Raw genomic sequence first — 254,561 nt, 5'->3', positions numbered from 1 at the left:
AACAAAGAATGGGAAGCAAAGATGCTCAAATTCCTTAATAACTTTTGAGGAAAGCCATCATGGAACATGTCATATATCTTTTAGAAAAGGGTCTCCAAATAACAGGGTATACCGACATCATTTAAGCTTGTTAAAACAAACATCTCTTTCCCAAAGATCAAGTTCACGGGTTAAGTAAGCAAAAGTGAAAGAGTCATGAAAGCTTGCTATGAGAATCAAAGATTCAAATGACAGAATCCATAACGAAAAGGGATTTCTCAAGTAAAAAAAACATATGTATATTGATCATAATGCATTGCATTTGAATTTTTTTTTGATTTGCTTTTTTCAGTTATTTTTTTTTCTGGTTTTCTCAGTTTAATTGGTTTTTTTGCTCAGTCCTAGTTAAAAATACATTAGAAAAACCTATATATTTATTTTTTTAATAAAAAAATACAACCCGCAACATAGGAAAAATAAAATAACTAGTATATACTTATAGCCTCCCCATCACACAAACACATATATATTTTTTTTAAAAAAACCTTGCTTATTTTTCGGAATGTTAGTGTATTTTCTGTCAAATTAACGAAATCAACGAAGACTTTACGTTGATTGAAACCATGATACACGTGGAACGCTCGCATTGGTTATAATATCGAAAATGAATCCAACACCCGGTAGTTTAGACATTAGAGAGTGCCAAGGAAGATAAACAAGAATAGAGTCCAAATCTATAGCCTCCAATGAGATGAGAGATTTAGATACCAAAGAGATAAGAACTTCTTCTCTCTCGCTCCCAATGAAATCTCGAATATGGATAAGGAAACAAAACGCATTACTCCCTCCTACAAATACCCCCACCAAGCCTACGCACTCCCTCCACCAGTCTAAGCCACCACAGCAATAGCTAAGCCGAACCATCAGCTAAACAATGGCAGCAGCAACAATGGCCCTCTCCTCCTCTGCATTCGCTGGAAAGGCAGTGAAGCTCTCCCCTTCTTCCCCTGAGCTCATGGGCAATGGCCGTGTCTCCATGAGGAAAACCACCAAGCCTGTTTCCTCTGGAAGCCCATGGTACGGTCCAGACCGTGTTAAATACCTGGGTCCTTTCTCCGGTGAGCCCCCATCCTACTTGACCGGTGAGTTCCCTGGTGATTATGGCTGGGACACTGCTGGGCTCTCTGCTGACCCAGAGACCTTTGCCAAGAACCGTGAGCTTGAAGTCATCCACTCCAGGTGGGCCATGCTTGGAGCCCTTGGATGTGTCTTCCCCGAGCTCTTGTCCCGCAACGGTGTCAAATTCGGTGAGGCTGTGTGGTTCAAGGCTGGCGCCCAGATCTTCAGCGAGGGTGGACTTGACTACTTGGGCAACCCAAGCTTGATCCACGCACAAAGCATCTTGGCCATTTGGGCTACACAAGTGGTATTGATGGGTGCTGTTGAGGGTTATAGAATTGCTGGTGGGCCACTCGGAGAGATCACTGACCCGATCTACCCAGGTGGAAGCTTTGACCCGTTGGGTCTGGCTGACGACCCAGAGGCATTCGCTGAGTTGAAGGTAAAGGAACTCAAGAATGGTAGACTGGCTATGTTCTCTATGTTCGGATTCTTTGTCCAAGCCATTGTTACCGGAAAGGGACCATTGGAGAACTTGGCTGACCACCTTGCTGATCCCGTGAACAACAACGCCTGGGCATATGCCACCAACTTCGTCCCCGGAAAGTGAGCTAATAAAGAAGAGTTTTTCTGTGTTTGGATTGTTGGCTTGTAATGTGAAGTTGTGATGTAATGAGGCCATGATGTTAATCATATGTGCTGAAAGTGCATAATCTGTATGGTAGTTTGAAAGAAGACAATCATTTTCCTCCCATTTCTGTGCTTCTTTGTTGGCTACCAACTTTCCGAAGAGCTTGTTAGGTTTTAGGAGGGGCATCAAGAAAATGAAACCACGTTTTTAGGATCAAGCTGGAACCATCCATTTACAGAATTAAAGGCCCAAGGATTAACTAAATCATAATGCAACCGGCAAAGATACAGTGAGTTTTCTGATGTATATATCATACATATATGGTATTGAAGTGCACAGTACAATGAAGGCATTCAAGAACCTAACTTGTATCCTCTATAATAGAGGATTCTTTTGTGAACAAATGAATGCTCTAATATATATATATATATATATATATATATATATATATATATATATATATATATATATATTAAGAAAACAACTTCTGTGCTTGTTCCTCAAATGTAAACTCTCTAAATTCACATCTCTAAGAAACTTCCCTGGATTGCATCTCCGTATTTTCCAAAGGAATCGTTAAGTGGAAGTTTTACTAAGAGTAGGAGAAAACTCAGAGCAGGGAGCATTAAATTGCAAGCTCAAAGCCTCAGGCAGGTGTCAATTGGAAAGCATGAAAGAGATACTACAACTAAATCTGCAGCTCTGGTTATTTACAAGTTCACCGGGAGTCAAGAATGTAAAGCCATTTGGAAATCGGAGAGGGACGGTATCATCATCAACATCAAAAACACTGCAAAATTAAAACCAAGCGTCAGTGAGGCAACGCTCTAATCATAACAACATCAGATAATCGCTGGAATTATGTCACAAGTCGAGAACCCTACCTCTCATTTAGATCACCAGTTTTTCTTGCAATTGGCATGGCATGGAACCATATCTGATAGCTATCATCTGCAAAAAAGAGACAAATTTACGCGAAGAAAAAGTTCAAGTGTCTGCATTTAGATCTGATAGTGGTGATATGATATAATGACGATGAAGATTGTAAGTGGGGGATAATTTGTGCGATGGGAAAGGCTCTGTTATATAGCAGAGGTGACTAAAAAAATAAAAAAAACTGATTTAATTGATAAAATAAAAAAAAATTAATTGAAAAAACCAAACCGGTTAAAAAACCTGATTAAATCGGTTAAAATATTTAGAAAAATATCGGGTTCGGTTTAGTTTCTAGTTTTGATGTGCCTAAACTGGCCAACTCGAATTGGTTTGGTTATTTAATAAGGGTGAGCAAAAAAACTGAAAAACCGATTTAACCGAGAAAATAAAAAAAAATTATCCTAAAAAACCAAACCGGTTAAAAAAACTAATTAAACCAGTTAAAATATTTAGAAAAATGTTTGGTTCGGTTCGGTTTCCGGTTTTGATGTGCTGAACTGGCCAAGCCGAACCGAACCGGTTCGGTTTAGAAATGAAAAAAATAATAATTAAACCAAGCCGCGGGCTACCTCCTCCCTCCTATTAGCCATTATGCATTAACGATTAACCCTAGTAGACCATTTTTCATTTCTTTCACTTTCACACAGCCACCCTCTTCCCTCCCATTAACCCTTTCATTCACAGTGACATAGCAGCCTCCTCTGATCACCTCTACTTTCATTCACACAGCCGCCCCCGCCCCCTCCCATTAACAGTCGTCCCCTCTCTCTAAAAGTTTAGAGACACAAACAATGTCTTACTATCTTTCTTCTTCTCCTCAGTCCTCAATTCATAGTGCCACACCCTAACTACTTTGATCTTCACCAGTCAAAGAGCTTAGGCTATTCTCGGACGACTACTCTTCGCATCTTGAAAAAAACCGTTGTGCGTGAGGTGGCGAAACTGTTACCGCTTCCAGAGCTTCTTCAATCTATTGCTTATATCAAAGCCGATTACATCGCTCGCAAACAAGTAACTGCAGTCAACAGAGCAGGTAATCTTGTCATATGATTACAGATTTAATTAATTGTTTCTTGTTGATTTTATATTGTTTCTATTTTGATGTGTTAATTATTTTAAATAATGTAAAAATGAAGGTGGACGAAAGAACACAATCTGGATTGGAATCGTTGTCCTTGTCTCAGAAGACAATCAATCGCAAACAGTTGTCCTTATTTTTTTATTCGAAGTTAGCTATTTGAAAATTGACCCCATTATTTACTGTGGCTTTGAGATATTACATGATTATGAATTGGTTTACTATGTTTTGAGGTTGTTTGGGTTGAATATTGTTAATGCTTGATACTGATGCTGTGACATCCCTATGGTTTAGTCCATAATTGAAATGACATTCTTTAACACGCTCGGGAGCCTGTTAATAAGAAATGCATGCCTGTTGAGTTCAATAAATTGGTTTTTCATCTGCAGCAAGCACGATAGGCTATTTGATTTGAAACTTTGTAATTTGCATACTGTAATATCCATCTCAACTTTTCCCCCAGATAGGTTCTGCCTGTGTTTATTGGGCCTTAAAGAATTTAGGCTGTTTAGTAGATGGGTTTTGTTTCTTTCTTTGTTGTTTTTGTTTTTGGTTTTTGGTTTTTGGATTTTTGAAGGGTAATACTCCATTTTAGGTTCATCTTGTAATATCAATACTGTAGCAATGACTATGATTTTTTTAAAATTATAAATTATAACGGAAATCATAGATTTTCATTGGATTATTGTAGTTGTAATATTCTATAATTTTTAGCGATATTCAGATCCTATTTACTGTTAAAGTCACATTTTGAGTTATTGTTATTCAATTTCAATCTCCAGACAATGAAAATCATATATTTTCATTGGAAAGTAGTTGTTCTAAGATCAAGAATAGAAAAGGAAGGAGAAATAAAGAAAACAAATGAACAAGTGATGTATTACTGTGTCATTGACACTTGACAACAATAACCATGTTATTTGTCAGGTGAGTGGGAGTTCATCCCACATAAACTGCAATACCAAGTGGTTGCACAATGCCAAAATAGTTTTAGGTTTACATGATCATTAAACACCACACAACAATGTAGCATCCTAATGTTTTAGGTTTATAGGATCCAAGTTGATGATATGCTTTCCTGCTATATGCCTTGATGTTAATAGAGAAGATAATTATTTGTTAATGGCTGTTGCATCATGTTGTTGGTTGTTGTATCATGGCATTGGAATTAATTGTTTTTTTGAGTTCTTCATTGTTGTTGGCTGTTGTTTTGAGTTCAACAAGCAGAAATATTAACATGTTTTCAATTGTTAATTACATATGGAAAACCTTCAAAATCAAAAATGCTTCATCCATTAGCACTACCCCAACATCAACCAATGCCCCAGCTTCAAACACTAACCCAACATCAACTATTGCAGGATCAGTCATGGATAATAAAGGTAAATAACTTCAAGTTCTTACATAAAGGAAAAGAAATGTTGATGATAAAAAAAAGTCACAAATTTGGGATCATTTTACAAAACTTGATTGTGATCCTACAACCCCTAGAGCTGAATGTAATTATTGTGGAAATGATTATGCTTGTTATACTATTATTAATGGGACAAGTAATATGTGGAGTCATTTAAAAGTATGCAAAAAGTTTCCTTTTGTGGTTGGTCAGAAGCAAACAATTTTGGTATTAAAACCTAATAAAGTAGGGGGTGAATCAGGAGATCGAAGTGTGGGAACTCTTAAGGCAATAGGTTATGATTATGATGAATGTAGACAAGCACTAGTCAAAATGGTTACAATTGATGAGTTGCCTTTTAATTTTGTGGAGGGTAAGAGATTTAGATTATTTTCTAGGACCGTGCAACCTAGATTTGACATTTCTTCTTGTTTCACTGTTATGAGAAATTGTTTGAAACTTTATGTTGAAGAGAAGAAAAGATTAAAGAGAGCTCTTAAGGGTCAACGATTATGTTTAACAACAGATACATAGACATCATTCCAAAACATTAACTATATGTCCTTAACAGCTCATTGGATTAATAATGAGTGGAATTTGCATTAAAGAATTCTGAATTTATGTCAAGTTTCCAATCATATGAGTGAGACAATTGGTCAAGTTATTGAGAATTGTTTGTTAGATTGGGGGATTGATAAACTTTTAACTGTTACAATAGACAATGCAAGCTCTAATAGTGTTACTATGTCATATTTAAAGAATGTGATGAAAGATTGACTAACTAATATATTGTCAAATGAGTATTTACATGTTAAATGTTGTGCACACATTGTAAACCTCATTGTGTGTGATGGCTTGAAATAGATTAATGTTTCGGTTGTTAAGATTCGAAATGCAATTAGGCTTGTGAGATCTTCACCTTCTAGGCAACTTGCATTTAAGAAGTTTGCAGAAAAGTTGCATATAGAGTGTAAGAAATCATTGTGTTTAGATGTTGCAACTCGATGGAATTCAACTTATCTTATGCTAGAAGCTGCTAAAAAGTTTGAAAAGGTGTTTGTGAGGTTAGGTGAAAGTGAATCTAGGCATACGAGTTACTTTTAGGAGGTTGATTCAAAAGGGAATAAAAAAAATATAGGGCCACCTAGTTTGGAGGATTGAGAAAATGCTAGAACTTTGATGAAGTTTTTAAAGATCTTTTACATGATTACATTGAGATTTTCTAGCTCATTGTATATCACAAATTCTTTCTTCAATGAATTGATTTACATGCATACAAACTTGTTGCAATTGTGTAAAAGTAGAGATAATATTTTAAGTGGAATGACGATAAACATGATGTTAAAGTTTAAGAAGTGTTGGGGTTGTGAAGCAAATTAGAATTTTTTATTGTATGTGGCTAATGTTTTGGATCCACGTCTTAAGTTGAAATATGTGAAATTTTGTTTTGGTGAGTTGTATGATTATGACAAAGCACAATTGCTAACAAAGAAGGTGAATTATAATTTGGTGAGCTTGTATGAGTTTTATTTAAAAGCCGATGAAGTGCTGGATAATAATAGACATAAACAAGATTTTAATGGTGCTATTGATGACAGAGAGGTAGATGTTAATACTTTAGCTCGATTCAAAAGGCACTTATAGGAGGAAGATAATGTGGAAAATAGAAATAAGGTTGAGAGGTATTTGGTTGATGGTTGTGAGGATCCTAATGATGATAAATTATATATTTTGAGTTGGTGGAAGATTAATGCTTCAAAATATAAGATACTTTTGAAAGTTGCAAAACATATTCTAGCTATTCCTATATCAACAGTGGCTTCTGAATCAGCCTTTAGCATAGGCGGTCGTACACTTGATCAATTTTGAAGTTCTCTATCTCCAGCAACAGTTCAAGCACTTATTTGTTGTCAAAATTGGTTGCATCATGGATCAATTTCAACTGATAATGGAACCTTGATGAATGATTTTGAAACCTACGAAAACCTTGAATCAGATAATTTTTCTTTTAAACTTACACATTTTATTTTATAATTTATTAATTAATGCATTTTTATTTTTTATTCTAACATGTTTAATTTTTTATTTTGTAGAATTCGGTGGAAAGTTGCATCTAACAACAAATGATAATTAGTTCACAAATTGATGCATTTATTGAAAACATATGGTAAAAATACTATTTTTTATTTTTATATCTTCTAATTTAATTTATCATGTTATAATTCTATATTTTGAATTTCAGATATCAAAGTGCAATGTTCTTGATGTGCTTTTTTTTTTATTGAGACGATATGCAAATGAAGATTTATTTTTTTGGCTTAGAGTGTTTTATGATAATGTTATTTGTTTTTTTTTTCTTTAAGCCCTTTGAAGACAATGGTTTGTGATTTGGATTAATTTGGATTTTAGCTTATTGATGTGTAACTGTGTGTTATTTAAACTTTTTTGAAGCATGAGAAAAAAATTAGGAAGGTAAAAAATATATTGAACACAAGATGGACAATAACAACTTAATACAAACGAATATTTAGTGGCAAAAAAATTAAATATACTTTAAAATCTTCTAAGAAAATTAGATATTATTAACATCATTTATAAGCTCATCAGAAATCCACTAAAGCTCATTACGAAGCCCATTAAAAGCCCATTACAAAGCCAGAAAAAAACCATAGGTTTTTTTGGTTTTGGATCGGTTTTGGTTCGGTTTGGACTGATTCTAGTTCGGTTTGGATTCCTTTTTTTTCTGATTTGGTTGTTTTTTAAAGGTAAAAATCAAAGTGAACCGAATCGAAAATGAGCACCCCTATTATCTAGCCCAAATCATAGTACGAGATGGCACTGTCCATCTCAATATTATCAAATCCCCCAACACAGTAAGAAAATAACTTGGGTCGGGTAGTGGTTCCATGTGGAGAACGTTACGAGAAGGATATGATAAAGAAACTAATCATAAATTCTAATACTCCTAATATTATTTATATATTGTGGAATTTTTAGTATTTTAACTAAATTTTAATGGATAATTAAAAACGGTTTACAAGCATGATAAATACGATTTTGTTTCTTTAAAAAATATGCATGGAAAAAACCTATAGGATTTGATCGTTTGTATGGAAAAAAAAAACATATTTTTTTAGTTTATGAAATGAGATAATTTTTTTTGGATTTTTTAAAATTTCAGAGAAAATCGAGTATTTTTAATATCGGATCCGCATCTTACAGTATAAGTCTACAGTTCAATATTAAATGAAGTTCTAAAAAAATATATTTTTATGTTTTTCTTAAATAAAAGAATTTTTAAAAAATGATTTAAAAAAAAATTCCTAAGAAAAATCAATTATTTTAATATTGGATCTGTATTTTACTATGTAGGTTAACAATATGATATTAGGAAAAAAATTTGAAAAAACACGTGAGGGACCCACAAATAATTTCAAAATGGACCTTGAATTTTTTCAGAATTTTTTAAAAAATTTAAGAGTCTGTTTGGCTATACCTCAAAATAAAAACAAATTAAAACTAAAGAAAAAGGCTTAGGGTGTTTTTTTCAAATGCGCTTGTATCCTAAAATTAAAGACATAAAAAATACTTTAAAGACTTGTTTGGTAAAAACACCCTATGTAGCCAAATAAAACCTTATTTCTTAAGGAAAAATGTAGGCTAGGTCTATTTGGCTTAAGACCCAAGTCGACGTGTATAAGTTGGGCTCAGGCCTAGCCCGACCTAATTTGTTGGGCTAACAAATGACCCGACAAGCCTTTTTCTTTTTTTATATGAAGTGGGTTGGATCCAGCCCAACCATACGGGGGATCACTAGCCTAGCTTAGTAACTATGTTTTATATTGCATGGTCAATAGCCTAGTTTAGCGACTATGTTTTTGTTGAAAGCCTGTTGCAGAACATGAATTGTCCACGTTCTGCATACAGATTTTATCATTCAAAAAGGTCACTGGGAGGTAAAGAGAAATGGTACCTAGCTTACACTGGTGGTAGTGCTCGTCAAAGGTGGTAGCTCATGGTGATGAGATGATGGAGGTCCAGTGGTGGAACAAAAAAAGTAGAGAAACAATGGGAGATAATGATGAATATGATAAATGTTTATGGTGTTTTCATGTTATTTCTTAGTCTAAAAGCTTGATTCCCTTCAATTTAGGGGTTTTAGGTGGTTGGTTGATGGATGGGCAAGGTTTTTGTTACTTTGACAGCTGAAAAATGATGCATAAGAGTTGGTTTTTTTTCCTATCTTATCTCCTAATTTTCTCCTCCTTTTTTGCACAAAATTCACCCTTATTTATAGGGGATTAAAAGGGACATCTGGTCTTTATTGGATATGAATCTTGGCCCTTAATTCAAATTGGAAGAATCTCAACTATTGATCAAAAGTCACCATCACAAGTTGCAATGGCTAGTTGGGTCAACCTCTATGGGTCAACTTTGCAGACATATCGGAGTAGGGGAAAGACTAAAACAAGGTTGGCGGGATCCTCCTTCATCAAAAGATCAACAAGAGCAAGCTTTTTCGGTCATTGGGATTACATTGAAGAGGAAAAATGGTGCCAAAAACCCCTCTCCAAGCAGGTTGTCTTTACTTATTTTGGGTAAAAGATAATGAATAGTATCCTTCAAAACAATTCTCTCTCTCTCTCTCTCTCTCTCTCAATTAACAAAACAATATTGTTTTATACAAAACACATCGTTTCATTTAAATGAAATGATGCTATTTCATTTAAATGAAATAACGTTGTTTTGAATTTTTGGGTTTAAATTAGATTTAAAACTCATATTTCAATTTAATCTCTTAACCTTTCAATTTATTCAATTAGGTTTTTAATTGAATTTTTATTCTAAAAATCAATTCAATTTAACATCTGCTAAGTTTCAAAAGCACCCCCTGATTTAAGCACTTTTTTCATCATGGTTTTTGGTCTTAGATATTTTCTATTTTGTCCTTAATTGACCTTCAATCTTTCAATTTCTTCAATTTCACCCTTGTTTCAACAAAATATGGTCCCTGAATCCGTGCACCTTTTACAAAAAGATCCTTGGTCTTGAATTTCTTTAATTTGGTTTTTAATTGACCTTTAAATTTCTAATTTCTTCAATTTCACCCATGTTTTTAACCGAATTGGGTTCTTGAATTCATGTGCATTTTGCAAAAAGATCCATGGGTTCTAAATTTCTTTAATTTGACCCTTAATTGACCCCTCGAACTTGACTTTCTTTTAATTTATCTATGATTTCACCCAATTAAATTTGAAAAATTAAATTTCGTCCTCTAAAATTTCAATCTTCTCAATTAATCCCCAATTAAGCTTCCAAACTTAATTTTTCACCAATTAAGTTCCTAATAAAATTAATTTGACCCATTAAAGATATAATAAAACCCTTGCACCAAATTAAATCTTTTAATTTGATCTAAAATAATTATTAAACTTAGTTAAACCTTTAATTGAATCCATGATTAAATTATAATTTAATTTGATCAATGTTTTTTCCACCTATCCAAAATAATACAACTCGCCTTGCCTAACATAATTTGTATTTTAAAATTTCCAATAATTATTAATAAATCAAACAAGGGTTTGTGCTTTAAGCATCACAAACACTATGGTTGCCATCATCCACCCAATCTCTGTTTTCTTCCATTCATGTCCAGAACAAGAATAAACCAGTGTCTATTGAAAAACATAAACAAAGCAGAAACACGGCACAGACTAACATAACAGGTTACAAAACCTCCCACTAATCCCCAACCAAGCCTGCAACCCATTCGAGGACCTCATCAACCCAGTTTGTGTCCTCCAACAACCATTGAAAAATTGAACAGATAAAAAAAACAGAAAACAAGTAATTATCAGATTTTATTCTTTTTGAAAATAAGTTCATAATATAATTGCACCAGACACGTAATAAGACATTTATAAAATAATGGCTTTAGAATTGAATCTTCAATTCGTTTGTTGCAAAACAACAAATCTACGTCACAGGAACTACAACTTTCATCATTGGGTAAAAAATCACGAATCAAAAAACAAAAATGAATATATGGTGATCTGTGTCATTAGAAAAGGAACCTCCTTCCTGCCATGCATGCCAGCTGCTCAATTTCCAAGCCAAATAACCAAGTCCGGAATGGTAATAGAGGGATTTTTTCATCAACTTCGTTGAATTCTTGAGCTAAATCTCTGAGCAATATCTTCAAGTTTCCTTTTTTCACTCTATTTTTCTCTGTACATCCAATATAAAACTTAGTGTCTTCGGTCTTGACTTTTCAGGCCTGCATTACAAAGTTGTGTCATTTAAGTACCAGAGGCAGACAATGAACATTGAAATAAATTTTAGTGCAGTAACGAAATCATAACAAAATCCCATCAGCAGATAGGCAGTTATTGATCTTCGATCTCACTGTCTCCACCATCATGGGTCTTGTATGGTTAGCTACATAATTCTAGATCATCGGAAGCTACCATATTATTCTCAAGCACAAGTGAGGGGCTTACTGCTGAATGAAGGATATGATGAAGAATGACTGCTACACAATACAAACACAGAGATATAGCAGCCCCTGCTACAAAATTGTAAAACAGCCGCATATTGTCTTTTGTGGGTATGAAAACTGTCTTTAGCGTATTAGTCAATTCAAAAAGTCGATGAGATACCTGCAAAAGCAAGTAAAATAGTAGCACAAGAAAGATCGTCTTAGTTACTATTTCTATTTCTGATAACATTATGTGGTCAAGACCAAGTTTACTTACTAGGACATAGATGGCTGTTGTAAGCATGAAATTCAGTAATGGATATTCAGGAATAACAGAAAGAAGCCACTTAGGCTGTCCATTGGGCATGTCCGATCTGCAAATGCAAGGAAGTTAGAAACACATTTCTCCTAGCTCGATCAAAATAGATACCAGTAAACTTGCTGGATTCTTTCCCTTCTAATTGCTTTTTTTTTTAAAAAAAAGAATTGATCCCTGCTGTGGTGTTAATAAGATTTTTTTTCTGTGCATAATGCATCGCCATAAAGTTTCAAACTTAATGATGCTTCATAAGCAAGCTAAAAATCTTTACCAATTGAATGGCTAATCCATTACCCCAAGTTCCTGAATTCAAAAACATATTCCCAATTTGTCCAGTCACTTATCGTGAAACCAGTCAGATATGCATTTACTAAATCGTACACTATTTTTTAAAATTAGTTAATTTTTTAATTATTCAGTGCTAAATATGGATTTTCTTCACATCACTAGTTTATGCTCTTTTCTCACACAAGTCATTAAAGATTACACTTTGCATGACATCTTCAGAACTATCAAAATGTTGCCAAAAACACTTGCAATCACAAAATTCTTAAAGAAGTCCATAATCCATCACCCAAAAATGTATGTGGAAAGATGAGTGTTTGATAACTAAACTGGCATGCAATGTTTTAATATACAACCTTGTTAGAATTGCTCTAAAAAACAGCTGACAGCCAAATTGGATCAACGTAGAGTCCAATAACGATATCATAGCTGGATTTGTTAGTTGCATTTTCGAAGTGCAGTTGCTGGTTTAGTGGTCTCTTGTGCTTTGTGAGGGCACCCATAAAAACTACTTTAAGAATATCTTTCTATAGTTTAAATTCAGTTAATTGTCTATGATGATAGAATGAAAAAAGGAGATGCAAATAAACAGAAGAAAAAAAGGGACCAAATAGTTAATCCTCAAACCTCAACCAGATGTGGAACTGCGAAATATAGGTCTCCAAAGTTATCTTGCCGAGCCAACTGTGGATTTAAAGTAGCCCAATTAGGGAAAGTACAAAATTAGCATGGTTATTCATATTCAAACAAAAAAGCAAACTATGAGAAGTTACTGCCAATGAAAACATGTATACTGGGAAAGATAACATACGCAAAGAGAGTCAAAGAGAAACTCCTGAGCTGCTGAGTGCAATTCCGCAAGCAAATGTAAACACTGAATCACATAAAATTGATATTATAATAAGATGATGGAAGAGTAAATTAGATCAAATTACAAAATCAATATTCTGCAGACCACTCATTGAGCTCCATAAGCATCCTCCATCTATAATAGCTCTTAACAAGGGAAAATAAAATAAAATAAAAGGCATATAACACAAATATTGATACATACGTTATGGGGATCCATGATGTGTAGGGGTGGTACTTGTTGTATGAAACTTTGTCCAGCTTGTAAATACATTCATACCACAGATAACCAACCTTGAAAGGACAAAGAAAGAGATCAAAGCACCATCAGAGGATGAAAACAGATTATCAGAAATCTAAGGTAACAATGAGGGGACATAATCACGCAACTCACAGATAATGAAACAGCTACTAGGCCTGTTTTGATTGATAGTTTCTTCTTGATTTCAGATTCCTCCAACTTTTCCATCCACTTCTCGACCTGAAATCTCAAGATGTTTTAAAAGATTTAGATGTTGGGATAGCAAGAAGAAAGACTTAACAGGACCACAGTTCAAGTGCTTACATTGGGGTGAAAATAAGCGTATATCATCCCAATGATCCATATATAGCGATCAAGTCCCGATCTGAAGTGCCATTCATGCAGCCTAGGGAGGTCAGGCTTCGCAGGATCAGTATAGCCTGCCATAAAGATGTAGCTATTAAGCATATGCAGAAGAAAGGCAATCACGACATTCCAACTGAGCTTGAATCTTGCCACTTAATCAAGCTAAATTAACCAAGTTCCTGTTTTGGATAATTCTAAAAGAAACTTCTTCTTTTGACAATAAAAAAAAACATAAGAAATCAACTAACCCGTCAGATATACATGCAGAACAACAATCGAGATTAAGACCATTAAAATTATAACAGTTAAACAAACAACAAAAAGAAGATTCAGTTCAAGAAAGAACAAATAAAAACAAAAATAAAAAAAAACTGCAACATTTTTTACTCAGTCCCATCTCATTGAAGTATATAAAGTGGAAATTCACTAAGCAAGCTCACCAAATGTCAAACAAAAATAGCCAAGCAAATGATTATGAACCAAAACAAGAAAAATTATGTAAGATACTAACCTAATAGGAATGTTAATGGACTCCAGAGTATGTCAAAAACTCCAGGTGTTTCCCAAATCAAGATAACCATGAGAAAGCATGAAAGAATCTTCACAGCAATCACTGAGCTATTCTCATTATACTTGTTAAAAATACCAAGGACTCCATAGACCATTACAGTAAATAACGTGTGCATTGGACAAATATAATACAGCATGTAGTCATTGTTAAGGACAATACAGCAAAACGCCACAAAGAGATTGAGCCGCCACATCATCTGCACCAAGGAACATGTATTTAAAATCATTTTTATAGGTGATGTATAAAAGGAGGGGGGGGGGGCATGCTATTATGGAATAATATATGGTTTGGAATCGATGACCTGTGCAAACCGAGCTAGACTGAAATCCTTTCTAATGTAATAATAAGAGAAGTTGCCAAACCCAGTCATCCAAACATATGCGGCAATAAAGACACGTATTGCATTGTATATCTCTGTCGCAGCAAAATAATGGTACATCAAGAATATGACCTGTTTTAGGAAAAGAAAATAAAAAAGAGAGTTAGTGCAGCCTCAGACACTTTGCAGGGCCAATTTATTATACACAACAAATGCAGCAAATAATTTTATATGTGGAGCAAGCAGTGTGGACAATCTCTAATATCCAACTAACACATCCAATTAACACATTATGAATATCAAACTGATTACATTTCAATGACTGAAAGCAAATTCATGTAGCATTCTATGCAATGATTTTGTGATTTCTTGGAATTCTACCAGGATGGAGATGCACTAACTAGAAGAATAAAAGATCAAATATTTGAGACGAGTTCCTGCCTAGTCAGTCTGAAATCCTAATAAAATCAATAAAAAAGTGAGAATAATAACACTACCTGTGGCCATATGAAAATACATAGAACAAAAACACAAATATGCCCAAATTGCAAACAAATTTGGTGATTAACAAAATGAATTCCAAAGTAAGAAGTATGAAAGAGGAAAGAAGCAGGTGTACATTTTGTTCTCTGTTGTAAACCAAGCATAACTTTATAGAAATTCTAGAACTTTTATGAATTTTGCAGTCATTAAATTCCTATACAAGTTAAAAGCTTCAACAAGAAAACCTTACCTGCATCCACCCTTTCCACTCCTCAGTCTGATGCCGGTTAAGGTAAAGTGTGGATTTTCCGGTAAAAGTTGACTTGTCAGTATGTTTCCTCAATGAAGTCATTGCTGATACTATGATGAGAAGAAGGTAGAGGAAGACAAAAAGGTCACGGTTGTAGTTCTGTCCAGAGAACATCAAACCCAAAATAAAATAAGAAAGGATTGGCATAACTATACTTAAGCAGAGCATTTCATTGCAAAGCTGTCAGCGATGAAATCATGATAGTAAATAAACACATGACCAATGAACCTGCAAAAAAAGTACCTTAGTAGATTCTCCCAGTATATTTGTGCGATCACAGATATAGAAGTACACCAAAACTGCACCAAACTCAGACCTACAAGAATTTGCATGGTAAAACAAGAGAAAAGAGAAAGCAAAGAGACAACACAGACATCTATTCATTATCTAGAAAAATTTACAGCTTACATTGCTCTCAATGTTGTTCGGTTTTCTAGCAAGAAAGAGTCATCCATAGTCATAAACCTGGAAGACAATAAAGTATGGAAATTAAGAGAGAAACTTTTAGAAAATTCGTATATAACTCCATGAATATACTGAATAATGTGAAATGCAACCTAATTAAGTTCATTTTGATGGCAGAACTATGAAATTTGGCAGATGCTGATCTAGGAAGGCCTCCCTCCAGCAAAACAGCCCGATCATCTTCCTTGATTGTCTCCTTTTCCAAGTCAAGCAGATTATTGTCTGAATGACTGTATATCAGATAATTCAGTTGATTAGCATAAGAAAATATTTGAAAATAACATTGTCCATTGCGTGCCACAAGTAGAAGCTAAGTAGTTCAATCAACATCCAATCACACATTGCTAGTTTAGATTCTCTTGACTGGAACCAAAAAAAAAAAACGTAACAAGGAGGACTTCAGTATCAGCAAACTTCAATTAAATGACAGTTACCAATCTACTCTAGCAAATCATCAGTTATACGATCATAAGGGAGCAATCTTAACCAACTAATTAGTTATCCAAGCAGCCAGGCAATCCACACTGAACAATCAATCATCTTGCACAGGTTAAAAACTTCAATATAAACACCAAGAAAGCATTTGGATGATGTCCTTAAAATCGACAAACACTTTTCTTCATTAAAGTGTCAGTTCATAGATCAAAAATATAAATACATGGCAAAAAAAAACAAATCCATATTTCATCATCTGAACCACGGAATACAATAAAAAAAATCTATGGAATAATTGATTAAACTCACAGTTTGGAAAGGGATGAAGTTTTCTTATACTCTAGGAACTCCGAATATATCCATGCCACAAAAATGGGAATAATTCCTAGCAAAAACGCAACCTGATACAACAAAGAGACAGATAAGGAAATCCTGGTACCACCATGGAACAGATGCACAGCTACATTGCGAATCAACTTGTTAGCTGAAAATGAAGATTGATGATAAGAAAAATAAAATGAGAATGCGGAAGAAAAGGTAACCTGTCCAGCGCTGATGATGGGGCCATCCGATACCACCATTTTTGGATCCTCAATCAATTGATTCAATTCAAATCAAGAAACAAAGTAAGATCCCGAGGGAGGCCAGCATAATAGGCTTAGCAACAGAGAGAGAGAGATCGACCTGTATTTTGTAAGCAAAGAGTTTGCTCAAAGAAAAAGAAAAAATATTGAGAGACAGAGGAGAAGTCCCTCTCACCTCAGATCACCTCACTACCCTGACACCTTTTCACATTCCCATTCCTTCCCAGCGACGGTTGGTGTCCTCGTTTGCTTTCTCTGTCTCTGTTGCTCTTTTCCTTTCAATACTCAACAAAAATATTTTTGGGCTTAGTGCAGTGTCTGCGGAGGAATAATTAAATAATTCGCTGTAATCATTGTTTCTTTCATTGATCTTGTACTTTCTTATTATTTTTGTTTTTTAAAGTAATTAGGAATTTGCAAGAGTAAACAATAATATTTTAGTTCGTTTATATGCTTCTTCTAGTAGGGAAAAAAATTAAATACCAAAACAAAATGTCTGTGCATGGAGGAATTTTTTTGAATCGAGTATTTTGATATTATGGTTGTGATTATTTTTTAAAATATATTTTGTGCTGAAATGCATTAAAATAATATTTTTTTAAATTATTTTTAAGATCAACACATCAAAACGATCTAAAACATATAAAAAACTTAATTTTTAGCAAAAATAAAAATTAAATTTTTTGAGAACACGGTTTACACCGCGTTCTCAAATAATATTAAACTAAAAAATGTATTTATTTAAAAAAAAATTCATCAAGATAATTTTTATTATCATGTTTTCTTTTAGCATTTGTCATCCTTTTTTAAAAAAATTTATTCTTCCCTTAAAAAAAATTCATATAAGAAAAAATATTGCCAGTAAAATTTAAACCTGCAATCTCCACATGCCACACGTGATAGAGCCAGTACACATAATTATTATAAAACAATGAAAAAAAATATATTAAGATTCTTTATTGGTAATATAAATTGTACAATACAATAATAAACCCTAGTTCTTTTTAGTGTCGTAGTGTAATGTTTAGTGATATGTTAATTTAGATTTTTATATATAGCTTCACAAACCATAATTTAATCCTTTTACCATGTATTAATTTCTTAAAACTTGTTTTTTCTTTTATAAAATAAACTGATCAAGCTACTCTATGGACTAAGTTATAAATGTAAATAAAAAAAAAAACTCAAAGAGTGTGATGTTAGGCTTTTTAAACTAGAGGGACTAAACTAACTATTTTTGTAATAACATGTAATTTTTACATGACTAGAATTTCCAAACCATATATTTTTTAGTGATTTGACTTTTACACAACAATTTAAAATTCTCGTTCTTCATACCCTTAGTCATTTAGCAACTAACTTGTCTTATTATAGTTGATTTCAATTGTATTATCATTATTTTTAACTTGTCATTTTATATCAAATCATCATTTCCTTGTCCTTAACATATTTTCTCCCTACTATTAAAATATTCAAGGTTTACTTTATCTTTCATCTTAGTGGTCCATTACATCACACAATTAAAATATTATTAAATTTCTTTTCCATTTGATACTCATGTTTGAATTAGATTCTCCTCACATAACTTTATAATTTTATCCATAATATTTCTTGCTCTTTTTGTGTTTAACAACACAGTTGGCAGTGACATTCCAGCAAGTGATCACCATATTTGTCAATGAAACATCATTCTATCACAATTTATTTTCATATCACATTAAATATCAATTCAATTTATATCATATTACGAACATGTTATTAGATACATATTTTATAATTTCATACATGAACACTAAAAACAATTCCAAATCATGTCACATATACTATGATAACACATTATTAAACACACCATATACATATGTTTTAACAATTTTAAACAATCATTGCTTATGTTACTAGTGAATTTTGTCCATTTGTTTTTTTATGTTATTATAACAATATCTAAACCGTGTGGGGGAATCACCGTTCCCCCACACACAAAATACTGTGGATTACAAATGATTCTTCTCCCTGTTTTGTTTTTTGCTAACTTTTTCCTTTCTTCTTCTTTTTTTGTTTTTTTTTTCAAAATTATTTTTGTTGATTTTACCTTTTAAATATTGACCTGGTTAAAATTTTTTCTTTGTAATTTTTTTCTTTAAAATATTGTGGATTGCTGTGATGTTTTTCCACATAGTTTTTCTATTTTATTTCTTTATTTTTCAAAATTATATTTGTCGATATTTTTTTTTAATATTGAGCTGATTGAGAATTTGGTTTTGTAATTTTTTTTAAAACATTGTTGATTGCTACAGTGTTTTATAAGCTCGCCGTAGCGCGCGAACATGTCATCTCGTATATTCTCATAATAGCCCCCCCTCTCTAGGAACCAAACAAACATGTCCCAAAAATAGCCCCAAGTTATGCCATATAAGTCATTTAAATCAATCTTTATATTCATTTTATTACATTTATCACAATAATCACAAAATTTTCTATACAAAAATCCATACAATACAATCATACTTTATATTTTACTTGACTTCCCGAAACAGTTATGCACTTAATCCCTCTATATCTCTAAGTCATCCTTTATGTTATAATATCATCTTTCTTATCACAAAGATTTTCCTCTTTATCACTATTTGAATTTGATAGATTATCTACCCTTCCGTACATTCTTTTTAAGAGAGATTCCATTAATTAAAAAAAAAACTTAAATTTGATCTCAAAGTGTTCCTCTTAAAGAAAAGAGTATCATTGAGGTATTTGTTTTAGCTTCTATATTGTTGAAAAAAATAGATCAAAGTCGAGATAGGTTTTTTTCCAAGTATAATTGTGTTTTTTAGCTAACTTAGGGGTTTTATTGGTTGATTATTGGTTTATTGAGGTTCTAAAAGTGTTTTTTAAGTCATTTTAATTAAACTATGCTAAAATTTAGTTATTTAGATCTAAAATACCCTAACTCCATTTTTATCCACCTTCTCCGGTGGTCGAAAGCTAGGCACACAAATAACGCGTCATCTATTATATATATTTTTTTAAAAAAAATTGCATCATCCACCCATTTTAAGAAACAAAAAAAAAAGGTTGAAACGTCTACATTAATTTTTAATGAGTCAGACATGTTGGGCCACACAGGCCCGCACACCTTGCATGTTTCTAGCTTTTTTTCATAATGTTTTCAATTTAGATTTAAATCATATAAAACTATTTTATTTAAAACTTATTAGATATATTATTTTAATTAATTCTTAGATTAATTAAGAATATTTTTTAGATATTTATTTTTATTAAATATCATCAAGACCTTATTATTCTTATATATTTCGGACATAAATTACCACATACCAAGTATCCATTTAAATTAAAAGATCTACTTATTTTATAATTTTTAAAGCTTCTACATTACACCATAAGCATTTAATATCACAAATTTACTCAAACTTCAAATTCATAATTTTCCCCCAAACACACATACCACTTGAAATTCACATATCCAACCAAAATCTTTTCTAAATTCATACTCATACCAAACGATTATCCTATATCATGATTATCACATATATACATCAAGTTAATATATGATTTCACAAGATTTTACCTATTTATTCCATCCTATAATTCCCAACATATTAACTCAATTATGAAGATCATTTATTCAACTAAAAATTTACCTAAAGTATGTTCACTTAGACTTGCAAAGTGCATTAACACATATTATCATAAAATTTCAACAAAAATTTCATTTGTCCCTAACATCTTTCATAGGCATCCACAACACAACATACCTATTGATTTATTTCAACTTTATTTTTTGAATTTATCCTTATTATCACACATTTCATGCTAATATCATCATATCAACAAATAAAATTTACTCAGTTAAAATTGTTTTTCACCAAAATCTGAATTTTACCTCCTACATGATTTAATTAAATCACCAAGGTTCTCAAGTTAATTCGTTGAATATTTTTATTCATTATTATCATAAATCTTTCCTTATCCTAACATATTTGATCAAACTTCCTTCCTTAAAAGAATGCATGGTTTTAACTTCAATTTCTCTTGAATCAATTGATTTTTTAATCATTTAACATCAACCAACATAAATCCACATGATATATTTAATTATTTAATAAGAAAAATTAGATCCCTCTTATCATCATCTTGGCCAAACATTGCATTATGGAACTATATGTTTCAAATTTAATAATAATAGTTCATTGTCAGTTAGAATTGCTGACCATATTACAATGGCATAACTAATCGATTGAACGATTATTGCTGCTTTTATTAGGGTCCCTAACAATTGAATAAATAGTTGACCGGTTTGATTGATCGATTTGGATAATAGCAAAACTCGTTATTCCTTTTATTAATCAATCGACAAGATCATTTGGTAATTCTAATCAGTCGACTGGTTTGTATAATTCGTGAGACGTCAATTTAGTTTTTAGTTTCTGTTTATTTTTTTAATTCATGCAATACCCAATGATTTTTCATGCTTATTAACCTCATTTCATCATAAAAATACATTTTATCATTCATTTATTAAAACACAATTTACATAACATTTTCATATGTAAAATACACTAATTTTTTTTTTAAAATCAAAATTATTGCTAATCAAGATTCCTTATTTCTTAAGCATACTAAATTGAGGAGACAAGAACAAGAAAAATAAGTTTCTACTCACTTTTTTTGCCTCTTCCTCTTCTTTTTTAAAGTTGGCTTCCCTTAACCAAACAACCCTTGATAATCTTCAAATTCCTTGCTTGGTCCTTTCCTAACCCCTATTTAATCCTTTTATTTATCTTTTTTGATGTTCTTTTAGCAAGAATTTCTCATAAATTTGCTTCAATTATTTTCTCTTTTTATCTCTCAAATGGCCAGCCAACTTAAAAGCTAAGTTTCTATTTATATTTTCTTTGTACTCATAATTATAATCATGCCTCTTTAGTTTAAATATATTTTTTTTATTAGATATCCCTTCTCAGTTTTTTTTTCCTTAAGAATTACGATTTAAATTCATAAATCTTCATCTTCTTTTGATTCGTGAGGTTAAACCTCTTAACATTTTTCTATATCATAATATTGTAACTGGGTTTTACAGGATAGGCGGGGTGTTGAGGAAGGTGGTTTCAGTTTATTGGGTGGTGGTGCTTGGTAGTTTATGGCTAAGAAGTGATCGGATGATTATGGGAAGATGTCAATTTTAGCCGGGAAATATGAGAGTGTACGGTGGTTTTTGGAGAATGTTTGATTTGGTTTGCTAACTGGAATTGTGGGGGATATTTTGGGTTATGGACTGTGAAAAGACGAGAGTGTAGGATCGGTTAATGGGGGTGTTGAAGGGTGATTGGGTTGGATGTTGGTTTATTTGTTTTTATGGAATTCCCCAGGCTGTTGTTAACCCCTGTGGTTCCTCTCAGTGTTGTCCTTCCTGGAATCAGAGGCTGTGTTCTTGGTTTTCTTCCGCTGTGTTTAAGAGGTTCTACGTTGATTGTGCTGATGTTGGTACTGGTTTGAAGAGGCTGGTCCTCGGTGAAATCAGGGGGCTGATGGTGACGGTTGTTTTTGGTTGTTTCTATTTTTGGTTTATTTCTCTGGTTCCCCCGTGAATGAGAGGCTTTGTGTTGTTTTTCTCTGGTTTTTTCCTCGAAAGGCTTTATGTTGATGCAGGCGGCTGCTAGGTATAGTGGAAGAGAGCTCCCCCTCTTCTTTATGTTGTGCCGGTGTTTTTAAGGAGAGATCATTCTATTGATACGATTAAAAGTGATTGTAATTATTTTTTAAAATATTTTTTATGTTAAAATATATTTAAATAATTTTTTTTAATTTTTAAAAATTATTTTTAAGAACATCGTATCAAAGCGATTTAAATCATATAAAAAAAATTAACTTTTAGCAAAAGAAAAAAATGAATTTTTTGAAAACATGGATTGACCCACTTTTCCAAACACTCTCAAAGAGATATGAATTCAGACCAATGTTATAAAATCACTTAGCTTAGATCCATATGATTAGATTAGGTATTGTTTGAGCAGGCTTGGCAAAACCCTTGTATAGCTTCTTCGATTTCTTGATAAAGATAAATATGACTAACAATGAGAAATCAAGGGGATTAATTAGTTTGAAGAAATCAATTTGTGACCTTGATTGTTGAATTTGGGTCTTAAAATATAAGATTGAGAGAGATTAGAGCCAACCATGATTTAATCCACGTGAAAATAAAAAAATAGAATAGTAGATAGATTTAATTATGGGACTAAATTGAATCAATTGAAAACAAATGGACTGAAATGAAATAAATTTGAGATTAAATTGAATCAAATCAGTTCAATTAGACTCAATTGAATCAATTAGACTAAATTAAAATAGATGGATTGATTTGGACTGAAAAATTAGGACAAACATTTCCTCATTTCTATCACACTCCTTGGTTTTTGAATTTTTGAATTTTAATTTTAATTGAATTGGCCCTATATCACCTTTTTTTTTTCAATTCTACCTGTATTTGAATCAATTTAGACCTATAGATTTAACTATTTGTTGCAAATTCACCCTTGGTCCCTAATATGGTGCCATTTTAATCAATCTAACTTCCAATTTTGATTTTCCTCTTCAAATAAGTCCTTAATTGACCTTTTAATTTGGTCACATGTTTCAAATTCATCATTAACTCTTTAATTTTCTAATCTTAGCCAAATTAAGGTCAAATTAAATCCTTTTTCTTCAATTTCTCTTCAATCAAATCCTCACTTATGACCCAAAAAATCCCAAAATTCATTTTTTATTGTGATACTCAATTATCAGTTCAATTTCAACCCTAGTTATATATATATTTTTTCAAGATTTTTAGACACAAAAAATTAAATAAAAATGAAGAAAATAACAAAATGACTAAAATTAACTAAAATTATTGAAAACATATTTTTTTTTGGATTTTTCTATTTTTTTCAACAATATACAAAAAATTAAGGGTCAATATTTGGGTTATGATAGGGATCAATTATTCCAGAATGCAATTTAAATCGGAACCATTATAAAAAAAAAAGAAGAAGAAATGGTGTCAAGTCTAAATTCCTCATCAACAATAATAATGATTTTAATTAGTTTTGGGTTGGGATTTCCATTAACAGGAACAAGAAATCTTTTTTTTTAAGGGACATGCTTCAAGCTTATTCCTTATAGTTCCTTTTTATTTAAGGTTAGCAAGTTAGTTTTGTGAAAAATGAACAAGGGTTTTTTGTATTACTAAAGACGGGATTAAATCATAGACTGTCTTTTTTTCTTGTTTAAGATTCTAAATCCTTTTTTTTAGAAAGTTAACTTCATGTCGGAGACCTTTAAAGGTTACCTCTTTTAGATAGTCAAACTTTTTAAAATATCTTTAAGATCATAAGAGGGTTTAGGTAGGTTTAGGTTGAACTCCTGGGTTTGGGTTTAAACTGGAATGCCTAATCTGTTCATTAAACTTACTATGATATTAAAGTTTTGTATAAGGATTATCTAGTTTTTTAATGAGTTCTTAAAAAAACTCTTGATCTCTAGTTAAGACATTGATTTCTTTATTAGAAGAAATATAAACTTCATCAAGTTAAAGACTTTTTTTCATCTTAAGATTCCACAAACCCACTACTAGAACTAGACTCCACCTTAAAAAGAAAAAGCTCTAGTTTTTCTTTAATATTATCATCTAAGTCTATCTCATTAATCCTTATTTTAACATGACAATTAATACATGGTTTAAAAAGCTTTTTACTGCTAAATATTTTTGGATTAGCTATAGTTTTGGTAGCATGGATAAGTTTGGACTTACCAGCTAACTTCTTAGATTTACATCTATACTTAGTTTTAGTTTTGCAGTTTAAATATTTTTCTTTTCTTAAATTACTCTCTTTCGTAATATAATCATCAAATTGAGCACAAAAGGATCCTAATTCATTTTTAAACTAGAGTTGCTCTCACTTAACCTATTTATGGACCTTAATGTCATTACAAATCTCAAGGCTTTCTTTATGGATAAAGTTAATGAGCTATCTATAAGTCATTTGTTGGAAAGGAATTTGCTATTAAGGCCATGTTTGTTTCCTGAAAAATAGTTTTCGAGAAACACTTTCCAAACTTTCTTGTGTTTGTTTGCCATTAAGAAAGGTGGTCAACGGAAAATACTTTCTAGTCAAAGAAAAATTTGACTTGGTTTCCAGAAAAGTGTTTTTCTTTTTGACTGTGTTTGTTTTTCGGGAAACCACTTTCCAAACTTTCATGTGTTTGTTTGCCATTAGAAAAGTTGGTCAACGGAAAACGCTTTCTAATCAAAGGAAAATTTGGCTTGGTTTTCAGGAAAGAGTTTTCCTAGAAAATTTGGGTAGAAAATACTTTTCGGAAGTTGTGAAAAATTTAGAAATGTCATTATTTGCTGATTATATCAAATTTGATTCTCAAACTTTTGATTGCTATATATATATATTTTTTTGAATATTTATTTTTTTAATTTCATCTCTTAAAATTTAATTTTTATATTAACTTTGGTCCTTATTTTTATAATTGCTATTTGCTTTTTCCTTATCATTTTTTTATTGAAATTTTTTATCTATCAAATTTGGTCCTCATTCTTTTGATTGTTACTTATTTTATTTGAAATAATTTATGAAATGTTAATTATTATTATTTTAATTTCTTCATCTTTCAATTTTTTTATTTTTTATTTGATCTCTATTATTTTAATTATTATTTATTTTATTTGAGATAATTTATGAAATTATATTTTTTTTCAATTTCATTCGCATTCAACTTTTTAATTTGTAAGATTTGTTCCTCATTATTTTAATAAACTAGAAAAAAAAATAAAACATTAATAAGTTATTTTTCAGCTCATTTTCCATAACATAACCAAACACTGGAAAATGTTTTCCAACTTATTTTCCATTACACTACCAAACATCGAAAAATACTTTTTTGGAATTCACTTTCCCTAGAATTCACTTTCCAAAAGAAAACTACTTTTCAGCAAACAAATGGGGCCTAAAAAGGTTTTGGGGTTTATTTTGGACTTTATTTCCTAACAATTTTGAAAGACCAACTAATTTTTTTTTCTTTTTAAAAGGGTTGAAACCATGCTCTCGTTAGCAAATCAAAGTCATAAAGGTATCTTTATACCACCTAAAATCATTCATCTTTATACATTTAAGGTTTGATAAAAGTTTTGGATTTTTATCTTTGAGCCATGAAGGATCACCTATAAAGGCTTTAGATATACCAAAAATTAAAGATGCAATAGCATCTTGAATGAGTTTATCCTTGTAGTTTGAAATTCAATTTCCTTCAAAGTCTACCCTTACAAATTAAAAATTAGTACTGTTATAACGCATTTTGGGTTATTCCTCAAAATTTTACCTTTCTTTCATCCCCATAAAAAAATAAAAAATAAAAAATAATAGAAAGAATACTGATTTTTGGCAAAAGCAGGCTGAGGAGGATTACAAATATGCAAAAAAATCAAGTTGAAATTTTGGACATAAGTGCCTAATCATACCTCTTTGTACCAAAATTGGAAAGATAATGCGGATTTAAGGTAAAATTAAATAATTTTTAGACGAATCTGCATAAAAATTAAGCTCAAGGACATAATTAAATTTTTAATAAGCTAATTTGATTTAATCATGAGCTAAATTAAGAATTTAATTATGTTTAAGAATTAATTTGGGTCCAATTAAAGAATTTAATTAGATGTAAGGACTTAATTATACTTTAAATGAGTCAAATTAATTTTATTAAAGATTTAGTTGGTAAAAAATTAAGTTTGGGAGCCTAATTCGGGCTTAATTAAGAAGATTGGAATTTTAGAAGATTGGAATTTTTTATCAAGTCAATTGATTCAAATCAAGGGTAAAATTGCTAGAAAATTAGAAGTTTAGGGTAAATTAAAGGTTAAATTGAAAAAATTCACTGTCAATGACCATTTTGAAAAAAGCACCGGACTCTTAAGACTTAATTGATTGAAATTAGGGGTGAAATTGAAGAGGTTAGAAAGTTTAATGGTAAATTGAGGGTCAATTTATATAAATCCAAGACTAAGGATTAAAATGAAAAAGGTGTTGAAATTCAAGGCTAACATTGAAGTTCTACAGGGGAAAAATTATATAATATTAAAAGTTTAGGGTCAATTAGGGGTGTAATTGAAAGAAATTAAAAGCCAGAAGACTAAATTGAACTTTGACCAAACCCTTAAATTAAAACCCTAAAAAGTCCAAAACAATGCCATTTTAAACAGTAAAAAAAAAGAGACATACTAGACGATGCGTCGTGTGATACTGTTCATCTTCTTCACCTTTGGCCCGAAAAAGTTGCCCGGGTAGCTACTTTTTCAAAGCATTTAATGCTTTGTATCTTCATCAAATTTGACAAAACATACACCACCATGATGACTTGATATTTGACCATACCCTATAATGGTTCTTTTTGGCTTATTGATACCACATCAGTCATGGTGTTGGCCCAAAGAAGCCAACTCAGGCAGCTTTAACTGTCAATATTTGATAGTTCATAATGGTCACTTTAAACTAATGGTTGTGATCCTTTCAGTTCGAATCATTGGTCAAGATTTGGCACCAGTAAAGACAAATTATCCCTCTTCCACCCCCTATAAATAGTGGTAGATTCCATGCATGGAGGGGAAAGAAATCAATGATCAAAGTTGGCTAATATTTAGCCTTTTCTCCCTTCTTTTTTCTGCCATTAACGTTTTCCTCTTTCTTCGCCGCTTCCTTAGCCACCGCAACCTCCTCTATGCTGTGATTGACGATGACCTAATAACCTTGCAAACCCATTTCTCATTGGCGACAGAGATAGCCAATGCAAGCTTCTCCCTCTCCGTCGCGAGTTTCTTCTTCTTCTTGCACCACAACATCGGTTGTTTTTCTCCAACTCTACCATGAGCCACCAGCACCTCCACCCTACCCACGTTAGACTAGTGACGACAGTCACATCCCTTCCACATCAGGTAGCGTTCCTTTTCCTTCCCTCAATTCCCCCCTACGACATGCAACATCTCTAGTTGCATACAGAACGTGAACATTGATTCATGTTCTGCAAAATAATTAACTTGTAAGCTGGGTTAGACCTATTTCAGCCCAGCCTAGATGGTTGGGTAGGGTCTAGTCTAGCCTAAAAAAAAAGATGTTGGGCCGACAATTGGCCCAACCCAACTGAGTCGGGTTTGACCCATTTCAGCTCAAGGCAATATATTTAATAATAATATTTAAATATTAAAAAAATTAAAAAAGACAAAAAATTCAAATTTTTCAAAGGACATTTTAAAAATATTTATGGGTTCCTCGCATTTTTTTTCCAACTATTTTGCATAATATCATGCTATAGACTTACACTATAAGATACATATCCGATATTAAAAATACTCAGTTTCCTCCAAAACTTCAAAAAATAAAAAAATCAAAATTTAAAAATTAAATTTTCATTAAATTTTTTTTATTTTTTTGTCCATACGGCCAAATCCTAAAGGTTTTTCATGTATATTTTCAAAAACAATAAAATCGTATTTTTATCATGTTTTAAAAATGCAAAAATAAATATCGTAACCAATTTATGATTATCCGTTAGGGTTTGACCAAAATATAAAACAACCATAACAATTATTCTGTTAGAAATGTTAGGGATAAGTTATATTTAGAAAATAAATGCGATGCTAAAATTTGAGCCTTAGAATAGTTAGGTTTTAACCGAATAAGGTAGAGACTTCCTCACAAAGGGAGATCTGCCTTGAACCTTAGAAAAGATCAATGAACAGAAACGTGACTTAGAATAATAATCAAACAACAATGCAGCTTATCTTAAGTAGGGTGCACTGGGGGTGAAGTGTCTTTCCCTTATACAACCAGTCCCTTACCCAGACTCTTGCAGACCAAAGATTTTCTAGTAACTGCAATACTAAATAGCAACTCTTAAACCTTATAATCATAACTTTATAATTATACTTAAACCCCCTTTTCAACACACACTATCAGGAGGGAGATCCGCCGTTCTCGACTCCACGCGTCACGCCGCGACAAGACTCATGGTCAAATTAGACGAGCAGATTGTCCCACCATCCTTTTAATTAATTTGTAAAGCTAAATACAAGTAATTGAACTATATCTCTATCATAAATACTTGTCTTGGTTTTGTAGGTATTAGATACTATGATAATTTCCTAGAGTAAACCAATGACTTGATACTCAACTAATCTATGTTCTATTCATAGATATAGTTGGAGTTGTATTTATTTTGGATAATGATGGGTTTTTTTTTGAAAAATATGTTTAGGGTTATAGGCCTTGTTTAATGCATTTTAGAAAAAATAACTACTCCTATTTGATTTTGTTTATTTCAATCTCATCTTCATCATAAGATAAACATGGAATATCTATTTTTACTAGAATAAGTATAGAATTAGAAGCAACCTAAAATCTCAATTAAAAAAGATGATTCTCAATTTTTTTTGGAGAGTTCTAATGAAATCTTATAAGATTTGAAAATAGATCTTGAAACAACTGGAGTTTCATAAACGATAGTCTTTGAATGATTCAACAAATTTTCTATATTGGTTAATTGGTCCCTAAAAGGCTAAAGTAATTTATTAGTATAATTATTTTGCTCAAAGATCTTTTTAAGATCACTAGACATGACATTCTTATGTTCTCTATTTATTTGAAAAGTATTTTTAATTAAAAAAGTTCATTTAGAAGGAATCTTAATTTCAATAGAAGGAGGATGTATATCTTCTATCTTAGAATTTGTACTAGTTTCCTATTTTCAGGTTTTTGTGAAGATATTTTTTTTAAAAAACTAGTCTATATTATTTTCTAAAGCACAAAACTAAAACCATTCAAAAAAACATTATATGAAATATATGAGTTTTCATAAATTTGTAATATTATTCTTGATTTTCAATTTTAGTTTCAGAAATTTTTGGAAGAACCACTTTTTTTTTTCAATATTTTTCCATGAATAAAAATATTTTCTTAAAGTTTTTTTTATTAAGAATAAAATCTTTTAAGAGCATATATGTTGAATTCCCTATTTATAGTTTTTTTTTTCTTTCTTCTCGGAAGGGAATCTAAGAGGTTATAGAAGGCATGTTTGGTGAAAGGTATAAGGGTTGAATTATTTATTCCTTTGAGATTAATATTTTGGGTTAAAGAAATTATGTTCCATTCTATAAGATTGATTTCTAGAAAAGACACTAAACACTCTCTCTAGACTTATTATCTTCATCAAAATCATGACTTGATTTAGTCTTGGAGCTAGTTGAATGTCTAGCAAAAATTATGTTAGCATGACCATCATTGTGTCGAGTAATAATACTAGTCAATTCCTGACATTCAATGGTTTTGGCCATGATAACATTTGCTAGTTCCCTGTTTGGTGTTTGGTGTTTTCTGGAAGAGAAACCTCAATTCTACTTTATGCAACTATTGGTGACAATATTTGACCTAAAGATATCACTACGATAGATAATAGTTTCTCCTTTTAAACCATATTTTTAAAGCTTATATATATATATATATATATATAATTCGAATAGATGTCAACTCTATTAGGATTCTTTTGCTCCCAAAACTATTCTTTTGCTCCATTAACAAGGTGAGATAACAACGTTTAACCTGATAAACCGACCATGTTTAATTATATAAAATTAATTATGTAATTAATCGTAATTTCAAAAAAAATAAAATCCCCTTCACCTAAGAGTCGATCTATGCCGACATTATTGATACATAGGGAAGCATTCTAAATGGTCAGCAACCTCCTTATGACTAATTAAAATCTTGGAAATGGACCAAGAATAACCCTAGTTTTTGGTCCGTACCAATTTCTTCATCTGATTTTATGGCAATTGTTTCTGGTCAAGATATGTAGCCCATGTTAGGCAGTGACCTGTCTTCATGAACCTATTGGGAGAAGCTTTTGCCCTAGACTCTTCTTTTTCCAACTTCAAAATTCAACGGTCGCTGCAGTCAACTTTTCTCGCTTTTCTTCACCCCACATGGAGCGTCCATTCAACCACAAATTCTAAGCTGACCACTGACAGTCATACTGATGCTTCTTTTCTCTATCCGTTTTCAGACATTATTTAGGCCACCGAGCAGAAATTGTTTGGCATTCAAAACACATGGTTAATCCATCAGGTGCCCACCTACAATGGCGTCGCCCCTTAGTCAAAACTAAAAGCATTGCCATTGAATCCAAAACTGGTTGCAATAAATATTGGAAAAACATTGAAAGCGAAGGAGTTTCGAGTCTTAATGATTCTGATTTATTTTAAATATTATTATGTAATAAAAGATCCGGGAACCCCACATAGATTTGCTCTTTTTTCTTGTTTTTCCGGGAACCCCACATGGACTTACTCACCTGGCATCGATCCCATGCCTACAGCTACCAAAGACGTTCTAGGATACAGTTCATTCATTATAACATAGTTTGTGTAGCATACAAAACTGATTGATCAATCCTCTAGTTTTAAAACTCATAATTCAATTCCAATAATTTAGTCCCTCCATCAATTACATGTTGTTTTGTCAATTTGTTTTTAAAAAAGTCTTGAGAAGAGAATGAAGAAAGAGAAGTAGGGTTGACAATGGGGAATTTTGACTAGAAAAGAAGTATTTTGTGAACAGTAGATCACATGTTGATTCATTGTTCCTTTGCTGGTGTTTATGGTGCAAAATTCTGTCCTAGTGGGCCTTTACTTGGTGTGTTCCGGACACAGTAGACAACTTCTTGTTCCATTCACCAATGTAAGGAAATTTTCAACGTAGACATGAGAAATTCTCTCTTTTAGTGCTGCCTGGGTGTCTGTGGTTGGCCAGAAATAATAAAGTTTTCAACTATACATCACCAGATTTGAAGCCATGCTTCGTTCTTACTCTGATGCGTTTATCAGCCTGGATTAAGAGTAATGACAGATTATTTACATATACAGGTTGAATTCGTTGCTGTACAAACAAGTAGAGGAGACATCCCGTCCAATGATGAATAGACTTGGTGCATGGCTTTTATATCTTCTAGTGTATTTGTGTAGTCTTCTCTTCTGCTTTTTTTTTTTTTATGTTCATTTTGCCTTTCCCTCTTTGTAATTTTCTTTCATTCCTGAATTACTTGTAATTTTTCTTATTGGCCATATTAATTCTAAATGGCAAGTACTGTAATAAAATTCCTTCGATTATTGTTAAAGAAAAAGGAGTATTTTGTGTAGGAAAAAAAATTAAATCAAGGAATATATTTAATATTGGTCAAGAAGCATTATTTTTACACTGCAAGAACGTATTAATCAGGTTTAATAAACTATAGAGACTGCGTTATAATTTATTCCCTAGATAAAGATACCCATCAATAGATTAACAGGATTTTATGCATTAAATTATTCAATTTATATGTAATATAAGAATAAGACTAGGAAATTGTTTCATTCTCAAAAGATCAACTACACCTCCATATATAATACAAAAAAGGAGAAGAAAAAAGTAATGGAATGGAATGCATTTGGAGTATAATAAGCGTGCAATCCTCCTAACGCTAGGTTCTTGAGAAACATACATGAAAGCATTTCCCAATATTATATCTTCTCAATCAAATCAATCTCTGATCTAAAGAAAGCACATATATTCACTTCAAATCAGTACTATTTGAAGTAGGTATATAAGGAAGAAAAGAAGTATTAATTACCTAAAAAGTCAGGAAGGTAAGATTATTAAAGCACACGTACAGTGAGACAGACTTCTCAAGGCTCTTGTCTAAAGAACATGGAAGGGACAATGTCTTGCAAAAGTCCATAGTCGGGAACTTGATTAACGTTTTGTGGATATTCCCCCAATTTTTTGTTGCTTGTGGCAGCAGGCATTTGAACAAGATTATATCCTTGAAGATGAGCTGGGAAGCGCCTAGGCCCAGTTGCCAGGGGTGCAGGTGTTAGAATTGAGTGTGAAAACATAGCCGAAGCACTTCCTCTAATTGTTGTTGGAATTGGATGATTATGTTGGCCCTCGTACGTTGTAATCACAATTGATGGATCCTGGAATGACCTTTCTACAAGTTTCTTCACAGTGCATTTCTGAGTAGTGCACCGGTAATAGCTCCTGATACAATTATAATAAAACGGAAACAATTAATATTTGTTCTGAATTTGATCCGGAACTCCCTTAAATTTGTGACGATGCAGCGTTCTTAGAGATTCAGGCAATCATGTATAGCTAGCTAGCTGTGATGCTCTTGGAATTCAGTTAACACATGAACACAGCAGAATCAAACATATACACAAATGTAAACTTGTTGTCTATAATTACCAATCCTTTTTCATCTTATGAAATTGAAGATATAAAAGAAAATATGAAGGGACGAAACAAGCAGTGTCATCTTTGTTCTTCTTTGACCTTAATTTTTGCAATCATCAATAAGAGCAAAAGCATTTTGTCAGTGCCAAATATTTAGTATGTTTCGGTTAACTTGCTGTGCTTTGGGTGTTAGAATCAGAGGGATACCTTGGATATGGACTGTTCCTGACAGCCTTCTGTCCATATTTTCTCCATCTATATCCATCTTCGAGATGGTCAACCTCGCTCTTGGTCATGAAGGCAAATCGTGGCTCTTTTTTCCTTTGCTCAGCTTTCTTCTTTGCCTTGCTGATGACATATATAGTTTTCACAATAAGAGTTACACCATCTCTATTTAAAGAATATTGTCAAGATTAATTAAGAAAGTGCAATATAATAATTACATGACGAGAAACCTACTCTTTCTTATCAGAGCATTCTCCTCCATCCTCTGGCCTTGAAGGTTGCGTCTCTTTCTTGGTCTTTCCCGAGTCTTCATCACCACCAGCCTCACTCGAAGAAAAAGAGAGTGAAGAATTAGGGGTGGCTGGAATTTGATCGGTGCTATTACCGCAACCTAAAACTCCAGCTTCCATTGGCTTCGAATTGCCTTCTATGGAAGAAAATCCTTCAGATGAAGAAGGCGACAAGCCAAAGGCTTTTGCAAGTGAATTGAAGTCCAGGGATCCATGCAAGCACTCACTAAAGCTCATGTATGGAGAAGGATCAAACCCCTGTCCGGGACTGTTATAAGTTGATGAATCAAGAATGGAAAGAGGCTTGACACCAAGGTGATCCTCTTGGAAAGGAGTGTGGCAGTAGAGGTCTCTATGTTCATTAGACATGAATAAAGAAATAGAGGAAGATGAAGTGATCAAGAAGAAGGGGTTTGGTGTTTAGGTTTCGGATGTGCGTTGAGATCACTTTTGGCTTGTCTCCTTTATATGTTCATTTACTTATTCGAGTTCCTATTATATAGAAGAATGATTCCTTGCCGATTCCTCTCTATAAAGAATAGTTTACACGCTGCCAGCTCCATTGAGAAGGGCAAGAGGAGCCTTCTCATATGGAAACATTTTCCATCCTGCATATCCGTAGAGTCCCTATTCCTAGTCTACCTTCACGGCTCCTTCAATACTTATTATACTCTAATCGTTTTCATGGGAAAAAAAAACAAAAAAAATAAAATGACCGATCGAGGTCTTCAAAGGTTTTTCAACAATAATATTAAATTTCTAATCATTTAAATTGGATGCCATTGGTGCATTATGACCAAGCTATGTATTTAATTAGTAATTAATGTTTATCTGATTTATTAAGAAAGTTCTAATCAAACAATGAATAAGGTTAATTATTTATCGAGCAGGGGCGGAGCCAGGAGTTTTTCCTATCTTGGGCTATGATATAATTACACATAAATTATTTTTTAAGATCAATCATTCACTCGGATATATAAATTTATCAAGTTAACAATAAAGTTTTAATTCAAATACATAACATAAAATATATAAAAAATAAAATTTAAAGTACATAAAATTCAAAATAAAAATAAAAATAAATTATACTATCAAAGCTGCACCCTTCAATGTTTTATGAAATAGAATTCATCTATGATCGAATCCGAATCAATATCTTTAACAAGCTCCCGTTCAATGTAAATCATTATAAAATTTGTTAAGAACTCCTCTTTCATTTTATTACGAAGCACAGTTTTAACATGTTTCATAGTTGAAAATGCTCGCTCTATAGTGGTAGTGAAAACAGGCAAAGTCAAAACAAGACGAATCAACCTGTCAATCAAATGATAGTGCTGCGACTTATTTGTTTCAGCTAATCCTCGACATAATTCAAAAATGGTAGACATATTCTGAAAGCTCTCATGATGAATCACATCAATTTGATAATGCTCTAGCTAAGATCTCAAATAATACATCTCTTGTTCATTGAAATCTTCAGGATAAAATTTCTAAGCAAGCTTGTAAATAGCATCAACTTTAAATGATTTAAAGTTGTCTTTAGGTTCTAAAGCAGAGCTAAGTACAAGGAGTTCTATTGTCCCATCACTGAATCTAGAATTTAATTCTTCCAATTGAAAATCTATTGTTGAGTTAAATATATCATAATGATAATGCTGGTAAACTGTCACTAAACCTTGTTGTTGACATGAACGACCTGTAGCCTTTTTATACGAAGCATTCATATGTGGTATGTCAATCTCATATTTTCTGCAAACAAATTGTACATTTGCAAGAAGAAGATCAAATCCAGCATCTCTTAAAGTTTGAAGCAATGCTTTAGTAGTTGATACAAGATCCATTGCATTTAAGATGTCAAGAGATTTTTGCTGCAAAGCTCGACAAAGTAAATCAGTAATCCCTATTATTTTATGCATCAAATATAAGATGAATATAAATTCAAAAGATTTCATCACAATCAAATAACTACCAGCTTCTCCACGTATAGAATTAGATGATCCTTCTTCAACCATACTTTCAAGCACAGTAATAGTTGCACCATACATATCTATTAAGCTGCAAATAGAATCAAAATGAGAGCTCCAGCGAGTAGTTCCACTTCGATGTAAATTACAAATTTGATTAGCCCCTCTACCAGTCTCACGTTCTCCAGTAGCTACCATATATGCAATTTCTATAGCCTGAGCATAATGTAACTCGGTATGATGTTTGGAAGAAGCATAAATAAGGTTAATAATGGTTGTCAATTTTGAGAAAAATAACCAAATAGAAATCTCATTTCCAGCTGCTGCAACTAATGCCAGTTGTAGTCAGTGAGCAAAGCAATGTACATAATATGCATAAGGACAATCTCTTAGAAATAGAGCTTGTAATCCATTCCATACGCCACGCATATTGCTAGCACCATCATACCCTTGACCTCACATATTGAAAATATACAAGTTATATCGAACGAGTACATCACAAATTTTTTTTTTTAAGTGTTGAAGAAGTAGTATCTGAAACATGCACAATACTAAAAAAATGCTCTCGTACAAAACCCTGAATGTCAACAAATCTCAAAACAATAGCCATTTGTTCTTTATTTGATGCATCTTTGGCGTCGTCAACCAAATTACAAAACTTTGCATCTCTAACTTCTTCACAAATCTTTTTCCACACTTTGTTCGCGAGAATATGCAAAATCTCTTTTTGAATAGTCAACGAGGTATACTTTGCATTTTTCGAAGCTTTTTCTAAGACAATATCATCAATGTCAACATTCAGTCTCCCCATAAGTCTTATCATCTCTAAAAAATTGCCTCGATTATTAAAAGCTGAAGATTCATCATGACCTCTAAATGCACATGCTTGTAAGTTAAGCCATCGAACACTTTCAATTGTTGTCATAAGTCTCAACCAATTTTTCTGAACTTCTTCAACAGTTTGTGCATTCAACACTTTATCAATATGTCTACTTACTTTCATTAAATCTTCAACAGATTTCACAGCATTATTATGTGGTGAAGTGGGACTTCCCACATGCATAAAAAATGCACATCTAACCCCATCATTAACCCTCTTCCTACTTCTAAAAGCCTTTAGTGGTGAATGTGAGATGACGAGGCACTTTGTTTTCAAAGATAAAGCATAGAAAACAAAATACTGCATCCTTTGATGAAGAGTACTCTAGCCAAGGAAATTGATTAAACCAATTGTATTGAAATCGACGATACTGTCTCCCTGATTCAGTCCTTGGATACTTTGCTAACTTAGGTTGATATGGACCCATTTTGATAAAGCTCTTCTAATTTCTTCTTGTTGATTAATAGGATGTTTCCACACTAGAATTTGTAACTCAAGATCTCGTTCAAGAGTATTAACATCAATTTCAACTCTTTGAGATTTGAAAGGGGGTTGTTCACTACAATTTGAGACATCAACATTAGAAGAAGAATGTCCTTTACTGGTTGATGTTTGTTTGTTTGGTTTAAAGAATGAAAACATAGTTTTTCCTCTCTTGTTTCCTTGATTTTCCATTATAATTTATAACCTATTCAAGTAAAAGGGATTAGGGAAGTCAGGTGCAAGATGAAAAGATAATAATGCCATAATAGAATATTCATAAAATGCAGAATATACAAGGATAAACTAGTGATGCAAACTACTGAGAGATTTGGAGAACTTAACTTTGAAATAACCAGTAAATTATTAGTACTAAACTACTAGTGTGTTAGCATGCATCCATTTCTAGGGTACAGTCTACTGTTTACTCCACTAACAATCTACTGTAATGAATATGAAACATTGAATTCAAAATGAAAAGTCAGGGTTTGTAAATTCTTACCTAGAGATTTTACGCTCTTACGGCTCTCTGTATAGATTCTTCTTCAAAATCCAAGCTAAAATTATATATTGTTAAGAAGAAAAATAGCTAAAACCCCAAGTTATTTGGAAGACATGTGAACCAATTAATTATTTATATTTAGATAGAGTTGCTATACAATATAACTAATTAATTAGTATTGCAAGGAAAGGTTGGTGGCTAATTAATTAGTGTTGCTAGGGAAAGTAAAGTGGGCGGCTAAAGACTGCTAATTAATTTAAGTTGCAAGGAAAAGTTGGACACTAGGTTTGCTGTGTAAAAGATAGGGAAAGTGGGACAAAGGTTTGCTGTGTAAAAATTAAAAGGGAAAGTGGGGTTTTTTTTTACCCAGGCTACAACCCTCCTTAGCCTTGTAAAAGGGTGGTGTAATCTTCTCAACGGGGACCCTTCGTATATCATCTTCTCCGAGGGACAATCTTTTTATATGTATGTGTATTTATACAAGGAGGAACTCAAGCTTTTATTCTTTATTCTTTATTAGTTATTGCTGGATATATAAAACTCCAATTATTTTAACTTGGTTGGTGGTTTGATTAAAAAAAAATGGAAATTGGAGTTTTAATTTTTCTTCTTGTTTTTTTTATTACAAAGTTTGTAATAATCCATTTTGACTCTACATTTTCAAACATATTTTAAAGAAAATTAAAGAATTGAGAAAAAATATAAAATATAAACAAAAATAGTAAAGGGCGGTTCCAGCAAATAAATAAATAGAGAGCAAAATAAATAATAAGAGTTTAGGCCTCTTTAAAAAACAACTTTGAGATAAAAAGACATAGAAATAAAATAAAAAATAATAAGAAGATAAGGAGATAAGTGATAAGAATAAGCAAAAAAAAAACAAATAAGTAGAGAAGAGCCTATGAATAAACCATGTATCAAATACAAAGGGATTATTTTTTAAAAAAATATTTCCATAAAAGTTGAAAAAAAGGCATAATTCCCAAAACAAATTAAACAAAATGTGCCTTTATCCATTCTCATTCTCATTTTTTGACTTTTGACTATTTTTCTCTTGTTAATGATTTTTTAAAAATAAAATTTTAAAAAATATATTTTCGATGCACATGCATTCATTTTGTAACTTTAAATGTTTTTTTAAATAAAAAAGATAATAAAAAAAAAAAAAATAGGACATAGACCACAACGTAAAATAAGAAAATAAGGGACTGAAGTGAAACCAACTTGCTTAGGGACCAAGCAATTGAAAGAAAGAGAAAAAAAAAATACTTGGCCTATAAATAATAAAAAATCTTGGCCAAAGGGGAGGATTAAAAATTAACTTAGGAGAGCCATTAAAAAAAAAACGACTAGAAATACAAAAAAAAGGCCCATTTTCTCCACACACAAAAGGAAACCTAGCCCAAAAATCTCTACATTACCATCCCTCTCACAAAAAGATTCCACAACTCTATTTCTTTACATACCAAACTGCCACCTACCTTAAGAAAAGCTAAGACAACAACTGCTTCTCTTCTCACCAATCTTTTTCCTCTCTTTCAAAAACTAGAAAAAATCATTGCATCATCTCTCCCTTTCTCACCGTCAAGAAATAACTCACATCAGTAATCAATGACACGAACCACCAAGCACCTGTCACAACACCAGGCAACATCGTGCCATCACCCATCATCGATCATAGAAATGATAGAGCCAACAACCTCCTATGAAGAAAATGACCCACACCACTATGATAAAGCCTTTAATGTCTTCAAATGATTATATTGGTTATTCATTAAAGAAAAAGTTGAAGTTGCTTTATGGCCTCTATTAAGAGAATATTGATATTTTAGATGAAAATGTGATTTGTGGCAATATTATATGTCATTCTTTTACCAAGATAGTGAAACAAAAATAAGAAAATGATAAGGTTAATGGTTGGCAATGAACCTTGACCCTTTCTACAAATTGAAACGTGAGATAGCAAAAAGATGAAGGAGTATCATGAGATTGACAATGAAAGGAATGTCATGATTATATGCCAATGATTGATAAGAATGGAACTTCTTGAATCATTGATTGAATGATGTGAAAATTCCTGTTGAAAAGAGTGGCATGATTATATGCCAATGTTTGACCTTGAATGATAACATTAAAAGTTTTTTATTGATGAAAAGTCCTATAAAGAGGTGAGGGATGGTTATATGCCACTACTTGATTTTGATTAATGGAAATGATAACATTGAAAGTTTTTTATTGATGAAAAGTCCAATAAAGAGGTGAGGGATGGTTATATACCATTACTTGATTTTGATTAATGGAAATGATAACATTGAAAGTTTTTTGTTGATGAAAAGTCCTATAAAAAGTTGAGGCATGGTTATATGCCACTACATGATTTTGATTAATGGAAATTCCTTCGAAAATGTGAGGCATGGTTATATGCCATTGTTTGATTATGATTAATGGAAATGGAGTTTCATATCCAGTTTTAGAAAACATGACTTTTTAATGAAATGTACGGCATGTTTATATGTCATTACAAATATAGCAAATGAAAGAGAGTGAAGTGAATAATAGATGGTGATCATAGGTCCTTGAAACCTCCAAACACCTTTTGAACCTATAAATTTCTCTTTCTTTCATAGCCTGTATTACGTGCTTTTAAAAGCTCTTTTTAATCAAGTAAGAGATTTGAACCAATAAATGACACTCTCAAAACATGAAGAGCTTTCCATAAGGGTCGTGGCTTCACGAACTAAGCTACTAGTTATTATATATGCCAGTACAATGGATGCTCAAAAGAGAAAATCTTTCTTGATAAAGTCTCGAGTCTTGACTCAAGCCTCTTGCTGTTAAAATCAATAAAAAGTCACATCGTCATGTATCATCAAATGACATACCCAAAAGAAAAGATTAAAATTGACACAAATAACCATATAAGAGCTAAACAAATTATTTTAATCTTACAACAGGTCAATTTTTATTTTCAAAATACAAGATAATCAAAGAACTGCATGTATTGAATGACGTGTGTTGGATCTTTGACCAAAGAAGCTTAATTTTCAAAATACTTTCAAAACTAATATCTCTCTAATTTCATTGCAATCATTAGACTTGAATGGACATGATCCTTGAAATTTCCGAGTTGATTCCAGAATAAGAAAGATTTTTTTAAAAAAAGAATATCGACCAAGTTTGCAAAGTCTTTGGCATAAATGACATTGACACTTCTTATAAGTCATCCTTTTAAAGTTGAGCATCTGGAGGGCAATGCAGTGGACCTTGAAAAGGAAAACAAACAACATTCAAATTAGCTAAGGGCAAAAAACACATAATCAAATGATAATTCATTGAAACCCATCAAAGCTATGATTAGCATTTGTCAATGACAAATACCTGTTGATGATAAGAAGAAGAATAGGCACAATTATTTCAACTAAGGGTAATGTTGCCTAAGAAGTCTGTGGATTACTCAATGAACTCCAACAACAGTTGAGAGTAACACCGCACTTGAAGGGTATCTTCATATCTGAAAGCTTGGTTTATCCTTTGAAATATAGTTATGGGTCTTGAAAGATGTTATCACGTGGGTGCATTTAGATAAGTATTGAAAGGATACATGCTACCTAGATTGACCGAGGATAATCTGCTTTGAAGCCCATTGATTCATGATGCATTTCACCACATTAATGTGGGTGATAAAAGGAAAATCATTTATGATAACAATGTATTCTTTCCATGATTGAGTCTAGATGATTACAGAGCTTTCAAATGAGGGAGGATCTCTAAAGATAGATTTGGTCTAAATGGATAAACCTAGTTGTATCAGTTAAAGAGATGTTGAAGATCACTAGCAAAGGATAATTGTAATGATTTTCTTTAAGAATATAGGAAAAGTTGTCATATTAGGGAAATATGGCCAAATTGAAGGACAACTCCATGGCTATATAAGTACCTGTAATGGTTGCTAGAAATGTGCAGAAGTTTTTTGATAAGATTAGACGGGCTGAAAGCTATTTACTGTGAAGAACATTAGGCATACAATGATGAGCCTTTACTTCAAGCAATGAGATACATGGCTAGATGACTTGACAATTCCAAGAAGGTTGAGGATAACATATGCTTAAAGAATATGGTTCAATTAGAGGCAACGTCATAACTAATTTGCAATCTAAGATGAGGTCGATATCAGAAAACCTTTCAATAATTATTGGCAGAATGCACACAACTAATTAGGGGGCAGTTTTTAAAATAATCCAAGAAGTTGAATGATATGTTAAACTCTTCATGATGAAATAAGCAACATCATATTTGGGGGGCTTGGTCAGGTTTGATAAACAATAGGAGTAGTAATCATGGTGGATAGTCCAGAAAGAGCACTTACATTCAAGTGGAGGATTGGCATATTGTAAACTTGAATGAGCTAGTGAATTAGAGGATTAATAAGGCTTTAAATAGCAAGCCAACTCACTTTATGACCATGGAGCATCAAAGAGGAGGGGCCTATATTTCAAACCAGGTAAGGATACATGCATATCATCTAACCCTTAAGCATTGCATAAATGTTTTTGAAATTTTTACAGGAAAATCCATAATAAAATTAATTGAAAAATAATCAATGATAGCAAGGGATCTCAGTTTTAACCCTGCAATCAAGAAGAGGATGAGAGAAATCTTGCCATGAGGAACTTCTTAGTTCTTTGGCATCGAAGAATGTCAAAATGCTTAAACCACGTGATCAAAAGTATCAGATGTCAACCTTATTATCAAAGTTTTTTAGATTCAATCAAGATGCCTTTGGATAGTTCTAAGGAATCACCAAATTGAGTTTTCAAGTTAACTAAGCTGAAAATATAAGTCACTGAGATAACAAAACTCTACCAGAAAAGAGTTGTACATGAGAATAGTTTGAGAATACGGTTCTCCTAGAAGATAAAGATTTTAGTTCTAGTTAAAGGGGATCGTAAAATTAGGATCTCAGGTTAGCCAAGTTAAGGATGAAGATTGTGGTTCTAGTTAAAGGGGATCGTCAGATTGAGATCTCAAGTTAATTGGGTTGAAGATAAAGAGTTTGGGTTCTAGTTAAAAGGAATCACCAGATTGGGATTTCAAGTTAACCGAGTTGTGAAATCAAAGTTCTAGTTGAAGGGAATTGCTAAGATGCATGAGTTCAGGTCAACTGAAATGAAAAAAAAAAAGAACCCAAGATGATAGAATTCATTCCTGATTAGGAAAACATTCTCCATAACTTAAATACTCACAAAAAGAGAATGCTACAAAGGCAGCTCGACATTTAAGATTTGAAAGTAACTTGCACGAACTTGCTTAAGTAAACTTGGAGTATGAGTAAACAAAAGAGACCACCTTATAAATTACAACACTCGGCAATAAAAAAAGAGATTGTGGAGAAAGAAGGATGCATATGGTTTAACCTCAACTTTGAAGTAATGTTGTTGCAGATTCATTGATCAAGAGGAAAGGCGGTGAGATCTTAATGGGTGAACAAAAGCTGAGAAATGGCAAAAACATCGCATCCATAAGGTATGGATAGCTAAGACCATAATATAACGCACTTGTTTTAAGAGTTTACCCTTGAAGGATATTTTGTTTTGAAATTTTGTTTTAGAAAAGTTTTGGAAGGATCCAATGTAGATCCTAGTATTTGGAATTTAAAAAAGGTAGGTCGCCTGTGAAAGTATGCCAATTTTTAAATTTCAAAATGGTCAGGTAACCCATGAAAATAGACCAATTTTAGGGAAGCATGAACGTTTGCTAAAGTTCTTTTTTGAATTTGAAAAGGGTAGGTTGCCCGTGAAAATAAGCCAACTTTTGAATTTCAAAATGGGCAAGTTGCCTGTGAAAATTGACTAATTTCAGGGAAGCATGGACACTAGTTAAGGTTCTTTTTAGAATTTGAAAAGGGCAAATCGCCCGTGAAAATAAACTAATTTCAAGGAAACAAAGACACCTGCTAGAGTTTTTTTTTTATTTGAAAAGGACATGTCGCTCATGAAAATAGGTAAACTTTTGAATTTCAAAATGGATAGGTTGCCTATGAAAACAAACCAACTTCAGGGAAGCATGAACGCTTGCTGGAGTTCTTTTTTTAATTTGAAAAGGATAGGTCTCCTATGAAAATAGGCCAACATTTGAATTTCAAAATGGACAGGTCCACTTGTGAAAATAGACCAATTTCAGGGAAGCATGGATGTTTGCTAAAGTTATTTTTGGAATTTGAAAAAGTGCAGGTCGCCCATGAAAATAGGCAAACTTTTGAATTTCAAAATGGGCAGGTTTCCTATAAAAATAGACCAATGTCAGGGAAGCAAAGACACTTGCTGGAGTTTTTTTTTTTTAATTTGAAAAGGACATGTTGCCCGTGAAAATATATCATTTTTTGAATTTCAAAATGGATAGGTCACCCGTGAAAATAGACTAATTTCAGGGAAGCATAAACGCTGTTGAAGTTCTTTTTGAAATTTAAAAAGGGTAGGTCTCCCATGAAAATAGGCCAACTTTTGAATTTTAAAATGGGCAGGTCTTTCTATGAAGATAGATCAATTTCAGGGAAGTATGAATGTTTGCTGAAGTTCTTTTTGAAATTTGAAAAGGGGCAGGTCACCCATGAAAATAGGTCAATCTTTAAATGTCAAAAGAGGCAGGTCGCTCGTGAAAACAAACCAATTTTTTTTATCAAAAAGGATAGTTCACTCGTGAAATTAGAATAATTTTTTAATTTTAAAAGGGACAGGTCACCCGTGATAATAAGACCATTTTCTTAAAAACAATGTCCTTGGAATTCTAAGATGGGCGGAACAACCAGCAAGACAACTAGATTATGATCTCAAGTTGACTAGGGTGAAGGCAAGATTTTGGTTTTAGTTATAGGGGATTGTCATATTGGAATCTCAGGTTGATCGAGTTGAAGGCAAGATTTTGGTTCTAGTTAAAAGAGATCGTTAGATTGAGGTCTCAGGTTGACCTTTCTGAAGACAGATTTTGGTTTTGATTAAAAGGGATCGCTAGATTGGGGTCTTAGGTTGACTGAGTTGAAAACAGATATTTTGGTTCTAGTTAAAGGGGGTCACTAAATTGGGGTCTCAGGTTGACCGAACTGAAGATAAAGATTTTGGTTCTGGTTAAAAAGGATTGTCAAATTGGGATATCAGCTTAGCCAAGTTGAAGACATAGAGATTGAGTTCTACTTAAACGGAATCGTTATATTGGATTTTAGGTTAACCGAGTTATTAAACCAAAATTCTAGTTAAAGGGAATCACTGAGATGTAGGATTTTATGTCAACTGAACTAAAAACAAAAGTCACCAAAATGAGAGGATTCATTTCCCAATAGAGACATTTGAATCATAATTCTGGTTAAAGGGGATCATTGTGAAGACAGAGTCTCAGGCCAACTGAGATAAAGTTTTAAGAAGATTATGTTTGAAGAACAATTTGTTTGTCTTTACAAATTTACTACCCAAAGCCCTCGATAAGTCTTTACTCTGTAAGTATTGTAAAGAAAAGGCATTTATAGCAAACCAATTTATGAACCTTTTTTTTTTAAACAACATTCCTAAAAGTCATTTGAGCATTATATCAAAATCTAAAATATTCCGGCATTTAAAAAAAATATTGCATGGATTTTTCAATAAGTTTGTAAAATTTCAAAGGATTTTAACCAATATTTCAATAACCCTAAAAAAATTAATTACTAAAAATTAATTGTCAATATTCTGGTATAAATATTGGACCTCTAAATAGACTGATATTTAAATATCAAGAGTTGACTAGAAATTTCTTAGAATTATTTTGAATATTTATTAATTTTAATTAGGAATACTTTTCACCATGATATACAAGTTTTGGAAAACATTGTCTCCTTCCAAGATGGGTGAACCCTATCAGGGCACCTACATGGATTCTTCCTATAAGAAATTATCTGGGCATACGAACCCATAATAATTCAAAATGTCAGATTTATTCGTGAGAGTAAATCTTTGTTCTAGGCCATAGACAGACCATTAGTTAGGAACACATTAAAACCTTTAAACTATATATTTATACCACACAATGCAGGTTACCTCAGGTAAGGTGCGTTAAGGGTGCCAATACCTTCTTTGAATACAATCAGTCACTTACCTTTGAAATTTATGATTAGACCAGTACACCCGGATCTTCTAGTGACCTTAAACCAAACAACTAGGTGGTGACTCCTCGATCGTGATGTCTCATTACATCGCGTGCCCACGTGCAACACAATAAATCATTATTCTACCAGTAAAGTCACATTCGATGTGACAACATTTTATTTTATATAAAAAATAATATATATATATATATATATATATATACACATATTATTTGATCTTTATTTGTAAACATGTATTATATCAATGGATATAAATGTTTTTGTAGATTTTTTTTATATGTGTTAGGATATATTAACCCATCATTGCATGTGAATATAGGCTCAGTCAATGTGATACCGCAAAGGCCCAATGTGAGCAGTGGCCTCCAAGCCTATTTTAGGTATAATTAAATAAATAGTCCAAAGCTAAATTTATATTTGCCATCCCTTTGGGTCCAATGCCTATATTTTAAAAGTGAGGATCAGACATCATTGTTAGGCTTAGTTCCCAAATCATTATCTTAGGTTTTAGTGGTCTTTTGCCTTTCATAAAAATTCATATATTACTTTAGGAAAACTTTAGCAATGGCATAATAGGTATATTTGTTATCAAACACAAATAACAATACAGATTACCTTAGATAGGATACATACGATGATAGTTATATTTTTTATTACATAATCAACCTCTTACCCAAAACTCTAAAGACCATTTAGGGTTTATAGTTATCATAAAACTAGGTGGCAACTTTTATTTTCAATTTTATCCTAAATCAAGCTCATTAAGATGCCCTTTGTGATGGAATGACAACTTTGTTGGGGATCCATAGTAAGGTCTAGGCTTTATTTACTTGTTTGGAAAATGATATATTTGTTGTGCCTTATAGGATTGATTATATTGTGTGATTTGTTATATTTGATGGTTTTGAGCTCTTTGTTAGTTTTTATTTTTATTTTTATATATTTTGTTATTATGCATGTGTGGATTGGATATGGACTTATGCCCTTACATAAACTATACAACACCGTTTTTTACACACACATTGTCTTAGGTTAGCATGAAGAATTAATGGTGTCTTAATATGGCTTCGCCTTGGACTTAGACATATAAAACCTTGGATTCTTGTCAAAAGCTTACTAGGTTATGACTAGTTATTGATGTGGATTTTCCTAGTCTATATACTATTTGCGCCTTGTAGGCCTCTAGGTGGACTTTTAAGGTTTGTTTACTAACCTTCCTACACGTAATGGATAAAACCTTTGAAACCATAGGTTAGTCAACCTATCTACATGTAATGACTATAACCTTCTCCTAGGATGTACATAAACCCCTAGAAATTTAAAATTTCATGAAAGTTTATAACAAAAGAAAATGCGTAAAATAAATAATATGAATTTGGAAATAAAGTGTTCTAAAGGATAGTGAAAGAATATAGATAATTTTGGATTAAATTCAATATAAAGTTACATTAGGAGCCAATAGATTTACGTAAGAAACATAACTAGTGGCAGAACCATAAATAAAGGAAAAGGATTAGCTCTCTTTTTATTAGGGAGGACATCAACCAAGAAAAAAGAAGAAAATATTATTTTCTTCTTGTTTTGTTCTTCCACCTAAAATTGCTTAAGGAAATTAGTTTTTTGGATAACATAATTGGGTGATTGGGTTTTAAACACTTAAATATTATATTCGGGGGGAGAATTAAGTGGGAGAAAAGTGAACTTAGTGTAAGAAAGAAGGATTTTAAGAGGAAGAAGGATAAGGGTTGGGTGGAAACTAACCAGAGAAGTATTCAAAGTTTAAATAAGCAGCAACTAAAGAGTTTTAAACCTATGTATCTAAGTTTGAGTGAAGTTTAAATGATTTTGATCAAAATCCCAAATCTTTAAGCTAGGGTTCATTATTGAAATTTAGGGAACTAAAAACTTGATTGAAATTGAATTAATTGGTAGGAATATGTTGTGATAGGTATGAGATCTTGGAGAATTAAAGAAGGAATCATAGTGGCAAAGGTTCCTATGGCCAACCAAATGGTGTAGTATTAGGGAATTTGTGTAGCTGGCCCAAACTCTTATTAATTAAATGTAATTAATGTGTATTATTATAGTGATGATGGGTAATTTATGTGGTTAAGGTGTTAGTAAGTTGTGATGATGCTTAGGGTTTGAAAGAAGATTCTTGAGTAAATTGCTGTTTAAAACCATGGAAATAACTTTCATTGATGATGAATATGCATGAAAACATATATTAAAAATGAAGAAAATGCTTAGGGGTGAGAGATCTCATTAGGCCGAAATATTTATTTAGAAAAAAGATGGAAGTTGTTATTATTAGATTAAATTGTTGAAAGACATGAATAGATGAGTATGGGTTAGAAATTGAAAAGGGGAAAATGTTTCCTTTATGGCTAAAACCCCTATTTGAAGGAAGAAATTGGTCAACTTGAAATGTATTAATTAGAAAGAAAAATGGGAAAATATGTGTATTTACCCTAAGGATGTGTTTTGGGCTAAATGTGATTGAAATAAATTTCAAATAACATAAAAGTGACCAATATATGCTAATTTCTAATCTAGATTTGAAATGTTAAATTTAATAGGTTTAGGTAAATGTTGGAGGAGTCAAGAAATGTGTAAGAATGTAAAAAGGAATTAAAAATGTAGTTATAATGGGATTAATTGTGGCTTGATATATGTAGATGGAATGTGTCCTGTCTTGGTAGGGATGAATGCATGATAATCCATGGTTTCTAGACTTGAATGTGTTTTATACATGGTAAACTAATGCGAAGTCATGTTTAATGGTTTATGAAAAATGGTTTGAATATGGAACTGGGATGTAGGTTCCTAAATTAAATGAATGGATTAGTAATGGATTTGTAATCCTGTTGTTACAAGATAAGCTTTTGGAATGAGACCTCGGGTATGAGGAGCGGGACCTTCACAAGCAGTAGGTAGGTACTCGTCACCTCATTAATTACTGTTAATTCAAGTACTCCAATGTAACTTTTATTAGTTTAATTTTTTTATGGCTTTGCAAGAAGATAAAACAGGTAAAGAAAAGAAAGGAAAGGATCAGATTGAAAAGCTTATTAAGAATAATTGATTAGTCATCCAAGTGAGTGAAGGTTAATGGTGTCAGTTTTATTGATATCGACATTGATTAATAGTCCATGTGATTGGAGACTAATGATATTGGTTCCACCAATATCGATATTGATTAGTCATCCATGTGAGTGGAGACTAATGATATTAGTTGATGCTATGAGAGTGGTGATTGATTATTTCAGGTCTACTGATATCGGGATTGTTTGATTGGTCGGCCATGAGAGTGGTGACTGATGATATCAGGTCTACTGATATCGAGATTGTATGGTTAACCGCAAGACCATGGAAGGGCTATTAATGATGAAAAGCTCACAATAGTTTGTAAAGACAACAGATCAAAGGTTGATGACAAGGAAATAATTGCAAATGGATATTTTGTATCCAATGGAGAAAACAGGTTTTCGGTGGAAAATGATTGAATGAGATTAAAATAAGGTGTCAGGTTGGAATTTGGATGTTCATGGATAATTGATGTGATTCAATTCTTGCAATAGTGAAGAAAGAAATTGAGATTGGATTAAGTTGATAGGCTTTATGATTGCAGTAACAAACAATGGTTGATTTAATAGTCTATTTGTGTTGGGAGAAATAGTTATTTATTGGCCATATATGGAGTGAATGGTTGCTAGTTTAATATTCCATTGATGATGGCAATAGTGACTATTTGATAACAAATTGTTCAAGAACCAAAGTAGAAGAATACTCTCAAATACATATATTTCATTCATCAAAGTTTAAAACACTTACACTCTTTTTCAAAAGAGTATTTATAATACCAAAGACCTAAAACTTAATGGTCTGGACATTAGACCACTAACACAATAATTTAAGTTTTATAATAATTAAAATAATAAAGCTCAAAACTCAATGCAAGCATACAGCCAAAAGTGTCCTCGAAAAAAGAGAATATCAGCCTTGTGTTTGGCTCTATAAATACTTCATAGCTCAACAAAATCTAGTGTTTGTTGCCTCCCTTTTTTATTTCAAATTTTATTTAAGTCCCATTACCATCTATTTTCTTGATTACATTAATTAAAGTATGTTCATCCTTTATTAAAGTATAAACACTTGTCTTGGCCCAAATATCTTAAATCAATCGATGCCTTTTTTATCTTTTTAACCATTGACCTTGTATTTGGTCCTATTAGTAACTCTAGAGGATCATGTGGTAATGCTTTTTATTCTCACCATCCTTTGTGTTAGCGAGCTGGTCTGTATCATGTATAATACTCGATGTTGTTATTCCTGAAGGCTTTAAGGTACAATAATTCAACAATTTTACCGGATCTCAATGTTCTAAAACCCATCAAAGGCTCTATTATACTAAAATGCTGAAGGCAATTCACGATGAAAATTAATGATGCATTATTTCCATAAGATATTGGATGGACCTATTTTTAATATAACCAAAATCAAGAAGTAGAGTAATTTGGCCAAAGCTTTTGTGAAATAGTACTAATTAAATCTAGAATTAGTCCTTAATAAAATAACTTTGTAAAGTATGGAGAAAAGAGCCAATGAAATTGTCAAATAATATGCTCAAGCACAGTAAGGAATCGTCACTCAAGTCAATACTCTTTTATCTAAAAAGGAAATGACCTTCATCTTTATAAATATTTTTATGGTTCTTTATTTCAAATATATGATTTACAATACTTTAAAGCAATTATTAGATATGATGGTGGTAGCTGAAAGAGTCAAACAAGTTCTATGAGAATGAAAGATCAAATATGTGAGAGCACCACCTATAGTTGTTAAAGATAATACATTTGGATAGAATTTACAAGTAAATAGAATTCAAGAAAATCACCCAATAACTCTCACATCATTCAAATTTCTCTTATCATCAAACACATCAAAGTTCTACAATTAATGCACCTCTTTCAACAATGCAAAATGCTATATTCTTCCATAAAAACTAAATATTTGAAACACCTTCACCATCTTTATTTATGTTAGAACATCATGATTTTTGAAACACACAAGGTCCAATTCGTACAACAAAAGAGCCATGAACAATTGCATTCCTTTCCATTTTTTTCTTATTGATATTTATCAACACTTTGTGTATGTTAGTCAAATAGTACCTTTACCACTTGAGCCTATCCAACACCTTTTTCTAAATGGTAAACAAAAATTCTAAGTGTGAGTATCATGTAGGAGTCATAGGTGATTTCATTGATCATTGTCAATGGTTCAAGAAATAGGTTAACAAGTTGATTCAACATGGATGATCATCATTTGAAGCAAAAAAATGGTGATTATAACATAATTACAAGAGGTTTCAGGCTAGTTAAAAAATATAACCAAGGTATAATGTTATCTTGATGATGAGTGGATTAGAAAATTGATTTCACAAAAAAACAAATGGGTGAAATGAAGTTCAAGTTGGCTTTTGATGAAATAAATCGAGATATCATGTTTATTAGGGAATATATACTCATACTTCACAAGTGAAGTCATATTGATCTTTGTACTTTTTTTTGTTTTTTATAGCTTTATTGCATCTTTTAAGTTGTGTTATTTTTATATCCAATTATTATTTTGAAATCAAGGGATGTTTTCATAAAAGTAACATTTGGCATTTTATAATGGAAAATTCATTCAAATTGGTTAAATTTTCAAGCACCATGTAGATGCTAGAGGGCAATCCCTCTTTGTGAATTCTAAAATCTCCTTTTTTTAATTTGGATAAATCTAAAAAGATGAATCTTGTTCATTTATCCTTTTTGAAATCTCAAAATTTATTGTCCTCCCAATGAGCCTTAAAAGAAAGAAGTCTTGCTTCAAAATCTCATTTTAAACCCTATAATACCCTTTTCACTCTCAACAAACCTTAAAAGGGAAATATTGCTTGAAATAACTTAGTAGAAATCGAATGATTTGATAAGTTAAATAGTGATAAATAGTATGCATTTGGGTCATAATCCTACTGTTTCTTTTCTAAGTTTAACTTTTTAGTTTCATGATTACTAATGATTTTAATGATTTTGAATAGGCTAAGATTTATCAATCTGAACATATTTTGATTTGAAATGTAGAAATGTCATTTTGATATACCATTCTTTTATTGTCTTATTTAACCTTAATTATCTTTTTTGGATAATAACTCGGACTAGAATCACCCCTTATACTATGGTTTAAAATTATTAGTCAAATGATGTAATTCTCTAAAAAGAAAGATGAAAAATATGAAAGGGATAAAAGGTGTTACAAAAGAGACAAATAAATAAATAGACAACTAAAGCACCCTAATGATGGTGCACAATCCAAGATTGGAAGATGAAATGTAAATGATAAAGTACTAGATAAAACTTGGACAATTGAAATTGTAGTGAGATTAAGCAAGGTTTAGGTGATAAGCATAAATGATGTGAATCTGAAGGGTAAAGACCCTTAAAACCACCACACGTAAGAAAGAATAAACCAAAGGAAACTAAAATCAGATTTGGTTGATAAAAGTTTGACATAACAATTACCTGAACTGAGGCACCAAAACTATTAAGATGAAACCCTTACTCAACGATTATAAAGAATTGCGAATGAGAATTATAAAGAAGACATCATAAGGATAATTATTCTTCGATAAGTCAAGATAGTTCAATAAAGAACCAAAAACATGATAATCTTCTCACACACAACACAAAATATGCAACGATAATAATTAATAAAAATCTCTATAATATAAATTGTAAAACTTATAAAAAAAAAGTATTTATAATGTCAAAAATAAACTAAATCCTATTGGGCTAATGGACTGATATTAAGCTTAATTTAAATAAAGCCCAAAGTACTTAAAAACATGCCCAAAACATAAAAAGTAATGATAAACCCAAGTCTGAAATATATAACTATAAAACTGCATATAATAGTCTAAAGGAACACAAAATTGAATGTTTTCCTTGCTTTAAAGGCATTTTAGTTGACCTAGTATCCTTGAAAAACAAGGATAGTTGCTACTGACTTTAACTTAAATAAGCAAGGAGTATTTATATAAAAACATTTGTCTCTAGGTTTCTTTAAAGGATATAGGAACCTTCCATATAAGTTGACAAATCATCCTTGTAGTGCTAAGGAAAGTTGTCGCCTCTTAGTTTCCTTATATATTAGGATTTTTCTTACTAACTTTATTATATCCTTGCCAAAATAATTCCAATTGCTACCACATATATTGTTCTTGTAGAAAAGAAACCCTTGTTAAATAAGAAGTCCACAAATCATAAGAAAACAAATATAAAAAAATCATACAATAACTTTTTTCATTATCATAATATCTTCCTAAACTCCATTGACCTAAACTTTTAACCCTATAAAAGACATGGTATCTATTAATTGATGGTAAAATTTTAACTCGATCTAACAGTCAGATTAAAAGTTATATTTATTAGTGTAAAATTACATATTAGAAAATATTAAGCGAAAAATCGAATATGATTTTCCAACTCTTGCATGGATCGTATCACTAAAAGAACTTCATATATAAACAAGTGATCTTATGTCTTTAAATCCTTAAACACTTTCAAAGCCTTATATCCCAATTTTTCATAGAAATAAACCTTAGCCTCTATTAAGTACTTTTGAAACCCTTTATGATAAAAAAAAAATAGTTTCTTTGTGTAGATAAATGTAAGTCTTTAAGAGGAGAAGAAAGATGTTTCTTGACCAAAATCATGATCAGTTGATATATTGAATATCACTCTTCATAACATTAAATCATGTCTTTAGAAATAAATAGACAAGATGCTCCTTTTTTAAAGGCTAAAACTTTGCTTTGGAACCTAACTCTTCTTTTCAAAATAACCTTTCATTTGTCTCAAGTCTATTGAGCCATTCATTTTCCAAGAAAAATGGAAGCCTCTTAGCTCTTGAATAACATGTTTTTGATTTTTAACCAAAGAAATCTAAATCTTCATTTGATAAAAATTCTTTTAAATTTACATCTTAATGATTTCATTTTAATAATTAGACTTATATAAACACAATCATTAAAATTTGTAGCTTAGTCTAAAAAATAAATCACAAAAAATCTTATTGATGAAATTTGCAAAGTTCTTAACAAAAATGGTGATAATACATATGTACCTCATGACGACTACAAGAAAATATGAATGCAGCTAGATCAGCTAGGGGTAATTTTTTAAAAAACAAATTATGATAATTATAATAGTTATATGATGATTTGAAGAACTCCATCATAATCGATGAGTAGTAGAGCGTAACTTATTCATGATGATGAAAAATAAGCAATGATGGAATACCTTTAGACTGCATAAGCAGAACTAATTTAGGTTAAGTTAAGATGATGGATGAATCATGCATATCTAGTGATTAAAAGTAGAGAGAATAAAAAGAAAAGACCAAGGTAAGCATTAAAGGCATTGAAACAATTCAAGTAAATCAATGATCAATTATTGATGCTTTCAAAACCAGAAGACCTTTAAAATACATATGATGTCTAAAAAAACAATTGAGCTTTTAAAATATGCAATTTAAGCTTCCTCTTGGCTTCAAGAAATATTATTCAAGAATAAATTCAAAATCATTCATTGTTATACAATGGATTCCCCCATGTTTTTTAAAATACTTTGACTTCATCACTCTTTGAAAATCATTTTGAGTTCATCACTCTGTAAAATTAATATTTTTTTAAAAAATAACTTCAAGCTAGTCACTCTTTAAAACAACTATGTTTCTTAAAATTACTTGAAGTTCATCACTCTATAAAATTACTATGTTTTTTAAAAATTATTTTGAGTTGTCACTTTATAAAATAACTAGATTATAAAAAAAAACCTTCGAGTGATTAACATTTTTAGAAAAAAAAAAACCTCTAAGCTTAACACTCTTTAAAATGATTGTGTTTTCTAAAATCTTCGAGTTAATCACTCTACAAAACAACTAGATTTTCAAGAAAGAAAAGCCTTCAAGCTTGTCGCTCGTTAAGGAAAAGCAACAGGATCCCTTTTGTACTGATCCTTTAGTTTACATCAGATGGATCCCAAGATAATCGGTTCATTAGTATTTAGATAAATCCCAAGATGATCATTTCATATATATTAGTTTTGATCCCAAGATAATCCCTTTTATTTTTATAAGAATATATTAAAGATAAAAAAAAAATATACAAGATGGGAGAAAATGGATAGTTGTAATAACCCATTTTGACCCTTTCATTTTAAAAAAAATATTCCGATGTTATTTTTCTATACAAACTTATTATACAAAGTTAAAGGAAATTGAATTTTGCAATAATTTTATACCCTAAATATTGTAAGAAAATGGATAGTTGTAATAACCTATTTTGACCCCCCCTGTTTTTCAAACATATTTTAAAAAAACAATTTTTTGAGAAAAATAAAAAGTAAAAATAGAAGAAGATTGTGGAGCGGGAAATAAAAAAAAATAGGGACTAAAATAAATATAAGAGTTTAAACTCATCTCCAAAACAACTATAAGATTAAAGATAAGGAGATAGGGATAAAAAAGATATGAATAAATGAAAAGATAAGTAGAAAGTGGACTATAAATATACTAGAAAGCATAAGAAAAAGAAGAGAAAAAAATTGGAGAGGAGAGCCTAAATAGAAGACAAACTCAGAAAAATCACTAGAAAAATAAACATATAGAGACAGAAAAAAAAATCTAAAGAGGTGAGAAACCTAGGAAAAGGGAAACCAAAGGAAAGAAAAACACAAAACAAATTCATGAAAAACAATATACACATAAAAAATAATAATGAGAGAAAACATAGAGAAATAGAAAGGAGAAAAGAAAAGGGAAAAAAACTAAAGGAAAACAAAAAAAGTAATAGGAAAGAAAAGACCGAAAAAAAAAATAAGAGCAAACAACAAAAAAGTTATACATCTTTCTCCCACCTTACTGGATTTTGATCACTCCCACTCCACTCCAATAATAACAACTCTAACCCTGTTATTTTCACCAATCATAGCCTAGATTTCCCTTTCCAGTTGAGAACCCACCTGAAATTGCCACACATAACCACTTTTACTCAACTTACAACAACCGCCTTTTGACAGCTACTAAACACACCATCCCTCCTCCTCTCTCTCTCACATTAACAATAGCCTAACAAACCTGCCATGATCTATCACAGTAATAGACCAAAACTAGCACCCTAATTTGCCCTTAATCAACTCAAAATCCACCCAAATATTAGCCCAAAGTCAAAGACCTTCTTCTCGCCAAAAAATAAAATAAATCGCACTTAAAGATCAAACAAAAATCACAATCTTTGTTATCCTAAAAATTCAATCATCTATGTTTTTTTTTTTTAGCAGATTAGTGGTAGCACATGAAGCACACACACCACCATTCTCTCGTAGCATCCACGTGTCAATGCTATCAAAATCTTTTCCAATAGTTCCCACCCGACTTCATAGTAATTTTTGGATCTCGAATCAATTATTTTTACGTATGATGTGTTTTGTTTTGTTTTGCGTATATATGGATTTATTTGGAATGCAATTGTTTTGATTTTATTGTGAACATGTTTAATTTTTTTTATTTGTGGTCATGATTAATTTTTGCTTAGGTACAAGTTTATTTTTATATATATTATTAATGGTTGTGTTTGATTTTGCGTATGATTGTCATGTGTAGATGATTTTTGTATGGCTGTTTGATTTTCTTATATAGATGTGTTTTAAGTATGGATGTTTTTATCATTTGTTGGTTAATGATTTTTTTCTAAAAATTAGCGAGTATTTTCATATATATAAAGGTTCGTGTTGTTGGATTTTATCAAAAGATCAATCTATTGGCATTGTAATCTTTAAATGGGTCATATTATTAAGATATTGAAACTTTGTTGTTTTCATATAGTAAAAATTAAAAAAAATATATAATTTTTTTAATTTGTTTTGCGTGATTTATGATCAACCTTGAAATAGTATGATCCTTAAATGAGTCTTATTCTTTAAAGGTTGAAGAATTTGATCATTTTTCAAAAGCAGACACCAAAACTAGTTAGTTAATTAAAATACAAGGGTAATCACATGTCCAACATAAAAGACTTGTTTCTTAATTAGAATCACAAATAATTGATTTATTGTATATGTAAGCACCAAGATTAGGATTAGTTTTGTTTAAATTCACTATGGAGTGGTAAGGAATTCACTATAGAGCTAGACTAACTTTAGTATGGACTCAAGTAGTGTTTCTCACCAAATATTTTGTTCCATCTCATGAAAAATTCTTCGTTCCACGATTTCCTTACCTCTCTTCTCCACAAATCACACCAACCAACCTCAAACCATCTCCTATCGCTAGAGATGTATACTTTGCTTTTGCTCTCCTAGATTATTGTTTCGATTCTATCAATAATTCTTTTCACCTTGGAAAACATATATTTTTTGTTGATTTGTTACGTGGCCTAGCGATTGCCAAGTAATTAACAACATTCGAGAATGATGCTTTATCAATTACAACATGCGATGTCTTTTTTTATTATTAACGTGGATGTTCGAGCCAGCTTGCGCGCACTTCGACTAATTTCATAAGCCTTGAAGTTAACGACCATATAAGCCTCCAGTGGCCATCATATTAGCGACCAAAGGGCTCGAACTTGAAACCACAGAGGGAACAAACCTCTTAATCTCAAGCTCTTACCACTAGGCCACCTATTAGATGGTTTTCTTTTACTTGGATTAGAGTTTACGTAATGAACATCCATACTGATTCACATTGGATGCTTATTGTTGTGGTGCCCTTTCTTCTCTTTCTGCTAGCTCTTTTTTATTTGCCTTTTCTTTCTAACTTTTTATGGTACCTTTTGCTTTGCTAGTTATGATCCCTCGCATTTGATGTTTTTCTTTCGGTTTGCTCTTCTGAGTGTTACGTGCAAGTCAAATAAATAGTAGTGTGGCAATTTTTAGGCGTCACTTGGTTTATAAACAATGTGTAGAATCTTATGCTCTTGGAGCTAATGAAACAGAGCTATTCTTTAACAAAATTAATGGTTCTGCTTTTAATTATAGTAACTATATTTTTTATAATTTAATGTAGTATGTAGATTTATGTTTTTTTCCCTCTTAAATTAAGGTAATTGATGTTTTATTCATGCTTCAAGTCCAACCAAAATTCTCATTAGAGAGCATACTTCAACACATTCTTAGTACTTAATTATATAAATTTTTGCTTACAAAGTAACTTGAATGGGTGGTTATGAGAATCAACAAACATCACTAAATGGTCCATTAAAGGTGTGAATTGAGCAAATTACATGGTCAATATTTTCTTAGTTGATTTTAGATTTTTTTTTCTATTTTATTTAGAGATCTTTTGTTATTTTTCTAGCCTTGTTTAGGATATTTTACCTCGTATAAATAGGGTTATTTAGCTAGTATTTAGGGTTTTTTCTTGGTATTTTGATTTCAAAAATAATATTGTGCGTACAAGGTTGCTCATACTCTTGATTCTTTATTGAACTCCTTGGAACTTATCAAAGATTACTTCTTTACAATGTTCATCCTTATACTTTCAATTCTTGATTTGTTATAATCAAGTTGTGGTTTGTATCCAATAACTATGGTTATTTGATTCAGGTAACCACTAGGTCGGGTTCTTTTCAACTTGATTTTAGCTTTCTTGGGTTATGTTCAATCTTGATTATAGGTTTTATAATTCTTATCTTTCAGGTTCATATCAGTTGATATCAAAACTTAGTTCTAAAATCAGGTTTTATCTGTCTATCTTTAAATTTTCCATGTCTTTATTTTTTATTAATTTGGAGAATCTATTTTTTTGTTCTTGTTTATCAATTCTTGAATTGTGGTAATTATTTAAAAAAAAGGTAAAGTTTCTTTTAAATTATAGCTACTACCAAAATAGATCCAAAAAAAAATTGCAAATTTGGTTTCTATCGTAAGTTGAGATTATAAAAAGGTTGATTTTGGTTCCTAAAAAATTTGTAATTCATATCAATTTTGTTTGATAAGTAGGTATTCATTTGTTTGATATTGATTTTGGGTTATTTGAGTTTACATTGGTTTTGGGTTTTATTGAGTCATTCTTAAACTTTGTTTTTGTTTTTGTTTTCTTAATTGTCTTATTTCTTGAAATATATTGGTTGGACATTACAAACTATTTATATTGGTGGGTATTTTTTTATTGTTTTTGTTTAATTCCTTAAACAATTAAAAAGGTGAGCAAGAAAGGTAAAAGGCAAAAATATTAGACTGTTATCATGAAAAATCAAATTTTGAGTGAAACACTAGTGGAGTGATATATTTTTGAGGTAAATACATAAGGAAGTGTGTGAGGAGTTTTTTATTTACTAACAAAATTTTCAGATTTGACAATGTTAAATTTTCAGATTTGACCATCTTTTTTTATATAATAAAATGGGTAGACGATGTGTTTTCTGTCTAGTTTTTCTTACAAAAAATAAAGTAAATTATATGTCATCAGCTAGTTTTATTTCAGCCATTTCAGGTGGCTAAAAAGTTGTGACCCTTCTTTTTGGACTCAAAAAAACTTATTTTTAACTATTTTTTTCACTTGAAAACTCTAAAGAAAATTCGTTTACCCACCCAACAAACCTCAATAAACTCATATCTAACCTCAAAATAATTTTTAATCAATTCAAACACTAAAAATCATCAAAAAAAAATCTCATAAGTCTCGATTGACTTTTTCTAGCAAGAAAAGAAAAAATATCTATATAGAATTTTTCTTATCAAATATAACCATATGACTAGATCTCTCAACATTTTTACAATTACGATTAACTGTACCTTTTAACACAAAGATCGGTTCGCTAAAATATCCACATATGATAACTTTATTTTTCTTCTCTTGATTTGTAACGACTTGTTTTTCCTTTAAAATATGTGAATAAAACAAAGTTTTACATTGAAATACAATATCTTTGTTGTTGATCTACAAGAATTCCTGTGTAGAATTAGTTTTTTTTCTTTAAAGTGTATTTTCTTTCTTATACGGACTTGAATCAAACGTTAACATTACCAATCAATACTATCACTCCACTTGAGATTTCCCAGATGGTTGAATAATACCAATTGTTTCGTAGTTTTTGAAACCGCAATTATTGTCTCAAATTTCTTTCAAGTTTCTCAGGCTATCTTGGACTTCAAATGTGAAAGGTTTTCAAATGGTTAGATTCTTTCCTTTGTCAAAAGTCAAAACTACTTTTGACTCATTCTAACTCGTTAATTAAGGTGAGATTAACAAAGATTTTATTTAAATCAATGACCATATGTCACCGTTTGCAATAGGACAAGCCGACCTGACCATGCCCTAACATATCATTTTTCCCCTTGCTTTTTTTTGCTTTTTTTTTATTATTATTATTATTATTGTAGATGTTCAGACCAGTTTGTGTGTATCTTAATTAAACTCACTGATTCTAAAATTAACGATCATGTAAGTTTCCAGTGACACTAAGATTTATAAGACTCGAACTAATAATTTCTAGAAAGCAAATTCAAAACCTGACTAATTGAGCTAGATCTCTCGAAATTACACTTTCTTTTGTTTTCTTCATTCGAGTGAACGTCATTTTCCAGGAAAAGAAATTAAAAAATTCTCTTAAGTAGTCTAAATCAGCTCAATCCCAGTCAAGCTCAACACTTGAATTGAAAAGGTCGTCTTGTGATTCTTAGAAAAGTCGAGAATTATTAAGAAAGTAATCAAGGGCGGGCGACCTGGTATGCTCCCGAGGCTGTCAATCACCTCCCTGTGGGCTCATTGCTGATTCATGATTCTAGTTTTTTACCTCTCGGAAAGGGAACTTGAAAGAGATTTCAGGAGTGGAGTTTTGACAGTCAAGAAATATGTATGATGTAAAGCATCTACAGACTGTACATTCCGAAATCAAAGCTGGGTATAGATTACTTACCCTTTTAAAAAATATTTTATCTTTTAATTTTGTTCTTCTCAATTTTGTTCTTCTATTGAATTTTTTTTCTTTCTCAATTCTATCCTTTAATTTTATGTTGATTTTGAATTAATTTTTATAATTTGTTTTAGTTTACTGCTCTATGAAGTTATCAGAGTCTCAAACAAGCATCCGCATATTTGATTGATAATTAATTTTATGAGTATCTATTTTTATTATTATATTATTATATAAGAAATAGTTAAAATAAATAAATAAATAAAATTGTTAAACCTAGTGAAGTTCATAATCCAAGTTGTGGGTTTAGAGGATTAAATTGTGAATCAATCAAATATATTTTTGTCTTAGTATTAAAATAAAAAAGACATCATCTTGAATTTTTTTTCAAATCCGAACCATGATTTTTACTATCTAAGTTGTTTTTGAACTTACTAAACCAACTAGATCATATTAAAATAATTTTTATGTGGATCAATTTTAACTCTAGACCAGATAAGAAGTGAAGTTGAGAAATTTAAGGATAATATGTTGAATTGAATTTAATAATAATATTATGAATTTTTTTTTTCATGAACATAGCACGAGATAGTAAATTGTATAGTAATCAATTGAGCTTTTTTAATGTAAACTTTCTAACAAGTTATGAACACAAATACACCTCGCCTTCGCTCACTTTTTTCTTTGGAATTCGAATTTCTATTCTATGGTAAAGTAGATCACAGAAGATCCACATTAAATTAAATTTCACGTAGCGATTTCATAGCAGTTGCAGTGTGCAGCCTCTTATATTTTACTATGGTTTTAAACAGTAAAATATTTTTTTCATCATTTTTTTTTTTTTCAATTTCAGGATGGCTTGATATCCACGTTGACAAATGATATAGGGAGCTTGCCACTGCCCCCTACGCCCCCTTAACATATAAGAAAGCACACAAACACACACGGGCAGATACTTGCTGCAGAATGCAGATTCAATCAGGATAAAAGTCTTGCTACTGTAATTGTTATTGAGACAACACAAGAGAGACTATCCCAGATGATGGGAGAGAGGAGGAGCCCCACCTTTACTCATTCAACAACACATATTCACATTTGATGAAGACCCCAAATCATTACTGAGCCTCTTCGTCTCTTGGCATCTCAAAAAGAATTAATCCAACAGGTCTACACTAGAAAAATTACCTTATAATCCAATCAGCACAGTTGTCCACCTCCCCTGTCACTCAATAAACAACCAGCATTGTGGCTGCTAGGAGCTAAGCTGTTGAAACATCCAACCACCTTGGAAATCAAACTGGTTTCTAGACTTGGTTGAAAGAGGGCGGAAATTTGTCCATTGAAGCCCATGTGAACTCCAGAGATGGCAAGCTGATTGGGTAGCCATGACGAAAAGTAGGGGACCAGCTGATCAGACACTATAACTCATTGAGTTATATTTCAGTATGCAGCTTGAACACGATTAACCCTTCAAGGGCTTCAATAGTTTAATCTACAATCCACTGAGATTTCTTGCGTTCGGTAGCCCATGAGAAGACTTTATCAAGGGTGGCTTTCCATGAGATCAGCAAGTGTAATCTTCCCACAGTTGCCAGTGTCTAGCCTCTCAAACTGCTGACATATCTGCATAATATCTTTCTCTGATATCTTTCCCATCTCCTTGAGCTTGTATATTACATACTCTGACTTGCTGCAAATTTAAATCCAATGCAAGTAGTCAATAAAGAGAATATCCAGTCTTGGTCAACCAGAGTTTGGTATAAACACCAGACCAGATTGCGAAGAAGAGGATCCAAATTTCTATTTCTAATAGCAAGGAAAAGGAAATCTGATTAATTCACACAGAGCAAGCTGAAAACAGGAATGACACGTAGAAGAGAGCAGGATCACCACAACAAGAATAATTATGAGCCACCAAAAAAAAATACATAGCAAAGAATAGTAGGTTTAGAATGGAAGTATAGTATAAAATAAACAAAGGTCTCCACACTGCAATAACAAAGGCATGGGCATTTAACCCCAAATAAAAGTCGAAGTAAGTGATCTACAATGAATTAGATTTAAGATTTTCTACTTCCCATACCATGCCATTTTACTATCCACTTTCTGTTATTAGAGAGAACTACAGAGGAGCTACAATTCAGGCTACCTTAGGAAGAAACCCTATGATAAGAAGGGATAGAGAGCCTAGAAATTCACCCAGCTTAATCCTTGAAATTCATAATGGATGCTTCTTGAATTAGCATGAAATTAAGCCTCCGAAAAATCCACAAGAACAAGGAAAATTCCATAGCCATATTTGAAAAAGAAAAATTCACTAGTGCAAACTTATTCACCATGTTATCAATTATTGAGAGTGACTACATGGAATATGGTATTTATATGCTGTTCTCCAAAATTCACTGAACCTTGAGCCAAGTACATCAACCATTGCAAAAATATTCACGATGTTATCAATTATTGAGGGTAGCTACTTAAGACCTTCTGGGTGGTACGACATTTCTGGCGTATGCATCTATCTAAAAAGTATTGAAAATTAGTGCTCCATATCCATTAGCTTAGTTTTTTTGCAAAATAAGCATAGTTCACATTCTATACGTTGCAAACCGTATACCAAGATTCTCAAAACATCATCGTAATCTTTCATGTTTGTAAACTCCTTTTATTTTTTTAGATTTTGAAGCCAGGTAATATCCTGGGGCCACCTCTGTGGTCCAGTAACTAGGAGATACTAGGGCAGATTGATTAACAAAATTAAACACCTTTAGAAAACAAAATAAAACTTCTACCAGCAGCATAATAACATCGAATATTGACAGTTCATGTGGAACAACAGTAATCATTTGCTTGAATGAAACTATGTAATATAAAAATCAATTCTAAAGCAAAGTATAAGGAGAAAAATACAACAGAAAGTTCATAGTTCTCAAAGCAAAGACAGTGAAAGATGGGGCAACAAGGCCACATGTAGAAATCCTATGTTGTCTAATCGAGGCAGAGGGTTCTATTGGGAGAATGGACAAGGAATCAAATGCCCTCATGAAGATGAAGAAGCTAACAAGAAAACTGGGCAAGAGTTCAGACACCAATACTGACACGAGTTTACAGCTCTGATTTAGCACAAAAGCTGAACAGTAACCTTTATTCCATATTAACAAAGCTATATTTGGCAAGTTCCTTGACTCCATTAATCAAATATTTCCATCGAAATCCTTTTAACCAGGCAAAGAATATTGAGGACTGTTATAGAGCAAGTAAGCATGAAAAAAGTGAAGCCTATGTATAGCAGGAAGGTAACTTGGCTACACCTTTTAGATTTTTTAACCAGGCAAAAAAGTTTGTACATGATTTTCTGGTTCTTTCTGCAAATTAATGTTCAATTGTATGCCACAAATTCACAATTCGATGTAATTCAAGGTTGATACATACTATCCAAACATAGTAGAAAGGAATGCACGACACAAATAGGGAAAGAGAGTGAATATGATAGCCCAGATCATTATAAAAATTTGAAGAGAACTATTTTCTTAACCCATGACCTTCAAAGCAGACAAATCGAAACATACTGGTGTGACACTAGTGTGGAAACAGTCAATAAGTAACAAAGCATTACCTCACAAACCCATTATTCTCAATGTCTGCAGCAAGAAACTCCGAGACAGTCATGTGTTGACCAAGCACCCACTTTGCCATCATCCTATGCCGCTTATCAACTCTTGCCTCGGCCAAATACAAAAATGCTCGAGCAACAGCAAGTGTCGACACAAGCAACCAAATGGAAGCGAAAATACGACCAGCCAATGAGGTGAATGCCCTATCACCATATCCAACTGTTGTAACAGACATAACGGATAGATAAAGTGAATCCAACCATCCTAGCCTCTCGACAAAGTGCATGAAACCAACACCAACTCCGATACAAAGAACCACAACACCTAATGCCAATCCTACCTTAATTCTTATCCTCATCCTCCCTTTCTTCACATCGATTATACATGATCCAGCAGACTCCTTTTCAACCCCTCTCTTAACATTCCTCAACAAATGACTCTCTTGCAGATCAAGCACATAACTAACCATCCCAGAAAGAAAAATATCGATAAAACCAAAACCAACCAACACAAATAAAATGGAAAACAACTTGGTAGCAGTGCTATTGGGAGTAATGTCCCCGTAGCCAATAGTACACATAGTCACAATACAAAAATACAAAGCATCCGCAACTGGGTGCGTTTCAATTCCTTCAAACTTGTCACGATTAAGAGTATATATAAGCACACCGAGAGACAGATACAATACCAAGAGCAAAAAAGCTTGACCTATAATTGATTGGGAACCAAATCTTGGCTTGGCAATCACAGGTTGGTTAAAATCATTGATGACAGCCATAGCAGGTGCAGTTTTTGACCTGTGAAGATTGGTTTTCGTCCATGGGTAATTAGGATCAACTAAACAAGATTGCTGATGAAGATGTTGCTGTAACTGAGGAGAATCAAGGAATGAGTTGTAATCTTGATTAGAAGAGGAGGGTCTTGGTGACTTGAGAGAAAACGTTAAGGCTTCAACAAGAGGAGACGGGTCTCTTGGAGAAGAAGAAGATGGGCCAAAAATAAGGCGGTCTTTGAGTTCAGAAGGAGTTAGAGGGAGAGGTAAAGAGATTTCATCGTCTTCAGGGAGAGGGCAAAGTAGCGGGGGTGGTTGTGGTGTTCTCTTTCTTGGGCTTAGATATGGAAGTAAAGGCTCTTTCTCCATACCGCCAATTCTGTCCGCCGGGAAGCAGTTACCGGAACTAGCAAAGATTTGGAGAGGGAGAGATACATGTACATGTAGACATTGAAACTTGAAAGAGAGTATTTTGATGGTGTTATACTGAACTTGATCTCATTCAATTCAGTCCTTTTATTTGTCCTAAATTGTAATTTACTACCTGGATTTGCGAGCTTCACTTGTGAATCCTTCCACGCAACATGATGATGCCGCATCTCAACAGCTGAACTGGCCCTGCCATTGCCAAACCATGCATTGAGCTTCGGATTTTCTCTTTTCTTTTTTCCGTGTTTGACTATTAAAGATTTAAAATATTGGTAATCCGCATCTAAACGTATACATTACGAAAACTTAGATTCGAATCTAGATAATGACAAGAACAATAACAAAAGCAAACTTCCTTGCTCCCTTGAAAAAAGAATTCTTGAGTTATTCCCCTGGTATGAAACTACTCCATGGCGACCTTAAGGATTGATCCAAGACTTTTTGATGAATAACTTAGTCTGTCATCCACATCCAATCAATGCCCATAAACAACGATATAGATAGGAGGCAACAGGTGTAGTATCAATTATTAAACTCAGTCCCATTTCTTTGGATTATTAGTTTTGGTTCAGAGCTGTGCTAGAAAGTAGAATCCAACCGTTTTATTATCCAGACGACATGTCATCCGTCTTTTAAAAGTTAAAAAAGAGGGGGTGGACGACGTGTTTTTTATGCCCTACTATTAACAAAACAAAACATCTGGCTTGCTGGCCATGCCTACTGTATAAGCCTGGTGCACGAGCCAGACATTTTATAATGGGTCAAGCGGTGAGTGGACTTACATATTTAACCCTTTTTTTAATGTGTTTTTAACCCTTCAAAATTAAAAAAAAAACAAGTATACATCATATCATTTCATCACTTGCTTATTTTTTAAAGGTTTTTTTTTATTTGAATTGAAAAACAAACTCTTTTTGTTATCAAACTTTTAAAAATTTAGGGTTATTTTTAATTCAGTCTCACACACAATCCTAATTTTAAAAAAAAAAAAAAAAGAATTGTTTGATGTAAAAAAAAGTTGCATGCACTTGGTTTGCGTATAATTAAATAAAAAATAATTTAAAAAAAACATTGTTAAATCCAATAGTATGCATGACCTGAATCATGAGTTTAGTAGGTTAACTTCGATTAGCTCTTGTCTATTTTGTTATTTTTTTAATAGAATATTTTTAATTTTAATTTCATCCTTCAATATTTTTTTTCATTTACTATAAAAAACACATTGAAGGAGCGTGCATATTCTTTTTTATTTATGAAAAAAAATATTTGATCTATGATAAAGTATGGGTCAAATGATTAGTAAAACACTAAATGGCATGTGCAAATCATTGTAACCTACGCCATTACATACCCAGACTCATTGCATTGTGGACTTCCATACCTTAGAAGTTGATAAGTTCCTTATGTATAAGTTTTCTCTATCTACTTCTTTGTAAGTGTTAAACATTATATTCTTATATCATACATATCTTATAACATTAGTGTCAACCCATCACTACTTAGGATTGTTGATAAGATTGACTTCAGAAATAACACAAGAAAAGTTCATTTCTAAAACTTCATTAGTGAGGTGATCAACCTCAGTAATATTAGTTTGATCAATCTTTTTCGTAAGGTTTCCTTACTTACCCTTATTTCTGCAATCTTTGGCCAAATACTTAGTCTTATTGCAGATAGAGCACTTGTCATTTACCTTTCACAACAAGCTTCTTTTGATTTTTGTTGTGGATCTTTACCTCTTATTTCACAACATTTGCTTTTAGAACACTAAAAGAGTTAGTTCTCTTTTTAGATAACTTATTATCATGTTTTATCCTCAACCTCAAAATGAGATCTTTAATTCTCATCTTCTTGTGTTTTTATACTTAAGATAGTTCTTTAAATTTTTCCAAGATGATAATAATTTTTTAATTATTGCATCCACTTAGAAGGACTCACTAAGAGACATACTTTTAGTATGTATATCCTGCAAGATAAGTTAAAAATCTTGAATTTGGCTCGTTACAGTCATTGAATCAACCATTTTGAAATCTATAAATTTACTAACAATGAAATTCTTCATATCGACATCTTCAACTTTGTACTGTTTTATTTAAAGCTTCTCGTAATGCTTTTATACTCTTAATTGAACTATACAGATAATATAGTATATTTTCCAACACATTCAAGGTGTAGTTCTTACACACGAAATCAATATAATTTCATGCATCAGCAGTCAATACAATAGTACGGTCAGATTTATTTTCTGATGATTTTGGCACTTTCTCGGTCAAGAAGTTTACCAAGTTCAAGGTGGTTAGATAGAATTACATTTTTTGTTGCCAACTTTTAAAGTTCAATCAATTAAAATTTTCAAGTTTCTTATCATACACCACAGAACATGATGGTGGGAATTCTCACTACCGAATTAGTACTTACTGAAGCAATATTGGTTGGCTTAACCAAATTTTGAGTAGGAGTAGAAGACATGTTATAATCTATAAAAAAATAATAGCCAATAAGATTTATAAATAAATATTTAGGCTCCACAATACGCAAGTAATAAAATAAAAACTGGTAATAAAGCAAATTTTTAAATAAAAATATTTAAACTATGCAAAATTAAATAAACAGTCATTCCATTTATGAATTGTAATGTACAAAAATAGTATCGTAAAATAATATTTTCACTTAGTAAGTTCTTAAAAAAGATTGGAGGGGTCACAAATGGTCCCGTTTAAAACTCAATCTCTTTAGACATAACTTCCTAAACCGTAACCATTCACCGCATTAACTTTTTGTACATGTGAACAAAACCGACCAAATAAATTTGGTATCAATCTTAGAGAGTATAAGCAAGATAGTATAGACTATCATTAAAAAAAAATCAATGATTCACTTATTGGAAAATATAAATAAAAAAAGATATATGACATGGACCAAACCATTAAAATTGCATGAAAAACAATTTTAAAAAGACAAATTATAACTTCAAAAAAAAAGATATATAGAAACCTTCTCAAATTAAATAAAAAGAAAAACTCATAGCAAACCAAAAGGTTATAAATTAAATTGTATAGAATTAAGATTAAATCTATATGTGAGAATATAACAACTAAAAAAAACGTTAAATAATAACTTAGATTTTAAAAATGCTAAAAACCTCTTTCACAATTAATTTATACTATTATTCTCATTATTAATTTTTTTTCTCACAAGATAAACTAAACAAAATCTTAAAAAAATCAAACTAAAGCTTTAAGATTGGAAATCAAAGTTTGTAAATATATATTAGACTAATGAGTAAAGATATTTAGTTTATCATCACAAAAGCATTGCAAACAAAAGATGCCCAACGAAAGCCTTGAGTTTATACATGTTTAAAACTATAAGTATGTAAAAGCATAACTAAGGCAAACATGCTTTCAACAAAAAAAAATAATAAGATTCTACCTTACATATTAAGTATATAATTAAACTTGCAATTAATATTAATTCAAAGTTTTAGTATGCATATTAGTAAAAAAAAAATATCTATATTTAAATTAAAATAAAGAAAGGTATTTACTCGTTGAAGTACTTTAAAGTAACAAACATTTTGTTGTTGTGAAGGATTAGTGCTTTGTTCTTAAGGTTTTATTGCTCTTCACTTGTGCAACTAGAATATTTACAATATATCTCTCAAAATTCTAACACCACTACTTTGGTTTAGATGCACTTCTAAATAAAAAAATTTAAATCAACAATTATGGAACTCAAATATTTCTCAATAAAATGAACCTCAACTCTAGATTTGAGAGGAAAACCAAAGCATGAAAAAAAAAGGCACTAAAAATGAAGTGAGGAATAATGTCTAAAAATAATAAAAAAATCAGGTTGAAAACTCTTCATTCACCCCCTTTCTTTCTAGTGAATTTTAAAAGTTAAAAGGTTAAAAAATTGATTCTCATCATTATCAACTTTTGATTAACCACTATATATCAAGAATTAAATCTAGAAAAGCCAAGATTCTCTTAGTAGAAAAATCAATTATTCTTTAAGATTAATTTCTCATTCACCCATAATTTGTTCAAATTATGTTAAGTATAACAAATTTTCAAAATTTATCAATTCACATATTTCGTAATTTATTATATAAAGCGTAAATACTATTTTTTTATTGCTCAGTTAAAAACAAATTATGATACATCAGACCATATTCATAATAAATTACTTTGTTCTTTTCACATTAAAAATTAACTTCAAAATCTTACATTTAGTGTTGCACAAGCAGATCACTCCTAGTTAATTAACATTAACAACTTTTTCACACTTAATCCATTCATGTTTTTTTAAAAATTTATTTAATTTAGTGAAAATATCTTCTATGTTTTTCATTCGAAGTGTTAATTTTAAAGCTTATGTTGTAGGAAACAGGTCATCTGAAGCCAATTTTACCTAAAATTGTAGCTGCAAAGTAGCGTTGACTGTAAAGCTAGTCTTCTCTATTTTACAATAAGCTCTTGATTTTTGCCTCCAATCAAGGTTGTCAAAAACATTTTTTTTAACAAGACATGAAATATACAATATAAACTCGGATCGAAAACTCGAATCGTAAAATTACAAGAAAAATATTTTAACTAATTATATATTAACAATTTCAGTTAAGTAGTAAATAATAATATAACACAATTAAAATAAAAGTGAAAGAAACAATACAAATGCCTAAACACCTTAAAATATATAATTCAAATAAAAATTCATACATGGTTTAAATAACTTAAAAATACGAAAAGAAAAAAAAATGAACAACTATGTTTTATTGATAGAGTTTCAGAACATTTTCTAGAGGACATGTCTTGAAATATACTACAGGCAACTAGTGAGATGATACAACATTCTAAGGTATATCACCAACTTCAAAAAAAAAAATTAACAGAGACCAATACAGTGAACCCGTGACAACGAGAACAAAAACGTACAAAATGACATCAATTTTATCTCATGCCATCTCACCTTCCGCCTTTTTTATACTAGTAACAAGTCCTAGAAATAATATCTAAATATCCTACCAAGCAAGATATGTATTTCAAGTTCTCTCTGAGTCTTTGTCGTCTCTCTTTGCAGTTAACAATAGTTAGTCTAAAACACAGTATTTCTCTTTATATAAGTATTTCTATCTCTTATTTTACTCATTTGATTCATCACCATCTACCTCTGTCTTCCTATGGTTTCGATCCTCCGATCATGCCTTCCCGGTCTAAAATACAGTACAAAGCTTTCCCATACCCAAGATCCTCTAATGCTGGTGTTAGTATGCCAAGGTTGAAAATTTGAGATTTAGGCAACAGGAAAGGGGGAGACTGGGGAGTGGGGACTATGTAGTGAAGTGTCAGGGGACTTGACAGGGAGGCAATAAATTTTTTAACTTTTGTGGGTTAAAACTTGAAATCGATCAAACTCGTAAAATCGGTCTGATTTAACCGATTTTGACCGAGTTTGATCGATTTTGAATTTTAACCTGATTTGATATATTATATACATGTTAACTCGTAAAATTATAAGATTTTAAAAATCAACTCATGATTTTGACAACAATATCTCCAACAACCTACTATGAAGGATACAGGTCATCTGCAGCCTTCCATGTTTCAGGCCATCTAAATACACAACATGCTATGGGACCATCTGTTATCTCTTTAGTATAATTACTTCATGACATTTTTTCAGCCATTTAATGCAGAAGATAGGCTTTACTGAAAAGTGACCGCATAATAATTGATTTAGAAATGGTTATGATTATTATTTTTAAGTATTTTTTTATTTAAAAATATATCAAAATAATATTTTTTTTATTTTAAAAAATTATTTTTAATATTAAATTATCAAAATAATTTAAAAATATAACCGGCAACAAACCAAAGTGAAGGATCTTACGTACAAATCTAAAGGCAACTCAGCAAATTCACCAAAAAGAACCTACTACCATGCAGTAGCCCATATAGTTTTGAAAATGCCAGTTTCATATCCAGCTTCACACTGCTGGCTGTGACCATGGCAGTCCTACTTCCATTCTCATTGCTCAGACTTAGAAGGAGTCTTTGATATAAGATTGACAAGGATGAGAGGATTATGACAATACCCTTCAAAAGTTTTGCGATTCCTTTACTCAGAAACTACAAAACAGGCCCTTAAAAAGTATCGAGTAATAATGCTAAAGTAGAATTTCAGAAACCAACCTCTTTGCGTCTTCCCTGGGCCTTCTGCTGTTCAAAATTTTGCTGATTACCATGCTTCGTTGAGCCATGAGCTCTTGCATTCTTCTTTGTCTAATTGCTTCTAACTCAGGATCAGCCTATACGTAACAACAACAAGAAGAAGACTTGAGCAGAAAGAAAGAAGGTCCTTTGATTTCTGGCAACGAAAAAAGACTCCAACTTTGAAGTGTATTTGGCATGGAAACCCGCATGAGATCAGTTCATATATTACCTCCTTGTATGAAAATTAAGCGTTCATAATCTAAATTGGGTATCTAAGAATTAAGCTAACAGAAAAATAAAACCGAAAAAATTAGAGGGAAATTAAAGGAGACAAAGAAATAGAAAAACAAAAGCATTTGGAGCATACCATTGATTGATTGGAGTGATGACACAGAAAGTTGGATTATTTATTTATTGCTGAAGATTGTGAATCTGCCTGCCTCGGCTTGTAATGCTTTTCTTTGCTCCTCCTGCAAAGAGAATTTGTATCATTATGGGTGAGTGCTTTCACCAAGGCCTTGTTAGTGAATATGCTCAGCTGGTCACATTAATTTTATTGGTATAAAAAAATATTTATTATTAACAAAAAAATATTTTCAAAAATATTTATAATTTATTAATAAATCTAATATTTAATAAATAAATATAAAATGAAAATAAAGCTCATGAAAAAAAATTATATAAGAAATTATAAAATTGTTATAATTATAAGATTTTTATTGCATCAAAACGTTATTCTTAAATGTTTTTGGTTAATGTTTTATTAAGACTGAATATTACTTAGAGTTGTTAAGATCGGTGCGTATTATGTTTTTTTTTAATGAAATAAAGTAGTTGTTTTTATAAATTGAGGTATGAAGGATATCTATAATTAATATACAGGTGCTTGTCAGAAGATATATACACTGAACCGATCTGCAAAAGAATTTTATATGAAGATATCACTTATGTTTATGGAAAAACTTACGTGATAATCGTGCAAGTGATATTTAGACTTGAGAACACTATATTATCTTATATAAGAAGAGTTATGATTTGATCCTGACAACACGTTATCTTAATCAATAGTAACAAACAGACAAATATTGAGTATAATATAAACTATATGAAGGTATTTAAGTAATTAAAAGAGAATTTATCACCCTAGATGAATTAAAAAAAAAATATTTAATCTATTCCCAAATAGTATTGATTGTGAAATCCTTAACCAAAATGAAGAAAAAGAATTGAAAAGAGTTTCAAATCTTATTCAGATAATCAAATGATTATAGTGTTGAGAATAAAAAAAAAATTAACAAAGCAAACATATTTCATACTATAATTTCTAAATCAGAACATTCTTGATAAAAATATACTAATTACACTGAGAAACTGATCATTGAAAAGTTAAGTCAAGCAATTTATAATTTTTTTAATATTTGACTGATCATGACAAATTGTTAGACACTGTACTTGATCTTCAAATATAAATCAATCAATTGTTTAATCGATAATAAATTAAAATTTTTAATTTATTTAATCTTATTTTATTTTTTAATTATGATTTATGTTTGTGTTAACTTATTAAAAAACTTATAGAGTCACACATATAAGAATCATCAATCAAAAATCAAAATGAAATAATTATTTAAATATGACTTGATTATAAATAAATTTTAAAAATTGATTAATTCAAAATTTCATGGTACTACTTCTTACAATTCCACCTTTAGTCAACCAAGAAAGAAAGGTTAGATTTAGATTCAAAATTTATAGAAAAAATGTTTAAAGTTGTGTTCTTTAAATTTCATGTTAAGTTGGATTTCAAATAACATCATTATGATTTCAAGAGTGTTTAGGAATGCGATGCAAATTGTATCTTTAAAAATTTTAAAATTTGTTTTTGTTTAAAATAAAAAAAATTAATATATTTTGAAATTGTTTTGATATGCTAATGTCAAAAATAATTTTTTAAAAAAAAATTTATTTTTATGCATTTTTAAATTAAAAAAAAAACACTTTAAACCACCACCGTTACCACAATTTCAAAAATCGCTTCAACAAGAAGCTTAAACAAACGGAGTGTTCATCGTCATCTCCAAAATTTAGCAAAATCCATCCCAAAGCAAACAAAAGAAGAATCAAAACATATTTGACTCTCAAAACCCACTTCAAGAAGACCATCCCTCTTGAAGACTCTCTCTACTAATCGTTGGTTGCTCCAAGCTTCCCTTGCTTCTTTTCAATGTTTCATCTACTTGTATCTTACATTTCTTCACTTTTTCTTGCTTTTATTAATCCATTTTCTTAGTGATTTTATGGATAAATATTCAAGGGGTTTAGAATTACTAATATTTTGTTATGTTTTTTTTTTCTTGCTGGGGATTTAGCGGCCGGTGGATCGAAGTACTATGGTGTTCTTGAGGGAAAGGGTGCTGTAGCAGAAAAGGTTCTATTTGTGGCAGACCAAACTAATCTGCTTTTGTCTCTCTCGTTGAAACTTATGTTTTCTCCTGCATTTTTCTTTGTTGGTGTCTTGCTATTGCTGGGGTTTTAGTCAACTACGTGTTAAGTTTTATTAGACAAGTTTGAGGGTTATTCCTGTAATAGTATTTTTAATTTTTAATTACTGTTATTTTTATGATTTGAATTCATTTGAAATTCAAATCATTAACCTTTAAAAGGGAATTGATTTAATTTTTGAAATTTAATTTAATTTCTAGGGTTAAAAAAACATCACATCTAGCTTCAATTGTCGTAAATTAATAAATTTTGTTTTATTTTATTAAATCGAGCATTAATTATAGGATGATTTTTTCTTGACATTACGAGAATTCTATATCAAACCAATCAAAATAAATCATTAAGTTAAATCTTAAATAAACTTAAAGTGCAAAGATCAAATAAATAAAAGAGTCTAGTAACTAAAAAGTTTAAAGAAAAATATTGTGGAATATTATTATAATCTATATAAGATTGTATCTTATTCCACAATATAATCAAGAATAATTTTAGTTTTTTTTATAAAAAAAAGTTAAATATAATTCTTGAACTCGTGTTTTTCAAGTTGGTATGAAAATTATTATAATGAAAGGTATATGGGTGATTAACAATGATGTAGGGTAATTTTATAAAAATATTTTTTAATTAAAAATATATTAAAATAATTTTTTTATTTTTTATTTTAATATTAACACATGAGAATCATAAAAAAATAAAAAAATATATTAAATTAATATTTTTAAAATAAAAAATATTTTGAAAATATTTTGAAAAAAGGGGTTGAAATTCACATGTATTGACGATGCATAGACATGTCATCCGTCAAACGCGTAAGTTCCCGCACGGAAAAAAAAGCAAAAGCATCCCTCCAATATTTCTTCTGTCCCCAACAAATTTTCAGGACACAAGAAGATGCACTTATGCAGATTCTCATGAGGGCCCACAAATTGGATCATCACAAGCCAAACACATCCTTGCTGATCTCCCACCCATCACAGGCAAGCAATAGATCATCTCTACTTGTTGCCACTTGGCTTGCTGGTCAGTCGCTCAGTCAACCACCTTAACTGCAGCAGCAAAGTGCTTCCAAGAACACACCAAGGCATAGGAGCAGCTAGCAGGAGCACTAGGTAAGATCATGGGTTTCACCATGGGCTTGAACTTGGTACTTGTCCTAGCCATGGTGGCCACCAACATCCTTTCCCTCTACCATCTTTCCTCCCGCGTTCAATCTCCCAAGCCCCCATCTGATCAACAACCAGTACCTGACCACCTTCTCCACCAACTCAACACCATACGCGCCACCATCAGCCACCTCACGCGCCACCAGCCACCTTCCACCACCCCATCTCCCACCACTACCAAACCCTCCGTCCCTCAAGATCTCCTCCTTTATTCACACCTCTCACCTATAGCTTCTTCTTGCCATAATCACCCTGATCTTCTACACAAGTACATGAGCTACTCTCCTTATTCTCTTTGCCCTCATGACTCTGATCTTCTTGCTGAGTCCTTAATCCTCCATGGCTGCCACCCTCTCCCTCGCCGTCGATGCTTCTCCAAAACCCCACCAAAACCACCCTCTTCTCTACCTCGTAACCCTTTCCCTTCTTCTTTTCTCGACTCCAATGTAATATGGAACAAGTATCCTACTTGCAGGTCATTTTCTTGCCTAGCTAAGCAAAACCCAAGTCTTGGTTTTGATCTAAATAATGAGATCTCCAAGTTCATGACCTATAAGACTGAGTTGGATCTCCCAATCCCGCAGTTGCTACAAGTAGCAAAATCAGCCGATTCTGTTATTAGACTCGGCATTGATATCGGTGGTGCTACTGGTACTTTTGCAGCTAGAATGAAGCAGTACAATGTGACTGTTGTCACTACAACAATGAATTTCAATGTGCCTAATAATGAAGTGGTGGCAATGAGGGGCTTAGTGCCACTTCATGTGCCATTGCAGCACAGGTTGCCAGTTTTTGATGGAGTGGTGGATCTGGTCAGATGTGGACACGCAGTGAATAGGTGGATGCCTTTGACAATGATGGAGTTTTTGTTCTATGATGTTGATAGAGTGTTGAGGGGTGGTGGCTACTTGTGGTTTGATCACTTCTTTAGTAAACGAGTAGATCTTGATAAGGTTTTTGGACCTTTGATTGGGAAATTGGGTTACAAGAAAGTAAAGTGGGCAGTTGGGAATAAAACTGATTCTAGTGGCTTGAAGAATGGGGAGGTTTACTTGACTGCACTCTTGCAAAAGCCTGTGTAAAAATGTGGAGCAGATAGATCACTTGAGGTAACTTGCTTATTGGTAGCTTTACTCTAGCTCATGTGTGAAAATCTAGATAGTTATGAATATCTAAATTAGGATGCAGCCTGATTGCATTGTACTTGAATAATGTAGCTATGGTTTGACCCGAAAATTGGAAGCTAATATGACTATCATTTTTGTAATATTTGTTTGAAATGAACTGGCCCATGGTGGAAGAATTGTTTTTGGATCTAATATCCAAAACTGATTTGATCAATGTAGCCCTGAAATTCTTTCCTTCATCTGTAGGATGTGTCTTGCTCTTGACATTATCCCTGGGAAGAATAAAGCTTTTGCCTCTTCCAATTTTGTCTCCAATTTATGAAGATTTGGTCCAGAGCATTACATCTTTCAAAAATTGCTTCGTGACTTGGTGAAACATTCATGGAAAAAGCTCGTATTTAGGTGTTGATGAAGATCCTTGACTCATTAGTCATGACAACCTACTAACTGCCAAGTGTTTCATATAAAAACAATTTCTATATACCCAATGTATTGCTCCCTTCTCATGCATCCTGTGGATCTCATACAAATGTGTGAAGTAGATAGTAGTGCACTGGGTATGCTCAATGATTTCCCTGTTGCGTGTATCTAAAATTTTACTGTAAAATTATCCTGTCTTCTCTTAGCCTACTGTGACAAATCAAAATTTGAACTTCTGCAGACAATTGCTCTTTAGATTTTTATTTGCCATCTGCTATGTCTTTAGGAACTCTCTTTAATGCCTTGAGTTCTTTGTGAATGTAGCTGCATATCCATCATATCGAATCAAAGGCATGGTCTGTATTCTAATGTGTTAACGCAGTAACACTAAGCCTCTGTTCAATCCCTTTTATTGATATCAGTACTGCATTCAAATGTGAGAGATTACAAATAGTTATTTTCTTCATTATTTCTGCTCAAATCATGTTGCTCTATGTGAAACATCCTTGATTTCGTTTTAAAAATGAGATGATATGATCAACTCTTAACTCTCAGGAATGATAGTCATAGTAGCCGAGTTTGCTGTAACTACTTTTCTCTGGTTCTTACCATGCAATACCTTTTTCAGAATAAAGTAATTCGCTCTCCCAAAAACGCCTTGCTTGTGTGATCAAAGATCATATCATTGTTTCCACAACCATAATTGATTTGGTTTCTCTGGTCTTGAAGGGGCTTGCACTTGAGAATGAATTCATTAGAGCTATTTTGCATGGCAAATGTACAACCAGGAACAAAAAGCATATCATGAGAGTGTGCCTAAATAAAGGAAGTAATCCACTGCGCACTTCTGCTAATTCTGGTGCCATGTTTCACGTTCTTCAAGAGTAGCGTCAATGCTGATCCAGATATTGAATCTAGTTTAAAGGCTACACGCAGCGCATGAATTGCACCATTCAATCATTTCTTAACTAACACATCACCACTAGTTTGCTCAATCGATTTGCCATTCATACTTTGTTCGTCAACGTTCTTGGCGACATATTACTGTTTCATTAACCATATACTGATTCAAATGGATTGGGAGTTATTTAATGTTTAGTGGTTGGAACTGTTGACCGTACTGTCTGGATTATGAGAAAATGGTTTGCCTGTTCAGACTTCAGACAGTAAGCTGGGTCTTTCTCTGTTATCTATTCAGGTGTCATTGTCAGATCTTGTCAGCTGATTGATCAGGGGACACAACAGACAACCCTTTTCAAGATTAGATCTACTTACTTCACATGGAAGATGGGAGCCCTTTGCCTTAGCAATGAAGCAAGCATGGTCATTGGCATTAACGTGGATAAAGAGCAAAAGCTACCTAAGTGCTATAGAAATAATAGAATGCAAAATGGGCTGGCGGTACAGATTCTGTTGGAATATGAGCGAGTGAAGGTGGTGGCGTTTTGTTTGTCTTTGGCTTCGTTGAATGTCATCCAGCTGAAATGTTCAGTAAATCAACAAATCAAACAAATGTTTTATGCTGGCCATTGACGCCGTTTAGCATGGGTACAAGTGAGCATTTTCAAGCTTTTAAGGTTATAGAACTTAGCTATAAAAAAAAATTCTTTAGAATTTTATTAAAAGTCTGTGTAGTTTGAACTTGAGTTGTTTTTATTTATATTAGGTTTATACCTAAAATTTTTTATAGAGAAGGATTTTTAATTAAAATTTATCCAACTAATAAAATTTATCTAGTATTAAGATTTCTAAATAATAAAATGTTAATTAAATAAAAAAAGTCTTGAGCTAAATAGAAAAAAAAACATTATTTTCAAGTTTCATTTGAAAATTATTTTTAATTTTTTATCATTATGAGACTTTAACACAATATAAAATAGAGTCTTTAAAATCTTCTGTTAAAATCTAATAGTTGCATTAAAAGTTATGCTTGATTTAACAAATTGACTTTTCTTAAACTCTTCAAAACTTGAAAATCTTAATTATTAATGAAATAACTATATTATCTTTTGTTTAGTGTGTTTTGGACTGAATTGGACAATGTTTTATTTTGGTAGACATTAGATGGGACCCGATTGACTCTGTGCTTGGATCGGTTTAGGTTGACTTGCGACCAGAGATAAAACACGCGTAAAAAATCTATCAATTTTTTTTTTGTCAAAATGAGGTTACTTTAATTATTTTTTTAACTTGGGTCAACTAGAATTGACCCTTCTAACCAATGACCTAAGGCTTATCCTAGTTCGACTTCCTAATCAGGTTTTAAAACTATAATAATAAATTTTATTCGTACACCCTCCCGACCTGTGATCTAGGCCTTACCCGAGTCGACCTCCAAGTTGAGTTTTAAAACTATGATAATAATCATTTTTATTCATATGTTGACCCAGATTAACCCGAGTTAACTCTCCCAACCCGTGACTTGTCCTAAGTTGACCCCAGAGTCAAGTTTTTAAATTATTATAATAATCATTTTTATCATTATATTGCTTCGAGTCGACCTAGGTTGACCATCCCTACCCGTGACTTAGACCTTGTCCTAAATTAACCTCCTAGTTGGGTTTAAAACTATGATAATAATTATTTTTATTCTTATATTAATCCAGGTCAATGGTCATCCTGACCTGTGACCCGAGCCTGGTCTCAGGTCGACCCCCGAGTCGAGTTTTAAAATTATATAATAATCATTTGTATCCTGATATTCACATGCGTCAATGGTTAACTCGACCTGTAACCCGAGTTTGGTCTCAGATCGACCTCCAAGTTGTGTTTTAAAAACTATAATAATAATAATAACTTTATCTTTACATTAACTCAAGTCAATAGTCAGCCAAACCCCAAGTCAATCACCAAATCAAGTTTTAAATTATGATAATAACCACTTTTATTCATATGTTGACCAGGGTCAATGGTCAACTCGACTCAGAACCTAGCCCTTGCCTTGGTCGATCCTTAAGCTGGATTTTAAAATTATAATAATAACTACTTTTATTATTGTGTTGATCCGGGTTAATGGTCAATCCAACCCATAACCTAAGCCTTGTCACAGGCCAATCTTGCAATCGAGTTTTAAAACTATAATAATAACTATTTTTATCATTTTGTTAACACGGGTTAATAATCAACCCGACTCGATCCGTGACTCGGGCCTAGCCTCAAGTCGACCTCCTAGTCAGGTTCTAAAACTATAATAATAATTATTTTTATCATCTTATTGACTTAGGTCAATAATCAACTTGGCCCGTAACCCAAACTTTACCCCAGCTCAATCCTCTAATCAAGTTTTAAAACTATAATAATATTTTTATTCTTTTGTTGATAGTGAACTCAATATGTGACATTGGCCTTGTAACAGGTCGACCCTACTATAATAATAATTATTATTATTTCTACGTTGACTCAGATCAACCAGAGTTAACTTTTATGTAGAGAATTGAATAAGTTTGTCCTTATCTCTTTTAGTGGGACAAAAAATCATATACTAGAAAAGTATTGAACAAGACAAAAATTGACTTTTCTACCAAATATACACCAAATTTCATTAAAAAAAATTGTCATGTAAAATCCATCTTTGTCTAGCATACAAAACACTATCTAATAAAATTCATCTAACATTATAATTTCTAGATAGTAAAATATTAAATAAATTAAAATCTTAATCTAAATAAAAAAAATCCAAATAAAAAAATGTAAATAAAATCAGTCTCGCACAGTAATTTCACAGTATACACTAATTATGGACTTTTGACTGCCATGAATAAATACCAACAATGAAAAGAAAACCGTCACAAACTGTAGTTTCAGTGATTACTCAAATAATTTTCACGGTATACATGAAAAGTACATAATGAGCTTATATATACATGTTTTTAACCATTTAGCATTCATTGATTTTTCATGCAGCGCATCCTTCTTTCTATTTCCCAGGACTTTCAATCGTCTTCTCCAACGAATTGCAGAATACAACAGAGAACTGGACAGCATTATCATGTCTATTGAACCAAATTTATCATGCATCAATGTTGTCTTTTCCAAGCAACAAAACTCAATGACTCCACCTCCATGGATTTTTGTTGGATTTGCTCCACTTCTTCGTGGATCTTTATGTGAGTCTAAAAAGAAAAAACCCAACAAACGAATAAAAAAAAGCATATAGAGACCATACCAGCTGGGGGGGCAAAGGGGATTGATGTGTTATGTCTTCAAAATGTAACTGAAAACCTTATTGACACAATCAACTCAAACAAAGCTAGATAAGACCTAGCCGAGTCAAAAAGTTGACTTTGAAAAAAATAAGAAAACTTAAGCTAGGATTTGCATTTTGGACCTAGTTTATTAACCACATTGGGTGTTTTGTGGTGAGGTGTTGGGTGGGAGAAGTTGCCAAAGTTAAAAGAGAAGATCCCATTGGAAAACGGTGGATGCTTAAAGACATGCCTGCAAACCAAAAGCACGATGAATCCTACTGGCAAACCCTAAATGAAGTTACAAACCTCTTTTACAACTCTCAATGCTCATCTTTAAAATCAGTGTATGCTACAACTACCAAGATATATGTTTGCAAAGCCTCCAAGTCACCCATTTATGCAGAACTCAAGTCAAAACTTAGAATATCTAACAAACTGGAGAGAGAAAAAAAAGTCTTTCCTCATACCTTTGGATAAGACTATTAACCAAAAACCTGAAGTCTAATTGTATTTACAAGTCAAGCAGCAGCCTTCTTCCTCAGTAGGTGGTGCAGGTTAAGCCCATTTATCTTAGCAGCAAGTATGAAGTCATTTTCCGTTAGTCCACCTGTGAAAGCATGGATCATGATAAGACCGATATTATTAATTACAAATAAAAAAAAATTAAGAATGGACTATGTGGGATCAATATCAGCATAATTTCTAACTCCCACAGGTGATTCTTTATTTCACTCCGCTAGATTCTATCATCAGAAGTTCACAGTCAAGTGAGGTTTTCCTGCTTTGAAGAAATTCAGATTCGTTTTTGGATGCATGCCAATCAGAAATATGACACAAAAGGCAAACTACTTTAATAAATGAGTAGCTACTCTGCATAACCTTTTTCAGCTTTGTTCAGGCACCTACTTTCAAGATCAAATGAAAATCAGAAAATATGGCTAAACTCCTACTAACTTGCAGAATGGCCCTTTCCCATTTGTCCAAGCACTTCACTTCATAAGCATAATATCCTCTCTCCCAATTCATATAACATCATTAGTTGACAGAAATTAGAGAAGAAAGAAATCTGGCAAAGCAACATACTCATAGTTATACTCGTATTTAAGCTTCAACCATCTTACTTAATTTCATGGCTTAAATTGTTACTGAACCAGCGAAGCAAAAGGACAGTGGAGAAAGAGGTATAAATAGAACATTTCTTTACAACAAAGGGACAAAGGAAGGTGTTCTCAGAACATAGCTTCAGCGATGAGAGAGTAGAGGGCATTGGAATTGTCACTTGCACGTAAATATATAGAAAAATAACTTTGAAAAGAGAGGCCATGTGATTTGACACAAAGTTCTCACCCACTGCATGAGTCCATATCTCGATTGTTATATTGTTCCATCCAACCAGATGAAGATCCGGATGGTGACCTGTATTTGCATATACTGTTACTCGACTAAGTGAAAAGCTCAAAATTTCTAGTAAATAATTGAACATTGTCATTTCATAATCAGACAACAGTGAGATCCACCAGCAACAAGAGCATACCTTCTGCTTCAGCAACATTCCCAACAAGCTTGAATAGTTCCAGCCCTTTAGTGAAACTCTTTACTTTCCATGAACGATTCAGCTTTAGTGTACCATTTTCATTCACCAAATTCCACCCAGCAGCCTAAAAAATACCACCTTGAAAAAAGAGTATGCATGAAAAAATGAACAAAAACAAAAATTAAAATGAAAACCTTCAATAGAAGGTCATTTGCACTTTCTTCAGTCATGGCTTGTAGATCCTTCAGGTTGCATGGCACACACTTCTTTGCAGCCAAATCTATCATAGGAAGCAAAACTGTTTCAATGAACAAGAATAACCCATATCCAACATGCAAGTGGTTGTGTCCTAATACTATGCCATAAGCAGCAACTGCTAAGGGTGGCCAAAATAAAATTCTCAAAAGCAATCTAATATTTAACCACATGCTTCAAAGATTGCACAAAGTAGGATGATCTTCACTAAAGCATCCTACATGAGGATTTTATGAATAGCATGTATTGTGCTGCCAAATCAAACGCTAAACATGCATTTCTTATTCAAGAACTGTATGAGACCGATATTATACAAGAAAATTTACTGAACTCCCTTATTCTCTCCACCCACCAAAGACAACAGGGAAAAGAGCAAATGAAATCTGAAAGCACCATCCAGACAAGGTAAAGGTGGACGAAAGTGTAATGGAATAAAAGTATTAATAGTTACTAATATATACATTTTTGTTGAGAGAGAGAAAGAATGATATAGATGTATACACAACCGAGATACATTCCTTCTCTTTTTGTTTAAATTCTGGTTCTAAAAAATTTCTGAGGTTATATAGAAGGCCACTAATTCATTCAATCTGTATGAACTTTAACCATTTAAATGCCTTTGTCAAAGCTGATCTCTCAAATCAATGGTTTGAGTAGAATGAAATGACTTTGTCGAGAGGCATTGTAAGACCTGATAGTTCAACCCCCTGTATATAATATAATCAATGAAATAAATAGATAATGAAGAAAGGATACAAAAAATTGAAAATTGCTTGCAAGAGATTTGAGAAGTTTCGCTTCCTCTTAGATTGCAAGCTTAAGCCACTGAAATGCCACCCTTGGCTATGGGCTTGGTTGAAATAGAATGGATTTTCTTCATTTCTCTTTTGTGTTTTGTGAGATAAACAAGTCGAAGAAGATCCAAGTCACGGAATAAAGTTTTATTTTTTAAGCAAAAACAATGGTTTGCATTTGACTCAAGCACTAAATTGGACACAGGCCATCACACACCTCTGCTGGTACAAAAAAGTTACAAGTTTGAAAACCGGGTTTCTATTTGATGACACCCCCACATGACCCCTTACACATCGTGTTCACTTCAGTACTGGAGCTGTAAGATGAAAAAAAATCATCTTACATAATAAATTTATTTGAAAAAAAGTACAGGGGAGAAACAATGTTTGCTATGATATAAAAGTGAAAGAAAAATTGTCAAAAGGATCCTCCATCACGATTATACTTGGCTCTCTTGTTTAAGAAATTATACTTTTATATCCTCAGTTTACTTGATCTACCACCTATGACATTGATTATCCCAACAAAATTGCCTTTTAACTAGTGTCGGTACAGGGGCATTCACACATTCACCACCCGGTCCACAGATACCAAAAACACTTAACAGATAACAATATCGAATAAGCTAATTACCACCATCTATCCTATATATATATATATATATATATATATATATCGCTTTGTTTCAAATCTAGAACCTTTGAAGTTCCCATGAACAAGGAACAGGACAGAAATTAACAGCAAATAAACAATTGGGTCGTTCTTAAAAGGGCGGCGAAAATCAAATTGAATAAGATCAGAATGACGAAAGACAAAGAACCAAAAATGGGTTAAGAGGGACTTGGTACCTTCCATGATGACCTCCAGATAGGATATCAGACAGAGTTGCTTACTAATGGCGCCTGAAACTGTATCTCCAAAAGTTATTACTGAATGATAGAAAGAGACGCTCTCCTAGGAGAGAGTGTTTTTAAGACGCCTGGGGCTTGGAGAGCGAGAAGAGCGGAGAAGGAAAGCACCGCGTCGCCATGACTTATTCGTAATTTATATTATAATTATAACTATTCTATTTAACGATTAATTAATGTGCTGTGTTGATGTGTTTTTTTGATTGTTATGACGTGCATCACGGGATGTTGCTCGTGATTTGTATTGTTGTTTTTTAATTGTAATATTTGAATCGGCTTATTCGAGAATTTAATAGATTACACATATAAAATTATTGATTAAAAATTAAAATAGAATAATTAATCTAGTATAACTTAATTATAAATAAATTTTAAAAATTAAAAACTAAAATGTAATTTATACATTAACTTAATTGAATAAATTTCTAAAACTTTTTTGAAATAATATGTATGATATTAAATTGATATTTTGCTATTTATAGGGTTTTCAGGTCTCTTTATAAATAGAATATCATGCCTTTTATTTTTAGTACAAAAACTATGTAAGTTATAGAACATCTGAAAACACAAAAAAAAAGAGATTGCATTCAAAGACATAGCAATCTCTCTCTACTGTTAGAGACCAACCACTTAGTTGTCTTAAGGTTTGTAATAATTCAGTCTTAAACAATTATTCAAAACTAAAAAAAACATCTGATCTTTAGATAATCATCATATAAACCCTAAATAATTTTAGATTTGTCTAACGAGACTTAGGACTCCTGAAAAAAATTAAATTTATCATTTCCACTACCTATATATGTTTCAAGAAATCCAATAATAGTATTAGAGTTATCATTAGACAATTAGGGATGTTGATTTTATATTTTAATTGTTATTGATGTTATTTTTTAATTGATTTTATATGCAAAATCATTTCCCCCCTAAAAAAATATCTCTCTTGTATTTCTTAAAAAAAAAATATTTGGCTACTGTTTTTAGCCAGATCTAAATAGATTATATGAATTTAGCTAGAATCTGTAATTCTAGCTGGAATTTACAAAAAAACAAAATTAAGTGGTTGTTGTTATAAATTATTTTTGGGTTATTCCTTAAAATTTTACCCTTTTTAAAAAAATAATAGCAAGAAGATTAATATTTTGACAAAAATAGGCTGAGGAAGATTCCAAATATACAGAAAAATCAAGCTGAAATTTTGAAAAAATTAGGAGCTTAATTGTACCTCTTTATACCAAAACTAGAGAAACAATAACGATTTAAGGTGAAATTAAATGATTTTTTGATGAATCTGTATAAATATTAAGCTCAGAGACATAATTAAATTTTCAATAGGTCAATTTGTTTTAATCATGAGCCCAATTAAGAATTTAATTATGTTTAAAAATTAATTTGAGTCCAATTAAAGGATTTTATTAGGTGCAAGGGCTTAATTATACTTTAAATGGGTCAAATTAATTTTATTAAGGTTTAATTGGTGAAAAAATAAGTTTGAGGGCTCAATTTGAACTTAATTTAGAAGATTGACATTTTAGAGGATCAAACTTAATTTTTACAAAATCAATTTGTTCACATCATATGTAAAATTACAAGAAAATCAAAGTTTTAGGGTCAATTAGAGGTTAAATTGAAGAAACTCGTATATAAGGATCATTTTGCAAAAGACGTCAAATTATAGGGACTCAATTGATTGAAATTAGGGGTGAAATTGAAAAAAATTAAAAGTTTAATGGTCAATTTGTATAAATTTAAGACTAATGACTAATGTGAAAAAAACACTAGAATTCGGGGTTGATATTGAAGTTTGGCAGGGACAAAATTGTATAAAATTAGAAGTTTATGATCAATTAGAATTGCAATTGAAAGAAATTAAAAGTCGGAGGACCAAATTAAACTTTGATCAAAGTGTTAAATTAAAACCTTAAAGGCCAAAACGACATCGTTTCATTAAATGAAACGATGTATTTTGATCAAAATAACATCGTTTTTTACCCAAATAGTAAAAAGAAGGAACTAGAAGACATGTTGTCTGGTTATTGCTCATCTTCTTCATTATTTTTTTAACCGAAAAACTGCTCGAACGGCCACCTTTTCAGAGCATTTAATGCTTAATCTTTCAATCAAACCAAACAAACTATACACCACCATGAAACCAAACAAACTATACACCACCATGATAACCGGATATTTGACCAAACCCCAATATAGTTTTTTCTAGTTGATTGACAACACAATAGAATCGATGTCATTCTAAAATGGTCAACTCAAACAGTTTTTAGCTACCAACTTTTTAAGCCATGATAACAACTTTAAATTAATAATTAAAATTTTTTCGGTTCGAATTATAAGTCAAGATTTGTTTCCAATAAAAATAAAATGTCTCTCTTTCACTCTTTATCTTTTATAAATAAGAGTGCATTTCAAGCTTTGAAAGAGAGGATATGTGAGGCCAAAGTTCGAAAAAAAATAAGTCTTTCCTCAGCCTTTTTTTTCTCCCCTCCACCGCCTTGCTTGGGACTGTTTTGGTGCTTAAAATAGTGCCTTTATGAGATTATTATTATTCTTCTGTTGACAGCGGAACGGTGCCTTACTTTCCATCTAGACGATATATTTGCTGAATTTATTTTAAAAAATCTTCCGGGGCCTCGATGGTTTAACACCTATAAAAGGATGAGAGCCGTGAGCAGTAGTCTTTGTGTCCAAATGATCTAGCAACAAGCAGACGGGAATCAGACTGTCTTGATAGTCCCGCAGTATACTGCAATTTCATGACCAAGAATAGATGATGGTTCTTGATTTGAGCCAAAAAGAAAATAGAAACGCGGCAAGCGGCTGCTGCTGCCAACACTCTTGTTAAAAGACTACAAATACATGGTCAGGTGATCGGAATAGATTTAACTGTGTCCAGCAGAAAAAAAAGGTAACTTTCACTATAACAAGGAGGGGAGAACGAGAGACCCAAAGAAAGAAAATAAAATAGTCCACTAACCCAGATTAGCACACGTGTTCCTAAGTTAACCAGATCAAGATGATAAGTAAGAATACAACCTCGTAGCACAGGGCAGTAGCCAGTCAAGGCCTCTTTCTCGACCACCAACAAATCATTACAATTAATTATTCGACGGCAGGAATGCCTTCGATTGGCCACTTTCAAAACTCACTACATGACCCTGAAAAAGCGGGAAGTTATGAGATTTAGTAGCTGTTTTGCCATAACTGTTGAGCCTGCTTTGAAGGTTGGCCTTGAGAACCACCTAGGGACCCGTCCCTTGAGTTCTGCTGCTGCTGATGTTCCAAAGACATCCCCGTTTGTGAATGATAATAATTTGGGTACCCCAGAGCCCCAAAATGCTGGGATGGTTGCTGACCTTGCCGAAATCCACCAGGCTGCTGATTCTGCCCCTGGAAGCTGTAATATGTGCTGGCAGGGACGGCAGACATTGTTCGCGATCCAGGCCCATGCAGCCACATGGCTGAATTCTCATTCTGACAACAAAAGGAAGACACAAAATAAAGCTACTTGTACTTAAAGATAGAGTAGTATCCAAATGAGATAAAGGAATTTTTCACTACAGCCATCTCATTTCTACATTCCCTCGCATCCATGTTGAACCTGCGATAATGGGCCCCACATGAATGTGAGGGTAGCACCAAGTGAAGTGAATAATCTACCATGAAACAATTTCTTTATGTTGGTCATAACCACACACAAAACTCAAGCTTCCGGTAGCTACAAAAGGAAAACTACAAAAAGATTTTGGACATATAAATAAGAATTTTTGTCATGACACCTGTCCCTGTATGGATGATGTGTATTCAATGCAGACTAGGTAATTCACATTCATGAGAGTTTTTCAATGCTAGGTGAAGAGCAAAGGCATTACCTGCTGAAGTGACATCAAGTGGCTGGCATCCTTGTATTGAGAACCTAAAATATCATCATAGCCTATTGTTGTGCCTGCAGGGGCAGTGGGTGCATTCAGAGGAAAGTTGCCAGCAGGAATGCTGGTGGAACTCCCGAATCCATACCCAGAAGCAACAGCAGCAGACTGAGGCAAGCTGCTTACAGAAACACTGTTCTTGTATTGAGGAAGCACTGCTGCCAGCGACTGATGGTATGAGTTATTACCAGCAAAAGTCTGCTGGAAGGCTGATGGCATATATGTGTAGCTCTGAGCCATGAAGGGGTAGCTGATCATGTTGGCAAAATGTCCCAAAGGAAGGGTAGGCTGTTGATAAGGATGCACAGCAAGGTGTTGTGGAAGAGCAGGTCCTGTGGCAATGTTGGCACCAGGAAGAGTCTGAGGAGTTGGCTGAGGTGTAGAAACACCACCTGCTCTCAAAGCCTGGCATGTTTACAAGCAAATAATCAGAATGAAACAACCAAACCATAACACTCCAACTAAGTTTGAAACTAGATTCATTATATAATATTTTTTGTGTCATCTCACTCTTTTTATTCACATTCTAAGACAACCTTACAAGACAGACAATAATCAGGAGGGAAACAATCAAATCATATCACTCCAGCCAAGTTTGAAACTAGATTCAAATGTAAATTTCTTGTGATTTCACTCTTTTTATTCACTTTCTAAACCAACCAGATCACATCTTCATCTTATAAGAAACCAACTCAAATCACCAAAATATGAAGTCAATTCTATCATTATATGCCCCAATATCATCATATTATATTCAACAATTACGGAAATGTGAGAAATTACAAAGAAAACGACAACTGGTTTTGATGTGTTGAAGTTAAAAAGTATTTTGTTTGAAGAATGGTTATGAGCTTTCTCCTCCTAATAATGTTGTATCCAATATTTTGCAATAATGGATTCATTTAATTTAAACAGCTGTTGTCCTCAGTCAAAAGAAATAGACCCTATCAAAAGACAAAAGATGCAAACTTAACAGATCACAACAATGAGGTCAGCTATGAGTTAGCATGTGTAAGCTCATCAGCTGAATGCTAAACCCATGACATTGTTCAATATGTGATACAGATAGCAATTACTATACAGCTTAGGAGCAACATGTATAAAACAATCTGTCACAAGATGCTCATCGCCATCAACAAATTCATTATCCTGGACGAGAAATGGTTGAAAACTGGAGAACAAATGAGATCTCTAGTTAGCAAGCTTTTTGCACATGATTTGAGAAACAAAGATGCATTGCACTTTCACTTCTATGTGATGCTACATCTTAACCTACATCTGTACAGAACGAGCATGCTGAAAGCTCGATATCTACTTGGTTATAGACAATGGAACTTGAAAGTGTATGTCTAGATCCCAAAACAGATGTTATGGAGATAGGTAAGGAGTATACCCACATTTTTCAGTTAATTCAACAATTTCATTTTACAAAAATATATATTCCCCCCCCTACAGATAAGCAAGAACTATAGAGTTTTTCCATATATTAACAGTTAAATGACTTCTTAAATGCATCAGCAAATACATCTTGAGAAAAACATGGTAAACTTCAAGTTCAAGAATGCTATGGCAGCAGGGTACCTCTGACATGGAAATGCTTGGACCACTAATAGAAGTAGCTGCATTGCTGTATTTTGTGGGCAGTGATTGCGTCACAGGGAAGGGTGAGTATGGAAGATCAGTCTCCCTCCCAGCCTGAACAGTTGAGGCCAACAAAGCGCTTGGCATAGAATTTGTATATGCCTGCTGTAAACAAAAATGTAATAAGAAAAAAAAAAGAATAACCAGATCAATAATGTGGTACTCTCTCCTAAGTTTAGTTCTGGTAAGTTGGTAACACAAACTAATTGAGTAGATAGACACACATACATATGTACACAGAAACAGTATATATCCATTATTCCACACATAACCTCAGCTACACAAATGATAAGATAATAATAAAAAGAAAGATGAAGCAATGGGTACTTCACAGTATTATCTTCACTCTATAGTTCCATTTATCTAGCATGGCTGTCACATGAATAATTTAAACTCTCTCTCTCTTCAGCACACCAATCTCTCGTGCATAAAATGAATAGAAAAGTAAAAAAAATCCTAGTTAGAGCTTTGAACAAGAGTCATTGATAAAATCCTTATCTTTGATATAAAACCGAATCTCTCTCTTTAAAAAAATAAAAACTTCCAGACAAACCACCCTTAACCACAATAAATTCAATATATCATGCAAAAATAGTGTACATTAAAGAGAAAAGTTCAGTTTATTGTAATGCATTACCATTACACTTGAGAAAGGAGCAATATTCTGCATCTGAGTGCTTGTCTGTGGGTTATTAAATGCAACATTCAGCTGTTGAGTGTTTTCATAGCTATAACCAGGTGTAGATGAAGGAAATGCATATTGATTTCCTTGAGTTGCTTCAGATGTCTCCTCCTTCAAAGTCTCTGACTGTGGAACTGAAGAAGAATCGTAATTTGTAGCACTCACGCCAGCTCTATGTACCAAACTTTCATCTACTGCATTTCTGAGATGCTCATCCCCATAATATTCAGGATTTCTACAAGAAATGTTCTTTCCACTTAATATTCAAAAATGAAAAACACATAAGGATATAAAAATATGACCTTAAAAAGGCATACCTAGCTTCTGAATGTCCAGTTGATAAAGCATCTACCACTTCAGATGTCTCCTCCAAGCTTTTATTTATGGGCATTGATGCAAATTGCCCAGAAAAAGCAGAATTCATGCCAGATCCAAAACTCCCAAAGCTTAGGTGTGAGCATTCTTGAGCATGAACTTGCAGGTGATTTGGAATTATTACAGAAGGATTATTCTCTTCAGGCTGCACACCCTGATCATCATTCTGCAAACTTAGGTGCTGTAAGTTAGCTGCTACTGATGAAGTACCATCTTCAGCTGAAATCACATGAGATACAATCAATTCTGACAAATTGTCGATGGCTCCTTAAAGAAAGCAAAGGAGACAAGTTTAGAAGAGCACTGCTGTGTGTAATATAAGGAAAAATCACAAAATAATAAACTCCCCAGTGGATCATTACACTGTAGGAATGATGTTGACGGTCCCCCCACTGAAAAGGAGCTGATGAGAAAATCTAGAAACAGTGGGGGTGAAAAAAACCAGCATTTTCTGTTATGATGCCACATGTTTTATGCAAAATTGTTGTATTTTGTATTTCTTTTTTGGGTGGATATATGCTGGGGTGGGACTGTTACATTCAAGCACTTGAAAAGCATTGGCCAACTACACATATTATAATAGAAACACGAAGCTCAATACTCTGTACAAATCTTACTGAATTTACTTAATTTGCATCCAAAGGTGATCAGTTCAAAGCTGAAAGAATCTAAATAGGAAAGACAAAATCATCACAAGAAATCGAACTTATCCTCCAATGCCTCAAGTCAATGTTGAACATACAATTCATCAAAATACCATACAAGGAGAAGTTAAAATTTTGAAAGAAATAATTGAATGCAATTGGGAAGTGATAGATGAATCTAGAACATTAAACTCACCTTCATTATTCTCAAAAGCATGACTGTCAGACTGGTAGGAATTAATGTTTTCATACACGTCATTATCAAAAAGAGATGAACCTCCAGAACCATCCTCCTGCGTATTTCTAGTAGATACAGAAGCAGGTCCAACATGGTTTCCATCGAAAGATTCAACATGAGCATCTTCTGCTGTTTGATCATCTAACTGGGACTTGACATGCTGACTACCTCTATCCAGAGGCAAGTTGGATAGATCTCCATACAACTCCGAATCTGCAGGAACGTCCCGAACAGAGGATGTAATAGCAGCTGTTGGCTGCTCAATCGATGGCCATTCATCGTTAGAATGGTTATGCTGGCTTGTAGCCATTTCTGGTTCTGCAGTTATTTCCACCACCTTGGAAGCATAATTTTCTGATGAATGAAAATCATTGTGTGATGCTGCCAAAGGAGGAGCTGCAGCATGGTGATGATTAACACTTTGGTGAGGCAGTATGATTGATGCCTTATTTTGCGGCCTACCCATTTTCACAATGTCAGCCATTGATACCTGACCTGGAACCCCCATCCAGGCAGATTGATATACAGGAGAAGGCTGTGGTGATGAAGAAACTCCATCACCTGCACCTATGGTGGACATTTTATTTTCTGCGGCCACAGAATCACTGCACAAAATGTAAATCAAACATGATAAACAATAAACTCCACGCTGCATACACATTGACACTGGTAATCATATTGCCCCAACAAGAAATGAAGCATCCCAAAATAGACGAGAACAAAATAACAGTCCCAACAGAAGAATTTCATGATTTTTTCACATATTAATACATATAAATTAATAAAGATGAGCACATAACAAATCTTTTGTTTTGCAGAATTAACTAACATTAGCAATGTAGTTTGGATCCACTGAGATGAAAGTTATATGTAAAACAAACACTACTATAATTCATAATGCAGTCATCATGTGCCCCAAGTAGGTAATTTAACCCAGATTTGTTCCAATCTAAGAAAATCATGCAAATTGGAAAACTATCCAATTATTTATGCCAGGCCAGTAAATCCATGATGGCCCTTTTATTCAGGAAAAGTATCCAATTCTTAGAGCACTGAGCTATGGAAATCTTGTTTTACAATACTAGATATGAAGTAAAAGACATCAGCACATGCATGATAAAAGAAATATAGCAGAGACGTTATCACAAACATAATAGTTTTATCATACCATTCCTCAAAAACATGAATAAATATAGACTTATAGTATAGAGAATTCTCAGCCAAAAAAATTCCACTACTAAGGTTTGAATAGGAAAATTACCTGTGCGATGGAGGTTGCCAATTAATATTATTTCCTGCAATACCAGATGCAGAAGGAAAAGGATCAACATAAGCATTTGTTCCATTTTCCTTCTTGTATGCAGGTTTGCTGTGGAAAGTGCTGGATTCTGGAGAAAAGTTGTTTGTTATGGTCCACATCAATTGCACACTAAACAAATGATTAACTGTAGTAAATTGAATTGCAGCATTCTCATACCATTAGAGTTGAAATATGCAGACCTCCCAGGGCCACCGCGCCCATAACGGTCTGCACCGCCTCTACCACCACGATTCGAAATGTTACTAGCACCACGAGACCTGAAATCAGTTGAATCCTTATTCTGGATCAACAACAGAAAAGAAAAGTGAGGACGGATGACAGAAAGAAAAGCTACAGATGGGCCACTGAAATGAAATACTAGGAATTTTCCAACAAGATGCTTCCCTTAAATTAAGGGTTTTAAGGCAAAACAAAATAGTTTGCTTCAATAGCCTTTCAAAGAAACAGATAATAAGCAAAGGGTTTTTTTTGGGGGGGTCTTGACACTAAATCCAACAATCAGAAAAACCAAAGAGATAAGTATCTACATTGTATACCTCTTTTTTCTTTTCTCGCTTGCTCTTCACCTCATGGAAAGGATCTGCACAATGAACAAATTTCAAGTCAAATTCATATGCATGCAAAACTCAATAGAAGACTTGAGACCTCTCGATTTTCCAATTGCATAAAAGACAAAAAAAAAACATTTAAGTATCAAAACTTTAAAGCAATACATTAATATGAGAGATAATGTAAAGTAATGACAAGAACCGAAACATTGAGATTAATATAACTAAAATCCCATACACAAGCAGTAAAACAGCTCGAACAAACCAGAAACATGAAGCCATAAAAAACAGGTAATAAGACAGCACAACCATCAGTTAAATCAGGGATTTGACATGGACAACAATGGCTGAGCAGCAGCAGTGGCCTAATTAGCTGTTAATCAATGTTACTTTGATTTTCTGATATAAAAAAGGGGGCTTGTATAAACACACCAAAAATAAAATTACGCAGGCACTTTTGTGCAAGTGCAAGCAATTTAGAATGTTCGTGATGTTCACTTAATGTCTAACAATCAACATATCCAAATCCACAACCTAAAATCTTCAATGATTACAGAGAGAAAGATAGCTCCATTGTCATGTTTTGTCAAAAAGGTAGGAACTTTAACTATATTTCTCCAGAACTTCCACTGTATAGCTTCTATTGCTCATATCTATGAACCAGAATCAAGCAATTCCATCAAAACTGCAAGACCACAAAACACACTACAAACTGCAGTAGAGAAATACTTCAACAAGATGAAACTGAAATCTTACCACACACCGGAAAGTTAAAATAAATTGAACTTTTCAGGTTAAAACCTTCAAACCATCACGTCCATGAAACATGATCAAACAATTTCATTGAAACTATAAGACTAACACAAAATCCTCAGTTCAATTACCCAAAAAAAAAAGAAATATTCTCGGCCCATGATAAAAACCCTAACCTGAAAAGGTTGGAACGCTTGAAACAGAAAGAAAAGTAAACAACTTGAAATCGAAAACTTAAATTGGTCACAATCAAATTCAAGAGCCCAAGCAATAAAATATCTGTCAGTCCAATAATAAAAATCTATTCCCCAAACTCCACTGAGACCCAAAAAAAAAAGAATAGACCTTGAGAGAGGAGGCGATTAACAGCCTCATTAGGGTCCATGTTACACTCTTTAAGCATAGCGTAGATCTCAGGTTCAGGACAGCTAACAATCTCCTTCAAGCTTTGTACCATCTTCCTTGACGCTGCTGGTATCCCTGATATTCCAGTGTTACCCTTTCCATTATTGTTATTTACTCCTCCTCGTCCTCTACCACTCATCCTCTCTCTCTCTCTCTCTCTCTCAACACGCACGCACGGAAACAGTATCTGCTTCTCTCTTTCTCTCTCTCAGATCTGAGAAGGGAAGACAGCGTTGTTTGCTTTGCTCGTCTGAGTTTTCTCTTCGTTTTTTATACGCGGCGACAGAGGGTTTAAAGGACCGAGTGGAAGAGGAAAATATGCTCAAGCTCTTGCTTTTAAGCACTCAAAACCCTCTCTCTCTCTCTCTCTCGTGTGTGATTTTTTTTTTCTTTTAAATATTTCCTGTTTTGTTTTTCAGAAGACTAAATATTTATTGAGTGGGGCAATGAGCACTGGGGGAGAATGTTATCATTTTCCTTTTTTCTCTAATCATCGCATGATTGAGAGACTAAAGCCATAAATTATGGAATTTCGAAAATAAAGATATAATGTAGATTATAGTTTGTAACAGCACCTGAATCTAAAATATTAGGCATTGTGTTTTTAAAAAAAAATTAAAGTTTTAAAATAATATATTTTTAGTATATTTTAATTATTTTGATGTACTAATATAAAAAATATAAAAATATATTCTTTGATGTATTTTTAAATAAAAAATACTTTAAAAATTAATATTTACCGCACTCTAAACAGACTTCATGAGTTATAATTGTTAAGTTTAAATTATTGTTCGAGACATTGTTGTCAAAATCATGAGTTGAGTTGAAAAATCATATAATTTTACAAGTCAACATATATCTAATATGTAAAATCAGACTAAAAACTCTAAAACTAATAAAATCTAACTTGACTCATGCAAAATCAGTAAAATTATATAGATTTTATGAGTTTACTAAATTTTTTATGTAATTTTTTTAATATTTTTTTTGAGAAACTTTTCCTATTAAAAATAAACTCTTTAATATTTTCCACATATTATTAAAAAGATAATTATCAAAATTAGGCATGGGAAATGTTTAAAAGAGGTGGGAAAAATCTTTAGAAAAAAAAATCCACAAGATTACATGGAACCAACCAAGTCCTCTTTGCCTAACATACCAACAGCAACAAGATTAGAATAAAAAAAAAAAAAAGAGGACTAAGAAATTCCAAAGGCCACAAGCAAGTAAGATGAATGGTTTTAAAGTTATAAGTATTATAAAAAATAAATAAATCTTCATTGAAGAAATTAGAATTGAACCATCAATATGTAGAGGGCTAAACAAGTAAAGAATTTAAGAATTTTAAGAAATAGCTCAATTGATCAGACTTTAAATGTATTCTCCAATAATCATGAATTTAAATCTCTTTAAAATCATTAGAAACTTATATAATCGTTAACTTTAGAGTTTGTGAGATTAGTTGAGGTATATATAAGTTAAACCAGACATCTATGATAATAAAAAAAAATAAAAAATTTAAAAGAAAAGTATTATAATATTTTATTTTGTTATTTCTTAGAATAACAATACTACTACTACTATAATAATAATAATAATAATAATAATAATAATAATAATAATATCTTAATGCTATATAAACTCGGGTTATAAATGAAAGATGTATAATTAATGCAATTAAGGATGTGATCTACCATTTATTAAACACAGAAGATACTCACATAGTGTAAGAAAACAAATATATATGGCGTGTCCAAATATAAGGATATCCACGTACTCCCTACTGCTGGAAGATGACCTACCACCTGACACTCCCTTCGTTTTTGCATTAATTATTTCAACAATTCTTGACGGGCTGTTAAATCAATTATTGGGGTTGAAACCCTTTTTAGGTTATTTAAGATTGTGGTTAGGTCATCGATGTGTTGCGAGGCCGGTTAAATTTTTTTAATATAAAAATAATTATATTTTTTTAAAATAAAAAAATTCAATAATCAAGCTAAATCTTAATTAATTTATAATAAAATAAAAAAATAAAATAGCAGCAGCAAAAAAACAAATACATTTAAAAAAAAAGATTTCCTTAGACAAAGTTAGATTAAAACACGAGACCCGTGACCTAATATGTGAGATTCAGTTAAAATGATCCAATCTTTCAAACTTGTGATCTAAAATGTTAACAAAATTCTTATTAATAAAATGTTAAAGTATGATATCGAAAAAAATCCAATAAAAAAGGATTAAAAGCAAAACAAATAGCAATCAAAAAAATAAAGATAAAATCTGACATAAAAATAAAATTAACTGAAATATTAAAGGATGCAATTAAAAAAATTATTCGATTAAAAAAATAATATAAAATATTAAGCAATACAATTGAAAAGATAACTCAATTAAGATAATAATTAAAAAAAACATAAATCAAAATAATAGGGACTAAATCTAAAAGCTGAAAAAAAAGGATTAAATCAAAAGAAAATCTCGATTGTCTAAAATAAAACAAATAACAATAAAAAAATAGATTAAATCCGAAATAAAAATAAATTGAAAGGTTACTTTGATAATGTATAACGGTTGGCTTTAAAACTGAGGAAGAGAAAGAAAAAAATGAAGAAAACAAAAGGTCACCAGTATAAAACCTAATATATTTTTGGCACGCCCATCGCATAGGAATAGAGGCAATGTTGTGGTGATTAAAGCATCTTTGTGGAGGTCAAAGTTTGGTTGTCAAATAACATCGTACATGTCGTCCAAAAACCATAGAAGAACTTATACGCGTAACTACCTTTTTTAGATTAAACAATATTTTATTTATGAAACTACCCCTAGCCATACTCGATAACTATATAAAAAAAACCAAAATGAAAAGATAAAAACACCTTTTGACCCAAAGCAAAAACAAATGTCACCCAAGAGCTTTCTGGTAATTTTACTATGCAAATAAAATGAAAAACTCATAACTAAACTTGCCACTAGTGCATATTCTTTTTCCTCCAAAGGTATATTAGTCATTTGACTACTCAACAAACAATAAAATATATTATTATACTTCTGCTTCAAAAGTCATTTTGTGTTGTGTTAACATGGGCAAGATCATCATTTTATTGTTCTAATCCACATTGTTAATGAATCTATAGCTATAGGAAAACAATCACCCATTTTAGTTTCTTTTAATTTGAATTTTAAAAGGAATTTAATTTATAAGAAATAGAAAAAAAAACAAATTAGATAAGAGATTCTCTAATTTGCTAAAGTAATTTCTTTTAGAATTAATAATATTTCAAAATACTCACATCTTTCTTTCCTTCTAAAAATCCTCTGCAAGGAGGATGACAACATTTGCTTTTGCTTTTAATAACGATGATGATGGACAAGGTTGTTGATGTTGTAATTCTTCAAGTATCGTATTCTAAATTATTCCTTTTAATTTTTAATTAGTCTTAAACTTAGTCTAAAAAATTATCTTTCAGCATTGTGAGTTATTTATTAACTTGTTTAGTTGTGGTAAAGGTATCTAGATTATGTGAACTGATGAGTCAATATTTTTTTGTTATAGATTTTTATAAATATAAAAAAATCTTAAAAACAAAATAGGTTTGATAAAAATACAAGATCCAAAAGACTTGGATTTGGCAGTCAGCTAAGTTCAAGGTAATGTAAGTCTGACAAACATATAAGACTTTAGACCCAAAGAACTTGGGCTCAGCGATCGACCAAAGTCAAAGTGGCGTGGGCTATAGAAAACATGTCAAGTTCTAAGGCTATATGTTTGATCCTAGACGATCCCCTAAATTAAAAGTATTAAAGGCATGATAATTTATCATACCTCTCCATCTAGAATAATTATGTGAGTCATTTATATCTGATGTAATGATTTTCCTATACTCACAAGTGTACACAAGATCTCTTGAAGGACCTACCATACTTACTATCTTATTAATGATATTTAAGGGATATTTGTCTCCCATTAATGTCATCAAAAGTAGAGAACTTTTTAGTCCTTCCCTTCTCTAAAAACAACAAGGTTCAGGGGATATAAATATCTTTTGAACCAACCAAGTAAGGGTTGAGAACTTTTTACGTGTTAAGATAAACTTACATAGATTTCAGAGTATTAACCATTTTAAAACTTAAGAACAAACATTTTTGTTCATTGAATTTAAAATTCTTTTAAGTCATTTATTGTCTTTCCCATAAATAAACTGACTTTATAATCAGAGGGTCTTTAAATCCCCCTTGATTAGGACTTTTTTGCAGGTACTCAAGTTTAAAACATAAGCCTGAAATTCCTTGGTCTACAAGAAAAAATCCAAGTATCTGAACATATTGATTAACCACTATCTCAAATTCTAAATAGTCTATTATTTACATATCTTGGATTTTGGGATATCATCAATGACACCATCTATAAGGAAATTTATAGAAAGTCATAAATAACTCTATTGTTTTACTGTTTTCTATAATTAACATCATTAATGGTAGATAATCAGGACACCACTTAAATAAGACGAGTTACTGATCTGCTTGCCATAATAGATACTACGACCCTCACACTGCCAATCATTCAATAACTTATGGAACAAATACAACTCCTCATCCATGTAGTACTAGGGAATCAACAAACGAGAGAAAATCCATCTTAACAAATCTCAATCCCTCCTCGATAAGCTACCGCATCTCTCCACTCACCTCCATGGCAGCAAGCCCCACCTAGTGTTCGTAGATGGTTATATTATCTAAAAGAATGTTGACAAAATAATCCAACAGAGGGTTTTCAACCTCAGGAGTCATTGAGTCATTCCAAGAAGCATACTGGCCCCTTTGATGCTTTAGCGCAAACAAGTTTTTCTAGGCTTCTATCTTGACAACATAAAAAAGAGGTTGTCCGTGTACTACGCCTTCCTACACTAGAGACTTCAAGTTTCCCTGAACCTGATAAGCATATGAGTGAAAAATAGCTAAAATAAGAATTCATCTAGGAGAATGTGTATACTCCTCATTAGATCAAAGATTCTCCTTTATCCAAACATGTGTTAAAAACCCGCATGCCCAAAGACATGTACAAATATGCACAATAATTTGTAGTCGGTCATTCAAGACAATCATGCCATATGCAATATCCTTTTATGACCTTCAGAGATTTTCTTTTGTGTTTTTTTCTTAATCTGAAAAAAAATTGAATAACTAGTTTTAAGAACGATACATGTGTAGATTCTACCACTCGATGTAAACAACCATGCTAAAACACAAACTTGTGCAAGAAATTGATTTCAGTAGTAATTTTATTGTTTGATTTAGTAGAAATCAGAGTTTCTTCATTATTTGTTGGAGAAAGAGAGTAAAAAAGGTGAAATGATCTATCATTTGATATATCTAATTATTATAATATAGATATAAGGTATTATTGTTACTTTATTGTATTTAAAATTTGTTTTTAAACTAATTTGTAAATTGTAATTTTTTTAAAATTCACAAATAAGTGAAATATCGATATAAATATATTGGTAATATTTAATTTTATGTCAAACTATATTTTTAAAAAACTTTTAATTTTTTAATTTTAAATTATTATTTTAATTTTTTTAGATCATTTTAATATTTTAATGTAATGTAAAAAATAATTTTTAAAAAATAAAAAATATTTTAATATATTTTTCAAAAAAAATATTTAAAAAAGTAATTGATATATATATATATAAAATGATATCGTCTTCGACATCCAACCTCTTAACAGTAGTACATCAACCTCCAAAACATCCAAAGCCAAGAACATAAGCAGGCAAAAGATGAGTGTCTGTCTCTTCAATTCCCCGCCTACACTCTCTTTACCAACGCCAGCAAAGAGAACCCTAACTAGTATCCTCGACACCAGCAACTATTGGACCAGGAAAACCTTACTAGGTGGTGCCATAACTGGAGCACTCTCAATCAATTTATTACTTTCCTCTCCATCTTTACTTGCTTTAGAATCTCCATCGCCATCACTCCTACAATCACAATCAACAGAATATCTTTGCCGTGAAGAAGAAACCCAACAAGACTTTAAAGTAGAGAGCGAAGCTCCTCAAGTGGTGACTAATGAAGGAATTGTTGAAGAAGCTTGGGAGATTGTCAATGATAGCTTTCTTGATAGTGGGCGACGTCGATGGACTCCTCAATCTTGGCAGGTATACGTACATACATGGCACACAAAAGCTGCCTTCTTTTTAACTTAATCCTCTTTTACGTTGATTGATATTGTAGCAAAAGAGGGAAGATATTTTAAACGGATCGATTCAATCGAGAGCAAAAGCCCATGATATAATTAGAAGGATGTTGGCTAGTTTAGGTGATCCTTACACGCGGTTTCTTTCACCTGCTGAGGTACTTAATTTTGCTGCTGCTTTTTCTTTTTTTTTTAAAAAAATAGTTTGCTGTATCTTATGATTAGAAATGTTTTTTTTTCTCTACCCATGCAATATTCAGTTTTCGAAGATGGGGAGGTATGACATCTCTGGTATTGGAATAAACCTTAGGGAAATTCCTGATGAAAATGGAGAGGTCAAATTGAAAGTTCTTGGATTATTGCTTGATGGGCCTGCGTATTCTGCTGGTGTAAGACAGGTAGTTATGAGTTTAAAACTGTTAACCCAACGTGTCAATACCTTTCTTGTTTGGTAGCTTTGTCTTCCAAGTGATTATTGGTGCTTGTTGTTTCTATTGCTATATTTATATTTGATGTAATTCTCTATGTTGATTAGTTATGAGAATTCGCTTCGTTTCATAGCACATTATTTATGTAGGAGTTTCTTATCGAGATTTGAATATATTTGGTTCATATTATTTGTCTAGTAGTGCATAATTACTAGATATCATTAGTGCGATATGGTTTTTAATTGAAGTGTAGAATGAGCTTTACTATCATTTTCAAAATAGGAAATTCTGTTTCAAGTTGCATATATGTATGGATAACAAAGAAGTTATCTCACTAACTCCTCCTTTGGAGAGAAGACTATTCTTCCCCTTCTCATTCTGCCATTTTAACTAGTGTATGGGGTGAGTTTCCTTATGTTCTATCTTCTTTTGGCAGGGTGATGAATTATTATCTGTTAATGGAGAGGATGTCAAAGGGAAATCAGCATTTGAAGTATTATCTTTGTTACAGGGCCCAAATGAAACATTTGTGACAATCAAGGTTTATAAAATTGGTTTCAGATGTACAGTATTGCTGTATTAGCTTTTGGGTTTTTATCTTTCGATTGATTGTTACATACTGCTGTATTATAGGTGAAGCATGGAAATTGTGGACCTGTTCACTCTATAGAGGTCCAGAGACAACTTGTTGCTCGAACTCCAGTCTTTTATCGTCTAGAACAAATTGAAAACAGCACCGCTTCTGCTGGGTACATACGCTTGAGAGAATTCAATGCATTGGCTAGAAAAGATTTGGTAATTGGTAAATGTTTGTCTAGTTTAACTTAGTCATTGCAATTTTATTGTAGCAAGTAGCAACCAAAACATACTTTTATGACATACCTTTAATATATGCAATATTTTATTCTACTCCTTAAAAATTGGCGTCAAATTAAAGCATTTGATTGTGTTTTTCCTTATTTCTCATGCTGCCTTTTTCATTTTTTTTTTTAAATAGAAGAATGAAATGATTGAAAGAAACTACATGCAAACTCAAACCAGAACCAGTGATACTATGGAAGCCCAATTAGATTACCATAACGCCCTGCCCCCAATTCTGATATTCAACTATGCTTTTGCAAAGCTCACAAATGTATTTTAAACTCTTAGCAGGGTTTATCGCTCTAGGCTCATGTTATGTAGTTTTAGCTGGCCTGATGGTTAATGATGATTGTGCAGCAATGAAGCGACTTCAAGACAGGGGTGCCTCATATTTCATTCTGGATCTGAGAGATAATCTTGGTGGATTAGTACAGGTTCTTATCCATTTGCCTCCATTGTTAAAATCCAGTCCCATATTTAGCTTGGATGATCTACTTATTCCCACTATGTGTATATGCAAGTGTTGATTTATTTTACTTTACCAAGTGAAAGAGCTTAAGCATATGTTGAAAGAAGATTTGGAAATGGAAATAAAGTGAATAAACCATTCTCACACACGTGTACATATTTTTGTTGGTCATTGCTATAATGCCTTTCTAGAGAAACTTAAAAAGAGAAGGAAAATTTTCGAAATAGCTGCTATATGCCTCACAAATGTTTTTGATGAACTAGAAGTTGCTTGGAGATAAGACTGAGAGAACATGGATATCGGTGGCTTCTTGTGGGCATAAATGTGTGGAGGATAAATCTGGAGAATTTATAAGAGTGGAATGAACGAATGTTCCTCAAAGGAAAAGATTAAAATAGAGGGCATACCCTTTCCATCCTCTCTTGACAATCAAGCACAAGACACTGCTAGGATTGAAAATTCAACTGTGGTGATGAGGGAAGAATCAGCATTTACTCTGATTATACTAATCCCTCATCCAGTAAGATTGATGGGAACTGATCTGATTCATCCTGGCTTGCTTGGGTGATTGTTTTCTAGTTACAAACTTCCTTCCAACACTATTGGCCACTAACCTGCAAAGAAATTGCAGGCTGCTGATTTTACCTTTTTCACCCTTTTGCCTTTTCCATCTCTCCCGCTCTTGGATGCCTAAAGGCTCATCTGAGATTTAAAAAAATTAAAAATTAAAATCTGGAAAGAGATTTGTCTATAACAATGATGAATTCTTGGCCATAATTTTGTCCCACTTTCAGGTAATCTTGCCATATTGTGTTCATCTGATATTTAGACATCATACTGTAATACTCTTCTGCTAACTCTTGACACTAGTAAGGAAACAATCTTGTTGAGAAATAAAACTGAGGGATTATCATCCCTCATTGCATTAACAATCCTCCAAAAATTTAAGCAGTTGTGAAACTAATCAAGAATCAATTTGTCTTTGACATAGTCCCTGTCTGCTTGTTTTGATTTCTTACTCACATTCCTAGCACCCACCTAGTAAATATTTGATCCTTTACTTTTGCCTTCTTTTTCCAACATAAAAGAAGCCTCAGATCTGTTCATGATGTGCATCAAAATGTGTCAGAAGGTGTTTTCAATAACTTAAAATAAAGAATGTCCGTCCAATTGTACAGCTTTTCATGGCAATATTCATGCATTCATATCACCAACTTCACTGGCTATGGTTCCCAAGAGAATGGTCAGCAATATAAGCTTACTGAAACTGATAGAAGGGAAAAAAACAATAAAGAAATTGTTTTCTGTCACTTCTGCAAGTTCATTGGAGGGATTAATATGAATAAGTTCTTGAATTTGTGCTTATATGCAGACAAGTATATGCAAATGACTTTTTTTGTTTTATGAAATAAAACCTCAGTTTTATATGTTTATCAGAATAAAATAGCATGGATCTACTTCTGTGAGATGATTGTGGATTAATAGTGAAATAAATAACCCCCCCCCTCCCTCTGTATTCTAAGTTTTGTTTGTTATGATGAATGCGTGCAAATATGCCAATTGATTATTATTATTATTTTTACTTATTTCAGGCTGGAATTGAAATTTCGAAGCTCTTTCTGAATGAAGGGGAGAAGGTACATGCTGAAGATTTGAACTTCAAAGAACCTTTTCCTGTTTGTTTTAGTTTTATGCAGTTGATATCTGAAATTTTTTGCATGACTTTTTTCTCATCAACTTCAAAAAAGTTAGCAATCTCTCATTAGGTTATGTGGGTAATGGGATTGGGAACAGTATGGTGTGGATACTACAAGGCCAAAATGCACCTTTGCCTATAAAATGTTGAAAACTACTGAACATTGAAAGGTTGCTATTGGACATGGTATGTACCATTAAATCTGAAGTTTGAAGCTTCATGATTGAGATAAAATGTAATGAGGTCTGAAGTGTCAATTTATTTTGACTGATTTTGACATTTGTCTTGGATAGTGAAAAAGAGGAAAGTGGAGGGGAGGGTGTTGGGACTTAGAGCTGTTGATGGTTGACGAGGCAGTATTTACATGGAGCTCTCTTTTTAACAGCTTCTGTATGTGAATTTGAAATTTGTTAGATTCAAGTATTTGCTGTTTGACCGTTATTACGATATAATCCTTGTGATGTTTGATTATTTGGAAGTCCCATCTGAAAGGAAAGGGTATTGGTGCATAACATTTTTGAAGTTGACAATTATGGTTAATACTTATTGAGGATGAAATTTGAGGATTGATCAAGGACTGATTGTGGGACATCCCTAAATATTTGGATAGTGAGATGTTTGATTAGGAATAAAGGTTGGGATGAGGTCATAAGAGTTCCTGATAAGGATTATGAAGGCATTTGGGTTTCGGGAATAAAAGTTTAGGTTAAACTATCAAGTACAGGGGGCTGTCTTGTGATCTGGTTTTGGAGCTGGAACATGCATATGATATTATCAACAACAAGAAGAAAGAAAAATAGAATTAGAGGAGAGTAAAGGAATCTGTGACTATATAAGAAGAAAGAAACTAGGGTTGCATGGATCAAAACATGCTTTCATTCTAGAAATTCTCAATATGCTTATATAACGATTTCATCATAAGAAATACTATATTCTTATACAAATTCCAAAACTCTAAAACATTAAAGGCTGGCCTAATTAAATAACTACTCATAGCCATTGATTAAAACTCTGATTGAAGAGCCAAAGAGACTAAACTACTAAACTTGTTCACTACAAACAGTACAGTTCTGAAAGCAGGGAAATAGGGTAATGGATGGAATTGAACTTTGAATTTTGATCTAAAAGTCCTGAAAGCACGAATTAATCTGGTGTTTTATCTTGATGTATTAACAGGTTATTTATACAGTCGGAAGGGATCCACAATACCAAAACACTATTGTAGCAGACAGCGCACCGTTGGTCAAAGCTCCTGTTATTGTAAGCTTCTTTTCTGATATATTATTAGCACTATGGTGAATGTATAGGTTTTCGTTAATATCCAAGTCTCAGGCTTTTTCACTATCAAAGTTGATGGCTCTGAACATGCAACATGGGCATTTATTATTTGGGTGATACTTTTCAACATTAATAGCAAGTACCAGGACCAGAGACTTGGGGCTTGAGCTTCTCAAATTCTGTTAGATTTGATTGCCCTTTCAAATATATTTCTTCCAGACATTCTGTCATCCACTGCTCAGAGCATTGTTTCTTTAGGATCTTATATGCGTTTTTTCCCTCTACAAATCTTGACACATTTCCATGCAGGTTTTGGTGAACAACAAAACTGCTAGTGCGAGTGAAATTGTGAGTTCCTTGTTTCTTCAAATATGTGTGTTTATTTGGCTTTTAGCTTGGGGTGCTAATCAAGCTTCATGTTTCAGGTTGCCTCTGCACTTCATGATAACTGTAGAGCTGTGCTTGTGGGAGAAAGGACTTTTGGCAAGGTTAGCTAGCTTATTTTGCCAATGATGTATTTTGTTTATGTTGTTTCCATGTTTATTTCAATCAGGCTATGTGTGTGTTGTTATCTTGTAGATGAAGACCCCTCTTTCTATGTCAGGTGTAGGAAGTTGATTTTGTTTTTTGGTCCTGCTTGAGTTAATCAAACATCCAATCATTTCCGCATCAATAAGAATAGCTGATTTTGATTGTTTAGTGATCCAATTTGTTGAGTTTGATAATTACGGGTTCCAACAATTCAAGTAAGAATAGGGTGATTAGTGCTGGAACCTGTTAATATTCTGTTGCTATGGCAAATATATTTTCAGGGTTTGATTCAATCAGTTTTTGAACTTCATGACGGGTCCGGAGTGGTTGTCACTGTTGGGAAGTATGTCACACCAAATCACATGGACATAAATGGTAATGGAATAGAGCCAGACTATCAAAACTTTCCAGGTACAGGTCATCATTGTTTGGGTAGTAAAATGGTGATTTCTCTCAATAATCTGAACAAAACTCCATATGCAGGCTGGAGTGATGTTAAAAAACACCTGTCAGAATGCAACATCAATCGGCAAGGGTAAAATTGAGGTCCGCATCAATATTCTTTCCAGAAAATTGTGCATATTGATTCCATAATCAGCTGCCCAATGATTCTTGTACTTTGCTAGCTGACTAAGCACCTACCTTCGTGAGTCAAAAAAACGTAAGTTGACTAAAGGCATTGCTTCTGCATTCTTCCCTTGCATCATACAGAGGGATTTTTATTAAGAGCTACATCAGTGCTGTCTTTCAAAATGACAGGAACTACCACCATGAAACGATATTTATTTAATTTTTTTTTTAAAAAAAACCTGGGATTGGGGTGGAATTGGGTAGGTAAGAGTTTGGTTGTAGCCTGAGTTTTTCCTTCTAAGATGTATAGACAATTTGTTGTAACCCTTGTGGAACCAAGGATGTCTCTTCCTTCTCTTGGAGTACAGTGATGCGGAATTGTTTTCCTTTTAACTTATAACATGGAAGAATTTCAAATTCCTCTATTGAGATCATGTAATTCGCAGTTTCTTTCTTCAGGGAAGAAAAAATTCTTCAACTATCAAATAATCATTGAAATTGGCGATAAATGTCTTGGTGAATTGTAAAGAGGTAGGTAGGGATGATAACAGTGCACGAAAAAGGATGTTGTAGCGAGGGGGGAGGATATTAGAATTATTATATATATATATAAAGGGATTAGTAATTTATAACGTATAAATCATAATTTCCATTTCAGAATGAAATATATCAAAAAACTTCCATCCAAATGCATGCAGCAGAAATGCTAATAGTGGGCCACGTTGGCCATTAAAAACAACATAAATTTGATCATCAAATGAAGGCGCTGGGCTTCATTGTGAAAGGATGGTTCCAGACCAATGCCTAACAAAAGCAGATTGTTCGTTTTAGATTCACACGGGAAGGAAATTAGGCTCAAAAGTACTTCCCCTGAGGTGATGCAGCATCATCAAAGCACAATCTCAAGCGTCTGCCTGCTAGCTAATATAATAATAGGAAGATCCCATGGGCAATCTCTTGGAGTAGTGTAAAGTATGCAAAAAATAGACGGTATCCTTAACTTTGCACTGTTCTTATTCGAGGTAATATGTGGCCGGGAGAACTCATTTTTATCAACGTAAAAAAAAAACAAAAAATCTCAAGCTACCTGCCTTTAACTTTTGATCCAGTCCCATGAAACAGTAGAAAGAGGAGCACGAAAGTGAAAAGAAAAATGCGATTAGGTTTGGACATAGATTAGCATCCCCAAACAAACGTCAGATTTAAATTCCCAACAGATTGCTCTTTTGCCTTTTCCCTCCTCCATACACTTTTTGCAGTATCTCCCTCCTCTTGCTTGCAAAATTTAACTACCCAATGCCTCCTCTCTCAAGTTTTCTGATATTCTTCCGTCTCTCTACGACCCAAGGAAACTTTGATTCTTCAGGTTTTTATTTATATAACTTATATCAGGATGATATATAAACTCTTCTTTGCCACAACTCCATTGGTCCTCAGGGTGGCTTGTATCTCATTCTTCTTAAAGAAAAGAAACGAAAATTTCAGAACCACATTATAGAAGCAGCAGCAGCTCGACAATATGGGTTCTGGAGGAGCTCTTCAATATTTCGCAATCTTCTTCTTGTACCTGTCTCTCTATTCAGGTGACGGGCATTTCGGAAATCTCGTTTCGGTGGCTCATTTTCTTCATATGAATGTTATGTGCTTTTGTTTATATAATCTTAGCATATGTGTATATCCCTTAATATGTGTGACCAAAGTGGATCCTAGAACAGAATTGTCTGAAAAACAAAAGAAAAACCATCCTTCTGCGAAGTGGCAAGGCTTCTGGTTGAACAGTCTATATTGAATTTCGTTACTTGTGATCATGCTGTAAACTACATCTTAATTCAAGCAGAACCTGGTAGATTTATTCTCTTTGTATCTGTAACAAGTAGATGAAATTGTTATGCTTTTCTATGATTGCATGAAACCCAATTCTGAGCAAGAAACACTGCAATCATGCATCATAAACATTTGATTTTGAAATTTACACCTTTTCCATTTTCTCTGGTTTTCTGCTTTTAGCAAATCAGGGAGTTGTTTGCGAAAATTTATGGGTTCAGTATGCTATCCTGTCACCAATCCACTCTGACAATGTAGAACTTCAATTGCATCCATTAACATGAAACATACAGAACTTGACATAAAAGAAAAGAAAGAGATCTGATCCTTCCTTCCGTCTTGTTCAGGTCATCCAAGTGTTGCAGGAACGCCTACTTTGGAATCAATCCAGAATCGTAAAATAGTAGGCGACCAAGAAAAGAGGATACTCATCTCATACGCAGTGTCTACCACCCATCTAGACACAGTTACAGGAGGGGTTCCCGTCATCAATCCAACAACTCCTGGAACAACTCCTATAGTAAATCCAGTAGACTCTCCTCCGGCATCAATTGGAATCAGCCCAATACCTACGACGCCCCCAGCTGGTATAAATCCAGTAGACTCTCCTCCGGCACCAATTGGAATCAGCCCAATACCTACGACGCCCCCAGCTGGTATAATAACCCCAGTCACTCCGAACCCCCCGGCTTCCACAAATCCAACCTCTTCAGGAGGGCAATGGTGCATTGCAAGCACCGTTGCTTCACAAACAGCCTTGCAGGTAGCGATTGACTACGCTTGTGGCTTTGGTGGGGCAGACTGTTCTGCAATTCAACCTGGTTCAGGTTGTTATAATCCAAACACCCTCCGCGATCATGCTTCTTATGCCTTCAATAGCTACTACCAGAAGAATCCAGGTTCCACAAGCTGCGTTTTTGGCGGAACAGCACAACTTACCAACACCGATCCAAGTAAGATATGTGATCTTGACAAAGAACATCATCCTTTGGATTGAGATCCAATACTGTATTTTCGAAAATGGCATACTGCAGAAGTTTTGAAATCTGTTCTGTTTTCAATTATAACAAACATTTCATAACCTAAATTCACAGCTTGGCTCTTGAAAAATGGTTTTTTTCCCTTTTAGGAACCCTTGTTTCCCCTTCAAAAACTCCTTTTCATAGCTATGACTTGTGGCTTAAGCTCTAGCTCATCTTTCAGCCACGAATCCTCTATTTTTTTTTTAATTTCCTTACTTTTGGTTGATTGGCCACTCAGAATCCTGAAATAATAGGGCTTGAATCTATATAATATGCTTCCTAGTAGATTACTAAACTTCTCTGTCTGCGCCTATTGCAGGTAATGGAAACTGTCACTATGCATCGTCATCCACGACAACACCAAGGTAAGCTTTCATATCCATTTTAAAGCCATTCCTATCAGCAAAATTAGGGAATAGATACTCATTCATGTTCTTGGAAACACAGCACAAGCTCACCAGTTAACCCGACCCCAACTATGACGACTCCCGCAACGACCAGCTTCCCTGATGGACCACCAGCAGTTTATGGCGTGGCAGAACCAACCGGCGAGCCCAGCTCAGCCACCTCTATTTCATGCAGTTTACTGCTCCTCTATTCCACAACTGCTATTGTGGGGTTTCTTGTTGCTACAAAACATCTCTGAGCGCATGGAAATTCAGTTTATCACTCCCCTCGATGAGATGACACCTTCCTCGATTGTCATCCAACTTCATGAACACAAGTAGTAAGAATCAACAACCTGATATTTTCTCGAGGATTTGTCCTCGGCATAAAATGTCAATCTATTTGCTCTACTATGCTTTTTAGTAGGTACGAAGCCCAGGAGAAAAGGAAGAAGAAAGTAGAATATCATAGGTTCTTGTACTTGTAGACAAGTTAGCTAGTTACATTCTCTGCAACTTTTTGCATAATAAAGTATTAGAATATCATAGTTGCATCTGCAGCTTGTGTACTCGTCGTATTCAGGAAGCATACAGTTTAATTTATGAACCAGCAGAGTTGATTTTACTACAACAATATTCATGGTAATTAATAGAAGAATTTATTACATTCTGTAACAGAGGGATTTGTTGTTTTTCCCTCGAAAAAATGATCATGAGCTCATACAACATTTTACACCAGAAATAATCTTAGCTCGGACCGCCAGGCCTTCGACTTTTTTCTTTCTTTTTTTTTCCCTCAAGGGTGGACGGCCCTTTTCTTTTCAAAAAATAATAATTAAGTAGACAGATTTTGATCATAGAAGAGGTAACTAAAAAATCATGTTGGGTTTTTTTTTTTCAACATGTGTTTATTTAAAAACATCCACTGAACACTCTTAAAACCTCAATAAAATATTTTATCAACTCAAAATATTTCTAAATCGATTAAAAAACATTATTAATTTTCTTAATACATCAGGCATACTTGAAACCTAATTTTAAAAGTGAGTTTTATATGAAAAGATATTATATTAGTGTTTTTTTAAATTACATGCTGATATAAAAGAAAAAGTTAAAAAAAATAATTTAAATAAAAAAAAACCTCTCTAAACCCTAATCTATTTCTTTTAGTAAAACAAAAGCTCAAAAACATTTTAGTGACACTTATCTAGTTGGGAAACACATGCTAACATGAAAATTTGAGTTTTTTTTATTAACAAAATCTCATTAACTAATTGTTTTCTCTCTTCTTTTTTATTTTCTAGCTACTCCCCTCAATTCAAGGACTTAAAAATATAAAAAAAATAAAATTTTAAACTAAACATAAAAGTTTTAAAGAGTAGAAAAATTTTATTTCACAAGATTTTTTAAAAGGTGCTAAATAAACAGTAACATCTAGTAGTATAATGAATTAATGAAGATCATTCTCTCTCTCTTATATGATATATTTATTATCATTTATACTATTTATTTATTTTTTTCTTATCAAATCTCCATTACTCATGAGACCTCATTATTTCGATCCTATATTTATTTATTTATTTATTTATGGGGGTTTATATAAATAGTATAAAAAATCTTGTATATTTTCCAGTTTAATCCTTATATTTTTAATTTTTTTCCAAGCAACTATATCTGGTGGCTTAGAGGGCCACTGGATTGATTAGTCACTCAAGGTCGGGCTTATAACACTAGCTTCAATATTATTATCTCTTTATTGTTAGATAGTTTTTTTTTTTATTTGGTTGTTAAGGTTTTTCAATTTATAGGTTTTAAGTGTTTTTGTCGATATTACAAATAATAATAATAATAATAATAATAATAATAATAATAGAGAACCCACTTTTATTATGGATTTGTCTTAAAACACGGTGGATAGTAGTACCGTTCATTTTATTGTGCTTTTTTTCAAACCTTATAACTTTATTTCTTTGTAATTTATCCTTGTACTTGCTGCTTGCATTGATTTATTTGTTATAATTCACTTCTATTTGCTTTGTATTGCATATATGAGGTTTTTGGAGTGTTTTTTTTTCTGAATTAAATATCAATTATATGGAAAAAAAATTTTAATTTATTGTTTGAAAAAAAATTGAAAGAACAAGGATTAAAATAAAAAAAAAACAGACATTTCATTTTTTATTGTTCAAGATGTGCAAAAAATAACAATTGGAAACCTAAAGTTCAATTTTTTACATGTTTTGTCTTATTTTTTGAGAATTTTATGTTTAGATCTTAAACTTAATTTTATTTGCATTTTAATCCCTGTTTGTTTGTTGAGAGATGAGAAAAAAAATCGTTAAAAAAAAAGTGAAGAGAAAAAATATTCAGTCACCAGATTTCAATAACTAAAATGGTCAATCTTATGTTAATGAATTCTTTTTAAGCAGTAGAGTTTCTTGAAGATGATTTGAAATATTCATCTTACTATAAAAAAAATAAACTCCAGTTTAGAAAGGTTTTCTTGAATTTTTTTTAAATCAATTTATAGTGTTATTAGGCTAAAAATAGGTTAGCTTGGATTGTTAGGATTGTTTTAGATGTTCTCAAGTGAAAAAAAAGTTGAAAAAAGTTTTTTTTTTTATCCAAAAACCTAAAACTCAACTTTTGGTGGTTGAAATTTAAACCATATGACGACACTTCATTTACTTAGATGGATGACATGTCATCCCTTTTTATTTTAAAAAAATGGCCATGGGCATGAGCTTAATGTTATTGGCCTTTTTTATATCTAATTTAATCATAAATTTATATATATATATATATATATATATATATTATAATAATATTAACAATTATTTTGTGAAATATTATATATGAATCCAATATGCAAAAATTTAAAAACAAATATACTCCTGAATATTAATTAAGAATTTTATTTTATTTTTTATCATAAATTGTTTACATAATTTTTTCAAATTAATTATGTTTTTATTTTTTATTGCCTATAAATTATTGAGTTATGAATTTTTTTATTTTTTATTGAACCTCACTTTTCATATCATGATTTAAAAAGAAATGATCCTTATAAAAAACTTGTTTTTTTTTAAAAAAAACCAAAAATTACACATTTGTCACCGCTACAGTACCTGCTATAGTAAAACAAAAGAAAAAAAATCAATTGTGCCATTTCTATAGTAAAATACCATTAAAAAATTCTTGAAAATTACATATTTGCCACTGCTATAGTAAAAACAAATTGAAGAAAATTTCAATTGTGTCATTTCTACATTAAAAAAGACAAATTCATTTTAGTATATGTATAATGATTGCATGTCTCATAGTTGTATTGAGTTTTTTTCTTCTTATGGGTATGATATCGACAGTTTATTTATTTTAGTTAATTATTATTAAATATTTTTTAAATCAAATTATTATATTACGATCTAGTCAAGCATCAGGGTTTTTTTTATTTGTTTTTTTTTTAAATACTATTATTATCTAAGTATCTTTGTTGTATGTTAAAAAAAATCATCTGCCTGTGGTCACCGATCCGGTCATAATCTAAAACACAAAGAAAGAGTGTAATTATTCTTTATTGTTGTTGTTGTTTTCGCTGTTATTACCACTAACAGCTAACCTCAAATTCTAATCAAGGAACCAAAGTTTGCTTTGGAACAATCTTAACAGGCACTACAGATGGTGGTGCTGGTGGTGATGGAGCAGTGGAATCGACAGCTTTATCACAGTAGCCTTCAAGAATTTGGCTCTCTTCAGTATTAAATCCTAGTGTATCAATCATGCTAGGCCAGCAATGTTCGCCAATGGTGCTCAGAGCATGGCAGCAGATACGACCAAGTTGAGTCTCGCCGCTGAGGAAGAAAAGAACAATCTCCCCAGTACATGCCTGCAGCTGCAACAAAGAGTTCCAGCAATCTGGTGACTCTTCGTCTAATTTTAAGCGGGTCGAAAGGTTTGAGATTGAAGCCAACGGTCTTGCCTTGGCCTTGCAGCAGTCCAAGCTGCTGCATGCCAAGAAAGCAACGAAAAGAAAGAGCTTAAGATTAGAAGCCATTTTGAAAGAGATATTATAGAGAGAGAGAGAGAGAGGTATTTGATCAGGAAATGGAGATTGCAGAGTGATTTATAGAGAGCATGCATGATGGTGAATTAATTTGAACGTGTGAGGTAGATGGAAGCAACTAGCAAGGAAGGGAATAGAAAGACCAGAAGGCAATAATCAATTAATCATCCATGAAGTTTACAATAAATGACATTAAAATTCCAGTAGTTGCTATGAACTGATACGGTTCTTCCCTTAATAATGTTGTAGTTTGATCTAAGCCCCGTTTGTTTGTTGGAAAATATTTTTATTTTGAAAAGTAAATTTTAGGAAAATAAATTCCGGAAAAGTGAATTATTTTTCAATATTTGGTAATGTAATGAAAAATAAGTTGGAAAACACTTTCTAGTGTTTGGTTATGTCATGGAAAATAAACTGGAAAATAACTTATTAATATTTTATTTTTTTCAAGTTTATTAAAATAATGGGGAACAAATTTTACAAATTAAAAAGTTGAATGAGAATGAAATTAAAAAATATATATAATTTTATAAATTATCTTAAATAAAATAAATAATAATCAAAATAATAGAAATCAAATCTAAAAAATAAAAAAAATTAAAAGATAAAGAAATTAAAATAATAATAATAATAATAATAATAATTAACTTTTATAAATTATTTCAAATAAAATAAGTAATAATCAAAAGAATAAGGACCAGATTTGATAGATAAAAAATTTCAATTAAAAAATAATAAGGAAAAATTAAATAACAATTATAAAAATGAGGATCGAAATTAATATAAAAATTAAATTCTAAGGGATGAAATTGAAAAATAAATATTCAAAACAAAATATATATAGTAATCAAAAGTTTGAGGACCAAATTTGATATAATCAGCAAATAATATGACATTTCTAAATTTTTCACAACTTTCAGAAAGTGTTTTCCGTCCAAAAAAAAAAAACACTTTCCTGAAAACCAAGTTAAATTTTTCTTTGACTGGAAAGTACTTTCCGTTGATCAACTTTTCTAATGACAAACAAACACAGGAAAGTTTGGAAAGTGGTTTCTTGAAAATCATTTTCTAGGAAACAAACATACCTAAGTCTCTAAAATGATGGTATTGTGATAGTAGCTATTTTTTAAAGTATATTTTATTATAAATATGTTAAAATAATATTTTTATTATTTTTTAAAATTTATTTTTATATTAGTATATCAACATAATTTAAAAATATTAAAAATATATATTTTAAAATTAAAATATATATCTATAAAAAATAGTTAAATGGACAACTTTCATCATAGATTAAAATTTCAATCACCCCCTCTCCATCCATCCATTTCCATCAATATGTATTTTTATTCTTAAAGTTTCTCTATATTACTCGAAAATTATGATACGAATATGATAGAAAGTTATAAACAAACAAATATGACAGAAAGTTATTGACATTGTTTACCAATCCTTTCACAAGAAAAAACTTTTCTTCTCGACACCATTAATTACAGTCTAAAAACTAAAAGAAATGATACTTTTATTATTTATATTTATTTTTTTAATTTTCTAATTTCACCCTTAAAAGTTTATTGAAACTAAACTTCGTAATTTATTATGGTTTATTTTCTATGGGGTTATCTCAATCTCATAATTTATTTTGCGGGTTTAACCGGTATACTCGATTTTTTTCTTTTTTAATTGACCTTTTCTTTCTCTAATTTTATCATTTAACATTGAGTTTATTAGGAATTATGTTTCTTTCAATTTGCTTTATATGAAATTATTATACTATCGTAACTCAAATCATGATTGTGGTGGGTTATCCCAGTCTCATGACTTGGGTTGCCGGTTTAACAAGCTAACTCGGGTTCATAGGTTTGACGGGTTGACTCGGGTGGTGTTTTGTGTTTTTTTTTCAATTTCATCATTCAATATTAGTTTGATTGAGAATTAGGCTTCATAATTTTTTTTCGATTTACTTTCTATAGGGTTATCCTAATCTGATGACCTGGTTTATGAGTTTTGCAGGTTAACTCTGGTCTTTTTTTTTTCTTCTAATTAATTTTTTTTTTAATTTTATCCTTTAACACTGAGTTGATTGAGGATTGAGATTCATAATTTATTTCGAATTACTTTGTATGAGTTCTCATGGTCTCATGACTCAGGCCGTGGATTTGACAGATTAACCTGTGTTAATCTAGGTTGATCCAATATGTTGTTGTCTCAATATTTCTTTAGAAAAACATCGTTTTCAATTTTTAGTCAAACTATATTTTTATTGGTTGTCTAGATTGTCTTTGGAATCACCAAATTAATCAGACCATATTAGACATAGTTATCAAAACTGACCCGGGGGTTGATTCGACCAAAGGGCCAGGTTACGGGTTACACGAGTCGACTCGGGGGTTGACCCGACCAAAGGGTCGGGTAGCGGGTAAACCAGGAAAAATTAAAAAAGAAAATTGAAATTTTAATATTCATATGAAAAAATAAAAATAAAACAATTCATATGAATATAGACTATATATGTTGTAAATAATGAAGTTTAAAAGAATATATCAAAAAGTTTTTTATCCCACATTGAAGAGATACGATGTTATTATTTTAAGTTGAAGTATTTAAATCAAAAAAGTTTTTTATCCCACATTGAAATATCATTTTTTTTTTCTTGTGAACATAAAATATATATACTAAAGCGTTTCAAATCTCATATTGAAAAATAATTTTTTTTATTGGGAACATAGAGTATATATACTAAAGGGCTTCAAATTTCACATTGAAAAAATAGTTTTTTTTTTTATGAACATAGAGTATATATACTAAAGGGTTTCAAATCTACATTGAAAAAATAAAATATTCTTCTAGTATTTATATAGTAAACTTTGAAATGGTTAATAATCAACTAAAAAAAATATGAAAAAAGAGGGGTCTAGGAGAAAAACCACATTTGAAAAAAAAAAAACGAGTCTCGTTTGGGTTCGCCGGGGTCAGGGGTCGACCTGGTTTTGCCCGGTTTTTACACTAGCTGGTCTTTTGCCTTACCTGGATTGGTCCAGCCACCGGATCGACCCGAGTCGGTTCGACTTTACTAACTATGATATTAGGTCAATCTCTACACAGTTTAAATTTTTTTCAACTAAAAAAACATTAGCAATACCAGTATACTTTTTTATATTAAAAAAATTGATTTGCGACGTTGTTGCAGCGAACAATCTAGCATATATATATATATAATGTGTGTGGCTTTTTTATTGTAGCTTTTTTTATTGTTCAGCTTCTCATGATTCATTGTGGAATATAATAGTAATATTTTTTTAAAAAATTTCAATTTAATCATTGAATTGTTTTTTGCATAATTGAGCCCAAATTGTAGTCTAATTCCATGTTCTTTTAGGTGTGAAGGTTGAATTGAAAGAAAAAAGGGCTTAAATAAAAACATGTATAACATAGATGGTGACTCTGTAATTTGTTTTAAAAGTTCATTTTTAGCCCCTCATCTTTTTAAGTTATTAGGTAATTGTTCCTTATAGTTTTTAAACATTACATTAAGATAACATACTTCATTTTTTTTTTTAGTTCTTTTTCAATGGAGGGAAGAGAGGGGGTTACTGGATTGTAGCTTAAAAAGAGAGTTTTCGTTGGCAACGATTTCAACCACCAAAAAAATTGATTTTTATGTCAAATAGTTTTATTTGATGAAGGGAGTTAAGATTAAGTATTTTTTTACCTTTAGAAAAACTAAAAAACCAAATCTAAGCTCCGAAAGATTTTTTGTTTTAAGTTGATTATGGGTTTTGGAACTGTTTTTTATGTTTTTTGAGGTCATTGATTGGCTAAATAAGGTTCCAAGAGTGTTTCCTAAGTTTTTTTCGATCAAAATGAGTTGAAAAAACAAGAGTCTTGTTTTTCTAAAGACCGTAATGGTCGGATTATAAGCAATTATAGACGGCACGTTGTCTTTTTTTGATGAAAAATGGGGCAGACAGCGTGTCATCCACACCATTAACTTCAAAAAAAAATAAAAATTAAAGGCATGCACATGAACCCTTTTTTTATGAGCTAGGTGCTAGGTCTGGCTTACCAGGCCTACAACGCCTGACCTCATTTTTTTCTATTTTTATTATTTTTTAAAAAAACAATTACTACTTTTTTATATGTATTTTTAAAAATATATTTTGCATTTATGTTTTGATTAATACTTCTTCTCTGTGATTTGTTTGACTTATTTAGCCTTTTTGAAATAACAATTATTTTATAATTATATTGAGTGTGTGTAATTTTTTTATGAGGTTAGTGTGATTCATCTATAATTTTTTATATTTTATATAAATTAAACTTATTTTAAAAAATATTTATTTTTTTATAATATTTTTAATATGTGCAGCCCTACATGAAATGTTTTTCCTTTTATTTTATTTAATTAATTTTATGTGGCTGTTGATTTTTGTTACACATTAATTTTCATAAATATATTCATTAAACACAATCAGGTGAATGATTTATATTGTGATATTAAATATCTTGATCTATATTTGTAACTCAATTTTTTCAATTATGTTTTCATTTGTCCTTGATAGATGTTTTAATTTATTTAGAAAATAGTTTATAGTTTATGTAATTAGATGCATTCATAAGTTTTTCTATTTACATTTATAATTTTTTATGTAAAAAAACATGTTAAAAAATTCTAAATGTTCAATTTATTTTTATAACATATTGGGTTTTTTCAATTTGATCCTTATTTTTTTATTTCTTTTATTTCTTGACCCTTTTATGAAAGTTTTATTATTTTTAATTCCACCATTCAATCCAAATTGATTGTATATTTTATTTGTCCTTATTCATTTGATTTTTCTTCTTCTTGTTAATGTTTTTATTCTTTCAAGGAATAACAAATTTTTAATTTTACTCTAAAATTAAAAATTTGTTATTCCCTTTTGATTTATTTTTTCTTACAATTTTAACCGTCATTCTTTTAATTGCTAATTTTTTTAGATTTTTTGTTTATTTTTTGTCGAGTCATCCTTTAATGTTTCATTTTCTAGATATTGAGTTTCATGATTTTTGTTCAATGTATAATACTTTCAGTATGATGACCTGGATAATGAGTTTAAATGGTTAATATCCTTTTTTTTTTTTATTTTTAATATCATCCTTCCATGTTACTATTGTTTATTTTTTTTTCAATATGATTTAAATAAAATCAAACTATAATCTGAATAGTTGACTTTCTTAAAAAAAAATATGTTTGCAACTCTTAAATATTTTACGAAAAAAATAATGTACCTGTATTGAATATATATATATATATATATATACACACGAGGTATGATTATTCGAGGAAAGGGGAAATTTGACGTCACCTGGAGTACGAGTTTTGGTAAAGATTATGGTACGGCTACCAACTCGCCACGTGTGTTTGAGTTAGCGGGATTAAGGGAATGGCATGGTTCTACACCTTTTCCTTTTCTTTTCAGGTAAAGAGTCCCCACCCAAGGAATTTTACATAAGGAAAGTTGATAATGTCAGCAGTAGAGTGTTCACGTTCCAATTTTAATTTAAAAATTCAACTGCACTGAAAATAATATTTATTGTTAATATAATTTGAATTAAACTAAAACTGATTCAAATCAAATTAGTTTTATGCAGTTGAAGTTGGTTTTTAGCATTAAAAACTAGAAAAACCAGAAATCAATTAAATAAGCTTGTTTTTACTGTTGTGGGTGTATCAAAGCCCTCTAACTCCATTTCTCACGTAGCTTGTATATATCAACAAGTGAGATGAAGAAGTGAACTGAGAGCTTGGATTATTATCTCCAATATTAGATGATATTCTCTCTCTCAGGATGAACCAAAGTTGCGAAAAATACTTGGAATTGCAAATGCACATGGAGCCATTACGAACACTATTGTTAGTGGTTGATGATAAGAGTGAAGTGAAGGCTGTGAAAGACACCACAAAGTGATTGCAGGAGAAGGTGGGGGAAGAAGAATTTAATGTTAGGCTAATACTTAATATGAGAAAAAATGAGAGAGAAGAGCATAGAGGAGAAAGGGGTGTTTGGAAAAGGATAGAACGATTTAGGATTAGAAATGTTTCTTTATATATCTTTTTTTCAAGTCATTTTTAAACTCAATTGAACCAACCAATCTGGTTTAGTTTGATTTAATTGACTGTAAAACTGATTTGGCAGAAGGAAAACAAGTGGGTAAAAAGTACATTCCACTCGAACAGATTAAAAGGTGATCTCGGATTCAAATTCAAACAGTGAGACTCAGAAAGGAAGTGAAACTGAACAGAAGTGAGTACATTTTCTGCCCTTGCACAAATATCAGAGAAATAACTACTGGTACAGCAGCATTACACCAATTGGATGCTCTTTACTTGTTTACATAAGGATCAGTCATTGGTTTAAGAACAGAAAAATCTGACCAGGCATTGTAAGGATACAAACCAGGGGAAAAAAAATCTTATACAAGATTATACAACACATTCTGATCTTAACATTGCTTAGTAAATTCATAGTGAGAACTGTCAGCACTGTCCATTCTGTAACAAATTTCGGTATCTACAAAGTGACGGGAAAAAATAGCAAAATAACCCGACGTACCTATACTTTCCATTAGCAGATAATCTAGTATGTTCCTCAAATGACCTGCAGATAAGGTATGCAAAATTACAAAAGAGAAAAGATCTTATGATTCAGCAGATGTTACTATGACAGGCACTGAGGTACTTTTTGGTTTGCAGACATGTCGTCACCATTTTCTTCCCACAACCAAGGATGAAGGAGCATTTCAAACCCATTTTCTTTTAGCAATCTGCTAAATGCCCTTCAAAAGGACCTCACCCTAATCAGATTTGGATGTTTCTACATAATCCACCCTTGCATATCATATTTCAGACTCAAATGCATAGCACTAACTCCAGATCCATTTACTCTCATGGTCTCGGGATCTCAAAATGCAAACTCGGGGGATTCTTACTAATAAGGCATGCAATTCAATTGAGTACCCACGGATAATATCAGTTCCTCTGAATTTAATGAATCCAGAACTAGACACTAACAGAAATCACATAGTTGTGCTCAATCACACTTTTTCTAGCTATTTTCATCTCTCGAGGAAATTGTACAGAAGGGATCTTGTGAGAAAGCAAGATACATATTATCAAAGAAAGAAATATCATTATCAAGGACGCACTGTTATGTATTGCAAATAAGCAATATGTAAACATTGAGGAGAAACATTTAATAAGTCACTTTTATGGTTGATGGTGCAAGTACTTGCAGACAGCCTGCCCACAATCATCCTGTCTTAGCATCTACCCCCTCTCGAACCACACACTAACTTCGGATAGAGCACATCAAAGGTTAGAGGAAAGAGAGTGAGTCCAATCATCAAGACCTAATTGAATGCGTAAACGATCCAAGGACATGAAAGCACAAACAAATGTAACAGAACAATAACTGGTAAGAAAAATTGGAAAATTAAATCTGCACATAGAGAATCCATAACATGGATGAAATTGAATGATATAAATTGTAAAACACCTTGATCGGTTTAATAAACATGCTAGGTTCAATTGCCTCTATAATTCCTTAACTCAAAAAGGAAAAAAGAATAGGAAAGCCTTCTCAGCAAAACTGCCTCCATAAAACTGGAGATCCATAAACTGAGATAGTGAAGGTCATCGGTCCCTGCCCTCCATTCTCTCTCCATAATGTTCTCTAAAAATATTTTCTTAAATGAGAACTTTTGAGTTCAGCAATATTTAGACTACCATGCAAGCAGCCAATGATTCACTGATGTAGTCCACAAATTCTAAGGATACCCCTATATAAGTGATGACATCAACCGAGAGAAAAACAATTATTATTGTAAGAGCCAAAACAAATTCAAGCGACATAATTTTAATATAAATACCAGTCACCACAGCAAGAAGAATTTAGTGAGGAAATTAAAGAGCATCATATGCATAGTAAAAGTGTAGATTGAAGAATAGTTTCTAAATTGTGAAAGACTTGATTCTATCCTCATGTTTATTGAGTCACTATAGAGTTCTCAATCATGATTTTTTTAAAAAAATCTCTTTCAGTCTCTCATTCAACATTTTTAAGTGCTTCCATGTATGCACTACTTAGACTTCCCACCTACATGGAAATCACAAATTGTTTTTTCAATCAGATTTAGCACAATTGAGAAAAATAAAACAACAATGTTGCAAGACTATAGAAGTTCAATTTTTTTTCTTTCCATGGCATTCAATAATAATTGATGGCCATACATGGCATTCAAAAAAAAAAAAAAAAAAAACCATTCCCTGCTTATCAACCATTATTCATCCTTGAACAGATGTTTTAAGATATGTGAGTTAAACAACAGTCAAACTATGATCTCAAAGAATAAATAACTATGCTTGATGAATGAACTATGAAGCCTCAAAACAATGTTTCAGGAATATAGAGGCATGTAGAAAGGAATAACCCTAGAAGTTTAAGGTCCAAAGTTCTTATTTCATACTGCTAGCCTAGATAGAATTTCAATATTTTCATACCGAGGATGAGCTGGCACCAAGTATAGTAGCACATGTAGATGAGAACCAATTAAGATAGCAAACAAGAGTTTTGCAAAATTATATTTCACAAGATAAAATTCACGTGCACACCCTTATGAATTTGACTGCAACTTCAACTGTACAGTAAAATGAAACAGAGAAATTCACTACAACTACCTTTTGGGAAAATTAGAGCACCCCATGAAGTTGTCAGCCGAGAGGAGAAAAGAAAGGGTCCAAACACTGAGAGCTGACCCGGGGACGAGACAAATGCTAGTTTATTCTATAGTATAGTTAAATATATCAAATACTCAGAAAAGAGAGTGTGCATTCTAAATCAGAGGCCAAATTTCACATAAAAGATAAACTGAATGAGGAAGGAGCTATATTCAAGCTAGTAAGGAAAAAGAAGCTCTTTTATTCCTTGTTACCAAATCTCTTTGCAATGATGGGCCGGACATCATCAGCATCGACCAGGGTCTCTAAGAAGGGTAGTAATGAAATTAGCGCGCAATCTGATGAATCACTAAACCAGCTCTTAATAGGAATCCCATTATTTACTTGCAACCTGAAAACCTGAAATCACCAAAAGAACAACAGTTAAACAATCAAGAGTAAATTCAATAAGAAGATTTTTCTTCGGTCCTGCCATTTTGACACCCAGAATCCTTCTCTCTAGGAGGAGGCAACTACACAACATTTCCCATCTCACCAGCATTAATAAAAAAAAGGACAGACCTCGTGTTACATCGCTTTTCACTTTTGAGGTTATGACTTCTACTGCCCTCTCCATGCTAGAGCCCAGACCTAAGATAAGAACTTTGGTGTGTTCTACTTCTACAGTTAACCTACAAGTATTGCTGAGAAAATAATTTTTATGTGAGCATAAAAGGCAAAGCAAGACACCAAAAATTTGAAACATAAAAACCCCAGGTCTTATGGTTGAAGATCAGACTCAGTACAAGTACATCTAACAATAATTTGGTATCCCAACTAAAATTATCACACAACACAAACCCATTTACCTAGACGGCAATCATAAGCGAGTATGATAACTTCTCGCAGCTCGTACAGCAAGAAAATTGGACAAATGAGAAAAGATGGGGGAGGAAGGGAAGGGGAATAGCAAAGTGCAAGACAATCGATGCAAAATAGCTAGGTAAATACCTGTGGAGAATTATCAATTATGGCAACTTTGGCAAGATCAACACCTAAAACTGTCAAATCTTTTGTGTAACTTCCATCTGAAAAAATGCACGATTCACGATAAATCCGCCGAGATATAAGCTTTCTATCAGGATCCAGCATGTCCAAAAGCTGTGCTGCATAGATGCTCTGGCTAGCTGTGAAGATAACAACTTCAAACATCTCTGCAACTCTCTCCAAGAAAGTGTGGACGTGAGGCCTCTGTTTTACATACACTGTGTGCTCTTTCATATTGAAAAACACAGTAAAGGTGAAGTCCGCATCATCGCAATGTTCCAATGTTGAGTGGACAAGTGTTTCTGATAACAGAAAAGTCATCTGTGACTCAACCTTCATATTATACTTGGGACACAATTCTTCAATTAAATTAATTATAGAGAAAATGACGATTATGACCAAAAAGTTTATGAGAGAATTTATGAGAATTTCAAACCAACCAACCTATCAATATCTTGTTTTCAATGGTGGTCATTCAAAATAGCGTTTAGACTTTGGATAAAGCACAAGCACAAGTAAAAGAGTCGGCTCGAACTCAACAAAACCAATTGGTAAAATTTACATATATTAGAAACACATAAAGCACTGTATTTGGACCCAATGACCTATCCACTAACTTATCTCAGTTGTTATGATTCAAATAGTGTTGTCAGAAGGCAGCAGTATCAGTAGAAGAGCTGAAGAATCAAACTCAAAAATATGAAAGGACAAGGAATATTGCATGGACTGGCAACATGTAAAAAAATGACATAGATAATAACATAATTTTTTTACCATCCAAATCAAGCACCAGGGTTATGGACTTTCTTCTGCAAGGCTCCTTTGGGCTGATAGAGGGCCGGAAATTTGAAACCACGTCAGATAATTCCGGCAAATTTCTGATAAAGAACTGAGGATCAAAGTCTTCTGCTTGGTCTGATTCAGTGATTAGATCAGATTCCTGGTCACAAGATCTTATCTGATTAATGGCTAGATACAAACCACTGTTATCTGAATCTATCATGGCTTCTTCACTTGATTTCATATCATTGGAGTCGCTCACTTTGGCAGTATCCTTGAGAAAAGGTAGTATCATGCACTCCTCAGCCACATCAAACAACATACTTGGCTCAGCGCACTTGTAATCAAGAAAAGGATTTGCATCGGTGAAATCATTGACAGCAGCACTCTCACCAAATGGTAAGCTAGCAATAATCATGTCAGAAATAAAGAAATCCGATATGTTGCCAGTTTGATAATCACGTGAACTTCTATCATAATCACTGTCATCAGGACCCAAACCTGGCACATAATGATCGTTGTTATTCCCTACAATAGAATTCAGAGAAAGATTATCACACTGGATATCATCATAGAAAAATCACCAACAATGAGTAGCTCCAATGCAAAACTCTTTGAAGATCTCCATTAAAATTCTAGCTTTACCATGACATCAAGTAATAATCAGTGTTGATTTTATGTTAGATCCTAGCAAAGCTAGATACCATGGAAAAAAATGAAACTGTTACAGATGTCCAATGTAATCCTTGCTTCTACTATCCAGCAAATACTTTGAAGGTCCTGTACATGTCCTCGATGTGCTTGTTTTCAACTCACCAACACTCTTTGACACAAATTTTACAATACCCGTATAACAATAGATTGTCTCATTACGATAGCATAAACAAGGGACAAACAAAAAATCATTCATTTGTATATGATTGGCTGTCATGCAGGCAACTAAACAGGAAAAATGCAGTGCGGGTATTGTAGGAACATGACTTTCTTCCATTTCTTTAGCAGTGAAGGCATATTGATGACTAGTTTTTTATGCATTTAGATGCAGAAGTATGAGCTCTACCTGCACCATCATCAATATTTGGCACACTGAGGACTTCAATGGGCTCCAGAACAGGAGAAAAAATTGTCTCCAAGTTTGATGCAAAGTTATAAATGGATTCCTGCATTAAATGAACTATCATGAGAAACCATCCAAAAGAAACTAACTAAAACGCAGTGATTATACTACGTAAAGCATTTCAAGAAGTAGATTAAGGGCAACATGAGTACATTGAAATCCATCCAAAATAGTTCAATTTTAAGCATCTATAACTTCCTAGGCAGTATTAGGTAGTCAAGAGTCTCCTTAGTCACTAAAGCACTATGAATTTCCTAGGGCTTCCCCACTCTATGGACCTAGGACAAAAACTCTCTGCACTAAAGCAGTTTCAAGCATCACTTGATGGCTTAGCAATAAGGATTGTTCTTCGGTGTTGGTATCCTATGGTAACAAGAGATGACAAGTGCAGCCAAGAATTGCTTCATTGTCATGAATTTATTATGTAATGGACTGTAGGAAAAGATGTCCATATCAGTTCTTTTATTCTATACTTCAGTATTGCTAAAGTCTCCATGCCCCAAAAAGGGAACATCAAATAAGACACCAGAGATAGGATTCAACCTTGACAGGATTATAAAAAGCAGAAATCCACACGAAAGTTCTATAAAGTAAATCAACAAAGCAAGGTTCTGTTGACACCATGACAAATGTGTTGCGAGCACATCCAGTAATTAGAGTCCAAATATTGAAGAAAGACAAGCAAAACACTAGTATCTACATACAAACTTACAATATCCCCAGTTGTGCCAGAATCTACAGAGATTGGTAGCTGCTTCAGAAACTGAGAATTACCATCACGGGGCAAGTCTTGCAGATCAACAGCTTCATTATTTTTAATGTCCCCCTCCTGTGTGTATATTTCCATACTCGAAGCAACTAGCAGGAATTGTTAGAAGTCCGGTTAATAAAGAAAAATCTCTACAAAACCAAACTGCTCATAATGCAACAAATCTGGCAATTGAACTGCTTGTAATGCAACAACATGCAGTCATGATATGAGTAAGAGCAGGAAATATTGCAAGTGTCATTTTTTCAGGTGCATAAAGGAACATTAAACAGATGAACACTACATGACAAATATATCGACTACAATGACAAACATTCAGAATACTTCACAGTTCTTCAAAAATTAAAAATGCTTCACTGAGAAACAAAACACTGAGAAATCTTTCACGACCATCTGCAAGTGTAGTTAACATAAGTGTAACTCAAGAGGGATTAGTTGCTTACCACAGCCATCCTGACATTTCTGAACACACTTGTCGAACTCTGCAGGTTGTTGAGAAACTGAGACATGGGAGTATGATTTTTTGGATATTACATTTGACTTTTGACACACACTAAGACAATTTGTTTCTCTTATAGAACTCATGTTTAGGTTGGTCTTCATTTTGAATGATGGCATTTGATCTATTTTTTTATATGTGCCACAATCTCGACTTGAAAAAATCAGCGAGGAATAAAACCCCTTTAAACAATCAAAGCCCCCGCCGAGACTCTTGCAAAAGAAATAAGGAGGATATTAGTATAGACAGGGATGTGGAGAAGCTACGAGAAAAAGACAGATTATCATAAAAAAGAAATAATGCAAGATAACTTTGTTGTGTCATGGGTGTGTGGGAGCAAGTGTGATAAGACAATAAAGGAGACAGAACTAAACACCAAACTTTTTTTTTTATTGCCAATTAAACACCAAGCCCAGCAAAACTTTCCCAAAGCTAACTCAAACTGCTGCCACTAACTAGCCGTAAAAGGAATAGCTCCAAGCACAATAAAAGCAACTTGTAGATCGGTACAGTACTAAAAAGAGGCAGGTCCAGGACCAGCAATACTAATCGGAATCCCTGTCAAGTGTAGTGATTTAAGGTCGCGACTTCCATATTTTTCAATAACAACTATTGATGCAAGATTCTGGAAAAACCCAGGTCAACACTTCAAAAGTTGATAGGCAAATCAGAGACTTAAAAGTGATCTGGTTAACATTGCTATTGCACAGAAAGAAAATAAAACTAGAAAAAACAGGGTTGACTGTCTTTCATGAACTTCCAGAAAAGGTAAAAAGAAAGCACACTGCACCAAAACTCAATAGAAAAGCTAAACTTTGAAGCTGAAGTACATCAAGGATGAATTCTTCTGGTGATTAATACTTTTATATCACAGTTAAGGCCAGAAAGAGAAAGGTTTACCTTCTTCAGTTGTAAAAGAATGAGTTTAAGGCCAGGAAGAGAAAGAGAAAGGGAGTCTATCCATATCACAAAACTCTCTCAAAGTCTATCCAATCAAAACCCGTAAAAACACATCATAATTACACAAACAAAACCAAGAAAACCCTGAAAACAACCAGCTCAAATGACAGTCATACACTTCAACTATCAAAAAACCAAAAGAAGAAGAAAAGAAACAGAGAGGAAGAGAGATCAGCAGCAAGAGAAGCAGTTCATGAAGATAAAAAATCACCTGAGAACGTTGAAACTGAGAAAATAAATCACTTATGGAAACATACAAAGCCAAGAAAAAAAAAAACCTGGGAGTCCAGATGCTAATAACGGAGAGAGACTTTCTCTCTCTAAAGCTCAAGAGTTTCATTCTCTCTCTCTCTCTCTCTCTCTCTCTGCAGAAGATAAAGCAAAGACTTTCTTCTCTCCTTTATATTTCTCTCCGAGTAAATTATTGTTTAGTCCCTGGGTTTTAATTGAATTTCGAATTTTAGCCCTTTGACTCTTGCCTATTGTCGTTTAAGACTTTCATTAGTTTTTCTCGAGATTCCTGCTGTATATTTAATTTTTTTTATAGGAAATAAAAATGAGAGTGGTTTATATAGTATGAGAAAACCAACGTATGGTTTAATTTATAAGATAGCTGTAAACAAGAATAAAGGATTAAATTAAGGATTTCGAAATATTAGTGATTAAGTTATAATATCTTAACACATACAGGGACTGATAAATAATTTACTATTCAAGTTTGGAATCTCTGGTTGCTAAATGATTGAATTTCAAATCTCTAAAAATACTATTAAATATATTAGGGTCAACTCTTTTAATTTATAATTTAAAAAAAAGATTTAATATTAAAATTATTTTTTAAAAAATATTAATTTAGCCTTTTCAAAAAAATATTTTTGAAGAAATAATATGAGGGTAATATATAAAACAAAATAAATTGAGTTTTATTTCTTTTAAACATGTAAATTAAACTTATTTATCAATTGAATTCAATAAATATTATGAATTAATTCAATTAAAGTATAGACATAATTGATTAATTTAAAATTAATTATAATAATCTTAACAACAATCTCTTCTAATTGATATAATTTCAACAACTCTTTTAATCACTATTATTTTAGCTATCCTCTCACGAATACTAAAAATTTCAACAATTCATTTAATTATCAACAATCCAAAAAATACTAATAAATTCAACAATCTTTCTGATTGTTTAACAATCTAGCTATCACCTCATAAATGCTAGTAAGTCCGAGAATCATTCTAATTGTCAACAATCCAGCTATCCCTCCTGGATGTTAATAAATCTAACAATCTGTCCAATTGTCAACAATTCGATTATCTCTTCACGGATACCAATAAAATCCAACAATTCATCTAATAAATATGACAATCCTTTTGATTGTCAACAATCCGACAATCTCTTCATGGATATTAACAAATTTGATAATTCTTCCAATTGTCAATAATATGACAATCTCCTCATAAATGTCAATAAATTCGATAATCCTTTTCGAATTACCAATGCTTTGCAGTATTATTTTTTTTCTATGATTTTTTCTCCATCAATCTGAATCCTACTCGTGTGAGTTCTCCTGAATCAACAAAATTCTATCACATTAATTCATACATAGTTCTTAGACCTGGCTCAGTCCAAGGCACGGGTTCCGGATTTTAACCGGATCGTTTGGGTTAATTCTTTTTTTAAAAAAATCAAAATGACATTGTTTTAGTAAAAAAAAAAAACAAAATTCAACGGATTGCAACCGGGTTTTTAACCGGGTCTTACTGGGTCATCCTGCTGGGTCACACCGGGTTTTTCCTTTTCTTATTTTTTCTTCAACCCGGCTCGGTTCCAGCCTCGGGTCGGCCGGGTTTCAAAACTATGAATTCATATCCTTACTATCTAAAGTGTTTAAATTCTAATCACACATAATATTTTTATTTTCATCCAACATACAAAAATTCTATTTAAATCCATCTCATCATAATTGATATTTTTAAATACTTTAATGCATCCAATTACATATTTATTCATAAAATTCCATAATTTCTCATATATTTTCTCATGGTTGGCCGACACTTCTCACTTAACAATAAATTCTCCTCTCATTTTCACATTATTTAACTACTTTTACATTTCTCTACTATAATTACATCTTTTGTTACAATTTACATACAATTTCCTTCATTACATAATTTTCCTATTTTCATCTTCCATGGTCTTACTACTTCACACAAGCTCCGTGAATGGAGCAACATTTAAGGTTTCCTTACAACTTTTATTTTTATATCCCGATGAGATTGCAATGATATTAAACAATATTAGCAAAAAATATATATTAGAGATTCAAGTTAACCAGATAAAATCAAGATAATTTTTATACAGTATAAAAATAATTACTAAAAAAAATAGTAATATCTATAAATTTTCTTATATTATTTTTTTTAATCCAACTTTTAATATACAGCAAACCAATAATGTTTTCACAGTAGAAAACTCCCTTTTTTTTTTAGATTTTGCTATAATTATAACTAGTTAGTCATAGGCTTACCTTTTATTTTCTTAAAATGTTGAATCATGCTGATGGCAGGATCCAAGTCTATTTGGGTCCTGCATAGACAGGATCCAAATTTATTTTGAGTCCTGCACAACTAACGTTTCAAGATTTTTTTAGGTTTTGCAGCATGCAAGGTCTAAGGATAGTTAGGTCTTGGCGTGCCCAAGCGCCACGTGAACGCAAAGGTGTGCCAAGCCCCCAAGCAAGTAGTCCATGTGCCATGTGTGCGTAATGACGTACCCAACACAGAGGCAAGACCCAAGCGTCATGTGGGTGGCCAGCACTGAGGGGCGACCCAAGCACCACGTGGGTGCAGGGGCGACCCTAGCCCCACATGGCGTGCAGGGGGTGTGCCTAGCCCTCAGGCAGCAGCCCAAGCACCACGCATCCCCACGTAGATTTTCTTTTATAGTAATAAAAAAATTTTAAAATTTATTAATGATGATAATAATAATAGTAATTTTTAGTTTTACCTTTCAAATCAAATCTATGTTTGTTTTTTAATATTAATAATATTTTTTTTCTAATTTAGTAATTATTTGATTAATAATATTAATTATTATAAAAATAATAATATTTATAACACAAAAGATAATAATTTTAATATTAATACTTTTGATTATAGTAAAAATAATAATATTCATAACACAAATAATATTATTTTTAATTCCAAGAATATTTAGAACGCAAATAATAATATTTTTATATTAAAAATTTGAATTCTTATAAAAATAATAATATCTTTGATATGAATATGTTAAATTATATATATATATATATATATATATAATATTTAGAACCCAAATAATAATAATTTGATATGAATACTTTGAATAATAAGAAAAATAAAAATATTTTATAGATGAATACTTTGTATTATAAGAAAAATAATAATATTTACAACACAAATTATAATATTTTTTATATTAATACCTGGAATTGTTGAATATTTTTATTAATACTACGCCGCGGGCTAACTTTTTATTTTTATAAAAAATACCATAAAATTTATAATATAAATGACAATATGTTTTCAATATTAATAGTAATACTTTCTTTGAAATTTATTAATTATTTTATTAATAATATTAATTATAATAAAAATAATAATACTTCTAAAATAAATAATAATATTTAGAATCTTAGGATCTGGAACCTTGGATTTTGATAAAAGACCCAACAAAATTGGGTCCTTTCGCACAGCTCATTGATCTTAGGTCTTGACGACGGATCCATTCTTATTGGTTCAAGCGCAATGACCCAAGCACCAGGTGTCCTCAAGTAGAAAGCGGATATGGTTCCCGCCTAGCACAACCCAAGCGTCACGTATGTGTAGGGGTGTGCCCAGCACTGAGACATGATCCAAGTGCCACGTGTGCGTTCAAGCAGGAGCCCAAATGCCACATGGGTGCAAGGGGTGTGCCTAATCCCCGGGCAGCAGCTCCAACGCCATATGTCCCCACGTAGTTTTTTATATATAATAATAATAGTTTTTTAAAATTTATTAATGATAATAATAATAGTAATAGTAATAGTAATAGTAATTTTTAGTTTTACTTTTCAAATCAAATCTATAGTTATTTTTCAATATAAAAATAATTTTTTTCCTAATTTAGTAATTATTTTATTAATAATATTAATTATTATAAAAATAATAATATTTATAACACCAAAGATAATATTTTTAATATTAATTCTTTTGATTATAGTATAAATAATAATATTCATAACACAAATAATACTATTTTTAATTCCAAGAATATTGAAAACACAAATAATTATATTTTTTATATTAAAAATTTGAATTCTTATAAAAATAATAATATTATTACATCGATAATAATATCTTTGATATGAATATATTGAATTATATAAAAAAAATATTTTGATATGAATACTTTGAATAATAAAAAAAAATATGTTTTATATGAATACCTTGTGTTATAAGAAAATTAATAATATTTACAATGCAAATTAAAATATATTTTATATTAATACCTAGAATTGTTAAATATTTTTAATCATTCTACGCTGCGGACTCACCTTTTATTTTTAGAAAAAATACCATAAAATTTATAATATAAATAATAATATGTTTTCAATATTAATAATAATATTTTCTTTCAAATTTATTAATTATTTTAATACTAATAATAATAATAATAATAATATTTAGAATCCTAAAACTTAGGAATTTTGGGTCTTGATGGAGGACCCAATAATAATTAGGTCTTGACGTTAGACCCATTGATCTTGGGCCCTGACTACGGACTCATTCTCCTTGGATTCAACTGCACTACTCAAGTGTCAGGTGTCCCCAAGTGTGGTGCAGACACGAGTCACACCCAGCGTAACCTAAGCATAATGTGTGCTCTGGGTTGTGCCCAGCCCCCAAGCAGGCAGTCCAAGCACCACATGAGCGCAATGGTTTAGCTAGCACTGAGATAGAATCCAAGCACCATATGTTATGGCCAGCAATGAGGCAGGACCCAAGCATTACGTGGTTGTAGGGGGTGTGCCCAACCCCCACGCATCAACCCAAGCACAATGTGTCCATAACCCCAGTGGGCATGGCTTGTCCAGTACCCAAGCGTCAGGTGTCCTCAGCCCTCCTTGGACGCTCCTCCAGCATGACGCTTAGGTCATGTAGGTTGCAGCCTCTCCATATGCCATTCACTAATATTACAGTTTATAGTAAAAGTAAAAGTACATATAATTTACAGTACCGTGTTATATTGTTCATTATGAATTATATTGTTATATTGCATAACAATATAATTCATAATGAATTTACTTTCACGCTATAGTAAAATATTGATCGGTTTTTGCACTTGAGGGCTTAGTTGTTGTGGTCAACCGTGTGACTTGTTCCGCCCCCGTCCCGGGTTCGACCCTCTATGTGCACGTCTGTCACCCCCGCGGTGCCTAACCTGCCCCTGGGCTTGCAGGATGTCTAGTGGACCGTGGGGAATAGTCGTGGTGCGCGCAAGCTAGTCTGGACACCCACGTAAATAAAAAAAAAAAAAATATTGACCGGTTTTAGTTATAGTTAATACACGGTAAAAATAAAAAAACTGTCCGCTTCCAAATAACTGGACAAGTTCGATCGCCCAGATGGCCAAGGTGGTACCCACAGGGGCATGGCTGGTAATTAAGAGAACCATAATTCTCCACCGCTATCTGTCCTACGACGAAGGCCCAGATCTCTTGAATTCGACCCGTGGAAAGACAGAAAACCCTAAATATGCTCTCTCTCTCGCTTTATATAAACCTTGAGCCAAACCAACCTCTTGAAATCTCAGCGGTGTAGGCGTAGCGAACCACCGTGAGCTCCCTGTCTCTCCATCTTCTGTTCTCTTCTCTTCTTTGATTTTCAAATCTCATCATCTTATGTGTATGGAGCTAACAAATATGGTTGGTGTGTGTTTTGTTTGAATGCAGGGAGGAAGGGGAAAATGGCGGTGCCGTTGCTTACGAAGAAGGTTGTTAAGAAGAGAGTTAAGAAGTTCAAGAGGCCACAAAGTGACCGCAAGATCTCTGTCAAGGTATGATTTACTTTTGTTAAATTTGTTAGCTTACAACGTTGGGATTCTGTAAGGAAAATGATGATACTTGTTGTCGCCCCAGTCTTACTTGCATTTTGAGGTGCAGGATGGTGATTGACATTCCTTGTCTGATTCCTTCAACTTATAATCATTGTATCATGTCTTATAATTTTTATTTTAAAAAAAAAATTGGTTTTTTTAGCCTTGTAATGAAGAGTCCATTTGACACCCAGTCTCACTTGCTTCCTTCTTTGGTTGCAGTATGGCGAGCTAGCGATCGACTATCCGGTCCCTTTTAGGCTAAACAACTACCCTTTTTTTTTAATCTTCAATCAGTATAATTTTATAGTCTGATTTCCTTGTTTCGTTTACAGGATAGGAGTTGTAGTCTTTTTCTTTTGTTCCTGGGTTTGAAGGATATGATGAAGCTTTTTTGACACCCAGTCTTAGTCCTAATGGAAGCTGCTGATTAATTTATTTTGATCTGATCCTTCATGGCAAATAGTGACTTCTTACTGTTTTTTTTTTGTTAATGTTTTAGTTCTACATGTAGTTTTTTAAGTTAAGGAGATATGCAATGAGGTGTGATGATATTTATCCACCATTTCTGCTATAGGATGATGAATTTTATACATGCACTACCATCTGATCTCATTTGCATATCCATGTGGCTGTTCATTATATAGTATTCTATTTTCTATATTTATACTGCAATCTATGATGCAAATCATTTGTTAGTGCTGATTGTCCTGTGATGATCATAAAAAAATCACCATCTTTCGGCTGAGGTTGCAGTTTTTGGTTAGTCTTTTCTATGTGGGGTTTCTTATGCTTGGTTTATCATCTCTAAATTTCTTAGGATGTAGAGATCTATTATATGTTGCCATTTGCCCATGGTATCTGATGTCCAGAATTTGTTTTTGTGGCTGGTCATTTCCTTCTGATACCTATGTTTCATTCTTCATAATTTTTGAAAGACAAGCTGGCGCAGACCAAAGGGTATTGATTCTCGTGTTCGAAGAAAGTTCAAGGGATGTACTTTGATGCCCAATATCGGTTATGGTTCTGACAAGAAGACTCGTCATTATCTTCCAAACTGCTTCAAGAAATTTGTTGTCCACAATGTCAAAGAGCTAGAGGTGTTGATGATGCACAACAGGCACAGATGAGCTCTTGTTGTCAGAGTTCTTTATACCAAGCAGATCACTCTCTTTCCCAATTGACGATTCTTTTTAACGTGATCCAGGACATACTGCGCTGAGATAGCACACAATGTGTCGACAAGGAAGAGAAAAGAGATTGTGGAGCGAGCTGCGCAGCTTGATGTTGTTGTAACTAACAAACTCGCTAGGTTGCGTAGCCAGGAGGACGAATGAAGAGGAGAGCCTGTGTTGAGGAGGGAGGAATTATTTTCCAGATCGAGTATGCGAATTTTGCAGTTGTACAGTCTCTGTAACCTGGTAAATTAGGATATCCGCTGATAGCAAGACTAATTTTGTTGCCCATCTATGCTGTGGCTGGCGCTTTCCTCCCCTTGTATTATTTTGTAGGGTTGCCGAGATGAAAGTCAGATGGTGTTTTCCCTCCGTAAATAGTGTTGAGTATCATTGAAAATGGAGCTTTGGTTCTCAAAAAGAAACATTGGTTTACGAACAAGTTATATTAAAAATTAACTGGCTAGATTTAATTTATTTCAGGCAAATGAAACTCAACTCTACTGTACTATGAATTTGTTCAAATTCAAATGACTATCGTTGATAAAATTGTGTTAGATAAACACTCTAAAAGAAGCTTAATCATAAGTTAATTTTTACCCCAAAACTCCTAAAGATGCAAAATAATTATTTTTTAAATTTTGATCTCTTCTCAACCACTTCCTCTCTTCTCCCTAATAATAAGTTATATTTTACCCCAAAACTCCTAAAGATACAAAATAATTTTTTCTTAGTGCACATGAGCCATTGTGAACAATTTGTTTTAGCTTATAACTAGATTAGTGGCTAGGCAAGAAAAAATGCTTAGGTGATGATAATATTTTTTTTAAAAAATAAAAGAAATCTAAAAATTAGGTTATTAATTTTATTGGATTTAATAATCTCAATTAATTTAACAATGATTAAAAAATAGATAACAACAATAGATAAATTGAAAAAAATTTAGCCCGAATCAACTTTGGTTAACCCGCGAAACTCTTGACTTAACACATGAGATTAAAATAATCATATAAAAGGATGGAATGAAAAAATTAAATTGTAAAAAAGGATCTTAAAAAAAAAACTTAAGTAAGCTCAGGCCAATCTTTAAAACCCGTGATTCTAGTCCTGAGACCATAATCATCTCATATAACACAAACCTGAAACAATCATGAAGTCAAATCTCAGATTAACAAATCCTGATCAATAAAATATTGAAAGATGAAATAAAAAAAACATTAAAAAAATAATTAAAAACAAAATAAATAGTAATTAAAGGAATAAGGACTAAATCTGCAGAGAATAAAATGAAATAAGATATTGAGGGATACAATTAAAAAGATAATTCAATTAAGAGAATGATATAAAATATTGAGGGATGCAATTAAAAAGATAATTTAATTAAAAGAATGATTATATATATAAAAATTCACAATTAAAAGAATGAGGACTAAATCTGAAAGGTAAGAAAAATCCAACGAGGATTAAATTGAAAGAAAATTTCAATTTTATAGATTATTTAAAATAAAATAAATAGTAATAAAAGAATAGAGACTACATCTAAGAGAAAACAAATTGAAGGACTGCTTTGAAAATATATAGAGGAAGACTCTAAAGCCAAGGAAGAGAGAGGAAAGAAGAAAGGAAAAAAATGGCCACTGGTGCAAAACCAAATATATTTTGGTTACATGCGCCGCCTAAGAATAGAGGCAACACCGTGAGGATTAAAAAGCCATTATGGAAGCTAGAGTTTGGTCACTGAACAATATTATATGCACCGTTATAAGAGCGCGAGAGCACCCACGCGTGTCCATGTGACTTTCACGTGTAACCCACTTTTTAAAATTAAATAGTATTTTATATATGCCAAAATACTAAATTGCCCCTAATTAGACTTGATATAACAAAAAAACCAAACTGAAAAGATATATAAAAAACCTTAACCCAAGTTGAAGGCAATTTGAATTTAAAGGCATTGTGGTCATTTTATTTGTATCTAAAATGAAAAACATGAAAATGCCCCAGCTCACTAGTGCATCATTTTTTTTTTATCTCAAAGGGTACATTAGTCTTTTTAACATGCAAACAACAACAAAAAAACCACTATACCTCGCTTCCAAGGCCAATTGTGTTTTGTTGAGAAGGCCAAAATTATAATTTCACAATGACGATGAGTCTAGAGCAACAATAAATTTTCTACGGTGAAAGCTCTACCCCTTATAGTTTCTTTTAATGTAATTCGTGAATTTACATGGTACATATATAAATATATTTATATTGTAGTTAAAATTATATCTTATTTGTTTTGTTTTTTCAATAGTGTTTCATTCCAAATTACAATGGTTTATAAATAATTATGCAGAGCTATTCTTATATATATTACTTGACTACATACTCTTTTATAAGTCTTCATTCCTGATGATAATCAATAAACAACACTATATAATCAATCACATATGTTACGTGGATATATTACAAGGACAAGACCCAAGAGGATTAAATAGGCATTCAATGCGCTGATTCATGATATTTGAACCAAACAAGCTTTGAGAATTCTTTTTAAGGTGGCATCAAGCATGATGTTGAAGTTTAAAAGAGGATCAATCCTTGATCAATATGATCCAAGCAAGAGATAAGACTGCTTAACATGTACCGGAGCTTAACTGCAAAACTTTATGTTGATAATCATGACTTTCAATCTGACCATTGACTGGACTTGATTTCTTATAGAAGATTTTAAAGGTGATCCTATTTCTTATAAATGTTAAATTTCATAGCAATCAAACATTGAGAAGACTTTTCAAGAAGGCCTAGAAGTTACTACTTGAAAATATACAAATTGAGCCTTATTAAATACAAGCACGAGCTTTGTACTATATTCTTATTCAGTTTTGGATTTAAGTTAGTTAATTATATGAGTTTAATTTAAGCTCATTAGCTAATTAAGATTTATTTTGAAGCCATATTTTATAAGTAAATGAAATCACATTGAATAGATAGATGTTTTCCATCATTAAGAATTGAATAACGCGAGTGCGCTTTTTATTTGGGCTCTTCATTTAACGTCCAAAACTTATCAAAAATATCATCTTTAAGGTGTTCTAACCATATACTTTATGCTCTTAGGTGAGTATTTCAATTCTTAATTGTGGGTTATAAGGTTTAGCCTTCTGGGTTTGTATCGATTTGGTATCAAAGCTTGGATATAAAATCAGGTTCATTATATTTAATTTTTTTTTGTTATTGTTCGAATTTCATTTTCTTTTTGTTTTAAGATTTCAAAATGGATATTTGTTCTTTGCATCGAATCGTACCATTTAGGTTTAAAATACACCTTGTGCACATTCATAAAAATAATTAGTGCAAATTTCTCTAGCTTGTGTTTTTAATTTTCAGGTTTTCTTTTGCAGTGGTTAAAAAAAGAAAAAGTCTTCTAGTTAATTGTGTTTTGCAATGAAAAAAAATATCATAAATACAGGTCAAGAAGTTCAATCTTCAATCTGTTTTGTTAAGTTGTTCTACAAGAAAGTCTTTCTTTGTTGATCTTTGGTGTTTAATTTTCCATTCAAAATAGTTCTTGTTGCTAAATTTTTATCTTATATATCCCATTAAACTAATATCAGACCTTATTCCTTCATAATTTTTTTGTGCTTTTACTTCATAAATTTCTTTGTTGTTTCTTGTTTGTCTTTTTTATTTTTCTTTGAATTCTCTCCTTTGAACACTACATCAAAATTTATTTTTGATTGATTTCATTTAGTTAAAAAAAAACTAAAAGGGGGAATTTAAGAGTGGGAAAAAAACAAAAGGGTGTGAGATTAACATCGAGAGAAGCTAAGAAACTTGCACCGCGTTCCTAAAAAATTCAATTTTTTTTGCTAAAATTTAATATGGTTTGTATGTTTTAGATCGTTTTGATGTGCTGATGTCAAAAATGATTTTTAAAAAATAAAAAAACATCATTGGCATGCATTTCAGTACGAAAAGTTATTTGAAAAACAACCGCTACCACACTGTCAAACATACTCTAAGTCAATAATAAAACATGAGTGAAGTGACATATCTTTGACCACAAACATATAAGGGAGTGTATAAGGTTTATTACTAATATCTTTTATGACTCTCAAATACATCTTTTAAAAGAGAAAAAAGTGATCAAGCACCAATGGTTAATATGGGCATATTTAAGCACAATGATGATAGGCATGATAGAGGGATTAAAAGGGATACTAGTGGTCGTGATGGTGTAGATATGAGCCTTAGGAGTATTGAAAAAAAGATTCCCTAATTCCAGGGAATAAATGATCTAGAAACCTACATAGAGCGGGAGAAGAAAGTAAAGATAATTTTTTTTTGTCATAATTACTTTGAGGAGAAAAATGTAAAGTTAGTTGTGATAATGTTTACTAGCTATGCAATCATATAGTACTTGTGATAAATAAGATGAGAAATCATGAAAGGCCTATTGAGACTTGGGATGAAATTTAATTTTAGAGTTAACTATGATGTATCCACTAATATTAGAGTTAACTATGATCATCAACCACCTCATAATCATGATATAAAATATTTTGAGGATAGAGCACATAACTTCTCAATGTCCAAACAAAAAAAAGCTATGATTATATGTGATAATGAGGAAGGGAAAACTAAAAAATGATACTAAGGATTATCAAATTATGCAACTTAAGGATGCTAATGATAATGCAATAAAGTATCTAGTTGGGGTAAGTCGCTTGTGATTAGGATTGTATTGAGTGCTTAAATCAATGAGAATGAGTTGAGGCAACAAAGGGAAAATATTTTTCATACTAAATAACATATCAATAACAAGATATATAGTATAAACTCGCCAATGCATAAACTCGCCAATGCTGTGCCTAGGATTTAATTTTTGGGTGTAACAAAACGACTACAAGGAGAAGGTAACGTCCATTTGCACTCAAACCAGGTATTAGCCATGCTCTCATCAACCAACTTGAAACTAAGCAGCATGGAGGAAGAAAACTTAAACGCTTTCATTAGGTGTAGTAGAACAACTACTGGCCCATTTAGCGGCAACAGAAACTGGTGAAGGTGGCAGACGGATGTTCTTCAATAGACCAGCCTCATCGCAATAGGGTGGTGAAGGTGGTGGCAGTGTGTTCTTCGACCTCTTGTTATCGGCATGCACTTCTTCAAGATTCTCCAAGGAGTCCCTGTGCGGTTTTAGTATTCCTTGTGCCTAAAAAATATGTGGTCTTGGAGAATATGTGTTTATTGCAAGGCTATCACTAATTCATAAGGTAAAGTATAGATATATTATGGCATGTCACATATTATGGAGGATGTCTGTCAATAATATTATGGTAAAGTATAAACATCTAATTCATAGGCTAGATGGCATATTAAAAGATTTGCACGGTCATGTGTCTTTTTAGAAATTAATTTAAAAAGTAAATATTAACAAATTAAAATGAATGAAAAACTATCTACAAGACTAAATATAAATTGTATGAGTGGTTGGTTATGTTATTTTATCTCACCAATGCACCAAACATATTTATTAGATTAATAAATCATGTATTATGTGTATTTATAAGCAAATTTATCACTATTTTGATGATATTTTGATGTACAATGAAAACTTAGAGGAGCACATTAACCATTTTTGTTGCGTGCTTGATGTTTTGAGGAATAAAAATTTATTTACTAACTTTGAAAAATGTACTTTTTGCATAAATAAAATTATTTTTCTTAGCTATGTTATTAGTGGAAAAAGTATAAAGATGGATAGAGAATTATAAAGAAACTTCATGAGAGTGTTCAACAATAAATCGAAAATAAGAATGAACAATATACATCTAAATCCAACAAGGATCGTAGGCGAGTTATATTTAAACATGGTGATTGAGTTTGGATGCATATGAGAAATAAAATATTTCCAATCCATAGGGGATCTAAGTTGCATCATAGAGAGAATGATCCATTTCAAGTCATTGAATGGATTAATAACAATGCATACAAGTAGAAACTTCTAGGTGTGTGTAATGTTAGTGCCATATTTAGCATTTCTGATCTTTCTCCTTTTGATGTAGCTGACAATTCGATATTGAATTCTTTTGAAGAGAGGATGAATAATGAAAATTAACAAGTAACATTACAGGATCCGTTGTATATGTTGATTGTATCTATTATAAGGGCAAGAGTTAAAACGATCATAAATGCATTCAATAAATTAATTTATGATATTTGACCCAAGAAAGCTTCAAGAATTTATTCTAAGATGACATCAAGCATGAAGTTGAAGCTCGAAGGATGATTAAACATTGATATATATAATCAATGCATGAAATGAGATTGTTTAACATGTACTAGAACTTGACTATATAGCTTTATATTAATGATTATAACTTTCAAATCAACTGTTGGATAATACCAAACTTTTGCTAGAAGATTTTAAAAACCATGTTCCTATAAAATTAAAATTCCAGCATGAACTTTGTACTATATTTTATTCAATTTTAAATTTAAATTAGTTACTTACATAATTTTAATTTAAGCCCAATAGCTAATTATAATTATTTTATTTTTATTCAATTTTGGATTTAAATTAGTTATGTATATTCAATTTAATTTAAGTCTATTAGCCAACTAAGATTTATTTTAGAAGCCATATTCTATAAGCAAATGAAATAACATTGAAAATATAGATTTTTATTGTCATTAAAAATTGAATAGCATGAGTGTACTTTTTCTTTGAGTTCTTGTTGAACTTCCAGAACTTATCAAAGATATATTTTTATGAAATTCTAATCATATACCTTCAATTTTTAATTAAAAAAATCATTGGATCGAGATTTTCTAATATAATTTTAGCTTTCTTGATTGACTTTTTCAATTCTTGATTGCGAGTTCTAAAATTTAGCCTTACAGGCTCTGATCAATTCATTGATCTATTCATCCCACATATGCATAGAAAACATATTGATTCTTGATACAGGGAATAAGGAACAAGTAAAATGTTAACCCTATGACCCTGTAAATTTGTTCCTAGAAATTGATCATGTCAAATTATCGTAACTTGGTAACTTAGTTTTCGATGAACACGCATGTATGAAGTTAGAATATTGCTAAGCATGCAGTGAAGCGGCATCAATTCTGTATGAAACAAATAGGTAAATGTACTGGCCTTATTTTTGTTGCGTCCTGGTTCTTTAAAAACCACCATGAAGTGATCGAGGCTAGTCTTTCTGAAATTTAGTTATGTACATATAAAAGCGTTCCAAAATCTGAACATAAAATAGTGAGCAAATTAGTAATTCGGAAAGAAATACTTTATCTTGGCCTGGAAGCTTCATGCTGGTAACCGAGTGAAAAATGAAAAACGTCAACATTTCCTTCTATTGAAAACCTGGTGGAGGGCATCATTTAGAAAAATTGCTTCTTCTGGGCTCTGACCGCTCTTCCAAACCTTCCATTTTAATACACAGGAATCACTATCACTCCATTCCTTGAGCAGTAACATTGACCAAGGCCCTGTTTTCATACCATTTGGACTAATGCAATTCCATATGGAGCAGTTTAAGTTCTGAATTTTTTGCTTACTAGCTGCAGCACTTGCATCTTCCTCCTCATCATCACTTAACACAATTAAATCAGCTGCTGGAGCACTTTGCTTCTTGTTTTCATGTGCAACATTTACCTGTGCATTTTGTTTTGTCTTAGATATATCATTAGCAGGCTGATACGGCTCTTGTGGAAGGGCATTGGGTCGGCCTTGAGAAATAGAAGCAATAACTTTTGCTGTAAAGGCTTCAGCATGTACTGCTCTAGTATTGGTATTCACTATTTGACAACCTTCATTCCTCTCCGTCCGAAGAGTGCCACCATCTTGAGTATCATCAGGAAGAGAGTGCAATTGATGATTTACTTCCAATGCAGCTCCTTTATGATGCAGCTTATCTGCCCATATAAAGATAAATATGCATGAAAGATATTATTAGCTAAATTATCTGGAATTTAAAGATAGAATCATAGATACATAACTGCAATCACAGTGAGGTAAGCGATCACTGACTCACCAGTATGATTAGCTGCAGCACTTGGATCTTGCTCTCCATTATCACTCGACACATTCAACTTAAATCTTGGTTCGCTTGGCTCATTAGATCCATCTCTTGGAGTGCCTTGCTCCTTGTTTTGACATTCAATGTCTACCTGTTCATTTTGCTCATCTCTGGAAATACTGTTAACAGGTTGACATTGCTTTAGTGGAAGAAAAGCACCGGGCATGCCTTCAGAAAAAGGACCAGGAGTTTGTCCCGAGACTATTTTGGGTTGGGATACTCTGGAGCGGTTTTTGTTCAACTCTTCAAAATACTGCTTACTCCCTGTCTGAATAAAGCCACCATCTTTACCATCACAAGTTGTAGTGCGTGATTGATGTTGAAGTTTTTCAAAAGATCCAAACTGCTTGTTTTCCGCTGGAATTTGGAACAAACACAACATGACTTTTTGAAATCCCCAAAAACATCATGGTAAACAGTCATGTCACTGAGACAGTTATAACTTGGTAATTTATTTCAAAATTTAAATTGAAAGCAATACGAAATTCATTAAAAGACTGCACCAAATTCTAACTCTTCACATGGTTAAGGTCACTTCACAAACGTAGATAAACAACCATGGATGAAAAATGAATACAAGCACCCCAAATACGTGATGGTTAAGGAAAAGAGAATAATGAAAAGGATAACTTATTTCTGAAAAAACACAATGTCTGCAACGAAAATATGGCATTTAACAACGCTCATGATGTGAGGGAGAGTTGTAACATTTACAGGTAGAGATATGCAAAATGCCTATACAAGGGAAATACCTTACATTGAGCAAGTGTATCGAGGGCCAACAGGAAAATAGAAAAGCAAAGAAAACATATATCATGAGAGTTGTTTAGCTGCTTTTGGCACTAAGCAACAAAGCAATTTCAAGTGAAGCCCATGAATTCTAAATTTGATGCACTCAATCATTCCGAGCTGGACTAAAGCCCTGTTTGCAGCTTGGGAATGTAGTATGACTGTCTAGTCTTAAACTTGTCATCGTCTAAAGATGTCTTAAAGTATATCTTCTATCTTTTGAATCATGTTAGTCTGTCTTCAATCTTTCTTCTTCATCACTTTGATTTTAGTGTTTTAGGTAGATACAATATTGTTTGTGCTTTGACTTTTGCGGCTCCAAAAAAGGGACTTGCATCCATTTGCAAGCTATGGTGTATGGTGCTTTATTGGCTTGCTTTCATTTACTTCACAACTCAATTAGTCTCAAAAAGTTCAAATACAGCTTTCTCAAGTACTTATCTAGCAGGCACAAAAAAGCAAACTAATGAATGTAAGTTCCCTTTTCTGGCTTGTTGCAGAGCTTTGTTTTAAACATTTGAACTTCCTAAGTGAATTTGTGTTAGAGAAAAGACTTAAATGACAAAAAAACTTGTTGAATGATCAGAGGAAAAGCATGTTTTCCCCTTTCTATAAGAAGAAGTTCCCCTTCAAAGATACAAAACCATGAGAGTAACTTGCAAGACATGCCATGGAACTTTGGAAGAGTGTGAGTGAATATAAAAGCACTGATGCAGTTGCACACAACCAATATGTTTCTATGCCAGGTAGATGAATCACTGGAAAAAACAAAACCCAAAAAATAAAAGAACAATGAATCTAGCACATGCAAGAGTTTAGCCAGTAGTCAATAAGAGAAGTATGAAAGTGAAAAGGACAGAAAAAAGTACAAAAGCACAAGAAAAAAGAATGCACACCCTTGGACGCAACAATACAAATTATGATAAGTTATTTTGGAAGAAAAATGTCATTTGCAATAGAAAAAAATGTTTCACGTGTAAAACAGGAAGAAGACTGCTCAACCTTTGTTCTTTGGCTGTTTTTCAGAAACCAATTACTAAATCTTTGTTCCTTGGGACATAAACAATTCATATGATACTTATATACCAAATGGATAAAGTTGTGTTCACTTTCCTAAATTGTTGATGCTGTAAAGCCCCTGCCCCAGTAGAGAAGTTGTACTTCTCTAATATTTTTCATGATCCCACTCCATGAAAAAAAAAAGGAAAAACAAAAAAGTTTAGATTTTTTATTCTTTCAAATGAGAATGGTACATTAATGAAATAACACCGCCCAAATGTTCAAATCCTTGAAAACAAAAAAATTGTAGTGATAACAAACTATCCATGAATCTTGATTCAATAGAGAACACAATTCACAGAGTGAATATATTTCAAATAATTAATCATGTGATCTCATCCCTCTTATAGAGATAACAGAAATTCTCCATGTGAAACTGGGATAAGGTCTTGCGTAACATTTTTGGTCTCTAATTGTCCAGATATGAATTTTTAACAGGCTTACTCAGACATCTTTCCCAGAGAGAGTCTCTGATTTCTTAATGTCACAAAATAGAAGTCAGAACCAATCTACCAAAGATAGAAAATCAAAATCAAACCTCTTTCTTCCATTTCTATGCTTTGATCATCTTTATGAGTATGTTAGAGAATAATATAAATCATATCCTAGGACCTCACCTAACAGCTTAAGCTTTTAGGTGAGATGGTTTTTTGACATGGTATTAGAGCCTTGATGACCAAGCGGTCACGAGTTCGAATCTCACCATCCTCATTTATTTGATAAAAAATAAGTACAAGGTAAAATAGGCCTGTACAAGTTTCAAGCCCAAAGAGCTTTCACTTGAGGGGGTGTGTTAGAGAATAATATAAATCATATCTTAGGACCTCACTTAACAGTTTAAACTTTTAGATGAGATGGTTCTTTGACAGAGCAGAACCAGATTTGATTAGTTTAGAAGCAGAGTTTTCACCGACAATGTCTTTATTTCTTGTAAAATGAAGCCTAGACCAAAAGTTGTAGAAAATTACTTCAGCTAAATGTGCAACCTGCACAAAGTCTTAAATCTTCTCAAGAGCATAATGTATTTCAATAGAACAGTAGAAAATCCTGAATCAGACTAGCAGTTATAATTCAGGAACCTTAAATTTTTGTCATAATCTATCAGGTTATCTTTGATATAAATTTATTCACTTCCAAATCATATGAGACACAAAAAGAACCTGAACTTCCATGGATCAAAAAAATAAAAGAAGAGGCAATAGTTTGTAGAATTTATTTATGGAAATAAGGAAATATGAGCTGACTACCAAACCTGCACCATTTGCTCCATCATCCAGGCAGCAAGAAGAACCTTTAATGCCTTCTGAACTTCTTTTGGGAGGTGGTGATGTCCCTTTAAGGGCTGATTTTGGCAAGTCAGTTTGCTCATCCTTCCTAGACATGTCCTTGCATGCAGATTGAACTTCTATTTCATCTGCAATTACTTTTGGAACCTCTTGTAACAATCGTGTTTGTTCAACGGGTGTCTGAAGCAGAAGCTTTCTGTCCATGTACTCAGAAAACGTATGCAATATGATGGTTAAGGGTCACATTTCCTTTAAATTGAGATAAGTACAGTAAATTATTTGTTCTGGAGATCAACCACTTAATATTTGACCTGCAGGCATACGTGACCCTTGACCAACACCCAAAAAGAAAAGAAAAGGAAAGGAAATATTATTTAATGTGTTTTGATTGTGCAATTGCCAATTGATAGAATATACGAGTTAAGAAAAATGTTATGAGCAGTTCATGTCATTGCTTGAATTCAACATATTTAACCCCAATTGTGCAGGAAATCACAATCATCAAAGGATATTCTTTTCTCCATCCCTTCTCGTTTGCCTGATTAATGAGATTTGATAGTGCAACCAGTTCTTTGGCAATCCACTAGGATATTTCATTGCGACAAAGAAATCAGCAAAATCAGAAAAAGGGAAGCACCAAACACAGACACAAAACCCTCCAAAAAAAAAAATACAGAATGAGAGAAAATCATCTGGAAAACATTTTTTAGTATATGTACACGACAAAAGAATTTTCTAGTTTCCACAAGAACCAAATAAGAAAGAAAGAAAGCTGCTTGATCCATTCCAAATGGACATTGAATTTAAAAAGTCATAAAAAAAAAACATTAGCACTCATCTTTATTAATTTCAAATTCTGAGAATACACCAATAAATTAGATTCTTATAACTCAATGCAATCACCTCATTGGCTATGTTCAGCAAATTTTTGTTCCTTCTCAGCTGCTCCATATTTTTTTTTCTTTTATTAATTTGTTTAATGTTTTGAACATTTGTTTCATTCATCCATTATCTTTAAGACATCGCAATACCTATATATTTAGACATTTGTCAGAAGTTACGTACATTTTTTGTTATAATCTCATGGAGACTTCTGGCCTTCTCCTCAAACTCTGCCTGTCAATCAAAGGATTTGTGTCAGATTTTGGTATAAGAGTAGACCCTCATTACAGCATGCAATATCCAGATTATACCATCCAGATACAAACATATTTTACCTGCCCAAAATCAGAAAAAGAAACATAATGCATACATCTTAAAATCTGCATACCACGCATCTTTTTGGAGAAATGCTGTTGGAACTCAATGCTCATACTTGACAATTGATTAACACGTTCATATCACCCCAAAAGCCAAAGGGTCAACAGGTCAGGTTTTACTACAATAACTTGAAACATGTTTGGATAGCATCCTTTTTTGACTAGGTATGGCGTCAACTATTCCTCAAGCCCCACCAATTAGTTAGCCATAGATATATTTTAGTTAATGATTGTATAGTAGATATGCATTTACAGGCTAATAAACTTTATGCCAATTGTATGCATTTTGACAAGTTTTGATTAAGAGAAGAAAATCATGTACAAGGGAGATTAGTAGCTGGTCCTCATCAAAAGTGAGAAATTAGAGGAAAACAGAAGTAAAAGTATCTAATGAAAATTTCTTCATGGCAACAAAGTTGCTTATGAGAAGAAGATGCATAAATTCTAAGTATCAATGCTATCACAACTCCATTAATCCATTCCATTGGCAGAATTCAGTTAACTATGGCAGTTGGCACAGTTGTAGAAGCTAATCTACTGTGGCAAAGTTTTCAATAATACTCTACTCCTCTTGCTAAAAAAAATGATGTTCTGAAAAATTGAATTACTGAACAATTGAAAAACTTACAACAGTAGGCCTTCTAAGCAGGCCATCTTTCACTCTATGATGCAAATCCTGACACTCTTCCTGCAAAATAAAAAAGTGCAAACCAGTACATTACCTTTGAAAAAGGGAATGGAAAACCAGAAAGTGCTGTGACTTTCAATGTTTTAAGAGGGTTTAAATTCTGATTTTTGAACATATCATTTTGAAACAGAGAGATTTAAATGATAAAGTGAAACCAATTGTTAGAATAATTTATGATTAACTGGGAAAAGATCCCTGCAAGCAGGCAACTCCAAGAATATAATTCTGGATTTCAATCAACTCTAAAAATCCAAATATTTCTCTTAGAAACTAGCCTATATTTTGAATATTTGTCAATGTGGTTGAATTTAACCGATAAAAAACACATTTAGTTTGATAACATAAAGGTCATGAATAGACTGGTCTTCTCAATTTACATAAGTTGTCAACTATAGTGTTTTTATTTTATTGCTAGATTCAATATGGTTAAAAAGACAATCAAATTGCATACCTCAGAGAAATCATTTTCTGATACTTTGGAAATCGGTACATCTGACACTCTATTAGAAAGTTGCAGGAGAATATCTGAATTCACTTCTCCATTTATTGAAGTTTTCTTTATGCCTGTAGTTGTACACTATAATCATTAAGGGGAAAAAATGAGAAGTTGATTTTTAATTAGAGGAAAATTGTAAGCAAATCATTCTCTTCCACAGTTAAACAATGATTCTATCTTGTTATCTAGTTTGATATCTGAACAAACAGAGATAAAACAATATATTAAATGGATTGTAAGATACAAAAAAAAATGAGAAACACAGAATTACTAGAGTTTGCACTGAAATCAACTGCATTTTTTGTGCTACTCATCTCAGATAAATGGATTGTAGGATCCAAACAGCTAAAATGAGAAACACAGAATTACTTGAGTTTGACACTGATTTCAACTGGATTTTTGGTGCTACCCATCTCAAATCATCAGGTTTCTTCACAGTGTTGTAGGAAAAAATTAGTGAACCTGAGTTAAATTATTAGTAAAGTAAATTCTTCTTCAAAGTTTCACTTACTTCAAAGCAATTGCATTCACATAGTTCTTAGAGATGCAGAAAATTAACTTCTACAGATTTTGATGATCAGATGAAAGCAACACAGCCTTCAGTAGGGTGCTGCAGGCATGGAAGCAATGTGTAGAAGCATCTGCTGCCTAAGTTGTTGCCAAAGAAGCCACATGATTTAAACTTTTGACTATACATGAACAAGTCAAAAGATCCCAATACAGAGCTATGCAAAAGATCCTCAGTTAAAAAGGAAGGTTAATGCATTTAAAACCCATGGTTTATTGAGCAGTAATGGAATTGAAACGAGGGCCAGCTTTTATTCTATACTTATTTATAGAGTAAGTTTATTTTTATTAATCTAGGTTCAACTTAGTACTCACTAGCCCTTTTAAAACATAGTGCAATTATCTTGGTTATCCTTTAAGCTCAAGTTCTAAAACTTCATAATTTATTCTTTTGAATATAGTGAAAAGGAAAAGAAATTCAAACTAACAAATAATACAGGAAAGACACCCGTTTGACCATTTTATTAGCTTAAATCCAGTGCTTGCTTAAGGGATCATGGTATTTATATTTATAAAAATGAGTAAAACTATTTATAACCCGGAGAATTAAGTAATTTAATCAATCTACATAACGGAGATAGATAAAAGTATATTACTTGAGTCAAAAAATGCAAGTGGGATCATTACCTATCACTTGCACGAGCTGATGAGAGTTTTTCTGCATCCAATCATTAGGATCAGTTTTCGCTCTCACAAAACTACCCATTACAATAGCATCAAAGATCTCTGGCTGCTTTGACAGCTCCTCAAGTGCACTCCTCCGCAGATAGACAAGTTTGATATTCCTAGGTATGACAGAAGCAAAACAGCTGCGTTGCATATCTGAAACTACTTCCTTATTCTGAGACTTTCCTTCCCAACTTGAGTTTTTCTGCCTTTTACAAGGTGATAATGCATTCTGACCCTCTGCTTCTAAGCTGTTTACAAACTCATTCCATGACTCTTCCAAATTCTCGGCAAAATGTTTTGTCAATAGCTTATATATGCTATTCTTATTGACAAACTTCCTTCCCAGAAGGGAGCGTAGTTTTTCATCACAAAGAATATTTTTTCTCTTCAGTGGGTCAAGAAGGTTGTTATCTCTGCAATACCCAAAAATAATAATGGTCACATCATGTTGTGATAATTCTTTGTTTGTTTCCTGACCAATGGATGTAAGGAATTCAAAAAGGCATTTTGATCCCCAGCCAAGGAACATCTTAGTCTTTGATCTTTCCTTTCTTTTTGCTATATATGGCTTTCCCTTGCTTCTCTTTCTACTGTGACTTGGTTTATGCTCTTTCACATCATTCAATCTATAAGTCATGGTAAGTTGATCCTCAAAATCACTAAGTCCTTCTCCTTCTTCAACATAATTATCACTTAAATTAGAGTCATAATTCCTATTCCCATTCAAGAGATAATTTGCATACTTGACATGTTCTGAAGTTATACCTTCTTTCTCTTTAATAAATTCCCAATAACACTTGAACAGAAACTCGTAGGAGTCTTGAAGGCTGAGGTTTACCTTCGGCTGTGGACCATAAAGCATACAGACAATGAGAAAAAAAGGAATAAGGAAGCTAAGCTTAGATTTGGACAGGTCAAACGAAAGAACTGAAATAAAGAAGCTTTCTATAACAGATATTCATCCTTTACTTAGAAAACCTTCTAATGCTAATAGGAAACTACTGAATATATGAGCATACCAATTAACTCCACTGATCTATAGTCACATTCCATCTTCTCTTTTATTTGAAAATAAAGGACAATATGGATATTCTCCATGCAAGAGTTTGAATTGCTTAAATAACTGCAGAATAGAATATTTCAAGTCCTAGTAGCATATCTAGCTTCAAACAGGGCATTTTTTTATGATAAGCAACATGGTGAATAATAGTGCCCAAGTAAGCAACTAACAAAATTCAGACATTTATTCATTTTAGAAACAATGCATACCTCATTCAAGTCTATTACTCCTTCTAAAATTCCAGCAAGAGTTAAACAGTGATAGCAGAATCCTCTTTTCGCTTTAATTATTGCTAAGTTAGCATCAGAGAGGCAGCACCCGCATACAGCATTTGGACAACATAAGCAATTGAACGTTGCAGTCTTCTTGCAAATGAAGCAAGAATGCCAATCTGATATTTAAATTCATTATCTTAGAAGCTGAACAGATATTCCAGAAATGATACAAACATACAGAGGACAAAAAAAAGATCAAGATGCAGAGTGCTGAAAGTCTATTTTGTTAACAAAAGAAATGTACCAATACTGTCCTAATACAATGATGGAAGATTAATATCTACTCCGGATGGTTTACGATAATCAGAAAGAAGTTCTATCACAGATAAAACACATCTGTGAAGTTACCAAAAAGAAGTCCTCTGTCACATGCAAAGTGCTTAAGGCAACACTAAGTACCGATGCCAAGCTGTTTTAATAAACCATAAGAGAGAATAAACATGGTATGAAAATAAAAATATGAAAATCGACAAACTATGTGACCTGCTCAAATCTTCAAACAGAAGAAGAAAGACAAGGCAAGAACATGAATTGACTCGAAGGAAGCAATTCTTAGGCTTACATCTCCTTGGTACAATACACTGGATGAATAGATGTAAAATAAGCAACTTACCGCAGCTCCAGGGAACTTCACTCTCCAAGAAATTATCATTTTTTTCCACGCAGATAGGGTGATAAGCTTTAAGGCAATCTCTGAAAGCAAGAAACTAGTTGATGAATAGACAACCCCACCAGCACCACAAAAATGTAAGAATCTTAACAATCATCGTTCTTAATCAAGAACTACGGGAAAAAAAAAAAGATGGGATGTACAAGCTTATGCAAGACACACGTCCATGTGCAGCAAGCATCTTGCAAGTACACCTAAGACAAGTCTCAACCTTAAAAAGGAACTGGAATTGCTGATTACATAATCCAGTTAAGCTATTGGGAGAAACTAGAAGCGAACGAGGCAACATACATAAACTCAGCATTATGACTTTCAGGTAATAATAATGCTCTGTGAGGTCCCCTCTGAATGCCCACTTGCAAGTAAGAACAATTTTTGTGAAGCACAAGTGATTGAACACGGAAATAAACGGATTTTCCTTATGTCTCGTATAGCTTTACGTTATCGTTGTACTCATGCATTCTTATTCATATAGATGATGCACTAGACACTGGCACAAATTGACACAAATATGATTTTCGAATAGAGGAATTTAATGATGATTCGACCCACCTGGATTACGTAATCTGCAAGCATGTTCATATAAGGAAAGAGATTGAGATAATCGATAGTAATCCATGCCAGGCAACCATGGGAGTATTAAGTAACCATTGCTATGGAAAAATTGCCATCAACAACTAAGAATACACTACAAGTAGCATATATGATAACTATTCGTGTTTTTTTTCTCAGAAGCTAAAAAAAAAAAATGTACCCTTCATGCTAATCGGCCCCATGACACACATTGATGAATAGTGAAGAATCAAAGTGTGAATATTGCAAAGAATTTGAAGATGGACCGGCACATGTTTTTATGCGATGCATGTGCCTTGATAAAACGTAATTGTCAAATCGTGACAAGTAAACAACGTTGTGGCATCTGGAGGATTACTCGTCCACACAAATAAACATCCCAATCAGTGGAAAAGAATTTGGTATATTAAAAGAAGGAAAATATTTTTTCTTTGAAAAAAATAAACTATAAACTAATAAATAAACAACCTCATGTATCCCATCAACAATGTGCCAAGACAGAACTGCTCATCATGATGAACTCCAAGCAAGATAAAGGCTTAATCTTGATTCTTGAACTTGCAGTTTGCACTTTAAACAGTAAAAAAAAAATTCAAAATTGGGGTCCTACCATCATAAAGAAGAAAACACATGGGGTACCCCCAAATCTCAGATTCTGAGAGACCACCATCTTTGCAAACAGACAAAATCTCATTCTTTTTGTTCTCAAATGCATACAAAAACTTGCAACAACATAGAAAGAAATTTACTTGTAATCACAAACCCGTAGAGTTCCTCCATCTTTGCAAACAAAACAGCAGCCCTCTGCCGATTCATCCTTATTTATAACCTTCTTTTTTCTCCCCATTACTTTACCAAACCTCTGATCTTTTTGCTCTCTACAAACCCAAAATCCCAATGCAACAACACCACATCACTAACCAGTCAAAATGATAACTTTTTTAGATGGGTCATAACCCATTTGGTTTCTGATCAGGAAAACACAGTGACTTATACAGGCGCAAAGCATATATCGTTACAGAAAAATTAAAGGAAATATGAGTAAAGTATATCGGTGAACTTAACAATAACCCTTTTGATTTTTTTTTTTTTTTTTTGTAATCGTGGTAAAGTTTATGCTTTAAATTATTTTTTATTTAAAAATAAATTAAAATAATATTTTTTAAAATTTATTTTTAATATTAGTTCATTAAAATAATTAATTTTAAATAAAAAATATTAAATTTAAAAAGAAAAAACCGCAAATGACCAATACTTTTGGCTTTTAAACTCTTAGCAAACCATGTCATGAATATATTTGGTAACAAGGTTGTATTTGTATTTTGTTTAAATATAGATATAACTTATTTAGTAAAGAAAAATATATAATTTACTGCATATAGACCTTACATGTTTTTGCGTCTAAGATGCAAGAAAAAAAAAACGCAAAATATTATTTCTTGCTCACTATGCATGCTAATTGCACTGTTCACTGAACAGTACAATTAATATAAACAATGTATTTTGATACACTGTTCATATGAACAGTAGAAAAGAATTATACTATTCATTCAAAAAACAATGAACAATGCAATTTACTTGCACTGTTCATATGAACATTTTTTTTCTTTTCTTTAGTGTGTTAATTTTTTTAATAGTTTTTTTTAAAAAAAAACTAGTTTAAAGTGAATTAAATTCACTCGCACTGTGATGTGAACAATATTTTTTTCTGAAAAACTAGTATAGAGTGAATTAAATTCACTTGCACTGTAGTATCAATTTTATACTTAATAATATTTTATCTAATTTTATTATACGCTCAAAAAATTATGAAAACTGTAGTTCTTATCGGATGAATTTTGTACGTAATGGAATTATAAATAGTTTAATGGAATAATAAAAAATATTTTATATAAAATATTATTTATTTCATGATGTAATATGAGTAATTAATTCTATAATATTTAAATTTAAAACCATCAATATTAATATACATTAAACTACTTTTTTTCAACCTCAATTTCAACCACAGTTTTAATCAAACACCTATTTTTTCAAACCAACCTTAACTAAAAGTACTTTTTATAAAATAATTTTTTTCAAACCACAACCATAATAGCTACCGCAATACCAAACACACTAGATGCCATTGGTGCGGTCACGACTTTAAAGCCGGCTACATTCTTTCTCCGAGAAGGCAATTATAGAGCATAGCCAAACCTCGTGAGGGAAGGGGGTCGGGGACGACGTTTCAAAGCTGTCAAGCAAAGAACCTTTGCTGCAGGAAGACGGTGTGCCTTGTTTGGTATTAGGATTGGTGATGTTTCAAAAGTGCCAAATTTTTTTTTTTCAGAAGCTGTACTGAAAGGAAAGCTTTTTATTATACATATCAGATAAAGAGAAAACCAAGGTTGTCAATTCCGTTTCGTTTTGCTCGAAATGGCAGAAACATTCCATACCAATTCAAAAAAGAAAACAAAACGGAACAATTTTCATCTCATTTTAAATCTCGGGCCGTTTCGAATTTTTCAGCTTAATTTCAACCGGAACGTTCCGGTTGAATTCCACATGTTTCGTTCCGCTCTTGAAAAGCCATTGAATCAAATTGAACCTTGTTTAATTTAATTAATTAAACCACCCAAGTATAAAAAGATCTTTTTCATTACTATTTTCAATAACAATGATATTAATAATAATATTGAAAATTATTATTACTATTTTCATTAACAATGATATTAATTTTTTAAAATTAGATTTATCACCAATATATATAGTTTATATTCATGTTGTTTTTTTAATGTTTATATTTTGTAGGAATTTGAGCAAAACAAGAGATACTTTAGATTCCATTAGCCGTAATAACATTGACCTAACTTTATATTTAAAATATTTATGTTAAAACATTTTACTTTCATAATATTTTGATATTTTGTTTAAATTGAATTACTTTAAGTTAAAGATCTATTTAATCTTGACTATTTAGAAATATTTTAAATTTTGAAATTATATTTGTTCGGCATTGTGTTTGTATTGCATAATTTATAATTAATTTATCTTGAATTTGAATTATATTTGTTGAATATATATATATATATATATATATATATATATATATATATATATATTAAAACGATAATATTTAGGATCGACACTAATCAACTCGGACTAATCCGTCAAACTCATTAGCCTAAATTAATACCTTATTCTGGGTGTGTTTAAAAACTTATTTTTTGAAATATTATTTTTTATTTAACTATATGACAATAAAAATTGACATATACAAGAAAGCCACCAAAAGGATTTTAAGAAAAAAATTATTATGAAGATTTGCAAAAAATAATGTTCATTAATATTAAAAAAAAAGAATGTTATAACCTTTTTTGAAAACAAACAAAAAAAATCAAAAAATATATATAAAAAAACAATAGTAATCAAATAAAATATAAAAAGAAAAAAACACCACTAAAGGATTGCACAAAAAAACATTTGCCAATATAACTTTTAAAAAAGCTATTCTCCTAGTTAAAAAAAAATTTAAAATTAAAATCTCATAATAATCTCTAACAAATATATTAATTGTTTTTTATAAAAAAAAAATACATATCAATCCAAATAAAAAGATGTCTAGATGGGCCCACACACCTTGTCATGAAAAAGAAAGCTTGGCTTGCACACCAAGCCTTTTTATTTTTTGGTTATGTTTAAGGGTTAATGACATGTTGTTCACCCATCATATTTATCAAAAAACCTAACATAGACGATATATTGCCTGCTAATGTAGAAATTGGCAACTAAAGAGGTTGTTGAAAAGTTGGAACAACTTTTTTTTTACTTAAAAACTCATTTTCAATCAATTTTTTATTCGAAAACATCTAAAAAAAATACTATTATAACCTCAATAAACCAATAATTTTAACCCAAAGCAATCTTAAATTGATAAAAAAAAAACACTTAATCTAACTGGAAAATCATTTTCTTTCTCAACCCTGATTAACTTTTTCAAGCAAGATGAATGGCAATAAAAACCTCAATGGAGCTTCTCTCGTCAAATAGAACACAACAATAGCATATTTTTTATCGGTAGAGTATGGACAACTATTCACTTTCTCTCTCTTCTCTATTTTGTAGCGACTCTCTCATTTCTCAAACTCATGGACTCAAATATGAGTAAAATGAAGTTTTGGAGCAAAACATAAAAGCTTGAAAAAAGGGGTCAAACTTGAAAAATCAAGGTACCAATTTTTTAAAAAAATTGCCTCATGTATAATTATAAAGAAGAAAAATTAGCTGCAAATTTTCAATTGTCAATTTTGATTCTTAAACTTTTAATTTTTTAATCAATAAAATTGAATTCTATCTTCCCAAATTGAACACCAATTTAATGTCGAGATATTTTTTAACAGCACGAGAATCTTATAAGAAGATATTAAAAACAAATCGTGAGCCCAAAATATCATTTAACCTAATTTATAAGGACAATTTTTTAAAAAAAAATTCGATAACCAAAATAAATATTACTAAAAGGACTAGAAGAAAATAAAAAATATTTACATTGTTCAAGTGAACAATGCAATGTGAGGAAAGTTACAATGAAATCAACAAACCTCTTTAAACACCTAAAAAAAACTTTTAGAAGCCCAATAAACTAATATTTTAGCCCAAAACACTTCTAAATTAGTCAAAAACACAAAATCTAACAAAAGAAAAACTCTCTTTCTTAACACCGATCTACATTTTCAAGTAAGATAAAGGGTAAAAAACACTTCTATGGAACTTATCTAACAAATGTTTTTCCTCTTATTTTCAAGTAAGATAAAGGGTAAAATAGAGGAGTTTTCTCCTCTATTTTTCTAAATGTTTTTCCTCTACTTTTTTATTCTTTAGCCTCTTCTTTTATAGGTAGGTTTAGGTCTCCTAAATAGGTTGTTTAGGGTTCCAACAAATTAAAACCTAACTGGTTTTGCTATGGAGTTACTGGTTTTAGATGTAGGTGGTTTCGTAGGGTGTTTAAGGACTAATGTGGGTATTTTCTACTCTTGGATCTAGAGAGAAAAGTTTAAACCCTTGATGTAATCCTTCTAGAGGCTTCTATATAGAAACAAATGAAAAGGCTAAATGTTCTTTTGCAATTGAGTGTTCCTGCACTTTCAAGACCTTATTGGAGCATCTTCGATGTTAATGTTGTTTGAAACCACTTGGACTTGGTAAAGGGGGTGCATGCTTTCGGTTGGACCTAACCTTGCTTGATTTGGAGATTTGTAGCTTCACATTTAAATGTTTGAAAGTGTCTACCCAAACCGTATAATGTTTGAAAACTATGGTATTGGTTGACCAGGGACAAGATGTTATGAAGATCTATAGATAAAATGGGACATAAATGTTTATTATTCAAGACATGAGATTGTAGATGAGGTGTTTCTTGGTCGAATGGTGGTGATTTTAGCCTTTGAGGTGGTAAAAAATATCTCATTTGGTCATCTAAAATGCCTCCTCAATAAGCCAAAAAATTGAAGAAGAAAAAGAAGCATAATACCTTAAACGACACCATTTTGACTAATTCCCATATATCAAGGTTTTCTTTTGATTTGGGATATGCTAAAGTTCAATTCAATCTCTTATCTACTGATTTCGTTCTATTTTATCCTTAATTTCCCTCTTTCTTTATAATTTTATGCAATTGCGTCCCTGTTAACTTCATTTGTTATCCCCAATTTCGAGCGCCTTTTACAAGTTGGTAATTGGTTCTAATTTTTTCGATTACGCCTCTAAATGACCACTAAACTTTCAATTTTTTTGATTTGACCTCTGATTTCTTATGATTCCAGTCTCTGAAATCGCGTGCGTTTTGCAAATTGATCATTGACTCATAGAAAGTTATGCTGAAAGGTTGAGATTTCCTTACTAAAAGGTAGACCGTGATACATTAAATTGCTCAAGTATAGGTTGTTATGGTTGTAGATAAAATTGTTGAGTAAAGTAGTTGGTTTGAGGTTGCGTATACACTTTTGGAGTAGGTAATATCTTATTAGCAATCATACCTAATTATACTTATTATTGACCAACAAATAAGGAAAAACTGGTTATGACAACCTAATTACACTATTAAATCCCTAAAAGGAATAAATTTAGGGTCATATTGGAGGCGTATAAGCACTAACATAATCACTAGATGTTGGTAGAGGTAATGATATTGAAAAAGCTGAGAGCGTGAGGGACTGGTTAAAGATAGTAGGGTTTTGTCCAAGAATATATTTTTTTTATTGTGGTGGGGAATTAGACGATAAAGAGTCATATTATTTCATGTCTATTATAGGTTGTTCCATTAGCACTTGTATTGGTGAATTAGTATTATGTTCTTTGTTGCTAGAGGAATGGCCTCTATTATGTGGATTGACTTATCATCACTTATTATGACCATGTTTTTCCTAGATGGTGTTTCTGGCATGATTAAGAATTTTTTTATTAATCTAACAACTTAGTCCCACTAGGAATTCCTATTTGCTGATATGATAGATAATTAGATGATCGATGATGATCATCATCATGCTAATTAATTATTGGTTTCTTGATCAATATGCTATATGTTCTTCATTATTTTTCTTTCCAATAAAGAGAAACTACAACTAGAAACTTAATATTAAGCAAAAGAAGATAGCACACTCATTAATCAAATGGAATGTGAAGTTCTAAACTTGACCCTAACAAGTTTAGAATAAAAAAGGGATATTGCCAAAACTACAAACTAGAGAAGAACATAAAAGAAAAGGAAAGCAATAAAAAATATTGTAAATAAAAGCTACAAGGAAATAAATTGTAATAAGTAAAAAAAGCAACAGATAGTAGAAAGTTATAAATAATTGCGGAATAAATTATGTTTATGAGGTTGATCATCATTTTAAACTACTTGATAACCTATTTATATTGTTACAGAGATAAAATTTCATGTAAAAATAAAACATATTCCTATACAAACTATTTATTAAAGATATAGATTGTACAATATTAATCCTAGTATAATTTGTATTTTTTTTAATCTTATGAATCTTTCTGGTAGTCATATGTGTTCATATCAATCTGTAATATCTACCAGTTATCCTACTAAATACTCGTTTTCTGTATAGGACTTGATCCATGGGTCGTTAATATGAATTTTAATCTCTTAGTCAATGGTCAATTTAACATCTTTTTACTATTCTGTTTGAAAAGTAACATTAAACAATTATTGTTATTAATCAATTCAATAGATAAATAGTTTATTTTTTATAATAACTAGTAAAAAGATCTATAAGACAAAGTACATCACTAATATGCTATTAAAGAGTGTGAAGTTTAAAAAGCTTAGTAGTAACAAGGAAGGTAGAGCATGTATAACAAATTTTAGTCATGATAGTGGAAATATATTAAGAAGAAATAATTTGAATTGTTGTTAAGATGATGTTCAAAATAAAAAATGGATTATGAACATAAAGAATGCTATTAATGTTATAATAATGATCACACCTAATTTTTTTTTATAGAAAGTTGAAGAGAGATCTAAAAAAATCAAAGATGAATGAATATTAAAAGGATCACATAGATGTGATTTTTTTAAAAGTTAGTGAAGATTTTATGATGGTGATTTTCTCATGATTTGGAAATAAGAATTCATGGATGTTAGGTTATCTTTAATAAGAAAACAAAAACATATATCAAAATAATAGACAAAGATGATGATGATAATAATAAAACAAATTAAATTTATAGTAATGAATTAAGAAAAAAAACCCTATAATCACTTGCACCTATTAAGCGTGTGTTTGGGATTGTGGTGCATATGCTTTTCAAAATATTTTTCGTTTAAAAATATATTAAAATATTTTTTTATTTTTGACATTAACACATTAAAATCATGATAAAATACTAAAAAAAAATATCAATTTAATACTTTATTAAGCAAAAAATATTTTTAAAAAAACTCCCAAAAACAGAAATAGAAACACTCCTAGATAAATCCTAAAATGTTTCTTTAATTATATTAATATAATAGCTTATTGGACGTCCTTTTTTTTATATGGAAAAGAAAGAAAATTAAATCAACAAATTAAAACTCAAAATGAGTTTTTTTATTAAAAAAAGATAAATAGTTTTAGGAAAACATTGTAGATGTTGACTCAAAAACATTGTTCACAAGAATAATGTAATGGTGGTTTTTTTCCTTCAAACTAGAAAATTTTAAACTAGCTATTAGGGGAATTAAGGTCTTTTTACATGGTGCATTAGTCATTACCAAATTAACCAGAGGCAAATAAGTCTTTTCACATTACAAAAGCACATCAAAATGACTGAAATATCTTTAAAAGCAAAAAATTCAATAATGACATCAAAGGGTAACTTGGTACTTGCAAAATGATTTTTTTTGTTATTTTCATGTAAAATCAAGGCCAAATATAAAAAAAACTAAAAGCATAGTGAAACGATCAAAATATTATTGTAAGTCAAAAAATTAAATCTAGCATCAATGAGCTTTTTTGTTATATCTTTTCACAAAGGTTTTCTCGTTATTATCATTTTAGCTCAGGGATGATTTGGTATTTAGCTAAATATATATAAAAAATATAAGCATGTGTACAACACTTGGAGGTGCATGGAAGGTGTCCATGCACTTCGAGCGATTTGGTATTTCATTGTGTAGTTAGAAGTGCCACTATGTTTGTTTTTTTGGTGAAGTGATGCGTGTTGGCGGTGATGGTTCGTTTGTTACTAGTTGACCTTTCCTCTTTTTTTTTTTTCTTTTTTTTCTCTCTCCTCCCTTAAAAATTACAGTTTGTCTCTCTTTATTGCTGGTATTTCAATTTCAGTCTTTATTCTTTTATTTTGTAATTTTTCTTCTTAGTCCTTTTTTAGAAGTTTTTTTTTTCGTTTCATTCTTCAATTCTAATTTACCAAATATTATATTTTCCAATTTCATCTTTATTATTTTGATTTTTTTTTTGTAAAAGTTTTATTGGTTTTTAATTTCATCATTTAATCCAAATTAATGGTATTATATTTTCTAATTTTTTTTCTTGGTCCTTTTGTAAAAATTATTATTCTTTTCAATTGCACCCTTCAATAAAATTTTTTAATGTTAGTTTTGATTCTTATTCTTTTGAATTTTTTTGGATCCTTTTGCTAAATTGATTTTTCTTTTCAATATCACCATTCAATCAAATATAAAATTTATTTTATAATTCAATTTTGATCTTCATTCTTTTAATTACTATTTTTTTTAATTCTTTTGTATAATTGAAATTCTTTATGTTAATTTCATCTTTTAATATTTGATTGATTGAGAATTGGACTTTATAGTTTTTTCAGGTAGGGTGCTTCGGGTCTAATGATCTGAGTTATGAGTTTAAAAATTCAACACAGTTTTTTTAAAATAAAAAGGCCTTATAATTTTCATTATTTTTTATCAAGTTATTTTAATATCATGATACAAGTTACAGGTTTTGTGGAATATCTCAGGTTGGCTCGAGCATGATTATTAGGGTTACAGATTTGTTATATTAACCTGGATTGAACAAGACTAATTTTTTATGTTTTTTTACCTTATTTGTTTTTATATTTAATGAGTTGTGAATTGAGATATATTTTTTAAAATTTTTTTTTTCAAGTTATCCTAATTAATTATTTTTAAAATTTATTCCAGTCATTATTATTTTTTTATCTAATTAAAATAAAATTAATTTATTATTTATGACTTGAATCACTTTTTTTTTTTGTATGTTATAAAACATTGCTAGTTGAACGTAATTTTTTTTTTTTAAAAAAAAGTTCAGCATTTAGACAAAAACACAAGTGCACCGAGACTACGGATTATGGAAACATCATCGTTTTATGATATTAATTTCCCCTTTCCTTTTCCTATGGGACATAATCGACAATTAAGTTGTAAATTTGGGGGTAAAATATGGCAAAGCTTTGCCCATCCCAATTTGTTTAGAAGTCTTGAACAGCTGGAGAACGACATCGTTCATCTCCAAAGTATAGAGAATCCATCACATCGATTAACAACAGAGAGAGAGAGAGAGAGTTCTCCAAACTTTGAAAGCTCTTTGGAGTTTGTGTATCTGCAAAACTCAGTGGGTTTGTCACTTTTTTGGGGATGGTGTTGGTATTGGCTCTGGGGGATCTACACATACCCCACAGAGCACCTGATCTCCCTGCAAAGTTCAAGTCCATGCTCGTTCCCGGCAAGATCCAGCATGTCATTTGCACTGGCAATCTTTCTATCAAAGTATGTTCTTTCTACCATACTGTAATAATAATGGGCTTCTTTTGTTATTTCAGTTCATTTCTAATTGGATTATTGTTGTTATTTGGTCAAATCAAATCCCTTCTCTTGTTTCATTGAATTTGACAAGATTAATGATCATGGCCTTTTCACTTAATTGTAATAAAGCGGAGCTTTTTTCTTGATTTCTAGATGCTAATGTATTAATACTATTGTTATCTCTTAGATGCTCTTGACTGGTCAACCTGGAGATTGTACAGTTGCCCATGTTGGCTTTTCAGCGTTGTGTCTGGTTTTCGATGGATAGGCTTGTTGGGCTAAGCCTTAGGTTTAAACCAATTTTGTATTCAAAAGTGTTCTCCTTTTGGAAATAATAATAATAATAATTATATATATATATATAAAAAAAAAACAACACCAGCGTGTGTGCTGATACTGTGTTAGCAGTTTGAATGTCATGTGAGATAGTGCAAGTCCGTCAGAAGCATTTAAGCATTAGTTTTGTTTAGCTTGCTGAAATAAATTTCACTAACTTATATTTTTCTAATGAGATTTCTAGGAAGTTCATGACTATTTGAAGACTCTTTGCCCTGACTTACATATTACTCGAGGCGAATATGATGAAGATACTCGATATCCTGAGACCAAAACTTTAACTATTGGTCAATTCAAGTTAGGAGTATGCCATGGTCATCAGGTTTGATTTCCTTTTTCTCTTTATTATTTTTCTATCCTTTTTTTTCCTTAACCAAATGCATCTGTCTATTTTACTAGCAAACGATCCCTTTTACATTCTTCCCAGCATAACCAGGATGGTAGCCTAGATCGTCAATCCATTCTAAATTTCTGGCCTTGCATACAGCACTCGAATTAATGACCTCTTTTGTAGCTGTTGCGGTTCATTACAAGCATGTAATGTCTTCCGTGGTGCAATTTTACTTTACATGTCAGCTTATACATCTAGTCATCGAGCCTTATCTTTGTACTCTTTTGCCCTTGATTTTTCGAACTTTCTTCATTAAAATTAATCTGGCTTTTTAAATAGTATCGCCGCTCTCATCATATTCATTAAATTTTTCATTGATTCATTCTTCTATTTCTAGTGGGTTCAAGACTCAACAAATGTTTTTGCAACTCCCTCACCTGTCATTGTTAAGCATTGATTATCTTTTTGGTGTCAGGTGAAACTTCCTTGAGTAGACGTTAAGTGTGATGCCTGTCCATTTCCACTAGCTACTGATTCCTCTGTTTGTTTTATTTTTCATTTTATGAAGTGAGAAAGAATAAAGATATAGTAACAAAGATGAGAGGAGGTCCTCCACACTCTTTCTTGTGTTGCTGTAAATCCCATTGACTCGTCGATTTCAGTCATCTTCAGTACAAACTTATTTATTCTTGAGTGGAACATCAACTAGCCCCATGGTTAATGATTTGTATTCTTGAGAAACCATGTGTGCTGGCAAAGGCCAATGCCTTGTGGATTTAAGATAATGATCTGCTTTTCATGAGTTTCGTATGCTGATTTTGTAAAGTTTCATCTTGTAGTTACTAGTTTTGTTTTGGTTTGATGCTATAAAGGTTGTTCCATGGGGGGATTTAGACTCGCTAGCAATGCTCCAGAGGCAGCTGGATGTAGACATACTTGTGACTGGTCATACCCATCAATTCACAGCTTACAAGCATGAGGGGGGTGTTGTTATAAACCCAGGCTCCGCCACTGGTGCCTACAGCAACATTACCTATGATGCGAACCCAAGCTTTGTCCTCATGGACATCGATGGCCTACGTGTTGTGGTTTATGTTTACGAGCTCATTGATGGTGAGGTTAAAGTCGACAAGATTGATTTTAAGAAGACGACTGCCCCAACTCATTCTGCTCATTGAATATGCAGCCAGCAGCAGAGCTTCTTCTTTCTTTTTCTTTTTTTCCTGGCATTGTATTTGGATTCCTAGAAATGAAATGTGAGTGATATGTGATCCACTATTTGTGCATATTTTAGTGGAGGCGGCCTTTGGTTCTTTTATGAGTTATTGACAATGAAGAACCAAGTAGTGAACTAAAACATGTAGAGAATGGTCTCTGAAATTTAGTGGTCTAAAGCATATGACTAATGATTGATTGATAAGAGCTTGGTATTTCAATTTGCAGGAGTGATTATGGTAGCCTCTCGGTCTTCAATTACTTCAACCAAACACCACAAGTTTAACTCTAAGCACGCTCCCTTGTCATCTAGTTGATTTCCATGGCCTCCTCTCCTCTCTTGTGCAATTAACAAATTCCATTAATTCGGTCCCCTTGGTTGTCAGGGGAACTTGAGGTTGCCGTTCATGGCTTTGCTCTTGGTAATTCTGGCTTCTTATCAAGGTATGAACCTAATGTAAGTGGCTATCTTTTGTCTTTATTATTAATAAGAACTCTAAAACACGTTGGTTTTTCACTTAGCAACAGTTTTTTTTTTAACATGTTTTTTTTAACTAAAATTGATTTTTTTTTTTTTTTAATTTTTTGTTTCAAAATTATCTTTATTAATTTTTTTAAATATTAAGTTGGTTCAAAATTTAACTATGTAGTTTTTTTCTTTAAAACATTGAGGATTGCTATAATATTCTCATACATTGTTTTCTTTTCTTTTTTTTTTTAAAAATGGTCTTTGTAGATTTTATTTTTTTATATTAAGTTGGTTGAGAATTTAGCTTTGTAGTTTTTTTTTTACCTAAAATTGATTTCTTCTTCTTTTTTTTGTTTTTTTTTTTAATTTTTTTTGTTTCAAAATTATCTTTGCTAATTGTTTTTAAATATTGAGCTGGTTGAAATTTTAACTATGTAGTTTTTTTCTTTAAAATATTGTGGATTTCTATAATATTCTCATACATTGTTTTCTTTTTTTTTTTATGATTTCTTTATTTTTTTTTTTCAAAATGGTCTTTGTAGATTTTATTTTTTTTATATTAAGTTGGTTGAGAATTTAGCTTTGTAGTTTTTTTTTTAAAAAAATATGGATTGCTACAGTGTTTCCCCTACATAATTTTTGTTTTGCTGTAGTGTTTTTTCATATATTTTTTTAAAAAATTATCTTTATCGAATTTATTTTATCAATATTAAGCTGGCTGATAATCTTGCTTTAGCTTTCCCCACATGTTTTTTTTATTTGTTTTTCTTTTTTCCCAAAATTGTCATTTTTTACATATATTTTTTTTTGTTTTGTTTTTTTCAGAATTATTTTTGTTAATTTTATGTTTTTACTATTAAGCTGATTGAAAATTTAGTTTTTTTGTCTTTTTTAGCTTCCCCCACGTGTTTTTTTTTTCCGCTTTTGTTTCTTTTTTTTTACATGTTTTTTTTTTCATTTCTTTTACCCAAAATTAACTTTTTGTTTTTTTTAAATAGCCTTTGTCGGTTTTTTTTATGTATTGAGCTGGTTGAGAACTTAGCTTTGTAGCTTTTTTTTTTTAAAAAAAAAACATTATGGATTACTACAGTGTTTCCCTTACATGGTTTTTGTATGGCTGCAGTGTTTCCCCCACATGTTTTTTTTTTAAATTATCTTTGTTAAATTTATTTTTTCAATATTAAGTTGGTTGAGAATTTAGCTTTAACTTTAGCTTTCCCTATGTTTTTTTTTTAATTTTCCCCATGTTTTTTTATTATAATTATAATTATAATTATAATAATTATAATTATAATTATTATATTATATAACTGTTTTTTTTTTTTCTTTTCTTTTTTAATTTTTGACGAGTTATTTTTATCATTTAGTTTAGTTTGTTAAAGTTAATTTGCTTTCTATTTAATTATCAGACTTTCATACTTTCATGACACGTATCCTGGGCTTGACGGGTTAACTTGGTTTGATGGATTAACCCGGTTAATTCTGGGTAAACCTGTCATTTTTTTTTCTATTTAGTTATCAAACTTTCATGATAACCTGGTTTAAAGGGTTAACCTAATTAATTTAATTTTTTTTTCTTTTTCTTCATTAGTTTTTTCCTTCCTGTTGATTTTTTTTCTTTGTTTTTTTCATTAATCTATTTAATTATCATACTTTTGTGACACGATCTTATAGTCAGACCCACATCCAATATTCTTGGGTCCGGTATTGTAGCCAGGCTCACTTAAACTTGGGTCATGCGAGTTTAATTGTATTATTAATATTATAAATATTACTCTTAGGTCGGTCGTTACAACCAAACTAAGATTTTTTGGTATAACTTTGCAGAAAACTCCAAGATTTTTAAAATTTTAATTTTTTTAAATATTTTTTATGTAAAAAAAATAACCCACGGCATTGCGCGGGTCATGTGTATAGTATTATCCATGTAATGTGCTTGGCTCTTCAGAAGGTTACAGTCATTAACGTCAGTAAATAATGACGTGTCTCAGCAGAGTATGCAATATTTTTCTGCTTGACATTTTTGTTCCTACTTTTTAAAAAAAATATTATTTTGGTCCCTGTATTTTATTTTTCTAACAAATAAGTTCTTAATTGAAGTTATTCTTGGTTCTCATGTTTTACAATAAATACAATTTAGTCCATAGATGATCTTTTTAAACCAAGTCTCTACCAATCAAATCTTCAACTTGGTCAAAATCGTGATAGGATATAATAATTCTCCAGTGTGTGTGTGTGTGATTCTTACCTTGTCCGTCAATCTATTTAAATTATTCAAAACATATTATTAAAAAACAATATATTTATGATGATATTGCAATAAAATTAAAATCAAAGTAAAAACACTCCAATGACCTGATAATAATAATAAAAATTTATATTTTAATAAAAATTTTGGTTTTCTATAATATCATATAAGTAATATTAAAGTGTTTTTACTTAATTGGTTATTTAATGTTTTTCTTAAAATGTGGAAATTACTTATACTCATTTTTTCATTTATATAATTTTCTTTATTTTCACACGCATACCCAAATATTCTGTCATATTTAGAAATTCAATTTTGTTTCGAATGAATTCATTTGTAGTCTAAAAGCATTATACTACTAATCCTGGTATTTAAAAGGAAATTAAGCATACAGTTAAGAAATTAACTTTTTGATCAAATAATATTGGCAATTGTGCAATGTAATGAATATTTTTTTGATAACTTTTGTCATAACCCATTTTTCTATCTTTTTTTTTCCCTTCAAAAATCCAAATAAAAAGCAAAAAAATAACAAAAAAAAACTCAAAATATATATTTTTGACTCATTGGCACTATTTTCATGATTTTCAATGTTTATTAAAAAAAAATCAAAATTCAAAAATATGCTTTCGATGTGTTTAGCTATTAACGCATCCATTCTAAAACCCTTAATAGTTTTTCTCATCAAATTGAAAAGAAGATAGTAAAAATTTTGGTCTAGAAATACTAAAGGAATCTTGTAAGAAAGGGAGGGCATCATTTGATTAAAAAAACCGATAGCCTCCATCTTGTTCTCTTCTTCTAAATATACACATAAAAACCCTAACTATTTTTCTTAGAGACTAAAGCTTCAGCCGCCACTCTCACTCTAAAAAAAATATTACCTTTCATCTTTTATAGGCTAACCCTTTACCTCCTGGTGGTTGCCTAACCTTCCCTCACACTTTAGCCCTCACTCACACAAGGAAAACCAAAACCTAGTGTCTTTCTGACCATCCTTTACACCATTTTAACCACAATTGACATATCAACTTTCATCAACATATAGTGTCTCTCTTACAATTCTAATAAAAAAAACAGATCTCTTAACTTCTTCCTCACACTCGAGACATCCACCCATTGTGTAACATATTTCTCTCACCATCACAACCTTAGATAGACCACCACCATACCAACAACAAGAATAAGTGGACCTCCCTCTCTTAAAATGATAGCCCCTTATTGCATAGCTCTAGCCACCTAACAACGCCAACAACAGCTCCTCTAACTTGACACCGATAACAAGAAGCAAGGCACTGCCATTGAACCACCATACTAATAACAAACAAAAACATTTAAACCTATTGGAGGAAAATGAATCAACAAAGAAAGAAAGCCAACAAAGAGAAAGACCAAAACTTCTTTGGGCTTGATCTCCTTTCTCGGGTGGAGGTGCACCTAACCACCTTTACTGGTGTGTAAAAAAGAAAAAGGCATACCCGATCTACCAGGTGACCCTTTCCAACAAGTGGCGGCACATGGATCCATGTGTTGGTAGTGGTGGCAGCGCATGGATCACACATGTCACTGCTATTCCAAAAAGTCTCGTGGTTCAAAAAGCTCCTTCACCCATTTTTAACTACTCGGTTCGACTCCTCACATCCCAAAAGGTCTATTTAAAACCTTAGTTTATTTTTTTAAAAAAAAAATTAACATGTTTTTGAATTTGTGTGAATTGTTGATCATTGATGTTTTTTTTTCGATAAATGATTGCATTGTTTATTTTCATAAAAAAATTCAACATGTTAGTAATTTTAGGAATTATGATGAGATGAATAAATTTAAATACTTGTTGAATGCATTGTGAATATTGTGATGCAATGGTTATAAATTGAGTTTGTTTGTGATTCGAAGATAGATCTTTGGAATTGGTTTTAAGCCAAAGCCTCTTTTTTTTTTTGTCATCCTTATGGATCCGACACCCATTTTAAAATTCAACCTAAAATTGTTCACGATAAATGGGCTCACAAGAGATGTTACCTTGAATATTAAAAAATAATAAAATAATTCTCATATCTCTAATAAATAATAAATTGCAATATAAAAATATTTATTGATATCAAAATAAAAAATATTACTTATGAGTAATTTTGGCAATATTATCTTTAATATTCTTTGACGCTATAGTCAAAAGGAATATTAATACTCACTAGTTTTAAAATTGAGATTAACATTTTTAGTCTAATAGCCACTAATAATAATCATGAATATTATACCTTTTTCATGTGGTATTTATTAATGCCAGAGTTTGAAGTATTTTTATTTGAATATTCATTGACACTAAAGTTAAGAATATTATAGGTAGACCATCAATAACATAACACAACAAACTTTTAGTAATTTAGAACAAAACAAAAAATGTATCTTATCTTAGGTAGGATACTTTGGGGGTGATAATATCTTTCCTTTAATATAATTAGTCTCGTGCCAAAGAATTTATGTTGACTAGCTAGGGTTTCTAGTAACTATAATACTAGATAGTAACTTCTTAAACAATACATTTCTCCTCTAAGAATAAGATGCCATAAAATATGTTCTTTTTCTCGTCTTCTTAAGGTTGTCGTGATTTCGGGTAGCTATAGAATACAACTCTACTATGGATTTTTCCTGAGAAATTTTATAAAAACATTGTATAATTCTTTGTGGTTAAATGTCATACATTATTTTTTATCTGAATTACAATATAAACCCTTTTTTTAAGAATCACGAGAACTATACCAAAACTTTTTGGAATAGTGGCAGCGCATGTGATCCACGCGCCATCACTACTAGCGTGTGGATTCACACACCGCCACTTGTTGAAAATAATAACCTTATAGATTGAGTAGGCCTCTTCTCTTCACATTAGTACTAGTTGTGAGGTGCACCTCCACCTAAGGAAAGAGATTAGGCCCAAAGAAGTTTCAATCTCTCTTTTTGTAGCTTTCTTTCTTCATCCATTATCTCTTCTCCAACAGGTCTAGATGTTGTCATTTGTTGCTAGTATTGTGGTTTAGTGGTGGCATCTTGCTTGCTGTTGTTGGTGACAAATTAGAGGAGCTATTGTCAGTTTTGTTTGGTTGTTGGAGTTGCATAAAGAGGGGCTGCTATTTTGATAGAGGAAGATCTATTTGGTCTTGATATTGGTATAATGGTCCATCTCGGCTCATGATGGTGATAAAAATGGGTTGCATGATGGGTGGTTGTGATGGGTGTCTCAGGTGTGAGAAGGAAGCTGAGAGGTCTGTTTCTTTTAGGATTATGAGAGAGAAACCATGTATGGTTGGAAAGTGAACTGACAATGGTGATCAAAATGGTGTAAGGAAAGGCCAAAGGGACATTGGGTTTTGGTTTGCCTTGAGTATGTGAGGTCTAAAGTGTAATGGAAAATCATATAAAGGTTGGTCAACCACTTGAAGATGAAGGGTTGGCCTGTAGGAGATGCGAAAGGTTAGGGATTTTTTAAAGTGAGAGTGGCGGCTAAAGCTTCAGCTTCTAAGAAATGAGTTAAGGGTTTTTCTATGTATTTTTAGAATAAGAGAATAAGATGGAAGCTGGTTTTTTTTTTTATATAATCAAATGGTGGCCACCCTCTCTTGCAAGATTCCTTTAGAATTTATAGACAATTTTTTATCATCTTCTTTTTAATTTCTTGGTCTCCGAGAAACTTGATTTTACTTTGGTCCCTTTTTTTTCTCTACGCATTTGGTTTCTCTATCCATTTTACTCTCATTTTTTATTTTTTTTTTTTTTTTAGAAAAACAAAAAAATAACATCAACATCAATTCGATGAGAAAAACTTATCAATGATTTTGGAATGCACTATTTAATAACTAAATGCGGTGAAAACATATTTTTGGATTTTAGAATTTTCAAAAAGACATTGAAAATTATAAAAATGACAAATGCATCAAAAATATATTTTTTTGGATTTTTTAAAATTATTTTCACCTTTTGTTTTTGGATTTTTGGAAAATATATTGAAAAAAAAAAGTCGAAATTAGGTTTTGACAACTTTCATAAATAATAAAAAGTATAGGATATACCTCTTAATTTTGCATTCGAATTAAAAAACATCAAATAAACTAGGCCAATGTGATAAATTAATAATTTGTTAAATTTATAAGAAAATATATTAAAAAACACATCGGTCCAACTTGATATATAAACTAATAATCTCTTTATACATCACAATTTTATTAATACATAACTCAATTAAGAGGTTTTTGTAAAATATACCTCTAATTTACATGTTTTCTTTTAAAATTGATGTCTCCTTGGATCTCTTCTCTTATACATCACAATTTTGCATTCGAATTCAAAAACATCAAATAAACTAGGCCAATGTGATAAATTAATAATTTGTTAAATTTATAAGAAAATATATTAAAAAACACATTGGTCCAACTTGATATATAAACTAATAATCTCTTTATACATCACAATTTTATTAATACATAGCTCAATTAAGAGGTTTTTGTAAAATATGCCTCTAATTTACATGTTTTCTTTTAAAATCGATGTCTCCTTGGATCTCTTCCCTTACTTTTCTTAGTACATTAAGTAGTTTTAGTGTAGTGTCCTCGTATTGCAAGACAAAATTATTCAATGTAATTATTGTTTTGAGTGCATCATTGTGCGAGACAGGCTCCAATATAGAACTATCATTTTCAACTTCATCTTCTTTGTCATTTTCCTTGACATTCTCAATAATTTTCTTATCACTTGTGAAAAAGATAATGAATCAATCTCTGAGAATAAAAAAGAGGTTGAACCTAAACATTGCAAAGAAAAGATTGATTCCGCATTAGTACTTTTATTTTCTCATTCCATAACTAATTAAAGGAAAGTGAATCACAATTGTGAATTCTTTGAAATTTTCAAATAGGTAAAGATCAATATATCTTTGTTGGATGTTATTAAGCAGGTGCCCTTTTATGCTAAATTTTTTAAAGAACTTGTTCACCGTGAAAAGACAGTTGAATGTTAAAAAGAAAGCCTTTTAGCTGAACAAGTAAGTGTAATTCTTTAAAACAACAATTCTTTGAAATATAAAGATCCTGTTTGTCCTATAATTTTATGCTTAATTAGAGAACATCTTGATCTTGAAACTAATGTGAATTTACTTTAATATTCAGTTTTTCAAAATCTCAATCCAGGTGAGTTAAACCAACTTCTGTAACTCTTGTACATGTTGACAGATCTATAAAAGTGTCTAGTGAAGTAGTTGAAGATGTGTTAGTACAAGTTGATAAACTCATTTATCTTATGGATTTTATTATTTTGGATATACAACCTGTTAAAGCACGCAATTCGATTCTTGTTATTTTAAAAAGTCTATTTTTTTTTGCTTCTAATGCATTGATTAATTATAGAAATGGAGTGATGAAGTTATTCTTTGGATACATGACATTGAAAATGAATGTTTTTAACATTTTCAAGTAACTTAGAGATGATCATAATTTACAACAAGTAAATTTTATTGAAAAATTTGTTTTCGATCAATTTGAAACTACTTCTAGTGAAAATGAGTTTAATGAATCTAAAGACTCACAAATGATTTATTTTCAGGAAGAATCAAAGACAAGTAGTTGGAGACCAAAAATTAAGGCATCCACAATCAATTGAATCTATACCTTCAAGTGTTTAACCATTAAAACTTGATTTGAAACCGTTACCATCTGATCTCAAGTAATTATTTTTTAGAGAAAATGAAATTTTTCTAGTAATAATTTCGAGGCTTTTATTAAACTTAAAGAAGTAATCACTAACCTTAATGTTACTAGCTTTACCTAACTTCACAAGATCTTTCACAATTGAATGTAATGCTTTTGGAATGGGAGTTAGGGCTATGCTGATGCAGAAGGGAAGGCATATTGCATACTACAGTAAAGGTTAGAAGGGAAGAGAACTGACTTTGTCAACTTGTGAAAAGGAGTTCCTAACCATTGTATTAGCAGTTCATAAATGATATTCTTACTTATAAAGGCAAGCTTTTAAGATCAGGAATGACTAACATAGTTTAAAAGTATATCGTGGAACAAAAGGTGGAAAGCCTTGCACAACAAAAATGGATTTCTAAGCTTCTTGGTTATGATTTGACAGTGGAATATCGATCTGGTAATGAAAATGTGATAGTCGATGCTTTGTCTTAGAGATCAGAAAGGAAAGATCAAAAGGACATATAGGCTATTATTATGTTTATTGTCAATTAGGCTAGGAAGCTTAAGGAGAGCTATAATACTAACTTATAGATCCAACAACTACTACAATTAATGAACAAAGGCAAAATGGAAAGTCTAAAGTACCAGCTGAAGGATGAAATTTTCTTATACAAAAGAAGAATATACATCAATAAGAAATGTCCCTTTAAGAAGGCTATTTTTCATTACATAAATAGCAGCCTTATAGCTAGTCATTCTAGGTATGAAAAAACCTTAAGACGAGCAAGGAAGAATTTTTTTGGGTGGGGATGAAAGTTGATGTAAGGAGTTACATCACGTAGAGTGATACTTGCTAAAGAAACAAGGTTGAGAACACTAGGCATTCTAGGTTATTACAGCCACTGCCTGTTCTTGAAAGGCCCTGGTCTTCTATGTCTATAGACTTCATAAAGGGTCTACCTATCTCAAACATGTATTCTGTTATCCTAGTGGTGGTTGACAAATTGTTCAAATATGCATATTTCATAATCATGGTTCATACTACACAACAATTCAAGTAACACAAGTATTTGCAACATGTTTTCAAGTTACATGGACTACCAGAAAGTATTATCATAAATAGGATAATATTTGCACAACATATTTGCACAACATGTTTTCAAGTTACTCTTACAAGCAGATGGTGACAAGAATTGTTCACAGTTCAAAAGGTTAAGCTGCATTTATCTACTACCTACCACCTACAGACAGGCGGCCAAACTGAAGTCACTAGTAAAACTTTAGCAGGGTACTTACGTTGTTTTGAAGGGGACACTCCTAAAAGTTGGTCTCGGTGGCTACTTATGTTCGAATGGTGGTATAACACCAATTTCCATACTTCCCTAAAAACTATTCATTTCGAAGTCTTATATGGTTATTCCCCGTCATCCCTAATCAATTATGTACCATGAATTACACCATAATGAGGCAATGGAAAAAACATATCAAGGATCACATAAAGATATTACAAATGATTAAAAGCAATTTAATTAAGGCACAAGAACAGCAAAAAAAACAGATAAATTCAAAACGCAAGAGCACAAAACGTGAAGAAGGTGACTAGGCTTACCTTAAACTCCCTCCATACAGCCAATCCAGTATACATTAGAGAAAAAAACTGAAGTTAGCTTATAAGTACTACAACTCACTCAAAGTAATTAAAAGAATCTTTCGAGTAGCTTACCATCTCGAGCTTTTATAAGATGCAAGGGTTCATTCCACGTTCAATGTCTCTTTATTGAAGAAGAAAATTGAAAAGAATACAACTCCCAAACCTAAACTCTCATTGTTTAGGCTAGAAGGAACTCCCACAACCAGAACTAGTGGAGATCTTGAAGAATAAAGAGAAAATTGTTAAAAGAAAAGCCAAGAGGGAGTTGTTAGTTCAATAGGAAAGACAAAGTCTAGAGGATGTTATGCGGGTAGAAGAACAATGTCTAAAGAACATTTACCCTCGCCTTAAAGGCAGGCAAGGTCTTTTGAGAGGGATGAAGTTGCAACATGTTCGGGGGATTGAAGGTATTGATTAATTTCATAGCATCATTTCTTCTTAGAAAAACAAAGAATTAGGATTATTTTTGCCTTTAAAAGAAATTTGATCGGGCAAGACAAATAGGTGAAAAGAAAATAGAAAGTGAACAGTCAAGATGCCACCTCAGGTTGATACTAGAAACATGGATGGTTCATGCTTAATGTTATAAACAATAATGTAGATGAAGAAAAGTGGACGACCAATGTTCAGGGATCCCTGCATGGTAAACACACAACAACGTTTGAACTAGATGTTTGTGTAAGGGAAAACAACAACAACGTTTGAACCAGCAAGGAATTAGTAGTCTTCAGCAAATCAAGGACCCCAAATCTGATTCAATAATCAAGAATAGTCTTTTAAATTCAAATAAAATGTTAACAAGTTCCATTATGAATAGGGTAAAGAGATAAAAATTCCTTTTTTTTCTTAGTTATTGCAATCAAGTCCTTGGTTCCATAATTTCAGTTCAATCCATTTCAATAAAAATAACCTCCATTCTTTTCAGAAAGTACAATCTCCCAAATTCCACAATTTTAATAGGAGGTTTGTTATATCATATACCATGTAAAGTTTGAAGATTGAAGAGCAAGGTGTACAAGTAATCGGATTTGGACACATCACCGACTGGCACAGAATATCACTTTTCCTCCGAGCAACAACTACAATGGTAGGAAAGTGCCTCCTGCAAAGAATTAGATAAAAATGCAAACCAAGTAAGAATATTGTGATTCTGGAGGGTTGCCTTGAACATAAAGCATCCACGAACCCCCACTAAGTTCTCGAACCGCAGGCTTAACAAGCAAAGAACCATGATGGCCATTTATAAATAACACATCTTCTGGCACAAAACACTCGTACTTTTTCAGTCTTTTATGCATTGAATCTTTTTGGAGCCCTCGGGAAAATAAAATAACTCCAAATCCCTTTCGTCCTTTCACAAAGTTCAGTTTACAGCACAAGAATGGCCTCTGAGCGGATGAAACCTGTTGCCTCCCTGCTTTTAGTCTTAAATCTGATCATGTATATCATCGTTTTAGGCATTGGCAGTTGGGCTATGAATAGAGCCATTGATCATGGTTTCATCATCGGTAAATCAACCTCTCCCCTCCTTCACTCTCTCTGTTTTTTTCTTCCTTCACTGATAATCATGCACTTCTTGCTATTTATTGTCTTCTGCTAGCGTGGTCTATGCCCTAATTATGTCACGTACAACTTAATTTCAGGACCTGGGTATGACCTCCCAGCACATTTCTCACCCATTTACTTCCCCATGGGAAATGCTGCCACTGGGTTCTTCGTGACATTCTCTTTGATTGCCGGAGTTGTTGGTGTTGCCTCGGCAATTGTTGGTCTTAATCACATTCGCTCTTGGCACAGCGATAGCATGCCATCCGCCGCCTCCGCCGCTGCCATTGCTTGGGCTCTCACTCTTCTAGCCATGGGGTAAGCAACCATCATCCATCAGCTTTTGCCCTTCCTCTGATCAGCTACTATTTTAGCAATTAACTATCAAAATAGTTCCATGATTGAGGTAAAAGAAAGTGTTTTTCTCAAGACAGATTAAAAGGCTCTATTTACATTCAAAAAGGGAAAAAAAAAAAGATATATATGTTTCTTCTTGCCATGTTGATTACTGACGGGCAACAAAATTTGCGCAGCTTTGCCAGCAAAGAAATTGAGCTCTCTATCAGGAACGCCCGTCTGGTAAGAATGATAAACAGCTTTATCAGATTTCTTTGACACCTCCACTACTGCTGTGTTAAATTAATTAGCCAAGATTTTATTTTTACGTATAATCATGCCCAAGAATTTGAACACAAGTAATCATCTCTCTGCAGAGAACCATGGAAGCATTTATGATCATACTTTCTGCTACGCAACTTCTATACATAGCAGCCATCCATGGCGCCTCATCAAGTAGAAGAACTTGAAAGAATTAATAGTCCCTTTAATTTATGCATGCTTGGTGTGTATTCAATGTATTTTTTTTTTTTAATTTCCCGGCTCTTCGGGGGTGTAAGCAGATTGATTACAATTATTATGTTTTTCTGTGTGATTTGATTGGATTTTTATAAACAAATAACAAAGGAAACGGGGTCCAAAATCATATTTCCATTTTACGGTCTCTTGTTGCTAATTATTAATCAATCAATTACTATTTGCTTCTTTTAGTGCGCGTGGTTTTGATCATCGTTTTCAGCAACTCTTTTTTTTTTTTGTCAATGGGATATATATATATTATTTTAAAGCATTTTAAAATACAAACTTTTATCATTCTCGTACATACTCGAACTCAAAGAATCTCTCTCTACCTCCCATGAACAGGCATTCTTTAGACTTCTAATGCCCACCGTAACATGCGAAAAGAAAAGCAAACATATGGCATCCATAGCATATATTCCAGAGGGCAGGTTGATGACATGACTTGAGAAAAGGTAGAATTACTGGAAAAAAAAGATGTACATGAGTCACACAATTCAGCTAGTAATAAAAATACGAGGACAAGAGTCAAGAAAGGAGAGGGGGGAAGGAGAAAAACACTGTTCTCATACTTGGAATGGTGAGTTTCATATCATCAATCTGGTAAAAAATGAACATCATACAACACCCGGTATACTGACACAATCAAAAATCAACAAGAAAATGAGGCTTAGGTTTGGTAAACTAAGCTACCCTCCAATATTGAAACTCACTGTTTGCAAAGTTTATATAATTGTTTTACCTATACAGGTTTTCTGCACTTATTGTTTGGGAAAACTTTCCAAGAGATTCTAACTCCTGTTATCTCAAACTACTACAAACCAAATCCTTCTCAGACTCCAGGTTCACGACAGCTTCCTCAAGCTCGCACTCGCTTCTGCAACAGATGTATGGGGGTTACTATAAATTTATACCGCAAAACATAAAGAAAAGACAACAGCCATATGGAAATGTGCAAAAATCATAGTTCTAGAGTGTAGTTGAACCAAGGCCTTGTGCGAAGCACAAAAACCAAAAGCCTTCAAACATAGTTCAACCAAAATCAAAATATGAATTGAACAAGAATCCAGTAAAAAGAATCTGTTAAACATTACCGATCTGAAAAAAAGTTTAGAAGGGCAAGCACCTCGTAATTGGTATTTTCAGTTGAGAATCTTTTCAAAATTGCTTCTTTTTTTCATAACTCAAAGAAAGAAAAAGAAGAGGGAAAGGGATAACTCAAAATAAGCTGGAATTTGCATTTTCAACAACTCAAAAGAATTTTTATATAAAAAAAAAATAAGTTGCCCAAAAAAAATCTCCGGATTTTCTACAGCAGAGAATTTATACTATTCCTAAGTGATCTGGCACAGATAGGCACTAGCTCCAATTTACCAGCCCCATTAAAACCGACTCATGAAAGAGTTATCTTTATAGAGATTCAGATTTCTTGAGAGTTCTACCATAATGTTGAAAGAGAGGAGTAAAAGTAATGCCTATATGACCAAAAAAGTAATAGGAATCCCTATATTAGCAAATTTATGAGCTTGCATGTGCTTTACAAAACTGCCAAGACCCACAGCCAAACAAATTGAAATCGAGGCTCTATGATTTGCAATGCATTATTTGAATTTTTAATAAATAACATATCTACAAAACACATGAAAAATGGGGGCACAACAGGGCATCAAAACAGATCACAACAAAATGGTACCTGAAAGTCACTGGGCATATCTATTTGCAGTATATGTACAAGATCTCGATATCCAATCCAAGTCATTCTGATTTAAATTTAGGCAATACTAACCTGAAATTATCTGTTGGTGCCTGTAAAAACATCAAATAAACCACAGCAACCCATCCAAGATGTTCTTTCTGCTACTCGTGGAGCAGAAGCAAGAGGAAGCTGCAGACAAATTCAGCAACACAGCATATTCAATTGTTAGTGCAACATATTCAAGAAAAAGAATGATAGATCAAATCACAATCAAGAAGAAACAAACCTGGTTTTCAGTACTTTCAAGAGCACCAGTGCCTTTGTTTTTGTCTGCACCATTACCAGTTTCAGTGGAATGACTGTCTGATGATGCCAATGTTTTCCCTAAATTTCCATATACAGAAGAACTAACCACATTTGAAGATGCCCCAACATTCTCATCTGAGATGGGAATAACTTCATCTTCATTTTTCTTTGGCACCACAATAGCTGGTGAAACTTCAACAACCTCATTGGATATAGGCAACAATCTGTCCTCATTTTCCTCAAAACCAGATTCAACCACTTCCAGAACCTCTGAATTTTCAACTTGAGCACTCTCCATAACACATTTCACTGTCTCAGAAATGGGCACCACAGGATTCACCAAATAAATAGCTGAAGCAGTTTCCAAGACTGAATTATTATTAACTTCCTTGACTGGTTTCCCATTTTCAGGGATCTGCTTCACCTCTTTAGAAAAAGAACCAAATTCCTTTTCCTCATCATTGGCTTCCTTTGATTTCTTCTCAAAAACAACTTCCTTTTCCTCATCATTGGCTTCCTTTGATTTCTTCTCGAAAACTTGAGACTCGTTGCTGGAACTACTACTGCTAGAGCTCCTATCATCTTCATCATGAGATTCCTTTGGACAATCAACATACTCAATAATATCTTTACTTTCCACATTTTGCTCAGAGTTCACTTCTCTCTCAATTTTAATAGCACTGTTGTCCTCTGGTTCAACTTTATGGCTTCCTTCTGCATCCCCAGGGACTCCCTCCATGGGCTTGTTCTGGTGGGCAAATGAATTGGCAGGTGATGGGCCTCCTTTCTCAGATTCTCCATTACCCTCATTAAATGGATGCTGGTGGTTATGTTGGTCCAGTGATACAGGGGAACCAATCTCACCACCATCACTCTCTCTCTCATCAGGGCTTTTTGGATCACCATTTCCTAAAACCATTGATAAAACGACAAGTTCCAGTCAGAAAATGGTTAAAGAACAGGATTTTAATCAAATTTAAGACAACAAAACTAACAAAGATATGCTCATTGAATCAATATCATTCTGTGATGAAAAGTAGGAGAGCACTCAATAATGGATTGGATGCATCTAATCAAGCAAAAGAAATCGCATCACTTTCAAGCAACTGATAAGAGATCAACTAACTTTGTTACTCACATCAAACCAAATTGATTAAAACAATCTTAAAACGTGCGCCAAACAGAATGGCACGATAATTAAGTGAGAGGCATTTCAACTATATCCCAATAATGTTCAAGAGAAACAAGGAACATCAACAAATGTAAATTGAGTTGATATGCTAAACTTAACCAAATTTGAAGGGAGTTAAACATGCAAGGGCCTGTAAGTTGGTTAAACCATCACAATCAAAATCTCTAAGCAAATTCTTAAGCCTAAAACCTCGGGAAAAAAATAAACCACCACCACACAATTCCCATCAGATCAAGAAAAACATGAAACATAAACAAATGCATCTAATCCAAATACCCTAAAAATAAAATAACCATCAAGAATCAAATCAAGCGAAGCTAAAAGAAGGACATGAAAAGGATACCCATTAACCAGATTGGCAAAAACACCAAAATCAGTAGGTGAAAAAAACCTAAAAAAACTCGATCAACAAAGGATGTCAACAGACACCCATTAACCCAAAAACCACAAAAATACCAAAACTACAAAATCAAAGTGCCATTAGAAAGTACCCATCGCTACAAAATTGCACAAAGAAATACACCAATCTAATCAAACGCAATCAAAACAAGACTTGTCAACAAGAACCCATTACTCAAATTCAAATAGCTTATCAAACAAAGATTTAAAAAAAGGCCAGTAAGTGAGTGTATGATTGAGTGACAGAGTGGCAAGTGATGGGTGGTTGTACTCAAAAAGTGAAAACCCTTTAAAAATCTTTTTTCTCTTTTCTCGTTTCTTTTTTCTTTAAAAAAAAATAAGAAACAACCTTGAGGATTGTTGCTGCTGATTGAAGAGCTGTCGCTGACCTCCTTTTCCCTCTTTTTCCTGGCAGCTTTCCTCTTCTTAGCACCTGATGGCATGATTGATTTTAGCTTTAGCCCTTAATTACTCAAAAATCTATTTCTTGTGGGGCTGTCAAACCCGGAAAAAAGAAAAAAGAAAAGGGAAGATGCATAGATCGTGGGCTGTCTCTCTCTGTAGCCTCTCTCGCTCTAGGCTTTGTATGTACAGTACAAACTGTAAAGCACCAAAAATAGCACTTGGTACAGGTAAGGTCTGACAGGTATGGGTAGAGAGGTAGAGGCTCGTGAAGAAGATCTATTTATTTGTGATTTTTAAGATTTTTTAAAAATAGAAAATCTTCATTTAAAGCGTCATAAGTGGAAGTTTGTGCGTGTGTCTTTTTTAAGATTCTGTGTTCTTCAATCTCCCTCTGTCTATGCGTTTCTTCGATTCTTTTTGCTTTGCCTTGTTTTCCGTAATGAGACTTCACTGATTTGGCAATTTTTCTCGCTTTTCTTTTAAAAAGAAGAAGAAAATTCTTGCACATTAACATGAACCCTTCTTTGCCTAGATTTGGAGCCACATAATTCAAAATTTTGTGGGAATTATATCATTAGTGACAATACATGAACAAAAAATAAAAAATAAAGAAAGAGTCTTTTTTGGCTTGATTGGGTCAAGACCTAATCAAAGGTCACAAGTTCAGATACTTTGCATAAGAATTATTATTTTCAGTTCGGTTCGGTTTTTATAAAAAAAATAACTAAATAGAAATTTAAAAAAAAACCCGAAATTAGTTCAAACCGATCAGTTTCGATTCAGCTTTTTATGAAAAAACATATTCAAACTGGTTTGGCTCGATTTTTTTCTGCTTGGATTCGGTTCGGTTTTTTATTTCAGGTTTATAAAACTAAACGAGCTGGTTTTTTTAAAATTTTAATCGGTTTTTTTTTCAGTTTTCACAATTTAATTAATTTTTCAGTTCTTTTACTTATCCCTACCTAACCATACCTCTAACACCACGGTTGAATCAAGACCAAATCAAGCCTCGTAAAGTTTGGTCTTTGCCTAATCCACCACTTTTTATGGTCTTTGCCTAATCCACCACTTTTTATCTCCCTTGTCTCTCTTTTTATTTTATCATTCATCTTTTTTTTTATACGTGTCATAACATTTCAACTAGAATTATCATCTACTGTAGGTGACATGGGCAAGTTATCTTTAAAATCATTTCCAAAGCAAAATACTATTTTGAAGTGTCGAAATGTTAATATAATATTTTGAATATTATAAATATAGTTTTTTTTTACTATTTATGCTCTAATAAAAAAAATTATTTGAAAAACCAATTCTCTCAGAGAAAAAAAAATTGCTTTAGTTTTTCTTCAATGAATTTGAAGTCATTTTTTTTTCTCATATAATTGCATTTAATTAGTTTATTTTTTCTTAGCCTCACTTTGTTGATTTTAGCTTTTTTTTAAAGGATACATAGGAATAACATTTTTAGGGGAGAAATTAAAGGACAATTTTTTGGCTTTAGCTTCTCTTTTACCTCCTGAGAAACCCTGACAAGATAGCTTTAGATTTTTTCTAGAATAAGCTATATATATTCTCAAATGTGGGGCAAAAAGGGAGGATTTTTTTCCTCATCTCAATACAGAAAAAAATGTATATATCCAACTCTCTCTATCCCTTATTCTTACATGATATCTACCAAAAAAATCCTAAACTGACTTCAATATCAAAGGTTTTTTTTTCAAGTAACACCCTCATCTAACTTGTTGTTGTCCGTGAAGAAAGTCTAGATCCACTAAGGTTTTTTCGAGCTTCATCAATGATATCATCTATGGGAATAAAACAAAAGCCTTGTATGTTTTATTTTTACTGCTCATTTTTCATCCTCAATATAAAAGCTTTCATGGAAGATAATACTCAAACGTTTGAGGATGAGTTATCAACCTCTCACCATCATTGTTAGCTTTAGTAGATCTTTAATAGCCAGCACAGTAGATGAGAGCTCTTTCTAAGATTGTGTTAGCTGCATAAAAATAGCTCTAGGTTGTTCATGCTTACCCTCAGAGTATACAAGCCTCTGTATAGTCACTTGCACCTCCTCTAGCTCTACCAATCGCATCTCATGTGCAACGATAACTCTAGTTCCCAAAAGAAACCACCTAAAATGAGGTAGAAGACAAAAGATATCATATTGTTACTCTTGTGAGAAGTTTTGAATGTTGTTTTGGAAGCCATTGTTTGGCCCCAGTAAACCCCCTCACGTGTAAACAATATTTTTTTCAATAATATTTTATATTTATTAAAATACTAAATTATCCTTTAATCAATTTGATTATAATTAAAAAATCAAAATGAAACAGTTCAAAAAATTCTGCTTTCAAAGGTAAATGAGTCATTTTTCTATGCTTCAAAAATTGAAAATACAAAAAAGCTCCTAGATGCTAGTTTAAGGGGTTTTTTTTTTTGTTTTTAGAGGTAATTAAGTTGTTTTATTGTGCTAAGAAAATATAAAAAGATTGTCTTGCTCCCATTTAATTTGAAAACAACTAATAGACTATAAATAAAAATCTAGATTACTCTCAATAGCAGGTTCAATGATTTTTTTTTTTTGGAAGAGCAAAATATTCATTCCATTGTTCCAATTTATAATGATTATATATATAATGAAAAACTCAACACTTATAGTTTTTTTTAAAAAAAAATTTTAATAAATTGTAGCAAGAGTAGAAAAGTAAAAAATTGTGTGACAAAATAAAACATAGTTGTAAGGCTGGGGACACTTTGAAGTTGACAAATTTTTGGTAATGGAGGGAACTCATTTTGAAATAGTTACTAGTAAGAGCAACTACAAGGAGTATGCTAAATATAAAGCCAAAAATAATAATAAAATACTATTTTATATCCTTAATAGGCTTGTTTTGCATGTTACAAGGAAAATGTTAAATAAAATGCCAAAATATAACTTCTCTTTCAAAAATACTATTCCTACATATCTTTCAAAAAAGCTAAAATCAACAAAGTAGATCCAATAAAAAAATAAACCAATTACATGTAATCATGTGGAAAAGAAAATGACATCAAACTCCTTGAAGAAAAAAAAACATTTATTTCTCTCACTCTAATAGAATTGGCTTTGCAAATAACTTTTTTTTTTTATTGAAGTCTATATAGTAAAAAACAAATCATATTTATATTATTTAAAATGTTATTTTATCAATTTGGCTCTTCAAAATAACATCTTCCTCTAGAGATACTCTAATATTTTTTCTTGTTTAATTTACACCGATCTTGAAATTATTTTTTTATGGTGCTCACAAGATAACTAAGAATATCTTATTAGTTAATTCCTACATTTATTTTTAAATAAAAAATAGTTACATGTAGAAAAGAGAATAAAATTTATGACATATCGAAAGTAAAAAGAATATATTTACCTATAATTTATCTCTTCTACTTGTAACTATATTTTTTAAAATAAGTCAGAAAATAATCAGTAGGATAACATTAAGTTTCATAAAATTTATAAGGAATGAAAAACAATCCTATTATTAATTAATTACTAAACATATATTTTAATTTTAAATTACTAACAAATAAGGGAGCAAATTAACATGTTAGCTTATCATTAATTTAGACATATTCGATTAGTTTCTATCTCTTGATATGGAAGCTTGAGGACCGGGGACACGTTGTCTTCTGCTTCATTGTGTTTGGTGGGCAGCCTTAGGAGTTGCAGCCCACCGTCTTATACAGTATTGCATAAGAAAAAAATATATGTACATTAATTACAATATTTTTTTATTTTCACCTTTAAAACTTTTTATTTTCAACTATAGCCTTATTTGACCACATTAATAATTTATTTGGTCAATTTTGTGAGAGAAAGATAAAATTCAACAAAAAGGGACTAACATGTAGAACACAAAAAAAAAAAACCTAAGTGTAATCTCAAATTCAAGTGACAAAGTTATGTTTAGTCCATCTACTTTTCTTTTTCTACTTCTATAGTCTCTTTAGTTTTTGTTATTTTAATTGCAAATATTTATTTTTGTTAGTATATAATTAAATAAAAATAGTTTTAAAAAAACTAAAATTATCGAATCTACTAGAGTTTGTGACTCGGGTTGGGAGTTTGACTGGTTAATCGGATTAACCCGTGTCATCTTAGTAGTAAAGAAAAAAAGATGATATCTTGAAATGTTTTTAGTCAAATCAAGTTTGACCAGTTATTCGGCATGTTTTAGATTTGTTAAGTCAACTAGGTCGTATCGGGTCAATCTCCATACAATTTGATTTAAAACTCAAATCATGCAAGGAGTTAGGTTAGGGAATCTCTAGATTAACCAGCTTGACTGAATTTAATAATATTGCCAAAGAATTTCTTGTGACCACACCTAAGCATTTTTTTTTAATACACTTATATCTAAATTATAAGCATTGTTTTTTATATAATTCATACTTGCCTATAGGATCAGATGTTGTCTATAAAATTTTCAAAAAAGAAAGAAAGAATGAGTGTGTTAATTAGACAAAAGAATTTTATATATATATATCCTTATTTTAAATTGTCCAAATCTTTTTAACTATGTGTTTTAATTGCTTTTAATTCTTAATAAATAAATGACATGAGAAAAATGTTAGGATTTTATTTTGTTAAAATTAAAGATGTTTATACATAAAAAAAAAGACTTATATTAATAAACTAGTTTGTTTTAACGAAATTTATTGGCATATATAATTTTTAATTTATTTTATTAAATATACTTTTTTATTCTTTTTATATTCAAAATATTTTTAACCCAAATTGTAGTAAAGCAGGGGCCAATTATCCAAGTGCTTTCTACTAGAGGTGAGTAAAAAAACTGATTAAACCGAGAAAATCATAAAAAATAACCGAAAAAATTGAAACGTAAAAAAAATCGATTAAAACTTTGAAAAAATCGATCAGTTTGGTTCAGTTTCGGTTTTATAAGCCTGAAACTGAAAAAACCGAATCGAACTCAAACTGAAAAAACAAAAAAAACCAAGTCAAACCAGAAAAAAACCGAGTCTTAGTTTTAAATCAAGTCAAACAAAAAAAACCAAGTCAAACCATAAAAAAACTGAAAAAACAAAAAAAACTGCATGGCAATTTTGGATGTTTCAAACTGAAAAAACCGAATCGAACTCAAACTGAAAAAACAAAAAAAACCAAGTCAAACCAGAAAAAAACCGAGTCTTAGTTTTAAATCAAGTCAAACAAAAAAAACCAAGTCAAACCATAAAAAAACTGAAAAAACAAAAAAACCGAGTCTTAGTTTTAAATCAAGTCAAACAAAAAAAACTGAAAAAATAAAAAAAACCAAGTCAAACTATAAAATAATAAGAAGAGAGGGACGGGGAGTTTGATCCAAAGTGCATGGCAATTTTGGATGTTTCAAGCTAAATGTTTTTTTTTTTTTTAAATTATAGATTATGTAATTTGTAGGACTATGAGTACTAATATATTATTCTTAGTAAACTACAAGAACTAAATTTATAGTTGACTAAAAAACTACACGAAACAATGACAAATACCAAAAAAAGAAAAAGAAAAAGAGAAAGAAAAACAGGGAGAGAGGGGTGGGGGGAGCAGAGTACCGAAGCAGCTTCCAGCTAGAGACAGACTGACAGGGAGTGATAGAGATTCTTAGTTTACTCAGATCTGAAGTTTTTGTAATTTAATCGAAATCCAAAGAAAAACCCTTTCTTATCAGTATCCAAAGAGTAAACCAAAATGGACGCATTAAGGAAACAAGCCAGCAAGTTGAGAGAACAAGTTGCCAAGCAACAACAGGTAAACATTTTTTCTATCTATCAATCAGTCTTTCCCTTTTGTTTTCAACCTCTGATTCTCTTAACATGATACTTCCTGATTGCTCGTTTGTTTACAAAATGTGGCAAGGAAATCAATGGAACATTTGTTGGATTTGTTTTGGTTTTTGCTCTTCCGGGTCTTCACTAAACAGTTTAAACTAATCAGATTTGGCTTAAATTGTTTATTGGGGTATGCTTGTTAATGGGATTTGAGAGTGGTGCATCTGTTTTTCATGGAGTAAACTGTTGGGTTCAATTATTTGCAAACAACTTTGGCATTCTTGGTGGTGTTGATGAAGAGGGTTCATATCCTTCTAAATTTTGTGATTAGGGAAAATGATTGAAGTTGGAAATGCCAAATTTACAGAAAAGGCGAATGGCGAATCCTTTTCTTGTTTCTGAAGAATTTTTCCCTTTGATATGTCGGTTCATTTTGTGTTTACAAAAAATTCCATATTGCAGACTAGAGAGTTGGAGTTTTCAAATGAACCAACCTCATAAAGAGGAAGCAAATGTAGTTAGCAAACTTTGTACTTCGGACTCCAAACATTTCTTGATTTTGCCACTTCATTTCTGTGCACTAGAGCTGTTAAAATTTTTAAACCACATAAATGATTTGTTTATTGAAAGACGGACTGATGTTACTGGATCACATCTGTTTATTTGTTTTATTTAGGGTGGATTAGTTTTGCAATAGACAATTCATTCTTAGCAGAGACATGCTGCATAGTGCAAATAGTTATGGTTTAAGATGCTGGAAGACCTGGTCCTCTTGTGAAGTTGTCATCTAGAATGATGTGGAGCATCTCACTCGTTCATTTTAAGAATATTTTTCTTCCTTAACTGCTAGCTTCTTTTATGACCTCCAAGCTGGCTTCTTTTTTCCATTTGGTGTTAATAGTCGAAGAATAGTATAAGAAAGGAAACTATAACTACATCTTGGAGAATAAGCCATTGCCCATCAACAAAAGAAAGAAGAAATAAACCTTGAGATAGAAGAGAGCTCCAATATCCATGAATATCAGTTAGGTAAAGACCAAGAAGCCCTCTAAGTATTGCACCATAAAGCTGCAAGTAACACTGTCTTATTACGCAGAAGTTGTCTCGAGGACGAGGTGAAATGCCCTTGGAGACTCTAGCACGTCCAATATATTTAATATGTGGAAGATAGCGCATATCCATAATATCTTGCTGTCCACTCCCAGAAACCCACAGAGGATAGACAATGTGATTCACCCATCAGAGGGAAGCATTCCGAGTGAAACTTCATTACCTTACCCATTCTTTATATCTTGCCTCCCTCATAGTTCTTATGCATGAGGTGTGAACACAAAGTATTTTTTTCTCTCTGGTGAAATCAATGTGAGAGTATATATTTGCTCAGTACACTCCAATTTATCAAACTAAGTCAAACTTGTCCTAGGCAACTCGCTCAAAACTGAAGTCGCTTGCAGGACTCAGAGAAAGACTAGCTGCACCTTCTCTCCATCCTCAGAAGGAAAGTAGAATCCCAGGAACAAGGGTACATCTGAAATAGGTTATGATGAGAGAGGGGGTGAGTGATGGATAGCTTTCATTGAAGATACTGGTTCTACAAGCTCCAATGCAAATCCTTAACCCCTCCCTTCCTAACCCTCCGACCTTGAGGGCTATCCAATCAGCCCTAATCTGAAGCTCGTTGGGATCTGCATTCAGCATATAAATTTATAAATCATGATAAACACTTTCTTGCAGATTCGCATTTATAAACTTTATATATCTTATAATGTTCTGTGTTAGAATGTGTTCATTGTATTAAGAAACCTCAACCTGAACAACTTTGATCCCCTTCATGTAATCTTTAGAAAATATACTTGGTCAACACCTTCTAATGTTTTTTCTTTTTATATTTTGATTTTAGGCTGTCATAAAGCAGTTCAGCGGTACTGGTTATGAAAGCTCAGATGTTATGGTTATTGATGAAGTTGAGATGCACAGACATCAGCAACTAGAGAAGATGTACTCATTGACTCGTGCAGGGAAGGTGGGACGTTTGACCTTCTTGAGATGAAAATTAATATTAATTCTATTCTTGTTATCTTTCATGAAACAGCAACTGATACTGCTCGTGGTTGACTAGTTCACATACTTCAATAACGTGCTATACTCTTTGAGAGAAGTAATTATATTGCTAATAAAATTAACATGTTTAGGGAAGTGCTTATCCTTTGATGAAATGAGGCTGTGGATGATGAAAGGATGATCCTAGATTTCAGTAGGTGACAATGCTAAATAAGTTTATGCATATGATAGCAAGGAATTCAAAACTTAAACATTCTTTCTAAACATTTCCATCTGACTAAACCAGGAATCTGATAGGACCACACGTCTTTGTCATTCATGACATGACCTGTCTTTTTGGTACAATCAGATTCCTGGTTAAGTATAAGAATCTGCCAGCCATTTCTTTTTCTATGCGCATTGCCAATATCAACAACTTCAATTCTTGTTAATAGCTTTTGAATGTCTTATACTAGAGTGCTTATAAAAAAAAGGGTCTTATACCAAAGTTCATTCTCTTTATTATCTGTCACTATGTTCAATTTCTTCACTTGCATTTATTTATGAAAATAAATTTCCATGCTTGAGCTTTCAAAGTTACTTGCTTCCATGTTACATGGTGAAATCTGACTTTTCTAGCAGTCAAGCTGCTTTAGTATGTACGTAGTCTCATATATGTGGTAACTGAGCTTTACGGCAAGGGGAAATTAGTATGCTATATGAAATAGAGCCTGGGTGGAAGTTCTTGTAAATGCGAAACTAATTTGCGTGGCTGTTTGAGCTCTTTTTTTAAGTTGGTCATGCCTTCTTGAATTGACACGTGTGCAATGCTTGTTTAGTAATTTCATTTTATTACTAGTTTTTGTGAAATTTAATGCCCAGTGACACAATTCATTTATGATAAATTTAGTACATCTTATGTCACTTTATTTTATAATCAGCGAGGTTTGGAAGGGACAGCCCTGCTATTAAGGTGAAGCAGGGCACCGAGTTGATGGTTGTATTTTCAAGAAAACTGTATTGGAAAAACAGGGCTCTGGTTTATATACACATAGTTACATATTGATATACATGTTAATTTATTGTTGTCCTTAGTTCACTTGCTTTGGGAGTTCTCATGACTATGAAAGCATCAAATATGCTTTAATCACTATTTTCTTATTCTTGCAAATGTCTTCTATTTAAATTGTTCTTACTAATGTGTGTGATACCTTTTGTTTCAGGATTTTCAGAAGGATATCGTTAAAGCAGCAGAATCCTTTACGGCCATAGGGTACAAACATATTGAAGCAGGTGAAAGTCAATCGATACTATGTCCAACCACTCTCTATTAATATTGAGGAATATAAAAGGGGATTGAATGAACTTGATGTTGGGTTCCTTGATGTTTATTTATTTTAAATAATATTGTGATATATAGGGCCTTTGTGCTTATGTTTATCTAATACAAACTTTATGGTAGTTAGGAACCAAGTTGTCAGAGGATTGCTGCAGATATGGAACTGAGAACATCAATGAGAACATACTGGCTAAGGCTGCAGCTATATATGGTGATGCTCATAAACATGTGGAACAGGAGCAGGAAGACTTGAATCGCCTGTTATTTTCACAGGTTAATTTTTTTTCCCTGTACATATGGAATCAATTTTGATATTTTATGATGTCAATGCAGGAACATTTAATTATTGTTTCATAGTGGCTATGCTTCAGACATTTTGGAACTCCCAAATATGTTTTAACAAGTCATAGTTCTATGGGTTATTGTTTTTGTTTGTGTTGTTGAGGTAAATGATAGCCATGTGTCTTTACATTGCTGAAAGCTCTGCATCATGGATATCTTGCAGAGGATTATACTTTTGGACATCTTTTGCTAGTCAGATTAGTTTTCTTTCAGAGTTGAAAGTTCAAGCTTTTCCATGTTGCATTGAGAAAGGAAAAATTGAAGAACTGTAGATATAAATAACCAGAACTGATGATAACCACAAAAATAAGATTTGAGTTGTTGATTATCAAAGGCCAATCATTGCCACAATTATTCATGAATTGACTAAGAGATGAACATTATTCTTTGATTTCGTTTCATCTTTCCAGATCTTAGATCCCTTGAGAGCAATGATTACTGATTCTCCTTTGGAAGATGCACGCCATCTTGCTCAACGATATAGTCGGATGAGACAAGAAGCGGAAACACAGGTAATTGGAACTGCACTCAGCTGCATTATTGTTACGTAGTATTATATAATCATCATGCTTCAACCATCACTTTATGTTGCATGCTCTTGGTATTTGCTATAAGCTAGCTCATCATTCATAATTTTGTATTTGACCATTTAAAGCACACAGGCTGCAGAGGTTTCCAGAAGACAAGCACGGGTACGGGAATCACCAATTCCTGAAAATATTGCAAAGCTGCATGCAGGAGAAGCAAAGATGCAAGAAATAAAGGCAAATATGGCAGTTCTTGGTAAAGAAGCGGCGGCTGCATTGGCTGCTGTTGAAGCACAACAGCACAGATTGACTTTCCAACGGCTTGTTGCCATGGTGTGTGTAATTTTTCAGGACAGTATTTTCTAGTTTGAAGCTTAAAAGCTTTTGATTTTTATATTTATGATTTGCTTACATTATTGAAGGTTGAAGGAGAAAAAAATTATCATCTGAGAATTGCTGCTATTCTTAGTGAGGTTGAAGCTGAGGTCAGTTCTATGTTAATTTTTTTCATGAATAAACTTTTGATGATATGAGCAATGCAACTTACATTCTGAACTTGTGTCAGATGGTCTCAGAGAAACAGCAAAAAGAGTCTGCCCCTCCAGTGATTCTGCTTCCTGTTATTCCATCAGAGAATGGTTCAGAGAAAACCACATACTTTCTGGCCGAAGTAAGCATTCTATATTAGTCACTGAAACTTTACAGGGCGGGTTTGCAAGTCTCTTCAGAAAGAAATATGTTCTTTTGCTTTATTCTGATATTAGCATGCTATGCTTTACATAAGTTTCAAGCTGATGCTGATGCCTCAATCAAGTAGCATTGAAGGAGCTTGTAATTGACTCATTAGATTTCTTGTAAACAGCTCACCAGCTTAAAGATCATCATGCAGAATTTACAAAGAGACAAGATGGTGTGATTGAATCGAATAGCAAATAATGGCATATTGATCTCCACATTTATCCATAAGTGGTTATTAGGGAGAAAGATTATCAGCTTTGTATGAAATGAAAGTGAAAAAGGAAATGAAATTAAACTGGAGTTAATTGTTGAAAACATGGAATTCTATGTATGGTTCCAGCTGAAAATTCACATCACTAACTTGATTCTTTATGCAAAGTAGATATAACAATTAATTTAGTTACTGTTGCATGCATTGTTCATCAATTATACTGTGTTTTAGATAGATCATAAGTTGTGAAATTTTGGTTACGTCTTGCAGGCAACACATCTTTTCATTGCCGAAACAGAGAAGGAGCTGAGCTTGGCAGTGGGTGACTGCATTGTTGTGAGAAAGGTTATCTGGCTTTTCCTTCTTACTGTTGCAATTGCATTTAGAAGCATCCTTTTAACAGACAGATCACCCATGTGAATTTAGGAGTTCCCAACTTGTATTGTGCTTGGAGCATAGAAAAAGAACTGACAGGTTGCACTGTTCAATTTTTTAGGGACACAAGCCTTGCCTTACTTGCATCTAGTCTCTGAAAGACTCATAACATTCTCACTGAAGGGAGACACTCATCCAAACACTAACCTGTTTTATCTAGCAGCTCCCAGAAATGATTAAATTCTTCATAAGAGTAACGGGAGACCATGAGATCCATTCAGATTCTTTATGATTATGTTTCATGGAATGAATGTGTTGGATCCATATCATATGCAACTTGAGTGTATTGTTTCCCTTATTTGACCTCTTTATAGATTATTCTATTTTACCTTAGTGTACAATCAATCATGTCAAGGAACGCTTCTCCCTTTGTGGTTAGGCCTGTGTGTTTCGGTTCCAGTTAAAGTAGAATAAGATAAATTGTAAATCTCATTTCTCTACCTTTATTTGCTCCTACATTATTTCTAAGATATGAATTTCCAGGTGAGTCCAACTGGGTGGTCAGAAGGAGAATGTAAAGGTAAAGCTGGGTGGTTTCCATCAGCATATGTGGAAAAGCGCCAGAGGATTCCCACCAGTTTGGCTGCTCAAGCTTACTAAGTCTCAACTGTGCTTTGTGGTTTGTTCTTTGTTCCTCCAAATTCTGGAATTGCTGCTCATCGTCAACAAGGAGATGTCAAGGGGGAAGAAGAAACGGAACCCTCCAATTCTTGTGCTATATCAAGGCAAAGTACTTTCGATTGTATATTCTCTTTTTAAACACAAAATAAATAGCATAGAGATGTATATAAGCATTATTAAGCCTTTCATCTGAGATGCCACGTAATGTTTAATCCTCATGTATTCATGTCATCAAGATTGTTAAAAATATTTCTTCCATACGATATAAAAAATATAATATAAACTTGGATTATAAACTTTGCATAATTATATTCTTCTTTTGTGCTATCAAAACAATTAACTTTCTTGGATTTTCCTTGCGCTTTTCATTCCCTAGAAATTCCAGGAATGTTGTCATTGGAATGAAAAAAACGCCAAATCCTATACCGTCGGAGGGAGAAGATAGAAATGCGAAAGAAAAAGAACTAAGTCAAACTCCAATAAAAAGTCCCAAGTTTCTGCTAACGTTTTCATTTTTTTATGTTCTTGTTTTTTACTACAACAATTGAAATTTTGTTGATCCCGGGTCGAGGAACAAGGTTCCTGAATGTTGTTTATCTATTCTCTTTTTATTTTTATTTTTTATAGTTGGATACACATTTTATTTTGTGAAGCTTATCATGTATCAAGGTTGAGGAAAATGTACTTGTTATCTTATATTATGGTAAAAGAGCAAATAATAAGATTCTTAAACTTAATGAAGGTTGAGAAAAATGTATTTCTTCCCTTATTTCATTTTTGGTTTTCTTGTCTAGGTGTGTTTTCATCATCTATTCAAATTATAATCTACAGATGGATGACTATTAATAAGAGATAAGATTCTCAAGTTTTTAGGCTTTATATGGAATCTATTTTCATGGGTCATAGAAGCTGAGTGATGAGAATCATTAAGTAACATCATATGATCAATTATATATGTCAATCGAACCTATTAAAATGTTAAGAGTTAAGAAGATTAAAAAGAAATTCAATATATTTGAGCCTTACTTTTTACAAGACTTGCAGATTCAACTTGTTTTCCTACTTAAACTTGGATTATAGGTGCTAGGAAAGGGATTGATATGGTTCCTAATCCTGATTAGTATAACTTTTGATTCGATCGTTGAATTAGATTCAACTTGTTTTCCTACTTAAACTTGGATTGTAGGTGCTAGGGAAGGGATTGATATGGTTCCCAATTCTGATTAGTATAATTTTTGATTCGATTGTTGGATTGAGTTGTAATTTTATCATAAGATTTTAAAGGCCTTGTTTTCTACAGGATTAATATTTTGTAGCGATTAGGTATTGAAAGGCCTTGTGATAAGGTCTAGAAGTTACTATTTAGGATTTCTGATATTTTTCTAGTTGACTTAGGATTCTTTTTTCAATTTTATTTATAACTATTTTGTTATTTTTCCAACATTGTTTAGGACATTTTACATACTATATATATTTTATTTAGCTTCTATTGGGGTATTTTGATTTTAGAAATAATATTGTGTGTGCAAGGTTATTCATACTCTTGGTTTTTTATTGAACTCTTAAAAACTTATCAAAAATTACTTCTTTGTGGTATTCATCCTTATAATTCCAGTTCTTGATTCTTTATAATCAATTAGTTGGGGGTTTTCACCCAATAATTATGGTTTTTTTATTCAGATAATCACCGGATCAAGTTCTTTTCAACTTGATTTTAGCTTTCTTAAGTTGTATTTAATTTGGATTGTAGGTTCCAGGGTTCATATCCTCTAGGTTTGTATAAAGTGGTATTAAAACTTGGCTCCAAAATTAGGTTTTAAAAGAAAAATATAAGATCAATTGAAGGCAACATGGACCTACAACTTAGTAATAAAGCAAATGTTGCTGCATTAACTGTAGAAACTAGTTATTTTATTTGACCTGATGGGCCATTACTAAAACTTTATAATTGTTATTTTGTTCCAGTATTTTATGACATTGTTTCTATTTTATTTAGTATTAAATGAATTTGAACTTATTATTAAGAACAAATGTTATTCTTTTATAATTATGATGTTCTTATGGATCTGGTAAGTATATGATTGGTTTGTATATACCTGAAGATAATATGCACTGGTTCAATATAAATTGCAATAAAATTGAAATACAAATTAAAATAAATAATAAGAAACTTTGATTGGATTGAAGTGGTTAATATTTGACCAAATATTTCAAGGATTATCTAAAAGAGAATGAAATTCTCTACACCTCTTAGAACACTACATCCAAATAAAATATATTCTCAAGGCTAAAACATTAGATGTTTAGCCCGAACCTTAGAAAACATAAAATTTATATAAATTTAGTAGGACATATCATGCATTAATGAGATAAGAACATTTTATGGCAGCTATGAATGACATGTTCATCATAATTGATGAGCCTACCAATTACTTGTAAGTAATATATGATATTTATTCCAAGAAATGACTTGAAGCTATGAACTTTATGTACTAACCAAGTTTGGAACTTGGTTGATCCACTTGTAGGGATAAAACCCAATGGATCTAAGTGGGTATTTAAGAGAAAAACTAATATGAAAGGTAATGTACAAATGTACAATGCAAGCTTTAAAGAGTAGAAATATCCAATTTTAAGAGTAAAATCAACAGATTTGATTTCATAAAAAATCTGGATAAACCTTGTGTTTACAAAAGGTTAGTGGAAGTAATGTTGTTTTTCTAATATTATATATAGATAACATATTATTGTTAAGAAATGACATATCCTTACTTTAATCAATAAAGTTTTGGTTGTCCAAGAATTTCTTCATAAAAAAATTTGAGAGAAGCAACCTATATATTGGATATAGAGATAGAGATAGATTTAGAAGGTTGCTTATATTGTTTCAATCCATGCATATAGACCAAATGCTAAAATAGCTTGGCATGGAAGAATCTAAGATTGGATTCTTATCTATTTTTGCATGGAACACCTCCCTCTAAATACATGTGCTCTAAGACATAAATTGAGAGAGATATGATGGAAATCGTATCCTATACTTGGATATAGGATCCATCAATGAAGAAGATAAACTAAAGTTTGAAATTGTTTGAATTAAGATTTTTTAATAAAATGTTGGAAAAATGGTGAATGTTAGTCAATATATGTTTTATTTTAAATGGTAGTGCTATAAGTTAGAAGAGTTCCAAACAAGAAAGCACAACTAATTCTACAACTGAATAAGAGTATACTTCCACGTTTAAGAAAACAAAGAGATTGTTTGGATTAAGAAGTTCATTAATGAACTAGGTTGATTCTTAGCATTGTTGATCCAGTTACCCTCTATTATGATAACAAAGGATTTATTGCACAAGTAAAGGAATCAAGGTCTCATCAATAATCCAAACAAGTATTTAATAAATTCCATTTGATTTGATAAATCAATGAAATGAAAGATGTAAAGATATAGTGAGTACCCACTGAAGAGAATCTAGAAAATCCTTTTACTAAGTTACTATCCATGCAGAAGCATTAATCGTATATGGAGCAATATGATATTAAATACATAAGTGATTGACTTTAGTGTAAGTGAGAGATTGTTAGTTTAATATGCCTTGTAACTACTTAGTTTGTTACATATGATATATTTATTATTAATAAAGAATTAATTTATCTTTAATATTTGATTTATGAATCTAGAGTAAAGATAAAGTTTATTTGACAAAAATGTTTTGCAAATGAAATGATAAAGTTGTTATAATTATGAGATTCCTATCTATTAAAGCATTGTTCCTAAACTATTCTTGATTAATGCTCTTTTAAATACTAGATATTTATTAGAGTTATATAGACTTGTACATATTACATGTTTTTTTTTTTATCAAATGAAGATGTTGTTCTTATAAGATGATGTGTAAACTTCTCAACATTTAGAAACAAATTTCATTATATTTAATCCAAAAACAGTGTCAATTTTTTTTTACCGATTGATGAAACGATTAACCGATTTAACTGACTATTCAATCGATCAACTAAATCGATCTAAAGATTTCCATTTTACTAACTCATTAAGATTCTGTTGAAATTTTGACAGAGTTTCCTTTATGTTTGGGATATCCCAAGTCTTGACATCAAATTTATAACACAAACAATAACACTTCATAACCATAAACATCATAACTTATCCCCTCAATTCTGATCCAATCATCTTGGATCTCATCTTATTATATCCATCATTCTATAATTCATTCTCATCAATTCATATTACTAAGACATTTATTCGTTTCATATCCATCATAATAATAATTTAAAATATCAAAACAATACAATAATTCTATATCATCTAACACTTGAATAAATATATATATAAATATAACTTAAACCAATTATATCACTAAAAATATTACATCACTTTAATTAGGAGATGATAATTGTTAGTTTAATTACATAACAAAATCAAATATTTGAAATTACAATCCACAGCTTAATATTACAACATAATAGTTCATATGTACTTAAATCTACACAAAAATACTAACTAATAATTATTCTTGGCGAGCATGTGAATTACCTCAAACAAAATCAATAATATTTACTAAGTAACAAGTTAATATCTTATTTAACACTTAAAAGACATTTTAAAATTTTCATCTAGACAATATATTTAATTCATTTCATATAATCATCCAAAGTTCTCTTTGCATAAATTTATTCAACCTTAAACAAATATTGTAATATTCATAACTCAATTCATCATTCTAGTTTGCGACAACCCAACCTTTAAAGAATTATTCAAAGTCGAAAAAGATCAGATCTTTATATAATAAATTCTTAAACAACTTTATATTTGTCTAACAGGATCCTAGGAATTCCCGAATAATTTTGTTTTATTGCTTCCACTCCGTGTATGATATTCGAGAACCCAATAGTTTTCTCCTCCCATAAGTTATGAGGTACTCTAAACTTATCAACATGACATTTATCATTCCTATTAGAGTTTAGTTTTTACATTCAACAATGCTATTTTGTTCAAGCAAATAAGAAGTGGTAGTATGATGGATAATATCATTTTAAGAATAAAAAATTATGGAAAGATGCATCGTACTTTCCATCTTCATCACTTCTTATAACCTTTATCTTTTAATTAAATTGATCTTCAACTCATTCTTGTACTGTTTAAAAACTTTAAGAGCTTTATCTTTGCTTCTTAGCAAATAGGTATAACAATACCTTATACATTCATTTATAAAAGTCAATGATAATGAGTAAAAAACCTAAGAAATGGATATCATGGATCGGATGGCGGAATGAGATTTTTTAAACCTGATCAACTTGACCCAACTCCTATACCTTATATTTCCTTTGACTTTATATTTAATTATTTATGGATTGAGTATTTATTTTTATTTTATTTAAAAATATTTTGGCTCCAAAGTTTTCATTAGTGGGCTTTCTATTAAATTTCTTTAAGGTAATAGAAAGTGACTTATCTCTCTACTGGAGGTGACGAGGGAGGTAACTAAAATTTAATGGTGATGCAAGATATAAAAATTAGACATAACATCGGGGGTGTCATTACATTTACAGTCCATGTTAGAGATCCGTCTCTAAACACAGATATATGAAAATTAGTAATATAAGCCCAACATTTGAATATTTGTAATATCCATAAAAAAATCCAGTCAAATTTGATATATCTAATATGCTCAGGTAAAAAAAATTTAAATGAATAAATTTAAAATTTATAAAATATCAGAAATTAAATTGAATACAATTATAGATTTAAAACCGACTTAACTATATCACCATATAACTCTAACTAAAATACTTTAAAACATAAGAACTAATTAGAAAAAAATGATTTTTTCTTTTTAAAAACCCACTAAGACATCATTAGGGGTATTAAAAAAAACGACCAACTGATTAAACTAAGAAAAAATTAACCGAAAAACCAAATTGTTAGAAAAAACCGAATAAACTAATTAAAAAATAAAAAAACCATCCGGTCTGGTTCGGTTCCGGTTTAAAAAAGCTTAAACTGATTGAACCGAACTGGTTTAATTGAATCTAAATAACTTAAAAAAAAAGATATAAAAAGAAACATCCCTAAACCTAAAAACCTTAACCCTAAATCATTTTATCCCTTTCCCCCTTTCCCTTTCCATGCAGCCCCACCCCTCCCTCCCTCCTGCTCTCTCTTCTCTGTGCTCTTTTCTCTCATTTTCTCTTATATGTTAACATTAAATCTTACTTTTAAGTTTTGAGTCTTTAACACCATATTTCTCCACCTTCTTCTACAATTACTCTATGCTCTCTCATATGATAGTGTCTTTCACAATCTTTACTTCACTCTTACCATCAACCACCAACAATGGTGGTTGTAATGTTAGAGATAATAATACAAGATCTTAGTTTATTTCATTGTCAACTTACAACGACGGCAATAGCAAAAACAAGTTTATTTAATTGGTTTCTGATTTTTCTGGTTTTTAATGCTAAAAAAACCAACCTGAATCAAATAAAATTAGTTTGGTTTGAACTAGTTCTCGATTCGATCCGAGTTATATTAATAAAAAATACTACTTTTTAATTTGATTGAATTTTTAAATTAAAAACAGACGGTAAACACCTCTCCACATAATCATCAACGACAGACAGTGTAATTCACCCTAAAGTCAAAGGAATATGAGAAGAAGAAGAAAAGAGAAGGGCGGGGCCGGGAGTGTATTCACCCTAAAGTCAAAGGAAGATGAGAAGAAGAAGAAAAGAGAAGGGCGGGGCCGGGAGTGTCTCATTTTCAAACAGACAACAAACGGAACGACAGAGATCGGATTCCAAATTCAAATTAAAAATAAAAAATAAAAAATAAAAAAAAAACCTTCGCTTTTTTATTGTTATATCTTGGATTTCGTGCAGAAACAAAACCCACATAAATTCCATCCCCCCCCCAAAAAAAATAAAAACAAAAGTAAAAAAAATTCACGTGTATTTACCAAGCAAAGCGACGAACACTCCTTTTCCTTGTTCTTGTTAGGGTTTTGTTCAGAGAGAAATCAATAAATGTGTCCTTCTATTCAGCTCCAAGGCCGTACCTTTCATGGTGTTTCTCTCCTGCTTCAGTTCCCTGAGAGCTGCTCTCTACCTACTAAGTAATGCCTTTCCCCTCTTTTCTTTTCATTTGCAGATTAAAAGAACCACATTGTTCATATATATATATATATATATATATATATATTTACTTAGGGTTTTCTTTCCTTCTTTCTTTCTTTATGAAGTTTTAAATTAAAAGGTGAGATTTTGTGATTTGTTGTTTGCCCATTTTGTGTTTTTTTTTTTTTGTCTTGGACCCATTTTGAGTTTTGACTTCCTTTTGGGCTCAATGTAAAATCTTGATTTTTTTTTTTAAGTTTGTTTATTGTAATTTCTTTTCTCATTTTAATTTAAGGTTCTTTAATGAGTTTGAGGTCTCTTAGCTTTGAATGACCATTTGTTTTTTGCTCTAATGGGTTTTGTGATTGTGTCTAGATCTCCGTTGTGTTATCTAAATTATGCTTTTGCTGTGCTAACTACGATCATTTAATGGAACAAAATCCAGCCCCTTTTAGTTCTAAAAATCTTTCTACATGGCGCACATGCAAAGGGAAGGGGATGTTTGGTTTGTGTGTTTTGAGAAGTCTGCTCTATCGATTGTGTAGTCATGTTTTTCTCAACTTTATGGCTCTAATATATCGTGGCTCTGCGGAAAAGATGGGTGTGTATGGCTAAAACGTGTTTTTTTTCCTTCACTGTTGGTGCTGAAATTCTGAATAGCAATTTTAGTATATTTCCTTTGCTTCTGGTTTTAACTTCTACTAATTTGATGTTCAAAGATTCATATTGAATAAACATGAGTGGAAAACTTTTTCTACACAATATTTGATAATTTTCATCATTTAGGCTATAGAGTGGGCACTCAGTGTGGAATCATTTAAATATAAATTGACAATGAAGGTGAATTGTGTAAATTTATTTATTCAAAATAACATGTGGTGTTAAGGAGGTAGATAAGATTCATTTCCCGGTGTGTTTCCCACTGACTTTTTGAATGTTAAGGTTTTTTTTTTTGGCATGCAAAATGATATTAAGGAAAGTTAAATGTGGGTATTGATTTCTGGAATTCTTTAAGGCTTTAGTCTTACAGGGAACTTAGTAATGTTTTTGCAAAGATTTATGTGCATTAGAGATTAGTTTTTTTTGGGTACATTTGCATGGTTTGTTTATTACACACCTGGTGAGTTACTCTCGTATCATGTTTCACAAACTGTGAACTTACATGGGTTCACCTGTTTTGGATGAGCTTAGGTGAGTTAGAGTTGTGGTAGTTTTGGTTTCCCATGGCAGTCAAACAACATTTTTTTTCTAGTTGTGAACATTATGTGCTGTGCAGGTTGGTTGTATGGTACACCTTTCTTGTTTCTCCACTCCATCTAAATGTTAATTTTATATATTCTGGATGTTCATCTATCCGTAAACTAGTTAAGCCAATTTTTCCTTTCTTTTCTTCTCTTTGATCTTGGCATTTGTGTGATGTAGCTTTTTTGAATTTTATTTTACTTAATCTTGACAATGGTTTTATTTTACTTAATTTTGGTATTCCTTTATCAAGAATACTGTTTTATCAGTTCTCTAATTTGTAGAAGGGAAGCCCCTACTTCCTTTTCTGTTTATCTTTTGATGCACATTTGAATGCGATGCATAAGCATAGGTCATTTGCTCACACTACCTAGCTTCTTGTAGAATTGTGTGATAGCTCCCATGGGCCCAATCTGATTTCGTCAATCTATGGCATGAGCATTTTATTGTGTTTTCTACTCAGTTTCATATTGTGTTTTGCAATCGCAAATACTGTTAATTAAATGCTTGTAAGTTTCTTGTTCTCAGAACTCATTTTATGAGTTGTTCAATTAATGGGTAACAATCCTAGATAACATGGCATGTGAGTCAAAAGCATGGCAGTAACACCACTTTTAACTCTTTCTTCAGCAACCATCTTCCTTTTCAGTATCCCGTCTAGTGCCTTCCTTGTAAACTTTCATCTTAAGATACTCTGGCATGTTAGTAGAGTGTACTGCAAAAATGCTTCCTTGTGAACTGGTATCTTAAGATTCTTATATTGCTATCGGTAGTTGTAGATGGGGGCAAATGAGATTTGTCAACTTCTAATTTTCCTAACATTTGGTTGTTATGATAACTGTTTTCAGTTATGTTAGTGGAACTTCCCTGCTGATTTTGTTTTGGCTGTAAAAGATTCTTGTATTTTATGTTGTCATCGTGCTCCATGTTCATTCCTTTTGTTTTATTCTGTCAGGTTCAAAGACAAGAGTGTTCATGATCTCTTCGAGCATTGGACATGGAAGATTACTTATTTTAAGGTAATGCAGAATTTATGAATTAATATATTTGAGATTTGGAGTAGGGAATGAAGCCATCGGTCCGTGTAGCTTAGGGTAGATGTACTATATTTGACAGTTTCTGTAAATTGTTAATGGATTCTGAGATTATTTAGCTGATTTTTTTTTATCTCATTTCACTTTTGTGCCATTATCCATTTATACTCACTCTCTGCCTCTCTAAAACAGAGGCATTGGGAGTTTCATTAGATTATTTTCTCTAATAGCTTGGCGCCTTGTTCTGAAAGTGAAATTTTGTTGTTGGGCTGATATTAGTTGGCATGTGACGGGGCAGAACCAATTTTAGGGTGTGTTTGGGCCGTGTTCCCTTAAATTTTGAATTGTTTAAAATGATTTTTTTAATGTTTTTGGATTGTTTTAATGTGCTGATGTAAAAAATAATGTATTTTTAAGTGAAAAGCATTTTGAACCGCCACCGCTACCACAGTCCTAAACATAAACATACCCAATTTGAAGGATGAGTATGCAGTTAATTTTTGATGATCCTACTTTAATTGGAGCAGAACCAGATACTGACTTTTTTTGTTGGGTCAATAGTAGAGTTCATGTGTTAGCTGGTGGGATGGAGAGTATTCTATGGAGAGAAATAGCAGGCTTTCAATTCCTGATTTTACAGAAATTAGAGGTTTACAGAAATTGTAGAATAGGTCCTTTTTGATTGTTTGTTTCCTCAAATAAATGAATTATGGATGGAGTACTTAATTAGTCGAAATCTTTAACAAAAAAGAAAAAGAAAAAGAAAAAGGGGCAATCTATATATGATATGAACCTAAATTATAGTGACAAAATTATAATAAATATATATGCAATTGAAGATTTTTAATATAGAAAAATGGAATTTAACAAATGGATTATGAAAAAGCATTCTTTATGTATGAGAAATTGTGAACATTTCACAAAACTTCCTATGAAACAAAACAATTTATTTTTTTATTTAAACTTGAGTCATGCTTGATATATATATTTTTATATATATATCACGAACATAAAAAATTTAAAATATATGGACAATAAATAAAATTCTAAGAATAGTGAATAATCATTATATTTTATCAATAACTTATACCTTAGATTTCAATAATAATAGATGAAGTTCTTTGATTATTTTTTTTCCAACATGGAAAGGAATTACTGTGACATGGTTTATCTTGTCACATGTATTGTATCTTGTTGGGTCAAGAAAGAGTGAAAAATAAAGGAATTGAGATTACATCAGAGAGAGAGAACACAAAAACTAGAAAATACAAATGGTAAGAATTGGTGTCTATATCTTTTTAGCTAAAATTCGTTAATTACTGTGACATGATTTATCTCCATGTTGTTGTGTTTCTAAATATTAAATATCATATACGCAATGAAAATAATAAAATAAAATTATTTAGAACTTTTAGATAAATCTAAAGTTGTTTAGGAATTTATTACCTAAAGATCTGATTTTATTTGGCTTTGAATAATTTTTTAAATGCTGAGTTGGTGTTAATCACAAGCCATTTAATTGTCCGGTTTCCAATGGTAATCTATACGAACCACCAGTGATAAACCTTCTAAATTCCTATTTAGGAGAGAAAGATTGCTATACCTAGAGTGTTTAACTTACTATTTATAAATTGATAAAATATCAATTTGCCATTGAATAATATTCAAATATTAATTTAAAATCATTTTAGAAATTAACTCAATCAAGTCCTTGATTTTTCTAAGTCTAAAAATATAATTCATTTATTAATTATATTATAGTGCTAAATTTCTAAAATATATTTTAGTAAAGTCATACTTAATTAAATCATTTCAATTTAATTTCTGACTAATGATTTTTAATATGTATGATTCTTTAAATTCCTAATATGTTGGTTCAAATATAAATTATAATTATAATTATATATAATTAAATAAATTAAACAATTTAAATTGATTAATTTATATTTGAAGATCAGGTGCATTATTTAGCAACGTGTCATGATTCCTCAAATATTAGAAAAGTCATTAGTGATTTGATTTAATCTTTAGTAACTGATTTCTTAGTGAAATTAATATCCGTTTATCAATAATATTCTAATTTAATATTAAAGTATGAAGTATGTTTCCCATGTTAAATTATATTTGTTCTCAACATGATAGTCATTATCATTTGAATAAGATTTGAAACTCTTTTCAAATCTTATTTCACCTTGGCCAATGATTTCTAGTCAATATTATTTGAGAGTAGAAAAAATATTTTTTCTAATTCATCTAAGGCGATTAATCCTCTATTGATCACTCAAGTACTTTCAAATAATTCATGCTATATCTAATATTTGCCCATTCGTTATCTCAAATAAGATAACATGTAACATGATCAAAGAATAATTATATATATATAATTGTGCAAGTGATCCTTAGTTTTGAAATCACTAAATTATCTTTTATATATTATTTGAGAGTAGAAAAAATATTTTTTCTAATTCATCTAAGGCGATTAATCCTCTATTGATCACTCAAGTACTTTCAAATAATTCATGCTATATCTAATATTTGCCCATTCGTTATCTCAAATAAGATAACATGTAACATGATCAAAGAATAATTATATATATATATATGTAAGTGATATCTCCATATGAAATTCTCATGCGAGTCAGTTCAGTGTATATGTTTTATAACAAGTATCTATATATTAGTTACAGGTATTTCTTATACCTCAGCTTACGAGAACAACTATTTGTTTTCATAAAAAAAATAATATAATATATATCAGTCTCAACGACTTTAATAAATGACCAATATTTAAGAGAGCATCAACTATAAATATTTTAGAAACAATGCTTTGAAGCAACAAGAATCTCATGATTATAACAACTTTATAATTTTATTTGCAAAGTTTTTTTTTGTCTTATGGACTTTATCTTAACTCTAAATCATAGTTTTGAAATCTGGCCCGGCCCAATGGGTCGACTTGGGACCTGGCCGGGTCGAAGAAAAAATAGGGGAAGGAAAAACCCGGTGTGACCCGGTCAAAAACCTGGTTGCAACTCGTTGATTTTTGTTTTTTTTTTTTTTACTAAAATGACGTCGTTTTGATTTTAAAAAAAGAATTGACCCAGGTGAATCGGTGAAGACTTGGAACTCGGGCCTTAGACCGGGTCTGAAAACTATGCTTTATATTCATAAATAAAATATTATACCTCAGTTTATGAGAACAACTATTTATATATATATATATATATAAACTAATATATATCAGTTTCTACTGCTCTAATAAATATTAAATATTTAAAAAAACATTGACTATGAATATTTTAATAACAATGCTTTGAATCCTATAATTATAACAACTTTATAATTTTGTTTGTAAAATATTTTTGTTTTATAAACTTTATTTTTACTATAGATTTATTAATATAATATTATATTACTATTAAAAATAAATTAAATTTTTATTAATAATAAATATATATTCACATAACCACATTTAACCAACAGATTCACTAGAATGCATGTTAAACACATATGGTATCTACTACTATATCTAGATTTAGGTGGCATATACCATCAATTTATTTGACATTCTGGTTTGATATTTCTTGAAATGTTAAGCGGTTTAAGATGGAAAGGAGATAATATACAGATTAAAAGGAAAAGGTGGCATCCTATACATATGAGTAACGCTGATAACATGCACAAAATTGATTTTTGGCAAGGGTGGGAAGGCCCCCCGAGCCTCCGCTGTTGTTCTGTGTCCCTGCCATTTTTTTATAGCGATTTGTACCTTGTTTAAAAAAGAATTCTCAAGTCAATGAAATGAAAAGAAGAACAGAAAAGAAATAGATCTTATCTAGGCTACAGAACTGTCATGACTTCAAGCTATGATTTTCCAGCGACTTCATGTAAAAAGATCGATCATCTCATCTCATGTAGTCAACAACTCCATTTCTTTTAAATATAATCGGGCGAGACCCTTGTCTCCAAATAAAGATTTTCTTCATATCTACATCCAATCCCGGCACTCGTGTGTGTTTTTCTTTCAGGATAAAAATAAAAATAAAGTAAAGGATTGCTTCTTGAGCAACATTCTTGACTTGGTTTGATACTCTTTGCCCAAAGATTTTAAGGACAACAATGGCTAAGAAATTCCACAATCACATTCATCCTTTGGGATATATTGACCTCCATGTCAATGGCTCTTTCAAAGTAGGGGTATAGGAGAAAATATGCATTAAAATTCTCACTCAATCAACAATTTAACATAATCATGTTCATAGGAACCTAGATCGTGTGCATTCACGATGGCTAAACCTGCGTCTTCGATCGGCACAATAGTTGTATAACATGTAATACTTTTGCACCCATCGGAGCAATTTTCTACCTTGCACATCAAGATCTTGAGTCAGCCAGCCCTTGAACCCACTAGAGTCAGTAGTGAGTGCACTGAAGTTTCTGTAATATGCAGTGAAAGGAGCCACGGACCAGTCTGTTTTCACTTTCCCACCTTGTGTTGCCCAATCCTCTGCATCCCAGAGACTTGCTTGAATCTTCATGGGCTGGTTTTTGGGATAAGGAACTCCAATGGCTTCTAAATTACTGAACACCCTTATGGGAGTGTTATCTACTAAAATACTGCAAGAAGAAACATTCAGATGCAATTTGTTTTAAACGAAGACAGTGCTCAGTTATTTTTCATTTTGTCTATGCGAAGGTCGATGTTTTTTGTTCGATCATACATATAAAGAAATCAAGTGAAGTCCGAGCTGAAAATGCCTTACATGATGCGTTGGGGATTCCATATAACTGAGTACGTGTGAAACTTAAACGTTGGATCGAACCACAGGCGGAATTCTTGCTCCCTATTCCCTTGTCCTTGGGTATACACATTAGTGTGCAAAGTATAAGGGTTCCCACTTTGGTTTCCCAAGAACTCGAAGTCAATCTCGTCATGCTTGTTTCCTTGCGATGTTAGCTGCAAGAAAAATACATGACGTAAATTCTCAGATTTTAATGTTCTACAGACAATGCTGTTTGATGCGAGGGTAAACAATCATGGTTATTAATTTGGAAACTAAGGATCTGAAACCTGCTACTAAAGGGTTTTTTTTCTTCCCTTTCTTTCTCTCTGACGGCTAAAGAGTCCTCATATTAATCATAACCTAGGTAACTTACGTTAATGCAATACAAAAAGTGATGATGCCCCGAGGGGCTGATTAAGGTGATGAGGAAAATATTCATTAGGGTTGAGTCATGCATGTTATTGGATCGAGGTGAGATGATGATTTATGCTGTGGCCAGCTTGTCTGTTCGTTCAATTTATGCACCAAAAACAATACCAAATGTGATGATAAATATGAAACTCACATAGAAGGTGGTGACAGTCCCTGCAGAGTTTCCAGGGACAAGCTTCATTTGCACGTCGAACCTTCCAAAGAGATATGCTCTCTTGGATTGGAATCCGGAGCCTGAAGTCTTGTCAAGAGAAAGGGAAAGTGTGTTCCCTCGGCGTAGTATCTTGCCCCGACCATCTCCCCATGTAATGTCTACATCTCGGTAGAAATTACCTGCCGAAGCAGCAAGGAGGAAACTGACAAACAGAGAAACCAACAATGTTATTGAAACTCTATTCACCATCTTCAAAGGGAAAGAAGGGAGTGAATCAATATGATAGGCCCTCCCTCTTCTTCTGCTTAACGACTCTTTAACCCTTAAATTCGTGAACAGAAAAAAGAAGGGCGATATATATGTACGTACAGGTCACGCCTTACATGAAACCATCAATAATCAACGCATATACTATATATAGGCGTATATGCCACCTCAAAATTATCAGAAAAATTCAGAATTAGAGTCCACGGAACTAGATAAAGATGGAAATATGAAAATTTGGAACAAGAGTTCATTTGTACTTTCTTGAACTTGATAAGATAATTGCGTTGCTAGGAATCCTGGCCGTTAACGGCTTGGAAAATTCCCAAGAATTGCAATTCCTCTCCACAAAAAAGGATATTTGCATGGTCAACTTGAATTTTGTATGCAGATCCAATTGGTAACACAAGATAAAGCAAATTCAACGGCAGAAAGAAAGGGAAAGAAGAAATGAATGGCACAAAAACCAGTATGGGAGAGAGAAAACATAAGAAAAAGAAAAAAAGATATAATAGGATGCTAGAGGCATGCTAGAATTCTGATGACAACACGCCCGACATCAACGTAAAAATATCAATAAGATGAATTTATAGATATCAAGAAAGGCCACAGAACAAGATCATAGTGAAACACACGTGTCGTACAAAAACGACAAGTAGCTCAATAATGAGCACATGCATTACACACATCAGCCAAAATCTCCCTATCCATTTGGTCCAGCCCAAATTGATATCATTCTTGCCCAAACTACTAGTTTTCTTGGCTGATTGAGCTAACCTAAATGGCAAGGATTCCTTACCGTCTGAGTTAGTTCAAACAACTAAGATTCCTTTTCCGTTTCTTCTTTTCTCTATCTCCCCCTCTCACTTTTCTCTCTCACCCTCACTTACCCTGTTAGACATATGCCTTAAAAATTTTCAGTTTCAGTGAGCCAGAATATACTATCCACTCGGGTATGACACAACACCTTTTTCTACCAATGACCATCCATCAACCTTACTATTGTGCCAAGTCTCCTAAATTTGTAGCCTCTCTAGCTAATAATTGTATCTATGAAATAGTCTTGGACCAACTTCTCCACTAATGGCACAAGGCATCATAGTCAATGGTGGGCACCAACTTCTCCACCAATAACACATTATCTTTTCTCTACTATTCACGAGGTAAACTAATATAATCAGGTCTATAAATATCTTAGGTCATCACTAGGTAAAAGAACAAGACTTCATACACAAGCACATAAGCCATATAAAACACATATTATACTACCTATTTCACAAATTACTTTGCCCTGATATGCACATTCTTTTCACACATGCACACTCCTATCCTTCTATATTTACTAACTTAAACATTAGAGGGTATCCTATTCTGATAAAAAACTTATTTTGTAAGAACAAAAGTCAATCACTAACCGATGATGCAACTATACAAAGCCCAAATCTAGATTGAAGTTTGCACAACTTCATCAATATATGAAAAACTTCAACAAAAGCCAGCCATTCCCCTTTTACTTCTTACCAAAATTCTTTCCATGGATGACAAAACTCTAGGACATGAAAAAGTAATTAATCATCCCATAATTGGTACACCAACTCCCTCAAGTTTCTAACAACTCTCCTATAAGATGTGGATGCCCAATAACAAGGATGAAAAGTGTTGGCCTTTAATGCCTTTGTTGCCTTCATATAGATATGAGAGAGAGCATCCTAGACCTTGGTATGAAAATTTAATCTATAACCAAGAAGTTCATGTGCCTATTCATATACATGGCAAAGAAATTTAAGTTATGAATGTGACTTTTCAGATATGTCAGTGAGGTTAACTTACAAAAAAACAAAGGGGTCACAATGAAAGAAAATGGTGAGTTAATCAAGAAGAAAAAAAGTAAAGAAGAGAAAATAAACTATTACAGGGAAAATAAAGAAATATAAGATCTTTTGTGCAAGAGAGTGTTGTAAAGAATTTTTTTATACTATCAAACCTATATAAAATAGTGTTGTTGATTTTTTGTTGCAGGAGTACGTAGATGTGTTACCCATAAATGATGTTCTTATAGATGATTTTAGAACGAATCCTTTTGAAGAGAGGGGGAAGGATAAGAACAAACAAGCGACACCACATGATATATTACATGTGTCAATTAGGCTAATTACAAGGTTAAAGACCAAGAAGATTAAATAGGCTTTAAGTATAATTCTTCCAAGTGACCTGTCCATTTGAAAAATTCAAAGATTCTTTAAAATAATCTAATTATTCTAACGTCTCTTTCTTTTGAAAAATTCAAATATTTTTCAAAATAATTATTTTATAGAGGGACGAACTCAAAAATATTTTTTTCTTAAAAATGGTCACTTCATAGAATAATGAACTTAAAGGCTTTTTTTTTTTTAAATGTTTAATTTATAGAGTGACTGACTCAAAGTGATTTTCATTTCAAAGAGAGATCAATTACACGTGATCTTAAAATTTGAACTTTTTATAAAGCGATCATCTTGAAATATATTTTTTTAAATTCACTCATTTCAAAAAAAGATCAACTCAAAGTGATTTTGAGATTCTATCACTTTAGAGAGAGTTGAGGTTAAATAAAATCTCAAAAATACCTCTTGAAACCCAAGAGGCATATTTTGAATACTCAATCTATATTTTTTTTTTAAATATTTATCATTTATATCTTTGAAGATGCTTGGTTGTGGAAACATCGATATATGGCCATTAAATTGCTTCAATTGTTCCAATGCCCTCAAAACTCATTACGGGGTTGTTCTCCTATATTTTTTATTCTTGATTAGTGGATGACTACGACTCATCCATTACCTTAGCTCATATTGGTTCCACTTATCAATACTCCCCAAATGTAATGTGATGGTGTTTTTTTCCATTACTCATAGCATGCGATGGAGTTCCCTAAATCATCATCTAGTTATTATCATTACAAAGGTTTCATCAAATTGAATTTTCCTTAGTTGATCTAGAAGTGTTCATTCTTCTAGCAATCATTGAGAAGACACTCATAATTGTCATATACCATTTATAGTTTTGATAGGGAATCATTAATTTGTCTATTATTATTGCAAGGGGCTTCTTCAAACTAGATTGCCCCTAGTTGACCTACAAGTGATTATTTTTCTAGAGACCGTAAAAAGAAATGCATCATTTTTTGTTTGTCAAGAACTTTGCAAAATTAGTCAACAAAATTTTTTCAAGAAATTATTTTTCATGTTTTAAAACTACTTTACAATTTTTTACAAATTTTACTGATTATGTCTTTGTATGTCTCGTGGTTACATGAAATTACCAAGATGTAAATTTTAAATTATTTCTTTGGTCAAGATCCTAGAATACATCTTTCAACACTAAGATACAATTTATAGGTTTATTAATTATTGATGATTAATAAAGTATAGACCGAGAAAGAAATATTAACTCAAAATTAAGGTCATCATGACTCAAATCAATTTCTTAACAAAAATATACAATGAATGAATAGAAAATTATAGCTATGTGCACAGTGATTTTTTAATAATAAAAAAGATTTGTTTTTTAGTTTTCTTAATATAATATAATCTAATGATACTAAGTTTGTTGATTGGCCATAGACCCCAAACTTCTAATTTTCTCAACGAAACTACTTTCATGTTTTATTTAATTTCAGACCTAGAAGTGTTAACTTTAATTAATCATGCATACAACATATTTAATTCTTAATTAGAACTTCAACAGCGGTTTTGTAGTTGAGAGATTTACTTTGGTTATTAGGTGGTTTCTCAAAATAAAACAAAATCTTGGGGCAAAACATGTAGACATCTACAACGAGGACGAAGAGTCTTTTTTATTATATTTATACAACAAAAATAAAAGGAAAATATGAAACCAAACCATTTAACATTTTACTTGATGGTATCTTATAATTGCATTCAAGCAGCAAAACTCTCTCTAAAAATGCTTAGAAAGCCTGCACTCCCGCGGGCGACCCATAGGAAATCTCTTATAATCCGTGCAATAATTGTAAATCATGTAATATTTCTGCACCCATCTAAGGCTTCTACGACTAGTCGAATCCAGACCTTGAGTCTGCCAAGCATTGTTTGTGATGGAGCTAGTAGTCTTCAATGAACAAGAAGACGATCCTGAAGACCATAAGCACGCGTTGGCTTTGAAATTCCTGTAGTATGCTGTGAAAGGTGCCTTAGACCAATCTGCTTTCACTAGTCCACCTCTTGTCGCCCACTGATCAGCATTCCATAGGCTGGAGTAAAGTTTCATAGGCTGGTTCTTCGGGAAAGGAACTCCAATGGATTCTTGATTTTCGTACACTCTTATAGGCGTGTCATCCACTAAGAAACTAGAGATAACATGTTAGATAATTATAAGAAAACTTCTGTGAGTGCTAAGCTGTGCAGCTCTTCAAGAAAATAAGAACAGCAAAATTATATAGCAAAATCTTACATGATACGTTGGTGGTTCCATACAACAGAATACAAGTGAAAATCTTTTGTTGGATCAAACCAAAGGTGGAATTGTTGTTCCCTATCCCCTTTCCCTTGAGTGTACACATTAGTGTGAACAGTATAGGGTTCTCCGCTAAGGTTCCCTAAGAACTCAAAATCAATTTCATCATGGTATGGCCCTTCTGAGGATAACTGCAACAGAATGTATAGATAGCTGAGACACAAGTACACTATACAAATTTGGAGTCCTTTTACTCTCATGATTTATGATTCTGAGTTGCAAAAATATGTGATTAGAATCTTGAATCTAAGGTGGAATAGTTAACAAGCGGACTTACATAGTAAGCAGTGACAGAACCAGCAGAGTTACCACCAACAAGCTTGATCTGCATATCTATCCTTCCGAAGAGATACTCGCTCTTGGATTGAAAGCCAGAGCCGGAGACCTTATCAAGTGTAAGAGACAGAACGCTTCCTCCACTGAGTATCTTAGCACGATCACCACCCCATGTTAGGTAAACTTCTTGATTGAAATTACCAGCTGAAGCAGCCATGAAAGAAGCCATAAAAAGAGAAGGAAAGAACACTATTACCGAAAATACATAAATTTCCATCTTGAAAGAAGCAAAACGTGTTGTAATTAATTAGATTGGTGGACTGGTTAAGTTGCATTAGAGAACTTTATATAATGGCATGGTATAGAGAAGAATTATATATGAAGCTTGAAGTGGACTCGATCCCAAACTACAGAAGGATTAGAGCTGGAAATAGAACACGTTAAGCTAAGAAGTTTTATGTTTTAAGTTATTTGAGGGATTCTTAAAATTATTTACTAATTTTTGAAACCGCATCTGCTGAGTTTATGCTAAGCAACTAATGCATTTTTTTCAGGCATATTAATATAAGAATCACCTTTATCTCCTCATAGAATAAAAGAAGGTTAACTTAAGTGTGTTACAAAAGGGCTTTCTGTGTGCTGTAGAAGAAGAAGAACAAGAAGAACGGGCATGTCAATAAAAGCCAAGATGAGCTGGATCTCGTATATCTCCAATCTGTTCTTTATCAACATATAATATAGCATGATTGGGCTGTGTATCGTAGAAAAACAACTTTGCTTTGGACTCTTAAAAGAATAAAAAAGAAGGCTTAAATAACTAGGCAAGGGAACATGGAACTCAAGAATACACGTGAGTTTGGTTTCTTTCTTTGTATGGAAAGTGAAGATGTAAAAAAATAAAAATAAACACTCTTTAAGAGTTTTTTTTTTTTTTTTTTTCAAAACTAGAGGATGGGTTGGATGGTATAAGATGTTGGGATTTAGGTGACTGAAACATCTGCAAAACAGTCTCCAATATTTAAGTTACTACTGATAATAAAGGAAAAGAGCATTAGAGACTATGTTGTATATGTTTGCACAGAGCAAAGTTAAAAGAAGAAGATGATTGTATATCAGAATACAGTAGAGAAAAACATCCTGCTTCACATTAGGGTTAAAGGCTGTTTATATATATAGCTTTGAACCCAATTAAGTAGGTATTTCCATGGAAAGATAAGATGATTAATGTGGTTGTCATCTATTAGTTTGGAGATGTTGGGTTTCTCAAATATCATATACATAGCGGAAACTATAAAGTAAAATTATTAAAGAGTCCTTAAGATCTAGTTAGACAGATCTTTTTAAATGTTAGGTTGTCGTAAACCATAAGTAGTTCAATTATCCGACTGCCAACGATAATCCATACAAATCACCTGCGAGAAATCTTCTACATTCTTATTTAGGAGAGAGGGGTTGCTATGCCTAAAGTGCTAGCTTTAATTCTGTGTTTTTGCAGTTTTTCTATTTAACAGACAACAACACCTAAAATAAAAGACATGACACACTATTTATAGAGAAAAAACTCTATAAATTAGCAAAATATCAATTTACCCCTGAATAATATTCATATATTAATATAGAAAAATTTTAGAAATTAACTCAATCAAGTCCTTGATGTTTCTAGGTCTAGAAATATAATCTATGTATTAATTATATTCTAGTACTTAGTTTCTAAAATATATTTTAATCAAGTCTTACTTAACTAAATCATCCTAGTTTAATTTCTGACTAATGGTTCTTAATGTGTTTTCCCATTAGGTTCCTAATATGTTGACCTAAATATAAATTATAATTATAATTATAATGAATTAAATACATCAAATAATTTAATTATTATCAATTAAACAATTGATTAATTTATATTTGAAGATAAAATGCATCGTCTAGCAACGTGTCATGATCCTCTAAATATTAGAAAAGTCATTAGTGGTTTGACTAACTTTTTAATGACCGGTTTCTCAGTGTAATTAATATATTTACATCACTAATGGTTTGATTTAACATCAAAGCATGAAGTATGTCTGTCATGTTAAATCATGTTTGTTCTCTACATAATAGTCATTGATCATTTGAATCACATTTAAAACTCTTTTCAAACCTCATTTCACCTTACCCAGGGATTTCTCAATTAATACTATTTGAGAACAGATAAAATATTTTTTCTAATTCACCTAGGGTGATGAATCATTTCTTGATTACTCAAGTATCTTAATATAGTTCATGTTATACCTAATGTCTACCATTTCGTTACGTCGACTAAGATAACATGTAACAAGATCAAAGCATAACATTCTCTATATAAGATAACTTAGTAATTTCAAGTCCAAGAATCACTTACACAATCGTCACGTGAACTTTTCCATAGACATAAATGATCTCTCCATATGAAATTCTCATACAGTTCTGTTCAGTATACATGTCTTATGACAAGCACTTACATATTAGTTCTATGAATCTTTGATGCCTCAATTTATAAGAATAACTATTTTCTTTTATAAAAGAAAGAATATAATATGGAATTCTCATACGTGAGTTTTTTTTATAGACATAAGTGATCTCTCTATATGAAATTCTCATACGGTCCTGTTCAGTGTACGTGTCTTATGACAAGCACTTACATATTAGTTCTAGGCATCTCTTATGCCTCAACTTATGAGAATAACTATTTTCTTTTATAAAAGAAAGAATATAATATGTATCAATTTTTATGGCTCTAATAAATATCTAGTATTTAATAGAGCATTTACCAAGAACATTTCAGGAACAATGATTTGATGTAATAGGAATCTCATAATTATAACTTTATGATTTCTTTTGCAAAATATTTTTTTTTCCATAGACTTTATCATTACTTTAAATTCATTAATTTAATATTACATGAATATTAAAAATAAATTAGGCTTTTATTAATAATAAATATGTATTTATATGATTATAATAATACCACGTGTAACCAACCGATTGGTTACGGGGCATATTAAACTAACAATATCTCATTTACACTAAAGTCAATTTCTCATGTATCTAATATCATATTGTTCCATGTAGTATTAATGCTTCTGCATGGATAGTGACTTAGTAAGAGGATTTTATAGATGCTTTTAGGTGGGTACTTGTTCTAGCTTTACATCTTTTATTTCATTAATTTATATAACCAAATGGAATTTCTTAAGTACTTGTTTGGATCATTAATGAAACCTTGGTTCGGTTGTTGATGTAATGACTCCATTATTATCACAATATCGGGCAACTAGATCAACAATTCTAGGAATCAACCTAGTTTATTGATGAACTTTTTTATCCAAACAACCTCTTTGTTTCCTCAAATGTGGAGGTGTATTCTTATTCAGTTATAGAATCAATTGTACTCTCTTGTTTGGAACTTTTCCAATTCAGAACACTACCATTTAAAGTAAAACATATATTGATTAGTATTTATTATTTTTCAAACATTTCATTGAAAAGATCTTAATTCAAATAATTTTGAACTTCTAATTTATCTTTTCCAATGATGGATCCTATCGTCAAGTATAGGATACCATTTCCATCATATCTCTCTCATTATGTGTCTTAAAACACATGTCTTTGGAGGGAGGTATTCCATGTAAAATAGATGAGAATCCAATCTTAGATTATTTTTTTCATGCTAAGTTATTTTAGCATATCGTCCATATGCATGGATTGCGATAATCGAAGCAACCTTTTAGATCTATCTTTATAGATCATTATATCCAATATATAGGTTGCTTCTCTCAATTCTTTTTGGAGAAATTCTTGGACAACCAAAACTTTACTAATAAAAGTAAAGATATGTCATTTCTTAAAAATAATATGTTATCTACATATAATATTAGAAAAATGACGTCACTTCCACTAACCTTTTGTAATCACAAGGTTTATCCATATTTGTTATGAAATCAAATCTGTTGATTATATCATCAAAATTGGATATTCCTACTCCTTAAAGCTAGCATTGTACATTTATACATTGCCTTTCATGTTAGTCTTTCTCTTAAAGACTCACTTAGATCTGTCGCAGCATGCACGACGTCGAATAGCGGACAGCGGGTCTGCCTCCTAGATGATGGTGAAAAGGGGTTTTGGGTTTAATCATAAAAATTATGATTATAAAATTCAGGAGTTGTCACTTAATATTATGGTTACTAGGAAACCTAATGGTTTATGAGAGTCTAGGTAAGAGACTGATTGTGCAAGTGGAAGACGTATCACCCCTAATGCATCTTACCTAAGGTAAGCTACATTGTTATTTAATTATTATTCTAAGTCGTGTTCCTTTCAGTTGGTCTTGTCTAATGTTCAAGACACATCTCTCTTTGTGAGGAATTCTCTACTCTATTGGGTTAAATCCTAACCATTATAAGGGTCAGACGTATTTATTTCTTGGATATATCTAAGTCCTAGCATTCTGAATGACAAACTAATTATAATGGGAATTTTTGTAATTTGGTCAAACTTTAATCGATAATCATAAATCGGTGACGATATCCATTTTATATTTTTTTAAAACATGATAAAAATGATTTTATCTCTCTTTAGAACATATGCATGAAAAAATTTTAGGATTTAGATGTATACATGAAGACAGAAACATATTTTTTATTTTTTGAAAGAAGAAATTCATTTAAATATTTTTTTGAATTTTTTTATTTTTTTTTAAGTTTCAAAGAAAACCGGGTATTATTAATATTGAATTTATATCTTACAGTGTAAATATATAGGCCGATATTATGAAAAATTATTGGAAAAACATGTGGGGGACCCATAAATATTTTTAAAATGCCATTTGAAAATTTTGAAGTTTTTTTTATATTTTAAAATTATTATATTATTATATTGTTAAATATATTGGGCTAGACCTGGCCCAACCATCTAGGCTGGGCTAAAATGGGTTTAGCCTGAGTTAGTCAGGTTGGGTCAACTAACGGCCCAACAACCTCCTCTCCTTTTTGTATTGGGCTGGACCCGATCCAACAATTTAGGTTGGGCTGCAATAGGTCTAGCCCAGCTAGTTTAGGCCATGTGATAGTCCAATAACCTTTATTTTTCCTTTTCTTTTAATATATAGGGTTGGACCTGACCAAACTATTTGGGTTGCGCTGCAACAAGCCCAGCTTGGCTGGGTTGGGCCGTCTGACAACCCAACAATTTTTTTTTCTTTTCTATATGGTGGGCTGAACTTAACTCAGCTATTTAGGTTAGGCTGGAACGAGTCCAACCCCATGACCATGCTTAATTATTTCTTCCACTGCATGTAGAATGCAATGGCCGATTGGGGAAAGAAGAAGAAAAAAAGAGAAGATGTCTTGCATGGCTGGAGGAGAAGGGTTGCTAGTGGTGTTCTTGTTAGTGCTAGGAAGTCTAACGTGTGGCTAGTGGAGGCAACGACAATGGAGGCTTATCAAAAGAAGAGGGGAAAAGGACTAACATAAATAAAAACCATGGGGAGTTGGTTTTTCTTCGACTTTGGCCTTCAATTTCTTCCTCTTCAATGCATAGAATCCACCCCTATTTATAGGGGGTAGAAGAGGGAAATTTTGTCTTTATTGGGGACAAATATTGGCCATTGATTTAGCCTATAAAGATCTCAATTGTTGGCTTAAAATGACCATCATGAACTGTAAAATTTTGACAGTTAAAGGTTGTCTAAGTTGGCTTCTTTTAGAAGGCGTTGTGGTGGTTGTGGTGTTAATCAGCCAGAAAAAACCACACCGGGGTACAATCAAATGTCAAGCCATCATATTGGTGTGTGTTTTGCTAAATTTGGTGAAGAGACAGAATTAAATGCCCCTAAAAAGTAGCTACACGAGCAACCTTTTTCTAGCAAAAAAAAATGAACAGTAACCAGACGACGTGTCATTTGGTTTTTCCTTTTTTTATTTTTTTCAAAATGACACCGTTTTTGGCTTCAGGGTTTTAACTTAGGAATTTAGTCAAAGTTCAATTTGGTCCTCTAGCTTTCGATTCCTATTAATTGCATCCCTAATTGACCTCAAACTTTTGGTTTAATGCAATTTTATCCTTGTTGCACTTCAACATCAGCCCTGAATTTTAGTGCCTTTTTTATTATGGTTATTGGCTTTGAATTTATACAAATTGACCCTCAATTAACCATTACACTTTCAATTCACTTTCATTTCACCCGTGATTTTACTGAATTGAGTCTCTAAAGTTCAGTGTCTTTTCCAAAAAAATATTTGGTTGTAAATATCTTCAATTTAACCCCTAATTAACCCTCAACTTTGATTTTCTTGCAAAGTTACCCTTGATTTGAATTAATTGACTTTGTAAAAATTAAGTTTAGTCCTCTAAAATTTCAATCTTCTCAATTAAGCCTAATTTGGCTCCCAAACTTATTTTTTCACCAATTAAGTCCCCATTAAAATTAATTTGACCCCTTTAAAGTATAATTAAGTCCTTGCACTTAATTAAATCATTTAATTTGACTCAAATTAATTCTTAAACATAATTAAACTTTTAATTTGGCGCATGATTAAATCAAATTGACCTATTAAAATTCTAATTATGTTCCATTGGCTTAATTTTTATGTAGATTTGTCTAATAATCATTTAATTTGACCTTAAATCTATATTATCTTTCCAGTTTTGTATACAATGGGGTATGATTAAACTCATGATTCCATTGAAAATTGCAGCTTGATTTTTCTATACTTTGAAATCCTCCTTGACATGTTTTTACCAAATTGCCATCCTTCTTACCATTATTATTTATTTTTTATTTTGAAAGGAAAAAAGGTAAAATTTGAGGAATAACCAAAAAATAGATTATGATAAGATCCATTGAGTTTTATCCCTCCAGACTTGGTTAGTACATGAAGTATATAACTTTAAGTCATTTCTGAGAATAAATATCATATATTACTTTCAAGTAATTGGTAGGCTTATAAATTATGAGCAGCATGTCATTCACATCTTCCATAAGAGGTTCTTATCTCATTGATGTATAACATGTCCTACCATATTTATAGAGATTTTGTGTTTCTTAAGGTTCAAGCTAAACATTCAATGTTTTAGTCTTGAGAGTTTATTTCATTTGGATGTAGTGTTTTATGAGCTATAGAGAATCTCATTCTCTTTTAGATAATCCTTGAAATATTTGGTCAAATATTAACCACCTCGATCCAATTGAAGTTTCTTAATACTTATTTCAATCTATATTTTAATTTTATTACAGTTTATATTGAACCTAGGCATTTTAAATTCAGGTATATACAAACTATTCGTATAATTATCGGATCCATAAAAACATCATTATTATATATATAAAAAACAACGATTTGTCCTCAATAATAAATTTAAATTTATTTAATATTAAATAAAATAAAAACAATGTCTTAAAATACTAGAACAAAATAACAATTATAAAGTTCTAGTATCATCTCTTTAAGCAAAACAAAATAACTAGTTTCTACAACTAATGCAGCAACCATTATTTCATTACTAAATCATAGGTCCACTTCGTCTTCAACTAATCTTCTACTTTTTTTTAGTTCTTACATGCTATCACACGTGGGCAGCGTCGCGGTGATGCGTCTACTCTTGGAATGTATCTGGAAAATGGGTGAGATAAGAGTTTCTTGTCTTTTATCAATGGAAAGAGAAAATAGAAGTCGCCACCTAGTATTTTGGTCACTATGAACCTTAACTAGTCTTAGAGATCGGGTACAGGGACTAATTGCGTAAAGGAAATGTATTAACACCCCAAATACGTCTTACCTATTGTAAGTTACATTATTTAGTTGTCTGATAAAGGCTAAGGTATTGTCGTGTTTCCTAATCGTTAGGTCCGTCTAAGGTTTAAGATAAGTCTTTCTCGATAATAATATCCTTATCTTATCGGGTAAAACCTAATCGTTCTAATGTCAATAAGAAACTAACTTTTTAATATTGGTAATACATCTTACATATAAGTTCATAATCCTAGATATTGAAAGAAGACAAAATAATTTTTTTGGAATTTTTGACATATTGGCCTAATTCTCCTTACTTCAATAAACTGGTTATTAAAGCAAAAAATACATGTTAATACATATTTTTTGAATTTTTTTGTTATATGAAAATATGATATGAAAATCTTATAAGCTTTGAGAGACTTGGTTGTATGCATGAAAACAAAACTTTTTTTTTGTTTTAGTTTTTTAAAAAATTAATATATAATAATATAATAATATTAAATATATATGGGTTGGGTCGGTCTCAACCCAAAATGGTTGAGCTGATCTTGGCCCAACAAATCTTTCTTCTTCCTTTTTTTTGGGTCGAGCCCAGCCTGGACATTTGGGCTGGCCCAACACATTGTTCACAGTATGAACAGTGGACGTGAATTATAATTCATGCCCATTGTTCATGTAATGAATAGAGGAGGACGAAACAAAAACAGATGAAGAAGAAGGAGAAAAGTAGCTCACCTGGATTAGGGGTTGCGGCCGCCGTCACTGGTCTGGCTGAGGGTGGTGGCTTTGTTGGTGGTGCTAGTTGCCATTGGTAGAGGGAGAAAGCAGAAGAAACAGCTTTGCAAGTGAGAGAGAGGGAGTTCACTACGGCCGCTCTGTCGCCAACGACGAGCTGGGTTGGTGGAGATGGTGGTGGTCAAAGGCCACGGTGGAGAGAGAAAGAAAGAAAAAAAAAGTGGTAAAGAAGAAAAATTTAGGGGAAAAATGATTTTTTTATCAACTTTGGACCCAATCTCCTCTCTTCTCCAGCCATGAAAATCAAATCTATTTATAAGGGGTGGAAGAGGGACATTTTATCTCTTGTGGTGCCAAATCTTGACCCGTGGTTCGACCCGAAAGCATCGCAACTATTGGTTCAAAATACCAATGATGAACTGTTAGTTTTGTACAGGAAAATAGTTGGTCAGGTTGGCCACTTTGGGGTAGTACCATCGCCTCTGAAACCTCGATCATCCCGAACAATTCACATTGGCGTGTAGTAAGGTGTTAGGTGATCATGTTGGTAAATGTTTTGACCAATTTAGGGGAGAAATGAGGCGTCAAATGCCTTGGGAAAGAGGCCACTCGAGCAGCCTCTCTAAAGAAGAAGATGAACAATCATCTTCACAACGACGTTGTTTTGGCCAATTGCATTTTAGTCCTTCGATGTGATTTATTTCTAATTACACCCCTGATTGGCTCCAAACTTTTAATTTTGTTCAATTCTACCCCTAATGAACTTCAATTCAAGCCCCAGATTTTATAGTCTTTTTCTCTTTGGTCCTTGGTTTCAAATTTATGCAATTTGACCCTCAATTGATCAATAAACTTTCAATTTCTTCAATTTAGCCCCTGATTTTGTCAATTTCAATTCCTCTATTTACACGTCTTTTCCAGTTTAATCCTTGGTTTTGGACTTCTTCAATCAAGTCCCTAATTGGTCATCAAACTTTAATATTTATGTAATTAGCCCATGATTTGACCAAATCAACTCTTAAAATTATAATTTGACCCCTGAACTTTAATTTCTTCCAATTAAAGCTCAAATTGACTAAATTTTTTTTTTCTTGCAATCAAACCCTCTATAAATTTAATTAAACCTTCAATAAAATTTAATTGAGTCCTTAAACATCTTATTTTGGACTTTTCTTCCTTCAATTGAATTTTGTTTGTCAATAAAGCCTTCATTAGTAAAAAATATACGATCAAATTTTAATTTTTTATTTTTGAACTTTCTTAACCAATTTTTGATCCTTTTCTGAGTACTCTGGCATCCTCTTCTCACTGCTATTATTTTTTTGTTTTTTTCCGAATATATTGTCTTTTTTGTATTTTCTCATTTCTGTGTAAGGAACAAAAAATGGGTAGCACATGCAATTGCAAATATGAAAACTACTTTTGGTATCCAATACCCAAGAACCACAATGTAAAGTATTAAGATAGTTTTCAATTATAAACAGACCTGAAGTAGAAGCTTCATTAAGCTTTTTTGCATTCACAGCTGCAAGGTATTCCTTACAATTTCTCCTCCAATGTTCTTCCTTGCTATAATGATGACAAGTGCCTTTGTCTTTCTTGATGCCCCCAGTAGATTTATTTGCTTTAGAGACAACACCCTTATTCTTTTTATCCTTCTTCTTAGACATTCTAGAAAACTAAACAAGAAGAACCGGACATTTTTCCTTTTTAAAGGCCCCTTTAGCAATCTTTAGCATATTAAGCAATTCTGGAAATATATTACTCAACTTGTTCATGTGATAGTTCATAATGAATTACAAAATATTTTGGGGTAATTACTGCAAGACCAAGCCAACACTTAACTCATTGTCTATGACAAAACCTAATTGGCCTAATTTCTCAATATAGCCAATTATTTTCAAAACATGGGTGTTCACTGAAGAACCCTTTGTCATTTTACAGCGAAACAATTCCTTGGAGTTCTCATACCTCTCAATCCTACTGGCCTCATCAAACAACTCTTTCGAAACAGGGCATCCATATTCTCATGTTTCCTTTGAAGTTCAGGTGACATACTAGCTAACATCACATATGCAGTCTGTTCATCATCATCAACATGACGTTGATGTTCATTTCTAACTTTTTCTTCAGCATCCTTAACAAGGGCATTTGAAATTGGATTTTCAAGAATATACAACCTTTTTTTCTTGCTTTAGAACAATTCTCACATTTCTGTAACAATCCAAGAAATTTGGTCCAATCAATTTGTTAGCATCAAGTATGCTTCATAAGGATGTGTTATCACTCATTTTAATATAACAATCTATTTATATAAAGATAATGAGTATTAGTTTCATGCATACATATTTATATCCAAATTTAGATAGGGACTTTAATTGTAATTTTATCTCCCACTATTTTCTTGCAAATTAATAGTCATCCCTATTAATTCGGGATTTTCAAAGTGAGCTAGGATCCCATTTAATTTATCCAACCTTGAGTGACTTAACAAATCAAAATAAATTAAATTAGATATATAATATAGTTTATCAATCACAGCTTTATGTGATTCCTAGATCAGTTATATGACAACTCTTTATCTAAATATATCTTATATGTTTCACCTAACTCGTGCCTCTAACCTTATATGATCATAAGTAACTCATCCAAATCATATAGATTAATTAAGTATAACTCAATTTTATAGCATTTAACATATTTTAATAACGGTAACCTTGAATAACTCAATAAGTTATCTATGAATAAAACTCTGATTTTATGCATATAAAATTGGAAGGCAACTTTTCATGTTCTCAACATGTACTTAATATTTTAATGAATGATTTAATAATTAAACAGATCTCATTAAAAACATGGCATAACAAACTATATATATCATCCACCCCTAACATGCCATTCTAATTAGATGATTATGGACATATTTAAGCTAATTCCCTCGAGTTATTGAAGGGAATTAGATGGTCAAATTCTAAATAGTTGTAGCAAGTCTTCATAAGTCTATTGCAAGCACTCCGATTGTAGTCTTCATCACCATTTCTTTATTTGTCTTGGATTACATAATAATTCTTTTATCTAAATTTCTACATTTTTAAGTTACATAACATTTACATAATTAATTTAAAAACCTCAACTTACATTCGAGGGGAATTAGATGAGAAAAGAATTACAACCTGGAAGAAAAAACAGAAATAAGGCAGGATATAAATACCCTAATTAATAAAATTACAAACATTCAACCATTAAATAAAAGCATAATCACATAGGTCTTTAATGTCCATAACCATTCATCATGCATATGGCATATTAATATTCATAATGAAATTATTGCACGCTTCAATTCTAATTATTGGCTTTATGTGCAATTTTTAAAAATAATATTTCTAACATTTAGAAATATTAAATCAAATCCAATTTTATAATTTCCCAAACAAAAAAATATTTAAAATACTTTCCATGAATTTTTTTTTAAAAAAATTAATAAGAAAATTAACACATTAAAATTCTTATTAATATCCTAAACTATTTTAGGATTAATTAAAATAAAATGTTTTGGCTTAAAAAACTCATTATTTTAGAAAAACCATTTTTCTAAATATTATTTAATTAAACCATTTAATTAAATAAATCCTAATCCTATTATGATATTGACATGATCAAAAGATTGATGTCTTATATCAAGTGCAAGAGTGTCGAAGTAATAAATAACCCGGCAAGACCGAGGTCGAACCATAGGGAGGTGAACTATATAAAATTATAAACAACAAATGAGAAGGAGTTGAAGAGAACTTTTGAGATGTAATATTGATGTAAGGATAAAACAATTGTCAATGTTAGAGGATCTACTAATGATATTTCAAATAAGTATAGTATAAATTCTTTTTATTACTCAACTAGAAACCACATACAAAGAAAGTTTCAATCGGATTATAAATTATTAACATAATTATATTAATTATCTTATTTAAGTAATGCCAATACTTGTAAATGTAGTCAGGTATTCATGGTGATAACTTATATTAACAACAAATCAAGTTCCTTTCATAGAACAAGTGTTGGTTATACCATACAGTAGGCTATGAAAGTACCAAGTATTTGTTGTACCAAGGATTGTACAACACAAATCTAGATTAACCATTTAATAAGTAAGGTATTAAGAGTGACTAAGATAACAAATACAAAACATGTTAGTATCAAACATTAAAGTCCATATTAAATTTATATTATACTTGTTATTACACCATTAGTGTGCCCTTTTCACCTTGACAAAATTAACTTAGCTAAACATCATGAAGAAGAAAAACATAAATAAATAATATAAGAACAAAAACATGATATAAGTTAACTAAGTATAGTAAAGGAAATGAAAAGCATAAACAAGAGATTAATATAACATAAAATAAAACTTGAACATTACAAAATACAAAGAAAGAGAGTAAGAGCAAGATCTTGATCTGAACAACCAAGATGTCTAAATGTATGGCAAATGCCTCTTTCTATAGGCTAAAATTTGAAACTATTGATTTGATGACTAATTATTGAGTGGGTGACCACCTCTTGACTTGGTGACAACTATTATCTTCTTGTCTGAACAAAACGTCATTGCTAACATCATAATTTGAATAGATAATCCTCATGAAAGTTTTGGGCATTTGTCTCCACTTTCCAACAAAACAAGAATGAGCTCATTTGGACTTTTAGAACTCGAGATATAGGCTTAACACTGAACAGTGTCTGGGCTGCAAGATAGATTCTGACTTCTCTTTTGTTGCTACAATTTGAACTTGAAAATGGTCGTTTTGAATCTTGGACTCTTCAGGAAAGTTTTAATCCTATGTCTTAGCTTTCCATCCATATAAACTAGATTTAAATCCATGTTCTACAGCTCCCGTTATGATCCAATAACCGAATGATGTTTCAGTTTGAATTGAACCAACATCTCTTCTTTAAGCTTAGCCCTCTCTTTATCTTTTCACTTTCAATAATTAAACGCATCAATCAATCCTTTAAATTGTAAGATATGCCTGCATTCAAAATAAACATTTACCATAAATTAAAAATATCTTATGTTATCAGACTTATTATTATAAAACATGCTCAAGTTAGAAAATTTAATTATACTTTAAGTGCAATATGATGATATAAAACCTTAATGAAAATGCACTTTTAAGTACTAATCAGATATCATACAACTCAAAAAACTAAATTAAACATTTTAATTCAATCCTAAACTAATTAGGAAAATTAATTATATACTTAATTTAATTTAGGATTTCAATTTTAATATAAAATTATCATTTTATAGATGGAGGCCTAAAATTGTAATTTCAGCACCATATATACCAAAACATAATTAGATATAAGTTTCAGGTGTAGAATTGTAATTTTATCCCTCAAAGAACCCTAAAATGGTTGCAAGGGTATAATCATAAATTCTACCCCTTCTTGTTGCAGCACCCTTGCTGTTGTCAGCATTGGCTGCCCACACCAATGCGACCCTCAGCAGCGGCACTACAGGGCAGCAACCCTCGCACTACCCCATTCTGGCACTATCAAGACAATTTTAGAATTAACTTAATCAAGTCCTTGATTTTTATAAATCTAGAAATATAATCCATGTATTAATTATATTATAATCCTTAATTTCTAAAATATATTTAATCAAGTCATACTTAATTAATTATCCTAGTTTAATTTCTAACTAATGGTTCTTAATGTGTGTGACTCATTATGTTCCTATATGTTGGTCCAAATATAAATTCTAATTCTAATTAAATAGAATTAAATAAATTAAACAATTTAATTTGTTATCAACTAAACAATTGATTTATTTATATTTGAATATCAAGTGCATCATCTAGGAACGTGTTAACTTTCATGATTGAAGTCTGTTCAAATTATGACGTTATCAATGACGTTTTTGGCAGACAAGAAGATAAGAATTGTCACCAAGTCAAGATGTGGCCACCTATTCATCAATTAGTCAACAAATCAATAGTTCTGAATTTTGGCCTATAAAAGGAGGCATTTGTCATGTATTTAGGCATCTTGGTGTTCAGATCAAGATCATGCTCTTGCTCTCTCTTTATATTTTGTAATGCTTAAGTTTTGCTTATATTAATCTCTTGCTTATGCTTTTCATTTCCTTTCCTTGTTTATTTATGTTTCTTTCTTTCATTATGTTTAGTTACGTTAATTATGTCAAGGTGAAAAGGGTACACTAATGGTGTAAGAATAAGTATAATATAAACTTAACATGGACCTTAATGTTGGATATTAACATGCTTTATATTTGCTATCTTGTTCACTTTTAATACTTTGCTTGTTAAATGGTTAATCTAGATTTATGTTGTATAACACTTGGTACAACAAATACTTGGCACTTTCATAACCCATACTGTATGGTATAACCGACACCTGAGCTATGAAAGGAACTTGATTTGTTGTTAACATAAGTTATAATCATGAATGCCTGACAACATTTACAAGTATTAGCATTATTCGAATAAGATAACTAATGTAATCATGTTAACAATTTATAATCCGATTGGAACCTCCTTTGTGTGTGGTTTCCAGTTGAGTAATAAAAAGAGTTTATACTATACTTGTTTGAAATACCATTAGTGAATCCTCTAACCTTGACAATTATTTTTATCCTTGTTTAATCCTTACATCAATATCACATCTCAAAGCTCTCTTTAACTTATTTTTATTGTTGTTGTTGTTGTTGTATTATTGTTGTTTATAATTTATACAATTAACCTCCCTGTGGTTCGACCCCGGTCTTGCCGGGTTATTTATTACTTCGACACTCCTGCACTTGGGAGAAGACATCAATCTTTTGGTCGTGTGAATAGGTGATCTCTTAATATGAAATTCTCATACAGGTTAGTTCAGTGTATATGTCTTGTGACAAGCACTTACATATTAGTTCTAGGTATCCCTTATACCTCAGCTTATGAGAATAATTGTTTCATTTCATAAAGGAAAGAACATAATATGTATTAGTCTTTACGGCTCTAATGAATGTCCAATATTTAAGAGAGCATCAACAACGAGCATTTTAAGAATACTTTGATGCAATAGGAATCTCATAATTATAACAATTTTATAATTTTCTTTGCAAAGTATTTTTTGCCCCATAAACTTTATCTTTACTTTAGATTCATTAATCTAATATTATATTAATATTAAAAATAAATTAAGCCTTTATTAATAATAAATATGTATTTACATTAAGATAATAATGCCACATATAACCAACCAATTGGTTATAGGGCAAATTAAATTAACAGGTGAAAAGGTCTTAGAGTGATTATGAAGCTCTATAAAAGCTGTTTTATAGGCTATGTATCATTGATGAAGATAACAAAACCAACCTTTAAGAACACATGGCTAGGAAGCGTGCCTTCATTTAATACTTATATATTTTATCCTTGTGGTTATTAGTGAGTAGATTAGATTTTATATAGCAACAATTCATATGGAGTAGTAGTTGGTTTTAAGGTGTAGTTGTTAAGTTCGAGGTCGGGCTTGTACAGGATCTTAATGTGTTTTTGTGGAAATCAGTCTCAAAATCAGTTAGGATCTTAGAGAAATCATAGTATATATGGTTTAGGAAAGAGAATATGGTATTAACTATCCAGATTCTCTATATTACTGCTTTCTAGTTTAGTGTAGGATACTTTCCTATATAGTATTTATTTCCTGTTTTGAGGGTTAGTAGGTTAGCTTCTCTTCTTTATTTATTGTACTAAATACTGCTGGTAATATTAAGAAAAGAGAAAGACTTCTCTCAAAATTCTTCATGGTATCAGAGCCTACTCCTGAACCCTAATCTGCTTCTCTAAGGCATGGCAGCAACAGGACAAAGCTCTCTCTCTGAGATGACCTCACAGCCAGGAACAGCCTCACCTGTTAGCCTTTCAGGAGGCACTGAAGACGCATCACACCAAATCACAGGACACAAACTCTATGGATATAATTATCTTCAATGGTCATCATCAGTTATGATGTTTAATTGTGGAAAGGGCAGAGATGACTACCTCATAGGAGATATCATTATACTAGAAAAGAATGATCCCATGTTTCGAACATGGAAGACTGAAAATCATATGGTAATGTCATTGCTGTTTAATTCAATGACCAATGAAATTGGAGAAAATTTTCTCCTATATGTAACAACAAAGGAAATCTGGGAAGCAGCAAGAGAAACCTACTCAAGTTCTGAAAATACATCAGAACTATTTGAGATTGAGGTAGTGTTATATGATCTACGCCAAGGAGATCTTTCTATTACTCAATACTTTAACACTCTCTACCATGATTGGCAGCACCTAGATATGTTTGAAATTCACAGCTAGAATTGCCTTGAAGACATAGTCATATATAGAAGAATTGTAGAGCAAAAAAGAACTTTCAAATTTCTTCTTGGGCTCAACGAGAATTTTGATGAAGTCTGAGGAAGAATAATGGGAACCAAACCTCTTCTAAATCTCAGAGAAGCATTCTCTGAGGTTAGATGTGAAAAAAGTAGAAAAAAAGTAATGATGGGACCTCATAACTCAGCTCTAATAATGGAAGGATCTGCCCTTACTGCTCGAGACTATTTAAACAACAACTACGATAATCGACAGAGGAAAGGAAAACCCTTGTGTGATCACTGCAACAAACCAGGATATGTCAAGGAAAACTGCTAGAAGATTCATGGCAAACCTGCTGATTGGAAACCATCAAAATCAATAAATGACAAAGACAGACGTGCCAACCATGTTACCTCAGATAACAATCGAGATAATACCATTCTGCCAGCAGAAATAAGTCCTTTCAGCAAGAAACAGCTTGAGATCTTATAGAAACTCATTGGTCAGAATTCACTGTCTCAACCAAGTATGTCAGCCTCTGGTTCTGGATCTGGACTGTTAGCACAAAAAGGTAAATTTTTAATAGCCCTTACTATTAGTAAGAAACACTCAAACCCTTGGATCATCGACTCCGGTGCATCAGACCAAATGACAAGAGATGCCACTCTTCTTAATGAATACAATCAGTGCACTTATAATTCTACAATTCGTATAGTTGATGGGTATTCCTTCCAGGTTAAGGGAATAGGCTTACGCAGACTCTCAAGGGACATGATCCTAAACTCTATTCTCCATGTTCCTAACCTAGACTGCAACCTACTCTCAATTAGCAAATTGACTCGTGACCTGAATTGTGTTGCTAAATTCTTTCCTCATTTATGTATATTTCAGGATCTGGATGCGGGGAAGAAGATTGGCAGTGTTAATATGTGTTCTGGGCTATCTCCTTAAAAGTGAGATTCCTCCAAGAAGGCAAACTCTCAAAACAGAAGCTACGTATCATCCAAGGGTCAGTCCGCTTTAAATTTTCATGTCAATAAAGCTAGTGAGGTTCTGTTATGGCACTATCATTTTGGTCATCCAAACTTCATGTACCTTGAAAGGATGTTTCCATCCTTCTTTTCCAATAAAAGCTCACAATCCTTCAAATGTGAAATATGTCAACTCTCTAAACATGTTCCAGTAGCTATCCCACCATTTCATATAAACCATCACATCCATTTGCAATGATTCATAGTGATGTATGGGGCCTCTCACAAGTGCACAATATAACTGGAACTCGGTAGTTTGTCTCATTTGTTGATGATCACACTAGATTGACTTGGTTATGAAAGAAAAATCTGAAGTTAGCCAGATTTTCCAAAACTTTCATGCCATGATACAAACTCAATTCCAAACTAAAATCCAAATCCTCAAAAGTAATAATGCCAAAGAATATTTCAATTTTAGCCTTAATACCAATTGTCTAAATCAAGGCATTATCCATATAAGCTCTTGTGTTAACACTCCATAACAAAATGGAGTGGCTGAAAGGAAGAATAGACATCTGTTGGAAGTTGCTAGATCCATTATGCTCTCCACTCATGTGCCAAAACAATTCTGAGGAAAAGTTATACTCATAGCAACCTATCTCATCAACATAATGCCTTCCAAAGTTCTAAACTTCAGAACTCCTAGCCAAGTCCTTCTACAAGCCTTTCCACACACCAAACTACTCTCTTCCTTAGACCCTAAAGTATTTGGCTGCTCAGTGTTTGTTCATATACACCATAGAGGAAAATTAGACCCTACCTCTCTCAAGTGCATTTTTATAGGATACTCTCCACACCAAAAGGGTTACAAAGGTTATTCCCTTGTTCACAAAAAGGTCTATACTTTTATAGATGTCATATTTTTTAAACATCAAGCATACTATCCCAAGTCTGATCTTCAAGGGGCAACCATGAGAGAATACCATAATTGAGATATACAATCTGATCGTGTAATTAACTCAAGAGACAACCAACAAAGTCTTGTCCAAAGTCATTTCCCTGTGAGCTCTCCTACTTTGAGTCCATACACTACACTTCCAGCCTCAATCCAATCAGTACCAACACCACTAGCCTCAGTCCAATCTCCTGAGTAGATTCATCCTACACCAAAACATATCACAAATCATGAGCTTTTTACCTATTCTAGAAGGAAAAAACTTGGAAAGGAGATAGAACACACAATACCTCTTACACATGACCAAGATTCAGAACCAAGTCCATATTCTGCCCCAATATATTCAGGTATGGAAACTTCTGACTGTGAGAATACTGCCTTTGTTATTGATGATTCAAATATTCCAATTGCTTTGAGAAAGGGTGTTAGAACATGCATAAGTCATCCCATCAGCAAATTTGTTTCATATGAAGGGTTATCACCAACCTATCATACATTTGTTTCAGCCATTAATAGTGTACAGATTCCTAAGTCTATTGAAGAAGCTCTCAAAGATTCAGGGTGGAGAAAGACAGTGAGTGATGAAATCAGTGCCTTAAACAAGAATAGAACTTGGGAAATTTCTAAACTTCCACCTAGAAAGATACCAGTTGGGTGTAAATGGTTAGTTACTATCAAATATAAAGCTGATGGAAGTATTGGAAGGTTAAAAGCTCATCTGGTTGTAAAAGGATTTACCTAGTCCTATAGAATAGATTATCAAGAAATATTTGCTCTAGTGGCCAAACTTAATACAATCAGAGTACTTATGTCCCTAGCAGCTAACCAAAACTGGCCATTACATCAACTAGACATCAAAAATACTTTTCTTAATGGAGACTTAGAAGAAGAAGTGTACATGGAGATTCCTCCAAGACTAAAAACATCCTTCAACCTTAACAGAGCATGCAGACTAAGAAAATCATTATATGGACTCAAGCAATCCCTTCGAGCATGGTTTGACATATTTACAAAGACAGTAGCACAATATGGATATTCCCAATGCCAAGCAAACCACACACTGTTTGTAAAAACCTCTCCAAAAAAGAAAATAGCAATCCTAATAGTATATGTGGATGACATCATCTTAACTGGGGATTATGAGGAAGAACTAGTGAGATTGAAGAAACTTATAGCCAAGGAATTTGAGATCAAAGACCTTGGGTATCTCAAATACTTCCTTGGCATGGAAGTGGCACGATCAAGAAAAGGTATATATGTTTCTCAACAACAATATATCTTGGACCTACTAAAAAAAAGGGGAATGCTTAGATGCAAACCTGCAAACACTCCAATGGATTTAATAAAGAATATAGGAGCTGAAAATGATAGTATACTAGTGGATAGGGGGAGATATCAAAGACTTGTGGGTCGACTCATCTATCTCTCACATACCAGACTTGATATTGGCTTTTCTGTCAGTTTTGTAAGCCAATTCATGAACAACTCGAGAGAAGGTCATATGACAGCAGTTAATAGAATCTTGAGGTACCTAAAAATGACTCCTGGTAGAGGCCTTCTATACAAGAAATGTGACAACAGAAATTCTACACAAATACAGATTAGGCAGGAGACATTATAGATAGGAGATCTAATTTTGGATAATGCTCCTATGTTTGGGGAAATCTCGTAACTTGGAGAAGCAAGAAACAACATGTAGTATCTAGAAGCAGTGTAGAATCTGAGCTTGGAGCTCTAGCTCTTGGTATTTGTGAAGGGATGTGTATACAAAGATTACTTAAGGAACTTGACATGGAATCATTGACACCTATCCAAATGCATTGTGATAATCAAGTAGCCATAAGCATAGCAAAGAATCCAGTTCATCATGACAGGACAAAACACATTGAAATAGATCAACACTTCATCACAGAAAAGATTGAGAAGAACATTGTTCACCTCATTTACACTCTAACAAAATCTCAAATTACAGACATCCTCACCAAAGCTCTACCAAGGACTAATTTTGAAGAATTGAGTCACAAGCTAGACATGTATAACATAAACAACCCAGCTTGAGGGGGAGTGTGGAAATCAGTCTCAAAATCAGTTAGGATCTTAAAGAAATCTTAGTATATATAGTTTAGGAAAGAGAATCTGGTATTAACTATCCAGATTCTCTAGATTACTACTTTCTAGTTTAGTGTAGGATACTTTCCTATCTAGTATTTATTTCCTGTTTTGAGGGTCAGTAAGTTAGCTTCTTTTCTCTATTTATTGTATAAAATATTGATGGTAATATTAAGAAAAGAGAAAGACTTCTCTCAAAATTCTTTAGTTTTTTATCTATGGGTGTTTTCTTATAAAACTTTAGTGATTCCTCAAGTCTAGCTTGATGATAAGTGTTCTGGACTTGTTGAGTTATTAGGGTTTTTAGAGGCCTAAATCGATTATCCTAATTTTAATAAAGCATTTGGCCACATGATATGTCAGGGCTTAAATGGATGTGAGCTCATTTAGGCCTTGGAATTCCTAAATGAATTTTATGACCCATCATGGCTTTATACTTATGTTTCCTGTAAGACTTGTCTCAAGTTTTAAGATATAGGTCAAGTGATTAGGGGTGTAGACCTTAGGCATATCAGTTTCCTTCTAAGTTTTTATAGTGTGGCTGGCATAAAGACTTTACCCATTACGAGGTATGTCATAATGCCTTATTTCACATTTAGGGGTGGTATGTGTTTCCCTTATGCATTCCTTTATCTCTTTTGCATTCATTCAAAGTGATTCATGCGAGTCTTTTCATATATGTCACTTGATCATTGTCTATTATTCCTTTAACAATGTTATCATTTTATCTCCTTATAAGCTTTATTATGATAGAGCATATACTAAAAACGTAAAGGCTAACACATAGGTGCATGAAAGAAAGCCAATAGTTAGTGTCTTTTAAAATTCTACATACATATCATCCATCTACTATGTGCCCTACTAAGATGTTGGATTTCTCAAAATTCTTAGATATAGTGAATATGATAATTTAATTTTTTTTTTAGAAGTTCATGGATCTTATTAGATAATCTAAGGCCGTTAATGATTTTTGTTAAGATTAATTGAAGATTAGATCTTTTTTTAAGGTTTGATCAACTTCTTTTAGGCTGGATTGTCACAAACTACAAGTTATTCAAGTATCCAACCTCTAATTATAATCCACATAAACCACAAGTAAGAAATATCATAAAATCAATTTAGAAGAGAAAGATCATTATGTCTTTGAGTGCTAGCTCTTTCTTTTTATGTGTTTAAGTGTTTTTATATCGAATATTCTATGATAGCTTTCTATCTGACCACATCAGATCTTCATAAAAAATTATAAGGCATAATAGTCTATTATAAGGAAACCTGATAACTCTATAAATGAAAAAATATCACTTTTCCACCTAAAAAACTATCACATATATTATTTCAGAATAATGTTAAAAATTTACTTAATTAAGTCTCTATTTAATCTTTTTAGGTTTAGAATCTTAATCTCTTGTACTAATTACATTTTAGTCCTTAATTTCTAAAATTTATTTACAATCAAGTCATATTTGATTAATCATCTTTTAATGTGTGTGACTCATTGGATTCTCTAATATTTTAGTCAAAATATAAATCACAATTTTAAATAAAATAAGATTAAATAAATTAAACAATTTACTTTATTGTTGATTTAATAAATTGATTGATTTATATTTTAAGATCAAGTACAATGTCTAGCAACATATTATCATCCCTTAAATATTAAAAAAGTCATATGTGATTTAACTTAACTTTTGAGTGACTAGTTTCTCTATATAATTATTATCACTTTATTAAAAAAAGTTTCAGTTTAGACATTAAAATATGGAGTGTGTATGCTCTATCAAATTATGTTTATTCTTAACACCATAATTATTGATTCTATGAATAAGATTTGAAAATCGTTTTAAATCTCACTCCACTTTACACAAGAATTTCACGAATAATACTATTTGAGAACATATGAAACATTTTTTTTCTAATATATTTATGGTGATGAATCCTCTCTTGATCACTCAAATATCTTCATATAGTTCATGTTATATCTTATATCTTATTATTTATTACCTTTTAATAGCACAATATATAGTTAAGATCAACGCATAATATTCTCTATATAAAATAACTTAGTGATCTCAAGTCTAAGAATAACTTACACAGCTATCATATGAGTCTTTCCATAAACACAAATGAACTCTCTATATGAGATTTTCACACGAATCAGTTCAATATACATGTTATCTAACAAGCACCTACATATTAGTTTTATGTATCATTTATACCTCAACTTATAAAAATATTCTCTTTCATTAAAAAAAACATAATATGTATCAGTTTATAATAAAAAGGAATTTATAAAGTTTGACTTCCCTATGTTAAATGTCAAAACTCATTTATAGGTTATTCCCCCAAATTTACCTCTTTTCTTTTAAAATAAAAATAAAAACTAATAATAATATCAAGGAGACAGCGATGAGGAAAAAGCTGGTTGAGGAAGGATTTCAAATATGTATAAAATCAAGCTGCAATTTTGGACAAAGTCGGAAGCCTGATCGAACCCCGTTATGCCCAAAACTAGAGAGACTGATGTGCATCATGGGAATTATAATCCATCTTGTAAAGTTAAATCTAATATGCAAGAGGATTCAGATGGTCCAATGACAAGAGCGAGAGCGAAACAACTACAAAGGGCCTTGACGAGTCAAATTGGAATGATTGAAGTTGTGTCAGAGTTGAAAATTAGCAATCAGTTTGAAATTGGTTCAAGGGTGCTTATTTGCCTACAATTGAAACTTAGAGATAGGAAAAGCCCTTAATGGTTCTTTTGATGTTGGGCTACTTGAATTTGGGTTGATATGCAAATAAGTGAAGGAATTGATGCTATTTATGGTCAGAACAACAAATGAATTTGAACCCGAATTTGAAGTCATCCATTGCATGTGAAAATAAGACTAATCTAGGTGGATTTCAAGTTCAGAATGTGTTCTTTCTAGATTGTCCAACCATGATTGCATTGGACTTTTATGTAAGAAGTTATAGTTGTTTTAAATTAGGTTTGTTTATGTTAGAATGATCAAAAAACATGTGCTAGTTAATTTGTTTAAGTTAGTTTGTCAAAGTATGTTTTTTGGGCTTGACTTCTGCTATATTGAATTTTTCCTAACTTTGGAGGGATGTTCCAATTATAAATATAGTATCAGAATATGTAATAAAGAACTTTTTGCCAAGATTTTGAAACTTAATTCACAGAATTAAGAGTTATTCTTCCAGATTGATTTTGTGAAGAACCCTACCTGACTTATCACTCTTCAATCACAAAGAGTGTGGCGTCGAAATCCTAGATTGATCTTTGTGGCATCCAGATCGACTTATCAAAGTATCATTTTAGTCTATCCTCCATCTTATTTACCTTGAAATCACTATAATCCAGCCTAAACACCAAAAGAAAGACAACACAACCAGACCCATCCTTCATCCATTTTCGTCAGATTCATTGTTGCCGATTTTCGAATCATTCACGGCATATCAGAGACAATGCAGATTCAAGGTCAAATTAAGTAAAACGATGCATTTTGACCAAAACATAACCATTTTTTACCTAAACAATAGAAAAAAAAAAAAGGAAACTGATGACATGTCGTCTGGTTACTATTTATCTTCTTCATTATTTGTTTTCACCTGAAAGCTTCTCAGGTGGCTACCTTTTTAGAGTATTTAATACTTCATCTCTCAACCAAACCATACCAACCATACACCACCATAATGGCCTGACACTTAACCATACCCTAGTATGGTTTTTTCTGGCCAATTGACATCACAATGACCTCGACTCCGCCCCAAAATAATTAACTCAGACAATCTTGAGTTGTCAAAATCTGACAGTTCATAATGGTAACTTTGAATCAATGGTTGAGATCCTTCCAATTTGAATCACGGGCCAATATTTAACACCAGTAAAGACAAAATGTCCCTTTTTCCTTATAAATAAGTGTGGATTCCATGCCTTGGAAGGAAGCAATTGGAAGCCAAAGTCTGGCAAAAAAAACCTATCATCCCCCCTGTTTCTTTTTTTCTCTCCCCTTGCTAGCTTTCTCCCACTTTCTCCTCCATGTCTCTGTTGTTGTTGCCGCAACCAACCACACATCGGTCTTCTTAGCACTGCCAACTAGCCACAACCTATGCCAGGTAATGTTCTTATTCCTCTTTGGCTGCAAAAATTACAGCCATTTTCATGCAAAACGAGAACCTGCTCGACATGCAAATGGAAGATTAATTAACATGGTTGCTGGGTCGAGTCGGCAACCATATGGGTCGTGAGCTAGACTCATTCTAGCCCAGCATAGATGGTTAGACCGGGTCCAGCCCAAACTAAAAAGAAAAAGAAAAAGAAAAAGAAAGCTTGTTGGGCCATCAGTCGACCCAACCTAACCGGGTTGGACCCATTTCAACCCAGCCCGTATGGTTGGTTGAGTCCAACCCACTTCAAAAACAAAGGAGGCCAGGTCTGTTGGGCCACCTGTCAACCCGACCCGACCCGATTGGGTCCAGCCCATTTAATAAATAAATAATATAATAATATTAAAAAAATATATATAAAAAAATAAATTTTTAAAAGGGAATTTTAAAAATATTGGGTCCCTTCACATGTTTTTCCAACAATTTTGTATACAATTGGGTTTCCTCTGAAACTTGAAAAAAATTAAAAACAAAATTCTATTTAAAAAAAATAATTTCATGCATACGGCCAAATTCTAGAAGTTTTCCGAGCATATCTTCATAAAAATCAAAAACAAAAAAATTGCATCTTTCTCATGTTTTAAAATGTAAAATGGATATCATAACCAATTTATAATTATTCATTAAGGTTTAGCTAAAATATCAAAAATCCTTCACTAATGATTTTGTTCACTTTATATTTAAAGTGTTAGGATTTAGCTATAGATTTTAGTATATACCCTCAAATATTAAAAATACAAAAAAATAAGTAAATGTAATGCTAAAATTTAGCTCTTAAAACGGTTAAGATTTAAACTGAATGAGGTAAAAACTTTCTCATAAAGGGAGATGTGCCTTAAACTTTAGATAAGATTAACGGACAAGAACACAACTTAGAATAACAAGCAAACAATAATACGGCTTACCTTAGGTATGGTGCATTGGGAGTGATGTATCTTTCCATTGTACAACCAGTCCTTTACCCGAACTCTTGCAGACTATAAGTTTTCTAATAACCATAATATTAGGTGGCAACTCTTGAACTCATAATCATAATTTTATAATTATCCTCAAACCCTTTTTTTTAACTCACCTCTCAGGAGACAGACTCGTCGTCTTCAATGCCGCGTGCGCCGCGACATTAAACATATAGCACATAAATCAATAGAAGAAAAATAGATGTGAGTGAAGGTACTTTTTATTTTCAACGACTCTAATTAATGTTCAATCTTAACAGGCCATCGACCAGAAATATTTAAGAGCAATGATTTGATACAATAAAAATTTCATAATTAAAACAACTTTATAATTTTTTTCATAAAGTATTTTTGTTCCAAAAACTTTATATTTATAATAGACTTATTAATCAAATATCAATAGATATTAAAGATAAAGGATGCTTTTAATAATAATAATAATAATAATAATAATAATGTTTTTGTTATGATAGTAGCTTAGTAAAAGAATATGTAAGATTATCTTCAATTGATATTTAGTCTATCTTTACATCTTTTTTTATGATTTTTAATCAAATGAAATAGTCTAAGTACATGTTCAGATAATTAGTAATACCTTAACTCCTTGGCTTATGTAATAGCTTAGTTCTTGTCACACTATAGAAATACTAGATCAATAATGCTAGGAGCCATACCTAGTTCATAAAAAGTTTTTTTATGGAAGAGATAAGGTTTGGTTTTTTGTGTGATGGCTTCAATTCTCTTCAATTCACTTATATATTTATAACCCGTAAATTTATCATTTTTTTTATAGTTACTTGGTTCCGACTAACTCAATTTTATTTCCTCTCATTTATCTTATTTTATACTTTTAGCTCACTTGACTTTCATCATTTTTCTTTCTTAATTACTTGATCCCCAAGCAACTTCATTTTAGCTTGATTCCTCATTTTTCTTGTTTTGCATTTTAAATCCTTGTTTATTTTCCTTTTTATTTTATATTTTTTTTATATTTTGGTTTTTAAAAAAGAAAAAACAATGCTAACATCAATTTGATAAGAAAAGTAATTAAGAAATACAAAATGAAAGTGAATTCATTAAAAACATATTTCTATGAATTTGAATTTTTTAATAAGACATAAACAAGAGAAAAATAATTCAAAAAAAAAAAAAAACATGTGAACAACCTATATGCATTGAAAACATCTATTTCTAATCTTTTGCTTTTTTGGAAAATATTTTGGAATTAGCAATCTATATGTCATAAATATAGAATATAATTTAAATTGCATCCTATTAATACAAAATATGTATAAGACTTCATCAGATATGATATATCTAGGGGTAATGTTATATGAACAAACTTTTTCAAATTTTTATACAAACAAATGTGACAATTACTTTTTCCATGAATTACAAATTAATTGGTGACGTCATTTTATATGAGAATTGAGTATTAAAAGTTTGTTTGCAAATCAATTCATTCATGTTTAATTATATTGCTAATTAGCATTTTCATATTTTGTATAGATATATATAGATAGGTTTATAGATAGATTAATTGATAGATAGATAGATGAATAAACCATTGAGATTGTAAATATTAATTTGGTATTGTGGTAATATATTAAAATCATGTTTTTTTAATAAATTATTTTTAATATTAATGTGTTAAAATCATTAAAAAATATATCTAAAATATTAATTTAATATTTTTTATATAAAAAATAATTTGAACGCAATGCAAAAAAAGAACTATTAATTTGGTCAGTTATTATACTGAATTTATCTCGGCAATTACAATCTAACCCTCCATAGTTAGACGTTTTATTTTTTTTTATTTTTGTCTATTAATTTGACGAGCCAAGCTTTGATGGTGGACCTAATTTTCTTAAAAAATCACTTTTCAGTATCTTGAGTTGAAATGTTCACATATAATAAAACTTCAATATACTTTTAAAAAAAATTAAAATTTTTGAAAGTCATAATTATTTTTTAGAAATTTTCTTAAAAAAAACAAATATTTAATAAAAGTGTGAGTAGTGGAAAAAAGAATTAGAAAATAAGCTAAGGGTGACTTTTTCCATACATGTTTTTTATTTATTGGAATTAACAATTTATGGAGTCCAAAATAGAATAATAATAATAATAATAATATCTTTATATATTATTTTTAAATAAAAAATGTCTTTTTAAAGAAAAGGAAGTTAATATTGGTTACAAATAAAAATCAAAAGATGCAATTTAATTTATCATATAAAAAGGGAAAGAAATAAACAGCATATGTTTTTCTAGAGAAATTTCATAGTTATTAGATAAAAAAAATAAATATAAATAAGAAAAAAACAATCCTACTTAAAATTATATTATCTCTCTTCTTTTTATTTATTTACTTCTTAAATAATATCTTACTATTCCATATAAAATTTTCAGGCTTTTTTATTTTAATTAATATGTATATTCGAATTAATTTATAATTTTAAAATTAATAATCATATAAATTTTTTATCATTTTAAAATTTATAAAAAAACTCATGATTTATATATAAAAAACAATTGAGTAATTAAGTTACACGTTTTTTTTAAAAAAAAAAAAAAAAAACAGGCGTTTCTGTTGGGTGTTATGAGTCCGCGTATATTAACTTTCATTTTTCTCTCTCTGTATAATAACCTAACCTAGAACTTGAAGGAACAAAAACAAAAGAAATATGGATGTTGAAGACCCACAAAAATTAGCAACAGAAAAAACTCCAAACCCTAACACCGAAGACGATCTAGAAGAAGGAGAGATCGTTGCAGGAGGAGATGACGACTCATCGTTAAAGAAATCAGTTTCTTTACCATACCAGCCTCACCCACTTGAACATCAATGGACTTTCTGGTTCGATAATCCATCTGCCAAATCCAAACATGCCAGTTGGGGTAGCAGCCTGCGCTCCATCTTCACTTTTTCTACTATTGAGGAGTTTTGGAGGTTGCGCCCTTTTTCCTTTGTGTGGTTCTTGATTTTCTTGCCTTGTTTTCTTGCTCTTTGATGGGAAATTGCCTTTGCTTTTTCTTAAGAATAATATTTCTTTTTTTTTTTGGGTTTTACAAGAAATCGGTGATGCAAGCAATAGATCTGGAAATTCACGTATACCTAGAGAAAGTTGCTATCCTACGATTTTAATGTTGATTGCTTAATTATGCACGTCGTTATTGCTTTCTTTGTGATTAATGTGAAGGTTTTTTAATGAAATGTTTTTCTGTGTAATTGTAGTAGACTCATGTTGCTATAGAAAGTTGTTATCTTTTGTCGTTGGCTTCTTGCGTCTTTGGTTAAAGTTGGCAGCTTGAATTGTGATTTTTTATTTTCTTTTGTGAATGAATACTATCAGTTTCTTCAGTGATTTAATGGAAATTAGTTTTGATTAATGCGTTGACAATATATAATGTGTGGTTCATTCAGTGTTTACAACAATATACATCACCCGAGCAAGCTGGCTGTTGGAGCAGACTTTCATTGCTTCAAAGATAAAATTGAGCCAAAATGGGAGGACCCTATTTGTGCTAATGGAGGGAAGTGGAGTGTAACTCTTAGTAAAGGAAAATCTGATACTTTTTGGTTGAATACGGTATGTTTCAATGTTGTTCAGATGGCAGTATCTGACTGCAGTTTTATGTTGCAGCTTATTTTGTTTGTACACTATTTTTTTGTTAGTTGTTGGCAATGATTGGAGAGCAGTTTGATCATGGAGATGAAATTTGTGGAGCAGTGGTCAATGTGAGGGCTAGGCAGGAAAAGATTGCTATCTGGACTAAGAATGCTTCAAATGAAGCTGCTCAGGTAGTGCTATCGAAAAGAAAAGGAGGATTATATATATATTGGATTGTTTGCTTTGGATCGTAAATTGCAATGATTGCTTTCTTCATGGAGATAGTATAGAACTGGCAACTTTTTCATTCTTGTGGATACTGTTACAGATTGTCACTTCTTAGATTCTTTCTCCTTGGATAAGTGTTGCACCATCATCCATTACTTTTGAGCATGGTATTCCTTATTTTTCATGTACACTCCCATTGGTTTCCAATAAGACAAAGGAAACAAAATCACATGTAGGAAGAATTCTGTTTGGAGATGGCAGTTACTAGGACCTTTGTGTATCTCTTTGTGGTCTGCACTAATGACAATAAATCGAAGCTAGAACTAAACCGGCTTAGGAGGAAACTTGGCATCATCTTCTAGAATATTTTTCCTGATAATGACATTTCCATTAAGATGCAGCTGTAGTTGTTTATCATCATGAACTAGTCAGTGGCTTGGGGATAAAAGCATATGAATCTAAACCTGTAACCCTCTATATTGGTGCTTTCAAGTTAGGAAATAAATTTTGCATCAAGTGTCTATTGTATTAATCCAACAATTGTGAGAGCTATGACTTGCTCATTGGTGTATGTAGTGCTAAATAGTTTGGGCATCACAAGGCCTAGATGCTATTACATGTTAGAGCATGTAGGTGCTGGGTCTCATTTATTGCTCTAATCCAGCATCATATTTTTATTGCTTGTAGTCTAGGTAGTGATTGGCTTTTGCATACATAACCTTTTTAATGAAGGTTGGCCATAAGTCACCAAATGGTTATCTCCACATTTCATTTGGTTACATATGGATTTTCATTTGCATGCATTAAAGAGGCGCATAAAAAGTCCTGGCCAGTCAAAAGTCCAATTCCTTTGCAAACGAAGTTCAGAATCAACAAGGTTGGAATCAAAGGTGATGTACAACTGGCACCACTTGATGAATGTAGCCTGGACCTGTCATATTCAGCTGTCAAATGAATAGAACAAGTTGAGCCTCATAATAGCTGTGTCATCTTTGAACAATGTCATGTGTCTTCTTTGAACAATGTCAAATCCATCATATTGCTTGTAAGGGCGTTAAACTTGTTTACTTCATTCAGCCATCTGCAGCAGATTGTAAAAATAGTAGCAGCTAGTGTGCTGGAAAACTTTGAATTTATTCGAGAAATAAACCATATGCTGAATGGTGAAACAGAATGAGTTGTTTTCAAAGCTATGGAACTTGGAGGGTTATGGAATAAGATAAAGTCAATTAATCTCCTTGAGATTTCTGATCGGGTGAATTGATGAACTGTCATTTTGCAGGTGAGCATTGGAAAACAGTGGAAGGAGTTTCTCGATTACAATGAGACTATTGGGTTCATATTCCATGTAAGGACTTTGCTTTTTATGCATGTATATTGTCAGATACCAACTGCTTTTAGTTGTTTTGCATGGTGGAGGATATTGAGTTTATGTTTTGAACTGTGTTTTCAGGATGATGCGAAGAAAGACAGAAATGCCAAGAATCGCTACTCAGTATGACTTGTAGAGTCTTTTCTTGAAAGGTGCATGTTAAGCGGATGCTTCGTAATGCAGGACCCGGCATGGTAGAAGTTTAGATGCATATTAGGGTTCTGGAACTTTTGATTGACTTTTTGTGTTTGCCTGGTCTGCAATAATTTTAGTTGTACAACACCAGCTTCATCTTCTTCCTTCTTTTTATTATTGTTTTATGTTTTGAGTTTGATTTTCTGGTCTTTGAATCCGAAATGATTGGTTATCTTGGAAATTGGGAACGCGCATGAACTGCCCAGTTTGTGTGTGAACATGCTAGAACTTCTAATCCCAAGTTTGACCTAATACAACTGGTTCTGCTGTGGCACGCACAATCATCACCAAGCTAGCCTGCAAGCCTGATGAGTACTGGCAAATGAAACTAAAAGAGGAAAGAAAAAAAAAAAAAAAAAAAAGGAACTCCTCACAACTTACTTTGCGAGGTACAACATAAGTTATTATGGGATATAAATGTTTGTGCTGTTTTAGAGCAAGAGCAATTACACCTTAAATGATAACTAATAAAAACCTGCATTTTTACTGTCAATTGGTTCTGCTCATGATCTCTGTCTGTTCATGGATCTACGAAACCAAGATCGTTGTTGTGCTACCTGTACCATGTGTTATTCTTATTATAAAGACTAAATAACCTTGTTAAATGTCTTAATTACTCTATAATTTTAACTTCTATTGATTTCCTTTTAAAAAAAGTAACAAGAAGAGACCAAAAACACTACACAAAAAAAAACCCAATATTTTTTAGGTTTTATTTTATCTTTGCATTTGGTTCAAATTTTTTATTTTATAACATATATTTTCTAAAATAATATATTTTAGAGGATCGGACTTGCCAAATAGTGATTAATATCTATAATTATTAAATTTTTTAGTTCCCAATACATACCTTTAATATTGAAGTTTAATACATCACAATATTAAAATATTAGTAATAATTTATGATTTATAATAAATTACATTTGGGACCTGAAAAAATTAGAACCATGATTGATTAACTTATTCATTAATTCTACAATATCTACTAATTTAATATTAAGTTTGTTAGAACAAAAATTACATGACTTGTAAGTTTAGAAAATAATTAATATTTCGGTATAATCTCCTAGTTTTCTTGTATATTCTCATTTTTAAAAAAAATACAAAGAAGATTTATTTTAAATTTAATTATTTTTTATATTGTAATAATGGAAGAATATATTTAATCAAGTTATTTTATCCTTTACCAGGTAGTTGCCCACGTGCTACTGTAAAAAACTTTTTAGAGCTGACCTAGTATGATCCTATCAACTTGATAAGTTCATTTATTACTCAAACGGTCTAACTAAAACTTAATTTGACTTCTTAAAAAAATTAAAACGACATCATTATGATCTTTGTTTTTAATATTGAATAGTGATATTTTGAATTGACTCGATTCAACTTAGGTTAACTTGCTTGATTTGCTATCTAGGTTATAGACCCAACTAAATTTAATAACTCTTGTTTTTTAAAATCTACTTTTTAGAAATAACTATTATTTTTAGAATCTATTTTTTATTAATTAAATGATGGAACAAATAAACATTGGAAAGACAACATTTAAATTATGAAGGAGAAAATCTTTTTCATCAAAATTATCTTTTTTTTTATTTCAAGAAAATAGCTTTTTAGTTGGCAGCATGCTTCATTGAATAAAAACAATAGCAATTAGAAAACAAATATTTGGAAAAATTAAAACGAGTTGAACTAAAAAGGAAAGATCATATATTTTTAATCAAAAACCTAATTTTCTTATTCATGCATTTCTTTTTATTTTAAGAAAAACATGTAAAACAAATTTTCCGAGAAACATTATTTTTAAGTAAAAAATTATTATAATTGTTAAAAAACACTTCAATTCAAAGATTAAAATATTTGAATCAATCATTTTTACACACTTGTATTAAAAGCCTACAATTAATTTCTTTTGTGATATATTTAAAGAAAAATATTATCTTCATTAAACCCTTCTCTCAAGAGGAATTTATTGACACTAAATTAGTATTTTTGGTAGCTAAAATACAGCCAATAAATCATTTTTTCTCTTATTTTTCTCTTAGCTCTAAAATTTCAAGGATAAAAATATAAAATAAATAAAATTTTAGACTGAAATATACGATTCCAAACCCCATGAAGAGGAGAGAGAATTTGTCTCTTTGTTTTAATGCTAAAGTTGGTACATACTGTTTCAATTTTTTCTAAAATGATAAGATCAACTTTTATTGTAAAAAATCGAACATCAATCTAATGACATGATATTTTTTGATACCATAATAAAATATAGTAAATAAATCAAAATAAATTAAAAATATAATATGGGAGTCGAAAATTGAAAAGAGAATTTAGCATCCGAAATGAATAGTTGTCAAAAGGACAAAAAGAGGGGCTATATTCATACGTCTGACGCCACAACAATTGAAACAGCAAAATACCCTCCTCATTAGTTTATTGTATAATATAATAATAAATTATGGAGGAGGAATAGCAAGACATAAGGAATTCTAGCAAGAGGGTATATCTTCTAAATAAATACATCCACAATTCTAGCAATTAGGTATATCTTTTCAATAAAATATTACAAGCTAATAGTAGTGATGACACTGCCCTTTACTATTCTAATGCTCAAGGCCCTTATTTACAGAGGGAATTCAAATGGTTTTGCTGTGGTACTGGGACATGTCCTAAGAGTTCATGAGAATGCTGAAAGGCATTTTTAGGTTCTTGGCAGGCAAAATAATCGCCCTCGAGCTCGCACATTCATTAATGGCTTATTTTATTATTTCTCTAGCTTTTGGCCCAAAATTGCCTGCTTGCTACCGAATTCCTGCTTTCACGTGGGAAAGTTTTTGTCCAGGCAGATGGAGATGCATATCTTGACCTTTCAATCGCATAGAAGAAGCTCCCTGATATGGTCGTCGATTGCTGAACTCTGTGTGTGCGTGTGTGCGTGTGTGTGTGTGTGTGTACACATACATGCAGACACGGCTGTCCACACGGTATAAAACCCAAGAGAAAAAAAGAACGATTTACAAGTGCTCTCAAGAGTGCAGAGAGACGAATGGTGAGTTAACCAGAGAACTATATATCCATCAACCTATAGATATACTAGTTCAGTGCTACATTGATCCCTCTATCCCACTACAAAATTAATACATTTACACCCTATGTTTTCCCTGAAAAAAACTTACTTGACATGCTTAGAAATCTGTCGGGTTTTTAACAGAGTATCTCCCCCTCTTCTCCATCTCCATCCAGAAACTCCCCACCATCCTCATCTTCAATGTCATCTTTCATAAACAAACCCAACCGCTCAAGCGGGCTACCGATGCAAGCTCCAATTTCTCCCTTTTTTACCACTTCCATCTTTCCACTGCCAAAACGGAAATCGAATGATATTGAACAGCCACAGAGCCTCTCCAGTTCTCTTTGGATATCTAGGTTCTGTTCAATCTCAACAGTCTTTTCCATCTGCAGTGGCAACCAAAATCAACAGGTAAGAGGCAATTTAAAGTAACATCAATCAGGAGGATCCACAAATACAAGTTCAATTGTGAAAATCAATTAGCAAGTAAACCTTTTGTAGCGCAATTCGAGCGGCTTCTCTTTCCCTCTCCCGTTGCATTTTCAGTTCCATCTCTTCCCTCCTTCGAGAGGCAGCTTCAGCAGCTCGGATTTGTGCTTCAATCCAAGACTTCTCTATATTGTCATGAAATCAAAGTCCACAATTAAAACAAAATATGGGACACTGGCATGAACAAAAAAAGATCGACAAGCCATGTAATAGACAGAGATCAATCTTAGAAATAGAAAACATGTGAATTCACATACATACCATACACGTGATCCCACACAAAATAAAATTGGAAAAATTGGACACCATATCAACAGACAAATAATATAATCATCCAATTTCAAGACTAACAATGACAAAAATTGGAAAACTTTGACACCAGCCCAACATACCCATCACAAAGTTAACCATGCCTGAATGCTAAATATCAATAACCAGGACAATTGTGTTGAACATTTTTTCTTTTGATTGTTAATATGATATACAAGGACCCACTACCATGTTTGTGTACGATTCTAACAAGGAATACCTGATGTAGCATATTTAGGAAGACAATAAGTGACCTAAATTACCTTCCCGCTGCCGCCTTTCCAATCGTTCCTTCTCCTGCCGCATCTTCATTGGATCAGCTTTATCACCCTAACAATAAGAAAGATCAAATGAAAAATCAGGCACCTGTACCATCAGCTACCCTCATTTCACAGTAAAGAGTCAAAATTCAACAACACCTCAGACTGCCACACAAAGAAAAAAGCTTACATCATGAAGCGGTGCCTTATTTTGAGCTTTTAAAATAGTATCTGCAAATCGATGTTTTATTGTCGCATAACGGAGAGCTTTAGTTGGTGACAATGGAACATCAAAAAGAGAGCTCCAGTCTAACAAACAAAAGCAAAATTAAAAAAAAAATAAGAACTAAAATCAGGTTAAAACACCAGCACCAGCACTTAATTCAATTACATGAAAGCCAACCTTCTCCAGATGCTGCATCTGCGGCCAGAGTTGTAAGCTGGGAACTGGGACATATATTTTCATCATCCAAAGCACTAACAGCCCCTACATATCATTTGGAACAGCATTACAGAAGTCAGGTAACCATATGGTATGCATTTTAATATTACAAATACCAAAAACAAGTTTTCTCACCATCAGAATCTGGATCTGATTTGCTCATCTGTGGTACAGGCATGCTTTTTTCCTGGAAAAATAACTGACAAGCATGCTTGATCAGACATTGCAGAAAATTGAATTTTGACCAACACTGGATCATGATGGACACATTACCATACCAGTTTGGAGGTATCAGTGCTACATGCACGCTGATCTCTCCCTGATGATCTCTCAGATGATATATCTAAGCCAAGGAAAAACATACAATGGTCAAAGAAATAATAGGTAACAAAACCATGGCAAGGGAAAAAAATAAAGTTAGCTATCCACCTGAGTGTGTATGGTTTGAATCACTTTGGAGCCTGCATTGACAACTATTACTGCCACAGCTACTACAGTTTGGGGCAACTGGGATCAACAATGGCTTCACATTCTTAGAGATGCATGCATGTCTTCCACCACCATCAGTGCCTATAACACTACTCTGCCACTTCACACCTTTGTAAGAACTTGGCACGTGAGACTTGCACACCCCTGCTGGTTTAGTAGGCTTTGCCTATAAACAAAGCAGAAATATACAAACTTCAACTACAAAGATTTTGAAAATATATAAATATACATTAGAAAGTCAAAGTACTTGGAACATAGCAGACTTCAATTACTAAAAAACTGCAAAAATATATAATACAATAGCCAAAACACATGGGTCAGATATATATACAGCAATCAGAGGTTTCTAGTTAGAGCTGTATTCTAGTTTTTCATTACAGATCCAATCCATCCTAAATCTAAAGGAATGACTTACTTCCAAAACAACACTTGCATTGGATGAGCACCTTATCACCTTTTCTTCAGATGGTTTTGACTTCTTTGGCAAAGCATTGCTGTGCAGAGGAGGTGTTCTGGGACAATTCGGTCTGGAATCAATGTTTTGTGTTGTCTGTCCACTTATAATCTTTCCACTTCCAAACTTAGGTCCTTCATGATTCCATCTATCCTCTAAAGCTTTCCAACTTGTCTCAAAAATCCCATTCAGTTCCTCTGCCATTTTATGGACATTATTTGTCGGAGGATTATACAGCATGGCATTTGAAAAGGTCAGTCTGATATCATCTGCAAACTCCTTGATGCTAGCATAACAATTCTTTCCCAGCTTAGACTTTACTGTTCCTAGATCCATGGGAATTGATATAATAGAGAAATAATCAGGAATATTCAGTGCTACTGGATCCACAGGCTTATTGAAAACCCAGCCAGCTGGATGAACCATCAGTGATTTTAGAAGGGCAGAACACTGTTGTGTCACTGCACGGTCCATCTTCAGCCTCTTCTGCTGTTTACACTCTATCATCTTTGGTGGTCCACGCTTCCTAGAACCTGACACAGAAGATTTCTGCTTCACAATTTCTGATTTACTTGTCTGAGAACCAGGATTCTCACCCACAGAAACACTGCAACGTTCAGCAGCAAGCAACTTTTTCCCAGGAATAACTTCTATTCTTTGGGAAGCAATCTTAATTGTCAACTTCTTCATCACTACACTCCCAGCAGCAATCATTGTGATGAGTTGAAAGCACCTGAGAGGAGTAACCTCAGATTTCCAGCTTACCAGGCACCACCAAAATTATATGACCAGCAGCACTGTGCCAAGCAGTGCCCTAACGTCAACAAAACCAACATGCATAAGCAAGGGAAAAGTATACAACCCTGCATAAGTTTCAAAACAAATAAGGAAGGCCCAGAAAAGGAAAAAAAAATTAGATTTAAATGAAAGAAACCAGCAAAGCAGGCGAGCTCACGAAAAACCCTGAAGTCAAATATCAAACAGGGAGAATATATATATATATATATATATATATATATATATATATATATATATATATATTCAATTCAAACTCGCATCACACACACAAAGTTTTAATGTTCTTCGCATTGCATTAAATCACAACAACATTTATTTTACCATTATATCAATAACCATTAACTTAATTCACAAAAGCAAAGTATAAACACGAAAACCAACAGATAACAAGATTGGGGTTTCCAGAATTTGAAATCGAATAAGAAAAGCAATCAAACAAAAAAACCCAGATATCGATATCCAAAAAATAACCCTAAAGTCCGATGCGTCTAGCGCAAAAAAAGATAAATAAAACGAAATCCGAAATCACAATTCAACAGTTAGATATTAGGATTTAAAGAAAGACTTACCAGGATCCAAAAGGGTAGATCACAGGCTGCTCTGGAAGAAGATTTGACTGCAAGAAGGGCAAGAGGCAAGGTAGTTTTGTAGGGCAGTGTCTACTTGAGAGTGAGCTCTCTCGCTCTCGCTCTCGCTCTCTAATCTATTTTAGGGTTTTTTCTTTTTCTTTTTCTTTTTCTTTTTTTTTTTTATTTTTTCTTTTGTCTCTCTCTCTCTCTGGTTGGCTTTATTTATACTACTGGCCTACTGGGAGTTGGAGTAGGAGCATTACCGCGTTTTGTTGTAATGACGCTTTTGTCCTCGTTAAGGTCCGTCGCGGTTTTAATTTTAGTAGCGTTTCTTTTTTCTTTTGGTTTAGATGATGTACTTGTTGGTAATTCTAGAAATTTGTGTTAAATAGAAAATACGATAATTAAGTTTTTTATTTATTAATTACAAAATCGGGCGGGAGTGAATATTTATAATTATAATTATAAGTAAATAGAAAACGTCAGGAGAATTCATGGGGTAAAACGCACCATGTTCACAATGCTTTTTTTGCATCTATTTTTTATATATATAATTTAGCCCTTATTAGACTCAATTTAGGCTAATTTATCATGATAAAATTGAAAAACAAACTATCAAAATGAAAAACATAAAAAAGGTGAGTGGTTTATTCAATCTTTATGATGAAATATCTATTTTACTCTTGAAAACAAAACTTACTCTTGAAAACAAAACCAAGAAATATATTGTTGAGGACACAAGGTCTTCTTGTTTTTTCTTAAAACAGTATAATTATCAAAGTAATCTTATAGGCAAAAAGTAATTTTATGTTTAGGGGTTTCATGGTAATTTTGCTTTTTATTGCATAGTAAAATAATGAACATACCCTCATGAAAAAAAAACTAAAACCATCTTGTAGGTGTATTTTTGACTTTCTATCTTGATTTTTTGTTATATTTAAAAATAATGAGGGATATTTTATATTTTAATAATAAAAAATATGAAAAAAAATTGATGGCGTATGCCGCTCATGTGTCAACGAGAGGATGTTGCTTGTATCTTTTGGGCGACGCGTGTGGTTGCGTTTAGTGGTTCAATATTGCTTTCCATGACAACGTTATAATCATCACCACGTCCTCTTGCATTTAGTACGATGCATATAGACAACATGTGGTTGGTTCATCGCTGATCAACATTTCTTTTTTTTTCCTATTCTCCTTACTCTCCTAAAAACTACACAATGGTCCTTTTTTTATTTGGTATTTTAATTTTAATTCCTATTCTTTTTATTTTTGATTTTTTATGCTTAGCTTTTTTATAAAAGTTTTATTTGTTTTCAATTTAGTTTTTCCATTACAATTTCTTATATATTATTTTTTTTAATTTGGTCTTTATTCTTTTGGTTTCTATATTATTTTCATTTGCCTTTTTATTAAAGTTTTATTGGTTTTTAATCTCATCATTCAATCAAAGTTTATTGCATATTATTTTTTCTAATCCGGTCTTCTTTTTTTTTCTTTTGTTAAAGTTATTTTTCTTTCAATTTAACCCTCCAATAAAAAAAATTTGGTTGCCCTCCAATTTATTTTTTTCACTTTTATTTTCACTCTCATTCTTTTAATTATATTTTTTTGTTTTAGATTTTTTTTGTGTAATTGATTTTTTTCCTTGTTTAATCTTTTAGCGTTTGATTTGTTGGGAATTGGGTTTCACGGTCTTTCCATTAATGGTGATTCTGATCTAATGACTTGAATCATGGGTTTGAAAAAATAATGTAGATTAATATCCTTTTTTTAACTCCTTTTCTTTTTCGATTTTATCGTTTGATATTAGTTTTTTTTCCTAATATTAGCTTTATGGTTTTTTTCAATTTATTTTCTATTTAGTTATCTCAATCTTATAACCTGTGTCACGGGTTTTGCAGGTTAACTCGAGTTTTCTTGCCTCTTACTACCGATATTATATATCTATCATGCTACTTCAGGTTGACTTAGCCTTTTTTTTCCTAGATGATATTTATAATGTGTGCAACCTTACATAATATTTTTTTTATTTTATTTTATTCAATCAATTCCACGTGTGTGTCTGTTTCTATTATTGTTTGATTTTTAAAAAAAAATTCATTTTGATAAAAAAAATTTCATAAACACAACTGGATAAATATCACATATTACGATTTCAAACATCTTAATCTATATTTATCACTTGATTTTTTCAATTTATTTTTTATTTATCATTAATGGTTTTATCTTTATTTATTTACACATATAATTATTGATTTATTTAATAAGATATTTGCATGAGATTTTAAGATTTACACTGAAAAGAAAAAATATACAACCCACAACATGGCGCAGGTTAACTAGTACATGTTATATATTGGGTTAGGTTAGTTTAAGCAATGGTTATCTTATGTTGTTTAAAATCAGGATTCATGAAAGAATAGGAATGTATGTGTTAATAAAGAAAAAAGAATGACAGTTTCAACAACATTTGTTACAATAACTGCTAAATGGATTGTAGAGCAAATTCCAAGTGATTCATGTTGTTAAAAGTAGTTAAGCACTATTAGTAGTTAGTTAAGAATTAGTTAGGAGGTAAGAAAGTTAGTTAGTCAAGTTGTATAAGTTGACTTGTACAAATGATGTAAAGTGTATTTTGTGATTGTCATATAATAAAAGTTTAGCGCATTTCTTTTATCTTTTATGTTCTGTCATTTCTTCTTTGCTCTATTCTTCCGCTCTCCCTCT

The 254,561-nt window shown here is 32.0% G+C and overlaps 22 protein-coding genes, 3 long non-coding RNA genes and 4 other non-coding genes across 41 annotated transcripts; 15 read left to right on the top strand and 14 right to left on the bottom strand.

The window, feature by feature from the left end:
• Positions 1-842: 842 nt before the first annotated feature.
• Positions 843-1,852, top strand: LOC133703580 (chlorophyll a-b binding protein of LHCII type 1). The gene has a single exon (XM_062128197.1). The coding sequence runs from the start codon at positions 914-916 to the stop codon at positions 1,706-1,708; it is 795 nt and encodes a 264-aa protein (XP_061984181.1). The 5' UTR covers positions 843-913; the 3' UTR covers positions 1,709-1,852.
• Positions 1,853-11,357: 9,505 nt separating this feature from the next.
• LOC133702592 (protein REDUCED WALL ACETYLATION 3-like) lies at positions 11,358-17,180 on the bottom strand. Its single transcript, XM_062126898.1, has 15 exons — positions 16,800-17,180; positions 16,567-16,658; positions 15,915-16,052; positions 15,766-15,822; positions 15,601-15,673; positions 15,298-15,456; positions 14,547-14,696; positions 14,186-14,441; positions 13,633-13,748; positions 13,462-13,548; positions 13,273-13,361; positions 13,030-13,092; positions 12,846-12,902; positions 11,892-11,988; positions 11,358-11,795 (listed from the first exon to the last, which is right to left on the bottom strand). Exons 1-15 carry the CDS (start codon positions 16,836-16,838, stop codon positions 11,571-11,573), a joined length of 1,698 nt encoding a protein of 565 aa, XP_061982882.1. The 5' UTR covers positions 16,839-17,180; the 3' UTR covers positions 11,358-11,570.
• Positions 17,181-32,380: 15,200 nt separating this feature from the next.
• On the bottom strand, positions 32,381-34,130 carry LOC133702677 (WRKY transcription factor 28-like). The gene is made up of 3 exons (XM_062126999.1): positions 33,617-34,130; positions 33,365-33,505; positions 32,381-32,962 (listed from the first exon to the last, which is right to left on the bottom strand). Exons 1-3 carry the CDS (start codon positions 34,039-34,041, stop codon positions 32,608-32,610), a joined length of 921 nt encoding a protein of 306 aa, XP_061982983.1. The 5' UTR covers positions 34,042-34,130; the 3' UTR covers positions 32,381-32,607.
• Positions 34,131-61,544: 27,414 nt separating this feature from the next.
• On the bottom strand, positions 61,545-65,645 carry LOC133702942 (two-pore potassium channel 3-like). The gene is made up of 2 exons (XM_062127286.1): positions 64,205-65,645; positions 61,545-62,281 (listed from the first exon to the last, which is right to left on the bottom strand). Exons 1-2 carry the CDS (start codon positions 65,341-65,343, stop codon positions 62,134-62,136), a joined length of 1,287 nt encoding a protein of 428 aa, XP_061983270.1. The 5' UTR covers positions 65,344-65,645; the 3' UTR covers positions 61,545-62,133.
• A 9,288-nt stretch (positions 65,646-74,933) lies between these two features.
• On the top strand, positions 74,934-78,543 carry LOC133703902 (probable methyltransferase At1g29790). 3 transcript variants are annotated; one of them, XM_062128640.1, is made up of 2 exons: positions 74,934-76,395; positions 78,032-78,543. In XM_062128640.1, exon 1 carries the CDS (start codon positions 75,241-75,243, stop codon positions 76,366-76,368), a length of 1,128 nt encoding a protein of 375 aa, XP_061984624.1. In that variant the 5' UTR covers positions 74,934-75,240; the 3' UTR covers positions 76,369-76,395; positions 78,032-78,543. The 3 variants fall into 3 exon arrangements, with proteins under 3 accessions (XP_061984624.1, XP_061984625.1, XP_061984623.1); XM_062128641.1 differs by lacking the exon at positions 78,032-78,543 and adding an exon at positions 77,563-77,925; XM_062128639.1 differs by lacking the exon at positions 78,032-78,543 and adding an exon at positions 76,660-77,286.
• Positions 78,544-80,604: 2,061 nt separating this feature from the next.
• On the bottom strand, positions 80,605-84,637 carry LOC133702915 (pterin-4-alpha-carbinolamine dehydratase 2, mitochondrial-like). 3 transcript variants are annotated; one of them, XR_009843804.1, is made up of 6 exons: positions 84,453-84,637; positions 82,749-82,834; positions 82,555-82,678; positions 82,368-82,436; positions 81,488-81,627; positions 80,605-81,270 (listed from the first exon to the last, which is right to left on the bottom strand). XR_009843804.1 is itself a non-coding variant. In XM_062127247.1 (5 exons), exons 1-5 carry the CDS (start codon positions 84,457-84,459, stop codon positions 81,539-81,541), a joined length of 375 nt encoding a protein of 124 aa, XP_061983231.1. In that variant the 5' UTR covers positions 84,460-84,637; the 3' UTR covers positions 80,605-81,538. The 3 variants fall into 3 exon arrangements, 1 of the variants encoding a protein (XP_061983231.1); XR_009843803.1 differs by having other exon boundaries at positions 80,605-80,945; XM_062127247.1 differs by having other exon boundaries at positions 80,605-81,627.
• A 2,686-nt stretch (positions 84,638-87,323) lies between these two features.
• Positions 87,324-95,423, bottom strand: LOC133703412 (flocculation protein FLO11-like). 2 transcript variants are annotated; one of them, XM_062127898.1, is made up of 10 exons: positions 94,998-95,423; positions 93,888-93,931; positions 93,508-93,631; positions 93,292-93,418; positions 91,989-92,635; positions 91,091-91,367; positions 90,729-91,008; positions 90,032-90,196; positions 88,394-88,855; positions 87,324-87,995 (listed from the first exon to the last, which is right to left on the bottom strand). In XM_062127898.1, exons 1-10 carry the CDS (start codon positions 95,194-95,196, stop codon positions 87,705-87,707), a joined length of 2,616 nt encoding a protein of 871 aa, XP_061983882.1. In that variant the 5' UTR covers positions 95,197-95,423; the 3' UTR covers positions 87,324-87,704. The 2 variants fall into 2 exon arrangements, with proteins under 2 accessions (XP_061983882.1, XP_061983883.1); XM_062127899.1 differs by having other exon boundaries at positions 90,032-90,193.
• Positions 95,424-100,782: 5,359 nt separating this feature from the next.
• LOC133703807 (carboxyl-terminal-processing peptidase 1, chloroplastic) lies at positions 100,783-107,520 on the top strand. Its single transcript, XM_062128490.1, has 12 exons — positions 100,783-101,224; positions 101,301-101,420; positions 101,523-101,660; positions 102,127-102,231; positions 102,324-102,492; positions 102,909-102,985; positions 104,613-104,657; positions 105,893-105,976; positions 106,304-106,342; positions 106,420-106,482; positions 106,807-106,936; positions 107,009-107,520. Exons 1-12 carry the CDS (start codon positions 100,844-100,846, stop codon positions 107,062-107,064), a joined length of 1,407 nt encoding a protein of 468 aa, XP_061984474.1. The 5' UTR covers positions 100,783-100,843; the 3' UTR covers positions 107,065-107,520.
• Positions 107,521-108,351: 831 nt separating this feature from the next.
• On the top strand, positions 108,352-110,961 carry LOC133703808 (PLASMODESMATA CALLOSE-BINDING PROTEIN 2-like). Its single transcript, XM_062128492.1, has 4 exons — positions 108,352-108,678; positions 109,267-109,872; positions 110,261-110,306; positions 110,389-110,961. The coding sequence occupies exons 1-4, from the start codon at positions 108,615-108,617 to the stop codon at positions 110,585-110,587; spliced, it is 915 nt and encodes a 304-aa protein (XP_061984476.1). The 5' UTR covers positions 108,352-108,614; the 3' UTR covers positions 110,588-110,961.
• A 2,997-nt stretch (positions 110,962-113,958) lies between these two features.
• LOC133703698 (egg cell-secreted protein 1.1-like) lies at positions 113,959-114,381 on the bottom strand. The gene has a single exon (XM_062128303.1). The coding sequence runs from the start codon at positions 114,379-114,381 to the stop codon at positions 113,959-113,961; it is 423 nt and encodes a 140-aa protein (XP_061984287.1).
• Positions 114,382-120,707: 6,326 nt separating this feature from the next.
• On the bottom strand, positions 120,708-128,629 carry LOC133702989 (uncharacterized). Of its 4 annotated transcripts, none has more exons than XM_062127365.1 (8): positions 128,539-128,629; positions 127,245-127,512; positions 126,745-126,890; positions 125,976-126,075; positions 124,910-125,443; positions 124,100-124,437; positions 123,364-123,508; positions 120,708-121,031 (listed from the first exon to the last, which is right to left on the bottom strand). In XM_062127365.1, exons 2-8 carry the CDS (start codon positions 127,417-127,419, stop codon positions 120,877-120,879), a joined length of 1,593 nt encoding a protein of 530 aa, XP_061983349.1. In that variant the 5' UTR covers positions 127,420-127,512; positions 128,539-128,629; the 3' UTR covers positions 120,708-120,876. The 4 variants fall into 4 exon arrangements, 3 of the variants coding, with proteins under 3 accessions (XP_061983349.1, XP_061983347.1, XP_061983348.1); XM_062127363.1 differs by having other exon boundaries at positions 128,472-128,621; XM_062127364.1 differs by having other exon boundaries at positions 124,910-125,416; positions 128,472-128,621.
• A 5,264-nt stretch (positions 128,630-133,893) lies between these two features.
• On the top strand, positions 133,894-136,039 carry LOC133702533 (large ribosomal subunit protein eL32z-like). 2 transcript variants are annotated; one of them, XM_062126830.1, is made up of 4 exons: positions 133,913-134,128; positions 134,245-134,348; positions 135,326-135,507; positions 135,595-135,940. In XM_062126830.1, exons 2-4 carry the CDS (start codon positions 134,259-134,261, stop codon positions 135,722-135,724), a joined length of 402 nt encoding a protein of 133 aa, XP_061982814.1. In that variant the 5' UTR covers positions 133,913-134,128; positions 134,245-134,258; the 3' UTR covers positions 135,725-135,940. The 2 variants fall into 2 exon arrangements, 1 of the variants encoding a protein (XP_061982814.1); XR_009843759.1 differs by having other exon boundaries at positions 133,894-134,128; positions 134,610-136,039.
• LOC133704006 (small nucleolar RNA U31b) lies at positions 134,402-134,483 on the top strand. Its single transcript, XR_009843974.1, has one exon. It is a non-coding gene; the product is annotated as a small nucleolar RNA U31b (small nucleolar RNA).
• LOC133704008 (small nucleolar RNA U31b) lies at positions 134,764-134,839 on the top strand. Its single transcript, XR_009843976.1, has one exon. It is a non-coding gene; the product is annotated as a small nucleolar RNA U31b (small nucleolar RNA).
• On the top strand, positions 134,926-135,003 carry LOC133704011 (small nucleolar RNA Z195/SNORD33/SNORD32 family). The gene has a single exon (XR_009843979.1). It is a non-coding gene; the product is annotated as a small nucleolar RNA Z195/SNORD33/SNORD32 family (small nucleolar RNA).
• On the top strand, positions 135,058-135,142 carry LOC133703996 (small nucleolar RNA Z196/R39/R59 family). Its single transcript, XR_009843964.1, has one exon. It is a non-coding gene; the product is annotated as a small nucleolar RNA Z196/R39/R59 family (small nucleolar RNA).
• A 6,774-nt stretch (positions 136,040-142,813) lies between the features above and the next one.
• On the bottom strand, positions 142,814-147,027 carry LOC133702574 (uncharacterized). The gene is made up of 3 exons (XM_062126881.1): positions 146,750-147,027; positions 143,605-144,006; positions 142,814-143,485 (listed from the first exon to the last, which is right to left on the bottom strand). The coding sequence occupies exons 1-3, from the start codon at positions 146,985-146,987 to the stop codon at positions 142,911-142,913; spliced, it is 1,215 nt and encodes a 404-aa protein (XP_061982865.1). The 5' UTR covers positions 146,988-147,027; the 3' UTR covers positions 142,814-142,910.
• Positions 147,028-147,288: 261 nt separating this feature from the next.
• LOC133703059 (uncharacterized) lies at positions 147,289-149,287 on the bottom strand. Its single transcript, XR_009843825.1, has 4 exons — positions 149,182-149,287; positions 148,671-148,730; positions 147,849-147,899; positions 147,289-147,366 (listed from the first exon to the last, which is right to left on the bottom strand). It is a non-coding gene; the product is annotated as an uncharacterized LOC133703059 (long non-coding RNA).
• Positions 149,288-150,394: 1,107 nt separating this feature from the next.
• Positions 150,395-152,449, bottom strand: LOC133703697 (uncharacterized protein At5g08430-like). Its single transcript, XM_062128302.1, has 4 exons — positions 152,411-152,449; positions 151,841-151,913; positions 151,732-151,754; positions 150,395-151,306 (listed from the first exon to the last, which is right to left on the bottom strand). The coding sequence occupies exons 1-4, from the start codon at positions 152,447-152,449 to the stop codon at positions 150,395-150,397; spliced, it is 1,047 nt and encodes a 348-aa protein (XP_061984286.1).
• Positions 152,450-162,918: 10,469 nt separating this feature from the next.
• LOC133702844 (vacuolar protein sorting-associated protein 29-like) lies at positions 162,919-165,400 on the top strand. The gene is made up of 3 exons (XM_062127166.1): positions 162,919-163,277; positions 163,834-163,971; positions 164,853-165,400. Exons 1-3 carry the CDS (start codon positions 163,146-163,148, stop codon positions 165,156-165,158), a joined length of 576 nt encoding a protein of 191 aa, XP_061983150.1. The 5' UTR covers positions 162,919-163,145; the 3' UTR covers positions 165,159-165,400.
• Positions 163,978-164,790, top strand: LOC133702845 (uncharacterized). The gene is made up of 2 exons (XR_009843791.1): positions 163,978-164,455; positions 164,549-164,790. It is a non-coding gene; the product is annotated as an uncharacterized LOC133702845 (long non-coding RNA).
• An 11,061-nt stretch (positions 165,401-176,461) lies between the features above and the next one.
• On the top strand, positions 176,462-177,779 carry LOC133703426 (membrane protein PM19L-like). Its single transcript, XM_062127917.1, has 4 exons — positions 176,462-176,752; positions 176,888-177,107; positions 177,323-177,368; positions 177,503-177,779. Exons 1-4 carry the CDS (start codon positions 176,626-176,628, stop codon positions 177,593-177,595), a joined length of 486 nt encoding a protein of 161 aa, XP_061983901.1. The 5' UTR covers positions 176,462-176,625; the 3' UTR covers positions 177,596-177,779.
• Positions 177,780-178,213: 434 nt separating this feature from the next.
• LOC133703425 (uncharacterized) lies at positions 178,214-182,026 on the bottom strand. 3 transcript variants are annotated; one of them, XM_062127914.1, is made up of 4 exons: positions 181,587-182,026; positions 179,627-180,555; positions 179,431-179,529; positions 178,214-178,521 (listed from the first exon to the last, which is right to left on the bottom strand). In XM_062127914.1, exons 1-3 carry the CDS (start codon positions 181,678-181,680, stop codon positions 179,437-179,439), a joined length of 1,116 nt encoding a protein of 371 aa, XP_061983898.1. In that variant the 5' UTR covers positions 181,681-182,026; the 3' UTR covers positions 178,214-178,521; positions 179,431-179,436. The 3 variants fall into 3 exon arrangements, with proteins under 3 accessions (XP_061983898.1, XP_061983899.1, XP_061983900.1); XM_062127915.1 differs by lacking the exon at positions 181,587-182,026 and adding an exon at positions 181,330-181,493; XM_062127916.1 differs by lacking the exon at positions 181,587-182,026 and adding an exon at positions 181,182-181,310.
• A 5,141-nt stretch (positions 182,027-187,167) lies between these two features.
• LOC133702654 (SH3 domain-containing protein 3-like) lies at positions 187,168-194,012 on the top strand. The gene is made up of 10 exons (XM_062126959.1): positions 187,168-187,433; positions 189,354-189,476; positions 190,717-190,786; positions 190,960-191,105; positions 191,585-191,686; positions 191,837-192,034; positions 192,124-192,186; positions 192,267-192,371; positions 192,921-192,995; positions 193,569-194,012. The coding sequence occupies exons 1-10, from the start codon at positions 187,374-187,376 to the stop codon at positions 193,683-193,685; spliced, it is 1,059 nt and encodes a 352-aa protein (XP_061982943.1). The 5' UTR covers positions 187,168-187,373; the 3' UTR covers positions 193,686-194,012.
• A 6,334-nt stretch (positions 194,013-200,346) lies between these two features.
• LOC133703279 (uncharacterized) lies at positions 200,347-203,363 on the top strand. Its single transcript, XR_009843863.1, has 2 exons — positions 200,347-200,836; positions 203,035-203,363. It is a non-coding gene; the product is annotated as an uncharacterized LOC133703279 (long non-coding RNA).
• Positions 203,364-207,369: 4,006 nt separating this feature from the next.
• LOC133702655 (xyloglucan endotransglucosylase protein 1-like) lies at positions 207,370-208,732 on the bottom strand. Its single transcript, XM_062126960.1, has 3 exons — positions 208,463-208,732; positions 207,877-208,070; positions 207,370-207,730 (listed from the first exon to the last, which is right to left on the bottom strand). Exons 1-3 carry the CDS (start codon positions 208,730-208,732, stop codon positions 207,370-207,372), a joined length of 825 nt encoding a protein of 274 aa, XP_061982944.1.
• A 3,818-nt stretch (positions 208,733-212,550) lies between these two features.
• On the bottom strand, positions 212,551-213,910 carry LOC133703963 (xyloglucan endotransglucosylase protein 1-like). The gene is made up of 3 exons (XM_062128711.1): positions 213,540-213,910; positions 213,200-213,393; positions 212,551-213,095 (listed from the first exon to the last, which is right to left on the bottom strand). The coding sequence occupies exons 1-3, from the start codon at positions 213,813-213,815 to the stop codon at positions 212,687-212,689; spliced, it is 879 nt and encodes a 292-aa protein (XP_061984695.1). The 5' UTR covers positions 213,816-213,910; the 3' UTR covers positions 212,551-212,686.
• A 28,267-nt stretch (positions 213,911-242,177) lies between these two features.
• On the top strand, positions 242,178-245,096 carry LOC133702504 (eukaryotic translation initiation factor 4E-1). The gene is made up of 5 exons (XM_062126800.1): positions 242,178-242,501; positions 242,976-243,141; positions 243,228-243,353; positions 244,673-244,738; positions 244,844-245,096. The coding sequence occupies exons 1-5, from the start codon at positions 242,236-242,238 to the stop codon at positions 244,889-244,891; spliced, it is 672 nt and encodes a 223-aa protein (XP_061982784.1). The 5' UTR covers positions 242,178-242,235; the 3' UTR covers positions 244,892-245,096.
• Positions 245,097-247,950: 2,854 nt separating this feature from the next.
• Positions 247,951-252,038, bottom strand: LOC133703526 (transcription factor GTE12-like). Of its 2 annotated transcripts, none has more exons than XM_062128107.1 (10): positions 251,832-252,038; positions 250,426-251,327; positions 249,951-250,176; positions 249,800-249,864; positions 249,657-249,720; positions 249,483-249,566; positions 249,270-249,388; positions 249,083-249,149; positions 248,514-248,635; positions 247,951-248,407 (listed from the first exon to the last, which is right to left on the bottom strand). In XM_062128107.1, the coding sequence occupies exons 2-10, from the start codon at positions 251,176-251,178 to the stop codon at positions 248,156-248,158; spliced, it is 1,752 nt and encodes a 583-aa protein (XP_061984091.1). In that variant the 5' UTR covers positions 251,179-251,327; positions 251,832-252,038; the 3' UTR covers positions 247,951-248,155. The 2 variants fall into 2 exon arrangements, with proteins under 2 accessions (XP_061984091.1, XP_061984092.1); XM_062128108.1 differs by having other exon boundaries at positions 250,426-251,278.
• Positions 252,039-254,561: the final 2,523 nt, after the last annotated feature.

This window comes from Populus nigra, chromosome 9 (assembly GCF_951802175.1).
Source record: "Populus nigra chromosome 9, ddPopNigr1.1, whole genome shotgun sequence".
NCBI lineage: Eukaryota > Viridiplantae > Streptophyta > Magnoliopsida > Malpighiales > Salicaceae > Populus > Populus nigra.
Note: the sequence above shows the minus strand (reverse complement) of the source record. Positions and strands in the feature narration are given on the sequence as shown.

Coding starts and splice junctions, on each gene's coding strand:
- LOC133702989 (XM_062127363.1), bottom strand. CDS start 128,600: ATGAAACTCTTGAGCTTTAGAGAGAGAAAGTCTCTCTCCGTTATTAGC. Junction 126,076..126,744: donor CTGGCACAACTGGGGATATT/GTAAGTTTGTAT, acceptor CATTTAATGCAG/GAATCCATTTATAACTTTGC. Junction 123,509..124,099: donor TAATTGATAATTCTCCACAG/GTATTTACCTAG, acceptor TGGTGATTTCAG/GTTTTCAGGTTGCAAGTAAA.
- LOC133702942 (XM_062127286.1), bottom strand. CDS start 65,343: ATGGAGAAAGAGCCTTTACTTCCATATCTAAGCCCAAGAAAGAGAACA. Junction 62,282..64,204: donor GAGAATAATGGGTTTGTGAG/GTAATGCTTTGT, acceptor TTAAATTTGCAG/CAAGTCAGAGTATGTAATAT.
- LOC133703697 (XM_062128302.1), bottom strand. CDS start 152,449: ATGATAATTTCTTGGAGAGTGAAGTTCCCTGGAGCTGCG. Junction 151,755..151,840: donor TGTCCAAATGCTGTATGCGG/GTGCTGCCTCTC, acceptor CTGGAATTTTAG/AAGGAGTAATAGACTTGAAT. Junction 151,307..151,731: donor GAGTAATAGACTTGAATGAG/GTATGCATTGTT, acceptor TATGGTCCACAG/CCGAAGGTAAACCTCAGCCT.
- LOC133703902 (XM_062128640.1), top strand. CDS start 75,241: ATGGGTTTCACCATGGGCTTGAACTTGGTACTTGTCCTAGCCATGGTG.
- LOC133703426 (XM_062127917.1), top strand. CDS start 176,626: ATGGCCTCTGAGCGGATGAAACCTGTTGCCTCCCTGCTTTTAGTCTTA. Junction 177,108..177,322: donor CTCACTCTTCTAGCCATGGG/GTAAGCAACCAT, acceptor AAATTTGCGCAG/CTTTGCCAGCAAAGAAATTG. Junction 177,369..177,502: donor CTATCAGGAACGCCCGTCTG/GTAAGAATGATA, acceptor ATCTCTCTGCAG/AGAACCATGGAAGCATTTAT.
- LOC133703412 (XM_062127898.1), bottom strand. CDS start 95,196: ATGAGTGGTAGAGGACGAGGAGGAGTAAATAACAATAATGGAAAGGGT. Junction 91,368..91,988: donor TGCTTTTGAGAATAATGAAG/GTGAGTTTAATG, acceptor ATGTGATTTCAG/CTGAAGATGGTACTTCATCA. Junction 87,996..88,393: donor ACTTGATGTCACTTCAGCAG/GTAATGCCTTTG, acceptor TTTTGTTGTCAG/AATGAGAATTCAGCCATGTG.
- LOC133702574 (XM_062126881.1), bottom strand. CDS start 146,987: ATGGACAGAAAGCTTCTGCTTCAGACACCCGTTGAACAAACACGATTG. Junction 144,007..146,749: donor TGATGGAGCAAATGGTGCAG/GTTTGGTAGTCA, acceptor TCCAAATTCCAG/CGGAAAACAAGCAGTTTGGA. Junction 143,486..143,604: donor TGCTGCAGCTAATCATACTG/GTGAGTCAGTGA, acceptor TTATATGGGCAG/ATAAGCTGCATCATAAAGGA.
- LOC133702654 (XM_062126959.1), top strand. CDS start 187,374: ATGGACGCATTAAGGAAACAAGCCAGCAAGTTGAGAGAACAAGTTGCC. Junction 191,687..191,836: donor GACAAGAAGCGGAAACACAG/GTAATTGGAACT, acceptor TAAAGCACACAG/GCTGCAGAGGTTTCCAGAAG. Junction 192,372..192,920: donor CCACATACTTTCTGGCCGAA/GTAAGCATTCTA, acceptor TACGTCTTGCAG/GCAACACATCTTTTCATTGC.
- LOC133703808 (XM_062128492.1), top strand. CDS start 108,615: ATGGGTTCTGGAGGAGCTCTTCAATATTTCGCAATCTTCTTCTTGTAC. Junction 108,679..109,266: donor GTACCTGTCTCTCTATTCAG/GTGACGGGCATT, acceptor CGTCTTGTTCAG/GTCATCCAAGTGTTGCAGGA. Junction 110,307..110,388: donor TCATCCACGACAACACCAAG/GTAAGCTTTCAT, acceptor TTGGAAACACAG/CACAAGCTCACCAGTTAACC.
- LOC133702533 (XM_062126830.1), top strand. CDS start 134,259: ATGGCGGTGCCGTTGCTTACGAAGAAGGTTGTTAAGAAGAGAGTTAAG. Junction 134,349..135,325: donor ACCGCAAGATCTCTGTCAAG/GTATGATTTACT, acceptor AATTTTTGAAAG/ACAAGCTGGCGCAGACCAAA. Junction 135,508..135,594: donor GTGTTGATGATGCACAACAG/GCACAGATGAGC, acceptor AACGTGATCCAG/GACATACTGCGCTGAGATAG.
- LOC133703425 (XM_062127914.1), bottom strand. CDS start 181,680: ATGCCATCAGGTGCTAAGAAGAGGAAAGCTGCCAGGAAAAAGAGGGAA. Junction 180,556..181,586: donor CAGCAGCAACAATCCTCAAG/GTTGTTTCTTAT, acceptor CAATGGTTTTAG/GAAATGGTGATCCAAAAAGC. Junction 179,530..179,626: donor TTGAAAGTACTGAAAACCAG/GTTTGTTTCTTC, acceptor ATTTGTCTGCAG/CTTCCTCTTGCTTCTGCTCC.
- LOC133703580 (XM_062128197.1), top strand. CDS start 914: ATGGCAGCAGCAACAATGGCCCTCTCCTCCTCTGCATTCGCTGGAAAG.
- LOC133703807 (XM_062128490.1), top strand. CDS start 100,844: ATGAGTGTCTGTCTCTTCAATTCCCCGCCTACACTCTCTTTACCAACG. Junction 101,421..101,522: donor GGTTTCTTTCACCTGCTGAG/GTACTTAATTTT, acceptor TGCAATATTCAG/TTTTCGAAGATGGGGAGGTA. Junction 101,661..102,126: donor ATTCTGCTGGTGTAAGACAG/GTAGTTATGAGT, acceptor TTCTTTTGGCAG/GGTGATGAATTATTATCTGT.
- LOC133702677 (XM_062126999.1), bottom strand. CDS start 34,041: ATGTCTAATGAACATAGAGACCTCTACTGCCACACTCCTTTCCAAGAG. Junction 33,506..33,616: donor GAATGCTCTGATAAGAAAGA/GTAGGTTTCTCG, acceptor ATATGTCATCAG/CAAGGCAAAGAAGAAAGCTG. Junction 32,963..33,364: donor AGGAACAGTCCATATCCAAG/GTATCCCTCTGA, acceptor TAATTGTATCAG/GAGCTATTACCGGTGCACTA.
- LOC133702592 (XM_062126898.1), bottom strand. CDS start 16,838: ATGGTGGTATCGGATGGCCCCATCATCAGCGCTGGACAG. Junction 15,823..15,914: donor ATCAAAATGAACTTAATTAG/GTTGCATTTCAC, acceptor ATTGTCTTCCAG/GTTTATGACTATGGATGACT. Junction 13,093..13,272: donor ACATCATGGATCCCCATAAC/GTATGTATCAAT, acceptor TATGTGATTCAG/TGTTTACATTTGCTTGCGGA.
- LOC133702655 (XM_062126960.1), bottom strand. CDS start 208,732: ATGGTGAATAGAGTTTCAATAACATTGTTGGTTTCTCTGTTTGTCAGT. Junction 208,071..208,462: donor GGACTGTCACCACCTTCTAT/GTGAGTTTCATA, acceptor TTTTTCTTGCAG/CTAACATCGCAAGGAAACAA. Junction 207,731..207,876: donor TGGAATCCCCAACGCATCAT/GTAAGGCATTTT, acceptor TTCTTCTTGCAG/TATTTTAGTAGATAACACTC.
- LOC133702915 (XM_062127247.1), bottom strand. Junction 82,679..82,748: donor CAAATGACCTTCTATTGAAG/GTTTTCATTTTA, acceptor GGTATTTTTTAG/GCTGCTGGGTGGAATTTGGT. Junction 82,437..82,554: donor GAATGTTGCTGAAGCAGAAG/GTATGCTCTTGT, acceptor ATGCAAATACAG/GTCACCATCCGGATCTTCAT.
- LOC133703698 (XM_062128303.1), bottom strand. CDS start 114,381: ATGGCTTCTAATCTTAAGCTCTTTCTTTTCGTTGCTTTCTTGGCATGC.
- LOC133702844 (XM_062127166.1), top strand. CDS start 163,146: ATGGTGTTGGTATTGGCTCTGGGGGATCTACACATACCCCACAGAGCA. Junction 163,278..163,833: donor CTGGCAATCTTTCTATCAAA/GTATGTTCTTTC, acceptor TGAGATTTCTAG/GAAGTTCATGACTATTTGAA. Junction 163,972..164,852: donor GAGTATGCCATGGTCATCAG/GTTTGATTTCCT, acceptor GATGCTATAAAG/GTTGTTCCATGGGGGGATTT.
- LOC133703526 (XM_062128107.1), bottom strand. CDS start 251,178: ATGATTGCTGCTGGGAGTGTAGTGATGAAGAAGTTGACAATTAAGATT. Junction 250,177..250,425: donor ATGCAAGTGTTGTTTTGGAA/GTAAGTCATTCC, acceptor CTTTGTTTATAG/GCAAAGCCTACTAAACCAGC. Junction 249,721..249,799: donor GCACTGATACCTCCAAACTG/GTATGGTAATGT, acceptor CATGCTTGTCAG/TTATTTTTCCAGGAAAAAAG.
- LOC133702504 (XM_062126800.1), top strand. CDS start 242,236: ATGGATGTTGAAGACCCACAAAAATTAGCAACAGAAAAAACTCCAAAC. Junction 242,502..242,975: donor ACTATTGAGGAGTTTTGGAG/GTTGCGCCCTTT, acceptor TGGTTCATTCAG/TGTTTACAACAATATACATC. Junction 243,354..244,672: donor CTTCAAATGAAGCTGCTCAG/GTAGTGCTATCG, acceptor GTCATTTTGCAG/GTGAGCATTGGAAAACAGTG.
- LOC133703963 (XM_062128711.1), bottom strand. CDS start 213,815: ATGGAAATTTATGTATTTTCGGTAATAGTGTTCTTTCCTTCTCTTTTT. Junction 213,394..213,539: donor GTTCTGTCACTGCTTACTAT/GTAAGTCCGCTT, acceptor ATTCTGTTGCAG/TTATCCTCAGAAGGGCCATA. Junction 213,096..213,199: donor TGGAACCACCAACGTATCAT/GTAAGATTTTGC, acceptor TGTTATCTCTAG/TTTCTTAGTGGATGACACGC.